The following is a 288,358-nucleotide window of genomic DNA, read 5'->3' as shown; positions in this document are numbered from 1 at the left end:
GAAATGTCCTCTGATCTGGTGAAACAAAAATAGAACTGTTTTGCCATATAATGACCAACGTTATGCATTAGCTTGCAAGCTGAAGAATACCATCCCAACTGTGAAGCATGGGGGTGGCAGCATCATGTTGTGGGGGTGCTGTGCTGCAGGAGGGTCTGGTGCACTTCACAAATAGATGGCATCATGAGGATGGAAAATTATGTTGATATATTGAAGCAACATCTCAAGACATCAGTCAGGAAAAGCTTGGTCACTTGGTTAAAGCTTGGTCGCTAATGGGTCTTCCAAAAGGACAATGATCCCAAGCATACTTCCAAAGTTGTGGCAAAATGTTTGAGGTACAACAAAGTCAAGGTATTGGAGTGGCCATCACGAAGCCCTGACCTCAGTCCCATAGAACATTTGTGGGCAGAACTGAAAAAGTGTGTGTGTGTGCAATGAGGCCTACAAGCTTGACTCAGTTCCACCAGCTCTGCCAGGAGTAATGGGCCAAAATTCACCCAACTTATTGTGGGAGCTTGTGGAAGGCTACCCGAAATGTTTGACCAAAGTTAAACAATTTAAAGGCAATGCTACCAAATACTAATTGAGTGTATGTAAACTTATGACCCACTGGGAATGTGATGAAAGAAATAAAAGCTGAAATAAATAATTATCTTTTCTATTATTCTGACATTTCACATTCTTAAAATAAAGTGGTGATCCTAACTGACCTAAGACGGGGAATGTTTACTCAGATTAAATGTCAGGAATTGTGAAATACTGAGTTTATATGTATTTGGCTAAGGTGTATGTAAACTTCCGACTTCAACTGTATATATGAACAAACACCTTTCTATAATAACCACATCTTACCCAAAGCCCTGAGAGATGGTATTACATTTTCTTTGTTGAACAACATTTAGAACATTTGGTCATCTGTTTAGAGAAAGTGACTACTATCCTTTCAACAACTGGCATTTTAACGTTCGTCTTCCTCCTCTAACGAGGAGGAGTAGGAGAGATTGGACCAATGTGCAGCGTGGTAAGTGTCCATAACGTTAATTTATTTACAAGAACACTAAACTACAAAATAACAACGGAGAATGAACGAAACAAACAAAACAGTCCCATGAGGCACAAACACTAACACGGAAAATAAGCACCCACAACTCAAAAGTGAAACCAGGCTACCTAAGTATGGTTCTCAATCAGGGACAATGATTGACAGCTGCCTCTGATTGAGAACCATACCAGGCCAAACACAGAAATCCCAGATATAGGGTCTACTTTATACCAGAGAGACTGTATAAGATCAATTCTAAATATTCTAAATTTGCCCAAGGTGTAAAACGGGGGTGGGCACACTTATGCATATGTTTTTGTCCTGCCCTGAACTAGGTAATTATTAGAAAGACATTGTTCAGATCTTATCACAGGTCACTAATATGACGGTACCAGTAGATCCTTCCCTTATTCTTCTTGGAGATGGCTCTGTTCTACCAGTTAATATTGGTAGCAAAACCAGATTCATTTAATTGGCAGTCATTACAGCCAATAAATGCACAGCTATTATATGGAAGACTGACACTCTGCCAAGCAAGCAGATGTGGCTAAAATAACTAACTTCCTATATTCCATCTGAAAAGAATAATGTACAATTTATAAACCCTTTGAATTTACTGATGTCTAGGGGGACTTTCAGCAGTTTCTAGAGACGTCACCTTAGCCTCCTAATTATTATTTTCTTCATTAATATATTATTATTATTATTTGTTTTTGCGTTGAATAAATCATTTTCGAGCATTGAATGTGAAGGTGAATCTTTTTCTTTTTTTGATTGTCACCCTGGGGCGGCAGGGTAGCCTAGTGGTTAGAGCGTTGGACTAGTAACCGGAAGGTTGCAAGTTCAAACCTCCTAGCTGACAAGGTACAAATCTGTCATTCTGCCCCTGAACAGGCAGTTAACCCACTGTTTCTAGGCCATCATTGAAAATAAGAATTTGTTCTTAACTGACTTGCCTAGTTAAATAAAGGTCAAATAAAAAATAATTGACGTTAATACCGTGAGGGGTGTTCATGTGCTGGGATGTGCTCCTGTGTTTTGTGTAGGTGGAAGGAATAACCACATTATCTGTGTCATATTTTGCTGATTGTTAAATTGTAAAAAATGCCAATAAATACATTCTAAAAAAAATAATAATAATAACAGTGGAATCTTTCCACTGACATTGTACACATAATATATCATCATATGACCAAATGTTGACAACTGCAGTCTGTTCAAAGAGGGGCATTGGTGGAATGGAATGCCCCCCAGGATAGATCTCTACTGTCTATAGATGGCTGCTCACGTTTTTTGGGGTTAGAGCAGAGCTCAGCTCCAACAACCACAGACGGCTTGTCGTCTGTTTGTCTCTGTCTTTTCTCAATCACCTGGGAAATACCTGTGGTGTAGTCTCATCCAGTTATTGGAGTGTTGAGGATATAGCTCACATCCTAGCAGTGTTATTCCTCTGTCTGTGATACAGTAATTAAATTACTCATGGTAAGTAATAGTGTATTGACACTGTTAATGTATTGACATATTTGACAAACAATAGGTAGAAATGCCAAGTACAGGGTGATGTTATACTTGTCCATAACCCAAGGGGGCGACACTCCCTTTCCATTCTCTCTGCCATATGCAAGCAGCGCCCCCTCTCTCAGCAGAACTCCTTTATTTGAGACTGACTAGTATTTTCATCCATCTTCTTTATCTTTATTTGTATTATACTCTCCTTTTCAGTGCACTTAAAAAAACACATTCAAGGGTGTGGATTAGGCTCCAAGTGGCCAGCCTTTCTCTCTATTCCAAAATAACAACCAGGAGCCCAGATCTCTGAACATGTCTGCATTACCCATCGAATGGGAGGGATTTGTCCTGTGATGACTAGTTACTCATTCAGACTTTTATGAATGAATCCCCTAGGAAAAATGGGCCCTGTCTCCATACAGGCTGATGGAGTGTAACCACTCTAGGCTGTTTATTAATGCCTTTACTTCGGCAGGTCTTTGAAGGGTTGCCCTACAGTACTACCCGGGACAGAGGAGTGGAGAAGTTACCATAGACTTTTGTCATAGCCTTCTGAAACTTGGAGTACAATGCTTATAAATAATGTGACTGAATCTGCCTGCCAGACAAACAACATGTAGAGGCCTTTAGAAATACACTATTGGGTTAGAAACCCATGATGTATATATCATGAGAAAGTTCATGCCCTCAAATGATGATAACAACTCAGATTGTGTTCCTCATACAACAACATTATTTTAACATTTTTAAAGGAAGTATGTATGATCACTGGGGCAAGGCATTTTACATTCATGGTATCTCTATTCTGTGCAGTTTACTATTATGTGTGGCTAAATAAGTAAATGTAATACTTTTTTGAAAGATACTGTTTTTGCGTCCACGACCCATGACCCATATACCATATCAAACATGTAAAGGTTATACTGTAGTTCTCATCTTACCTTCAATTTGATTGAATCACTATGTGTGTATGACTACATTATCTTTGCATGCAGCCTCCCCCATAGACTGTATGTATTACAGTAGGCCTAGCGTTTTCTTGATGTCTAAACTTGTCTCCCTTTCTTGCCTTTTGAAGGCCTTCCACCTGCAGCAAGCTTCCACCTGTTAAAGGCACCAGTAGTGTAGATGTTTCCAGCCTTCACCTGGAAGAACTCTGTGTCATGCTTCATCTCGTAGCGGATTGTAGCTCTCTTGCCAATGCTCATCATCATTTTCAGAAATATCATAATCAAAGCAAGCCAGATATGTGCAAGCTCTCGTAAGGGACTCACATCTATTGAGACATTCTGTGAGAATCTGTCAATTTTTATGAACCAATCATATGAAAATCAGCAACCCCTGGGCCAAATTGTGTATTTTTCCATAGATGGATGATTGAAATACAAAAGAAGCCGCATGCTGCAGTGGATAATCTTGTATCAACCTGCATACTGCTTACTGGGCTATGATGTACTACATTATAGTGGGTAAGGAAGGAAAATAAGTAAAGAAATAGTGGTGCTTATTCAGTCTTAAACAGACACACATTCCAGGGAAGATTTTCAGTCAGGAAATATTGTGTCATCATTAGGTAGGCTTGCTGTGAGAGGAACCGTTAAAGTAGAAAATATATGAATTAGAACAGTGGTTCCCAATTCCAGTCCTCGAGTACCCCCAACCGCACACATTTTTGTTGTAGCCCCACACAAACATACCTGATTCAACTCAGTGAGTTGTCCCTCTAGCACCTGCCATTACCTGTGGTGTTAAACCATCCCGCTCCTCCCATTGAGATGCTACTGTAGCTGGACTACCAGACTACCAGCTGGACTACTCTTCCTGTAATCAGAGATCAGTGCTTTTGAAGAAGTATAATTTATGATGGAAGTGATAGCACTGGTATCTGTGCTGGCTGACAATACTCAACCTCTCTTTTTCGTCTGAAGAAGACAGTGGTGCCAATAATTCACAGTGATAAGAGTATACCTTCCCCCCTGTGGGACGGGCCTTTCAATAGACACATCCTTCCACACCATCTCATTTATTAAGCCTCGCTCTAACCACCCTGACATGTGCCACTAATGTCTTCCTCTCCTCAGTGCATGTCAGAGGGGCTGGTCTCTTGATTGCAGAACAGCCTCCAGTCTTAACACTTCCTGTCAGAAACCCCTCATGGGAGTTTGGAACTGTCTAGCTCTTAATGCAGTGTCACCGTTTACCAGCCTGTGGTTGTCATACTCAAATAATGTATGCCTAAATACCAAGTACTGTAATTATGACTCAACATCTCTTTTTCATGATTGATCATGTCCATCCTAATGATACAGACCCAGCTAGCACATTTGGTTCCTTTGAAGTTGTGGGAACATAAGTTTTTGGTTTCCCATCGGTTCTAGGAGCTAAGCCATATGTTTCCTGACCGATTAAACTAAACATATTTCAAAGATTTTGACTGTTCTGGGAACATTTATTTTTAGGTTGCAGGGAGGTTCTGAGAACATTTTATTCCGGTTCCTTGAAAGTTATCTTTGAAGGTTTTATTAACGCACTGACAACGGAAATTATTTGGAGGTTTTTGAATATAATAACACCTTATTTTGGGTTACTTTTGTAAACTACAACCACAGATAGGACACATGGAAATTAATTTCATAAGGCATTAATCATGCAAACACATTAATTTTATATTGCGACATAGCATCAGTGAGATTCAAACCTATAATCTTCTGTTCCTATCCATTGAATTAGTCCACTGTGCCACCAGGATGGGGCTGGTGTGCTGTGTTTTTTTTACGCATACAAAGCTGTTCATTTTATTCCCTTCAAACAGACCCTATTTCAAAGGAAACAAGCACTCATTAAGGGTTCAGGTGTGGCCCACACACACATGAACACACTTAACAAGACAGAGGACAGAGAGAGTTTTGTTGATGCTGAGAACGGAGTGTTTTTAAATACAATTCTTAGATCGTTCTCTGAACATTACTGAAGTTTTCTTTTGTTTTTTATGGAATGTTTTCTTAATGTTCCCAGAACAATTTGAGAACATGACATTAAATAGAACCTTGAGGAAACCTGTAGGAAACGTTATGCTGAAGTACTGAAATTCTCACAGAAGAAAATTGTTTCTTAACATTCTCTGAACTATTTGAGAAACTTCCCAATGTCAAACCAGTTGGAGAACGTTCCTAGAACATTACCAACATTTTTATTAAATTAATTTTAGGAAGTAATGAAATACCAAGAAAATAATGTTTTCTGGCAAGTTCCTTAAATGTGCTAAGAATGCACCATTCACAGAAAGTTGTGGGAAAGTTGTATGCAAAATAACCATAAGACAACTACGCCTTCACCTAGCTCTAAGAAACATATGGTTCTTAGAATACATCAATGGAATCATTCTGGAGAGACAAACTAACATCTGATTAGTGTCTGGATGATACAATTATCCTCTTCTCCCCCATCTCTCTCTTTACCCTCCATCTTTTGTCCCATTTATTATCTTATTACCATTACTTAGGCTGACCTCAGAGCAGTGCATCCAGCTGTGGTACTCTGCCCCACACAACAACCTTTGGCCTCCATCTGAACTGTAGAACCATCTAGAACTGTCACAAGGGGCCGTTCCCACACTGGACCTTATTCAGTACACTGTTACATGGTGGATACGGATATTTTTTTGAATAGCCTAACAACCAGTCCAGTGTCTCTAGAGAGAATGACCGGAGGTACCACTCATCAGAGCTCTTCTCTACTTTCAGCTGTTTACAGCAAACACTTGCCCGATTATTTACAGGGAGGGAATCGGGAATGTAGAACTACTCTGGAGGGAAGATTCTCCCCTTAACAGATCTACTGTTATGTTTCTACTCTTTTATCATTTGAATTCTAGGGTGATTTTCAATCTCTTTTTAATTGGGCAGAACACATTTTCTCTGCTAACAGATTGTGTTGTTACAGCTAAATAAGGCTTGGCTCTGAAAACACCTACCAAGTTGAAATTCCCCTGTTATTATGCTGTTTGAGGATCCCATGTAGCTCAGTTTGTAGCACATGGTGCTTGCAACTCAAGGGTTGTGGGTTCAATTCCCACAGGTGACTCATATGAAAAGATACGTATTCACTACTGTAAATCACACTAGATAAGAGTGTCTGCTAAAATATGAAGTTGAAACTTGCCTGAAGTGTTCTAGGTTTTCAAGAATTGTTAGCACACATTTGATACCTATGTGAAGGTGTTGTGTATCAAACAAAATACTTTAGAGTATCATTTAGGGTGAATGTGAGGGTGTTATCCATCGCTTGGCACAGGATGAGTAGAGGATCAGAAGATTAATGATATAATAGCTCTGACCACACGGTTTAGTTATTTAAACTGGTAGCATCAGCTCAAATTGTTTCATGGTTCCCTGCAATGATACATTTCGGAGCAAGTCCGGGCAGGTAGCAAGATGCTGGAGGAGAGAATACCTTGCAACTCCCTCTGAACCCCTCAGCCAAGTGACAGGGTTTGGAAGCAATGACACCATCGGTAAAGTACACACAGAATATTTACTTCACAATGACTTATTTGTGCATATTTCCTCGTCATTCCTTAAGCAGGTCATCACCACTTGAATATCAAAGAAACAGGACATTTGATATGTTTATGAATATGTACGTAGTCGTAAGAGTATGAGTCTCTGTAATTAAAACGTGGAGAAGATTTGGCTTAGTCTCAATTTGAAGCTTGATACTGTTCCTTTCTTCTTCCCAGATCACAGGGTTATGTGTTGAACCGGTGAGGTGAACCCTATTTGGAGAGGGCTTTTGTAATCCGTCGGCAACTACTGACGAAAAGTGAGCCTGCGCGACTCTGAGGTTAGTTATGAACCTGTTGCACTGTCAACCAAAGAGGAAAAATCCAACGATAGGAGATTACAGTTTTTATTGTTTTCAGGGCAGCTTGGCTTGCTGGCTGGCTGGCACGTTGCTGGAGGAAGATCAGGGATATTTCCCAAGAGTCTCTGAGTTTAGTGTTTTTGTTCAAAACATCCCGTGTCAGGATGCCCAGGACGTCAGCGGATTACTGTAAGCTTGACTCAGGTGACGTTGTCAGAGAGGGGCAGGCATGAGGGTCCTCCATAACCTACCCTGTTTCAAACCACTCGCAGAGAAAAAAAGGAAAAGTATCATATGGGGCCGCTCTGATCTTTTGAAGATACTGCATTATATTCCACAGCTCATTCACAATCATCAAAGGCAGTCGTTAAACAGTGCACTCAAAGGTCTCATTTCTCAGATGCATTACTGTGTCCTGATTACATATTTCAGGAGCATTCTCAACCACAGGGGCTGTTAGAACGGGCCAGTATTCTCCACTTGAATGTCTCCTTGAAAGTCCCATAGAGAGCTGATACGACCTCTGTCAAGGGCTCTTACTGATTTTGTTAATGCCACTGACAATACCAGGAGGCTATCATGCCAAAAGTGTTTACATCTGAAATCAGATAGAGCATGGGAAGCCAGATAGACCCTGTGAGGGTTGCTTTGAGACAAACAGTGGAGGATCTCTCTTGTTGGGAGTGGATATTGTCGGCTATCTCCCGCTTCGATCGCAGGGCCTCCAACACCACGCACACACTGTTAAGAGACTGCACAATGAGCTATGTGCCCATATCTCAGAGAGATCGCATAAAGAGAGCCTTGTGCTCTGCAATTTACTGCTGCAGAGCTCAGGTGCTTGTGCATGTCCCAACCAGAGGAACAACAAAAGTATGACTGACAGAATCTTGTGTCAGAAGATTTATGGACAAAGTGAGAGAGCGAGAGAGAGAGAGAGAGAGAGAGAGAGAGAGAGAGAGAGAGAGAGAGGAAGCAAATGTTCTATCTCCTCCCCTCTCCCAAATTACTGTCTTTACTGGTGTCCTATGAGTGAAGTGCTTGAAACCAGCTAATTATTGTTCTTACAAAGTCTGGTTTGTTTTGAATTAAGCTTATATCCAATTCCTTTAAACTTTTATGCTGTGAAGTTGTGTCACCTCCCTTTACCATAGATGTATTTTTATACATCAAGTATGCAGTGATAAACCGTACAAGTGACCGTAACAGAAAAAACACATGATTTCACATTACATTTCACATGTGCAATCATTTGAAATGATTGAAATTAGTTCTCTCACGTCACCCCGCTCCTCCGCTCTCTCCACTGGCTTCCAGTTGAAGCTCGCATCCGCTACAAGACCATGGTGCTTGCCTACGGAGCTGTGAGGGGAACGGCACCTCAGTACCTCCAGGCTCTGATCAGGCCCTACACCCAAACAAGGGCACTGCGTTCATCCACCTCTGGCCTGCTCGCCTCCCTACCACTGAGGAAGTACAGTTCCCGCGCAGCCCAGTCAAAACTGTTCGCTGCTCTGGCCCCCCAATGGTGGAACAAACTCCCTCACGACGCCAGGACAGCGGAGTCAATCACCACCTTCCGGAGACACCTGAAACCCCACCTCTTTCAGGAATACCTAGGATAGGATAAAGTAATCCTTCTCACCCCCCTTAAAAGATTTAGATGCACTATTGTAAAGTGGCTGTTCCACTGGATGTCTTAAGGTGAACGCACCAATTTGTAAGTCGCTCTGGATAAGAGCGTCTGCTAAATGACTTAAATGTAAATGTAATTTGAAAACATGTGTTTTTGAAACACTCCACGTGATCACATTACAACATGTGTATTTTCATCAAAAGTGTAACGTGCGCTTTACCACATAACACGGTGCCTGACCAGTACCACTCTCCTTGCCGTGAGCAAGGGGAGTTAGCTACGCCAACCTCCCCGTGTGCCCCGTGTGGGCTTCCCAGTCTTCCTTGCCAGCCTTGACCTCTTGTCTTTTTGTGGTGGGATCTTTTGTAACGTGCATTGTTTGAAGGAGACCAAGGCGCAGCGTAATTTGTGGTCACCATATTTATTAAATGAGAACCAGCAACAAAATAACAAAGTGAAACCAAATGAACGTACCATTCCGTAGGCTACAAGAGCTGTACAAAAACAAGATCCCACAACATAGGTGGGGGAAAAGGCTACCTAAGGATGATTCCCAATCAGAGACAACGATAGACAGCTGCCTCTGATTGGGAACCACACTCGGCCAAACACAAAGAAATACAAAACATAGAATGCCTACCCCACAACACACCCTGACCTGAATAGAGAAATAAAACGGCTCTCTAAGGTCAGGGCGTGACAGTCCCCCCAAAGGTGCGGACTCCCGGCCGCAAACCTGAACCTATAGGGGAGGGTCCGGGTGGGCATCTACCCTTGGCGGCGGCTCTGGTTCGGGACGTAGCCCCCGCTCCACCTCTGACTCCCGCCATTTTGGTGGTGCCTCTGGTGCAGGGACCCTCGTCGCCAACCCCGGACTGGGGGCCCTCTCCGCAGGCACCGGACTGGGGACCCTCTCCGCAGGCCCCGGATTGGGGACACTCGCTGCAGGCCCCGGACTGGGGACCCTCGCTGCAGGCCCCGGATTGGGGACCCTCGCTGGAGGCTCCGGACTGGGGACCGTCGCTGGAGGCTCCGGACTGGAGACCGTCGCTGGAGGCTCCGTGCCATAGATCCTCACTGCAGGCTCCGTGCCATGGATCATCACTGCAGGCTCCGGGCCATGGATCATCACTGGAGGTTCCGTGCCATGGATCATCACTGGAGGCTTCGTGCCATGGATCATCACTGGTGGCTCCGTGCCATGGATCATCACTGGAGGCTTCGTACCATGGATCATCACTGGAGGCTTCGTGCCATGGATCAACACTGGAGGCTTCGTGCCATGGATCATCACTGGAGGCTTCCTACGTAGAGCCGGAACTGTCTCACCAGACTGAGGAGACGTACTGGAAGCCTGGTGCGTGGAGCTGTCACAGGGCTTACCAGGCTGAGGAGACATACTGGAGGCCTGGTACGTGGAATCGGAACAGGTCTCACCGGACTGGGGAGATGCACTGGAAGCCTGGTGCGGAGACACAGTGCGCAGAGCCGGCACAGGATGTCCTGGGCCGAAGAGACGCACTGGAGGCCAGGCGGGCTGAGCCGGCACCATCCATCCTGGCTGGATGCCCACTCTAGCCCGTCCAATGCGGGGATCTGGAATGTAGCGCACCGGGCTGTTTACGCGCATTGGAGACACTGTGCGCTTTACCACATAACACGGTGCCTGACCAGTACCACTCTCCTTGCCGTGAGCAAGGGGAGTTAGCTACGCCAACCTCCCCGTGTGCCCCGTGTGGGCTTCCCGGTCTTCCTTGCCAGCCTTGACCTCTTGTATAGTTGCCGTTCCTCTAATTCCTCGTATCGTCGCCGTTCCGCTCTAGCTGCTTCTATCTCCTCCCTTGGATGGTGATACTCTCCAGCCAATCTCCAGGTAACACAGGTACTACCCCTGGCATAAGTGTGTGTGTGTGTGTGTGTGTGTGTGTGTGTGTGTGTGTGTGTGTGTGTGTGTGTGTGTGTGTGTGTGTGTGTGTCTGTATGCTTGTGTTTGTGTGTTTGTAAACATTCATCAAATGGGTCCAAACCCTCCACTACAGAGTGACATGGATATTACACCTGAATGTTTTGGCAGTGACATATTCGTGTTTATGGAGAAACACAGCTTAGCGTATAATTAGTAATGCTGTGATCTTATAACTTGATGTAGGGTTTCTGGCTTACTGTATGCTGTGATATCAAAGAACATGGTATTTGGGTTGATGAAACGGTGTGTGTGTGTCGGGGGGGGTGACTGTGTCTTCTGTTGTGGTGTAGATCTGACTGGGGTCACGCTGCAGGTGGATCACACATACACACAGACACATACATGTGTAGGGTTTCTTTGGGTCACTGGATCTGACTAGTGGATAGGTGACGATATGACTTTAACAGCACCTCATTTAGTCAGCTCTAACATAAGGACACATCATTCACAGTCTAGCCAAGCCTGAGATTCTCCACAGTCATTTAAAGGTTAGCTGAAGACATGACTAAGTGAGTGTGAATAGGTCTAAATAGATTACCCATATTAGATCCTCAGATATGTAAAGAGAGGGAGGTCTTCAACACAAACCCTGGTTTAACTTTAACCAGAGTGTTTAGGCAGCTGCCTTTCTTATGCGGGACTCTGTTGAAGCATTATTATGAACGCTGGGAGGTTTTCTGTCAATCAAAAAGATGTCACAGTTACTACCCTCCTTCACTCACATGTTCCTCTTCAGGGGTCATCAAAAGCAATATATTCCAGGGTCCTTTTAGTACAGGTACTTTTAGTTAGCCGGACCCTTATATCCTTAGGCCTGTAGTGCTGATCTAGGATCAGGTCCCACTATCAATTCATTATTATCTAAAATACAAAACTGATCCTAAATCAGAAGTCCTACTCTGATATGCTTTACGAATGCGGCCATGATACAGAATATTACATCAGAAGATTTTATTTGGGAGAGAAAGTAGGGCCCTCACCATAGGAATGTAAGTGGTATACTCAACATTGGTGAAATATTGAGCTAGGTGACAAATTCATTGGGACCAACTTTTGCGTTAACACCTTTCTCTCCGTGTTCTAGTTATATATGGGGAGTGGAAGCGGGCGATTGTGGGCTTGAGCATCGTTAACATTTCCTTGACGTGTCGGCCGGCATCTCCTGGAGACTGCCTCACATTTTCTGGGGCGCAGAGGGAGTTGCTGTAGCAACTAGCGGCTTTAAGAGTGAATGAAGCAGATGTGCTAGTCATCTATCAACAGACAGCTCCAACTCCTCCCTGCCCGAGCAAGTCATCACCGCCATGACAGCCAGCCCGACCAGCCTCATCAATTACACCAACACCCTACCATTAGTGCACAAACGCTTTTCTCCTCCGCTACATTCATCCACTTCCTTCCCAGTCTGCAGGGCCAAGATGGGCCCTCAATTAAGCCTGAATAACTTTGCCCCCTATCCAAGAATGTCTTTCTTTCTTTTCCGCTACTTACTTCACGGATTGCAATCATAAAGTGAACCATTTCAGTGATTGATTTAACTCAAGGCATGTAGGCCTACCCATGATCACCATATGAAATCTATGTTCTTTTAACTTCATTGTCTTTAGTAGATAATAGCTTGCCCAATGTGGCGTGTTGTAGCCTAATGGCAGCATTAAACTGTCATACAATACAATCAACTTAAAGTCCAAGTAATAAACCCCATAGTTAATGAATGTGTAGTTAACATGTAATTAATATGTAATAACAGTGTGTTTTAGGGACCGGGCTAGATTCAGGCTGCAAATCAGAACCAATTTCAGCTGCCTGTTTTATCATGCAAGGTAGGGTTGGTAGTGAAATGAAACCCTCAGAGTCATGGTTTGTTAGTCATATCCTGTTCCTGTATTCCAACCATACCAGTCATGAAATGCAGTAAACAGAGCAGTTTGAACACAGCCATATACTCACAGGGATAAACTCAGGGTTCCAATCACATACAGTAGACAACAATGGCAGTGAAGTGACACCAGTGGCGAAAACAAGATCACACATTTTCCCACAAGGATTTTACAGAGGGATAAAGAGGGAAGAGCTTGAAATTGAATTATGCCAGAAGAAATAGTATAAATAAGACATTCATATAAAAATAGGCTTTAACAAAATATACTCTCTTTACCAGTATTTACCAAAAAAGAGTGTCTGTCTGGTTGAATATGTCTTGTTAAATTTAGTCAGCTTGAGGTGAGCATTGTCATTTAACACAGACAGTAGTGTTGATGCCCTTAGACCACAGTGAGTGACTCTCCAGACTAGCAGCAAACAGAAGGAAGACTAAAGCCACATCCGAAATGGCACCATAGTCCCCATATAGTGCACTACTTTTGGTCAGAGACTCTATAAAGGGAATAGGATTTCAGATTAGCCCAAACTCATGAGAAAGTTAATGTCAGTAGTCTATTACCAGCCTAACCTGGAACAATATGAGGGACATAATATTCCACAAGGAATATTCCAGGCTGACTCATTCCAGTGTATGACTGTATGTTCTATGTTTGATTGCAACAAACAAACCAATAACAAACTCTAATTGGGGGAACCACCCATCATCTACACAATTAAGACTTGCTCCATAACGGACAAAATCAGTAGTTTCTTTATAAAATAAATTAATATTATTATTTTGTCTCTAAATACAGTATGTTAAATATTCCAGATGGCTCTTTCATTTAATTTGTGCATAGTGTGTCCTATTGAGCTACAGGTACAGAGAACTACAGTAGTAGCACAGTCCAGCATTATATCCAGCATTGATTCATGGTGAGTGTTGGAGAATCCATTAGCTCTACAGTCAACAGTAAGTAGCTAGTACACATCAATCCAGGTAGGCAGGCAGGTAGGAAGCTCAGTGTCTTATAGTTCATAACCTGAGGCTGTCCCATCCTGGCTTCCAAGACACAGTGTTTCCCTTTATGTTGATGTGTTGCACCATCGCACACAGCTCCTTATGTCACCAGCGAATGCAAGCATCCCAGTACATGTATATTGAGAGGGGAGGAGGAGCGTTGTGTGCAAACAAAATCGCTGTTGTTCCATCTTCTTAGTTCCTCAATGTCTATTTCTGCAAAGACAGCCTCTATCCATTAGTTTAAAAAAATCCACTATGCACAGACACACAAACACACACATCTGACGGTCCAATAAATATTGTCATTTGCAGGTGTACACCTCTGTCCTCTCGCTGCAGGTGTTGCACTTGACGTAGCAGCACCACAAGAACTTGCAGTTGCACTGCCACACGCGGGAGTACTGGTGTGTGTTGTACCCCCGTCCGCAGCACATCAGGTCACAGCCGCTGATCTGCTGCATAACAGTCTTATTACACAGCCGGCCTTGCGTTCCAACACTGCCCGTCATCGGGTCCGCTTCGCAGTAATTAGGGGACTTCTCCATGTACACCAGGTCTGTGTCCATGGGTTTCCGGTAGGAGTAGAGCTTCTTGATCTTGAGGAATTTGGGCCGCTTGTTGCGGCTGGCTTTGACCGGTTCCACGTGCACAGCATGGGCGTACTTCTCTTTGAGAATGTAGCCGAGCTCGCGGAACTTGGGAAGTGTCGTCCAGCAGGTTTTGGTGGTGCAGGAGCCCGAAACACCATGACACTTGCATTCCAAATGCATGTTCTTCTCCAGGATCTAGACACACAAACAACCGAGAGAGAGGTTACCTTTACAGACCTGGCAAACCATCTGCTGAAGGTTATATTACTATACATGAGTAAGTCACTGAAAAAGAAAAGCCTCTGCAAACATACCATACTATTATGTATATAATGAACTTATATGTTTATTGTCATAATAACCTGAAAATGATCCCTCTAAAATCTAAACATTCTGTATGGGCCCAAGGGTCAGTGGAGGTTGAAGTAAATGATAGGCCTACATAATTTGTTTGTTGAAATCCCATTGAAAACAGCAACATAGCACGGTGACACACACTGACACTCAGGTATGTTAAAGTCTAGGAGGTGGGTAACATTGTACGCACAGTGCAGCATTAGATCAGCAACAAGCTACTTGTGAGGTAGAATACAACAGCCCTTTACAAAACAGTAGCTTTGTACAGACTGTACACAGAAGCCATAATGCTGGATCAGGTTACGTCTCCTCGTGTGTAGTCACAACACAACACGGTAAGGTCAGGATTGACTGCACAAGCTGCTGAATGATGTGGATATAACTGTTAAAGCCTGCTCCGATGACTATTACAAGTGTCTCATACCTGAAAAGGCACAGCCAACACTATAGCTACACTACTTGTCCCATTTCCTTGAACTAAAATGTATGAGGAGCTTGTTTGGCATTCTGCTATCTTCATACTAGGATAGATGGAGATTTTGTGAGTTCCCGCAATCAATGAGTGAAAAGTGAAGAAAGAAAAACGAAATAGTGAAATGTCGTATAAGAAAAATATATATGGATTTTCCTTTTCCACAAATGCAATTTGATTCTAGAATCAATAAAACAAATGAATTTTGTACTGAAAATGCATACAAATGCAGTTAGCTTTCTGTGGTATACCAGACAACACTTGGCTTCCCAGCTACTAATCCCTCAGCAGCCCTGTGACCAACACTTGTGACAGGCTTTGTCTGGTCGTATTGGACCTGGGGGCTGTGAACTGCGCTCCTTCTCAGTGTCACTGCGTTGATTAGCATAAATAAAGGGGGGGGTGGACAACTATCAAAACAGAGAGGCCATTTATTACCAAGGATACGGAAAAAAGAAAAAACCCAACTGATAATCGGAATCCACGAGTGTAGCCTGTTTCACTGTGAGAGGCAATTTAGCTGTCTAGATAAGCAGGGCTGAATTCAGGCCCCACACAGAAAGGCAACAGTGAGCTGTTGAGCACAATGTGTGAGTGGAGGCTTTTCAGTCTGTCTGGGTACGTGTTGGTGGTTTGAATCAGGCCTCTGTGGCACAGAGAGAGACGAGAGGGGTAAGGCTTGACTCTGGAGGGAGAGGTGCTTCTTTCCTCTTCACTAACTCCAGTGTACTGCTAAGGAGCCTCGCCCAAGTTGTTTGGCACAATTATTCTGCTCATTCTTTGACCTCCAGACTTGCTGGAGTCTCAGAGCTGATCTAGTATTTGCTGCAGCCATGGATGCACAGGAGCCTTGATCTGAGAATGTGAACATTACCTAGTCCCTGATCCATCTTGGTTGTTTCAAGGGATTTGCCACAATGTGAGTCATTGACAGACTACAAATCCTACAAAACACTAGGTGTATCACACAAGTTAACGTAACATCTCTGTTAGGCGGGTAATGACTTCCAAGAGACATAGTGATACAGTAGATATGATTCAACAATACTAAGTACCACACAGCAACCCATGGCACAAGACTATTACACACGATAAGCGCTTGGCTCTAGGATATCAGACAAACCAAGGAATTTAGGAATTGCGATAAACAGTAACTGTATCCTCTCTCAACAGTGCAGATCATAGGGGAGCAGGCTAATGCCTTTTTGTACAGTGTCAATCTGTTTTCAGCCCAGAGATCTGGGCCGTAATAAAACCCTGCCACTTAAACTGCTCTTCACCTCTAAAAAAGCTTCCCTTTATTTCACTGCCTGTTTAATCTTGGCCCCAATACCCAGATCCTTGGCAAGGTCCAGCCACTCCCAAGCATGGTGGAGACTACTAAATCACAACAACCATGGTTACTGAGGCCTAGCCTATATTCGGTAGGCCGTGTAGTAAACCAACACTTCGGTCTCAGATTTAGATTCGGTCTCTTCTCTGTAAGGCTGGGGTTACACAAAACAACTTTCACACAATTTTAGTTGCAGTTGCAAGTGACATAATCTCAAGCAACTTCGCTGTTACATGAAGCAACTCAAACGCGCTAAAAATTGCATGCAACAGCCAATCAAATTGAAGCTGCTTGTTTGAGAATTCTAATTTCACCCGATGTCATCTGCTGCATTACACCTTGGTTTCACAAATAATTTGTTTATCCAACATTTATTGTAACAGCAAGGACGTAGAAGAAATGCAGCCTGTACAATTTAGCTAACTTTTTAAATTGAACCTTTATTTTACTAGGCAAGTCAGTTAAGAACAAATTCTTATTTACAATGACAGCCTTCCTGGGAACTGCCTTGTTTTTTTTACCTTGTCAGTTCAGGGATTCGATCCAACAACCTTTCAGTTACCTTTCAACCACTAGGCTACCTCCCTCCCACAAACACAGCTAGCTAGCTAGGAACAAGGTAGGGTAGCCTAGTGGTTAGAGCGTTGGACTAGTAACCGGAAGGTTGCAAATTCAAATCCCCGAGCTGACAAGGTACAAATCTGTCGTTCTACCCCTGAACAGGCAGTTAACCCACTGCTCCTAGGCCGTCATTGAAAATAAGAATTTGTTCTTAACTGACTTGCCTGGTAAAATTAAAAAATTAAATAACCAAGCTAGCAACGAACTAAGCTAGCTACAATAGCACAGTTCATGGGGGACAATTTCAGTTGAGAGGTTTGGTTTCACTAAAAGCTCTGATTGCGGATTCTGCTGTGCACCACTGACAGCTATGTTGACATGACAACAGGGTTGTAATTCCCGAACCATCGAATGGATCATGTGACAAAAGTGTTTGTTTTGATTGGCTGTTGCTTGAAACTATTCGCACAAGGTTGAAACGTTTTACCTGGATGCAACCAAGTTGCTTATTAGTTGCAATGGGGTGTTTCATGAAGCAATCAAGAAGCAGCTCAGTTGCAAGTAACTACAATTGCATGCAAGCTGTGTTGTGTAACAGCAGCCTAACCGTTTAAGTAAACTACAGCACATATTCATCTTCAAGGAACTATCTCCCGATTACAGTAAAGACATATAAGAGAATAAAGCAATTCATCCAAAATAATCTATTTTAGTTTTCTTACCACAAAAAAAGTTGTATTTTTGTTGTTGTTGAGTGAACTACCCCCAGATTTAGCTGTATTTAACCTTTTTTTGGAATGGTCCTGCTACTTTCCCACAACCTAATGAAATATTCCGGGATCCAGTTTAGGTTTGCTGGGATTACATTTTTACCATCAAAATGCATGCAGCCTTCCATCTAAAATCCTTCCCTATGGAGAGAGAAAAGGGAAGAGGAGTGGCGTGGTCACGTACCTTGCGTCCCACTTCGTTGTTGTGCAGGTTCATGAGAGACCTGGCATTCTGTTTGACCTCTCTGGCGTCCACGAACACCTTGGAGAAGCCCAGGCCGTAGCTGATGTCTGCTGAACAGCCGCCCCACTTCCAGCCCTGGCCTTTACTGTAGAAACCCTGCTTCTCCGTGTCACAGCTGCAGTCACTCAGGTTCCCCTGAGTACAGGCTGCAGTAATGGCGTGGGCAACGCCGGCCGCTATGATGGCGTAGGTGAACGCAGCCTCTTTACTGCCTAGGAGGGAACACAGTTGGGACTTAGTATTTAGTATGCTTAATCATTTTAATGTGTAAACTGGTGTGATATCTGGGAGATATCAGATGTCTGGGAGAATTCATATTTTTTGTATGGTGCTACAGCTGTTTGTTTCACAGCTTGATAAATGGCACAGGGAAGGGGGGGGGATCTGGATTTCCATGACATACTTCCGTCTATATGGTGTATATCAAATATACTGTATACTGTATGTTAAAAAATAGCAACTTGAGAGCAGTTTAACCATTAAGTGTCAGTGCTCATGTCAACATATTTGTCAAACAAACCACTCAAGGACTACAGTCATCTGAAAACTGACCTTGAAACTGGCCTGCCTTAGAATCAAAATGTCTGTAAACTTCCTAGTCAATAAAGTAGTATGAATGAGATGGCTGTGGAGAAGGATGAGCTATTGATCAGCTTAGAGCTCGGTACGCTCTGTGTATTCTTGCAGGGAGGATCTTGATTCAGAGGTTATCTCTCCCATGTCCACTGAACAAATCATTTACGCACACTGGGATGTTTGAATTATCAGCATATAATTAAAGGTTAACCTGTCATGATTGAAAGAGTGAGCTTCTTGTTAAAAGTTCTTAGTCGTAGCATCTATTTTAAAGTCCAACACGCTATGCAAATACAGAACTGGGAAAATGGCTTAAACCAATACCAATTTTTACTGTACAAGTGCATCCATGTGCCATTTTCCAATATGTTTGTTAAGTTTAATGTTATCTCCTGATGCAAACAAATGGGTTTCAGTTATCAATATTAATCGTATTATTAACCAAATTGTAATTCTGTGTATGCATGCATATGAAGTGAAATACCTGCATCTGCAGTTCGGTATATACAAACAACCAGCTACTGATGGCAATATCCATCATATCTATGTAAACAAACTACTCCACATTTCTTCAAAACAAACATGATACCTTCCTCTGTACTTGCTGGTGAACCCAGATTCACTAGGTGCTGCTGCCCTGTTTTTGATAAACATCTATGATCTGCGCCCTTGCCATTGAAAGAAAACCTCATATTGAAGCATCAATTATGTGGACGTTTTTATAGATTCGATGGGCCCCGAGCCAAAAAAGAAGGTGTGCCGGGCAGTCAGTTCTAACTGCTCCGTTGTTAATTTTTCCCCAGGAGTCCCTGGTGCATTGGTTCAAAACAAAGGATGGCAGGAATTCTTCAGTACTTTGTCATGAGACCTGAGTGGAAAGACCTAAATGCAACGGAAGCAATGCTTTATCCTGTTTTAAGTGAGTAAGTAGTAAGAGCCATATGCAAATTGAATACTCTCATCGCACCAAGTGTAGAATAGTTTATTTTAAATAAGTCACATCAAATGTTATTTTAGTTTTAACTTTACATGTGTGTGTTGGTTGATCTGCAATGCACAAAATACTACTGAAACACTAACAACATTAGATGCACCTTGCACCCCAGCAAACAGAAACCCTATACAGGCTGCCTTTCTTTGGCTGCCACAAGCGAGAGTGTGCAAGCTCCACCCAACTCACGCTAGACATCAACAATGGCATTCATTTCTAACCTCTAATCTGATCAGTGAAACCAATCTATTTTGCATGGTTGTCTATGCCAGACTCTTCAGTGACTTAAAACACTCATTCAAGAAGAAAACATATTGTGAAAGACCACAGCTTTCACTTGAACAGCAGAAAAGGATTATGCCCTTCACACCAACAGCTGTAAAGAGCTTTTCATAGTGCCAACCAGCAATATTATGAATCACCATTGAATGCACTAGTTGTGGATTTATAGTAATACATTGTATGAAGGTCTCTCTAGTCTAGCTGCTTGATGGTTAGAACACGTGTTCTATTACAATGCTACTAGCTATTTGTTGTGTGTGACTCTACTGAACAGCCCAAATCCAGGTTGGGATAGGATACAATCCTAGATTACGTTCTAGTTGCTCTCTGAATATGCAACAATCTGGTGAGTACCACAGAATCTGCACATATTAGCCATCTACTGTTGTGATATTCAGAGTAACTGTAACTGTACAGCCAGTATAGTGATAATATTATGTAATATTATGCACAGGAGAATACCCCAAGAAGTCATTCAGACAACTTCAGGGCATGTGTGATAGGCACAACATGGAAACGTTTTGAAGCAGAAAAAGAAAACTGAACATGTTTCTTTGGAAAGTTCAGCTTCCAGTGGACCAGCCATGAACCTGCACCTACTGTAGGCCATCCCTGTGTCCCCAAAGACATCCAAGACATCCATCAATGCTGTGAAACCTATTGACTAACCAGGTAGCTACAGTACTTCATTTGAACTTTTCCTTTCTTCCATTACTCCCCTTTGTATGTTCAGCTCAGTATTTAAAGCTTTTATTCCTCTGTACTTTCTATCTACTGTAACTTATACCCGTGGTAAGATCGCCGTCTTTACAGTGAGAGCCACAGCACCCAGTGAGAGAGAAGGATAAAGACCAGTGAATATATGCCTCGGGAGACTACGCTGACCTGAAAAGACAGGCTGTCAATGTTCACAAGAGTTTTGTTACAGTGCTGGCTTCTGATACCTTTTGGACTTGTTAAGTTCCCATCCTTTCTCTCGCACTCTGTCTCTATCTTGAAAGACCAGTGTATGACACAGCTTCAATCTGTTCACCAATTATGAGCGTTTAAGTTTTGAGGAAAAGTTCTCTGTCGATACTTCTAGTGTATAGCCTATGGGAAACTGCTCAAATTGAACTATTGTAATTGCCACCACATGTTGTTCTCAAATGACACACAATAACCTTCCTCCAAAGTCTGTCCATGTTGTCAAGGTACACATAATGTGTCATCCGCAAATGACATTCAGAAAAGCTAGGAACTATTTGTGTCAACTCTCATTGGAGCAGATATGCAGGCACTCAAAAAGATACGGGCCATTTGGCTACATGGGCCACAGTGCGCTATTGACGCACAATGAACCTTCAGGCCTATATAAACATGGGGACATTTTCAGTGATGAAATGACATTTCAAAATGTTCTAACCAAACTTGAATTGATTTGCAACATACCCACTTTCAACTCTTTTCCGAAGACCGTCCGTTCTCCAAGCGCAGAGCAGTTCCAGCGCCCATTTTTGAACTGAAACTGACACTCGTTTATCCCCATTTGTGCTCCCTCTCCGATGACGATAATGGCATCCGGGCGACTCTGACAGATTATCCGCTGTCGGGGAGCCAAACCGGGAATCTTGTTACAGATTATACTCGCACCTAGCGCGACCACCGATGAAAAGCCACTGTAAAGGTATAATAGTTAGACATTGAATGACTTTTTAAAAAACCCATATAACAATGGTATATTGTAGTTTAGTGGCTATTTAAAGAGAAATTACTGACTGCCAGATAACCATGATAAATGTAGTATAGGCTTTCAATGTCCTATAGGCTATACAACGGTGTTTATTAAAGCTTTATAACCTACATGTCTATAACGTGAAAAAGGGATTAACATTCATACAATTTAAACGCGCACTTATTGTTTTTCTTGTCTAGAGGAGGTTATAAAAACATATGGGCTGTAGAAATACGAGAGATAAGTGGTGAGAACACGGTTTATCTTAAACTCAATTATTCTGTCTTTGAGTGAAATACAAGTGTGTCACAAAATATGAAGGACACATCTGAAGCCATCTCTAATTTATAAATTAACCCAGAAACCATTTATTTGATGTGTAGCCTATAGATAGGCAAATAATTCAGAATAACCCTTTGTCAGGTGGTTTCTAACTGTAAAAACTCATACTCTATATGCTTTTTAGAACAGATTAATGAAACTCTCAGACATGATGACGGGTCAATGTCAAATAAGCAGTGGACATAGTTTAGTTAGATGAATAATTATAATAATAATTTATATACAGTTTAATTTATAGAAATGTAGGCTATGTCTATTCAAACAAACTTCACACCGAAACTTTCTGTCATAGGCTACTCTTATATTTTCTATTTTTCCTTTTAGGAACACGGGCTACCTAATGAACATGCCAATGACAAACTCACCCGATTTTCAAATAGACAATCCCAAGGCAAAGCAAAACCCGAAAAATCCAGCGTCTAGTTTTTCGACTCATGGTGCTTCCACTCTCAGCTTCATGCAGTGTGTAAAATAAAGCGATGAATATATATTCTCCCGATAGTCACTGTCCAAGTTATCCAAAATTACTTCAAGTCGGTAGAAACGAATATCCCCAACAGATAGGCCAATTATTTTATATACTAGGCTAGTCTTAGCTGTAGGCTAATGATATCCGTAAACTCCCCTACGTGGCCCCTTTACTGTGCCGTTTTATCATTGCGAGGGTGTCACAGGTAAAACGGAGGATGAGCAAGTGCTGTAGTGCGATTATCTCCTTCTCACTATGTTTTTTGCTACCAGCAGGATCTATATAGGCTATCTGGTGTATCTATCTGGGGCGTGTTCAGAGAAGCCATGGCATGGAGCCCTACTCTGGAATCCCGCCTGGGCTGAATCTCTCTACAACTACTCCAGTTGTGTCAATTCACCTGCTCATTAATTGCTCATTAATTAGCGTTCTAATAAAAACAACACAAGCAGTGGATAGTGATGGTTGTCAATATCAAATCAAATCGTATTTGTCACATGCGCCGAATACAACAGACCTTACAGTGAAATGCTTACTTACAAGCCCCTAACCAATAATGCAATTTAAAAAAATATATGAATAAGAATAAGAAATAAAAGAAACACGTAATTAAAGAGCAGCGGTAAAATAACAATAGCGAGCATAAGAGACTGTAGCAGCAGCATTATGTATAGAATAAGTAAAAAAGTTACAAACAACGAAAAAAACGAACGAAAAAACACATTCGGTTAGGAGCACGTGAAACGTAAGCCATCTTTTCCGGCGCCAAAATAAATGTGTGACTATAATAAGAATTAATGACTTTCACTGAAGTCGTATGATTATCATTGAACAATACTTTCAAATATGTAACTACAAAAACCATTTGACATTTTCTGTCTATTTTGTATATGTTTTGTTTCCTTTATATGCCTACTTCAAACATGCATTTTATGGGTTTAAAACGAATCTAGGCCTAGGCAATATATTGTACTCGATGCACGCATGTAACTCGAACTGCCGCGCTAAAACTCAAATTGAATTGCAAGCATCACATTTCATTGCACTCACTTGATAAATTGTTCACATAACCTACTGGGCATTAAACAATGCCAACAAATGGCCACCTTTATATATAGTATGTTGGCACAACATTTCTACACGATTTGCTTAGCTGTGAAAGCTACTTCATCAAGTGTCCAGTGTGTCTCCTCTGCATTACTGCTTCGGAGATGTTTGTACGCTTTATAATAGCGCCATCTGCAGACAAATACGTATTGGTAGTATTGAAAAAATAAAAAGAACGGAAATGAGTTTTGTCCTTTCAGCCTCCCCGTAGCCTATGTAGAAATTGCGGACAAAATATTTTTATTTCGCTGATAGTCTTACCTCACAGCCAGCAATACAGCATAGCTGTAAAACGTCGAAATGGATTATCTTCCTTACCTAACTAATGATTGCCTAATTCACATTTTCTCTTTTTTTAAAGAAGATGACTTAATTCGAGCATCAAGTGTCTGTAAGGTAAGAGAGTCACAAAAACTTGCGGAAGTAGAGGTATAAAATCTTTAAAAAATGTTAAACAGTTCTGAATATATTCTCTATTTTCTGTTATAGTGTTCCACATATTGTTATTTTGTCAAGCGGTTGCTTTACTTTGAAACATCATGTTATTATTAGTTTGCAATATATATGTTGATAGATTTATTTTAATAACTGGACTGGTGTGACAGCCTATATTAACAACCCGATACCTTGTGGCTTTTTATCTAGGAATGGCAAGAAGCAGCAGAAACACCTTGGTTGTGGCGGTGAGTTTGAGGGTTTTACCCACTGATCAGTTTTACTTACCCATGTCAGAATGAATAATATACTGGGTGGGTATGAGGTTGGTTTAGATATGGGTGAGGGCGAGAGTGTGGGTGGGCATTTGCATACTTTATTCACTATACATTTGCATAGATTATTCATCATTGTCTCTTGGCATGTTTTTGACAATGTGGTCAGCTGCATCATATTTGAAGCACAGTGCCTTCGGGAAAGTATTCAAAGTAAAAATACCCCTTTACTTTTTCCACATTTTGTTAGGTTACAGCCTTATTGTAAAATTAATTAAATCGTTTTTTCCCCCCTCAATATAAACACAATATCCCATAATGACAAAGCAAAAACAGGTTATTAGAAATGTTTTCAAATGTTTTTTTATTATTATAACAGGAATATCACATTTACATAAGTGTCTCTCGATTGGGTTCAATTCCAGGCTCTGGCTGTACCACTCAAGGACATTCAGAGATGTGTATCGAAGCCACTCCTGCATTGACTTGGCTGTGTGCTTCAAACAGCTCGTTTTCCTGTTGGAAGGTCCGGAATGCGATGTAACAGGTTTTCAATCAAGGGTCTCTCTGTACTTTTCTCCGTTCATCTGTGCCTCAATCCTGACTAGTCTCCCAGTCCCTGCTGCTAAAAAACATCCACACAGCATGATGCTGTCACCACCATGCTTCACTGTAGGGATGGTGCCAGGTTTCCTCTAGACGTGATGCTTGGCATTCAGGCCAAAAAGTTTAATCTTGGTTTCATCAGACCATAGAATCTTGTTTCTCATGGTCTGAGAGTCTTTAGGTGACTTCTGGCAAACTCCAAGCGTGCTGTCATGTGCCTTTTAGTGAGGAATTGCTTTTGTCTGGCACTCTACCATACAGGCCTGATTGGTGGAGTGCTGCAGAGTTGGTTGTCTTTCTGGAAGGTTCTCCCATCTCCACAGAGGAACTCTAGAGCTCTGTCATATTGACCATCGGGTTCTTGGTCACCTCCCTGACCAAGGCCCTTCTCCCCCAATTGCTCAGTTTGGCCGGGTGGCCAGCTCTAGGAAGAGTTTTGGTGGTTCATAACTTCATCCATTTAAGAATGATGGAGGCCATTGTGTTCTTGGGAACCTTCAATGCTGCAGAAATGTTTTGGTACCCTTCCCAAGATCTGTGCCTCATCACAATCCTATCTCGGAGGTCTACGGACAATTCCTTCGACCTCATGGCTTCGTTCTTGCTCTGAGATGCACTGTTAACTGTGTGACCTTATATAGACAGGTGTATGCCTTTCCAAATCATGTCCAATCAATTGAATTTACCACAGGTTGTAGAAACATCTCAAGGATGATCAATAGAAACAGGATACACCTGAGCTCAATTTCGAGTCTCATAGCTAAGGGTCTGAATACTTAAGTAAATAATGTATTTCAGTTTTTTTTATTATTCTAATACGTTTTTACTTTGTCATTATGGGGTATTGTTAGTAGATTGTAGATTTTATTTGATCCATTTTAGACTAAGGCTGTAACGAAACAAAAAGTCAAGGGCTCTGAATACTTTCCAAAGGCACTGTATATTCTATATAACATGTATATAATAATAATAATAATAATAATAACTGTATATTAATGCCTAGTAATCTATCCTGCAGAGAAATGTGTCTGCAGCGTTGGGGTTTCTGTAACATTGCGGTGCTGGGCTCTGAACATGGGAAGCAGGCTTGGAAGAGCTACTTCCTGCGTCGCTCTCACCTGGAGCTGAAGATGACCAAGGGCAGGTCCGGTGGGGACTACACCTGTAAAAGCTTGAGGGGACACACAGGTGAGCATACAGCCTCTTTCTTTCTTTAGAAAGGATGGAACTGTCTATGGAAACAGTATTTAGATAGCTGTATGGTCTAAAACATCTATATCTTCCAGGCAGGGTGGTTGGGTGTGTGTACCTGTCAGGGAACTCTCCCCAGCTCCCTGACTTCTGGAGCTCCACCCCTACTGTCTGCAGTTCATCCTCAGATGGTACAGTCCGTGCCTGGGATGTCCAGCAGGTGAAAACAATACTACCCTTTTATACTTCTTATGAGGCTTTATTTACCAGGCTTCAGAGCGCTTTACATTGTATGTAGGCTACTCATCCTACCCACCACCAAGGTGTAGCACCCGCACTTCAGTAGCCATATTATATGGTCTACTGGTCTACACAAAGAAGGATTTGCAGTTAGCACTTAGGAAATGGTGTTTCCTTTTCCCCTTTTAACCAGGGGGTACAGCTGTGGTGCAGCCCTGTTCAGAGTCCTCTGACTGGGATGGTAGCTGACGGTGGGCATGGTGGGGTCATCACGTCAGATTCCACAGGGCTGCTCAAAGCCTGGGATGGTCAGAGTGGACAGGAGATGTCCTTCTACTCCTCAGCATCCCCACAGTGCACCTTACTGCCCTACAGTATGGAAGGCAGCTCTTTTCTCTCAGTGAGTACCCAAACAGCCAACCATGTCTGGTTGGTTGCCAGATCAATATCTGACTTATGCATAATACATAAAAAAATGTCCTTTTCACCAGGTGGGGACCAGTCAAGGCTCTGTCCATACTCTGACTAGCCCCTCACTGTCAAAGCTGTCCACTCTGGTGGTGTGTGACACATTCAAAGTAAACCTACTCCTGGCATCGCCAGACAAGAAATGGATCCTAGCTGGAACTACAGAGAATATGGATATGAGTCCAAAGGTAATTGTAACAATTGACATGTTTGTCTATAATAATTATTGTGGATCCCAGAAGTCCTGAAAAGTAGTAATGTTTCATCGTTCAAATGTGTATTGTGTTGTTTGCATGGCAGGTGTTGTCCAGTCAGAGTGTGACGTGTCCTTCTGAGGAGGAGGATCCTCTGTGCCAGTGTCTGCCTGTCTCAGGCTGCAGTGCTGCTGCCTTCCTGCCCTCCCAGCCAGCCAGACTGGCCACGGTCCACTGCAAGGACAACTCACACTCAAACACGCATCACAACAAGGTCCTCTCTGTGTTCGACGTCATCATTAAAAAGACCAGATTCAAGACAGAGATCCAGGGTAAAGTGTCAAGTTGAGACGTTTAATATCTTCATCTATTTAGATTATCATTACCTGTTACGTTAGCAAGCTTGTCCCCATGTGCCATTTTGTCAGTTGTGCTAATTTTTGTGGTTATGCTAGAAATGGAGCTTTGGCCTAACTTTCACAGATGTTCTATTTCAGTTGAGCAGGTGGAGAAATTTGAGTTGGTATTTGAGGGCAGGACTACGGACATCCTTCTGGAAGGCAAGGGAAGCAGCACTCTGGTTGTAGCTGCTCACAGAGAGCTGAAGGTCTACACTGTGAAAGGAGAACTCATCTGTAGCTTCAAGGACCATACTGAACCTATCTGCTCTATTTGTGTGGTATGCTTTTCACTCTTATTGTGCGTATGGACTACTGATAATAGTAATTACGCATTGGAATTTATATATTGGAGTTCAAAGCGCTATACATAGTATGGGGAAAACTGCAGTGTTCTAGATAATATATTCCCATTGATTTCTTTTTTAAATAGTTTGGCTCTGACCTAGCAGAATATCCCTTGGGATATAGACCTTGTGGTAAGAGTGTGTGGGAATTGACGTTTACGGTTATATGGTGCTCGGGGGAAGGCTGTCCATGAAATTTATCCTAAAAGTGAGGCTTTTCTCTCAGGATAGTTTCCGTGTAGTCACTGCTTCTCGGGACCTGTCCTTAAGAGTGCTGACGTGGAAAACTGACAGAGACAAAGGGCTCACACTGGAAAGTCGATACCACTTATTGGGAGGCTCTCACTCCATGTCCAGGTACAGAAAGACATTTCTGTCTGTCAAGGAAACAAATGGTACATTCTGGCTCTGTATTTAAAGTTGGATTGTTATGATGTAGTAATGAACTGATGTACATTTCATGTCTTGTGTTGTCAGAGGGTTCAGTTATGTGGTTTGTGACTACTCAACCATTGTGGCTTCAGTGGAAGCAGTGGATGGGAAGGATGTCCTGAAGGCCTACTCTTTCAACTCCTGAGCAACACTGTCCTCTAGGAGGACTTCGCAGGTACTACAGTAGTTAGCATCAGTCACTAACAATTAATTGTGCATGTTTCTGAGTAGTTTAATCACTGATGTTGTGCCTTGCCTTTACAAACCCTCTGCTTATGGAATATACATTGTAATCAAGAGTTATCGCGGATGTGTTTATATGTTATGCAAAACATGCAAGTAAAGAAGGGGAAAAACATTGCAGTTTGCTGTGCCATGATACTTTATTTTTGTGCAATAACACATTTCTGTACAGGAATGAATGGTTATAATCACTTAGCTGGCTTTATGTGGAGCTTAGGTATTTAAATCCCTGTGTTGGATGTTCAATATAGCCTAAATCTTTAGGGCATATACTGTAACAAATACTGCCCCTTGATCTTCTTATCAAAACCAAACTGACAATTTATTTTTAACTCTCAAATAAACTGCATTTTCTTGGGTCTGCATTTTAACTGTACAATACAGAGGTAAACATTGGAAAGTGATATTTCATATTTCATATACAATACACTTACTTACAATACTTAATGACAAAATATTGTATGTGAAATACTATCCAAACTGCGCAGGAAGGCACAAAATATGTTTGAGTATAGCAAGGGATGGTCTGGAACAGAATACAGAAGGTTTATGGGATCAGTACAGTAGGAATGGGCGCCATATCTGGTACCTCATCCTCCTCTATGGCTATAAACCTCATGTCGTGTAGGACCAGCCTAAGGATCTCTGTCATGTCCGGATACACCGCTGAGCCTTTTCCCATCTGTGGAGAGTCAGAACGGTTGAGATACCCATTGAATATTATTTTTTTTTATAACTGTGCCGCGGTTAAAAAGGAGAACCCTACATCATCTAGTGTTCTACCTTTGTGAAAGCCTTGATGGTGCGCTCCAGGAAAGCAGCCTCCACCTCCTCTGGAATTGTGAGAACATGAGCCATACAGTCCAGAATGCACACTAACATCTCCCTGGGAGCCTGGAGGGGATGTGGTTGAATAGAATACAACTTTAATTGTCCATTGGTTAGAACTCAAATCTGTCTTCTGCCTTTCACAACACCCCCAGATACACACATCCTTGGATGAAGAGCAACTGTGGGCATTAAGTGCCTTGCAGGAGATCGTACATGGGATCAAAGACCAGCACCCTTTTGGCTGCCAGTTCCATTCCCATTTTGTGTTGCCTGGCCCAAGGCTTGTACCAGCAACCTTCCAGCTGCTGGTCGGCCTCTCTAACCTCTAGGCTACTGCCACCCCAAATGAGTTGGTTAACTGAACAGAAGTCGTCAGTAGAAATTAATTTCATACAGTATGGCGCTATTCCAAGTTTTCTGTAGTAAATCTGTCATGTACAGTATGATTGGGTCCAGAGTGAGAAGCCCTGGTGTGGCTCAGTTGGTAGAGCATGGCACTTGCAACGCCAGGGTTGTGGGTTCGATTCCCACGGGGGACCAGTACGAACAAATATGAAAATGTGTGAACTCTACTGTAAGTCACTCTAGATAAGTGTCTGCTAAATGACAAATGTACAGTGCCAGTCAAAGTTTGGACACCCCTACTCATTCTAGGGTTTTTCTTTATTTGTACTACTTTCTACAATGTACTGTATAATAATAGTGAAGACATCAAACTATGAAATAACCCGTATGAAATCATGTAGTAACCAAAAAAGTGTTAAACAAATGAAAATAGTTCATATTTTAGATTCTTCAATGTAGCCTCCCTTTGCCTTGATGACAGCTTTGCACACACTTGGCATTCTCTCAACCAGCTTCATGAGGAATGCTTTTCCAAGAGTCTTGAAGGAGTTCCCACATATGCTGAGCACTTGTTGGCTGCTTTTCCTTCACTCTGCGGTCCAACACTTCCCATACCATCTCAATTGGGTTGAGGTCGGATGACTGTGGAGTCCAGGTCTTCTGATGCAGCACTCCATCACTCTCCTCCTTGGTCAAATAGCCCTTATACAGCCTGGAGGTGTTTTGGGTCATTGTCCTGTTGAAAAACAAATGATTGTCCCACTAAGCGCAAACCAGATGGGATGGCGTATCGCTGCAGAATGCTGTGGTAGCCATGCTTGTTAACTGTGCCTTGAATTCTAAATAAATCATTGACAGTGTCACAGGCAAAGCATCCCCACACTATCACACCTCCTCCTCCATGCTTCAGGGTGGCAACCACACATGTAGAGATCATCCGTTCACCTACTGTGCATCTCACAAAGACACGGCGGTTGGAACCAAAAATCTCAAATTTGGACTCCTCAGAACAAAGGACAGATTCCCACTGGTCAAATGTCCATTGCTCGTGTTTCTTGGCCTAAGCAAGTCTCTTCTTATTATTGGTGTCCTTTAGTAGTGGTTTCTTTGCAGCAATTCGACCATGAAGGCCTGATTCACACAGTCTACTCTGAACAGTTGATGTTGAGATGTATCTGTTACTTGAACTCTGTAGCATTTATTTGGGCTGCAATCTCAGGTGCAGTTAACTCTAATGAACGTATCCTCTGCAGCAAAGATAACTCTGGGTCTTCCTTTCCTGTGGCGGTCCTCATGAGAGCCAGTTTCATCATAGAGCTTGATGGTTTTTGCGACAGCACTTGAAGAAACATTCAAAGTTTTTGAAATGTTCCGTATTGACTTACCTTCATGTCTTAAATTAATGATGGACTGTCATTTCTCTTTCCTTATTTGAGCTGTTCTTGCCATAATATGGACTTGGTCTTTAATCAAATAGGGCTATATTCTGTATACCACTCCTACCTTGTCACAACACAACTGATTGGCATAAATGCATTAGGAAAGAAAGAAATTCCACAAATTAACTTTTAACAAGGCACACATGTTAATTGAAATGCATTCCAGAATTCCAAAAGTGTGCAAAGCTGTCATCAAGGCAAAGGGTGTTTTTTGGAAAAATCTCAAATTTAAAATATATTTAGATTTGTTTAACACATTTTTTTGGTTACTACATGATTCAATATGTATTATTTCATAGTTTTATGTATTTACTATTATTCTACAATGTAGAAAAGATAAATAAAGAAAAACCCTTTAATGAGTATGTGTCCAAACTTTTGACTGGTACTGTAAATGTAATGGCCTACAGTAAGTGCTGCTGACCTGGTCCAGTGGTTTGAAGACAGCCTCTGGGTTTGCAGGGTCACTGTTGTTACGGTCCAGATTCTGTATATCCTTGATGGAGATGACTGGCTCCTTCAGCTGCTCCAGCCAGGTCCACATCAGCCCAGAGAGCACAAACGGGTCCTTCTCCAATGTACACAGCCTCTCCCATGCCCCTCCCATGTTCAACTCTGACTGCAAAAATGCACAGAATACACAATCAGTGTCACTAAAACCCACATCAGGTGTAGAGGAGCTAACAATCTAACGCCACTCCAGTATTAAAAATGGAAAGTTTCCTTTATGTACAAACGGAGTTGTCAGATACTGTTCAGGTAAACAGGATTTGTCAATTGTGCTATGCTACTCTATTACTACCGTCTCACTAGACTATTTCAATATATAATATCGTATGTACAGTATTCCAAAAGGTAGATACAGCATTTTAATAACAATAGTGTAGAACATGAAGTTCGTACCTGCCAGGCTTGTAGTCTCTCCCTGTGCTCCTCCTCTCCATCCTGCTCCAGATCCACAGCCAGGGCCTGGGCCACCAGCAGCCGCCTGGCGTCCTTGGACAACTCTGTCTGGATGGTGATGAAGGGCACCTCTGACTCCTCTATCTGAGACACATCACCATTGTTCGCTAACTTGTCCCTCTGCTCCTCCTTCCACCTAAACAACATGCTGCTATACCCTTTCTTCTCGGGGTTGGACTCGGACTCGCTGCGCTGGCAGGCTTTCTGTGTCTTCTTTAGGAGCGGTGATCCCTCCGCGAGGCTCTTCTGCTCCCAGAGGGATCCATCTTGGGAGCCGTAGGTGGTGGTTATTTGCCTGGGCCCCATGGGGCTGCCTGTGGCCGGGGTCCTAGGCAGGAAGTTCAGGGAGGGAGAACAGGCCACAGACATGTTGCAAGCGGACAGCGAGTTGGAGAAAGGTAGGGTCGGCAGGTTCAGCTCAGAGCCCAGCCTTCGCAGGTCCGACTCGCTGTAGCTCAGGCTCTTGCGGTGGTAGAACAGGGGCGGTTCGTTGGCATGCCGGGGTTTGGTTGGGGGTCCCGGTAAGCGGGGCTGCCCTCCGAGGCCGCCTCCCCCGAAGCTTCCCTTGGTGAATCCAAAGTCGCGATAGCGCTCAAACTCCATCTCCTCCTCGGCTGTCATGTCATGGATGTCCAGCATGTCCTCCTCGATGACCTGCCGGTTCTCAGCGATGTCCAGCAGCAGCTTGCAGATCACCTGGATGATCTTGGGCAGGTGCCTGAGCTCCCGGCGCTCATAGCCATGCAGCATGTGTCCCTGGCGGGTCAGGAACTGGGACAGGGTGATGGGGTTAGTCCTGGGCTCAGCGCAGTGGAAAATACTCCTGACAGGGACCAGGAACTGGGCAAACTCCCGCACGCAATACAGCTGACCTCTGGTCTGGATGGAGTTGGGTCGTTTGGAACGTACAAACACGATGGCCTGGTCAGCGGTCATCCTGGTGGCGAAGACCAGGTAACACGCTAACAACACACCTGATGGAAGACAGTGGCAAAACCATTAGCGAGAGGGTCAGTCATGTGACCACAAAGCATAATCATTTGATTAATAATACAACTTTTTTTGTCCTATACATTACCTGTTCTTCCCAGACCAGCATGACAGTGGACAGCCATCTTCCCCTCCTGCATCGCAAAGGACATGACCTTCACCATGTCCAGGATGGATGCGAGGGAGGCCACCCCATAGTCATTCCAACCAAAGTTGTAGAAATATACTGGAATATAAGGACAGTCATTATTCAACCATTCACACAGTAAATTTGCATTGGCCCCCTTCAGTTTTTCTCATTGTAGAGGAATGGTCATAGACTTACTGTTGTTCTTCATGAAGACCTCAGGTTGGTAGGAGAATCCACTCTCTGATTCCAGTGCATTGGGACCACAGCTGGCATGTTCCCCAGGTCTCTGCAGGTTTATCACTGTCTTCAGGCCACATCTACACACACACACACACACAATTAATAACACATCAATTCATTTATTTGATCTATACTAGGAGCATTGAATTGACTTATGGTGACAGCAAACCCTGAAATAAAATATAGTGTTACCTTTTAAATTGGTCAATAATGTTGTACTTTTCTATTAATACAGTAGATGGTCTGGCCATGGCAAGTAGGTTTTCCGTGACCCTGAAAGGAAAGACATGTTTCTGCATTAAACTTATGGGTATAATCCACTTACATTCAACATACACATTTTTATAGAGCCTTTCTGATTCCTACCAGGAGGAGTAAAGGCCTTTGATGGCTTGCTTGTCCTTGCTCCAGCCGTCAGGGTTCTCATACTTGCAGTTCTGACCTCCACACCCTATGGAGCATTGTGTGGCTCCAGGGATGACGTGACGTATCACCTCCCCCACCAACGTGTACTTCGACTGGGGTGTCCTGACTGGGGGTACGCATGGAGGGTTGGAGGGTTTAAAAGGAGACAGGAGGGGTGTTGTGAAACAATGTCCTCTGTCATTTCAACCAGCTGACCTCAGCAGTTTACATTCAGAATTATATTTTATGTTGCAGTCTGGAAAGAACTGATACTTCAATGGACTACCATACATGTAAGTTTGACTAGTGGAGCCCAATCAATGTAATAAAGCGTACACTAGTGTGTCTTCTTACAGAAACAAACTGTAGTGACAATATCTGTGATTAGCACATTGTAAAGAAGTGGTGTCAAGCTTAACTAAGAGATGTTCCTGATGTAAAGAAGTAGTGTCAAGCTTAACTAAGAGATGTTCCTGATGTAAAGAAGTGGTGTCAAGCTTAACTATGAGATGTTCCTAATGTAAAGAAGTAGTGTCAAGCTTAACTATGAGGTGTTCCCAATATAAAGAAGTAGTGTTAAGTTTAACTGAGCTGTTAAAATTGTAAAGAAGTAGTGTCAAGCTTAACTATGAGGTGTTCCCAATGTAAAGAAGTAGTGTCAAGCTTAACTATGAGGTGTTCCCAATGTAAAGAAGTAGTGTCAAGCTTAACTATGAGGTGTTCAGCAGGGAGTGTGCCATCTACAGCAAGCTAATCTGTCATCTGGCACACACCACCAGGCTTAACAGTATTACAATAAAAATAGCAACGCAACACCCTGTTGAAACTCTCTTCAAATAGATTGATAAATCATATTAGTTAACGGTACTACATGATCCTTTATGTTAGAAATGTGAGTAATGATATAGTATATCAATACCTGACTCCATGAGGGGGTAGGGGACTCCACTGCTTGTCTGAGGGTGGAGTGTTGTATGACTGAATACTCAAGCAGACCTCCACTGCCATGGCAGTGCCTTGGGACACACACTCACGTTAGTCTAAGATAAAACCTCATTTACATTTCATAATAGTGAAATAGTGTGGTAGGTCCTTATATTGATCAGTTTACGAGGCTACATTGTAAAAAACATACTGGAAGCAGTTACCTACCTGTAAGTTACTGTAAAAACAAGTACAGTATGTTACTGTAAATTCCAAAGAAAGCACTTCTTTACAGTAATGTACTGTTAAACCAAGGTTTATTTGAAATTTACGGTAACATACTGTACTTTTTTTTACAGTAATTTACAGATAACTGTCTGCCAGTAACTTACTGTAAAAACATGTCTGTGTGTTTTTACAGTGTACAAACATAATCAGAGAGCAGTGTCAGCTGTCAAAGATGAAAATCCATGATGACCTAGGTGACATCAACCATTAAAATCCATAATGTAATAATCCATTTAGGAATTGGAACACAGCAACCTCCCAATAAGGTATCCTCAGCACGTTTACCTGAAGCAAAAAGATTGTGGAGCTAGTGATCGTCAGCATCTTCAGACATCAACATAAATCTACTCCACTTTCCCAGGTTGGACCACTTGACACAGCAATGTCCTCAAATGCTTTCTTTCTCAGTTTTGGTAGTCCTGCACCACCTTGGGTCTTCAGTTAATTCAGTCCAGATTATCTTTGTAAATTAGGGGTGTGGCAACAACACCATCCACTTCATCCTTTATGTTCACCAGGAACAGGCATTTTGCTTCAGCCATAGGAATACAGTACCCTGGCCTGGCCTCCACTGTGAGGTGTCAGAGAAAGGAGGACCATCAGAGGTGTAGGTTCATCTGTAGCATGGCTCTGAATGGTAACACACCTCATTGGATGCTCCTTCTCACTCCTTATTCATTAGACATGCACTGCACCTAGATCCATTCCTGACTCCTCCCTCCGGATTAACCCACTAATCTCATTGCTGTAGAAGTAGGCTCAAGAGGCAAAGGCCCCCGTGGCCACTTCACCTCACAGTAGAGCAAAAAGTACTGATCATCTCTGACCATCTGTTTGAACTCCCTTCAGTTGATAACCACAATGAGATACTATTTGTTTGAAATTTCATTACTGGCTCCGGATCAATCAGCTAGGGATATCATGTGATCAGAAATCAATACATTCAATTTCACCTCGGTCCAAATGGATAAATTCCCCAAACAATACAAATTATTATTTTATAGGGGCCAGTCATCCCTTTCCCCATTGAGAGGACAAAATCCCTCTCTGCCTTACAGTATCCAGAGGACTGACTACTGCAATGTGTGTTAGATACCAAACATGGGTGCAATAGTGTTATTCTGAGAACTTTGATGTCATCTATATGGATATGTGAGGTTTAATATGCTGTATGTCTGTGGCCATCTGTATTCTGTTCAGAGTAAACCTGTATTGTACTCAGATTTCCCTCTCAGGCCATCACGCTAAGGGTGACCCCCTTCCTAGAGAATGTTAGCTGGTTTGATCTGATTGGCTATCATAGTTGTATTAGTTCTGATTTGGTCTGTGGTTGATCAACAACTGATTTCAAATACAAACAGGTCAAATGGTATAAAAGTACTGATTGACCATTGTTCTGTCTCTTTTTGCTCTTGTCCACTATATGGAAAAGGTTGTAAAATTCTCCCCACTACAATACCAAAATATTAATTGTAATCACATGGAATCATTCAGGGTGCTATGCTGTACTGTATATATATATGTTCAAGTTACAATACATTTGTTTGTTTGTTGATGTGAATAACAACCTAACTGAAGCAGCTATCATTAACTGTGACATCCAGTCTCAGATACTGCAGAGTAGCCTGAATGACATAGGAAGCACTGTCAAGTTAGCTCCTGATTGGATTACCTGAGGTACGTGAAAGCTGATTATGTATACATCCACTAAGAAGGAAAGAGTAAAAGATATGACGCTGATTTATCTTTGGCCACTCTTTAACGACTCCACAATTAATGGTAATTGGGTCTCCTTAATTGGAAGAGAAAGTGTTACCTCAGGTTTCCTTGAGGTCCCTCTGGTAAAGTAGAACCTTCTGGTATGGTAGAACGTGTTGCCAGCAATGGCTTTCACAACAGATGATTCATGAATGTGTGACAGGATCAGGGGGCTCAATTGATGAGAAGGATCTTAGTTAATATCTAAGCTTAGTATTTCAGTCTTGTTGGATCCTCTGGGGACACAATGCACCATTGTGCAGGTCTGTGCCATTACACATCACCTCATTTAAAGTGTGACCAAATACCACTACTGTTCTGCTTAGTTGTACACTCTTTTGTACAGATATCTAATTGTGTAGGAGTCTTACAGTCTTACATAAAGAGGGTGATACATGACCTCTGGGTGAGAGAATGCTGTTGAGAAGATTACCCTGGCCTGATGAGTGAGATCACAGCTGCCCAGGGATAGACACTAACTAAATTAACATCTATAAACAACTTATAGTCCCCACCGCTAGACACTTCATATAGACCTGTTTTGGTAGGTAAACAAAATGGTAATACCAGCTTAGTCACCTCATGGTTAGTGTCCACCCTTAGATGGATGGGGAATCAATCCCCGGTTGAGTCATACCAAAGATGATCAAAATGATGCCCCATTAAGGCCCTGCGACACACTAGCGCCCTGTCCAGGTGGTAAACTTGTACATCAAGCTGCCTAGCGTTACATAAACAGGATCCTTTCCTATGGGCCAGTCTGGCTCAGAGAAGACTACTAAAAGCCATGTTCACATTGGCAGTTTGAAGTGACTCATCCTATTTATTTGTATATCCGATTTGAATCTGTTATTTTTCCTGCAGTCTGAACAGCTAAAAATCACATGGACTCTGATATTTCAAGCCACATTTCAAACCACCTTCGTAGGTGGTTTGAAATCAGATTCCTGGTCATGTGACTTGTCTGAAGGGTCAAATCTGATTTATTTGCCCTCAAGTGGTTTTTAGACTGTTATTTGGTGTATCTTGCTAGCTACACGGTTCACAGTTTTACAATAACATGTGGTAGCTAACTAGCTTGTTATTTGTTTGCAAACAAATGAGTGAATGTGCTAGAAAAGATAAAACAGCTACGTAGCTCACTAGTTGACTGCTGTGGCTAGCCAAACAGGATTTATTTGGACATTTGGATCATCTTATCCTTTAAAAGTGTTCTTACACTATGATTTAGAAAATTCTATGCAACTGGAAAACGTCAGGCATTGTTGTCTCCTTCGCTTGCTACATAACTTCTGAGTGATAGAAAGGATGTGCACCACCACCAATCAGCCTACAACACTGCGCACACACCTGTCGTTACAACTAGCGTAGCCATGTCAGCAAATGACTGCTGTCTGAACACAGAAATATGATTTGGTCACTTGCAACTTGCTGTTTGGACAGTCAGTAGTCCAAAACAGATTTGAAAAACAAAACTGATGAGCATTAAGGCCTGCAGTGTGAACAAGGCTGTACTTACTTAAAACAAAATGGTAGTAGCTCCATTCTACCCTCCGATACCCTAGGAGTGGGGATATTTGCCATAGACAAGGTTTACACTGGTTGCCTGTAGAGGAGAAAATGTTGACCTGATGGCTCCATCACCTGGCTACAAATGGCAGTGATGGGCAAAGATTCCAGCGCGGTATAATATAACGAATCCTCACCTTGGTCATTAAAGCAGCTCAGATTGCAATGTGTTGAATATTTCACCTAATAAAAAGGGAGTGACATCAATGTGTATATTTCAAATCTTTTAATTGTCTTCATCTTATTTCTCTCCAAATTACATAAGGACTTTGTGTTCTAAAAGTGAGCATATACGCATGAATTCAAAGAGTAAGCTAGCAAGTGCACATAAGGGACTGTCCCTTTCACAACCAACAGTACAGTATCAAGTGAAACAGTATCATGATAAAGGAAATAGCATCACAAAATGAGAGAGATCACTAGAGTTGCATATACTAAAGTTTTATTCTACTGTCAGTGCAAGTCTACTTTACGGATGGTGAGAGAACAATTGGGTTAACACAACCAATAAGGATCAACTTAATATTAAGTTTTATATTGAGCTGTTATCTCACTGTGACAAGTAGCACAATATCCCCTTGTGGAGTAAATTAAGTCTAAGTATTGAATTTAATCTTTAAATTATTTGTCTTGACCACAGAAGCACATTATGCCCACTGCCTGAGATCTGCCTGAGCGATACAGAGCAGGCACAGGTTGCCTCTAACTGCTGATATAGGATCAGAATAATATACTTTTTTTCATCTTAATGGTTAAAATGAGGACTGAGGATAAGGTCATCTGATTCTAGATCTGTGGTTTGGGGCAACTTCTACCTCCAACAAGAGATCCACCAGTCTCTTCTGGTTGAGGTAATCAGTGCTGGGGGTGCTGTGTCCTGTCTGTCTGTCCTCGTGTGATATCATCATATAGGCCTCTCTGGTCCCCTCTGTGGCACTCATGCCAGCACATGCTTACTTCTTCTTTTTCTTCTGAGGTCCTTTTAAAGAGAGCGAAAGAGAGTAGTAGTAGTTCATTAACAATTATTCAAAGGTTGGTTTGGAATTCTCAGTGTTAGAGTCTATCCTGCCCATGGTATAGAAAACATACACATGCCCAGTACATTCATAAAAAGTGCCATTGTTTGTCGTTACTTAGCAACGCACTGCTACTACTTTGACAGATTCATCGTCATCTGCCCTCCCATGCAATTCATAAACTTGATCTCCACTGTAAAAAGCAACTAGACATTGTCTCCAACATTTGTAGCATTGTTGCAATATTAAAAGTCGATCTCCATTGTATCCCATAATAAAGGACGAGTCGGGACAAGTCAGACAGGCAGCTTTTCTCAACCAGTCAAAATCATGAATCAGCATGATTTTTTATAGATACAAAGTAATGTCAATCAAAAAACAGGTCAAACAAAACGCAGCTAGTTTGCCCATCTTTACAACTTCAAATCTGATTTGATTTGATCTTTACAACTTCAGCCTAAAGTGATGGTGTTAACTGTGTAGATGGCTAGCTAGCAAGGGGGAAAGACAGAGCAACAATTTTTTTTGTTTGCCATAGCAACCTGCAAAGTTCTGGGTGGTTTTCCTTGACATGTCAGTCAATACGAATAACTAACGACTAGAGAACGCCTAAAATTGCACTTGACAACCAGTGTTAGTGAATGTAGCATCACGTTTAGTTGAAAAATTTATGGTTTGGGAAAGAATATTGCTTTTTAATGCTGGTAACCCATTTTATAAAAGTAATAACACACCCATAACCATGTCTTAACACCAAAGGTAAACTTCTCTGACAAACTGCCAAATCAAATGGCACTCTAGAAGAGAGACACTGCTACTTTAAAATGGTGGGGGCATCTAAACGGTGTGCGGTTATTCCCTGTCATAAAGTATGAGAGCGGTCCCACCTGCAGATCCCGCAGTGCTCCTCCAGATTTTGTGGTTGAGTTTCTCCCCCAGCAGGTAGAGGGGGGCCAGGGTGATGCAAGCCACCCCCAGGAATATAACCAGGCCCACGGGACTCAGGCGCTCCATGATGGGGTAGACCCAGATACCAGCCGCATGGTGCACCCACAGAACCCTATGATGGGGATGGAGGATTGTTCTAGGAAAATTTCTAAATGTTGTCAAAGTATCATAACATTCAGTCAAGGAAAGGAGAGGGGAGGAGTGAGCGAGACAAAGAAGACTTGAAGAAACGGAAAATGTTTAATCAAACCACAACAACTTAACAATATGATTGATTGAATTCTGCTTACCATCCCAGATATACAGCAGAAAAGAAGGCCAGACCTAGGATGCCTCTCATCTTGCTGCCATATCGATGAGGCTGAATATACATCTGCAGCAGAGCCAGGGGCAGGATGATAGTGTGCTGCAAACAGAGGGAAAAGACATGCCAATTGAAGAATGACATAAAACAACCCTATCATCGTAGCCCCATGTGTAACAAATGTGTAGACCATTGCACGTGTTAATGCATTGTGGCCACATAAACAAGGGTATGACATGTTAGTGTTGGGCCAGAACAAAACCAATGCACCTCCTGGAACAGATTGAGAAACAACGAGATAGACTGGAGAAATGGAGAAAGAGGTCCGGCTATTGTGTAATCGTTGTTGTGAAACATCTACAGAGTGTCTGCTAGACTGGTTTACAGCTCGCAACTGGTTAAAACCAGTTCTGACAAAGTATTCTACTGTCAACTTGTAAAACTGGCTAAGTATGTACTGTATAGGTGTAGTGGAGAAAGAGGCCAGAAAGTGTGAGAAGAGTGTCCATTATGCACTGACAGATTACAAATGTAACTAAATTGGGCTCAGTTGGTTAAAATATTGGGAACACCAAATTGCTGTGTGACTGGCTACATAAATTCATTTACAATGCAACCATAATATAATGATCGTAGGAGACAAAGCTATGTGAATCTGAGTATGATCCTATAAAAAAAAATCTCTTCCCTTGAATTTCTAGCAGGAGCAATGTGATACAAAGCCAGGCTGAGCAGCACTGCCAATTGGATGAAGCCCCATCTTTAAATGAATACATTGGGATCACTTTAGTACAAAGTCCAGCACGTGCAAATGATTGTGTGCTTACCAGAGCATGGTTCAGCCAGCTAGGAATAATGTCATCTAGAAACTTAGGATAGACCATCTCTCTGTCATAGTGATATATCGACCAGAAGGACAAGAACACAAACTGGGGAGAACAGAAGAGGAAAGGGGTTATATTTTGTCCAATACAAAGCAAGTTGTCAGTAATAAAGGTAGCTTATGCACGAACAGAACATATAAATACATAACATGTAGAAAAAAGGGGAAAAAAAGGCACTTACTGTCCCAATAGGAAACGCCAAAATAGTGAAAATGGTATCTCTTAATTTCACTAGGAGGAGCGGTACACCACACTTCAAACTTTTGGATGGCAATATCAGGTGGATGATGTCAATCAAAACAACGAGTCCGAAGAATACGGTCTGCAAAACCTGTGGAATAATGATTCAGTGATGGTTAGGCCACTCTGGACACTATGGCTAGCTATACAAATAAAGCAGTGAATTAATCATTGTCTAACATGTCTTGAAGCCACAGGAAGATCAAAAGGGATGTAAATGCAGACGAGGATGTGGAACCGAATTCTAACATACGCTGTCGTTTTTGGCCTACTACTGTACATGTCCCATTCATTCCAATGACATTTCGTTTGCGTCGCCCTCGATGTCAACAACCAAGCACATTTACCAGATTGAGGAAAGTCAGATATTTCCAGCGGCCTCCAAATGTTTTGGCTCCTGGATGTATCTCTGTGCTTTTCAATGAGCAATTCGCCGATAACGTAAAGACATACCATGAAAATATGACTAAATGAATAAGGAGATATGATGCCCATGACATAGTCGTAGCCATTTTGACAGCTCCTGAGTCTCCGTATGGACGCAGTGTGCGCCTACGGACCTAATGTGAATCAATGGCACATCCTAGAGGCCGAGTACAGTACTGCACAATGTTCATGAAACGATTCACAAAACACTCGATATTAAACTGATTACGGCAGAAGGCCGAGTATGTAATTAGCCATGCAAACGCCTTACTCTGCTTATTTTAGTAATCGCAAGGCATACGCCGATTAAAACACCTGGTTTTCTGAGCAATCGTTCTGCTTATTTTAGTAATCGCAAGGCATACGCCGATTAAAACACCTTGTTTTCTGAGCAATCGTTCGATTTATAAGGACTAAAGAGAAGGACGCACTACCCTTCAATGCACATTCCACGCTCCAACCGCTCTTCATACTGGGGAAGCTGTTTCGGGTGCGATGTCAGGTAGCCAACAGGAGATTTCGTTAAAATTGCTAAATTACATTCACATGATTTAAAACCTACAGCAATACGCTTCTGGAAAACATTTTAGCCATTTTTTAAAACGAGTGTTTCAACATAGTTGCATCAGAGCCTTCTGGCTAATATCATAGACTGGATATAACGTTGTTTTACAGGGAAATAGGTCTATGTACTTGTTATGTTAGTTGAAGCTAACAGTATTTTACAAAATTGTTTTCTAAAAGGTTTATATTTGGTTAGGCTATGCTATCTATAGTAGCAAGCTGGGATCTCATTGCTCAAATTGGTCCATTGTTTTGAAAATAGCTAGTTAGCCACGCCCAGCTAACATACGTTACATGACCAAAAGTATGTGGACTCCTGCTCGTCGAATTTCTCATTCCAAAGTCACGGACTTTGCTGCTATAACCAACATTGCTGCGGGGACTTGCTTCAATTCAGCCAGTTAGGCCGGGCACTGATGTTGGGCGATTAGGCTCGGCTCGCAGTTGGCATTCCAATTCATACCAAAGGTGTTCGATAGGGTTGAGGTCAGGACTCTGTACAGGCCAGTAAAGTTCTACACCGATCTCGACAAACCATTTCTGTATGGACCTGGCTTGTACACGTGGACATTGTCATGTTGAAACAGGAGCCACAAAGTTGGAAGCACAGAATCATCTTGAATGTCATTTTATGCTGTAGCATTAAGATTTCCCATCACTGGAACTAAGGGACCTAGCATGAACCATGATAAACAGCCCCAGACCATTATTCCTCCTCCACCTAACTTTACAGTTGGAACTGTGCATTCTGCCAGGTAGCGTTCTCCTGGTATCTGCCAAACCCACATTCATCCGACTGCCAGATGGTGAAGAGTGATTCATCACTCCAGAGAATGAATTCACACTGCTCCAGAATCCAATGGCGGCGATCTAGAGCTTGTGTGCGGCTGCTCGGCCATGGAAACCCATTTCATGAAGCTCCCGACGAACAGTTCTTGTGCTGACATTGCTTCCAGAGGCAGTTTGGAACTTGGTAGTAAGTGTTGCAACCGAGGACAAACCATTTTTTCTCGCTTCAGCACTCGGCAGTCCCGTTATGTGAGCTTGTGTCCTACCACTTCATGGCTAAGCCGTTGTTGATCCTAGACGTTTCCACTTCACAATAACAGCACTTACAGTTGACTAGGGCAGCTCTAGCAGGGCAGACATTTTACAAAATGACTTGTTGGAAAGGTGTCATCCTATGACAGTGCCATGTTGAAAGTCACAGCTCTTCAGTAAGGCCATTCTACTGCCAATGTTTGTCTATGGAAATTGCATGTCTTTGCGCTCAATTTTATACACCTGTCAGCAACAGGTGTGGCTGAAATAGCCAAAACCACTAATTTGAAGGGGTGTCCACATACATACACTATATATATATATATATATATACACACACACAAACGTATCTAATATCTGTTATCCTAAGTAATTTTATTTCTCTGCATCATTCGTCATTGACAGCCTCTACATTTACCTGCTTATTCCCTGGCGTTGTCCATGTCTTTTACAGATGCCCTCCATTTATACATCCATAAACTGATTACATATTGCCCACTTCCTCACCAGACAGTAGCAAAACAAATCATTTCACTCAACTTTTTAAAAAGGGTTGTAGACATTTACAGATCATAGTCTTAGCCCGAAACTAATGACTGTTTCAGCATCTACAAAGTAGCAAATGTTTAAAAAGGCAATGACTTGTGACTGAGTATATATGTAATAACATTCCAAAACAATACATTTATAGACCTGCTAAATTAACTCACATCTAGCATAAAAAAAACTATTAGAAACAAAATTAATTCTGTATTTATTTTAGAAAATGAAGCAAAAATTGGATGACTTGGTGAAGGTGTGGTAGAGAGAAGTGATCTGTTTTCATCTGTGGTGCTCGTTCAACATAGCATTGGAGAGTCCTGTGAACATCAACAGTCATGAACATGTCATTCTGAACATCATCTTCCTAATTGAGAACTTTGACATATTGGCATAACATATGAAATTTGATGTGCAACAGCATCACCTCCATAAAGTCTATCAGTGGAGGCTGCTGAGGGAGGATGGCTCACAGTAATGGATTCAATGGAATGGTATCAACCACATGGAAATCACATTTGATACCATTCCATTGACTCCATTCCAGCCATTATTATGAGCCGTCTTCCCCTCAGCAGCCTCCACTGAAGTCTATATACATGTTTAAAGATTTTCAGTCAAGCATGTTGCTATGATGTGTTGAAGCTGTTGTTGACAAATAGAGGGGATTAGTGAGAGTATGCCTAAAAACACACAGTACACCAGATAAGAAAAGATGACCCTAGCTCCCGGCACAAACTATTGCAGCATAATTACTGGTGACTGAGACAGAGGGGTTGTGAGACACTGGTGCTGTTCAACGGACAGGGCCAACCAGGAAGGAGCTTAGCCAACCACTCTGAGGCACAGTTGCCTTAGATCTTGTATGGATTAAAAAAACATACTATATGGTGCAATAAACATGAGTAAATTAGTTTAGCTGTGGCAGCTAAATGACACAGTCATGACACTGGTGGTAGAGCTGTATGTCCCATCCACCCGCTTCAGGATGTCTTTCTCCCTGTGTTGCTTGACCAGGAGTCCATCAACGGCAGCTCTCATGTGTAAGATCCATCGGTGGTCAGCACAGGGAGAAGCTGTCAGAGACAGAGTTGTGTTTGGCAGATCTGAAAGAGGCACAGTTATTTTAATGAGTTTAGTCCACTTGACAATTCAACAGAATTCAATCTTCATGCGAATTAACTGTATAGCATGAGACAGATAGCAACACAGTGCAATTAGATTAAAAACTATGGAATATAATACAAATCTAGTTCATCCCTGAGCTGACTAGGGGAAAAAATATGATGTGCCCTTTAGCAAGGCCCTTTACTAAATGACTAAAATGTCAATGTAAAACAATAACTAGCTAGCTAGTTGTTATTGTTCTATAGGCTGGTCTGCAGATGCTTGACTACTTGATTATGATGTTGTGGCTGTTTCATTTCATGAACATTAAATTAGAGCAACAACTACCTAGCTTTATCTGATAGACAATTTCAGGATTTTTTTTATTTTACTAGGCAAGTCAGTTAAAAACTCATTCTTATTTACAATGACGGCCAACCCGGACGACGCTGGGCCAATTATGCGCTGCCCTATGGGACCCCGGGGAGGCAGGTAGCCTAGTGGACTAGTAACCGAAAGGTTGCAGGATCGAATCTCCGAGCTGACAAGGTAAACATCTGTCGTTCTTCCCCCGGACAAAGCAGTTAACCCACTCTTCTTAGGCCGTCATTGGAAATAAGGCTTTCTTAACTGACTTGCCTAGTAAAATAAAATCACGGCTGCCCGTGGAATCAAACCAGGGTCTGTAGTGACGCCTTAGCTGCTGCGCTACTCGAGAGCCCAAGAAAAGCAGCTCAATTAGTAAGCCAAAAAATGTCAATCTTCAAATTTGTTTAACATTGAAATCAAGATATAATCCGAGATATTTGACCTTAACTCTAGAAGATTGCTCTCATCTCGTCTGGGCACTGCATCAGCCTCACATCTGGGCATCCACTCTGGTCTAGATTCTACAGGGAGCTAGCCTGTTCTCTTCAAAACATTAAACAAATGTTAGTTACAACCAAATGACAAGTACATAGACATTTTGCTGTTACACAACGTAATTACAACCATAAATTACAGGCTAGCCAGAAGGCTCTAATTCTAGCTAGCTAACCCCAGTCAAGAACCAACAAGGCAGGTTCAGGCACCGTCCAGCACGCATAGCCGCGGGAAGTAGTTTGGGGTGGGGTGCTGCAATTCGATAAAAACATTTTTTTGTGGGGTGCAGTAGGGAAAAAAATGCCTGGTCTAAAGACCTAAAGACATCCGCGACTACAGCACCAGTAAAGGCCCAGTACACTACTTTTGTGAAAGTAGTCTGATAATTATCTGTACAAAAACAGTTAATCTGATAATAGTTGTGGAATATAAAAATAGTTGCTTGATATACACTACCATTCAAAAGTGTAGGGTCACTTAGAAATATCATTGTTTTTGAAAGAAAAGCATATTTTAGAAGGGCAGAACTTTGACAAACTGACTTGTGGAAAGATAACATCATATGACGATGCCACGTTGAAAGTCACAGCTCTTCAGTAAGGCCATTGTTTGTCTATGAAGATTGCATGGCGGTGGGCTTGATTTTATACACCTGTCAGCAATAGGTGTGTATGAAATAGCCGAAACCACTTTCGTATATATACAGTTGAAGTCAGGAGTTTACATACACCTTAGCCAAATAAACTCAGATTCACAATTCCTGACATTTGATCCTAGTAAGAATTCCCTGTCTTAGGTCAGTTAGGATCACCACTTTATTTTAAGAATGTGAAATGTCAGAATAGTAGTAGAGAGAATGATTTATTTCAGCTTTTATTTCTTTCATCACATTCCGAGTAGGTTTGGTAGCATTGCCTTAAAATGGTTTAACTTGGGTCAAACGTTTTGGGTAGCCTTCCACAAGCTTCCCACAATAAGTTGGGTAAATGTTGGCCCATTCCTTCTGACAGAGCTGGTGTAACTGAGTCAGGTCTGTAGGCCTCCTTGCTCGCGCACGCTTTTTCAGATTCTACCCACAAATTTTCTATAGGATTGAGGTCAGGGCTTTGTGACAGTCACTCCGATACCTTGACTTTGTTGTCCTTAAGCCATTTTGCCACAACTTTGAAAGTATGCTTGGGGTCATTGTCCATTTGGAAGACCCATTTGCGACCAAGCTTTAACTTCCTGACTGATGTCTTGAGATGTTGCTTCAATATATCCACATAATTCTACGTCCTCATGATGCCATCTATTTTGTGAAGTGCACCAGTCCCTCCTGCCACAAAGCACCCCCACAACATGATGCTGCCACCCCCATGCTTCACAGTTGGGATGGTGTTCTTCGGTTTGCAAGCCTCCCCCTTTTCCCTCCAAACAATAACGATGGTAATTATATGGCCAAACAGTTCTATTTTTGTTTCATCAAACCAGAGGACATTTCTCCAAAAAGTACGATCTTTGTCCCCATGTGCAGTTGCAAACCGTAGTCTGGCTTTTTTATGGCGGTTTTGGAGCAGTGGCTTCTTCCTTGCTGAGCGGGATTTCAGGTTATTTCGATATAGGACTCGTTTTACTGTGGATATAGATACTTTTGAACATGTTTCCTCCAGCATCTTCACAAGGTCCTTTGCTGTTGTTCTGGGATGGATTTGCACTTTTCGCACCAAAGTACGTTCATCTCTAGGAGACAGAACGCGTCTCCTTCCTGAGCGGTATGACGGCTGTGTGGTCCCATGGTGTTTATACTTGCGTCCTATTGTTTGTACAGATGAACGTGGTACCTCCAGGCATTTGGAAATTGCCCCCAAGGATGAACCAGACTTGTGGAGGTCTAAAAAAAACATCTGAGGTCTTGGCTGATTTCTTGAGATTTTCCCATGATGTCAAGCAACGATGCACTGAGTTTGAAGGTAGGCCTTGAAATACATCCACAGATACACCCCCAATTGACTCAAATGATGTCAATTATCCTATCAGAAGCTTCTAAAGCCGTGACATTTTCTGGAATGTTCGAAGCTGTTTAAAGGCACAGTCAACTTAGTGTATGTAAACTTCTGACCCACTGGAATTGTGATACAGTGAAGTCAAATAATGTCTGTAAACAATTGTTGGAAAAATTACTTGTGTCATGCACACAGTAGATGTCCTAACCGATTTGTTAACAAGACATTTGTGGAGTGGTTGAAAAACAAGTTAATAACTCCAACCTATGTGTATGTAAACTTCCGACTTCAACTGTATGCTAGCACGGCTGAAAAATGTGTACTGATTAAAGAAGCAATAAAACAGGCCTTCTTTAGACTAGTTGAGTATCTGGAGCATCAGCATTTGTGGGTTCGATTACAGGCTCAAAATGGCCAGAAACAAAGAAGTTTCTTCTGAAATTCGTCAGTCTATTCTTTTTTAAATTTTTTAATTCAGGAATGCTTGAACTTTATTGAAATTTAAAGGAATGAAGAGCTGGGATTAGAGGTTAGGGGAGAGGGGAATGTAAGTCAGTCTATTCTTTGTCTGAGAAATGAAGGCTATTCCATGCGAGAAATTGCCAAGAAACTGAAGATCTTGTACAACGCTCTGTACTACTCCCTACAAAGAACAGCGCAAACTGGCCCTAACCAGAATAAAAAGAGGAGTGGGAGGCCCCGGTGCACAACTAAGCAAGAGGACAAGTACATTAGAGTGTCTAGTTTGAGAAACTGACGCCTCACAAGTCCTCAAACTGGCAGCTTCATTAAATAGTACCCGCAAAACACCACCTGTCTCAACATCAACAGTGAAGAGATGGGATGCTGGCCTTCTAGGCAGAGTTGCAAAGAAAAAAAGCAGTGTGTCAATAAGCAGTGCGGCTTGGCTGGTCGTGTTTCAGAGGACACATGGCTCTCGACCTTCGAGTCTGTACCGGAGTTGCAGCGATGGGGCAAGACTGTAACTACCAATTGGATATCGCAAAATTGGGGTAAAAAGTATATATATCAAAAAAGAATAATGAGGCAAAAGTTAAAATGGTGACAGGCCAGTTGTCACTCCTTTGCAGGTCTTTCATGCCTGCTGTACCAGTCTCCTTGCAGGTCTCACAATGGAGCTCTGGCAATGCCAGATTATAACAACCTAAAAGTGAGGAATGGGTCAGTAAAGTTGATTGGTTTAAAATTCAAACATATTGGAATAAGACAAACTAAATAAAGGTATAATGCATCCTTAGTATCCATGGTTACAAGTGCAACAGATCTGCCAGGGCAAACCCCAATTGCTGGTTGTGGACACAGACAATAACGTTGCAGGATCTCTACAGGCAGAAGACATCAGATATCCAAATACAATTAATGACAAATTAATGACAAAGGATATTGTTGAAGGAATTCTAAATTCCTCTGTTTTATTTCCCAATCAAAATGAAACACTCTGTCAATGCATTAAGAGGTTTGTAAAGACCCTTAATTTATAAGAATGGACAGAGCCCCGGTCTTAAAAGTCAGGTAACCGCGTTTAATTCAAGAGAGTACTGCCTTCATACACATTTTACCACAGGTTATAAACTGAAAATGACGTCAGCGTTTTCTAAATGTTCTATCTCTTCTTGACACTGGTAGAGAGGCCCTATAGTTCTCAAGCCTTCCCTCCTCGCCTAAAGCCAAGGTCAGTCAGTGTAGATAAGCATTCTGGAGATAGTCCGTCCCTGCCATCTGGAGATAGTTCATTAATTTGTACCAAGGCATTGTTCTAAACTCCTGACTATATTATATACAATTGGGAATGGGAGCAAGAGAGACAATTCATACATGTACAGTACATAATAGCATTTGGACTAGTCAGTCCTGATTGAAATGTATACATAATTAGTCATCATTGATAAAATTACCCTTAACAATATTCAACTCCAAATGACATTCAACATGGCAAGGAAGGTAAATAGAATTAGTGATCTTTAAAACACTAAAAAGTTACCAAGTTGGTTTGGATCAAATCAAAATCAAATCAAAGCTTAATTGGCACATGCTCCTAATACAACAGGTGTATTAGGAGCATGTGAAATGCTTACAAGTCCTTAACCGGCAATGCAGTTCAGGGCTGCTGTCAATGGCTGATTCCTGCAGTAGGAGGCAGTGGCTGTAGGAAGCCTTTCATCATGGCATCCCGATTGTGGAACACAAAAAGAGAATGCCTGGCTCTGTCAAAATCAGCACCAAAGAAGGGACACGGAAGGCGGTCGCTACAGTGCAAGACAGATGGGTTGGTACCACACTGTTGCCAGTTGTCAATGAGATAAGGTCTCGCCTCCCTCAGCCTTTCTGAAGTCATTTGTTGTCTGCTAGCCCCGTCTGATGAGGCTGTGAGCGATGGTGGCGAGACCTCATCGTGGACATCGGAAGTCTCAAAGAGCTCCTGGAGTAGGGCATCTGTCCAAAAAATAGCCGCAAGATTAAGAAAGCATTTAAAAGTGCCAGATCTAGGTATTATGCACTTGAATAATGACGCAACTAATTAAAAGCAAACACAAAATAAACATCCATCTTTGCATCTACCACACAGCTGCTATTCAAACAAATGAAAGAAAATGTGTTATGCACTACAAATTAAGTCTATTGTAACTACTGTTGGAATCGGCTAAACTTTGAACATTGAGATGTTAAATAAATGATAGAGAAGAAGCCTAGAATAGAAGGGGTGAAAGATACTGGGTTTTAATGTCAGAAGTTCATGGTTCTCTGTAGGAAGACAAATAGCTTTGGAATATGTTGGGTGGAAGGGAGGAGAGCAAAGTGTTGAGATAGGGGAGACAGATGGGTACCTGTGGATTAGGGGAAGGAGGGGTTGAGGTGATGAGGTCAGATCCCCTTAAGGGAATAATCAGGGTTTAGTATCTGGTTACCCTCTTCCCGTAGAGCCATAAGATGTAAGAATTGGAGAGAAGGAGTGTCTTAAGTTGGATGTATATAACTGTGATGGTGAGAAATGTTTGGCTGTCTGAATTACAGCTGTACAGAACCTTCGGGCAGAATTCAACTTGGTTAAAGCTTCTCCAGTGTCCGTGAGTTATTTACTCTGAGAAATAAGAACAAAAAGTGGCATCAGACAACTGTTGATATTGGAGAAACACTAGAAAAAAACATATGAAAGTGCATGGTAGCATTATTACATCCTCAGTCAAAAAAAGAAAGTAGGCCCATATGCACAGTATACAGTATAGGCTATGGACAGCACTGGGAGAAGAGTGACTGGTGATAGTAAATGATCATGAGTTGTTCCAGACTGCTGATGATCTCACAAATCAGTGTGTATGCACACCCTAACCAACTATTATAATCTAAGTTTGTCAAAACAATTTGTAAATATAGTACAATTTATATGGTATACTGAACAAAAATATGAACGCAACATGCAAGAATGTCTAACATTTTACTGAGTTACAGTTCATATGAGAAAAAGCAGTCAATTGAAATAAATTCATTAGGCCCTAATCTATGGATTTCGCATGACTGCAAATGCAGATATGCATGTGTTGGTCACAGATACCTTTAAAAGAGCCTCACAATGGGCCTCATGATCTCGTCACAGTATTTCTGTGCATTAAAATTGCGATCAATAAAATGCAATTATGTTTGTTGTCCGTAGCTTATGCCTACCCTTACCAAAACCCCATAGCCACTATTGGGCACTCTGTTCACAACATTGACATCAGCAAACCGCTCACCCACACGGCACCAAAAATGTTGGCTGAGGATGTGAGGCCGGTTGGACGTACTGCCAAATTCTCTAAAACGACGTTGGAGGTGGCTTATGGTAGAGAAATTAACATTACATTCTCTGGCAACAGCTCTGGTGGGCATTCCTGCAGTTTCTGAAATATTTTATTTCAGCACAAGAAACATGGGACCAACACTTCACATGTTGCGTTTATATTCTTGTTCAGTATACATACCAACTGCCTTGGGAACATTGGTCCACTTGGTGGTATTGCAAGGATCTGTAAATAAAACAAGACAAAAAGTTAGATGTCAGAAAGTAAAAATGTATTTTTTTTACTAGTGTGCATCCAGATTGCATCGTAATTGGCTGAAAGTGAGTCTGTTCAAATGTACTGTACACTTGAGGATCAAAGTACTGCTGGCTCTCATTGTCTCCGTCTAATCAGGAAAATGGGACACCGGGTATGTGGACTGGCCAATTAGTGAGCTTTACATCGAGGCAGATTGAATAGCTGGACTAGGGGTTGTTCCTGGATCGGGCCCATCTCTAAAGCCTTCTTCACACTGCAGAACTTAATGCTCAAATCAGTTTTGTTTTTTAAAGTTACAAGTGACCAAATCAGATTTGTGTGTGCTCAGACACCAGTCATTTGCTGACATTGACTGACATGAAACTAGTTGTCATAGTAACAACGGGTGTGTGTGCAGTGGTGTAGGCTGATTGGTGTTGGAGCTCGTGCTTCCTATCACTCAGAAGTTATGTAGCAAGCGAAGGTGACAACAATGCCTGCCATGGACGATTACCAGTTGCTTTGAATGTTACAAATCATAGTGTAAGAACACTTAAATAAGATGATCCAACTTTCAAAACAAGTCATTTTTGGCTAGCCACAGCAGTCAACTAGCTTAGGGTTTCCCAAACTCTGCCCTGGGGCTCCTCCTGGGTGCACATTGTTTTGCTTGCCCTAGCACTACACAGCTGATTCAAACAACCAACTCATCACCAAGCTTTGAATATTTGATCACCTGTGTAATGTTTGACTGAAATATCACATTAATACACATTGGACATGGCAACATGTATAGAATTGCAAGAAGAAAAAAATGTCCACCAACAAGAGGGGTCTGAACAGTGCTTGTGCCCATAGAAAGAGACGTTGCGCGGGACGTTCCCCAATGCTGGAGGGGGGACCTGAGTGAAAAGGTTAGGGAACACCAGCTCTACAGCAACATGGGGAACATTGTACCTGCTGTTTTGGTGTCTGGCCAGTAGATGGCAGGAGAGGGTTTGGTTTCAGGGTTTCCAGCAACAAGTTGGGTGGGGAGGGATGTCAGGTTTCAGCTCCTTACCCCACATTGATAGCAAACATATGTCTACCGAGTCCAGCTTGTGATGGCTGGGGGATAAGTTGATTAGGCTTGGTTAATGTCCCCCTGAATCTCTGCGACGGAACACTGGCACCTCTCATGTCTAGGACTCCCTCCCTGTTCTCCCTCTATCACCAGCTACCACCTCTAGTACTCTAGCTGGACTTCTGCTCTGTCTGACTGCCCAGGGGCAATGGATTAATAGATAACTTGAGTCACTTTCACTTTCCCCCTTACCCCTCATTGACCCCCCCCTCTCATTTCTCTCTCCGTCTGTCTCTCTACTGATCATACTTGCATAACGTGGTGCAGTGAGGTGTTCGGAGTCACTTTGATACAAGGGGAGATTGCTGTTATTACCAGCTGAGCACATTAAACAACACAATGCTACCAAGGTGCATAAACATGAGAAGAGAAAGTGCTGTATTCTGTTGCAGCAGGAGAAAGAGAGAGAATAGAGAGGGATCAATAAGGGATAAGAGCAGGAGTGAAAGTGACTATGTACAGTTGATATCTATGTAGTTAATATCTTTGTACAGTGTATTACAAATGGATGTATAATGTCTACAAGACAATGGTCAGATATATAGACCGGTTTAATTTACACAAATGCATGTGCTACAATGGTGCACTTAAGCAGTTTACAATAAAGACAACTGAATTGCAGGTTACATAAGAACATGGACATGATTAAAAATAGAAACATCTACCTCATCTAGTGTCCATTTAACAGCGTCACTAAATGGTTTTGAGCTTTTAATGTAGAGAGAGATTAGAATTACTGAAGCCACAGAGTGAAATAATGTTAAAACAAGTCTCATTAAAAAAAAAAAATTGCTAGACCAATAGAACAGTTCAGTTTAAAAACATTCTTGCATGATGGCATCAAAGCCTTAAGTTGATCCCGTTTCCACTTGTGCATTCCACAGTATAAATTCCACATGACTAATTAGCATACTTTAATCGCTGGAAATTTGACAAGACACCAAACTGTCAATACAATGAATAGAGCCAGCATAGACAATACAATGCCACAAAAAGGTGCAAAAATGAAAGAATAAAGTGCTTTGAGGGTGTGAGTAGCCTGGGCACTGGGTACCAGTCTGTCTGTGCTTAACATTCAACCGAGAGAGATGGCGAGATAGAGAGAGATGCTGAGTCCAGTTGGTCGGTGGTTTGGCAATGAATGGAGATCCAATCTTCCTTCTTAATGGACGACTGTCAGAAGTACCTTGTTGTTCATAGTTGTTAAGTGAAGGAGAACGTGAGTGAGTTTACTGATGCTACACAGTATCCAGGGTCATATTTATTAGTGCACACGTTTGTCTGTTTTCTTCTGTTTGGTGTCTAGTGAATTACGACCCGGGTTTATGAAAGAGTCTTGCTGGTCACAGGAGGTCTGTGGTGGTAGGGTGGAGACTCAGGATGGAGCTTCATGTCTATGTTGAGTTGCTATGGAGATACCGTGACAGGATCTGTGTGTGTAAAATGCATTCAAACAAATCATATTGTGATAGATGTTTTAATTTAACCTTTATTTAACTCGGAAAGTCAGTTAAGAACACATTCTTATTTACAATGATGACCTAGGAACTAGGTTACTTGCCTTGTTCCGGTGCAGAACAATAGATTTTTACCTTGTCAGCTCAGGGATTTGATCTAGCAACCTTTTGGTTACTGGCCCACTGCTCTAACCATTAGGTTAGATTGATTAGAGAAAGACAGAGACCGACTTCTATTTCATTCTGGTTTAAACCAATGCAACATAAAATGTACATTTACCAATTTACCTCCTTGGTTGGGGTTTGAGCAGATTATTTGTTGCGATTGCAAATGTAATAAAATGGTGGTACGATAGTCCAGGATTATGAGGAAAAACATTAAGATCCACAACATTTATTCCATGGGACAAAACTAGGTCCAGAGTATGACTGTGGCAGTGAGTAGGTCTGGAGACATGTTGGAAAAAACCCACTGAGTCGATGATGGCTCCGAAAGCCTTTTGGAGTAGGTCTGTGGACTTTCCGATGTGAATATTAAAGTCACCAAAAATAAAAATATTATCTGCTATGACTACAAGGTCCGATAGAAATTCAGGAAACTCAGTGAGGAACGCTGTATATGGCCCTGGAGGCCTGTAAACAGTAGCTATAAAAAGTGATTTGAGAAGGCTGCATAGATTTCATGACTAGAAGCTCAAAAGACAAAAACATAGTTTTTTTTTGTAAATTGAAATTTGCCATCTTAAATGTTGGCAACACCTCTGCCTTTGCGGTATGCGCGGGGGATATGGTCACTAGTGTAACCAGGAGGTGAGGCCTCATTTAACACAGTAAATTCATCTGGCTTAAGCCATGTTTCAGTCAGGCCAATCACATCAAGATTATGATCAGTGATTATTTCATTGACTATAACTGCCTTGGAAGTGAGGGATTAAGTAGCCCTATTTTGAGATGTGAGGTATCACGATCTCTTTCAATAATGACAGGAATGGAGGAGGTCTTTATCCTAGGGGAATGGCACCTCAGTACCTCCAGGCTCTGATCAGGCCCTACACCCAAACAAGGGCACTGCGTTCATCCACCTCTGGCCTGCTCGCCTCCCTACCACTGAGGAAGTACAGTTCCCGCGCAGCCCAGTCAAAACTGTTCGCTGCTCTGGCCCCCCAATGGTGGAACAAACTCCCTCACGACGCCAGGACAGCGGAGTCAATCACCACCTTCCGGAGACACCTGAAACCCCACCTCTTTCAGGAATACCTAGGATAGGATAAAGTAATCCTTCTCACCCCCCCCCCCCCTTAAAAGATTTAGATGCACTATTGTAAAGTGGCTGTTCCACTGGATGTCTTAAGGTGAACGCACCAATTTGTAAGTCGCTCTGGATAAGAGCGTCTGCTAAATGACTTAAATGTAAATGTAGTGAGATTGCTAAGGCGAACACCGCCATGTTTAGTTTTGCCCAACCGAGGTCGAGGCACAGACACGGTCTCAATGGGGATAGCTGAGCTGACTACACTGACTGTGCTAGTGGCAGACTCCACTATGCTGGCAGGCTGGCTAACAGCCTGCTGCCTGGCCTGCACCCTATCTCATTGTGGAGCTAGAAGAGTTAGAGCCCTGTCTATGTTGGTAGATAAAATGAGAGCACCCCTCCAGCTAGGTCACTCCTCAACGGGCCAGGCTTGGTTCTGTTCGTGGGTGAGTCCCAGAAAGAGGGCCAATTATCTACAAATTCTATCTTTTGGGAGGGGCAGAAAACAGTTTTCAACCAGCGAATGAGTTGTGAGACTCTGCTGAAGAGCTCATCACTCCCCCTAACTAGGAGGGGGCCAGAGACAATTACTCGATGCCTACATCTTTCTAGCTGATTTACACACTGAACCTATGTTGCGCTTGGTGAAAAAAGAACACTGTACTAATTTAAGACATTAGGTCTACCTGTTGAAATGTAGCCCCCATCGTTTTCTGTGTATGCTGCATGGTCTGTGCGTTTCTGGAAGCCATTTCCCAAATCCATGCTTCTGCGTCTCGCTCTCCTCTGACTGAATGGGAGCCTCCGAGCCAGACTTCATCATTCTTTCTCCTCTCAAACGCAGAACGAATTACTAGACTAATACATTATCAGTGTCGGAGTATGGCATACAAGGACGGGTTGTAGGTGTGGACACGCTTTTTGAAGAGGAGACAACGAACGTCATCCCAACAGAAGCTCTCCAATTGGAGCTCGGAAATCGCCGACTTCAATGCGTTCAAGATAACTGGGAACTCGAACAAAAACGAGCTCCGACTGGGAAAGTTAGTTTGAACGGTCATCCAAATCCGAATTCCAAGTCAGGAATTCGTGCCTCTTTTTAAAGCTCCGAATTTCCGACCTTATGATCACGGACGATTTGATCTCGTATTTTCCGAGTTCCCAGTTGTCTTGCACGCACCATAAGTAACTAAATGACGCTGCCCCCTAGCTGAAACCATACGAAAAGTAATCAAATCAAATGACATTTTTTCAAATCAAATTGTATTGGTCCATACACATATTTAGCAGATGTTATTACGGCTGTAGCGAAATGCTTGTGTTCCTAGCTCCAGCAGTGCAGTAATACCTAACAATTCACAACAATACACACAGATCTTAAAGTAAAATGATGGAATTAAGAAATATTAGGATGAGCAATGTCAGAGTCTGTGAATGGTCCATTATTTTACTTTTAGATCTGTATATATATATATATATATATATATATATATATATATGATGGGATGTATAGACATTAGTATGTCGATAGAATGTTTAGTATATATGTAGAATACGTAGGATAGAATAGTATACAGTGCAGTCGGAAAGTATTCAGACCCCTTTACTTTCCCCACATTTTGTTATGTTACAGCCTCATTCTGAAATTGATTACATTTCTCTTTTCCCTCTCATCAATCTACACACAATACCCCATAATGACAAAGAAAAACAGGTTTTTTAGACATTTTTGCAAATGTATTTTAAAAAAATAGAAAACTGAAATATGACATTTACATAAGTATTCAGACCCTTTACTCAGTACTTTATTGAAGCACCTTTGGCAGTGATTACAGTCTTGAGACTTCTTGGGTATGACGCTTCAAGCTTGGCATAGCTGTATTTTGGGAGTTCCTCCCATTCTTCTCTGCAGATCCTCTCAAGCTCTGTCAGGTTGGATGGGGAGTGTCGCTGCACAGCTATTTTTTATTTGAGTGTCATTATTTCTATATAGCCTACACCTTCTCGTTCTGAACTTGTGACGTGAGTAGGACGGGTGTAGCTTCTTGACAATGATCAAGAGCAGCTGCTTACTGATTTGACAGATCCAATGCAGTTTACACCTCAGACACGGCCTAAACATCAGCTATGTGAGTGTCGGCTATCGGCGGTAAATGCTTGATCTGATTGAATCTAGGCCTTGCACTCATTCAGTCTGTTTACTTCTATGATTATTGTCATTTAAGAAAATTGTGTTTCTCTCTATTAGATCTGAAACCCCCAGCAGTTCAGCTGCAGTCAAGGTAGTCCTCTGCTGTGGTATTTAATTTACCCGCTGCACCAGTTCCTACTACACCGGCCGTAAAGGGAGAAACTTTTGAGAATTCCCAGATACAGGTAATTCAGAATTACGCGTCATACACTTAGGTTGTAGTCATTAAAACTAGTTTTTCAACCACTCCACAAATGTATTGTTAACAAACTATAGTTTTGGCAAGTCGGTTAGGACATTTACTTTGTGCACGACACAAGTAATTTTTCCAACAATTGTTTACAGACAGATTATTTCATTTATAGGTCACTGTATCACAAATCCAGTGGGTCAGAAGTTTACATACACTAAATTGACTGTGCCTTTAAACAGCTTGGAAAAGTCCAGAAAATTATGTCATGGCTTTAGAAGCTTCTGATAGGCTAGTTGACATTATTTTAGTTAATTGGAGGTGTACCTGTGGATGTATTTCAAGGCTTACCTTCAAACTCAGTGCCTCTTTGCTTGACACCATGGGAAAATAAAAAGAAATCAGCCAAGACCTCAAAAAATACATTGTAGACCTCCACAAGTCTGGATCATCCTTGGGAGCATTTTCCAAACGCCTGAAGGAATCACGTTCATCTGTACAAACAATAGTACGCAAGTATAAACACCATGGGACCACGCAGCCGTCATACCGCTCAGGAAGGAGATGCATTCTGTCTCCAAGAGATGAACGTACTTTGGTGCGAAAAGTGCAAATCAATCCCAGAACAACAGCAAAGGACCTTGTAAAGATGCTGGAGGAAACAGGTACAAAAGTATCTATATTCACAGTAAAACAAGTACTATATTGACAACCTGAAAGGGCGCTCAGCAAGGAAGAAGCCATTGCTGAAAAACCGTCATAAAAAAGCCAGACTACGGTTTGCAACTGCACATAGGGACAAAGATTGTACCCTTTGGAGAAATGTCCTCTGGTCTGATGAAACAAAAATAGAACTGTTTGGCCATAATGACCATCGTTATATTTGGAGGAAAAAGGGGGAGGCTTGCAAGCCGATGAACACCATCCCAACTGTGAAGCATGGGGGTGGCAGCATCATGTTGTGGGGGTGCTGTGCTGCAGGAGGGACTGGTGTACTTAACAAAATAGATGGCATCGTGAAAATTCTGTGGATATATTGAAGCAACATCTCAAGACATCAGTCAGGAAGTTAAAGCTTGGTTGCAAATGGATCTTCCAAATGGACAATGACCCCAGGCATACTTCCAAAGTTGTGGCAAAATGGCTTAAGGACAACAAAGTCAAGCTATTGGAGTGGCCATCACAAAGCCCTGACCTCAATTTGTGGGCAGAACTGAAAAAGTGTGTGTGAGCAAGGAGGCCTACAAACCTGACTCAGTTACACCAGCTCTGTCCGGAGAAATGGGCCAAAATTCACCCAATTTATTGTGGGACGCTTGTGGAAGGCTACCCAAAATGTTTGACCCAAGTTAAACAATTTAAAGGCAATGCTACCAAATACTAATTGAGTGTATGTAAACTTCTGACCCACTGGGAATGTGATGAAAGAAATAAAATCTGAAATAAATCATTCTCTCTACTATTATTCTGACATTTCACATTCTTAAAATGAAGTGGTGATCTTACAGTTTTTCTCAATTGCTAAAACACTAAAACCCATTGGCTGAACAAAGTTCTCAGTTGCCTGGACGCATTTAGCTAATTATGCAGTCTGTTGTCAATACCTTAAACCATTTCACATGGTAAAACACAATTTGCAGATCTCACTTAGACTTTTCAGCAAAACTCTAAACACATTCTCATTCTCAAAACACATTCCGCACTCTAATGCACATGTCATCCATACTGGTAAACACAAGTGGCAACAATCAAATACAAATAGAGAACATATGTCATTGATTGAACACAACCACTCGAAAATGATTTAACCTGTTTCAAATGATGCGACACAACCCATATAAGCCAGTTCAGAGAGCAAACAGGTTGTTGAAGGTGGGAAGGAGAAAGTCTGAGAATGGATACTGTAGAACAGTGCATTGTAGGCTGTATACTGTACAATGGACAAATTGTATGGCCCTGAACATTGTGCTTTCCATTTATTAACAGTGCTGACTGCTCAATAGATTTTGACTGGTTGCAGCAGTCAAACAAAGAACAAGAATTACAGTATCCCAGAGACAAAGGACAAGTTTGTGAGATGCAGGGTACAGTACTGTAAAAATAGGGGTACAAGGAGGAAGAACAAAAAACAAAATTGCAAAGAGCAAAGCAGAGAAATAATTTCTGATCAATTTTGAGCTACTATGATAGAACATGTTTTCGTTCATCAAAAGACAATGACGTAAACATATGAATTTTTTGGGGGGATAAAAAATGTACTTCTCCCTGAGAATTGTATGTTTTGAACAATGTGTTTTCTATTTTTCGGTGTATTGTTTACTGACTGCTTGAGAGTGTATATCATTTTGATCACTTTGTTTATGATTTGAGAGCAGTGTTTGATTTTGAACACAGGTCAAACTGTTTCGAGGCAAATGTTTCATTTTGCAAGAGGAGTCAGAGGTTATGTAAATAGTGCTTGTAGATGAGGTTTTGTATTTAATGTTTTCAGGAAATGGAGCAAGGTTTCAGTTCGAGCCCAGGTTGGGGCGAGGAGAGGGATGGAAGCTATACTGTTACAATGATGCTGTTGACCCGGATCACTGGTTGCTGCGGAAAAGGAGGAGGTCAAAAGGGGGGTGAGTGTGGCCAATGTGAAATGGTAAGCTAGTTAGTGGTGGTGCGCGCTAATAGTGTTTCAGTTGGTGACGTCACTGTTTGAATGTTAAATGATGAGACAGAGGCATTGATGTGAGTAACCAGTCTTGTTCAGTACATCACAATACATCCGGGTATCTCAAGCACACCGGTAAAACACATGAGTTGCAGTAATGAACATTTACCAACAGATGGCATCACTGTGCCATCTTACACCCATAACAGTCACTCGCTCTGAGACCTAGAAGTAGTTGTTCCCCTTGCTCTGCAAGGGCCACGGCTTTTGTGGCGCGATGGGTAACGATGATTCGTGAGTGACCGTGGTTGATGTGTGCAGAGCCCATGTTGGGGCGAGGAGAGGGACGGAAGCTATACTGTTACACATGCCACTACAAAGCCACTACACAACACAACGTAACACTACACCTGGCTATCAGCGAAGCCTTGTCTGGCAGCGAAACAGTTCATTCAGCCTCATTTACTGCCTTTAAAAAAAACATAGCTGATATGGCTGACTTGCTTAAACAAATGTGGTTTCTACTGACAATTTAGATGTACAAACTATGGCATAAAGGAATGATGAGCGGATAAGAGGCAGTCCGTAATTTTGATTAAAACAATGAGCGAGCTAACGTATTCAATATAACTATTTGTTCAGCACTTTTGAAATGTACAGCGACAGAATGCAGAACATAGGCCGTTCTTACAGTATTTTTCCTGTACACCAAGTCAGAACCATAGGATAAATAAAGGGGGCATATAAGCAGACAATGAAAGCTCTTACAATATTTGATGATGACATTTCTCTAAAACAGACTATAGGCTACATGTGGATTTGGATACATAAGGATTTGCCAGTAGATTGTTGACTTGATTCATGATGATGACTGCTTGTTTAACTAGCTAGCTATGATTTTGAAAGCATGATGTTGACATGATCAGCCCAATCAAAGCTACGGTAGATATAAGGTGATTTGACGTAATTTTGTCTGTGGCCAATGACCTTGAGCCTTCTTGGATGGGCACGTCGAATGTAAATCAATAGCTCTCCCTGTAGATTTTTCGGTGATGTAGTATCCCGATGAGTGACAGAACACTGACCCAATCATGGTGCAACTAGAGAACATTACCAACCCTTACTCTCTGTATTTTCAATTGGCTGCTGAAAGCACTGACCTAGGCTAAAACACCTCCATTTTGAATCTGTTCAAGAAAGCAAAAAAGGGACCACGTTTGTATGCGGCTTTATTAACTCAATTGTTTGTTTTTTTACATTGTTTGTAAACTGATATGCGAAACGTATTAATGTCAAATTAATGCCACTGATTTCAGATGACCCCCAATAATTAAAATAGAAAACTATGCACCCCTTTGGTATGTTCTATTGAGAACTGTCTGGTGCTTCTACACTTGCATTGTTTGCAGTTTGGGGTTTTAGGCTGGGTTTCTGTACAGCACTTTGTGACATCGGCTGATGTAAGAAGGGCTTTATAAATACATTTGATCTGGGACTTGTTGTTTCCCTGTTTAGGCCTACTATTCAAATATATTTTACTTCTTAAGTCAAAGACGAAATTAACTGCAATACTCTGTCCTCAAATATGGTCTATTAGCATAACTAGGCCATACAGACCCACACGGGACCCATTGTATAAACAAAAATCATCGTATTAAAACGTGTCCAGTGCAACATGCCTAGCTCTGCCCACTGGGGATGGCTTACGGATGGCTCTTTACAATAAACGCTCATATTGTCATATTCCAACAGCTCAGTTATACCACCACACCGGCAAAAAAAACTATGCATCCAGTAGCTCCTAGCCTCAATAAATGCATGACAATATCAATGACAATAGGCTATTTAGTTCATAACCTATTATCTGCTTTAGCCATTTGATCAAGTTGATCGCTCAGAGTGATGCTCTTGTCAAAAGCCGCTGGAAACACTTTTATTATAGGCTATAGCTATGACTACAGCATCGTGAATCTACAGAAACAACCGACAGATGGCACGAGATGCACAGTGACCAAATATTTTCTAGACCCATTCCTTTGAAAATAAAATGCCGCTTCCGTGTTCCACATGTTTCACCTTAGACTAGCCTGCACACAATGCCTGATGGGATATGAGTGCATTTGCCTGACGTCTATGCACTGGCGTTTGTGGTACTACATTTCCCATCAACCACCATTCTTATATTCTAGTTCTCTCAGCTGAGTGATCTGACAGCGCTAGACAGCTTCTCCCCCCAATCGCTCTGAGCAGCCGGGGAGAGGCGAAGGGCAAAGGAACTGCAGTCATGGAGCAGTTGTAGGGATAACAGACAAGCCTCTCCTGCCGGAAGAAATAAAGACACCACAGCTTCATGACCGAAAACGCAATACCCAAAGTGGCAACGAGAAACGCAAGAGTACCGATCATGCAGTTCAAATACAGAAGAATCTAATAATCTATTCAAACGAAAGGGTTCTCCGCGATCCTTCAAGATTGGACCCGCTTGAAGCCGTCTCATCCCCTCGTCGTTCGTCGTAGGATTAGCTGGCGCATCGGCCAAGGTTGATCCATCACCAACATCCATAGTATGTCCGTGGAGGAGCAGCGCTATTCTGAAACGATGCTCGTGCTGGAGGCCGAACCGGAGTGTCTGCGAGCCGAGATAGAGCGCCTTTCCCGGGAGCTGAGTGAGACCACCCATGAGAAGATCCAGGCGGCGGAGTACGGGCTGGCAGTGCTGGAGGAGAAGCAGCAGCTTAAACATCAGTATGACGACCTGGAGATCGAATACGAGACCGTGCGTCAGGAACTGGACGTGCTCAAAGAGGTATGTTGTAGTCTTTTAACGTGTATTTTCTGTATGAAATTGAAATATACATTTGAACTGCTATAAAATGCCATGCATTTTATATTTGTGTGCGTGTGTAGGGGTGGCGGGGGGGGGGGGGGGGGGTACGTGTAACTTTGCCTTATGTTCTATCAATGATTACCCTCTCAGGGGGGATTTATATTATTGCCATACTGCCCCTTCTAGCTATAGGCTTCGTAATATCTTTCTAAACTGCTGTGGAATTAGCTTTTTCTAATTTAAGATATTGGGGTTAGAGACATGCGTTCTGTTTTTCCATGCCCATACAGTGTTGGTTGTGTATTGTCATTTGTTGTGGGATTTGAAATGTAAACTCCAATATACTGAACAAAAATATAAACGCAACATCTAACAATTTCAAAGATTTTACTGAGTTACAGTTGAAATAAAATCAGTAAATTGAAATAAATGCATTAGGCCCTATTCTATGGATTTCACATGACTGGGAATACAGATTTGCATATGTTGGTCACAGATACCTTACAAAAAAATGTAGGACCGTGGATCAGAAAACCAGTCAGTATCTGGTGTGACCACCATTTGCATCATGCAGCGCGACACATATCCTTTGCATAGAGTTTATCAGACTGTTAATTGTGGCCTGTGGAATGTTGTAATTTTCAGCTTCCAGGAATTACGTACAGATCTTTGCTACATGGAGCTGTGCATTATCATGCTAAAACACAAGGTGATGTCGGTGAATGAATAGCACCACAATGGACCTCAGAATCTCGTCACGCTATCTGTGCGTTCAAATTGCCATCGATAAATTGCAAGTGTGGTCATTGTCCATAGTTTATGCCTGCCCAATACCATAACACCACCGCCACCATGGGGCACTCTGTTGACAACGTTGACATCAGCAAACCCGTCACCCACACGACGCCATACACATGGTCTGTGGTTGAGTGGCAGGTTGGACTTACTGCCAAATTCTCTAAAACAACATTGGAGGTACTTATGGAAGAGAAATTAACATTCAATTATCAGGGAACAGCTCTGGTGGACATTCCTGCAGTCAGCATGCCGATTGCATGCTCCATCAAAACTTGTGTGAAAACTTGTGTGACAAAACTGCACATTTTAGAGTGGGTTTTTATTGTCCTCCACACAAGGTGCACCTGTGTAATGGCCATGCTGTTTAATCAGCTTCTTGATATACCACACCTTTCAGGGGAATGGATTATCTTGGCAAAGAAGAAATGCTGACTAACAGGGCTGTAAACATATTTGTGGACATCATTTGAGAGAAACAAGCTTTTTGTGCACATGAAACATTTCTGGAATCTTTTATTTCAGCTCATGAAACATGGGACCAACACTTTACATGTTGTGTTTATATTTTTATTCAGTGTATATTGCACCGCTGAAATATTATAGGCTTACTTCAATGAGGATGAAGATGAGTTATCTGACTTGCTGAACATTCTATCTTCACTAATGTATCAGAGTAATGGTTATCCACTGCCACCCTGTTTATTCATGTGCAACTGATAAAAAAGTGGACATTCACTCAATTGATTTTGGTTGATATCGTTTAATCCCTCATTTAAACACACATAAGTCCTCTCTAATGCCAATTTTGACAATACAAGCAGTCTCTCAAACCAGAGGACCTTAATTATCTGGTATTTCCAGTCTGGTTTGAAAAAGAGGCGGACATGTGGTTTTTGAATTTTGAAAGTTCCCGCCTGAAAAAGAGGAAGGATGAGTAACCTACTCACAGAGGAAACTAAATGAGTTTTGACCATTCAGGAATGGGAGGAATGTTGACTGTTAGTTAGGGCAGGGAGACAGGATAAAGCACTGGCATGTCTTTCCAAACTGAAAACCCCTTTCTCACTTAAATGTAACACGCCAGTCCTAGTTCTACCTTCCTTTTCCTGGCCGAGGTTTCAGCAGCCTTGTGATTTTGATTAGGAAAGAAGGAGAGTGGGGTAAGAAGTAGGGTACGGAGTCAGAGTGAACTGCTGCAGCTGCTGAACAGCTTATGTGTCCCAGAGCAGTTTGGTAGAAAAGGGGCATGTCCTTTTTTGCACTGAGATTTCTCCCCAGAGATTCACTGCATGGCCTGGATGAGTCACTTCCTGCTATGTGGAACCTATCTCTGAGATGTTACTTCCTTATTGCCTCCCACATGACTAGAACAAACCAATCATCATGGCGCAGTGGGCCGGGTACCCTATGATGACAGCTCCCTTGGGTCTGTAAATATGTGAGTGGAATGAGGCAGAGAGAGAGAGAGGAGGGAGGCAGAGAAAAAGGGAGAGGAACACTTGGCTGAACAGATATAACACAGTCTCTCTCTCTCTCTCTCTCTCTCTCGCTCTCTCTCTGTGGTTAGTGGCTGGGTTTTTAGAGTGCTTTCTCAGCAGCCTCTGCTCTGTGTTCCCATGCTTTCTTTTGGCCACTATCTCAGAATAACATGGAAAACCCCTGAATAGAGGAAACAAACTGACAGAGATAGAGCAAGAATAGGGTAAACTGATTGCTTCAAGAAAATTATAGGTTGTGCTTTTGTTTTTCTTCCACTTTTCGAAGCAGACCATTTTTTTTTTTAAACAGCCTGAATCTTTGCATTTTTGTCTGATTTACCAAGTTGGCGATGACTCGTTGGTTAGTCACGGAAAATTGTGTTTTGAATGAACAAATGTCTAATATCCACCGTTTGTTTGAGCAATTCTGGTTTGATGATCATTAAGACTTGTCCACCAGGAAATCAGTTAATTGTTTGTGGGGTTGCCATTTGTGAGAGTATCGTAGAGATTGAGATTTCCATAGAGTTATACCTGGATCCGTTTGCTGTGTGCCAAGTTGAATTTATATTTTAATTAATTTTTATGACTGCCCTCAATGCATAGCTGCAGGAAGTGTGGCTATGGGTGCTGAGGGTGCTCCAGCACCCCCAGAATTTTCTTCTTCTAAAAATACACCTTATCTCAGTGGATGATATCCACAGAAAATACAATAATACAATACAATAATAACAAAACATTTCTTCATATTTCATTTTATACAGGATGCCTGAATAGAATAATCTGTAATAGAGGAGGGTGAGATGTTCTTCTGCTGAAACACACTGTTAACTCAGATGGCTTATGGTGCAGTGCACTCATGTCATTATAGTACTTCAGTCACAATGGGTTGTCTGAATTCAAATGGCTAATTTCTATTGGCCTGCCACTGTGTGCTGAGTTAATTAAGGGAGCACTATTAGCAGCAACTTTGGCGACTGGTAAGATGGTCTAGCTGACTTATACAAACAGAATGTTGCCTGTCCTTTGTCTCTAGGGGTTGCTAGGACTGTTGGACTACTGTCTAGTCAGGTAAATGTTGGATGACCATTGTCTCTGGAGATGGTTATTACATAGCTGTACCTGGCTACTATTTACAATGGTGAATACCATATTTGGTTATCTTTACTCCTTGGTTGTCCTCTCTGTCCTCTCTGAGGACAACCTGGGAGATTTACACATCACTGTCTCTCCAACACTGGACCCTGTGTTCGTCTCTGCGTGTGCACACAATTCATATTTGTTGTGTGTTAAAAGGACAGATGTTACTCTTTTGTCCCAATCTGGGTGGGTCAGAAAAAGTCAGAAATCAGAAATCATTGTTGGCATTGAGCAAAGTCCAGTTGCCCTTGAAACTGGATTAGGTCTAACCCCGGGGGCAGGGAAGGGCAAACTGCAGAAGAGGACACACACGCACAATAAATTGGAAGAATTCATCTCTGTGATGTTGCCTAGTCTGTTGCCTAGTAACAGCACAGATCTTTGCCTTAATTTGAGAATCCGGCATGCTGCCTTCCCAGCAGGTGTTACGACCAGTGTGACTGTGAGTGTGTGACTGAGGCTGCTGCTCTGCAAATGAAGGCTTTACAGCTACCTGCTGTTGCAGAATGGCACACATACAGACCGTCCATGGATGGAGGCTATTCTATGGATAGATTTGATATGGTATATTCTGAGGATATTTTTTTTGTCTTTCTATATGTCCATCCACTGATTCCTTACATGTTATGTTGTTCCAGATTTTCTAGTAGCCAGTATTCTAGGAATCCTGCCCTGCTACTTACTAGTCACCCTGACATGCTGCTCCCATACTAACATACTGCCCAGGCTTTAGATTCCTACTGTTGGTATATTGTCATTCCTTGGGTCTCTCACCCTCCCCTTACATGTTACTGTAACATAAGGTCACAACCTTTCTCCACCCCCAATCTTACCACACATTTCAGGGGTAGAGGGTGCTTTCTGTTTGTTGACTGTTGCTACCCATTGATAGCCCATTTATAGCCAAAATAGCTGCTACGGCTATCTTGGATTATAGTGTCCATCTGTTGGCCTGTTAGACCTACATCCTGGGTCACTTGGCTCCCGGCTCCTCCGGGGTGTCCTAGGGTGCTTCTCAATAATTTAAGATGGATTCCTCTCCTCGTTTCCTTTTTCTTCCTCTCCTTCGTCTCCAATGATAAGATCCTATCAAAACACAAGGTAAACCTGCTGTCAAAGCATAGGTTTATAAGAGCAGGTTTAGCACAATCCTCCTTAGCCCTATAATGTGATTAGGCTGCTATACTCTCCACCTTATTGATGATACGACTGTGGACTTTAGCCTCTTTACCATTTAGAGTACAACTTCAAATGACAAGTTAATGATATTATACTACACCTTCACCTTACCAGTTGATGATATCACAGGTTTACAGACTCGAGCCCCCACAGCTGTTGTTTATATTCTTAATTTAAACCACTCAGCAAAGACATCATGTGCCACACCTTTCTTTAACTGTTCTTGTGACTCGTGTGAGTCCCCAACCACAGATCCGGGATTAGATGACTTTAACCCCATAGTCTCGTGATGCCATCCTTCCAGGTATCGTTTATCACTGGGCTGGAAATTGTGGTCTCCTCGAAACCTATTTTAACCATAACTATTACAGGGAAATAAAACAGTGGTTAGGGGTAACTTCACTGAGACTGTGGAATATCTGTCTTGTTGTGAATGTTAAGACTGGTGTTACACAACTAGGATGCAATGTTGCATGTGACATCATCTCAAGCAACTGTTGCTGTTACATGTAGCAAATCTAAAGCTCTGGGCCTCTCTCAGGCCTGTGGAACCGATTGTCACGAGGTTGACCCGGGTGGCCATAAAGATGACAGCATTCTAAAATTATTGTGGGAGCAGACAACGGGCCCATAGAACATTCCATAGCCTTCTCTTTCCACATCTTTTTTCTTTGTTTCTCTCCAATCCTGGACCAATGCTGTTAGTCAACACACACACACACTACTGTTGTCATGACAAAGGCCAGTGTTCTCTGAGTTCTTGTGACATTGTGGAGAGTGTCAGAGAACACACTATAGCCATTCAGTCACGCCCCCTCCCTCTCTCCCTCTTTTTCTCTCTCCCTCTCTCTCCAGCAGCTGTGCATCAGGCTGTGGAATTCTCCCTGACAATCGGAGGCTAAAACACAGTTAAGCTCAGAACTGGGCACTGTGCTCGGCTCGCTGGCCTTTGAGTGCCTAAGCCCGATAGGGTTAACAGGTCTTGGGTGTCAAAGATGAAGGGAGCGTTAAACGCTCTCAGAACACAGAGGAATGACTTCAGGAGAGATTGAGAGTGGTCCCATTGTGGCTGTATTTGTAAGGACAGGTCACTTTTGTCCCTTTTTAAATGCCAGATTGCTAAAGCACATATCTATATGTCCTTTAACAAAGATGTTTGGTGTGACTTTAAACCCCTCCACTGTGTTCGTTGTGTCAAACCCCTAGGATTAGGGCTGTTGTGGTGACCGTATTACCGCCACACCGGCAGTCATGAGTCGTGAAGGCAGTCAAATTCCAAGTAACCGCTTAGTCACGGTAATTAGGCTTCTCCAAGCTCTGATGCTGCTGAGTCATTAGTAGACTACCAACTTGCTATCTGCCTGGTACTCAGGACTCTAGTATCCCTCTAATCACTCTGACATCAATGCAAATGTAATCAAAATCTAATCAAACACTTCATGAGTTCCCATGAGCTCATGTTGCACAACATTTCTATAGGCTATGCAATTGCGCAAGAAAACAGAGTGATGGCCTCTATTAAAAAGAGGAGGATCCCATCAGCTTTCTATAGGCTAGGCCTACTATATTTATTTCTCAACTTTCATAATATTAAAAATATATTTAGCACATTGATTATCTTTACAATAGGAGTATAGCCTACCTGGCTGGCATGAAGATGAACCACAGGAAACGCGTCCTCCATTTGCTATTTAAGTGCAGGTAGCCTAGTGGTTTAAGGGTTGGGGCAGTAACCGAAAGGTTGCCAGATTGAATCCCTGAGGTGACAAGTAAAAAATCTGTCATTCTGCCCCTGAACAAGGCAGTTAACCCACTGTTCCTAGGCCGTCATTGTAAAAAAGAATTTGTTCTTAACTGACTTGCCTAGTTAAATAATAGGCTCAGGAAGGAGACACGTTCTGTCTCCTAGAGATCAACATACTTTGGTGAGAAAAGTGCAAATCCATCACAGAACAACAGCAAAGGACCCTATGAAGATGCTGAAGGAAACAGGTTCAAATGTATCTATATCCACAGTAAAAGTCCTATATCGACATAACCTGAAAGGCCGCTCAGCAAGGAAGAAGCCATTGCTCCAAAACGGCCATAAAAAAGTCAGACTACGGTTTGCAACTGCACATGGGGACAAAGATCGTACTTTTTGGAGAACTGTCCTCTGGTCTGATGAAACAAAAATAGAACTGTTTGGCCATAATGACCATCGTTATGTTTGGAGAAAAAAAAGGGGGAGGCTTGCAAGCCGAAGAACATCCCAACCGTGACGCACGGGGGTGGCAGCATCATGTTGTGGGGGTGCTTTGCTGCAGGAGGGACTGGTGCACTTCACAAAATAGATGGCATCATGAGGTAGGAAAATTATGTGGATATATTGAAGCAACATCTCAAGACATCAGTCAGGAAGTTAAAGCTTGGTTGCAAATGGGTCTTCCAAATGGACAATGACCCCAAGCATACTTCCAAAGTTGTGGCAAAATGGCTTAAGGACAATAAAGTCAAGGTATTGGAGTGGCCATCACAAAGCCCTGACCTCAATCCTACAGAAAATTTGTGGGCAGAACTGAAAAAGCGTGTGCGCGTAAAGGAGGCCTAGAAACCTGACTCAGTTACTCCAGCTCTGTTAGGAGGAATGGGCCATAATTCACCCAATTTGTTGTGGGAAGCTTGTGGTAGACTACCCGAAGGGTTTGACCCAAGTTAAACAATTTAAAGGCAATGCTACCAAATACTTATTGGGTGTATGTAAACTTCTGACCCACTGGGAATTTGATGAAAGAAATAAAAGCTGAAAGAAATAATTCTCTCTTCTATTATTCTGACATTTCACATTCTTAAAATAAAGTGGTGCTCCTAACTGACCTAAGACTGTTACTAAGATTTTTACTAGGATTAAATGTCAGGAGTTTAAATGTATTTGGCTAAGGTGTATGTAAACTTCTGACTTCAACTGTATATTTAAAGACAAGATTAAATCAAGAATAGTCTGATGATTTTTTCAAATCATAGTTGCACACCTCATGTAGCCTATCCCATAGGCCTATATGTTGTGATAAGGTTTGTATCACAACGAAAGTGGCCAAATAACTTCTTAAAATGAAGCACATTACTCTGCTTTACAAGGGGTGTAGAGTCTATCTGGGATACATAAGCAGCGTGTGAATTTAAAGTTTGGGGAAGATACTATTCACCATAAGAATGCACCTTTATAATAAAAGCATTACATGCAGTATCGCATTTGCGTTCACTTTTGATAGTATTATTTTCCACTAATGGAACATTTGTACTTATAATCTACTGCCCCGTGCACATTGTAATCAAGTACTTCTCAAATTGTGAATGAGAGACTGACAAAGTGTGTACAGGTCGGCAAAAAGAAAATAACACATCATACAGCCTTACAATGTATTAAAAATCAAAACATATACCGGACGTTTGTAGAACAACTAAAGTTACATAAATAACTATAAATTAAGAATATAGAAGGACCTGTTTCTTTGTTGACACTCAACACAGAATAGCCGCATGTGCACACTCCATCAGAAATCATTTGGCGAAAATATCCTTTCTATTTTATTCAGCTTTGTTCAATTTAATTTTTCATACTAATAAATAATATAAAATAATGCCACGGAATTCTAAGCAAATCCTGTCTTCTAAATGAATTAGTGTACCCAACAGCCAGATCAGGACCTAACATAAGGACAACTCAGAGTATGCTGTTCTGTTCTTCTGAAATAGACTACATTTTCTTCATATCATGTTTCTTTAGACCTGTCTAAAATAAGTAATGGATTTGTTGTGAAGGTGTAGACTATATTACATGGATTTATTAGACTTTTTAAATGTAGATGTTCCAAAGGTCTGCATCAGTGGAAGCCAGCTTGTGTGGAAGCCAGGAGATGCTAAATGTGTTTATGTTAATTACCGGTAAATTTACATTTACATTTAAGTCATTTAGCAGACGCTCTTATCCAGAGCGACTTACAAATTGGTGCGTTCACCTTAAGACATCCAGTGGAACAGCCACTTTACAATAGTGCATCTAAATCTTTTAAGGGGGGTGAGAAGGATTACTTTATCCTATCCTAGGTATTCCTGAAAGAGGTGGGGTTTCAGGTGTCTCCGGAAGGTGGTGATTGACTCCGCTGTCCTGGCGTCGTGAGGGAGTTTGTTCCACCATTGGGGGGCCAGAGCAGCGAACAGTTTTGACTGGGCTGCGCGGGAACTGTACTTCCTCAGTGGTAGGGAGGCGAGCAGGCCAGAGGTGGATGAACGCAGTGCCCTTGTTTGGGTGTAGGGCCTGATCAGAGCCTGGAGGTACTGAGGTGCCGTTCCCCTCACAGCTCCGTAGGCAAGCACCATGGTCTTGTAGCGGATGCGAGCTTCAACTGGAAGCCAGTGGAGAGAGCGGAGGAGCGGGGTGACGTGAGAGAACTTGGGAAGGTTGAACACCAGACGGGCTGCGGCGTTCTGGATGAGTTGTAGGGGTTTAATGGCACAGGCAGGGAGCCCAGCCAACAGCGAGTTGCAGTAATCCAGACGGGAGATGACAAGTGCCTGGATTAGGACCTGCGCTGCTTCCTGTGTGAGGCAGGGTCGTACTCTGCGGATGTTGTAGAGCATGAACCTACAAGAACGGGCCACCGCCTTATTACCGTGAAACCGCCAGTTATTTGCTTGACAATCACAGGCTGACAGAATTCCGTGAACACCACAGCCCTAGCTATTGGATGCCTTTTAAAAATAGGATAACACAGTCCATTGGCTCCCTTGTAAGGGAAGAGATGTCCTAAAGTCATCCTCAGCTTGATTGTTGTAGTCCCACGGTTGGATTGGTCTCTAGTAAGGGGGTGTTTGTCTGGAGTGTTTGCCCCAATATGGAGCTCTGATAGTGGGGTTGGTCAGTGATTGGCAGGTCCTCCCTCCCTGGAGCCACCAGACCATGGTTGATATGGATGCTTCTCTAAACTATGTACTTTGGGATCCCAACACCCCCTCCCCGTATTGTTTTAGAGGGTATTTTAACCGTTCCTTTCATCTCTGGCGGCCCTGTGCCGGACACCCGCTCCGCAATTAAGGGGTAATCTTTTCTAAATGGCACTAAATAAAGTCCCAAATCCCCCCCCCCCTTCTTGGTCTAAGAGGATGAATCCCAGCCGCTGTGCTCAGGGCTTATGGATGTCTGGGAGCAAGGCCAGGGCCTGGCAACGCTCAGCCCAGGGAAAAGAGAGCCTGTCTGGGTGCTGCTGCCCTGCCCTGCCGCTCCCCTGCCCACCCCCGCACTGGTGCTCTACCGGCCCTTGTTCCCTGCTAGCCTACTCCATTGTCTGTATGTCTCCACTGGGTCTGTCCTGCTGCTCTGGTGTCCCATGGAATGGGCCAGCTGGGATAAATACAGACAGACGATGTGTGGGTCCATAAGGCAGTAGAGCAGAAGGCATTGTCTGCAATGTCTCAAAAATACATACACTACATGACAAAAAAGTATGTGGGCTAGAGGTCGACCGATTATGATTTTTCAACGTCGATATCGATACCGATTATTGGAGGACCAAAAAAAAGCCAATACCGATTAATCGGACGATTTTTAAAAATGTATTTGTAATAATAACAATTACAACAATACTGAATGGACACTTATTTTAACTTAATATAATACATTAATAAAAATCACTTTAGCCTCAAATAATTAATGAAACATGTTCAATTTGGTTTAAATAATGCAAAAACAAAGTGTTGGAGAAGTAAAAGTGCAATATGTGCCATGTAAAAAAGATAACGTTTGAGTTCCTTGCTCAGAACATATGAAAGTTGGTGGTTCCTTTTAACATGAGACTTCAATATTCCAAGCTAAGAGGTTTTTAGGTTGTAATTAATATAGTATTTATAGGACTATTTCTCTCTATACCATTTGTATTTCATATACCTTTGACTATTGGATGTTCTTATAGGCACTTTAGTGTTGCCAGTGTAACAGTATAGCTTCCGTCCCTCTCCTCGCCCCTATCTGGGCTCGAACCAGGAACACAACGACAACAGCCACACTTGAAGCAGCGTTACCCATCACTCCACAAAAGCCGCGGCTAACTACTCCAAGTCTCAGAGCAAGTTAGCGAGCACCCCACTAACTAGCTAGCCATTTCACATCGGTTACACCAGCCATTAGGCTGATAGGCTTGAAGTAATAAACAGCACTGTGCTTGTGTAGAGCTGCTGGCAAAACGCACGAAAGTGCTGATTGAATGAATGTTTACGAGCCTGCTGCTGCCTACCATCGCTCAAATCATAGACTTAATTATAACATAACAAACAGAAATACGAGCCTTTGGTCATTAATATGTTCGAATCCGGAAACTATCATTTCGAAAACAAAACGTTTATTATTTCAGTGAAATACCAAAACCGTTCAGGATTTTATCTAATGGGTGGTAACCCTAAGTCTAAATATTCTTGTTACATTGCAGAACCTTCAATGTTATGTCATAATTATGTAAAATTCTTAACTGACTTGCCTAGTTAAATCAAGGTATAAAAAAATAATAATTGGCATAATCGGCGCCCAAAAATACCGATTTCCGATTGTTATGAAAACTTGAAATCGGCCCTAATTAATCGGCCATTCCGATTAATCGGTCAACCTCTAATGTGGACACCTGCTCATCGAACCTCTCATTCCAAAATCATGGGCATTGATATGGAGTTGGCCCCTTTTTGCTACTACAGCCTCCCCTCTTCTGGGAGGGCCTTCCTCTAGATGTTGAAACATTGCTGCGGGGACTTGCTTTCATTCAGCCACAAGAGCATTAGTGAGGTTGGGCACTGATTTTGGGCGATTAGGCCTGGCTCACAGTCGGCGTTCCAATTCATCCCAAAGGTGTCCGATGGGGTTGAGGTCAGAGCTCTGTGCACACCAGTCAAGTTCTTCCACAATGATCTCTATAAATCATTTCTGTATGGACCTCGCTTTGTGCACGGAGGCATTGTAATGCTGAAACATAAAAGGGCCTTCCCCAAACTATGGCATTGAAAAGGACCTTCCCCAAATCATGGCATTGCGCATGGTGATCTTAGGCTTGTGTGCGGCTGCTCCAGACGAACAGTTCTTGTGCTGACGTCGCTTCCAGAGCCATTTTGGAACTCGGTAGTGAGTGTTACATGCTTCAGCACTCAGGGGTCCCATTCTGTGAGCTTGTGTGGCCTAACACTTCGCGGCTGAGCCATTGTTGCTCCTAGACAATTCCACTTCACAATAACAGCACTTACAGTTGACCGGGGCAGCTCTAGCAGGGCAGACATTTGATGAACTGACTTGTTGGAAATGTGGCATCCTATGACGGTGCCACGTTGATAGTCTCTGAGCTCTTCGGTAAGGCCATTCTACTGTTAATGTTTGTCTATGGAGATTGCATGGCTGTGTGCTTGATTTTATACATCTTTCAGCAACGGATGTCGCTGAAATTGCTGAATCCACTAATTTGAAGGGCTGTCCACATACTTTCGTATATATAGTGTACTTCCGGAAGGAGTCCTTCTCTAGGTTTGTGTAACTTGAGTCAGAGGTTCATGTCAAGGGCGGCCCTTGTGAATCTGGTGTAACTACAATCATTTGGACCGAGTGACCATATGGTGGCTTGGATTGTACAAACAAAATGATCCCCATCTCACCCAAATTTGAATATGACCAACTTCTGTTAAAGCTTAATAACTTTAAGGGCTTTTGCTTCTTCCCTCAATGATGGATGAAGTATCAGCAGGCTGTATTCATCACAGATCACGCATGTATTTGGGTGTTTAAGTCTGAGGTACTGTACAGTGAAGGGTTTTGGGTTGTTTGTTGGCTGTATTGAAATGAGCTGCGGGATAGTGAAGCAGTCCATAGGGCCAAGGTGATGTAGGATGGGGGAACAGCTGTGTTTGTTTCCCTTCAGTTATGAGGTTTGGTGTGGGTGGGTCTCTGGTTGGGAGAGGGTTAGACAAGGAAGCTGTTGAACTGTTGAACTGTTGTGACTTTGGGAGACAGCAGGCATGACATCAGCAAGGGCAAAGGTTTTGCATTTCGGGTGCTTGGTATGTCTCTCATAGCTTTCCAGGGTAGCTGTCTGTTCGATAACCTCCCTGGCCTATAGTGCAACACACATGCTGGACCCCATGTGGAGATGGACTGCCCCTTTACCATTGTATGCAGAATGATGTCATTATTGACTGCAATGGGGAGGTTTCTCGCCACGTTCAGATCAGAGATCAAGCGTCTTACCTGTGTCTCGTCACGATCCCTCTCACTGGCCAACTCTCACTGACCAACTCTCACTGACCAACTCTCACTGACCAACTCTCACTGACCCTGCCCTCAGTCCTGTCAGACTTGGTGTCGCAGAATTTTTGTTTCTTTCTTTACTCACTTCAGCCACCGTTTCTAAACATATGCCCTGTTGAGACTGCTACTTCTCTGGATGCCGCCCTAGAGTGGGTTAATTCCCGACCCGCATCTAGCCTCTCTAGTGCAGATTAGAGCGTTGCGCGATATTAGCTGTATTCAGCTTTCGGAGGGCATTAGCCTGAGGATAACAGCAATTTGGAGTTATAAAATAACATTTTATTAGTCACATGCGCTGAATATAACAGGTGTAGACCTTACAGTGAAATGCTTACTTACGAGCCCTTAACCAACAATGCAGTAAAAACAAATATGGATAAGAATAAGAAATAAAAATAACAAGTAATTAAAGAGCAGCAGTAAAATAAAGTGGTGATCCTAACTGACCTAAGACAGGGAATTTTTAGTGGGAGTAAATGTCAGGAATTGTGAAAAAATTAGTTTAAATGTATTTGGCTAAGGTGTATGTAAACTTCCGACTTCAACTGTACATGTAGGTAGAGGTATTAAAGTGACCAAGCAGAGATGATAAGGACAGAGAGTAGCAGCGGTGTAAAAGAGAGGAGGAGGAGGGGGGGGGGGGGGCAATGCAAATAGTCTAGGTAGCCATTTGATTAGGTGTTCAGGAGTCTTATGCCTTGGGGGTAGAAACTGTTTAGAGGCCTCTTGGACCTAGACTTGGCACTCCGGTACCGCTTGCCGTGCGGTTGCAGAGAGAACAGTCTATGACTAGGGTGGCTGGAGTCTTTGACAATTTTTAGAGCCTTCCTCTGACGCCGCCTGGTATAGAGGTCCTGGATGGCAGGAAGCTTGGCTCCAGTGATGTACTGGGCCGCGCACACTACCCTCTGTATGCCTTGCAGTCGGAGGCCGAGCAGTTGCCATACCAGGCAGTGATGCAACCAGCCTGGATGCTCTCGATGGTGCAGCTGTAGAACCTTTTAAGGATCTGAGGACTCATGCCAAATCTTTTCAGTCTTCTGAGGAGGAATAAGTTCTGAGGGGGCGTGCTCGGTCCTCTTTTTCCTGTTGTCCACAATCACCTCCTTTGTCTTGATCACGTTGAGGGAGAGGTTGTTGTCCTAGCACCTCTCGGCCAGGTCTCTGACCTCCTCCCAATAGGCTGTCTCGTCGTTGTCGGTGATCAGGCCAACCACTGTTGTGTCATCGCCTAACTTAATGATGGTGTTAGAGTCGTGCCTGGCCGTACAGTAATGAGTGAACAGGGAGTACAGGACGGGACTGAGCACGCACCCCTGAGGGACCCCTGTGTTGAGGATCAGTGTCGCGGATGTGTTGTTACCTACCCTTACCACCTAGGGGTGGCCCTCAGGAAGTCCAGGATCCAGTTGCAGAGGGAGGTGTTTAGTCCCAGGGTCCTTTGCTTATTGATTAGCTTTGAGGGCACTATGGTGTTGAACGCTGAGCTGTAAACAATGAATAAATAGCGTTCTCACATAGGTGTTCCTTTTGTCCAGGTGGGAAAGGGCACTGTGGAGTGCAATAGAGATTGCATCATCTGTGGATCTGTTGGGGCAGTATGCAAATTGGAGTGGGTTTAGGGTTTCTGGGATAATGGTGTTGATGTGTGCCATGACCAGCCTTTCAAAGCACTTCATGCTATGGGTCGGTAGTCATTTAAGTAGGTTACCTTAGTGTTCTTCAGCACAGGCTGCTTCAAACATGTTAGTATTACAGACTCAGACAGGGAGAGGTTGAAAATGTCAGTGAAGACACTTACCAGTTGGTCAGCGCATGCTTGGAGTACACGTCCTAGTAATCCGTCTGGCCCTGCAACCTGTTTAATGGTCTTACTCACATCGGCTGCGGGGAGCGTGATCACACAGTCCTCCGGAACAGCTGCTGCTCTCATGCATGTTTCAGTGTTATTTGCCTCAAAGCGAGCATAGAAGTAGTATAGCTCGTCTGGTAGGCTCGTGTCACTCAGCCGTGCTTCCCTTTGTAGTCTGTAATGGTTTGCAAGCCCTGCCACGTCCGATGAGCGTCAGAGCTCGATGTAGTACGATTCGATCTTAGTCCTGTATTGATGCTTTGCCTGTTTGATGGTTTGTCGGAGGGCACAGTGGGATTTCTTATAAGCTTCCGGGTTAGAGCCCCACTCCTTGAAAGCGGCAGGTCTAGCCTTTAGCTCAGTGCGGATGTTTGCTGTAATCCATGGCTTCTGGTTTGGGTATGTACGTACGGTCACTGTGGGGACGATGTCATCGATGCACTTATTGATGAAGCCAATGACTGATGTGGTGTACTCCTCAATGCCATCGGAGGAATCCCGGAACATATTCCAGTCTGTGCTAGCAAAACAGTCCTGTAGCTTAGCATCTGCTTCATCTGACCACTTTTTGAATGATCTTCCTACTTTTGTTTTTGCTTGTAAGCAGGAATGAGGAGGATGGAATTATGGTCAGATTTGACAAATGGAGGGCGAGGGAGAGCTTTGTATGAGTCTCTGTGTGTGAAGTAAAGGTGGTCCTGAGTTTTTTTCCCCTCTGGTTGCACATTTAACATGCTGATAGAAATTTGGTAATACGGATTTAAGTTGCTCTGCATTGAAGTCCCCGGCCACTAGGAGCGCTGCCTCTGGGTGAGAGCGTTGTCTTGTTTGCTTATGGCAGAATACAGTTTATTCAATGCTGTCTTACTGCCAGCCAGAGTCTGTGGTGGTATGTAAACAGCTATGAAAAATACAGATGAAAACTCTCTAGGTAGATAGTGTGGTCGACAGCTTATCATGAGATACTCTACCTCAGGCGAGCAATATCTTGAGACTTTCTTAGATATCGTGTACCAGCTGTTATTTACAAAAGTACATAATACATAATAATACATACATACATAAATACATAATACATCCTCACCCACCCGGAGTACCCTTGGGATTCAGGAGGGCACAAATAGCCAAAATGTGTGTGATCTTACTACTATTGGCAATGTGTGTTTGTGTGTGTGGAATAGTGATTACTTGTTTGGACATTAGATTGAGGCAGCTCTGAATTCATTCATCCAGTCACAGTGCATTAAGAGGGGCAGTACGGTGGCCCAGCAGGGTCATTTTTCCACTTCTGTTATTGGAGCACTATAGCCAGATCAGCCTATAAGTAGAGGATGAAGTCATCATCGTTTTACTGAGGTCCTCTGTCACGACTCCAAACAGAAGAGCTCTGGTCTCTATGTATACGGCTGACGTTCTCCTGCCTCATCCACTCATCACCTTCATTAATTCCTCAACACAAATCACCCGATGTTTCTGCGCTAACATTATACGGCTGATTCAAATAATCAAAGTTTGATGGTGAGTTGTTGATTTGAATCAGCTGTTTAGTGCTAGGGCAAAAAGCAAAACGTGCATCCAGGTGGGGACCCCAGAACCGAGCTTGGGGAACCCTGATTTAGTAGACGCTCTTATCCAGAGCGACATACAGTAGCGAGTGCATACATTTTCATACTTTTTCGTACTGGTTCCCCGTCAGAATCGAAACCGGAACTCTGGCGTTGCAAGCACCATGCTCTGCCAACTGAGCCACACAGGACTCCTGGGTCCACACCTTCCCCTCTCCTCCTCCTATCCTCCTCCCTATCCTGTTCATTCTTTATTTCTCTGTCATCACATTCAGTCCGTTTCTCAACTAGCTGATTAGGCTAGACGTTTTGTCTTCACCACAGAATGTATTCTTCAGCACATTTTGTATCCAACTGGTGTTTCTTAATTGGGGAGAAGGGGCTCGTGGTAAAGGCTGGAGGGGAATCAGCGGAATGGTGTCAAATAGATCGAACACAGGGTTTCCTTGTGTTTGATGCCTTTCAATTTGCTCCATTCCAGCCATTATTATGAGCCATCCTCACCTTAACAGCCTCCACTGAGTTAGTCCCATGACTTTCGCTGGTGTTCGGCGAGCCACTGGGTACTTTTAGATTCACTTACCGATACATACGATCTGCAGTATACTAACTCACTGAGAGAAGTGACTCAAGTCACTTGGTTCTGTAGTGATTCTGTTCTCCACCTGGCGAAGACTAAATGCCTATCAGTGCTTAGGCTGGTTATGTGATACTGTTTCTCCAAACGCGTGTGTTATATAAACGTGTGTGTGTGTGTTATATAAACGTGTGTGTGTGCTGTATAAAGGTGTGTGTGTGTGTTATATAAACGTGTGCGTGTGTGTTGTATAAACGTGTGTGTCTTTTCCTGACTCCCGCCTGCATTGTTCCTTTTATTAGAGTGTGTGGATTAATTCTACCATCGGATCCCCCTCAAACTCTGTTTAAGCTCTCTGCCAAGTGCTCCAGGCAACCTGAGATACAGTAGTTTAGTTTACACCCACACACCCTAACCGATACAGGGAAACAGATCGCCTTACACCCTACCACACTCCTACACTCTTGTTGTGAGCAACACTATACCTTCCCTCTCCCCGTTCTGTGATTTTTTTTTTAGGCCTTTAACACATGACTTAGGATCATGTCCCTACTTCAGAGCCAAACAACAAGACATGTTTCTTGCCCCCAGCCCTCCTCAGAAGCTAAGGGCAGAAAGGTAAGGCCATACGGCAAGGGCAGCTCTAGACAAGGGTATTATAGTCATCTCATCCCTGCTTGGCCTCCTCACTCCTAACCAGTGCCATCTTGAATCTGACTCCCAGGCTGCCCCCTTTCCCTCAGCAAGCTCCCTAATGCTCTCCACAGCTCCTTCCCTCTATTGAATTACAGTCCAGCGTTGTATCCTGTTTTCCGCTCACAGCCCCAGCTGGGTATTAATAGGAGGCCGGAAGCAGCTGAAATATGACTCTATGGACCAGACCGGACGTCTTTGAGAGAATAGGAGAGAGGGAGCAGAGGCAAAGAGTTCAATTGAAAGCCAACCACCTTTGTGTTTTCAAGACTGAAGATGGGTGTTTGTGGAAGAAATGTGTTTGTTTCCTCTCAGTGGGGTGTCTCATGTCCTGCCAAAGAAATGGAGGACACCCACCCCTCTGAGCTGACTCTGTGACACTGACTCTGTGACATGGAGAGGTGGACCAGTGTCGTTATAAGCATTCACTAAGCTCTTCTAATCTAACACACATGTACGCACGCTCTAGTGAATACGCGTGAATACGCTACTGACTTGGCTATTACACTTGCGCTCAGTGCTACATTTTCTTAAAACTGCATTGTTGGTTAAGGGCTTGCAAGTAAGCATTTCACTGTAAGGTCTACCTGTTGTATTCGGCGCATGTGACAAATACAATTTGATTTGATTTGAGATGGGATCTGCCTCCCCTCCTGAGCCTCTCCCCTAGAAGAACACCCCCAGGGCGTATTGGGGAAGAATTGGCCTCGAGGGTGTATGAGAGAACCCCTTGGGGTACGGGAGGGGGTAGAGTTACCCTACACAAATTAGCATAATACAGAGCGCAGGAATAAGGATTTTATGGCATAAGTAGACAGATGGTGGATGCCCCCCCACACACACACACACACGAACACACAGGCATGACCAGCCTCATCCCTATCTTCAATCGAGGGTCTCCGACACAGGAAGGTGTCTGACTCGGTGATCTACTCATCCATCCATCTTACACTGCAGTCTGCAGCTGACTATTTGCTCTGCCATGTAGAAGACCTCGGGTGCAGTGGGAGTATAGTGTATCAAGGTAGGTCCAAGGTCTGCCTTCAGGAGCCTTTTGATTGGTTTGTGGGTCTGATGGTACAGCCTAGAGGAAATAGTCAACAGATATTATTGTTCCCTGTAAAAATGTGTTTTGACACCCTCCTCTTCAGCTCTGCTATAATTGTCAGCCGTGTCCACTTGTGATTATCATGAAGTGGCCTTTCCTCTCCACTCCTCTTGTCTATATTAATTTGACCACAGGGGTTGATTTAGAGCCTCTCATTATGAAGTAGCCTAGATTGAATAGGTCCCCTCTCTACTCTGTCTCTAGAGTCCACACCACACTACCACACCCAGTTCTTCCGGGCCACCCTCTCATTCCAGGCTCTAGCCCGGGGCATCTGTTAACATGACCATTATCGTCATGAGAGGTCCCCCACTCCCCGCCACCATCCCTCTCCCCTGCCTCCCCAGGCCCTCAGTGAAAGTAGGCCAGTGGGTCTGGGCCCCTTCTCACTCTCCTTATACCTCCCCCTTTCTCCCACAGTAACCCCTTCTCCATGCCTTGGTGACTCACACACTAGTAGGGTGGGTGTGGGGGAGAGCGGACCCTAGTCAGGGAACCCCAGTGGACCACTGCTATATGGGCTATTGTATTTCAGACATGGATGAGGGGGGAGGCCAGGAGGGATAGAAGGAGGGCGGGGTGGTGGTAAAAAATGGGTGGAGCATTGGGGGGGTAGATAAAGAACAATCACAGCAAGGGACTTGTGGACCGTGGAGGGGGATGGCAGTGGGGTTGGAGGGGGGAAGGATTGTGTGTTTTGGAAATGGAAGGTAGGGGGAGATTGTAATTGGCTGTGTGCCAGTCTCGCAGGGGTCTTTGAGAAATTGGACTAAGAGATGGAGAGAGGGCAGGGCCCGATGCCAGACTTTCCTGTGGGAACGAGCCTGCTATCTTTTAGGTGTGAGGAGAATAGAGGAGAGCAAAACCCTGCTCGGTCCCATCAGTAGCCATCTTAATGAGTTTAGAGAGCCACAACTCAAAGGGGAAGTGCTTAACCATTGCTAGGCTGTGTTATAAGGGATATGTGGCCTGCATTTGCACTGTATTTCTCTCCCAAATATTTCAGTGCATTGTGTATGTTAGAGTTCGAGCATATTAATGGAGGAGGCCTAATGCTAAGATATCGATCGTTTGTCGAAATGTCAATGCAATTCTTGGAAGTGAAGTGTCTGAAAGGCCAAATAGTGTGGTGCATATGGAACCTAGCCATTTGTCATTGTAATGTAGAATGGTTAAATGCATATGACAAGGTCACGTTCAAAGCTTTGAAAAGAATGCTGTCCGTCCGTCCTTTCTTTCTTTCTTTCTTTCTTTCTTTCTTTCTTTCTTTCTTTCTTTCTTTCTTTCTTTCTTGTCAAACTCCCTCACGACGCCAGGACAGCGGAGTCAATCACCACCTTCCGGAGACACCTGAAACCCCACCTCTTTCAGGAATACCTAGGATAGGATAAAGTAATCCTTCTCACCCCCCTCCCCCCCTTGAAAGATTTAGATGCACTATTGTAAAGTGGCTGTTCCACTGGATGTCTTAAGGTGAACGCACCAATTTGTAAGTCGCTCTGGATAAGAGCGTCTGCTAAATGACTTAAATGTAAATGTAAATGTTCCTCCTGACCTGAGACTTAACCCCACTGGGAGAGAGGGCAGTGACACACACACACACACACACAGTGAAAGACAGACACACACACACATGCACAGAGAGAGAGACTGTAATTACAGCTAGTGGGAAAGGAGTCATTATTCTTCATCCGGAGTAGGGGGCTAGCCCAAGAGACTGGGTTAGTTAGGGTGGGTGGGTTAGCAGAGAGGGAATTGGGGTGAGCGGTGGATGGGTGTGGAATGGAGGTTAAAGGCTTTGGGGTGTAAGGGGGTAGAGAGAGGTTAGGAAGGAGTTTGGAATGAGGGATGGACCGGGTGAGTGAATGGAGTCATTTTACGAGGGGGGGAGCCACAGGAAGGAGGCAAATCTGCAATATATCGGTCACAATCACTTCTCCCTCCCTCACCCCCTGATTGATTAGACATGTCTGAGTAGTGATATGAGATTGTGCTGATTTAGGAGAGTGCATTACGGTCTCATATACAATATTCATCTATTGTAAGATAATGACTCTGATTAAATGACAGCTGGTTTTATGAATTGGAATGATATTAAAATGAGTGATATGCTGCTTTCCAAGACTGTGCTAAGTACCAGCTAAACCCCCTTCTCTACAAGCCTGACCGGAACTATGGAAGAGGAAAACAAATTGATTAAGGTCTGGGAGTTACTCCCCCTTCCCTGACCTTGGCTTTGGCAAGGGAATGCAATCACGTTTGTTTGTGTATGTGTGTGTGTGTGACATAAGAAAGAATGAGTCTGAGCGGAAGACTTAATACACAGAGGAGAGTTCATTCACTTCATGGATGTAGAACTGTTAATCATCATGACACTGTGACAGAGACAGTACAGACCAAAACAAACATTTAAAATCCACCAAGGAGAGGTGAGAAGATTTGGTCAGTTTGGTGAGGGGAGTTGGGGAGAAACGGAGTGTAAGGAATCAGAGCACCACATTGGTCTCTCTCCTCTCTCTCTCTCTCTCTCTCTCTCTCTCACTCGGTCTTTCTCTGACGATAGGGCAGCAGTGCTCTGAAACAGCCATCTGTGCCAGAGTGTCCCCTCTGCCAGCCTCCTCTTCCCGCCCCCGGTTCTGTCACAGTAATTGGCATGGTAACCATAACGACGGCTGTTCCCCTCGGGTGTGGATCAACGAAATATGGCACAGACAGACAGACAGACAGACAGACAGACAGACAGACAAATCTCCCTCTGTTGAATAGCGGGGAGCGGTTAGAGCTATGGACGCCCGGCCCGGCACGAGATAAGGCTGTCTCTGCATTGCAAATCACAGAAAGACTAAGTCCTGACTAAGCCGGCGCTGCGCTGAGCGTCTCTGATATGAGTAATTACATCAACGTCAGACACAGTCACTGATAGGGGCACCTGATGTATGGCCCATATTGGACCTTTAGAATCAGTGCTCTTCCCTTTCCCTTTCCTCATGGTCGATAGTAGATTCAGCAGTCAAACAATAGACTGCATAAACAACCTCTAGAGGTCAGCTGCTCTCCTTATTTTCTATAGACTGCTGCTTATAAACATCCTCTATATATACAGATGGTTCTTTACTATTCAACTGGATTAAAACCAGTACTACAAAATACAATGGGGTCCCTCCCTTACTATTCAATAGACTGCATGTAAGGCATTTATTTTTTAATTTAGGGGGTGGATCAGCTTTAATATTGCAGATTGTAGCTTCCATCAGTGTAATTGTCTGCATCATTTCCAATCCTCCATATCTTTTTTTTGTAAATATATACAGTACCAGTGAAAAGTTTGGACACACCTACTCATTCAAGGGTTTTTCTTTATTTTTACTATTTTCTACACTGTAGAATAATAGTGAAGACATCAAAACTATGAAGTAACACATGTAGTGACCAAGTAAAAATATATATACATACATATTTTCCTTTATTATTTTCCACTAACCCTACCACTCCTCCCCTAATTGGAGTAAACTAATGAACAACAACACTTAGGCTTCTACTTCCAGCTTATACATACTATATACATTTAACAGACACAATCTATTTTACAACATTGTTTTTTAGTCCTTCCTCTACCCTCAAACTCTCCCATCTATTTCTGATGTCCATCCAGTTTGATTTCTATTTGCCATATATTTTTTAACTGTGCTGTTTCACAAAAGTTCTGAACCTATGTACATTTTATGGACACAGTATATTTTACATGAGTTATCTTGTTGTTATTAGTCCCACCCGTCAGCTCCATTCAACCCCTCCCATCTATCTCTAAACCCCTCCCATCTATCTCTAAACCCCTCCCATCTATCTCTAAACCCCTCCCATCTATCTCTATTTGCCATACATTTTTCAACTGTGCTGGGATGTTTAACAAAAGTTCTAAACCTTTCTATTATCATAGTTTCTACAGATTGTAAATTAAAGATAAATATTTTTGCTAAAAGTATTAATATGTTATTGATCGATTGACTATGAATTTTCAAATCACCCAGTAGTCCTATTTGCAGAGTTAGCTCCAGGTAAATGTTGCAATTCTTCAGCCATTCCTCGACCTGTGACCAAAAACAAGCTACATGTGAACACTACCAAAATAAATTATCTAATGACTCTGTCTCTTCGCAGCAAAATCTGCAGAGCTGGGAAGGTTGTACCCCCCCATATTTATAACGTTCTGGCGTCATATTGCGTTTCAGCTCATGAACTATGTGCATGGAATCAGTACATCAAAAATCTCTTACCAACTGTTATGCAGTCTATATGGCACAGCTGTCCATTCTTTGGTCCTGGAAACTGGTTTTTTATTTATCACCATTTTCTTTAAACTATTTTGGTCTTTTAATGCAAGGCCGACAGACAAGTTCCTTACTTTTTCTCCCTTCCACTTGCCTCTTCCATTTTCAAATCAAATCAAATTTTTCACATCCACATGGTTAGCAGATGTTAATGTGAGTGTAGCGAAAGGCTTGTGCTTCTAGTTCCGACAGTGCAGTAATATCTAACAAGTAATCTAACAATCGCCAACAACTACCTAATACACAAAAACGTAAAGTGGTGAATGAGAACATGTACATGTAAGTATATGGATGAACGATGGCCGAGCGGCATAGGCAAGGTGCAATAGATGGTGTAAATACAGTATATACATGTGATATGAGTAATGTAAGATATGTAAACGTTATGAATAAAATACAGTATATACATGCGATATGATATGTGAACATTATTAAAGTGGCATTATTTAGAGTTGCATTGTATAAAGTGACGACTTGTCCATTTATTAAAGTGGCCAGTGGTTGGGTCTCAATGTAGGCAGCAGCCTCTCTGAGTTATTGATTGCTGTTTAGCAGTCTGATGGCCTTGATACACCTGTACTGACCTCGCCTTCTGGATGGAAGATGTGTGAACAGGCAGTGGCTTGGGTGGTTGATGTCCTTGATGATCTTTTTGGCCTTCCTGTGACATCGGGTGCTGTAGGTGTCATGGAGGGCAGGTTGTTTTCCACTGGTGATGCGTTGTGCAGACCACACCACCCTCTGGAGAGCCTTGCGATTGAGGGCGGTGCAGTTGCCGTACCAGGTGGTGATAAAGCCCGACAGGATGCTCTCGATTGTGCATCTGTAAAAGTTTGTAAGGGTTTTGGGTGACAAGCCACATTTCTTCAGCCTCCTGAGGTTGAAGAGGCGCTGTTGCTCCTTCTTCACCACACTGTCTGTGTGGGTGGACCATTTCAGTTTGTCTGTGATGTGTATGCCGAGGAACTTTTAATCTGGTTGTAATCTGAATTCATGTGGCATGTAAGGAATTGTTATTTTAACCTGCCCGTTCCATATTTGTCTGTTGAGACTGAGGGAAATAAACTAAGAAAATTGCTCGGAGAAATCCGGTTCTCTCCTTTCAGTTGCGAAACTGCACCCGATCAGAATAACAGCTTTTTTTTGTGGGGAGGAAGAAATAACACAAATATTTTTCTCTCCCTCAGAGTTTTAACCTCCAGTGTTCTTCCTATGTAAATAAACCACTAACTCAGTTCAGATCCAAACCGTTCAGAAAACTACCTTACCTCGTAACCCCACATATTTCTGTTATTTTGTTGTTAAATATGTTAAATGTTAAATATGGAACTTGGTTAATTTAGGGCAAGTGTACATTTCCCTCTGGCCTGGAATCAAAATGGCTATACTACCAACATAAAACATTCCATATCATGTAATAGGCCCTAACTGCTAAAAACCACCCACAGATAACACCTCTTTATATAAAAAAGAGAAAGTGTTTCAGTGCAGAGCTCGGTGGATTAATGCCACATCAAGGGTAGATAATGACTGCTTTTACCCTGTAATAACACAGTACTACTGACACACTGAGCCCCAGACAGATACAGACACAGTCTCTCTCTTTCTGTGTAGTCTAATAACTGTGCAAGGTTTTGGGTCTTCCCACAACAGGTGTTTCAGTAAACTTTCAAATGATACATTCAACATTTCTTCTTGTGTTGGAGATTTGTAAAATAGAATGTGTTCTCAGCCTCCTAACCTGGTAAAATAAGGGTTCAAGATGAAGTTTGCGTGATAGCTAACACAGCTGACGTGATAGCTAACACAGCTGACATGATAGCTAACACAGCTGACGTGATAGCTAACACAGCTACTAGGAGTATATTCAAGGAATAAAAAAGGAAGCCCTATGATTCTCTTCAAACCCATCTGACGATGGCACTAATCAGATTGAAGTGGATAGTCTGATAGCCACAGTAGTCTATTCCCCGTGATGAGAGGAGACATCACAGCACGTTGGTGGCACCTTAATTTGGGAGGACTGGCTCGTGGTAATGGCTGGAGTGGAATCAAATCAAATCAAATTTGATTTGTCACATGTGCTTCGGCAAACTAACAATGCCTTACATGCCACATTAATTCACATTAATCTCTCACTTTTGGTTATTTGAAAATGAAATAATCTCCAAAATATCACTATTTTTATAACAAGTCATAGAAAGTTGGTTGGTTGGTTCTGTTTTTTATGTATTATTTCTTACATTGTTACTCCAGGAAATCTTAAGTCTTATTACATACAGCTGGGAAGAACTATTGGATATAAGAGCAACGTTAACTTACCAACATTACGACCAGGAAAACGACTTTCCCGAAGCGGGTCCTCTGTTCGAACCACCACCCAGGACAATGGATCTAATTCAAGTAGTCGACACAAAACAACAGCTCCGCAGAAGGGGCAGACGAAGCGGCCACCTGGTCAGGCTCCGTAGACGTGCACATTGCCCACCGCTCTCGAGTATACTACTAGCCAATGTCCAGTCTCTTGACAACAAGGTAGACAAAATTCCAGAGAGACATCAGAGATTGTAAAATTCTCTGTTTCACGGAAACATGGCTCTCTCGGGATATGTTGTCGAAATCGGTTCAGCCACCAGGCTTCTCCATGCATCGCACCGACATAGATAAACACCACTCTGGGAAGAGGAAGGGCGGGGGTGTATGCGTGATGATTAACGACTCATGGTGTAATCATCACTGGACTATATGCAAACTGGAAACCATATATCCTGAGGGAGAATTTATTGTAGCTGGGGATTTTAACAAAGCAAATTTGAGAACAAGGCTACCTAAATTCTACAACAGGTACTGGTACAGGTACAACCTTACAGTGAAAGGCTTACTTACAAGTCCTTATTAACCAACAATGCAGTTTTAGGAAAAATACCCCAAAAAATAGAGATAAAAGTAAATAATTAATGAGCAGCAGTAAAATAACAATAGCGAGGCTATATACAGCGGGTACCGGTACAGAGTCAATGTGCGGGGGCACCGGTTAGTCGAGGTAATTGAGGTAATATGTACATGTATGTAGAGTTATTAAAGTGACTATGCATAGATAATAAACAGAGGGTAGCAGCAACAAATAGTCTGGGTAGCCATTTGATTAGATGTTCAGGAGTCTTATGGCTTGGGGGAAGAAGCTGTTTAGAAGCCTCTTGGACTTAGACGCTCCGGTACCGCTTGCCGTGCGGTAGCAGAGAAAACAGTCTATGACTAGGGTGGCTGGAGTCTTTGGCAATTTTTAGGGTCTTCCTCTGACACCACCTGGTATAGAGGTCCTGGATGGCAGGAAGCTTAGCCCCAGTGATGTACTGGGCCGTATGCACTACCCTCTGCCTTGCGGTCGGAGGCCGAGCAGTTGCCATACCAGGCAGTGATGCAACCAGTTAGGATGCTCTCAATAGTGCAGCTGTAGAACCTTTTAAGGATCTGAGGACCCATGCCAAATCTTTCAGTCTCCTGAGGGGGAATAGGTTTTGTCGTGCCCTCTTCACGACTGTCTTGGTATGCTTGGAACATGTTAGTTGGTTGGAGATGTGGACACCAAGGATCTTGAAGCTCTGAACCTGCTCCACTACAGCTCCGATCGCCATTCGGTCCTCCTGTTCCTGTAGTCCACAGTCATCTCCTTTGTCTTGAGAATGTTGAGGGAGAGGTTGTTGTCCTGGCACCCCACGGCCAGGTCTCTGACCTCCTCCCTATAGGCTGTCTCGTCGTTGTCGGTGATCAGGCCTACCACTGTTGTGTCATCGGGCAAACTTAATGATGGTGTTTGAGTGGAATGGTATCAAATACATCCAACACATGGTTTCCTGGTGTTTAATACCATTCCATTCACTCCGTTCCAGCCATTATTATGAGCTGTCCTCCCCTCAGCAGCCTCCTTTGCATCATAGATATACACTGTAGGCTGATGTTTTTCTGTCAGCCGTGTAAAGGGCCTCCTAAGTCGGAATAGCACGGCATTCTAGCTCGGAGACTTTTTAGAGAGGTGTGTGGGTGTGTGTGTGTTAGGGGGTTCTCATTTCTGCAACCTCTCTCTCTGCCTCTGGCATTCTCCATCTAGCATTACCCTCCTGCCCTGGAGCTGTACACTCTCTCGGGCCTAGTAGTTGTTTCTTAGGGGTTGAAGTTTAGATTCAAGCCCTCAAGTCTTTCAAAAGTTTAGTCTCATGCTGAGCAGAGGAAAACACAAAAACACTCTGATCCCCAACCAGAAAAAAAACCTATTCTGCTGAGCTATTTTCCTATTGTGTGCCTGTGAGTTTAATTTTGTGTGTGTTTGCGAGTTGTCTAACCTCTCACACACTGCTCCCTAGGCTCTTTGGTGTTAGTATTCCTTCCCTTCAGTGTGTGTGCTGAACCTCAGCAGCAGTGAGAAGTCTGAACACTATCCTCTCTCTGGAGGCATGGGGTACCAGGTGCTGCAGTACACCTGACTGGAGGGCAAATAGGAGAAAGGAAAATACGCAATAGTGTGTGTGTGTGTGTGTGTGTGTGTGTGTGTGTGTGTGTGTGTGTGTGTGTGTGTGTGTGTGAGAAAAGTCCAGTGGCTCTGTTCTGTGCAGAGAATCAATATGGCTCTCTGCTAGACCAAAGCTACTGTCTTTACCTCCGTTTCCCTAACTTTATTCTTTCCTTCCTCTCTTCCCTCTCGCCCCACCTCTTTCTTTTCTTTAATTTTTTTTATCCCCCTTTGCTTCTCTGTTCCTTCCCCCCCTCTCTCACCCTGTTCCCCTCTTTGCTCTCTGAAATTATGATTCTCATTCTGAAATAGTTCCATGTAGTGAAGGGCCTAGTCGTTAATCAGATCGTCACCTTTTATCTCCTGTTAGATGACTCATGCCTGGATCTGCTGAGGGTTGGAGGGAAAATACAGTATGTTACTTGGGTTCTATCTGATGATTCTGCATGTAGAACAAGACCCATCTCTCACGGTAACATAGCCCAGATCACGTTTTCACGTGTGACATGATGAGAGCCTACTGTAGGTGTTCCGTGATTAGGGAGATGAGGTTTGAACTATAGGGAAAGAAAACTGATGTGAGGAATCCACTTTTCTCTCTCTCTCTCTCTCTCTCTCTCTCTCTCTCTCTCTCTCTCTCTCTCTCTCTCTCTCTCTGTGTGTGTAGAAGAGGTGAAGAGGCTCATTCAGTGAGGGGTGGTAATTAGCTCTCCGTCACTCATTAACACTCTGCCATTGGCTTTGAGATCACTGTGGCACATCAACCGCCAGTGCCACTGTCCTCTAGGTAAATTATTAGCAGAGGCACACAAACACACGTGAAGGGCTTGACATTCCTCACCAAGGCTATGTAGATGTAGATAAGGGAAAGCGCCGGGTCAGCGTTTTTGTTGTTTAGAAATCGAAATGTCCTCAGATGCGGTTAGAGGGAGTAAGTGGATGTGAGAGAGAGCCTCCAGTGCTAGGTCAGTGTGTGTCTGTCCGGCCGTGTCCGTGTGTCCACGTTATGAAGAGCACACTGGGAGATATCCATAATTGTAAGCATTTGATAATGGCCGCTAAATATAGAAACTGCACTGTGAGAGGTAGAGCTCTGTGAGAGGTAGAGAATAAAACTGCACTGTCTGTGCAGTGGCCCGTGAATGAGAGGGGGAGAGAGAGGGAGGGAGAATTGTTCTGTTTACTGCAGGAGGCTCTCTCGCGCCATGTGTGGTGCGATTCAGAAGTCAGGAATAACCGTTGAGTGTTCTTTTATTTTTTGTAACCTCCCCTGCTCGGACGACCTTCAACACTGAACAGTCGTCACTGAGCTGAGGCACTGCAGAGGCATGCAGGGTCAAGGTACTGGTTATCATCAGCTGTGTGACTGCCTGTCTGAGTAACCATTACAGGCCTCTATGATAGTATGACACGACTGCTTCTGCATGCCAGAGCTGGGAGTGTCGTGTGAGTTTGAATGTTTCTGTGTTGGTAACTGTATCATCTACAGAGAGTCTTGTGGTTGAAAGAAAGTGTGTGTATTTAACCTTCAGTTAAATGTTTGACTGTGAGTCAGTGTTTTTGTTTCCATAGTCATTGTAGACCTAGTTGAAGTTCATAGTATGTTTATCTTTAAAACGGTGTGGTGCTGAACCAAAGGTCTCTGCTTTCTCTCTCACGTTTCTGGGCTGTAATGCGGGTGATGGTGGCGCCCTTGTGGGTGTGTTGTGTGCCCTGCCAGTGTGGTATTGCCCAGTGAGCGTGCCCAATCCTGTCCTATCTGAAACAGCCAGGGTGCGTACCATTCTTTTAGCTATCAGAATCTGGCACAGAGATACTATCACATTGAACAGTCTTTGGTTTGTTGTTGAGCTTGTGACGCCCATGCAATGTCTGTGTTATTTCCTGCAGTACTGCAGTGTGTTTGTGTTGTGTGTGCTGACTGGCTACTCTCTATATCTGTATGCTGCTGACATCCATCCCTTCCAATTGAAGATTGCAATGCAGGGTCCAGATAACTCCTCTCTCTGGTCATTAGCTACCTCACTGTGTGTGGTATGACATTACGAAAAGTCTAGCGCTCTACTGTCTGGTTCCAAACAAAGACTTTGGCATTTTCTCTGCCTTTCTCTGTCTTTTTCTTCTCTCTCTCTCTCTCTCCCACTGTTTTTCATCCAGGGCCATTTTGTTTTGTGTTTGTTTGTGATGGTAAATGGGGGGATTGCAGTGTGGGGTTAAAATGGAGTTTAAGGGGTTTATCACAAGATCAAAGGTTGGAGGAAGCGGATCAAAATCCAAATGGGATTGATCATGATAGAATGGGCTTAGAATAGGGTTTGGTCCTGAGGCTATGTATGTTAAAAAAAAACTATCTGGCATCGATTAGTTCACCATAGGCCTTTCTCAGTGGACCGCAGTAGTGTACACACACACACACACACGCACACACACACGCACACACACACGCACACACACACACACACACACACACACACGCACACATACCAAGAAGCAGAGAACGGAGAAGATTGGGCTTATCTTCTGCTCGTTTGATCTTCTGCTTCGGAAGGTCTTGCTAGATCTCTAGAGGATCTCTCCCCTCGTTCACCCACAGGGTTGGCCCTCTAACAAGACGCCTGCTTCTCTCGCATTAAAACATGAGGGGGAAAATAGAATATCTCATGCGGCTGGGGTTTAGCTTGTCATCACAGGCTCAGCTTCTTAAGGTTGAAGATAACAGGTTCGGAGGAATGTGGTGTGTGAGTGTGTGGCTGGATGGGGGATGATGGTTGTTGGAGTAGAAGAACAAGGTTGAACTCTTTGACCTGACCCTCCCTTGTATCTTACTCCAACCTGCTCTCCGAGCTGATGTATAGCTTTAAGCAGGTGGTCTTTGACCAGGAGCTGTCTAGGATCATATAACAGATTTGACTGACACACACGCTAGCTCCTTTTCAGTCTTGATAGGCCTTGTCCTCTAATCAGTGACCTTTGAACCCTAACACTCTGTGCTGTCTGTATTGTCAGATTACAGGGGAATAACTATTATCAGGACACGTTCTTAACACTGACACTGAGGGGTATACACATTCTGGTGTCTTAAGGATCCACCCCTTTTTAAATATTTTCGCCTGAAATTACATACTCAAATTTAACTGCCTGTGGCTCAGGCCCTGAAGCAAGGATATGCATGTTCATTGGACCATTTGAAAGGAAACACTTTCAAGTTCATGGAAATGTGTAAGGAATGTAGGGGAATCTATACCAATAGATCTGGTAAAAGATAATACAAATACAAAAATCAACCGTTCTTTTGTATTTTTTTGTACATTTATTTGAAATGTAAGAGAAAGGCCATTATGTATTATTCTAGCCCAGATGCAATATACATTTGGGCCACTAGGTGGCGGCAGTATATGAGCAACGTTTTTAAACTGATCCAATGAACCATTGCATTTCTGTTCAAAATGTTGTATCAAGACTGCCCAAATATGCCTAATTTGTTCAAAATTGTGCACTCTCCTCAAACAATAGCATGGTATTATTTCACTGTAATAGCTACTGTAAATTGGACAGTGAATTAAGTCCCGTAGTTCTGTTCGTTTTGATTGGTGTGAACACTATCTGCACTTGGAAGCCCACTAAACAATGCACCATGGTTCTCTCAGAAAGAGCGGTCTTGGTCCGGTTCAGTTCGTACCGTGGTGCGGTCCGCTGCAGGTGAGAACGCAGTCCGAACCAAACACAGTCATGCCTTATTATTGGTCGTTTGATGAAATGCATGCAGCATCATAACTTGCGATCTCTGAAAAAAACATTCCGTGGGTAGCAGCAGCATTTATTAGCTCAACCGATGCAGATTATGGGAGACGGAGGCTATTCCGTGGATAGACTATTCACGTCGCAGTTAGAGCAGCTATTGCGCTGCATCCTCCTGCATGTTGTTGGAAGACCAGAGCGAAAGTAATATAAAGTTTGGGACACACAACTGATGCTTCATGTTAATCATACATGGATCTAACGTGAGCATTTTTTGTCCAATAATGACATCATGGGCACATGATTTTGTTAAGGACATTTTGTTTGTTTAGCATTTGGCAACCGGGAAAACTACAGTACCAGTCAAAAGTGTGGACCCACCTACTCATTCAAGGGTTTTTCTTTATTTTTACTATTTTCTACATTGTATAATAATAGTGAAGACATCACAACTATGAAATAACACATATGGAAACATGTAATAACCAAAAAAGTGTTTAACAAATCAAAATCTATTTTCAATTTGATATTCTTCAAAGTAGCCACCCTTTGCCTTGATGACAGCTTTGCAAACTCTTGGCATATGTGGGAACTCCTTCAAGACTTTTGGAAAAGCATTCCGGGAGGTACCTGGTTGAGAGAATGGCAAGAGTGTGCAACGATGTTATAAAATCCATGTACACAAATAACAAGTGTGTAATTAAATTTGGCAAAACACAAAATGAGGTGGAAACTGAACTGCACTTCCAAACCTCCTCCAAAATGTATGACCATATTATGTCATTGTCGTCGTTTTAAATACGAATTTGTTCTTAACTGATAAATAGGTTCGATTTAAAATTACCACAAAAAAATACACAAACCCACAAAGAATTTTGGTAAACTCCCATATCTATTGGGTGAAATACCACAGTGTGCCATCACAGCAGCAAGATTTGTGATCTCTTGCCACAAGAAAAGGGCAACCAGTGAAAAACAAACACCATTGTAAATATAACCTATATTTATGTGTATTTATTTTCCCTTTTGTACTTTAACTATTTGCACATCATTACAACACTGTATAGATACTGTACATAATATGATATTTGAAATATCTTTATTCTTTTGGAATTTTTGGAAGTGTAATGTTTCATATTTTATTGTTTATTTCACTTTTGTTTATTATTTATTTCACTTGCTTTGGCAATATAAACCTACATTTCCCATGCCAATAAAGCCTCTAAATTGAATTGAATTTAAAAATTGAGAGAGCGAGAGAGTGAAGCAGACAGAGAGAGAGAGGAAGATCAGAGATGACACCACATCATCCCCCTCCCCAGAACATCACATGATGATGAAGCTAACTGTGATGATGTGCTTTGCTGTCTGCCTGGGGGGGCCTATAGGGATCAGAACCCAGCAGGAAGTCTGGTTAGATCTATCCCATAATATATGGGCTCATTTGGAATCAGACCTTGTTGGCTTCATAGGGCCAAATCTCCAGTGGGTTCTGTCTTCTCCCATTCCCTTTCAACATGCTAGAGCTTGTAGCTCGTTTCTGCGTTACCACAAATATCCGACTGATTCATTGTCTTAAAGTCAGCTGTCACCTTCCTTACATACATATAGTTGAAGTCCGGAGTTTACATACACCTTAGCCAAATACATTAAACTCAGTTTTTCACAATTCCTGACAGTTAATCCTAGAAAAAATCCTTGTCTTAAACCAGTTAGGATCACCACTTTATTTTAAGAATGTGAAATGTCAGAATAATAGTAGAGAATTATTTATTTCAGCTTTTATTTCTTTCATCACATTCCCAGTGGGTCAGAAGTTTACATACACTCAATTAGTATTTGGTAGCATTGCCTTTAAATTGTTTAACTTGGGTCACATTATTTAAATTGGATGAATTTCGTCCCAAACCTGCTGGTGTAATTGAGTCAGGTTTTACGGCCTCCTTGCTCGCACAGGCTTTTTCAGTTTTGGCCACACATTTTCTATAGAATTGAGGTCAGGGCTTTGTGATGGCCACTCCAATACCTTGACTTTGTTGTCCTTAAGCCATTTTGCCACAACTTTGGAAGTATGCTTGGGGTTATTGTCCATTTGGAAGACCCATTTGTGACCAAGCTTTAACTTCCTGATGTCTTGAGATGTTGTACATAATTTTCCTTTCAGGTTATGTTGATATAGGACTCGTTTTACTGTGGATTTAGATACTTTTGTACCTGTCTCCTTCTGCATCTTCACAAGGTCCTTTGCTGTTGTTCTGCGATTGATTTGCACTTTTCGCACCAACGTACGTTCATCTCTATGAGTCAGAACGCCTCCCCTTCCTGAGCGGTATGATGGCTGCGTGGTCCCATGGTGTTTATACTTGCGTACTATTGTTTGTACAAATGAACGTGGTACCTTCAGGAGTTTGGAAATTGCTCCCAAGGATGAACCAGAGTTGTGGAGGTCTTACAATTATTTTTCTGAGGTCTTCGCTTGTTTCTTTGGATTTTCCCATGATGTCAAGCAAAGAGGCACTGAGTTTGAAGGTAGTCATTGAAATACATCCACAGGTACACCTCCACTTGACTCAAACCATGCCAATAAGCCTATCAGAAGCTTCTAAAGCCATGACATAATTTTCTGGATTTTTCCAAGCTGTTTAAAGGCACAGTCATCTGAGTGTATGTAAACTTCTGATCCACTGGAATTGTGATACAGTGAATTATAAGTGAAATAATCTGTCTGTAAACAATTGTTGGAAAATTGATCTGTGTCATGCACAAAGTAAATTTACCAAAACTATAGTTTGTTAACAAGAAATTTGTGGAGTGGTTGAAAAACGAGTTTTAAGGACTCCAACCTAAGTCTATGTTAACTTCCGACTTCAACTGTATGTATGTTATCATGAATTCCTCTTTTATTAGCCATATCGCAATATGCTAATTCTCACTCACATCCTCTTACAGTTAACATATGGTGCTGCATTGAATTTTTTGGCTGTGTGTCAGGGGTGTCGCATTAAGTTTATGGATTGCTTGCGCTCCCCATCCCCCAAAAGTTACCCCACGCATAGGGGATGAGATTAAGGAGCTTGGGTCAGCGGATTTCGGCTCGGTGCCCCCCATTTGAAGCCTGCCTGCCCGCGCCCCCTAGATTAGATTGATAGGGTCAGAGTCCAACCCCCCTAGAATCCAGATTATAGTGATAGGATTCCCCTACTTTCTGATTGGGTTAATCCCTGCTCTTAATGACGATTTAATCAAAGAGGGGATGCGGTTGTTTTGGTGGGTTGAGCTTTGGTTGGACGGGGGCTCGTTTGAGGCCCATGTGGTGTGTGATAGCACTCAAAGCGGGTGGATACAGTTTGTCAACGTAGTACAGGCTTGGTCATTTGTCACTCGTTATGGTATCCCAAGGCCAATGCTCCACAGTGCTAGCCTGTGTGTAGATTGGTGTTCTCTAGGTGGCCTGAGATCCTTGACTCCTTTTTCCATGCTACAGCCAGAAACCTTTCCACCATTCTAGAGCCATTCCAGTCTTCCAGTGAAAGCCTACTGTTGTTCTCAGCTGGAATGTGTATCTGATCATGTTTATGCTGTCTGCTTTCCTGCAATCTCTATATCTTTCCCCATCACGTGAGATGTCCATCATGCACGAGACATGTCATTTTCATGCCTGGCTGTAACCCACTGAACTAGTTCTGCACAGGATTTTTTATTTTAACTCCGTCTGTAACTAGTTCAGATTCACAAATGTCATTTTAAAGTGCAGATTTCCTTTATTCTCTAAAGCCCTCAAACTCAACTGTTTTTTTTTTCATTATTCCCCTCTAAACAGGGACAGCGGGCTCCAGACCTTGTAGGGTAAGAGTTGAATACCCCTGCTCTAAAGGAAGGAATTACTGGGATTCTGTTGAAATGCAGAAAAATGACTTAATCTGGCCACAGTCACATGCATGTGTACTGTAGAGTGTGTACTGTAGAGTGTGTACTTTATAGTGTGTACTGTAGAGTGTCAGGATCAGAGAGAGAGTGAGAGGAGATAAAAGCAAGGTCAGATGTCTGATAGTCTCAGGTAAATCCAGACGTAGGGATTGTAGTCCAGCTGAGAGACAAAATGAGAAATTAAAATCTCCATCAAATGGATCACTGGGGATTGGAAATGAAATCTGTAATCAGAGGGTGATTATTCTGAGAGAGAGAGAAACCTAGAGTCTCTCTGCGTGACCAGACATTTCTGAACAGGCACTGTGATAGGGCTGCCTCATGGTCCATTAAGAAATTAGGGTCAAAGTCCCGACAGAGGAACAATTAATAGTGAAGTGAAACACGCCATTATTGACTAAGGGCCATTATAGCAGCAAAGAGACAAAAATGGATCAGAGAATTACAAGCCCTCTCTCACTGTCACACTCTTGTGTGTCCCTGGCCTGTGGTAGTAGAGACATCTTCCCTTTCTAAACTGCTGTCAATCTGGGGAATTTGGATGATTTCCTCATTTTATCTGCCTGTACTCATAAATGACCTTAAGAGCATTGGACTATATTCTGTAATCAGAGAGGGACAGTGTTTGTCCAGGAGGTTTCCTATAACCTGTCTTCTGCTTTACTCAGATTGGTTCCTAAGTGTTTGAACTGCCTTCTGCTTGGTCTCTGGTTGAGCATGTGCAGTATGGACTAGCGTCCTATGGGTGGAGAGGGTGTGGGAGAAGAGGGAGTCGGTATGGGCAAGAGAGGGGGATGATGGAGGGAGGAATAGAGGTGTTTAGAGGAGGATGATGGAGGGAGGAATAGAGGTGTTTAGAGGAGGATGATGGAGGGAGGAATAGAGGTGTTTAGAGGAGGATGATGGAGGGAGGAATAGAGGTGTTTAGAGGAGGATGATGGAGGGAGGAATAGAGGTGTTTAGAGGAGGATGATGGAGGGAGGAATAGAGGTGTTTAGAGGGAGGATGATGGAGGGAGGAATAGAGGTGTTTAGAGGAGGATGATGGAGGGAGGAATAGAGGTGTTTAGAGGAGGATGATGGAGGGAGGAATAGAGGTGTTAGAGGAGGATGATGGAGGGAGGAATAGAGGTGTGAGAGGAGGATGATGGAGGGAGGAATAGAGGTGTTAGAGGAGGATGATGGAGGGAGGAATAGAGGTGTGAGAGGAGGATGATGGAGGGAGGAATAGAGGGGTTAGAGGAGGAGGAATAGAGGTGTTTAGAGGAGGATGATGGAGGGAGGAATAGAGGTGTTTAGAGGAGGATGATGGAGGGAGGAATAGAGGTGTTAAGAGGAGGATGATTGAGGGAGGAATAGAGGTGTTAGAGGAGGATGATGGCGTCCAGGTGGAAACTGTTATGACTGAGGGGTTATTGCTCCAGGATATACTATTTTAGGAGGGAGAGCTTTTGGGACAGCACTCTCCTCCTTACATTTACATTTAAGTCATTTAGCAGACGCTCTTATCCAGAGCGACTTACAAATTGGTGCTTTCACCTTATGACATCCAGTGGAACAGCCACTTTACAATAGTGCATCTAGGTCTTTTAAGGGGGTGAGAAGGATTACTTTATCCTATCCTAGGTATTCCTTAAAGAGGTGGGGTTTCAGGTGTCTCCGGAAGGTGGTGTTCTGTTTAATTGGTTCTGTCCCCAGCTGAACCTCCGCTGAACAAGTGGGCTCATTTCAAAATGGATGAAATTCCAAATGGGAAAAGTAGCTCAGGAGATCAGCCGAGTAAATCCTACGTGCTGGAACTCTCTGAAATAGTGTTCACATGCTTGTGCTCTTCTCAAGCCTACAGTAGCCTTTCCACTGCATTTACCAAACCCTAACCTCTCTCCCTTCCTGTCTCGCTCTCTCTCCAGGCGTTTGGACAAGCCTACTCCAACCATAAGAAGGTGGCTGCAGACGGGGAGAGCAGGGAGGAGTCTCTGATCCAGGAGGCGGTGTGTAAGGAGGCCTATTACGAGCAGCGGGTCCTGGAGCTGCAGACGGAGCTCCGCCAGGCCCGTAATGTCCTCACCAACACCCAGTCAGAGAACGAACGCCTGGCCTCCATCGCCCAGGAGATGAGAGAGGTAAGATAGAACAGGTTCAGTTGCCACATCCTACTATAGATGCAAGTTTGCATACAGACTAATACGCCACCTGATATTAAAACATGTAAGATTATATTTTCTGGACAGGTGTAGACTCTATTCACAAAAGACACATCTTGATTTGATCTAGATTCTAGTTGACTACTCATTACTGGATTTGTAGGGCAAGGCGCTTGCATTGCCAGGGTTGTGGGTTCAATTCCCACGGGGGACCAGCATGATGAAAATGTATGCACTCACTACTGTAAATTGCTCTGGATAAGAGCGTCTGCTAAATGATGTAAAATATTTTTGGGATTATTTGTGATTGGATTTGACAATAGGTATAGACTGGCTATATGAGATCAGATCCTATTGTTGAGTATTATATGTGCATGTATGTAAACAAAATTACACTTGCACATGCTCAACTACACAATTGCTGATACACACACACACACCCACACACACACTTTCGACTTCACAGATAGGTATGTACGCACACGTACCTGTACTAGCATTGAAGCTTTCCCAATTATCTATACTTGGCGACACTTGTGCAATGTACACACCCATGCAAATGTGCTATACATTCAGATATTGTTTATTTATACCCTGCCTGTGGCTACTAGACTACAGTTCCAGACTTGCCCGACTCCCGTGCTAGCGGTTGAACTCTGCTTGGCGTGTTCAGGCAGGACTAATCACACCCTCACCCTGATAGTTTCAACCCCTGTGGTGAACTGGCACAGATCAGGCAGATTGAACGAGCTCCATAATGGCTGTCATACTGATGTGGTCCTGTCTCTGCAGCCCTGGGGATCTGGGCGAGGCTAAAATTACAGAAGGAGAGAGCAGGGGGATCTTAACGGCCTGTCTCTGCTGTGGCGTGATGAAGGGAAAGGTTAACAACTGCTTGGTTAAAAAAAATTGTGATAAATAAAAAAAGTTTCATGTAAGGACCAAAGAATTGACAGCTGTGCCATACAAATGGCAAAATAGGTGGGAAGAGATTTTCGTTTTAACGATTCCATGGCACATCGATTCAAAGCGTAGAGTTCTTCTATGTAAATGATTATACAGAATTCTTGCAACCAATTGAATGTTAAAAACAGTTGAAGTCGGAGGTTTACATACACTTAGGTTGGAGTCATTAAAACTCGTGTTGTTGTCCATTAGTTTGCTCCAATTAAGGGAGGGGCGGTAGGGTTAGGGGAAAATAATAAAGGAAAAAATATTTAAAAAATATATGGGGTGTTGGAAATGATGCAGACAATTACATTGATAGAAGCCACAATCTATTTGTAATATTAAAGCTGCCCCCAAAAAAAAGCTTATTGCGAAAGGCAGATCATAGTTGAGTAAAACTTCTACTGTAGGCAAACTAGGCATATCAGGCATTATGCATATATTATGGTTACAGGTTAATTGTTGCATTAGTAATGCATTTATGCTGTGGCACTAGTGCATATTACACAGAGTACAGGCACTAGGTCCTGAGATTATCAGCAGTGCCCATCGGCCAGCCCTGGCGACACTGGCGTGCCTCTCCTCTCCCATCAGATCTGGCATCCTTCCCTGGCTTGAGAGCGCCAGCCGTGCCACCCGCCTGCCCTCTTGTCCGCTATGGGCCAGATAAGAGCCGGTGAGATGCCACACACCACTTGTATCCCCTCACACACTGCCCCACTAACACACATACACCCACATTGTCTCAGAGACATCCCCTCACACACTGCCCCACTAACACACATACACCCACATTGTCTCAGAGACATCCCCTCACACACTGCCCCACTAACACACATACACCCACATTGTCTCAGAGACATCAGGTCATACATCCCCAATCATCATAATAGCATCATGTATCGTCTGTGCTCTCTTTTGTTTTTAAATGTCATTTACATTCAGGCCTCATTAGCAGAGACTGCGTGTATATGTGTGCGTATGTGTGCCTGTGTGTGTGTGTCTGGGCTGAGCCAGCAGTGAAGAGATTGAAATAATGAGAGGGGCCGGCATGTTGAAAGGGGGCCAGGCCCCTCTTGGGGAGGTGGTTAGCTTTGAACTGACAGAAGGAGAGGGAGACAGAAAGAGAGGGAGAGACAGAGACAGAGGGAGAGAGAGAGACAGAAATAGAGAGAGAGAGACAGAAAGAGAGGGAGAGACAAGGAGAGAGGGAGGGAAGAAAGAAATAGGGAGAGACAGAAGGAGAGGGAGAGACAGAAGGAGAGGGAGAGACAGAAAGAGAGGGCGAGACAGAAAGAGAGGGAGGGAAGAAAGAGGGAGAGACAGAAGGAGAGGGAGAGACAGACAGAAGGAGGGAAGAAAGAGAGAGGGAGACAGAAAGAGAGGGAGAGAGAAGGAGAGAGGGAGACAGAAAGAGAGGGAGAGACAGAAGGAGAGAGGGAGGGGAGAAAGGGAGAGACAGAAAGAGAGGGAGAGACAGAAGGAGAGAGGGAGGGAAGAAAGAGAGGGGCTCTCACTTTTAGATCGTTTGATCTGAAGGGCTGTGTTCTCTTAGTAGTAGGTATTAAGGGTGAAATAATGAGGAGGGATTTCTGACACCAGCTGCTGAGCAGGGAGAGGATAAGGTATATACAGTAGATTACAAGAAGGGCAAGACGATATAGCGGTACCTCACCTCCATAAGCCTAAAAACTGTTCCTGTGTCTCATTCTCCTGTCAAATGTATTTAATCAAAACAAATTAATTTCTCAGGGTTTTACTTTGTTAACAGAAAATCACTAAAGCATGCTGTGAGCCGTCTCTCTCTCTCTCCCTCCCTCTGTCTCCCCCTCTTTCTCTCCCAACCTCTCTCCCGCTTACTCTCTCCCTTCCTTGTTTAACCCCTCTCCCCAAATCCCTCCATGTTGGGACTCATCAGATTTAGTTAAGCTCTGCGACAGTGTTTTGCTGCTCAAGTTAGTGATTACTCCGGTTCTGGGAGGGGAGAGGGTCTGAAGGCCTCCTCTAAGGGAGTTTGACACCCCGTCAGTTTGGAAACACGTCTGCGGCAAGGTAATCAAATCCTCACACTTTGCTTTCAGTCTGGTCGTTTCTTATAGATATTAGGGCAAAAAAAATAAAGTACTAACAATTTTCGTCAGGCTCTAGGAAATAGGCCAGTTGCTACTTGGCTCTGGCGACTGAAACAAGTCTTAAGATTGGCTTTATGGAAGCCAGATGTCTTTCTCCAAACATAGCTTATGTTTGACTTAGGCTGTGTCTCGTCTGCAGTAACAGTAGAGTATCAGCCCCCTCTTTATGAACACATGGATCCACTTATTACCTACATACTTGCACTTACAGTTGACGTCGGAAGTTTACATGGACTTAGTTTGGAGTCATTAAAACTCATTTATTTGTCAACCACTCCACAGATTTCTTGTTAACAAACTATAGTTTTGGCAAGTCGGTTAGGACATCTACTTTGTGCATGACACAAGCACTTTTTCCAACAATTGTTTACAGACAGATTATTTCACTTATAATTCACTGCATCACAATTCCCGTGGGTCAGAAGTTTACATACACTAAGTTGACTGTGCCTTTAAACCGCTTGGAAAATTCCCGAAAATGATGTCATGGCTTTAGAAGCTTCTGATAGGCTAATTGACATCATTTGAGTCAATTGGAGGTGTACCTGTGGATGTATTTCAAGGAGGACCTTCAAACTCAGTGCCTCTTTGTTTGACATCATGGGAAAATCAAAAGAAATCAGCCAAGACCTCAGAAAAAAAATTGTAGACGTCCACAAGTCTGGTTCATCCTTGGGAGCAATTTCCAAACTCCTGAAGGTACCACATTCATCTATACAAACAGTAGTACGCAAGTATAAAGACCATCGGACCACGTAGCCGTCATACTGCTCAGGAAGGAGACATGTTCTGTTTCATAGAGATGAACGTACTTTGGTGCGAAAAGTGCAAATCAATCCCAGAACAACAGCAAAGGACCTTGTGAAGATGCTGGAGGAAACAGGTACAAAATATCTATATCCACAGTAAAACGAGTCCTATATCAACATAACCTGAAAGGCCGCTCAGCAAGGCAGAAGCCACTGCTCCAAAACCGCTTTAAAAAAAAAGCCAGACTACAGTTTGCAACTGCACATGGGGACAAAGATTGTACTTTTTTGAGAAATGTCCTCTGGTCTGATGAAACAAAAATATAACTATTTGGCCATAATGACCATCGTTATGTTTGGAGGAAAAAGGGGGAGGCTTGCAAGCCGAAGAACACCATCCCAACCGTGAAGCACGGGTGGTGGCAGCATCATTGTCACGTCCTGACCTTAGTTCCTTTTTTATGTCTCTGTTTTAGTTTGGTCAGGGCGTGAGTTGGGGTGGGCATTCTATGTTTTGTAGTCTAGGTTTTGCATTTCTATGTGTTTGGCCTGGTATGGTTCCCAATCAGAGGCAGCTGGCAATTGTTGTTTCTGATTGAGAACCATACTTAGGCAGCCTGTGTTCCCACTATGATTTGTTGGTAGTTGTTTTCTGTTGTGTGTCTGCACCAGCCAGAACTGTTTTGGTCGTTCTCTTTGTTATTTTTGTTATTGCTGTGTTTATTAAATAAATATGGACACATACCACGCTGCACCTTGGTCCTCTCCTTCCAACAGACGTTACAGAACTACCGAGAAAAACCGGACCAAGCAGCGTGGTAACGAGGAGCAGAGGGTTCTGGACTCCTGGACATGGGAGGAGATTTTGGACGGTAAGGGACCCTAAGCACAGGCTGGGGAATATCGCCGCCCCAAGGCAGAGCTGTAGGCAGCTAAAGCCGAGCGGCGGCGTTATGAGGAGTTAGCACGGCAGCGCAACAGGGACGAGAGGCAGCCCCAAACATTTCTTGGAGTGTGGCTAAGTCAGGTAGGAGACTTGAGCCAACTCCCCGTGCTTACCGTGGCGAGAGGTGGACCGGGCAGGCACTGTGTTATGCCGTGAGGCGCACAATGTCTCCAGTGCGCAGGCATAGCCCGGTGCGCTACATCGCAGCTCCTCGTATCGGGAGGGCTAGAGTGGGCATCGAGCCAGGGGCAATGAAGCCGACTCAGCGCATCTGGTCTCCAGTGCGTCTCCTCGACCCGGGTTATATGGCAGGTTTTGTCTAGGTTTTATATTTCTATGTGTTTGGCCTGGTATGGTTCCCAATCAGAGGCAGCTGGCAATCGTTGTCTCTGATTGAGAACCATACTTAGGCAGCCTGTGTTCCCACTATGATTTGTGGGTAGTTGTTTTCTGTTGTGTGTCTGCACCAGCCAGAACTGTTTTGGTCGTTCTCTTTGTTATTTTTGTTATTGCTATGTTTATTAAATAAATATGGACACATACCACGCTGCACCTTTTCCTCTCCTTGCAACAGCCGTTACAATCATGTTGTGGGGGTGCTTTACCGTAGGAGGGACTGGTGCACTTCACAAAATAGATGGCATCTTGAGGTAGGAAAATTATGTGGATATATTGAAGCAACATCTCAAGACATCAGTCAGGAAGTTAAAGCTTGGTTGCAAATGGGTCTTCCAAATGGACAATGGCCCCAAGCATACTTCCAAAGTTGTGGCAAAATGGCTTAAGGACAACAAAGTAAAGGTATTGGAGTGGCCATCACAACGCCCTGACCTCAATCCTATAGAAAATGTGTGGGTAGAACTGAAAAGGCGTGTGTGAGCAAGGAGGCCTACAAACCTGACCTAGTTACACCAGGTCTGTCAGGAGGAATGGGCCAAAATTCACCCAACTTATTGTGGGAAGCTTGTGGAAGGCTACCTGAAACGTTTGACCCAAGTTAAACAATTTAAAGGCAATGCTACCAAATACTAATTGAGTGTATGTAAACTTCTGACCCACTGGGAATGTGATGAAAGAAATAAAAGCTGAAATAAATCATTCTCTCTACTATTATTCTGACATTTCACATTCTTAAAATAAAGTGGTGATCCTAACTGACCTAAGACAGGGAATTTTTACTGTGATTAAATGTCAGGAATGATGAAAAACTGAGTTTAAATGTAGTTGGCCAAGGTGTATGTAAACTTCCGACGTCAACTGTACATCACTCTTTCTCTGTGAATACGGATTTTAGCACCATATTAATGCTGTGAGCCAGTCTTCAGTTTAGTGCTGTTACCGGCGCTCGACTGGTTCCCTTGTGTGTGGCTCTGTCTGCCTGCAGGTGCCAACCTCATTGTGAATGCAAACACACACACACACACACACACACACACACACACACACACACACACACACACACACACACACACACACACTGGTGCAGTGGCAAGGTTGGCGGCCAGGGCTAATTACCTAGATGGAGGAAGTTGGAGTGTATATCTCACTATGTATAGGAGCTAATGACACCCATCCACTGCCACTTTATGGGCAGAGGTAGCCAGCAGAAGGCGGGCAGCGGGTGGGAGCCTGGGCACTGAGGCTGCCATTGTGATGGGACTGAGGACTCTGAAAGAACCCTTTGTCAGCTGGGTTTCAAATTAGGCAGCTAGGGATGGAGGGAGAGGGTGGAAAGAGGAGAAGAAAATCCGTTAGGAGGAGGGGAAAACAGAGACTCCGAAATGCCTTTTTCTGGCATATGCTTGGCAGCCCTGATTTAGTCAAGGGGATGTTTTTCTCCCAAACCTCTGTCAGTTGGTCTGTCACGTGACTCCATAGACAGAGTTGGGTCACCTTGTGATTGTCGACCTTTTTCCTCTATGAGAGATTTGGAAATATAGGTGAACGATGGGAGCTTTCAGAAATCAATTTATTTCAATCAACTGTATTCCCTATGGGCCAATTATTACATGGGCCAATTATTCATTATTATTATTATTACAAAGTGTCAGTCTCGACAACATAAACAAGTCTTGATACAGTACCCGTCTGCCGTCGGATGCAGAGGGTCTTTTATGTGATAAATAATTGCCAGACAGGTTCATAAGGCGAGCTCGTTTTCATGAGGTAATGACCCCACTACACCTCAATGACCTACCATGCTCAATAACCATCCATCACAGTTAACCTATTGCTAGTAAAAGCCTATACACTACTCAGACCTATAAAGCATCTAAAATGGCAGCTGTCTATGATTGACTGTCTGCGATATCCTATGAATGCATTCTCAATCCTGTAGCCTCCTCCCGCCCCCTCTCTTTCAATTGATCCCGTTTAACATACCACTGGTATACGGCGTTCATACGTCACATAGAAACGTGTCTGCCGTCTATGAGGCCCATAGACACCCAGCCAGTGACTGAGAGCCTTGGGCAGTGATAAGCCACACTTCTATGCCACGGTGCGAGCTACAGTACAGGATTAAAGCCATACAATGGGTGTGGTAATGACCGTGACTCCATTAGACTCAAGCGCTCATGCCACAGACTGAATCTGTGCTGCCTCCCGTGCTCTTTTCAACACTCACAGAATTCCCACAGTGAGCCGCTCAAGAAATGAACTAATTCACTCACAGTCACACAAAGACGGATTCATTATCACTGCACTGTTTAGTGTCTAGTCAGACATGGTAGCAGAAATCCCCTTGCAGATACACAGTAGAGGACAGGGATAGATAGTGTAGTCGTGTAGCCTGCACTGCTCCCATGTCTAGCTGTCTGACCAGTAACATGTAACATTCCATTTTTTCTCCCCCTTACACATTACATTAGTGAGCTCTGGCTTAGCCAATCAGAGTAATGAGCTGGTCATTCAGACATGAAATATGATATTTTTTTCCGCCTCATTTGACACTGTGGGTAGACCTCTCAGACGTTAAGCTGCCCCTTTAAATTCACAAGCTCAATTATAACTCTTGAATTAGCTGGATTAAAGACCAGACGGAACGAGGGAAGGAGAAGAAAAAAAGATCTAGAAAATGCTCAAGGGCAAGAATGGATGTTCTAGAATGTCAGAGGTTGGGTTGTAGGGTTTTTATAATAGAGGAGTAGCTCTTTGAAGGAGATGGTGAATGGTTAGAGAATGGTGATGGGGGCGGCGATTCTTTCTTCTAAATATTAGCTGGCATAAGCCCAATATAATAAAGGTGTATTCTACCTTGAATGATCTCCTCCTGTATTGTGATGGGGAGAGCAGCAGGAGGGAGGGAAGGAGACTAAAAATAGAAGAAAATAGGGGTAGAGTGGGAAGGGATAGAGAATTAGAGCGAGAGAGAGAAGGGGAGATTGAGATTTGAGAGAAGGGGAGAAATGGGGAATGGGAAGGACGGAGGAGGAGAAGGAGAAGGGAGAGAGTTAGAATGAAGGAGGGCTGAGGTAAATGACATGTACAGTTTCTACACTGTACAGCTGTGTGTCTAATCTGATGACATTGACTTTATGGCGTTAGATCCGTTTACGGGGAGCCAACCTACTCCGTCTGCCCAGAGCAGGTGTGAAACCAGGGGCACTAAGCCCTCCAGATGTTCCCTGGGTAATCTTCCCACCCCTCCCCAATGCACCTCGCCCTGCCCCCATCCCCCACCCTTCCCGATTCCGTATGTCTCTCAGATTGATGGCTATTTATAGTCACTAAAGCATGGCTCTCTTAAATACCTTTAAAAGATCTGCCATTGATTCGTAATGATATTTGTCTTTTCGTATCTGTTTTAAAGGACCGGGGGCTTTGAAAGTGTCACACTGGCCCCACGTCCAGTAACACCAAAGTGGTTGTTCATGTCGGATCGATAGGCTGGTAGTCAGTCTGTACAACAGCTGTCAGGCATGCGCCCACGTACCACAGTTCACACTCCAGTGCACACACACAAACACACACTCGCACAGACCCTCCTCCCCTCCCCTCACACACACTCAGACACGCACAGGCAGACAGACAGACAGGCAGGCAGACAGACAGACAGACAGACAGGCAGACAGACAGGCAGACAGACAGGCAGACAGACAGACAGACAGACAGACAGACAGACAGACAGACAGACACAAACTAACTCACACTAATGCACATACTGGACATCACACATTTATGACCCCTGGACACACAGAAACACTCATTCACATTTATGTGCATGTATGCACTATATCACCCCTCTAGATTTACACACAAACACAAACACACACAAAGGGAAGACTAGAGAGCTAAACTTTTAGCATTCTTTTCAAAGCTTTGAACGTGACCTTGAGTGTGTTTGTCCCAGTCACGGTGTCTGGGGTGTTGAATAGAATGAAAATCACTCCCAGCAACAAGCGGGATAAAATAATATCTATTTTTACCCAGATTCTGACAATACAGCAAGATTTCAGACCTACACTATTCCCATAGAATTGTCTCTGTACAGTATGTGTGTGGTGGGGGTTGTGAGATGGTATGTCTGATTCCCTTCGTCCTTGTCTCTCATCCTGGGGGTAGAACAGCTGTACTGGGCTGAATCAGGTCTCAGGGACATTTCAATTTTCCTTATTTTGCTCTGTAGGCTTCTCTACGTTTTCTACGGCTCTGAGCAACACAGTCTCACTAGACAATCTCTGTCTGTAAACGGAGCTGGACAAGGCTGCTCCTGTCCGTGTGATAGATAGATCTAATAGAGTTCATGTTTGACCTGGAAAGAGAACTCAAGGGTGACTGTTTGATATGACACGCAGCCTCTAAAAGGGATACACCGAGAGGAGAGGGGGGATGCAAAATTAAGCCAGGCAGTGCCGTCATATCAGTAATCCCGTCTCGTGCCATCTGGGATCGTCCCTTCTTTTCTTTCCGGGGAAGGGAAATGGGAAAAGGTAAATGTGGTATTTCACAGAAACACACTCCAGATATCCCACAGTATTAAGACCAACCCAGAGTCTAACCACAGTTTCAAAGCCTACCTAATCGACAGCAGTGTTAAGCTCAAACACTTTAGGCGTCAACTTAAAGCTTTGCTGAGCCCTAAGCTGGTTAAGACTCAGTATGCTGTAAAAGGCAGTTTTAGTTGTGAAATTGGAGCTGGAGAAAGTGAAGTGTTGAGTACAGTTCCAGTAGGACTGAATCAGCTCAGAGGAAAGAGCTGACCTCTAGAATCGACTGAGCTAGTGCTTCCATGTCTTTTACAGCGGCACTCACTGCATCCCCTACAGAGAGAGGATTAGACCAGTCAAGGACTTTTCAATAGTACTCAAATGTCCTACACACATACAGTATACTGCACACGAGGCTTAATCTAACACAGAGCTACATGCGCCTACTTACACACACATTAACATTAATGATCTGAAGCATTAGCCAAGCACACACACTCCCTGGTCAGGTGGGTTTGAGTGTTTAGTAAGGCAGCTGGTGTGTCCCTATAGTGGCAGTAGGCAGGGGGTCTTCATAAACCATACATCTGTTCATGCTAATCAGAGACCTCCCCTTGACAGGGTCCTTAAAGGTAGCACGTCAAACATAAATAAAACCAGACCCCCCCATCTCCTACCCCCTGTGCCCCTATCACTAACACCCCCAGGGGAGAGCTCCATCATTCGCCTGACTAAATGTTATTCACGTATTATGCCAGGCATGCATGCACACAGCCACCTTATCCCCCACTGTGCAACTACAGCTCACCTTTTTTGTCAGGCAGTCTCTGAGGACCTCTGTGTGGCCAGTGAGGTCGAGTGGGCTTTTACGGAAAGCAGTGTCAAAGGTCAAAATTCTCGTTTGCATCCTAATGAGTTTGAGGAGCCTCTTAATCAGTTTGTATGTTGGTTGATATTCATTAAAGGAGCAATCAGCAGTTGCTACATAACATGTTTTCTTATAAATTAATGATATATACCCATTGAGTCTTGAGGAATATAATGTATACAGTTTAAGTCGGAGGTTTACATACACTTAGGTTGGAGTCATTAAAACGACTCCACAAATTTACTCCACACTCCAAATTTACTCCACACTCCACAAATGTCTTGTTAACAAACTATAGTTTTGGCAAGTTGGTTAGGACATCTACTCTGTGCATGACACAAGTCATTTTTCCACCAATTGTTTACAGACAGATTATTTCACTTATACTTCACTGTATCACAATTCCAGTGGGTAAGAAGTTTACATACACTAAGTTGACTGTGCCTCTAAACAGCTTGGAAAATTCCAGAAAATGAAGCTTCGTAGAGGCTAATTGACATCATTTGAGTAAAATTAAAATTGGAGGTGTACCTGTGGATGTATTTCATTCCTACCTTCAAACTCAGTGCCTCTTTGCTTGACATCATGGGAGAATCAAAAATAAATCAGTCAAGACCTCAGAAAAAACATTGTAGACCTGGTCTGGTCTGGTTCATCCTTGGGAGCAATTTCCAAATGCCTGAAGGTACCATGTTCATCTGTACAAACAATAGTACGCAAGTATAAACACCATGGGACCACGCAGCCATCATACCGCTCAGGAAGGAGACACATTCTGTCTCCTAGAGATGAATGTACTTTGTTGCGAAAAGTGCAAATCAATCCCAAAACAAGAGTAAAGGAACTTGTGAAGATGCTGGAGGAAACAGGTACAAAAGTATCTATATTCACAGTAAAACGAGTCCTATATCGACATAACCTGAAAGGCCGCTCAGCATGGAAGATGCCACTGCTCCAAAACCACCATAAAAAGGCCAGACTACGTTTTGCATCTGCACATGGGGACAAAGATTGTACTTTTTGGAGAAATGTCCTCTGGTCTGGTGAAACAAAAATATAACTATTTGGCCATAATGACCATCGTTAAGTTTGGAGGAAAAAGGGGGAGGCTTGCAAGCCGAAGAACACCATCCCAACCGTGAAGCACGGGGGTGGCAGCATCATGTTGTGGGCATGCTTTGCTGCAGGAAGGACTGGTGTACTTAACAAAATAGATGGCATCGTGAGGTAGGAAAATTATGTGGATATATTGAAGCAACATCTCAAGACATCAGTCAGGAAGTTAAAGCTTGGTTGCAAATGGGTCTTCCAAATGGACAATAACCCCAAGCATACTTCCAAAGTTGTTGCAAAATTGCTTAAGGACAACAAAGTCAAGGTATTGGAGTGGCCATCACAAAGCCCTGACCTCAACCCCATAGAACATTTGTGGGCAGAACTGAAAAAGCGTGTTTGAGCAAGGAGGCCTACAAACCTGACGAGGTTACACCAGCTCTGTCAGGAGGAATGGGCCAAAATTCACACAATTTATTTTGGGAAGCTTGTGGAAGGCTACCTGAAACGTTTGACCCAAGTTAAACAATTTAAAGGCAATGCTACCAAATACTAATTGAGTGTATGTAAACTTCTGACCCACTGGGAATGTTATGAAAACAATAAAAGCTGAAATAAATCATTCTCTCTACTATTATTCTGACATTTCACATTTTTTAAATAAAGTGGTGATCCTAACTGACCTAAGAATTTTTACTGGGATTAAATGTCAGGAATTGTGTGAAACTGAGTTTACATGTATTTAAATGCCTTGTGAGCTTATTTCAACTGTCGTACATCATTAGAACCCAAAATATAAGATTGTTTTACTCAGATATTTGTAAACAAAGTGAATGTAAACAAACACCATATTGCCTCAAAACATGGTTAAAACTATAATTTTGAGGGGGCCTGGGCCTGAAGAGACCTGGACCACCTGGCTATTTTGTCTATCCTTGACAAATTGAAACAGTCCATGTCTCAATGATGTTAACATAGATGTATCCTACTCCTGGACTCAACTCTTAAAACTCTCTCCATTGAAAGTGCTCTTCAATCCAGAAGTAGGCCATTGCCATTAAAATGGCCTTATTTCAACCCTGTGTGCAGAAAACTGCACTCCTGCGGCTGACCAAATTAGGTTTCTGAGAAACGTGTCACTGGTGTCACTGCTAAATTGGGGGTGTATAGGGGAAGCTGAATTACATTGCTGGATGTTGTTGATGTGGTTCAACTAAATGTCCGAATGTCTTGGATGGGGTTTAAGTCCAGATTTGAGCACAGGGGTCATGTAATTTACATTAACCGATAAGCAGGCGAAAGCCCTTCTACATTTCAACTTTCCTCATTATGGTCATTATATTATAGAGCCTAACCCTTAAGTTACTTAATAGCCTCAAACTGTCTTTATAAGTGTAGCCTACCATCTACAGTAAGTTTGTTAATCAGTAGTGAAAGGAGGATTGAAAACCAGAAAAGCGAAAAACACTCAAGTTTAAGTGCACTGTCCAATAAGTCTAGAGTCTAGGTAATAGTTTAGCTACAGGGATATTTACTGGGATATGTCCCGGATAGCTTTAGGCAACAACATTCATGTATACGATGACTCGGTGAGCGAGTTTATTAGCAAGTGCATCGGTGATGTTGTACCCACGGTGACTATTAAAACCTTCCCTAACCAGAAACCGTGGATTGATGTCAGCATTCGCGCAAAACTTAAAGCGCGAACCACTGCTTTTAATTAAAGCAAGGCGACCGAATATACACAGTGTAGCTATTCCCTCCGCAAGGCAATCAAACAAGCTAAGCGTCAGTATAGATACAAAGTAGAGTCACAATTCAATGGTTAAAACACGAGACGTATGTGGCAGGGTCTACAGTCAATCATGGATTACAAAAAGAAAACCAGCCCCGCCGCAGACACCGACGTCTTGCTCCCAGACAAATGTAACAACTTCTTTGCTCGCTTTGAGGACAATACAGTGCCACTGACACGGCCCTCTACCAAAACCTGTGGGCTCTCCTTCACCGTGGCCAATGTGAGTAAACCCCCCCCCCCAACCACATCAATGGGACAGTAGCAGAGAAGGTGGAAAGTTTTAAGTTTGGACAAACCGAAATGGTCAACACACACAGACAGCGTGGTGAAGAAGGCGCAACAGCTGTAAAGTAGGTCTGATCTTGTATGGTATGCGTTATTCATTAATGCACCATAGTTTTCACACAGGCACTATAGACTACACCCATGCTCATTATACATGCACACGGCCTCATGAATATTCATTAGCCTTCACCCAACCATCAGCATCAATCGGGCGCTGCACTTAGTGATGAATTATTACACAGCGCTAATGAGGAGCATGTTCTTCCTTCACCAGGGAATTTGATTTGCTCTGAATATGTAATGGTATCTGTAACCTAAGCTAATAATGGCATGAAGTCGTATTACATGGGTAAACAGAGAGTAAAAATGTAACATTCGTTGATTGTGTTAAAGTGATGAGTCAAATTACTAAGATGTTTTCGGGATATTTACATTTCCAACTCTTCTCTCACACACACACACACACACACACACACACACACACACACACACACACACACACACACACACACACACACACACACACAGCATCTGTTAGTGAGGAAAATGACCCTCTGATCTGTGACTGGAGTGACGTGTGTGTTGAGGGACTCTCCTTTGTCACCTCATCTCGATCACCTGAAAGGATTTGAGACCATGTGTCACGCTACACACACACACACACACACACACACACACACACAATAACATAACCAAAGAGAGCACACTGCACAGCTGAACTCACACTCATTCTCAAAGTCAATGCATTCATGCACAAAACTGATAACTACAGAGAACAGTTTGCACATGCTCTCTTTCAAAGTCACACACGCATACACTACAGTTTGAAAGTTTGGGGTCACTTAGAAATGTCCTTGTTTTTGAAAGAAAATCACATTTTTTGTCCATTTAAATAACATCAAATTGATCAAAAATATAGTGTAGACATTGTTAATGTTGTAAATGACTATTGTAGCTGGAAACGGCAGATTTTTTAAATGGAATATCTACATAGGTGTACAGAGGCCCATTCATTTTAAAAGGCTAATTGATCATTAGAAAACCCTTTTGCAATTATGCTAGCACAGCTGAAAACTGGAGTTCTGATTAAAGATTAAATAAAACTGGCCTTCTTTCGACGTGTGTGTGTGTGTGTGTGTGTGTGTGTGTGTGTGTGAAAACAAGGACATTTCTAAGTGACCCCAAACTTTTGAACGGTAGTGTACATTCAGAGTAAGCACCACACACCCCTTTGCTGAGTATCTCCTTACTATAAAGCTTTTAAGTAGCCTAACCGTCAGACTCAGGTTTCCTGCATTTGTCAGATAAGGGCTGACTGGCTGGGATGGGTAATGATGGGGGACGGCAGGGGGAGGTTCAGGGGTGGTAGGGGAGTTGATCGAGTCTACCGGAGGGGGGGGGGAGGGGTATGGAGGAGGACAGACAGGGAGACTGAGATGGACGGTGAGGACACAGGCTTGCCGCTCTGCAGGGCTTATCTGATCCTGTTGGCTTTGAGCCTGTCAGTCTGTCACTGCAGGAGGAGGGGGCAGGGAGAGATCTCTGACTCGTTTACTGTGCCTTCCTGTGTCAGAGCTTTTGTCACCATCTGGGAGATAAGTGTGGTGCTCTCGCTGTGGTGCCATCCGAACTGGCAGACAGGCACCCCGTGGCCCGATGCCCATAGAGAAACCTGGCACCTGGATACACACACAACCTGGCACCTGGATAAGTATGGGTGCACATACTTATCCAGGTAGATTGGCTGTTTTAAAACACTCACACAAAAGCCAAAAATGTGGTTCACTGACAATATTTGTTATTTTTTGTCCCTTTCTCTCCATCCCTCTCTCCTCTTCTCCCTCTGTCCCTGTAATTCACTCCTATAGAACAGCCAAGTGGTGGAGCTGCAACGGACCAGTCTGCGTGATGACATCAAGGAGTATAAGTTCCGGGAGGCACGTCTGCTGCAGGACTACACAGAGCTGGAGGAGGAGAACATCTCCCTGCAGAAACAGGTCTCCATGCTCAAACAGACCCAGGTAAGGATTAACACAACCACACTGTGAGAGGGGGGAGGTAGTGGGACTAGGGGTAGAGCATGGCTGGATGGTAGGAGAATAGGAAAGGGAACATATTCCTTCAGAAACAGGTCTCCTTGCTCAAACAGAGGATTAGGGGTGGGGCTAGATGGAATGGGGAATGGGAAGGAAAATGAGAAAAGATCAACCCACCTTTTATATGTACTCCCTCGCTTCTGCAGGCTACTCCTCCACTCACACTTCATAATGAACCCCTCCTCACTACAATTATCTGCATTTAGCTGAATCTGCTCATTAGGCTCAGCTAACCCAATAGCTGCAGGCTCTCTGAACCAAGGCATTGCACTACTGTCTACTACACCTCCCAGTCTATTTGCAACCCCCAGTTTTCCATGCTCACACACCATAAACCTCTACCTGTATTATCCAGTTTCTGCTACCACAGCCCAAACAAGCCCTGGAATACACTGATTTAATTCAGATTAGAGAAACCACACTCAAATGTAATAAAGAGATTAGGCTTTATGTGGCGACCTATTTGCGCCCGGAGAGAGGGGGAGCGTCTGATTGTAACACAGTTTAAAGGGTGTGTTCCTGATAGCTAGCTTTCCCTCTCCGTAGACCACAGAGACACAGAGAGAGAGAGAGAGAGAGAGAGAGAGAGACACGGAGTTGCAAAGCAAATACTCTGATTTTAATTCACACATTAATTGCAAGAGTAAAACCAGCCACGAAATATAAGAGAATCTACAAATAGGGGATTTACTTTTGAAATATATTTTTGTGGGAACTGCTAACACTCTCCATCTGCCCTATATGAAGGGATTTTGTTTGCTAAATTTAGAGGCATGAATTTAAAACAAAGACCTGTAGGCTATAGTTTTAATTGGCCAATTACAGTACCAAATCCTATTTAGATGAAAAGACAATAAAAAAGGCAATTTTGCACTTTTAAAAGCCCTCAATTTATGGTGACAAAATTCGTTGATTAAACCAGTATGGCATCCTATTTGCATTTCTCTCATATAAGCCCCACCCTTCTGCTTTGACACATCCTTGTCTGTCCCGCCCCTAACAGGTGGAGTTTGAGGGTCTGAAGCACGAGATTCGTCGTCTGGAGGAGGATACCCAGTTCTTGAACAGCCAATTGGAGGACGCCATCCGCCTGAAGGAGATTGCAGAGCGACAGCTAGGGGAAGCGCTGGAGACCATCAAGACTGAGCGCGAGCACAAGGCCGCCCTGAGGAAAGAGCTCTCCCACTACATGAGCATAGGAGACTCTATGTACCACAGGTACACACACAATCAAAGTCACACCTCATGCATCCACCAAAGCCTTAGACAATATAATATAATACGAACTGTTATGAGAATAACAGTGAACTTCGTGTTTTTATGTTCTGGTCCTCTCTCTCTCACCAGCCCCCTCAGCATCTCTCTGGATGGACTCAAGTTCAGCGATGACGCTGCCACGGAACCCAACAACGACGAAGCTCTCCATGGTTACGAGAACGGCTTCAGCAAGCTGGCCAACGCCATCGCCGAGGACAACCGTGCGTTTGCGCACAAGAAAGGTGACCTGTTCCGCCCCGTCCCCAGCCTGGTAGACGACCTGCTGAGTGAACTGAACATCTCTGAGATCCAGAAACTCAAACAGCAGCTGCTGCAGGTACGTAACTACACTCTACAAACCGTTAATTCATTGAGTATGATAGGGTAAACAGTGAGGTATAACCAGCTGCTGCAGTGAATCTGTTTACACTGTGTATGATATGAATGACAACAAGGTTTTAATTATACAATACACATTGATACGTTCAAAACAAACGTTTATAGCCACGTGGATCCAGTGGCTCTTTTGGCCAGGCTGCACGCCTCTGAATCCTGTTAGGGGGAGCTAATCCTGTAGGACACACCCCCAGGATGTCACACACACACACACAGACACACAGGCACACACACACACACACACACACACACAGTGTTAGGCCATCTGTCAGAACATCAGAACACCTCAAACCGTCTCCATGGTTAACAGTGTGTGTACTGGTTGGATACCTGTGGGTGAAAAGACTGAAGACTGTAGGACCTGGGTCTTCCTACCCCAAACACGATTATGTTTTAATGTTGTCCCAGGGTTGCCTAGATGTTACCATAGTGTTGCTTTAGTATAAGTACCATGACATTCAACCTGTTCTGGTCCTTTGGTACTGAATATCATGGGCAGCAGCAGGTGTTAGTGTACAGCATTAAGCCAAAATCGTGTCAAGCAGCCCTCTGGGTCTTTTCTCCTCTGGCAGTCCATTCCACAGATTACTGGCGGGAATCGCAGCAGGGAAAGCCAGACCTTTTTACTCAACAATTCAGCTGCTCCAATGCTCTTCTCTCTCTCCTCGTCCTTTCGATCACAGACTGAATAATCGCTCGCAGCAGGTCACCCTACTCCTCGGTTGCAGTAGAATCCATGTCCCCACTGTGCAATCAGATCCAAAATGGCTTGGCATTACCAACAAGTTTGTCAAGGTCATCAACGAGAATTAGGGAGGGGGACAGATCAGGTGGAAAAGGGGGGGTGGGGTATGGCAAGTGGTATTCTTAGTGTCCATATCATCACATAATTATGTTTTTATATACTGTGCTTAAAGATACAGTATGCCGATACCTATCTTGGCTAGTATTCTAAATAGATATTAATTAAACCATTTTCTCTTTTTTAAATCCTGTCATTGAGGCGTATTCATCACAGCTGAATAATAGACTAATTTACATTTACATTTAAGTCATTTAGCAGACGCTCTTATCCAGAGCGACTAATGTAAACAGGAATGTGATACTAATTATTGGCACACACCCAGCCTCTGAAAATAGCTCCGTGCTGCTGAGGCCTGCACTGCTCTGTGTGAGCGCTTACGTGTGTAAGTGGACTGTGGTCCCTCTGCAAACAAAGAATCGAAACCAGTCCAGACTTCTCCAAGGTCACCTAGGCTCTGAATTGGCAGTGCTCTCCTTGCCCTCTGATGCTGTAGTTGGTAACACTGCCTTTGGTAACATACTGCAGCCCCCTCAGTTAGCCCCTAAAACCTCCAGAGATGTTATACTGCAGCCCCCTCAGTTAGCCCCTAAAACCTCCAGAGATGTTATACTGCAGCCCCCTCAGTTAGCCCCTAAAACCTCCAGAGATGTTATACTGCAGCCCCCTCAGTTAGCCCCTAAAACCTCCAGAGATGTTATACTGCAGCCCCCTCAGTTAGCCCCTAAAACCTCTGTTATTTGGAAAAACAACCACCTTTATCATCCTTTAGGACAATCATATGCATTAGGTAGAGAAGAAGAGGGATAGACAAACACAATGAAATGGGAAAATTAAACCTGCATAATTATGCCTAAATGGTCATCAGTCTATAATTTGCCTCAGTCTTTTTTCTGTCCGGACACTTGTAACATAACTTACCAAATGAATACATCTGTCTTATGCTCCGTCTCCCCTTGTCTAGATGGAGCGTGAGAAGGTGTCTCTGATGTCCACGCTGCAGGACTCTCAGAAGCAGCTGGAGCAGGCCCACGGGGCCCTGGAGGAGCACCAGGAGAAGGTCAGCCGCCTCAGCGAGAACCTCAATGCCATCCGGAGGCTCCAGGCCAGCAAGGAGCGCCAGTCAGCCCTGGACAACGAGAAGGAGCGCGACAGCAACGACGACGGAGACTACTACGAGGTGGACATCAACGGACCCGAGATCCTGGAGTGCAAGTACAAGGTAATGAAACATGTATACACATATACACAGATGTTGAAACTACTGTCTTCCTAAAACTCTGGCTATTCCTAACTCTGCCTCTGGTTGTCTCAGGTTGCGGTGTCGGAGGCAGGTGAGCTAAAGGAGGAGCTGAAGACCCTGAAGGCAGAGTACCAGTCCTGTCAGTCACGCCACGAGGAGGAGCGAGGCCGTCTGGAGACTGACGTCACGGCCCTGGGAGAGAAGCTGTCCTCCCTGGAGAAGACCAGCCGCGTGGAGAGAGAGGAGAAGGCCGTCCTGGCGAAGGAGCTCCGCAAGGTGAGAAACACCCTCCACGATACAGTGCCCCTAATATCTTAGGCTAGTTAATGTTTTTTTTTTGTGGTGATGAGTGGTTATCTGTAGTCAATTCTTTTCACTTTTCTCTGTGTAGGAATTGTTTGTACTTTTTCCTCACACTTGCAAACCAGATTTGTCTCTTCAATCAAATTGTATTAATTGACAAAGTTTCTCTCTTTCTATCTGTAAAGGTGAGTGACGTGGCGGGCGAGTCCCAGGGCAGCCTGAACGTGGCACAGGACGAGCTGGTCACCTTCAGCGAGGAGCTGGCCACCCTCTACAACCACGTGTGCATGTGCAACAACGAAACTCCCAACCGCGTCATGCTCGACTTCTACAAGGAGGGCAAGGGCGGGCGCACGAGTCCCGAAGGTCGCGGCCGCCGCTCCCCCATCCTGCTCACCAAGGGCCTGTTCCCCGTCCCCGATGCTGCCGACAGCGCTTTGTCCCCTATCTCCTCTTCCCCCTCGCCCCGGGAGCCAATGAACGTGTACAACCTGGTGGCCATCATCCGGGACCAGATCAAGCACCTGCAGCTGGCGGTGGACCGCACCACAGAGCTGTCCCGTCAGAGGGTGGCGTCTCTGGAGCTTGGCGCCGTGGCTGACAAGGACATGGAAGCCTGCATGGAGGAGATCCTCAAACTCAAGTCCCTGCTCAGCACCAAGAGGGAGCAGATCGCTACACTGAGGACCGTGCTCAAAGCCAACAAGCAGGTCAGATACTGAACCTCCATGCTTGTATTTCCCTCCCCTAAGAATCAGGCAGGGAGGTGGCTGTCTAAAGCCTCTTCAGCTGTCGTAGCAAATGCACTGCAGTCAAGATTCATAACAAAACAACAAGGAGAGACAGCTGGTGGCTGTGAGTGTTTGTGTGTGTCTGTGTGCCTGTGTCTGTCTCTGTGTGTGTCTATGTGATAGAGTTTTTTTTTAAAGATGAAAGCTTACTAAAGCAGACACTCCCTAACAGCCCAGAACCCTAATGTTTGTGTGTCCAGTTGCTGTCAGATCTTTGAAGAGGGTGTGTGTTCCTCAGCTCCTGAATCTGACTCTCAGATAAAAGCTTCTCATAAAGAAACACACCTGTAGTCTTTAAATCCAGCCAGCTCCCCACCGAACTGCTGTGCAAATAAACCTTCAAAGGTCACACACTAAAACAGACTCTAATGACATTAAAGCTGCAGGAAAAAGACTCAAAATGACCCATTTTATTTGGTCTGACCGTTGTTGTGTCCCCCCTACAGACGGCTGAGGTGGCGCTGGCCAACCTGAAGAGTAAGTATGAGAATGAAAAGGCCATGGTGACGGAGACCATGATGAAACTGAGGAACGAGCTGAAGGCCCTGAAGGAGGATGCCGCTACCTTCTCGTCACTCCGAGCGATGTTCGCCACACGGTAAGAGGAGTACATTGTCACGCGCCCCGTTTAAAACATGTTAGGAACTAGTGATGGGAGAAGAAAAAAAACGCGACAGTTACATAGTTATATCAATATTTGACTCCCAAGAATCGATTTGTTTAAAAAAAAAAAAGATTTTAAAAAAGAAGTTGTTTTTGGTACTGTAAGTAGGATAAGCTTGCGCTAGTCAACTGTACCTGCGCCCAAATGCATCCTTCTTCTCCATCTCCTTTTTAAATAGTGAGCCAACATGTTTTTAGAACGTTCATTTCCCTGACTGATCAAAACTCATTTTCTCGTGCTCCCTCTCGTCTCTCTGAAACAGACAGTACAGTGAGCAATATGTTTGGAACACCAAATCGCAACACAATCGCAGTATCGAATCGCAATACATATAGAATCACGAGAATCACAATATATGCCACATCGGCACCTAAGTATCGTATCGTGAGGTCCGCAGCCCTATTAGGAACACACTCCTAGTTTAGAACACACATTTAAACATGTTATCACATACCTTGGCCACACAGTAAGAGAGTAGTCAGTCACCCATGATCCAAGAACACGCCTTGACACGTGCTCTGTCTATATACTATAACAGATTCATCTGGGCATATGAGATTAGGCTCTCTCGTTCCTTTATGCTTGGTTTGCCACACTACAAGACAAGTACTACACCTTCCTAGCTTACCTACAGAAATAAACCCATCATACCAAAAAGGAAAGCACTGCATAAACAAAAGCAATACCATTTACCATATGATGTTTTACATACAGTTATATTGTTTACGTACATACGTATTTAGCCTACTAAAACGCTGTCGCCGTGAGATTTGAATGGAGAGATTTATTGACCAAAACACCTCGACGTCCCAGTGTCCATCTGACCACTTTTGCTGTGTTAACCTAGCGGTAACGCCACCGATACGCCATCCTAAGACCACACTCGCGACAACCACAAGGTAAATCTGTGTTTATAATACCGCGCGGTAAGCCATATTCACCATATGCCAACGACGTGTACATAGCCTGCTTTTAATAACCGACAGGTTTTAATAGGAGTGTTGTTTTTCTTTGTGAATCTGGGCCAGTGGAGGATGGCCATACGACGGACACATATATATAATCTGTAGTAATTACTATGCTGAAGAAGCAGTGTTTTATCACCAGTCACTGCTTATCAGATGGAGGGGCTACGTTAACCCCTCGCTGGCTAAGCCTGCTGATTCCCATAAGAAGCAGGCCAAAGGTTTCCCCTTATAAATCCCTACCTCGACCTGGTCTGGATAACTACCTCAGATACAATGTACTCTCGTTTCACCATAGTCTCACTGTACTGTAGTCTTCCTCCTGAAGGAATGTGTGCGTGGGGGGGGGGACTATGAGTGTGTGTGCAATGTGTGTACGCTGTATACAAGCATGTAGACCACTGCACATTCTTGTGGTACATTGTTTGCTCTGTTTTGATGTGGAGCTCAGTGCGTCCTCCCTTCTCCTGCAAACCCTCCCTGAACCAGATGGCAACTCTGAGGCAGTCTCGCTCTGTCTTTAAGACTCCTCCACTTACAGCAAAGCTCAAATCAAGCTGTGCAGAACGGAGAGGAGAGAAGGGAGGGCTGCTCTATCCATAGAGAGTGTGCACTCGGCACCCCTCATACTTACAGTGGAGTAATGCCACGGTGTATCTGCACTCCCAGTCCATTAGCTGGTCTTATTGAGAAATTCTATATAACTGTAGTAGCTTATTGATTAACATGGCGGAGAAAGCTGTCTTCCTCTGCAAATATGGGTGTGTTTCTGTTGTCATAATGATTTGGTGCAGTGCAGGGCCAGATGGTCTGTTGATGCGGGTGTTAGGCCATCCCTCTGAAGACATGAGAGGAAATCAGCTCTCACTGAGCACCTCAGAGGAAGCCGTTTTGAAAATTACTATCATTCTGCTTAGAATGACTTTCACTGACCAATCAGGGTTTCAAACCAAGTGTTCTTTAAGAGGTACTGGCTATTAGCAGCAGAACGAGGGTGGTAGATATGATGCAGAGGAAAATGGCGGCGCTAGAGAGGCACGCATGTCTTTCCCTTGTCCCTTTTTGCTGTTGTAAGCGACTGAAGATGCTCCTAACACAACATAACAAAACAAAACCTAACTCAACTCTGCTCAGGGGTCCGCAGGAAATCCCTCAGTCTTTACCTTGTATGGTGATTTCTATGTGCCTTAGATATAATTAATGTTCTGTTTTTGCTACCCCCTATATTAAGGTTGTCACGAGACCAGTATCGCGATGCTACGATGGCAAAAAAAGCACAAAGCAGACTCTTTGGTCCTTTAAAAAACCTACTGTATGTAACATTTTGTGCTATAGGAAATTGCCACGATACCGCTGAGTATCGCAATACTGTTATCGTGACAGCCCTACCCTATATACTGCACTATTAGGGAATAGGGATCCATTTTGGACACGGCCTCTGCATGTTCTGGGCTGTGTACATGCCTGGGTATTTGTGGTAGTGTTCATTCAGGTCCTTCTGGAGCCTGTACGTATTGGTATGCTAATTTTGGCCTATAGAATGATGGTGGGGAAGGAGGGGGGAGGCCTCTGAAAGGCTTTAAGAGGCAGAGGGATGTGATTGACCCACGTTTCCCACACTCCCCCTGTTTCTTCCCTCGCTCCCCTCATTTATCCTCACAGCAAAACACAAGGCCCTCTACCCTACAGAGAGAGAGGGAGTCTTTCATTTCAGCTTCTCGACAGGGGCTAATTTGAGAGTCTTTCTCATGGTTATTCCATCTTTGACATACTCTGTCGACTTAAATGTAGATTTGGGGATTCCTGAGATTTTCAGGGGACTGCCTTAGTTTCGAGTGTGTGGCCTCAGAGTGAGAGAGTTAGAGTGAATGGAGTGGGACTGATTGAATGTGCAAATCTCTGTTCGACTCTTTTGTGTAATGCAAGTTCCTAATATGTGTATTCTATGTCAGTTTGTACGTATCCAACCTGTGTATGTGTGTTGTACTCCAGCTGTGGACTGTGTTATCAGTTTACAGTAAGACCCAGTCTCTTACATTCCTAAGAGCAGTGCTTCATTTGAAAATTTTGAGGTGAGCGAGAGAGAGGGGTGGGGGAGTTCTGAGCTGGAGTCCTTAAAATGCTTTCCAGTTTCACTGACTCACCCAATGATCACTCGTCGGTAATGGCCGGGGCAGGAGAATTATCGAAGATGCAACTCATATGAACTTTGATCGCTTTTATTATAGTTTTTACATATAAAAAAGTGAGATGGAAAAAACAATCATGCCGCGAGAGTTACCGGATCCGGCCAAATAGATTCCGGACCAAAACAGTCGATGGAGAGGTGCAGGATCGGACTCCAATGAAGCACTGCCTGGACATGCCTGCTCTTAGCAGGCTGTAGGCACTATACATGCAAAGACTCAGCCAGCCTTCCCCCAGTCAAATCGAACAGGCACACACTCTCATTCTATCTCTTTGTGTTTCTCTGATTCCCATTTTGCTCTTACTTTCATTGTTGGTTATTTTATTCCTTCTTTATCTTCCCTCGCCTCCCTCCGAAATCCTCTCACTCATCCTCCTCCACAATGACCAATGCTGTTCCCACATAGCCAGAGAACAGCTGTGGCGAGTGTGTGTCTGTGTTCACACTCCATGTGACAAACAAATGTGCTGTGGTGCTGTGTTTCTACACTCATCTGTCAGTATATTTAGGGCGTATGTGCCGGTGGAGGCTGCTGAGGGGAGGACGGCTCAAAATAACCTTTCCACTTCCACTCCAGCCATTACCACGTGCCCGTCCTCCCCAATTAAGATGCCACCAACCCCCTGTGGTATGTGCCTGTCAGTGTAGTCCATACCCTTCCCTATGAACGTTTCATGCAGTGCATGTGTTTGGGTGTGGATATGAGTTTATGCTGTGCACGTTATACTCTGAGCGCATGTGTGTGCAGTACGCCTGTGTGTGTCTCGTGACCCCTGGCTACTGTAGATCATCTGAGACATGGAGCCTCTGTTCCACACTACTCTGAATGTGGAGACTGTTCTTCTACAAAGGGCCAGCCGCCACCCAGGGCCATTGTGGCCCTCCAGTCCCTCTCTGCCAAGAAGGGTCCCATTGTATCCCTTCATCCCTAGAATGGAAGCCTGTATTTTTTTCCCGGGAAAACCCACGCCCTCTTACACCCTCCACCCAGCATGGCTGGTCCATCTTAAAGGGCACTGTGACCCTGGGAACCCCCCCGCCCCCCCATTCGCCATCTCACACTGGGTCAAATGAAGCTGCACTGATCCCCTTTGTCTGGGTGTGTCCCCCAGTGGGAGTCCGACTGCACGCCCACGAGGGGGGACTGGGTTTGTGTTTGTGTATGTGGGGGGAGAGGATGTATACATCATGGGGAGTGACCATGTGCAATAACACAACACTTCAACGAGCCAATAGTAAGAGACTGAATAGCAACATTAGGTCCTATGTGACCAATGAGAAGACGCACTGGGCACAGACGTCAGTTCAACATTCGACTTCTTGTAAAGTCCATTCCCTGATGAATTGATGCTGTTCTGAGGGCAAAAGGGGTTGCGACTCAATATTAGGAAGGTGTTCCTAATGTCTTTTCCACTCATTGTAGATTGTAATTGACACTTGGAAGTGTAGAGGAAACATTCCAATCCACCAGATAGAACATGGAGTGTTTTTGTCCCACATTTAGATTCAGAGTAACCTTTAATTCCCCTGATATAGACTGTTCTTGTCCTGCAGGTAGGTCTGAAGGAGTGTTCTGAGATGCCAGGAATTTCATTCCAATGTGGGTTAGGTTGAATGACAGCTGGAAGGGAAGGTGGTGTACTGCACAGATCTCTGCAGAGGTGTGGCTACCATTATCACTGGGGAATGTCATCTCAGATCGCTGTGTTAGCAGGATGGAGACAGGTGGGGGGGTGGAGTGACTGCAGGTACCGAGAGTAGATGAGTTTGAAGAAAGGCTAGAGAAAGGCAGAGGCAGACAGAGAAGAGGACATTAAGAGAGGAGGATGGAGGAAGGATGATGGAGATATAAATGAAAGATGGAGGGAGGATGACAGAGAGATGAAGGAGAGATGTAATATGAGGGTGCAGAGAAAGGAAAGAGGGGTAGAGAAAGTGAAGGGCAGAATGATTAATAATGAAAGAGGAAGGGTGTAGCAGATGAAGGACAGTGATATGAACCCCTGCCTCTACATTCCAGGCAGCATGACCTAGTTTTTTGGACCCGCATGGCCCTAACGAGAGAGAGAGAGAGAGAGAGAGAGAGAGAGAGAGAGAGAGAGAGAGAGAGAGAGAGAGAGAGAGAGAGAGAGAGAGAGAGAGAGAGAGAGAGAGAGAGAGAGAGAGAGAGAGAGAGAGAGAGAGAGAGAGAGAGAGAGAGAGAGAGAGAGAGAGAGAGAGAGAGAGAGAGAGAGAGAGAGAGAGAGAGAGAGAGAGAGAGAGAGAGAGAGAGAGAGAGAGAGAGAGAGAGAGAGAGAGAGAGAGAGAGAGAGAGAGAGAGAGAGAGAGAGAGAGAGAGAGAGAGAGAGAGAGAGAGAGAGAGAGAGAGAGAGAGAGAGAGAGAGAGAGAGAGAGTGCTATTTCACACTGCCGTGGGAGGCAGAATTGATATTTGATGTTATATTACACTGGTGCTAGAGAAAGAGTGGAGAGAGTTGTTTGAGTGATAGCGAGAGGAAGGAACATCTCAGTTTGGTGAGTTTAGAAGTATTTCTTCCATACTTTCCAACACCTCTGTTGTTTTCTCTCTCCCTTAGCCCACTCCTAAAGGGACACAGGGGGGGATCTTGGAGTTGGGTTAAAGCTTTCCTCCTTTGTGTGATCTACGATTAACTTACTCCGTGCTCAGACTCCTCATATTGTCATGCAGACAGACGTCCGGGTAGAGCTGCTTTCAACCTCAGCCCTCAGCCTCGCTGTTCATGAATGTTAATTACACCAACAGGGGTTATAGTGAACATCAACACAGCAACCCCAACCCCGGGATACATTCAAATGGGATGTATGTTCAGACATTAAACTCTTCATATATAATGCATACTGTGTTTGGATATTAGCAGTACAAAGTGAATCATGCGTAGCTGGGCTTTTAGTGAATAGTAAACACATCTCTACATTTTCTACTGGCCCAGTGCAATACAGATGAGGTCTTAAGTGAGTCTTGTGGGGGTGAAATGAGTTCCTATTGTTCTTACTTGAATAGGATGTTTAAAGTCTATAGTGCTGAGCATTAACCAACATTTTAGTTATTTTTTTCAGTTATTTTTCACCTACACCTTTCAATTATTTGGATTTAAAACATATTTCCTGCAATTCTACACATTTTCTTGTAAGGTGCAGAGAAATGTTGCAGTTTTAAAGCAAATGTTCTTGCAATTCAATGCATTTTGCCATGTCTAATGTTTATTCATATTTAAGTGACTCGAACATTACGGCAAAGTCTATGGGCCCCCAAAACATTGCTAAAAAACATTAGCTGACATGGGCTAGTTGATCTGGACATTTCTGACAAGTTATAAATAGCTCTCTAAGGTATGCAATGACTAACATGACTCATGATGAGGAACTGATGATGCACTACCCAATTTAGTAATGTCACCTTGTGCATTCTACTATTACAACAAAGAGTGTGTTTAATGCCGGACTCAGTTCCTTTCCAGTTTGGGAACCACTGGTTTAAGTGATTGATAGTGTTCAGCAGTCATAAAAGTATGCCATATTTTCATTGAAATACTACAAAATAGTGATTTTGTCAGACAGCATAGGAAGCAGCCCTATAGAGATGACTGGAAATAAAATAAAACAAATTTAATATACACAACAGCTGAAATATTTTATTAATGATGGTTAATAATGGGTTAATAATGGGAATTCACAACCATCATGTGACTTGTATTAATTGTTTTATTCTGTGACGTTACAGCATTCAACCCACATAGTGCATTTCATGTTTTAAAAAAAGTATCAAAACCGAAATCGAAAACCATGATTATTTTTTCATAATCGAACCGAAACCGAACTGACCTCAAAAAGCACTTATCGCTCAGCACAAGAAGTTTAGGACAGAGAGGTTTCCAGGGAGAAGAGAGTGGTGCTGGGGGAGATGGAGAGATAGTCTGATGAAATGGTAGACTGCCGGATGGCAAGGCTCTGGTAGACACCTCAAGGGCTTTATCTGGTGGAGGAGACGGGCACTGGGGAAGTAGGTCAAAGGTCAAGACGAATGTAGGTTAAGCTTTCTGTGGGCTTGAAGGTCAGTGAAATCCATCTGAAATAGCCACAGACAATATGAACAGTCAGATTGGAGATCCAGACCATTACCAATGGTAGTGAACCATACAGACCACAGTCACTGTCAGATCACTGTGCCTTTGGCTGTTAACACTGGAGGTTTCTACTGCCACCTATTGGATGGCTAGTGAAAATGCAGTAAATGTTTAAGGACTGAAATCTCACTGACGTTGGCGACAAATGCCTTATTCTAATGTGATCTCTCTCCCTCCATCCCTCTCTCTCTCTCTCTCTCTCCCTCCCTCCCTCCTTCTACTGTAGCTGTGACGAGTATGTGACTCAGCTGGATGAGATGCAGAGACAGCTGTCTGCGGCAGAGGATGAGAAGAAGACCCTGAACTCCCTCCTCCGTATGGCCATCCAGCAGAAGCTAGCCCTGACCCAGCGCTTGGAGGACCTGGAGTTTGACACCGAGCAGACCCGCCGCGGGGGCAAACCTAAAGGCAGGACCACCAACGGCAGAACCACCAACGGCCAGACCAACACCGCCAACAACCCCCACGTAAGTCACGGGCTCACCTGCGCCGGCATCGGTCGCCCCAGTGAGCACAACATCATGCCCAACGGCATCCTGGGAGGGCCAGTGGTCTTCTGCAGCGAGAAGTACAAGATCTACTGCGACTGAAGCGGCTGCATTGTCAGCACGGGACTGCTGTGTACAGAGGGGAGGAGCCCGAGGTCCTCCCCTGACTTAGTGTTAAAGAGCCCTACTATGCTCGCTTAGCTCCCTGCCTGCTCAGCCTGCAGCCTCATAGAGCCTGGTGTGTGTCTAACCTATAGTACATACTTATGCCTATGGCCACGTATGGCCACTCACGCCTGCTAGTGTAAACGCTTAGGGGAATGCAGCTGTGTATGTACTGAACCGTACAGTACAGTGTGCCCTAGAAGTTTGGGATTGTAGTAGACATAATGTATGGCATGTGGATATGGCCTCAACCGGCCGCCGTTGGGCTTCTGTGGATATTATGGGGTGTCACTTCTTTCCGCCGTCATGGTGCTGTACTTATGATGATGTAAAAGGTGGCAGCTTTTGTGCTTAGTGTGTTCTGACCCCCCCTGAGTGTGTTGCCTGGTAACCATAATGCATTTGGGGGGGTGGGGACTTGTGAAGAGGGTGTCACTTTTAGGATCATGTGACAGAAGTTGACGTCCTCTTCTCGTTTTGCTTGCCTGTTGGCGTTGGTGCTCCTTCGATAAAGCCCCCGCTCCTCTTCCCCTCTCTCTCCTGGCCCCCCAGGACTGAGCCAGCCCCAGCAACCCACTGACCAATCAGGTTGCTCATTAATGTTTACATAAACAAATGAAACAAAACAATATGCAAACTCCCCCTGCTGTTGCTAGGGAGCCCAGTGTGATTTGCTGGATTTTCTAACTGAAATTCAAAAATTCTCAAAGCGGGTTGGCTGATAATTAATGATGTCGGAGGTGGGCGGTAAAGGAGCACCTAAGACCACAGGTGTTTCATTTCAAGATCCTTTAAGCTGTACACCAACGCGGTAGAGTCAGGCAGTCCAATCGCATGGCTTTGCAGCTGAAAATGCTACTGAGCTTTATAACAGTTTTTCTCTGTAAACAGGTGTGTCACAGCACATGCAGATGTGCTACAGGGCTCTACATTTGAACCAGAGGAGTTATTTAACATCTGCAGAAATAAACAGAGGGCTTATATTCCATGTGACCCAGTATATGTCATATTGGTGGATTCTCTCAGCCATATCACTTAAGAACGAAAGAAAATGATCAAATAACTGTGAACAGATACAATATAGTTTTGATTGATGGTGATTTTTGTAATAACAGAAAAGATCCTAAAAGAGCACAAAAATCAATGGCACCCAGATCCGGATCGTAATTCTACAAACAAAACCGACCAATATCCCTCGGCAAAGTGCCTGTCGACCCAAACACTTGAAATCAACTACATCTATATATCGATGTAAAGCCCTGTCTGTGTCTGTCAGCCTAATGCTGATCTTTCTTCCTCTCTCTCTCCCTGTCGCTTCTCTCTTTCTCTTTTGGGAGGCCCTTTTGAGCTCTCAAATGAACTATGTGTGGTTATGTGGCTGAAAACCCTGTCCTCCTCACGTCTCAAACGTGTGGTTAGTCGCTTTGTTGTCATGACAACCCCTCTCTTTTTTTTGTCAGCAGCTTGCTCGCTCTACAACACCACTCTCCCTTTAAGTAGAGAGGGGGATTGTGGGGAAAACCCCTGGATATTGTCAGGTAACGTCCTTGCGCACGTGTGTTCTGGAACCCTGCCTGTGTGTGTGTGTGTGTGTGTGTGTGTGTGTCATCTCAGCTCCGACACTGAGGTGAAAGACCCTTGTGTGTATGTCGTTTTCTCCAAATATTGCAAATAGATTCATTTCTGAGATGCTGTGTGGATGTGAGAGGACAACCAATGTACTGTCTTTATTACCCCCCCCCCCAAAAAAAAGCTTTAACCCTTGCAATCTAGTGCCAGGCAGATTAAAAAAACTGATGTGGGGCTTGTGTTAGATAGATCCATGTAATGCATACACGGTATTAGCTTTGTGGCGCTAAAAGCAGGGTTGATGCCAAGAGATTCTTGGAAGATGAATTCAATTATGCTTTTTAAAACTATATATTCTTAATAATACGATCGTAATCAGGTTCTAATCTTCTAGGATACTCCTAGGCCACCTCTCTCGGGTATGGAGAGGGAGAGCTTTGGTTCCTCCGAACGAGGGACGTCCTCAACCCTGCTTGAGTTGAGTATGTGCTGCGCTGCCCTACGAGGCCTTTAGTCACGCCACACAGTATGGAGACGAGGCTATCGTTCACATCAGAGAAGAACCTCCACGGGAGGGGAAATCACTATTCTGTTCTTGTTCCACTTAAGCGACAGTGATAGAATCACACTTTGTTTGTGTCAGTTTGCTCTGGGTGTAGAGAGTGGGAGAGGAGAGAGAAGTAATACTGGTGTTTAAAAGCACCTGCACCCGAAAGACGAGCTCTCTCAGCCGATTCTGAACATGATTTTGATACTGTGTTTGGGGAAATGAGTTCCAGGGTTTTCTGAGGGAGATGCATTTACATGAGGTTTTTGTTTGACTACTTTGTCTCTAAATGTGGTATTTTACCAGTGGACATTGATTCAAATGAGTTGACCCTATATCCCTGTTCCCTTGTGTAGGCACTATAGATTCACTGAATAATCTATATATTTCATAATCCAGGATGTGATTGTGGCTAGAGAGACCCTCCCTAGTTCTCTTGGTTTAGTTTGAAATCAATGTCTGTTTATCTGGTGCCATCAATAGAATGCCACCAGAATAAGCTCCCTCCTACCTCTGCCTTTAGGCTCCGCCCACTTCACCTTTGAGTTCTCTCACACGCTCTTCGTCTGATTCCTGATTGGTTGAACGCCTGCACGCTAAAAAACACACCCGTTCTCATTAACCTGCATGCCAGTAAGGAAAGCCCCTCCTATGACTGACCTGGTTCTGGGGTGTGGATTAAACTCTTGGGGCTCATCATGTGTTTCGGAGGTGTCAAAGGTCATGGTACTTGTGAGGTCATCAGCTTCTTGCACTCACTGGTCTTCCTCGTGCAGTGGTGCTTTTATATCAGCTCCTCTGAAACATATTGACACAATGTTGATATGACAGTCCGCTTCAGCACTACTAACCCAGTTTGCACCAACCGCTAGATAGTAGCCACTGTAACTAACTGGGCCTTCGGTGTACATCTTTTTACTCTTCCTTATTTCATGTTTTTGATTGGAATGGAATCATTTCTGAGGAAGTTAACATCTCTCTAAATGTACCAGTAATGCACATTTGTATGTTTTCTTTGTTTCTCCGTTTTGCAGTCATTTAATTCTGCCCGGAGGAGGATCCTCCAACACAGGATCCTCTCACAATGCCGATGTCACATTCATTGTGCAGAAAACAGATAGCCCTATAGGCCAAGATTATGAAACCCACTTCAAGACTAAAAAGATCAAATGAAATCTCTGATATGAAAATCCAATATCTCTCCAGGTTGCCCTTTAACTCGCAATATAGCACGACCTCTATGTCCTATGCATGGGAATGAACAAGCTATTTCACATTGCCCCTCGCTGCTGCCGATGCTCACAAGTACAGTGAACTCTGCCCTCCTCATGAAATGATGATCAGAGTTTGTCATTGGCGGAGTTATCCCTCCAATGAGAAGCCAGGGGAACCATGGTCTTTTCTCAATGTAAATCAACCAACTGTTTTGTCTGGTTTGATCTTTTTTTGTTTTGGTTTATTTGTTTTCTTTAACCTGTGCACTTTTATTATAGGATTATATAACTTTATATTATTAACCTAGGAAAGGTTTGTAGTGCTATGATTTGTGACTTATTTAGTCAAGTATACACATATATTAATAGGAATATATTTCCTCATGTTTATGGTCTCTTTGTACCATCTACAGAGACCATTTACTCTCCTAAAGTCTCACCGCAAACCAGAGTCCATCTATTGTTATTGTGCTTCTGAGAATTGATCCATCTGAATAACCATCCTTTTATTGTTATGTCTCATCATATTGCTTTATTATGCTGTTTGGTTTTATATGTATGTTCTACTGCCATGTTCTAAACAAAATCCAGGGTGAGCTAATTCTGGGGTTTTCATGTATTTATTATTCCTAGGAATAGTTCAAAGCTAACGCGCAGAAACTTGACGACGCTCTGACTCAAAAAAAATGGTAAGAAGTTCTTGGGGGGAAAAATGGAGTGGCAAAATTATTTTGTTTTTTTCCATCTTCTTACCAGGGGTGTCACACTGATAAGGGATCACTGGCTCACAGAATTCTCTGCAAGTGCAACGATTAAATTCCAAATTGGAATTGTTTAATTCTCTCTTTGTTTATCGTGCCAAATCCTGGTACACCAATTAGGTTTGAAAAGATTCAAGAATCAGAAAGACAAGCCGTACATCAGTGAGAAAGGTGTAGTTTGGGGCTGTGGCTTTCTGCTGAAGCGCTACCCGGGTTTTGCTTTGGGTTTGTTTTGTTCTTCATTCTGACCAGTAGTGCCTTTCATTGTTTCAAGGGAGAATTGTAGACTAGTACTTTGTGTTTTTGTTTTTTAGGGGAGGAGTTTGGGTTGAATGACTTTGTGAGCAGCAATAAATGCAAAGAGGAGTAGCCCTTTTTGCAGGAGTGAGATGATCGTTTTGAAATTAGCTCAATTCAACTGATATTGTATTGAATTCTGCAGGTCAGTGATCCCAACAGCAAATTCAGGGGTATTGAGAAAATGTAGTTTTTTTTTAATCAAACTTTGGGAACCAAAATAAATCCCTTTGGCCTCATTTTGAACAAAATGTTCCATGCACCACTATGTGTTTGGACAGATCAGTGTACTATTGGAAACATTGACATGATCTCTAGCTTTGTATGGTGAAGGTAATGTAATATCTACAGTATTGTTGGCAAATGTGCAGAGAGCGCATTTTCTCTTTGATTTGTTTTTTGTTTTTTTATTGAATATTTTTTTTACATCATATATTAAAGTGTTGTGATTTCAGGAAATAGAAAACAGATTTTGCATCAACAAGCTTGAATAGTGCCATCCTAGCCCATGCTTGTTTGTTGAGGCGTAAAAAGTTATCAATACGGTTGAGAAGCGAAAAATACGGAGAAAATAAAGTGCAATTTAAATGCTGTTTTACAAGGAAAATAAAAGTTTTCTGTTTGCTGGAAGCGATAGCATTGTGATAATACACTAGCCGTGCAAACTTTATATTGTCATATTGTGTTTCAGTATTGATCCATATTGAGTTTGATACCTTTATATGAAATAACGACTTAATCTGTATGTTGGTATTTATTTGGATTGTCATGCAGTACTGTATTCTTATCAATAATGTGCATTATAATTAGTGGCATATTGATTACAACTTTAATGTCATATGCATGTTTTTCAGTCATGGGAACCTTTACACAGAATCGAAAACAAACCTATAACTTTGGAGATGCTGAAAAAATAAAATGATGAAAAAATGAGTTTAGTCTAATGTATTACTGCTGAGCTAATCCTATGAAAGTGTTGTTTTGTTTTCCTATAGAGAGGTGTTATGCTGTGTAAAGGTAGTCATACTGGTTCAAATCAATAAATGTGACTAAAAAGACAAAGTGTCCCGTGTGTATTTTCATCCCAAACTCTCCCACTGTAAGCAAATGAACAGTTAACTTTGGAGCCAGTCTGATGCTGCAGGCTCCCCCTCAGAAGATCCCCAGCTGGGAAACAGAATGAGGGGGGACTTCCCAGCTGTCTGTAAAGACTCCATGACATGATCAAATTTCACACAATGCACAAAACTCTTCCACCCCCACCTTCTGTCTGGCTCCCCCTCTTTTTCCTCTCTCCCTGCCCTCATCCTTTGTCTTCTCTATTTTTCCTGTTATATTCCATTTTTCTTTTTCTGTTCTCCACATCTCACCCCTTTATATCTCTTTAACTCTCTAGATCTTTTTTTTCTCCCATTTACTCTCTTTTTCTGTCCTTTCCCTCTCTTTTATCCATAATTTGCTGCTGTATATTAAAAAAAACTCCCACATACAAACAAAGCGGGTGACTCTTGACCTCTCCACCCCCAGTAACTTCCTGTCCATGCTCCGTTAGGACCAGTTTCCATGAGTCATAAAGACTTGCCCCGTTTGTCTCGTGCAACAGTTTTATACCACGTGGATGGTTTTATATGGCAAGAATATGTAGAGCGCTATTGATTTTCAGAAGAAGAAAAATGGATACAAAATACAGAAACAGATGAACAATACAAGTGATAAAATAATCGGTCCCGTTCAGAAGGTGTCATTCTACAAATATAAGGATTTATTTTATTCTAATGTCCAAAGTTTATAAATCGCATTTTTAGACCACCGTACAATTTTGATTAATAACCATCTTACAGAAGTAGAATGGAAACAAAAGGACCATTCATTGAGTTTTTAAATAATCTATCCCAGCGAGGGATGGTGGGAGAGATGCGAAAGTTCTGCAAGCAGGGCTCTGCTCTAAACGCCTGATTTCCTCCTCTAGTCCTCTCTGTAAAGGGGGGCTGATGAGGATGGCTGGCTTTGTGTCTCTGAAACCCCACAAGTACAGAACAAATTCTGTTCCAAATCTGGTGACATTGAAAAGCAATGTGTGTGTGTATGGCCAACAATGAGTGTGATGTCTGAGTGATGGAAGAAGTGCTCTAATCAAGACAATCAATGGTTTGCATGCAGGGCTGAAACATAAAAACTATAATACACACTATTCAGACACAAAGAATCACATACAACGAGGCTACAGTGTACCATTTACCAACCACACTAAATAACAGAGACTGCCCCAACTGAAAAAGTCCCATTTTGCAGAATCAGGATACTGTATGAAAGAAAGGTGGGAGGTCACTCCATTGGCAGTCTATGACATCACTATCCCCCACAGTGGACGCTTTGTCGTCATGGCATCTCCCCCATTTCCTGTTCATTATGCCATATGGAATATGGGTCAGTGGAATATGATCTATCCCACTGCTCCATTCCAAATTCAGGTGGTATGATTGTACCTGAAGTAGCATGCTGCGTCGTCTCACAGTGGTTGGTGCAGTATCCTCTCTGACCAATTGGGGTCACCATAACACTGACAAATACAGTGGTATCCAGTGTCTGTCTGAATCCAATGAGATTCTTCACTCTTTTTTGAGTGATATGATATAGGTATGTGTTTGTGCACAAGCATGTTTTGTATGTGTGTGTGCGTGTGTGTGTGTGTGGGTGTGTACGCAATGTTGAGTGTGAGTGCGTACGCAATGGTGAGTGTGCTGCTGTCAGTGGAGTGGGGCTACTAAACCGTAACCTAACACAAAGAGCCCTCTCTCTTTCTCAGCCACTCCTGTCATGTGATGAGCTGAACACATGAGGACCCTGAAGGAGCATTGAATGCATCAGGTGGTGCACAGAACACACACACACACAGTTACACCACACGGCCAAACAGACAGCCTCTCCATGTCTGACTCATGTGTCTCTGACTACTGTGTGCACACACACACACACACACACACACACACACACACACACACACACACACACACACACAGCAGGTCTGACGAACTGTGTGACCTCATCCTCATCATATACCAAACATTCCGGCTGGACAGGGATGTGTCTTCTCCTCTATGCTCATGAGAGAAATGGATACTCCAAAAGAGATCTATCTCTCTGTAATCTGTAGGTGTGTGCCTCTACTCTTGTTCTCATTGAAATCATGACAAAACATGTCGTGCAAAATGTTCACTTTATTTTCAGTTCACACTCTTTGATGAGTGAGGTGGTTTGATAACAGCAGAGGAGGTGTGATTTGAAATTGGTGTGAAAGAAGTGGATGGCCTAACTCACACCTTCCCTCCTTTCCCCCACATCTCTCTCATCTCTCTGCCTACCTTTCTTTTTCCTCCAATTCTCTGCGCTTCTCTGACTCCCTCCCCCCATTTTCACTCTGCTTCTTTCTGTCCTCCCATCCTCTCTCCTTTATCCATTTCCCTCCCTCTGACTATCTCTCGCCATCTCTCTCTTCACTCTCAATTTCAATTCAATTTAACGGGCTTTATTGGCATGGGAAACATATGTATACATTGCCAAAGCAAGTGAAATAGATAATAAACAAAAGTGAAATAAACAATACAAAATTAACAGTAAACATTACACTCCCAAAAGTTCCAAAAGAATAGATACATTTCAAATGTCATATTATGTATATATACAGTGTTGTAATGATGTGCAAATAGTTAAAGTACCAAAGAGAAAATAACATAAATATAGGTTCATTTTAAAATGGTGTCTGTTCTTCACTTGTTGCCCTTTTCTTGTGGCAACAGATCACTAATATTGCTGCTGTGATGGCACACTGTGGTATTTCACCCAATAGATATGGGAGTTTATCAAAATTGGATATGTTTTCACATTTTTTGTGAGTCTGTGAAATCTGAAGGAAATATGCGTCTCTAATATGGTCATACATTTGGCAGGAGGTTAGGAAGTGCAGCTCAGTTTCCACCTCATTTTGTTGGCAGTGTGCACATAGCCTGTCTTCTCTTCTCTCTTCGGCAGCCTTTCTCAATAGCAAGGCTATGCTCACTGAGTCTGTACATAGTCAGAGATTTCCTTAATTTTGGGTCAGGCACAGTGGTCAGGTATTCTGCCACTGTGTACGCTCTGTTTAGGGCCAGATAGCATTCTAGTTTGCTCTGTTTTTTTGTAAATTCTTTCCAATGTGTCAAGTAATTATCTTTTTGTTTTCTCATGATTTGGTTGGGTCTAATTGTGTTGCTGTCCTGGGGCTCTGTGGGATCTGTTTGTGTTTGTGAACAGAGCCCCAAGACCAGCGTGCTTAGGGGGCTCTTCTCCGGGTTCATTTCTCTGTAGGTGATGGCTTTGTTATAGAGGGTTTGGGAATCGCTTCCTTTTAGGTGGTTGTATGGGAGTTTATCAAAATTTGATATGTTTTCACATTTTTTGTGAGTCTGTGTAATCTGAGGGAAATATGCCTCTCTAATATGGTTATACATTTGGCAGGAGGTTAGGGCGTCTATTTTCTGGATTTTGATAATTAGTGGGTATCAGCCTAATTCTGCTCTGCATGCATTATTTGGTATTTTATGTTGTACACAGAGGATTTTTTTTGCAGAATTCTGCATGCAGAGTCTCAATTTGGTGTTTGTCCCATTTTGTGAATTCTTGGTTGGTAAGCAGATCCCAGACCTCACAACCATAAAGGGCAATGGGTTCTATATCTGATACAAGTTTTTTTAGCCAGATCCAAATTGGTATATCGCATTTTATGTTCCTTTGATGGCATAGAAGGTCCTTCTTGCCTTGTCTCTCAGATCGTTCACAACTTTGTGGAAGTTACCTGTGGCGCTGATGTTTAAGCCGAGGTATATATCGTTTTTTTGTGTGCTCTAGGGCAACGGTGTCTAGACGGAATTTGTATTCGTGTTCCTGGGAACTGGACCTTTTTTGGAACACCATTGTTTTTGTCTTACTGAGATTTACTGTCAGGGCCCAGGTCTGACAGAATCTGTGCCGAAGATCTAGGTGCCACTGTAGGCCCTCCGTGGTTGGGGACAGAAGCATCAGATCATCAGCAAACAGTAGACATTTGACTTAAGATTCTAATAGGGTGAGGCCGGGTGCTGCAGACTGTTCTAGTGCCTTCGCCAATTCATTGATATATGTTGAAGAGTGTGGGGCTTAAGCTGCATCCCTGTCTCACCCTCCGTCCCCGTGGAAATAAATGTGTGTATCTCTCTCTCTTTCAGTAACTGGTTCTATTTACCACTGATCTGTGGCTTTGACTGTGGGAGCCCCCAGGTGATTAGAGGATGTTGTTATAATTATACATTATACATTATTATTACAACAATAGTCCTCAGACCTCCAAAAGATGTGATTTAGAGAGTGCAAATCTGAAACGTATTTGTTTTGCCATAGAAAATATAGGCTTTTTCACAGTGGGTGCCTTTCCTTTGCTGGGCAAGCCGTTTGGGATTTGTTTAGCAAAATATGAGTATACACACTTCTCCAGGCTCCAGTACACCACTGCATAGTGCCGATGGAAAAACAATACCTGCTGCAGCCGCTGCAAACTAGCCTATAACAAAAAATAGCTAGCTAGACCGTCAGAAAATGAATGCTTGCTATTTCGCAGTGACCTTTTGGCCTTTGAGAAGGCAGAAGCTTCCATACGTTTTTTGTAAAAATGGTCCCAGCTAGTTGATTCCACTGTCACTCCAAAATGTTGCCCTCGTACAGTTGAACAGCAGATAGAACAGCACCTTATATCTAGCTTCTGAGGGCTTAGCCAATGGCTGACTTGGCTAGCTAGATTTATCTCCCCAGATAGCACAAAATAAAAATCCTGATTGGATCTTCTTTCGCTTCAATGTTAACCCTTTCCTTTCCAACAAAACTGAAGCGATTAAATCAGAACATCATTGAAAATAATGATGTAATTATAATTATAATTTTTATTATAATTATTTTATAAATCCTTAGCTCTTCTCTGAAGGGGTAGAAGGCCCTCCTTGTTCCCCACTATGTTGGGGTTAGTAATAATTTGTAGAGTGGCTCTATTTTCCCTCAGCACACATTTTTTCACCATTCTAAATGTCTAAAGAATCCATATGTCCTTCTGAAATATGAACATAGAAATACTGGACATTTTGAACTCTTTATTATGGTGGCGATTTGACAAAATGTTGATCGTGGTCTAGAATTGAACTCGTATTTTTCTGGTCTCGGTTTTGACCCCTCCAGGTCTCACCCCTCCTCTGGTCTTGGTCTTGACTCGATTTGCTCCAGTCTCCCTTTAGATGGTCTCGAACACAATACTGTTAAGTGCCGTACTCGTTTTGTATGACAAGGGCATATAAAACAGACATTTCACCTTGGGTATTTGAACCAGCAAACATTTGTTTACTAACCCAATGCCTTAACCGCTAGGCTACCTGCAGCCTACAATAATGTAGCCTACAACTTTTTTCTGTGCTTGTCCTTAGTGCCTGCTATGGCTAGCTACAGTAGCTGGACACAGACTATCACAGACTGCAGAGTGTCAGTGAATGAACAAGTGAATGGCAGCCAGCCAGCCAGCCAGTGGGCAAGTCACTACAGACTCCAACACTTTGTCTGTGTTGATCAAGGGCAGACGAGGAGCGTGCAACTACAAAACGAGGCACAAAAGGGGTTAATTGCGCATAGCTAAATTGACATGGGTTAACTCAGAGGGAGCGAGAGGGAGGGAGAGAGAGACAGGAGAGAGAAGGACCTACCACAGTCGACCATTACCCACATGATTGGCTCAAAATGGTAACACAGTTAGCCAAACAGTAGGCCTTGATATGTCTATTCAAGTTAGATAGCATTACAACATGCCACAAACATACTTTACAATCATATGGTTATTGATGGCAGAGGGTGGCTACAGACAGTAGCTCTACACAATATCACATGTTCGTTGACATTATAATTTTTTTATATTTAACCTTTATTTAACTTGGCATTAGACATTAAAATGAAATATAACTCAGGGAGTCATACCGTCACCTCAAACTTTGCATTTTTATTCTGAGGGGCGAATTAACAGTTGGTTATGATACAGAAATAGCAAAGTATTTCATATTTAAGCAAGCAATTTGGCTTTCTGCCTCAATCAATTCCTTGTTCCTCTGAAAACTAACTCATAGGGACAGCTGACAAGGTTTATTCAGCGTGCTGGGAATTCAAGATGAATCAACACTGCTCATCTATGGGAGGGAGAGGGCCTGAGCAGAGACATAGAAATGCCAGTTAATATTTCTGTTTTGTAGTCAAAGGACCAAGGAGGAAGCCAAGCCCAATGATATTCATTAATGCAGTGATGGAAGCACCCAGCGACCCTTATACAAATGGTCAAATGGGGCATCGATTTAGGCCTACAGTGGTGCTCATTTCAACATATGTTCTGTTATAATGACCCTGCTAAATGGTCAATAATAAAGGTAAAACAATTTGTGTTTTCCAAGGCCTGATCCTGCCACTTTGTTTGGTAGAAGGATGTGGCTGGGTGGGAACTGACAGTCCATGAGACTGACGTCATAGTTTGTTTAAACATATTTTGAAGCACTGTTTACGGACTCAAATACATAATCATTGGAAATATTTGATTTGGGGTTATAATATGGTAAAAGCCTACGGTAATAGGTTCAGGGTTGGGTAGGTTACTTTATAAATGTAATCACTTACTAATTGTCTGTCCAAAACTGTAATCAGTAAGGTAACTTTTGGATTACCCAACTCATTAACGTTACTTTTGAATTACTTTCCCCTTTAGAGGCATTAGAAGAAGACAAAAGGGATCCATCAACCACATTTGGTGTGTCATCATAGTGTTCTCTGACGTGCTCAGGTGGAAGAGACTTAAACTTGCACCATTTTAAATGCTGAATTTGATGTAATTGAGAAAACATAAACATTTTGTAGGTTATTGTGTAAAATAACTAAGCAAAAGACATGCAATAAACAACAATGTATCCAAACATAATAGTCCCATGGTTTACTTTATTCTACTGTCCTCAATGAATGACCATGGTTGTCGTGACCGCGCATCAGCGTGAACTCGCAACTCCTTTCTCCAGTGGCGGAGTTGAGCGCACTCAACGCATAGAGAAGAATAGTTTTGCTATAAGGAGGACAGAGCCGGGAGGAGTGAATGGATCAGTGCTCCAATGCATCAAACGCACTATTTGGACACCCTCTTATATCCGTGAAAGAAACCCTACATGCCCGTTATGCCCTGCCGCGGAGGCTAGAGATTTTTGCCAAGAGAAGGGAAAACGCAGAGGACTCTGAAGTTGGGACACTCCTTCGTTTGAGTTGACTGTAACGATAGTTCGCCTGTGCACTGTTTCCAATCTCCTGTGAGCCTAGCGTCGGAGAGGGGGGATTCAGCCAAGCAGGACAACAACTGTAGGCAAGATGCAGGGGGTTTCAGCAACAACTGGTAAGCCAACGCTTAGGCTACACATTTTACAGCTCTGAATTGTTCTGTTTCTTGTTTTGGGGGGTTTGTCTTGAAGTATCCATTTCTAGTGGCAGTATCGTGCCACAAAGTTACAACAGGGGAGGCTACATGTAGCAAAAACGATCTCCTTTATGGCTCAAATTTATGGGGCAAACTTGTCCTTTCTATTGTTCCCCGATTCAAGTCTAACGAATGCAGTTTATGCGGGCGAGAAAGACAAATTTCAACAAACGGATTATCATTATTCATAGGCCTACATAACAGGACATTTACCTTTCAATCAAATGTCACACACACACACATCACAAAAAACGTCAAGGTCCTTGGGGAGAAGAGGGAAATTCGGCACCAAACCCCAAGTGGCAGCAGCTCTGACTTCACCATTGCCCCTGTGCCACGCATTATAAGGCATATGCTTCTCTCAGCCTTTCTCTTAGACACACACACACACACACACACACACACGCTCAGCTCTCTAGACACGGGTGGATTGGCCATCTGGCAATTCTGGCAAATGCCAGATGGGCTACACAATTTTCTTGTTTGGTGGGCTGGTCGAAAATCACACACAAAAATATATAAAGGTGACATGGCCATACTAATCTATAATGAGCCTTTGGCTGATCATTGGGCAACAGCTGGCACTTACCAAGATGGGTTTTCTGAGCAGAGGTAACGCAAATACACATTCAAAGTCAAATGCGGTATCAGCAAAGAGACCTCCCCCGACTCGTGATCAGATCGACATCCAAGATTATGGATCGTAAAAAACGGAAAGGGTGCCTGTACATGCAGAAAGAGCACATTCTACATCATCATCTCATTCAAAACGTCCTAAAACCATGGTTTGGTCAAACAGTGAAGTGTATTATCCTCATGATCCCTGTAATAAAAGTGTCTACCCTGCCGCTGTGCCTGTGCCCTAGATAGGGCCTGCTGCTGTGATGGGCAAGCCACTATCATCTCCCCCATGACATTTCAAAATGCAATCGGGGGAAAATGCTTTCGAAGCTTCGTCCCTTGTCGCTGTCGAAGAGAGAAGGGTCTCAGTTTTCTGTAGGTACAGAAAACGTTACATTTTCAGCTCAATAGCAGCTATTTTACAACCAAGATATTTGATATGGGTTTGAGATATGCACACCAGCAAGGGCATAGGCCGATAGATCTCGTGCTTGCAACTGCAAAGTTTGTTAGGACATTACATTTACTATTGGATGAATACATGGCTACTAGCAGTGGGTATTATATTTAGAGTTGGAGATCTAGTTAATTTGTGTTGAGTTTCCACTTCCTCATGTGATGAACCCCAAATGAATTAGCCAACATTAGTTAGTGCACATAACAATGTATGTAATTCATCTCTATGGGGAAAAAAAGGAGATTCTGGAGTGCTATTTTGACTAGGGTGACCAGACATCCGGAGACAGTCACCGATGTCCGGGGACAGTCCCCGATTTTGGTGGCCTGTGCCCGGCTGGAGCTGTCCCCGAAAATGGCCCAGATTAGCCCTCAGAAGAAAAAGCAACTCTGAAGTTAAATTGAGGCCGATATCTCAATAATCAAACGATGTATCCAATGAGATTTGCATATAAAAGTGATGTCTATCCCTGTACCAAACGCTTTTGATACCACAACCTTTTATGAGAACATTTGACCAGTGATACATTGTAACCACCGCATGAGCAACCATGCCCATGTCCAGAAAATGCATACAACAAACAGCATAGGCTACCAAATTTAGGTGATCGTAAAATTACTAGATAGGCGAAGATTCTGTGTTATACAGTGACAGTGCATCTCAGAGCAGAAACTATACTAAAAAGTCCAAGGAACTATCCATAGATCTCTGAGATGTTGTGATGAGGCATATATCTGGGGATAGGTATAAAATCATTTCTAGTGTTGAAAGTTTCCAAGAGCACAGTGGTCTCCATCATTGGGAAATTGAAAAATATATAGAACTACCTAGACTGCCTTGAGCTGGCCATCCAACCAAACTGAGCAACCGGGCGTTGGTCAGGGAGGTGACCAAGAACCCAATGACCAGTCTGACAGAACTACAGAGTTCCTTGGCTGAGAAGAACCTGCCAGAAGGACAATAATCTCTACAGCACTTCACCAATCTGGGCTTTATGGGAGAGTGGCCAGACAGAAGCCAGTCCTGAGAAAAAAAACACATGACAGCACACCTGGAGTTTGCAAAAACGGGACGTGAAAGACTCTGAGATCATACGGCAAAATATGATGTGGTCTGATGAGATAACAATTATATGTCTGGAGAAAATTAAGGCACAGCTCATCTCCCATCTAATACCATCCTTACCGTGAAGCATGGTGGTGGCAGCATTATGCTATTGGGATGCTTTTCAGTGACAGGGACCGGGAGACTGGCAAGGTTAGAGGGAACAATGAATGGAGCTAAATACAGGTACATCCTTGATGAGGACCTGCTTCAGAGTGCAAACGACCTTAGACTGGGCCAAAGAGTTACTTTCCAACAGGTCAATGACCCCAAGCATACAGCCAAAGCAACACTTGAATGGCTTCAGAACAAGAATGTGAAAGTCCTTGAGTTGCCCAGCCAAAGCCCAGACTTGAGTCCCATTGAAAATCTGTGACAAGACTTTAAGATTGCTGTTCACTACCGCTCCCCATCTAACTTAACAGAGCTTGAGAAAATCTGCAAGGAAGAATGGGAGCAAATCCACAAATCCAGATGTGCAAAGCTGATACAGACATACCCAAGACGACTCATAGCTGTAATCGTCGCCAAAGGTGGTTCTACAAAGTATTGACTCAGGGGTGTGAATATTTATGTGAATACATATGTAAACGAGAGAGTTCTGTATTTAATTTTCTATCAATTTGAAAGTTTTCACTTTGCTATAATGGAGTATTTTGTCACGGCACACTCAGTGATGTGGCTGGTGTGGATAAAATGCCAGGGCCGAATTCTTGTCCCAGTCCGCCCCTGCCAAGACATTAATATGTTCTTTGTTGTAAAGTCCCCTCCTCATTTATCCTATGTGTTTTGTCTGATGATGATTATTAGGCTACAGGGAAATAGTTGTATTGAATGGAGGGAGGAGGAGGATGTTTGAGATGAGGATGTTTATATGACATGTAACTGGGGGACAGGATGTTGAGTGGAGTTATAGACTGTGATATGATAAGTGTGATGAAGATGGTGATCATGAGAGGCCAACAACTGATACTTGTAGAGAGGAGTTAGTTTCTGATGTGTTCTGCTGAAGATTATGAAGCCAGTGAACAGGGGTGATAATAATGATCACTATTAATTATAATAATGATGACCATGATCACATTCAATGATATGCAGGCTGCTATCTGGTGTGCAGGATGTAATCAGAGGGGAGTCAGGCTGAGGCTGATACATGGTGTGTGTATAAAGACTAGTGTTCTAATGCTCTTCTCCATGCGAATCCCTCATGGTGAGGAATATGATTAGACTGGAGGAGAGTGTCTGCAGACAGAATCTAGGAGAGAATCGCTTGGCCTCAGGATCGCCTGTCCTCAGGAATGAGATGACTAGATAGGAGAGGGAGGAGAGGGAGGAGAGGGAGGGAGGGAGTGGGAGAGAGAGAGTAAGAGTGAGTATGTAAACTCAGCAAAAAAAGAAATGTCCTCTCACTGTCAACTGCGTTTATTTTCAGCAAACTTAACATGTGTAAATATTTGTATGAACATAACAAGATTCAACAACTGAGACATAAACTGAAGTCCCACAGACATGTGACTAACAGAAATTGAGTAATGTGTCCCTGAAGGGGGGATCAAAATCAAAAGTAACAGTCAGTATCTGGTGTGGCCACCAGCTGCATTAAGTACTGCAGTGCATCTCCTCCTCATGGACTGCACCAGATTTGCCAGTTCTTGCTGTGAGATGTTACCCCACTCTTCCACCAAGGTACCTGCAAGTTCCCAGACATTTCTGGGGGGAATGGCCCTAGCCCTCACCCTCCAATCCAACAGGTCCCAGATGTGCTCAATGGGATTGAGATCCGGGCTCTTCGATGGCCATGGCAGAACACTGACATTCCTGTCTTGCAGGAAATCACGCACAGAACGAGCAGTATGTCTGGTGGCATTGTCATGCTGGAGGGTCATGTCAGGATGAGCCTGCAGGAAGGGTACCACATGAGGGAGGAGGACGTCTTCCCTGTAACGCACAGCGTTGAGATTGCCTGCAATGACAACAAGCTCAGTCTACTGTACTGTGACACACTGCCCCAGACCATAACGGACCCTACTCCGCTCCAGAGTACAGGCCTCGATGTAACGCTCATTCCTTCGACGATAAACGCAAATCCGACCATCACCCCTGGTGAGGCAAAACCGCGACTCGTCATTGAAGATAACTTTTTGCCAGTCCTGTCTGGTCCAGCAACGGTGGGTTTGTGCCCATAGGCAACGTTGTTGCCAGTGATTTCTGGTGAGGACCTGCCTTACAACAGGCCTACTAGCACTCAGTCCAGCCTCTCTCAGCCTATTGCAGACAGTCTATGCACTGATGGAGGGATTGTGCGTTCCTGGTGTAACTCGGGCAGTTGTTGTTGCCATCCTGTACCTGTCCCGCAGGTGTGATGTTCGGATGTACCGATCCTGTGCAGGTATTGTTACACATGGTCTGCCACTGCGAGGGCGATCAGCTGTCCGTCCTGTCTCCCCGTAGCCCTGTCTTAGGCGTCTCACAGTACGGACATTGCAATTTATTGCCCTGGCCACATCTGCAGTCCTCATGCCTCCTTGCAGCATGCCTAAGGTACGTTCACGCAGATGAGCAGGGACCCTAGGCATCTTTCTTTTGGCGTTTTTCAGAGTCAGTAGAAAGGCCTCTTTAGTGTCCTAAGAGTTCATAACTGTGACCTTAATTGCCTACCGTCTATAAGCTGTTAGTGTCTTAACGACCGTTCCACATGTGCATGTTCATTTATTGTTTATGATTCATCAAACAAGCATGGGAAACAGTGTTTAACCCTTTACAATGAAGATCTGTGAAGTTATTTGGATTTTTACGAATTATCTATGAAAAACAGTGTCCTGAAAAAGGGACGTTTCTTTTTTTGCTGAGTTTGTGTGTGTATGCGCATGTCAATGTACGTGTGAGACATTTGTTCTCAGTCTATTAATATAGAGTTGTGTTACTTGTGTAGAGAGTTAACTACAGTGGTGTGATCACACATTTGCCACAGGTACCCAGACAGCCACTGACTTAACAGTTAAATGCAATGCCCTTTACCTATTAAGGTCTTTTGCATTGGTTTATTTTAAAATATCTTGGTCATTTTGTCTTTAAGAGTGTCAATCATTGGGTCAAAGTGCACACTAAACCACAAAGAGTTGGAGAACCATAACATAATATTAGAAAACAAAATCTTAGCATAGTCATAGAGATGAAACGATATACTGTAGGTCTTAGAAAGATATGTACAAAATGGGAGACAGTCAGAGAGAGATGGATGGAGAGAAAGATGGAGAGAGAGTGATGGTGTTGATTGGACAATAACAAAGGTTGTTGGGGTGGTGAACTGTAGAGAGTGTTTCTTGGTGGTCTCTGGGGACGGATCGATTGGCTCTCCTCCCGGCTGCCTTCCGCCAGTCTGTCTTCTTTCTCCTACAGTTCTCTCCCTCCTACATATCTCTCTCTCCCTCTCTCAGACCTCCAGACATTCTCTTTGCCAGACCTCTCTCCCCCAGATCTCCCCCGTTGTATATTTAAGCAGTAAGGCACAAGAGGCAGTCATATGTAAATGGTCTTGTTCAACCCAATGGCGAGCAATAATTAATGACACATTTTCATAAAAAAACTTTCTTTTAATAAGTAAATTCATACAATTTCATAGTCCGGACAGACATCTGGTCGTTAGTTATTTTGGTCATGTTGCTACAGACGTTAATTATTTTTGCAGAGTTGCTATGGAAAAAGACTGGTTATCCGTTCTAACAAAAATGGTTGCTATCAAATCAAATCAAATTTTATGGGTAACATCCACATGGTTAGCAGATGTTAATGCGAGTGTAGCGGAATGCTTGTGCTTCAAGTTCGGACAGTGCAGTAATATCTAACAAGTAATCAAACAAATTCACGACGACTACCTTATACACTCAAATGTAAAGGAATGAATACGAATATGTACATATAAATATATGGATGAGCGATGGCCGTGTGGCATAGGCAAGATGCAGTAGATGATATATAATACAGTATATACATATAAGATTAGTAATGTAGGATATGTAGACATGATTAAAGTGCTGTTATTTAAAGTGACTAGTGATACCTTTATGAAATCAATTTATTAAATGTATTAGAGTGGCCAGAGATTTGAGTCTGTGTGTTGGCAGAAGCCACTCTTTGTTAGTAATGGCTGTTTAACAGTCTGATGGCCTTGAGATAGAAGCTGTTTTTCAGTCTCTCGGTCTCAGCTCTGATGCACCTGTACTGACCTCGCCTTCTGGATGTTAGTGGGGTGAACAGGCAGTGGCTCGGGTGGTTGTTGTCCTTGATGATCTTTTTGGCCTTCCTGTGACATCGGATGCCGTAGGTGTCCTGGGGGGCAGGTAGTCTGCCCCCGGTGATGCGTTGTGCAGACGGCACTACCCTCTGAAAAGCCTTGCGGTTGTGGGCGGAGCAGTTGCTGTACCAGGCGGTGATACAGCCTGACAGGATGCTCTCGGTTGTGCATCTGTAAAAGTTTGTGAGTGTTTTCGGGGACAAGCCACATTTCTTCAGCCTCTTGAGGTTGAAGAGGCGCTGTTGCGCTTTCTTCACCACGCTGTCTTTGTGGGTGGACCCTTTCAGTTGGTCCGTGATGTGTACGCCGAGGAACTTAAAACTTTCCACCTTCTCCACTACTGTCCCGTCGTTGTGGATGGGGGGCTGCTCCCTCTGCTGTTTCCTGAAGTCCACGATCATTTCCTTTGTTTTGTTGACATTGAGCGAGAGGTTATTTTCCTGACACCACACTCCAAGGGTCCTCACCTCCTCTCTGTAGGCCGTCACATCATTGTTGGTAATCAAGCCTACCACTGTATTTGTGTTTGTTTTTATTACCGATCCCCATTACTCTTAAGTCAGTTTATACCATTTTTAAATATTACAATACATTCACAGATTTCACAACACACTGTGTGCACTCAGGCCCCTACTCCACCACTACCACATATCTACAGTACTAAATCCATGTGTATGTATAGTGCGTATGTTATCGTGTGTGTGTGTGTGTATATGCATGTGCCAATGTTTGTGTTGCTTCACAGTCCCCGCTGTTCCATCAGGTGATTTTTATCTGTTTTTTTAAATCTAATTTTACTGCTTGCGTCAGTTACTTGATGTGGAATAGAGTTCCATGTAGTCATGGCTCTATGTAGTACTGTGTTCCACCCATAGTCTGTTCTGGACTTGGGAACTGAAGAGACCTCGTGGCATGTCTTGTGGGGTATGTATGAGTGTCTGAGCTGTGTACCAGTAGTTTAGACGGACAGCTCAGTGCATTCAGCATGTCAATACCTCTCATAAATAAAAGTAGTGATGAAGTCAATCTCTCCTGGCTGAAAGTGGAGGAGAGAATTGACTTCATCACTACTTTTATTAATGAGAGGTATTGACATGCTGAATACACCGAGCTGTCTGACATGCATATTATTAATGATCAACCCTGCCGATGACGCATTGGCATCAATGCTATGGCAATTCAAGATGGCCTACCTATACCTCTAATAAATGTTGTTCAAGATTAAAGTCTTAAAAATAGAGATGTTTCTATGTTAAATGTACATGTTTAGTATTAGTGGATTGAATACACCTCTTTGCTTAGCTTTACTGCCCAAAGTGTTTCCGTTCCCCTTTAACAGTTCCATTTGATGTATCAATGTGCAATTCATAAACTTAATCTCCCCCGGAAAAAAGTGTCTAGACATTATTTCCCCATGCTACTAGGCTAGCATTTGGTTTGCAACAGTTGGGATTTGTCTAAACATTGCTGCCTGCCTCTCTGACCATGTGCAACAGTGTTGCTGTTTTTTTTTTGTTGCAATCTCCACTTTGCCATATTTTTTATTTATTTTACCTTTATTTAACTAGGCAAGTCAGTTAAGAACAAAATCTTATTTTCAGTGACACCAAGGAACAGTGCGCCTTGTTCAGGGGTAGAACAGCAGATTTTTACCTTGTCAGCTCAGGGATTCAATCTTGCAACTCTTACTAGTCCAATGCTCTAACCACTAGGCTAACTGCTACCCCAAACCATAGAGTGAATGAACGTGATGAGACTGACAGCTTCTTTGAGCCAGCCAAATTCATTTATCAGGATCATTACAATGGATATATCCAAAGAAATGGCAATAGAAATAAAGGCAAAACAAATGAAAATGCACATAGTTTGCTGTCATTTCAACTGCTTGATGTGATTGTTAGTTGGCTAGCTAGCAAAGGAGAAGTAGCTAACCTCCAAACCAACATTTTTTGCTTAGAACTTTGGATAGCAACTAGAGATCAACCGATTAATTGGAATGGCCAATTAATTAGGGCTGATTTCAAGTTTTCATAACAATCGGAAATCTGTATTTTTGGACACCGATTTGGCCGATTTAATTATTATTATTTGTTTTACACCTTTATTTAACTAGGCAAGTCAGTTAAGAACACGTTCTTATTTTCAATGACACCTAGGAACAGTGGGTTAACTGCCTTGTTCAGGGGCAGAACGACAGATTTTTACCTTGTCAGCTCGGGGATTCAATCTTGCAACCTTACAGTTAACTAGTCCAATGCTCTAACCACCTGCCTCTCATTGCACTCCACGAGGAGCCTGCCTGTTACGCGAATGCAGTAAGAAACCAAGGTAAGTTGCTAGCTAGCATTAAACTTATCTTATAAAAAACAATCAATCAATCATAATCACTAGTTAACTACACATGGTTGATGATATTACTAGTTTATCTAGCGTGTCCTGCGTTGCATATAATCGACGAGGTGCGCATTTGTGAAAAAGGACTGTCGTTGCTCCAACGTGTACCTAACCATAAACATCAATGCCTTTCTTAAAATCAATACAAGTATATATTTTTAAACCTGCATATTTAGTTAATATTGCCTGCTAACATTAATTTCTTTTAACTCTGTAAATTGTGTCACTTCTCTTGCAACAGAGTCAGGATATATGCAGCAGTTTGGGCCGCCTGGCTCGTTACGAACTGTGTGAAGATTATTTCTTCCTAACAAAAATAGCCAACTTCTCCAAACGGGGGATGATTTAACAAAAGCGCACTTTCGAAAAAAGCACAATCGTTGCACGACTGTACCTAACCATAAACACCAATGCCTTTCTTAATTACATTCAGCACACAGAAGTACATATTTTTAAACCTGCATATTTAGCTGAAAGGAATCCATATTAGCAGGCAATATTAGCCAGGTGAAATTGTGTCACTTCTCTTGCGTTCATTGCACGCAGAGTCAGGGTATATGCAACAGTTTGGGCCGCCTGGCTCATTGCGAACTAATTTGCCAGAATTATACGTAATTATGACATAACATTGAAGGTTGTACAATGTAACAGCAATATTTAGACTTAGGGATGCCACCCGTTAGATAAAATACGGAACGGTTCCTTATTTCACTGAAATAATGAACGTTTTCGACCATATTAATGACCAAATGCTCGTATTTCTGTGTGTTATTATGTTATAACTAAGTTTATGATTTGATATTTGATAGAGCAGTCTGACTGAGCGATGGTAGGCAGCAGCAGGCTCGTAAGCATTCATTCAAACAGCATTTTTGTGCTGTTTATGACTTCAAGCCTATCAACTCCCGAGATTAGTCTGGTGTAACCAATGTTAAATGGCTAGCTAGTTAGCGGGGTGCGCGATAATAGCGTTTCAAACGTCACCCGCTCTGAGACTTGGAGTAGTTGTTCCCCTTGCTCTGCAAGGGCCACAGATTTTGTGGAGTGATGGGTAATGATGCTTCGAGGGTGGCTGTTGCGAATGTGTTCCTGGTTCGAGCCCAGGTAGGGGCGAGGAGAGGGACGGAAGCTATACTGTTACACTGGCAATACTAAAGTGCCTATAAGAACATCCAATAGTCAAAGGTATATGAAATACAAATGGTATAGATAGAAATAGTCCTATAAATACTATAACTGCAACCTAAAACTTCTTACCTTGGAATATTGAAGTCTCATGTTGAAAGGAACCACCAGCTTTCATATGTTCTCATGTTCTGAGCTCATGTTCTGAGCTTTTTTACATGGCACATATTGCACTTTTACTTTCTTCTTTTGCATTATTTAAACCAAATTGATGTTTCATTATTTATTTTAGGCTAAATAGATTTTTATTGATGTATTATTTTAAGTTAAAATAAGTGTTCATTCGGTATTGTTGTAGTTGTCATTATTACAAATAAATAAATAAAAATTGGCCGATTTAATCGGTATCGGGTTTTTTGGTCCTCCAATAATTGGTATCGGTATCGGCGTTGGAAAATCATAATCGGTCGACCTCTATAGCAACCATGCTAAGAGAATGGATGACCAGCTTGTTTCGCTAGAAGCTTCAGAATAGAATATCTAACAACTGGCTTTTGTCTGGAATATATCGTCTGGTAGAAGGATGAAATAAAACCAATTTACTCATTAAAATAAAGTTTTTAATGAAATCACGTCGTTCATATTTTTTTTTAAAATAAAAAAAAAATAAAAAATGTTGGTAAATGTTTTTTAAATGCAATAAGGCCCTCGTACCCAGGAATTATCATGAATAACACCCTTCTTAGGGCTGCTTCCCCAGCCGGCCCTAAGAACAGCCCTCTGTTCGGAAGTTATTCACACGATAATCCCCGGGTTCTCATTCCTTATTGCTTAAGTATTCTAGAGTATACTACAGTTTGCTAAAGAATTCTATAGTATGTAGTACTGTAGTATTATATAGTAAACTTTAGTATTTTTTATTGTGGGAAGTTCCTTCCTCCATTGATGTGTTGATTGCAGCCCCCTACAGGTTTTAGCCTCCTTAAAAGGTTCTACTCCTCAGACAAAAGATAACGGAGTCCTTGTCACATTCCCTCTACTGTACAGATGAATTTGTCCCTGTTTTCTCTTCTTTTCTGCATGACCACACACACTATTCCACTCTCTGTCTCTCTCTCAACTTTCCCTCTCTCTTTCTCAACCAGGGAAGTGGGTAAATGTGAATGTGGGTGCTGTCTCTCTGTCTGTTAGTGGATCAGATCCAGATACAGGACAATGTCCCTGGCACACCAGCCATCCCAGCATGCTTTGCGGCATATTGCAGTTTACGTTATTTATTATTAACAAAAGTGATTGGCTCCGGCTGTGTTTAACCTAGACTCTGTAAACATCGCCCCTATGTGTTAAATAAACACTGAACACGGGAGAAGAGAGGAGGCGGAGGAGGATGGGGAACATTTAGAAATTTCTCCCATCCAACACCCTCTTTTAATCTCACTCCGCAGTCCCCAACTCTCACACACATGCTGTTTCTGTACTGTAGCTCTTTCACACTCAATGTCTCAAACTCTCCCTGCTTCTTTCAGCACTCTGTGTTATAATTCTTTCTACCCCTCCCTCCCTCCCTCCCTCTGAGACAGCATGACTAAGTACTAAAGACCTATAGAAGCCCCAGGTTTCTTCCCTGCATGTGTGTCACATTGATTTCTCTAATTGTGTTCCTGCTTGGGACACACTCACTGTTGGAGGCACGTCACGGAGCCTGCAGAAAGCGAGAGAGAGAGAAAGTGTGATTGTTGTGTGTGCATGTGTGCCTGCGTGCGTGCGTGTCCATCTCTATGTAAGATGAGATCGAGGCCATTTAAAAAAAAAGTTATGTTTTTGCTGGATGTCCGGAAGGAACGGAAGCCCTTGCCTGGACTCGCTGTTTGAATGGACTGTAGGAATGTGTGTGCTTGTATTCGCGTGCCATGCAGTGTGTGACTGTTTCCCTCAGATGATGCTGCTTGACTATTGGTGACATGACATTCATTTGTGACATTCAGAGTAGGGAACATTCACTACAGTCTACTATTCTATTCACATTTTCAGTCCTAAAGCCCATTGTTTGAATCTTGCTCTATCTCCAACTGTTCTGATGATATATGTGTTTATGTTGTGTTAAACATTAGCCATAATGACAGAGAACACAGGGACTGTAAACTGGTGAACAGTGATGATATTATCCTCCCAGAGGTGCAGAGAGGAATGCTGGTGTGGTCTGTTACTGACACCCTAACCTCGTCCCCAGGCTATTGCACACAGCACATATACAGTTGAAGTCTGAAGTTTACATACACTTAGTTTGGAGTCATTAAAACTCATTTTTCAACCACTCCACAAATTTCTTGTTAACACACTATAGTTTTGGCAAGTAAGTTAGGACATCTACTTTGTGCATGACACAAGTCATTTCTACATTGATTGTTTACAGACAGATTGTTTCACATTTCACACACTGTATCACAATTCCAGTGGGTCAGAAGTTGACATACACTAAGTTGACTGTGCCTTTAAATAGCTTGGAAAATTCCAGAAAATGATGTCATGGCTTCTGATAGGCTAATTGACATTATTTGAGTCAATTGGAGGTGTATCTGTGGATGTATTTCAAGGCCTACCTTCAAACGTATTGCCTCTTTGCTTGACATCATTGAAAAATCTAAAGAAATCAGCCAAGACCTCAGAAATGAAATTGCAGACCTCCACAAGTCTGGTTCATCCTTGGAAGCAATTTCCAAACGCCTGAAGGTACCACCTTCATCTGTACAAACAATAGTATGCAAGTATTAACACCATGGGACCACGCAGCCGTCATACCGCTCAGGAAGGAGACGCGTTCTGTCTCCTAGAGATGAACGTACGTTGGTGCAAAAACTGAATATCAATCTCATAACAACAGCAAAGGACCTTGTGAAGATGCTGGAGGAAACAGGTATACAAGTATCTATATCCACAGTAAAACAAGTCCTATATCGCCATAACCTGAAAGGCCGCTCAGCAAGGAATAAGCCACTGCTCCAAAACCGCCATAAAAAAAAGCCAGACTACGGTTTGCAACTGCACATGGGGACAAAGATTGTACTTTTTGGAGAAATGTCCTCTGGTCTGATGAAACAAAAATATAACTGTTTGGCCATAATGACCATCGTTATGTTTGGAGGAAAAAGGGGGAGGCTTGCAAGCCGAAGAACACCATCCCAACCGTGAAGCACGGGAGTGACAGCATCATGTTGTGGGGGTGCATTGATGCAGGATCGACTGGTGCACTTCACAAAATAGATGGCATCATGAGGATGGCTACCTGAAACGTTTGACCCAAGTTAAGTGCTGCTCTCCGGACCTCGTGAAGATTGAATTCAGCCGACAGGGAAGATGAGTTTGGCACCCCTGTTTGTAGCTGAATGCATCTACCGTGTACTACTGGGGTTATGGTTGTTTACACACATTAAGATGAATCTTTCTACTAATTTTCTTGGAGAGAAATGGCTTAACACCAAGTGTAAACTTAATCTTCATCTCAAAGTGGTTATGTGCTTGGCGCCTCCAGCAATGCAGTCTCAGTCTATAATGTTGAAAGACATAGTGGTTCCTGCCCTTTACATTTACATCCAAATGAATGGGATGCTAAGTTAATCAAATCAAATTGTATTTGTCACATGCACCGAAAACAACTAGTGTAGACTGTCATGACGTGGCCCTCTTTGGGTATATTGTGTGCCTTCCCCCTCTCTTCCTCTTACACCCAGGTTCTGTTATCTCAGGTCGTAAATTCCTGAAGGAGACTCTCTCCCTCATGCAGTATAGAGAGAGGGTTCACAGTAGAACAAAGAAACTTCTTCCTCACAGAACTTGAGAACTGAACAATATCCATGTTTGGACAATGTGTAAATGGTCAGTGGAGAATCCAGCTACGACCGGTCCATTTTGTCTAATGTTTGTGACATCATGAGAGACAATACAGCCACATTACCATAACTCTGTTTATACAAGAGTCTCCGTTATGAGATTTGCATCTAATTATTGTATAAAATGAATGAGTAAAGATGAAACTATTTATGAAATTATGTAATGTGATTTTAAACTGTTTAACCTTTCTGGGAAGGGTGTTCCGGAACACCTGGCCTACAGCCAGTGAAATTGCAGGGTACCAAATTCAAACCACAGAAATCTCATAATTAAAATTCCTCAAACATACAAGTATTATACACCATTTTAAAGATAAACGTCTTGTTAATCCAACCACAGTGTCCGATTTAAAAAAAGGCTTTACGGTCGAAAACACACCATGCGATTATGTTAGGACAGCACATAGCCACACAAAAAAATACAGACATTTTCCAGCCAAGGAGAGGTGTCACAAAAGTGACATAGCTTTAACATTAATCACTAACCTTTGATGATCTTCATCTGGTGGCACTCCCAGGACTCCATGTTACACAATAAATGTTTGTTTTGTTCGATAAAGTTAATCTTTATGTCCAAAAACCTCTGTTTAAATTGGCGTGTTATGTTCAATAATGCATTGTCTCAAACAAACATCCAGTGAAATTGTAGAGAGCCAAATCAAATGACAGAAATACTCATCATAAACATTGATGAAAGATACAAGTGTTATACATAGGCTTAATGAAAGATAATCCAATTCCCTTTCAAATTTAACTAAGTCATTGGCCCACCCCATGAGCACAGACATTGATCTGGCGTCATTGGATAGCCCTTTTCTGCTGTTCCGAATATAAACCCCACATGGAGAAGCCCACTTGAGACCATGTGTACCTCGATTACCGAGAGGGCTAAGGTTTGAGTAGAGACCATGCATTCCTCGGTTGTTGAATTCCTAACCAAACCACATGGAGCATTGCCTACACTGGTGGAAATGGTTCATCTCTGAGACTATCGATACCGACAGAATAAGAGCAAATCTTCGATACGAATTACTAGTCTGCCGCTAGAATTTATGTCGACTGAGTGCGAAGACCGACAACCGCCGAAACATCTATACTATAAGAATATTTCTGAATGGGACTCTGAAGTATCCATTCTAACCACAAAAGACTCCGGGGACGCAAAGAGAAATTCAGATGAACTTTCCAACAGAAAGACGGACAATTCTAACAGAGATCATGGCGACACACTGAGCGTAAATATATATATTGATTGCAATTATTCCCGAATGAGTGTGTGTTCATGTGCAAAGGATTAGCATTTAAATTATTATAATTATCAACTGTGTAATGTGTTTTGTCTTTCGCGCCCTGAGTCCCTTTGTCTACCATGCCGCCATATCTGTTTAGCCCACTAGGGCACATCCCCTATCATTTCCTTCTATCCGTATCTACTGTTTGTTTGTTTATGCATTTCTGTGATTATTTAGTTAGTTAGTAAATAAATGATTAAGACAACTGATGTATGGATGATTCAGAGCAAAGACTGGGTTTGTGCAGATAACCAACAACTTTAGACGTTTGGATTGAGACTAGAGTGAAGTAAAGAATGATTCATTAATTAGAAGACTATTAATTAGAAGACTAATTGGTCAGATATTAAAATATCTGAAAAGTTATATTAGGAAAATTATAACTTTAATCTGAAGGTTTTCTTTGGTGCCCCGACTTCCTGGTTAATTACATTTACATGATTAGTTTAATCACGTAATAATAATTACAGAGAATTGATTTGATAAAATAAGTCTTCACTTTAATGATGCCAAAGACACGACAAGACTTTACCTTGAAATGCTTGCTTACTGCCCTTCCCAATGAATCATAAAATAGTAACACAAGGAATCTAGGGTAGATAATAATAGGAGTAAAATAAAGAACAGAGTAGCAGCAGTAAATTCCAAATCAAATCCAATCAAAGTTTATTTGTCACATGCGCCGAGTACAACCTTACAGTGAAATGCTAATATACAGCAGCGAGGCTAAAAAAGTAGCGAGGCTACATACAGACACCAGTTGGTCAAGCTGATTTGAGGTAGTATGTAAATGTAGATATGGTTAAAGTGTCTATGCATATATGATTAACAGAAAGTAGCAGTAGCGTAAAAGGGGGGTTGGCGGGTGGTGGGTGGGACACAATGCAAATAGTCCGGGTAGCCATTTGATTACCTGTTCAGGAGTCTTATGGCTTGGGGGTAAAAACTGTTGAGAAGCCTTTTTGTTCTAGACTTGGCACTCCGGTACCGCTTGCCATGCAGTAGTAGAGAGAACAGTCTAGGACTGGGGTGGCTAGGGTCTTTGACCATTTTTAGGGCCTTCCTCTGAGACCGCCTGGTGTAGAGGTCCTGGATGGCAGGCAGCTTAGCCCCAGTGATGTACTGGGCCGTACGCTCTACCCTTTGTAGGGCCTTGTGGTCAGAGGCCGATCATTTGCCGTACCAGGCAGTGATGCAACTCAGGACCCAGGCCAAGTCTTTTTAGTTTCCTGAGGGGGAATAGGCTTTGTCGTGCCCTCTTCACAACTGGAGAGGGCAGCACCAGTGTTGAGGATCAGCGTGGCAGATCAGCGTAGCAAAAGACACTTACCACATGTCCTGGTAATCCATCTGGCCCCGCAGCCTTGTGAATGTTGACCTGTTTAAAGGTCTTACTCACGTCGGCTACAGAGAGCATGATCACACAGTCGTCCGTAACAGCTGATGCTCTCATGCATGCCTCAGTGTTGCTTGCCTTGAAGCGAGTATAGAAGTGATTTTAGCTCTTCTGGTAGGCTCATGTCACTGGGCAGCTCGCGGCTGTGCTTCCCTTTGTAGTCTGTAATAGTTTGCAAGCCTTGCCACATAAGACAAGCGTCGGAGTTGGTGTAGTATGATTCAATCTTAGCCCTGTATTGACGCTTTGCCTGTTTGATGGTTCGTCGCAGGGCATAGAAGGATTTCTTATAAGCTTCCGGGTTAGAGTCCCGCACCCTGAAAGTAGCAGCTCTACCCTTTAGCTCAGTGCGAATGTTGCCTGTAATCCATGGTTTCTGGTTGGGGTATGTACGTACAATCACTGTGGAGAGAGAGAATTCGAGCATACTTAAATTCACACAGGCCACCGGATAAGACCGGAGAAATACTCCAAATATAACAGACTGACCCTAGCCCCCCAACACATAAACTATTGCAGCATAAATACTGGAGGCTGAGACAGGAGGGGTCGGGAGACACTGTGGCCCCGTCCGGCGATACCCCCGGACAGGGCCAAACAGTAGATAACCCCACCCACTTTGCCAAAGCACAGCCCCCACACCACTAGAGGGATATCTTCAACCACCAATTTACCATCCTGAGACCAAGGCCGAGTATAGACCACAAAGATTTCCCCCCACGACACAAACCCAATGGGAAGCGCCAACCCGGACAGGAAGATCACGTCAGTGACTCAACCCACTCAAGTGACTCAACACTCCTAGGGACGGCATGGAAGAGCACCAGTAAGCCAGTGACTCAGCCCCTGTAATTGGGTTTCTTAGGAGATAATCCCAGTGGAGAGAGGGGAACCGGCCAGGCAGAGACAGCAAGGGTGGTTCGTTGCTCCAGTGCCTTTCCGTTCACCTTCACACTCCTGGGCCAGACTACACACAATCGTAGGACGTACTGAAGAGATGAGTCTTCAATAAATACTTAAAGGTCAAGACCGAGTCTACGTCTCTCACATGGATTGGCAGACCATTCCATAAAAATTGAGCTCTATAGGAGAAAGCCCTACCTCCACCTGTTTGCTTAGAAATTCTAGGGACAGTAAGGAGGCCTGCGTCTTGTTACCGTAGCGTACGTGTAGGTATGTACGGCAGGACCAAAACAGAAGGATAGGTAGGAGCAAGCCCATGAAATGCTTTGTCGGTTAGCAGTAAAACCTTGAAATCAGCCCTTGCCTTAACATAAGCCAGTGTAGAGAGGCTAGCACTGGAGTAATATGATCAAATTGGTTCTAGTCAAGATTCTAGCAGCTGTGTTTAGCACTGACTGAAGTTTATTTAGTGCTTTATCCGGGTAGCCAGAAAGTAGAGTATTGCAGTAGTCTAACCTAGAAGTGACAAAAGCATGGATTCATTTTTCGGCATCATTTTTGGACAGAAAGTTTCAGATTTTTGCAGTGTTACATAGATGGAATAAACTGTCCTTGAAACAGTCTTGATATGTTTGTCAAAAGTGAGATCAGGGTCCAGAGTAACGCTGAGGTCCTTCACAGTTTTATTTGAGACGACTGTACAACCAATAAGATTAATTGTCAGATTCAACCAAAGATCTCTTTGTTTCTTGGGACCTAGAACTAGCATCTCTCTCCAAGTTTAAATGTAGAACATTTGGCGCCATCCACTTCCTTATGTCTGAAACACATTCGGTGCATTCGATTTAAATTGATCATCATTGAGATGTTTCTATAACTTGATTGGAGTCCACCTGTAGTAAATTAAAATGATTGGACATGCTTGGGAAAGGCATACCACTGTCTATATAAGGTCCCACAGTTGACAGTGCATGTCAGAGCAAAAACCAAGCCATGAGGTCAAAGGAATTGTCCCTAGAGCTCTGAGACAGGATTGTGTTGATGCACAGATCTGGGGAAGGTTTCCAAAAAATGTCTGCAGCATTGAAGGTCCCCAAGAACACAGTGGCCTCATCATTCTTAAATGGAAAAAGTTTGGATCAACCAAGACTCTTCCTAGAGCTGGCCACCTGGCCAAGCTGAGAAATCAGGGGAGAAGGGCTTTGGTCAGGGAGGTGACCAAGACCCGATAGTCACTCTGACAGAGCTCCACAGTTCCTCTGTGGAGATGGGAGAACCTTCCAGAAGGATAAACATATCTGCAGCAGTCTACCAAACAGGCCTTTATGGTAGAGTGGTCAGACAGAAGCCACACCTTAGTAAAAGACACATGACAGCTCACTTGGAGTTTGCCAAAAGGCACTTAACCTGTCTGGGAACGAGGGGTTCCGCTAGTTCCGCCAACAGCCACTAAAATTGCAGGGTGCCAAATTCAAACAACAGACATCTCATAAATCAAAATTCTCAAACATACAAGTATTAGGCACCATTTTAAGATACAATTCTCGTTAATCCAGCCACAGTGTCTGATTTCAAAAAGGCTTTACAGTGAATGCTCCACAAACGATTGGTAGGTCACCACCAAATCACAGAAAAACATTTTTCCAGCCAAAGAGAGGAGTCACAAAAAGCAGAAATATAAATACAATTAATCACTAACCTTTGATGATCTTCATCAGATGACACTCATAGGACTTCATGTTACACAATACATGTATGTATCAGTGACTTCCGGCGCCGACAGAGATGGCCGCCTCGCTTCGCGTTCCTAGGAAACTATGCAGTTTTTTGTTTTTTTACATGTTATTTCTTACATTGGTACCCCAGGTCATCTTCGGTTTCATTACATACAGTCGAGAAGAACTACTGAACATAAGAGCAGCGTCAACTCACCATCAGTACGACCAAGAATATGACTTTCGCGAAGCGGATCCTGTGTTCTGCCTTTCACCAAGGACAACGGAATGGATCCCAGCCGGCGACCCCAAAAAAACGACTTCGTAAAAGGGGAAAACGAAGCGGTCTTCTGGTCAGACTCCGGAGACGGGAACATCGTGCACCACTCCCTAGCATTCTCCTCGCCAATGTCCAGTCTCTTGACAACAAGGTTGATGAAATCTGAGCAAGGGTAGCATTCCAGAGGGACATCAGAGACTGTAACGTTCTTTGCTTTGGAATTCTCTTCGATTGTAATCACAGCCGTATATATTCCCCCCCAAGCAGACACATCGATGGCTCTGAACAAACTTTATTTGACTCTTTGCAAACTGGAATCCATATATCCGGAGGCTGCATTCATTGTAGCTGGGGATTTTAACAAGGCTAATCTGAAAACAAGACTCCCTCAATTTTATCAGCATATCGATTGCGCAACCAGGGATGGAAAAACCTTGGATCATTGCTATTCCAACTTCCGCGACGCATATAAGGCCCTGCCCCACTCTCGGAAAAGCTGACCACGACTCCATTTTGTTGATCCCTGCCTACAGACAGAAACTAAAACAAGAAGCTCCCGCGCTGAGGTCTGTTCAACGCTGGTCCGACCAATCTGATTCCACACTCCAAGACTGCTTCCATCACGTGGACTGGGATATGTTCCGTATTGCGTCAGACAACAACATTGACGAATACGCTGATTCGGTGAGCGAGTTCATTAGAACGTGCGTTGAAGATGTTGTTCCCATAGCAACGATTAAAACATTCCCAAACCAGAAACCGTGGATTGATGGCAGCATTCGCGTGAAACTGAAAGCGCGAACCACTGCTTTTAATCAGGGCAAGGTGACTGGAAACATGACCGAATACAAACAGTGTAACTATTCCCTCCGCAAGGCAATCAAACAAGCTAAGCGTCAGTATAGAGACAAAGTAGAATCTCAATTCAACGGCTCAGACACAAGAGGTATGTGGTAGGGTCTACAGTCAATCACGGATTACAAAAAGAAAACCAGCCCCGTCACGGACCAGGATGTCTTGCTCCCAGGCAGACTAAATAACTTTTTTTGCCCGCTTTGAGGACAATACAGTGCCACTGACACGGCCCACAACTAAAACATGCGGACTCTCCTTCACTGCAGCCGACGTGAGGAAAACATTTAAACGTGTCAACCCTCGCAAGGCTGCAGGCCCAGACGGCATCCAAAGCCGCGCCCTCAGAGCATGCGCAGACCAGCTGGCTGGTGTGTTTACGGACATATTCAATCAATCCCTATCCCAGTCTGTTGTTCCCACATGCTTCAAGAGGGCCACCATTGTTCCTGTTCCCAAGAAAGCTAAGGTAACTGAGCTAAACGACTACCGCCCCGTAGCACTCACTTCCGTCATCATGAAGTGCTTTGAGAGACTAGTCAAGGACCATATCACCTCCACCCTACCTGACACCCTAGACCCACTCCAATTTGCTTACCGCCCAAATAGGTCCACAGATGATGCAATCTCAACCACACTGCACACTGCCCTAACCCATCTGGACAAGAGGAATACCTATGTGAGAATGCTGTTCATCGACTACAGCTCGGCATTTAACACCATAGTGCCCTCCAAGCTCGTCATCAAGCTCGAGACCCTGGGTCTTGACCCCGCCCTGTGCAACTGGGTACTGGACTTCCTGACGGGCCGCCCCCAGGTGGTGAGGGTAGGCAACAACATCTCCTCCCCGCTGATCCTCAACACTGGGGCCCCACAAGGGTGCGTTCTGAGCCCTCTCCTGTACTCCCTGTTCACCCATGACTACGTGGCCACGCACGCCTCCAACTCAATCATCAAGTTTGCGGACGACACAACAGTGGTAGGCTTGATTACCAACAACGACGAGACGGCCTACAGGGAGGAGGTGAGGGCCCTCGGAGTGTGGTGTCAGGAAAATAACCTCACACTCAACAAAACTAAGGAGATGATTGTGGACTTCAGGAAACAGCAGAGGGAACACCCCCCTATCCACATCGATGGAACAGTAGTGGAGAGGGTAGTAAGTTTTAAGTTCCTCGGCGTACACATCACAGACAAACTGAATTGGTCCACCCACACAGACAGCATCGTGAAGAAGGCGCAGCAGCGCCTCTTCAACCTCAGGAGGCTGAAGAAATTCGGCTTGTCACCAAAAGCACTCACAAACTTCTACAGATGCGGCAACTGCTGGTACGGCAACTGCTCCGCCCACAACCGTAAGGCTCTCCAGAGGGTAGTGAGGTCTGCACAACGCATCACCGGGGGCAAACTACCTGCCCTCCAGGACACCTACACCACCCGATGTCACAGGAAGGCCATAAAGATCATCAAGGACAACAACCACCCGAGCCACTGACTGTTCACCCCGCTATCATCCAGAAGGCGAGGTCAGTACAGGTTCATCAAAGCTGGGACCGAGAGACTGAAAAACAGCTTCTATCTCAAGGCCATTAGACTGTTAAACAGCCACCACTAACATTGAGTGGCTGCTGCCAACACACTGACTCAACTCCAGCCACTTTAATAATGGGAATTGATGGGAAATGATGTAAAATATATCACTAGCCACTTTAAACAATGCTACCTAATATAATGTTTACATACCCTACATTATTCATCTCATATGTATACGTATATACTGTACTCTATATCATCTACTGCATCCTTATGTAATACATGTATCACTAGCCACTTTAACTATGCCACTTTGTTTACATACTCATCTCATATGTATATACTGCACTCAATACCATCTACTGTATCTTGCCTATGCCGCTCTGTACTATCACTCATTCATATATCTTTATGTACATATTCTTTATCCCCTTACACTTGTGTCTATAAGGTAGTAGTTTTGGAATTGTTAGCTAGATTACTTGTTGGTTATTACTGCATTGTCGGAACTAGAAGCACAAGCATTTCGCTACACTCGCATTAACATCTGCTAACCATGTGTATGTGACAAATACAATTTGATTGGATTTTTATGTTTTATCAAATTAAGTATAGAATCAATCTTTATGATGTTTTGAACATAAATCTTCAATAATGTCCCAACCGGAGAATTCCTTTGTCTGTAGAAAAGCAATGGAACGCGAGCTAACTCTCACATGACCCCGCGTCACGAGCCCGTGGCTCTCTGCCAGACACCTGACCCATTCCTCTCTCATTCAGCCCCCCTTCACAGTTGACTCCTGAACCAACTTTCTAAAGACTGTTGACATCTATTGGAAGCCGTAGGAAGTGCAACATGACCAATATCCCACTGTATCTTCAATAGGGGCTGAGTTGAAAAACTACAAACCTCAGATTTCCCACTTCCTGGTAGGATTTGTTCTCAGGTTTTTGCCTGCCATATGAGTTCTGTTATACTCACAGACATCATTCAAACAGTTTTAGAAACGTCAGAGTGTTCTCTATCCAATACTACTAATAATATGCATATATTAGCATCTGGGACTGAGTAGCAGGCAGTTTACTCTGGGCACGCTTTTCATCCAAACGTGAAAATGCTGCCCCCTATCCCAATGAAGTTAAAGGACTCTCAGACCATGAGAAACAAGATTCTCTCATCTGATGAAACCATGATTGAACTATTTGGCCTGAATGCCAAGCGTCACATCTGGAGGAAACCTGGCACCACCTAACTATTTAACAGTCTTATGGCTTGGGGTAGAAGCTGTCTCGGAGCTTGTTGGTCCGAGAGCCGATACTCCGGTACCGTTTGCTGGACGGTAACAGAGTCTATGGCTTGGGTGGCTGGAATCTTTGACAATATTTTTGGCTTTCCTCTGACACCACCTGATATAGAAGTCTTGGGTGGCAGGGAGCTCGGCCCCAGTGATATACTGGGTTGTCCCTCTGTAGCGCTTTGCGGTCAAGGGCGGTGTATTTGCCATAGCAAGTCAAGATGCTCTCGTTGGTGCAGCTGTATAACTTTTTGAGGATCCAAATCTGTCCAGCTTCCTGAAGAGGCGCTGCCGTGCCCTCTTCACACATGTAGGAATAAGGCTGAGGTTGAAAGAGGGATAGATAGAGAGATAGTGATGGTGAGACAGTTGTGTGATAGAGATAGAAGGATGTTTCTGTCGGGAGTACCATGTGTTTATATTGCAGGTCTCTCAGAGTAGGGTCTGGCTGAGACACACATCCTGCTACACACACGGACACACACAGTTTTACAGAAGGCGGAAGTGACCTAGATTTGCTAAATGGTACCAACTGTTGGAGTCTTCCAGAAATGGACTGAATTGGTTTTTTACTCAGTGTCATCCAATATAGAGCTGATATGCTCAGTGACTTGGAAATAATGTATAGCTTTGACATATTGACTATCACTAGTAGCTTATCTTGGTCTAGATACTAAACACTGATGCAGTAATATTGTATCTGTGAACCAGTATAAAAGCTATGGACATTGTGGAGCCTCCATGCACACTCAAACAACTACTGTATCTGGGCTATAGGTATAGGAGAGTGATAGAGACTCTCCATGCTCCTTCTTTGTCTGTCCTCCCCAGGCTCAGGGCTGTCTGCCTGGGTTGGACCTACACTGATGAGGGGGAATTTACTGGGAAAGTCATATGGAAAGAAAAAAAGTGTAATATTAAATGCACGTGCCATTGGATTTCTCTGTGTTTGTGCGTGCATGCTTGTGTGTATGTGTGTTTTATGAGTTGTGCTCCTTCTAGCACACTGTCGGAATTGTGTTTTTCCCCTCTGATCATCAAAGAAGCCCACTCTCTGGAATGGAAGCTTCCTGCACACGCAGGGGTGAGGCTGAGGGATCCGGAGGGAAGGAGGAAGAAGACAGGACGAGGAGCGTCTGCTAAATGACTTAAATGTAAATGTAAATGAGTAGAGGAGAGAGATGGGAGAGGAGGGAGAGAGATAGAACAAGGGAGGAGAGAAGATGATTGAGGGGAGAGAGGATAGATGTAAATGGAAGAAGAGAGGGAAGGAGGGAGGTAGAGAGACAGGGAGGAGGGGTAGAGGGAGGTGACGAGTGGTCGGTCATGGGTGGAAGAGAGGACGAGGAAGCACCTGTGTTAGTCTGCTGTGGAGCTCAACAACAATGTGTTCTAAATTGGTACTTTGGGCTGGCACAATTACCGTATGACCGTGTAACCATTGGTTATGGATGAAGATTGTCATGAAAATAAAATAACCCTGTGTCAATTTTACACATATTTGAGTTTGAAATCACATCGGAGATTTAAGTATGATTTCCCTATGATGCTCAGAGGGTGAGCAACACTGATCTGAAGTCAATTTGACCTGCAATTTGATCTATAACTCTTAAACAGTGTGCCTTAGAAGCAAGCTGCTTCCTGCACATGAAAGGCGTGACCATGACGATCACATAGATATAAGTATGATTTCCCTATGACGTTCAGAGGGTTTGCGCATCATCTTACACGCATCACACGGTAGGCTAAAAAAAAAGATCAGTTTCGGACTATCAACCCAGAAAAAAAGAGTGTTTGGAAGAGGACATTCTCAGCAACATTTCGATAACTGTACTTACCATATTTTCTGTGTTTACTGTGCTTATTGTACTGTGTCAAATTGACCCGGAACATAACAGTGTATAGCCAAATAGAACACAAGGCAAGGGTTAGAAGAATAGATACAAATAAGGTGCTATCTAGAAGCTTAAAGAATTCTTTGGCTGTCCCCATAGGAGAACCCTTTGAAGAACCCTTTTTGGTTGCAGGTAGAACCGAACCAAAAAGGATTCTCCTATGGGGACAGCCGAAGAAGCCTTTTGGAACCCTTTTTTTAAAGAGTGTAGCCTACCCGACAGTTTTAACACATTACATTCTTGTACATAATGAACTAGGCCAAACCCTCCATGCATCCTGATGGGCTATGCTAAGCTAAGCTAATACCATGTCCTCAGCCCTCAGGTCATATCAGTCAGTTGGAAACCAAACACGTCATCTGTCTTTTCTGTAGCACCTGCCCAAGCCTGTCACCATGTCTCCCCAGACTAAATAGCTTGCCTGTTTGCACACTCTCAAGGCATTATTACAGATTCACTGTGAGGGGAGAGAGAGGGAGTTAATAATGTATTTTTCATTTTTTGTTGAACTTTTAGTTAGTAAGGGGAACCCACCTGAGACCAGGGTCTCATTCACATTTGTGCCCTGAGTACAAACATTCAAAATAAAACAAGAAGAATAACAAAACGACAAGGTACAATTAAAATACTACAATTTCAACAAATAAACCATTACAATAAAAAAAAAGGGGGAGGGGGGGGGCAGGTGAAAGGGATAACAGAAAGAGGGAAAGGAGATATAGGGGTGGGAAGGGTGTGTGCTGGTGTCAGTGGAACTTTGGTTCTTAGCGCCCATGCTGTGTTTGAGAGGAAGGCTTTATGAAGGAAGTGTGTTGTTATCTTAAGACCCTCTAGGCCCCCTGTTGGCTTATCATACAGAATACAGAGAAAGAAGGACCTGGAGACCCCATTTGGAACTACTCAATGCTGTGGAATTGTTAACAGTTCAGTAAATAGTTGTTAACACTAGTTCATTGTTACAGTTGTACTTATGGAAATGCTCGACTGTCTCTTTGTATGGATTTGTGATAATGGCTGAATTTAGTCTGTCTGTTGATCTTTCCTCCCACACATTGTCTCTGGAGTGTTAATGAGCGATCTGAATTTGAGGAGCTCAAGAAATTGTCAAATTCAATCAAATGTATTAATAAAGCCCTTCTTACATCAACTGATGTCAGAAAGTGCTGTACAGAAATCGCAAGCAATGCAGGTGTAGAAGCACGGTGGCTAGGAAAAACTCCCTAGAAAGGCTAGGAAGAAACCTGGAGAGGAACCAGGCTATGAAGGGTCCTCTCATAGCCTAGGTCCTCTCATAGCCTGGTTCCATTTTGAAATTAGAGGTCGGCCGATTAATCGGAATGGCCGATTAATTAGGGCCGATTTCAAGTTTTCATATCAATCGGAAATCGTTATTTTCGGGCGCCGATTTCCTATTATTATTATTTTTTATTTATTTTTTATTTTTTATAACTTTTATTTAACTAGGCAAGTCAGTTAAGAACACATTCTTATTTTCAATGACTGCCTAGGAACTGTGGGTTAACTGCCTTGTTCAGGGGCAGAACGACCGATTTTCACCTTGTCAGCTCAATCTTGCAGCCGCACAGTTAACTAGTCCAACGCATTGCACTCCACGAGTAGCCTGCCTGTTACGCGAATGCAGTAGAAGCCAAGGTAAGTTGCTAGCTAGCATTAAAATGATCTTATAAATAACAATCAATCATAATCACTAGTTATAACTACTGATCCAGTTTAGCAGGCAATATTAACCAGGTGAAATTGTGTCATTTCTCTTGCTTTCATTGCACGCAGAGTCAGGGTATATGCAACAGTTTGGGCAGCCTGGCTCATTGCGAACTAATTTGCCAGAATTTTACGTGATTATGACATACATTGAAGGTTGTGCAATGTAACAAGAATATTTAGACTTAGGGATGCCACCCGTTAGATAAAATACAGAACGGTTCCGTATTTCACTGAAATAATAAACGTTTTGTTTTCAAAATGATAGTTTCCGGATTCGATCATATTAATAACCAAAGGCTCGTATTTCTGTGTGTTATTATGTTATAATTAAGTCTGATTTGATAGAGCAGTCTGACTGAGAAGCAGCAGGCCCGTAATCATTCATTCAAACAGCACTTTCGTGCGTTTTGCCAGCAGCTCTTCGCAAGCACAGCTCTGTTTATGACTTCAAGCATATCAGCCTAATGGCTGGTGTAATCAATGTGAAATGGCTATTTAGTTAGCTGGGTGTGCGCTAATACTGTTTCAAACGTCACTCGCTTTTAGATTTGGAGTAGTTATTCCCCTTGCGCTGCAAAGGGCCGCGGCTTTTGTGGAGCGATGGGTAACGATGCTTCGAGTGTGGCTGTTGTCTATGTGTTCCTGGTTCCAGCCCAGGTAGGGGCAAGGAGGGGGACGGAAGCTATACTGTTACACTGGCAATACTATAGTTCCTATAAGAACATCCAATAGTCAAAGGTATATGAAATACAAATTGTATAGAGAGAAATAGTCATATTAATACTATATTAACTACAACTTAAAACCTCTTACCTTGGAATATTGACGTCTCATGTTAAAAGGAACCACCAACTTTCATATGTTCTCATGTTCTGAGCAAGGAACTTAAATGTTAGCTTTTTTACATGGCACATATTTTACATGGCACACATTTTTACATGGCACATATTACTTTCTTCTCCAACACTTTGTTTTCGGTATCGAAAAATCATAATCGGTCGACCTCTAGGAGAGAGAGAGAGAGAGGACATAAAAAACATCTCCGCTTGTTTTTAATTGTTTTGTAATAATACGAAGGGGAGTCATGCGTTCCTTTTCACATAGGACCTACTGGTACTGTTCTACTGTACTATCTCTGCCTGTACCGTTCCAGTTTGACCACTAGAGGCCTCTGTAACACAGCCTGAATTGTGCCTTTTCTCAGCCGTCGCACACACCCTGCCTTCACAGGAGAGGAACCATCTACAGGCCATGGCCACTCTGAGTCAGTGTTCAGCCAATGATGAATACTCAATGGCATTTCATTACGGGAAGGAATTGGTATCAATTTTACATGAGGTTGCTTGGCATTGCATAACCTTATTGTAGATTCCTATGGTCTCTTTGGCCTGTTTTGTACAAATGCACTCTCGATTCAACAAATCTTGTCTACTACAAGTTTAGCTCTGCCTGCCTCAAACCATCATAAATGAGAACGCTCTAACTCTATATTTCTATATTTGTCATTCATTTGGGTTTGAAGTCTGCAGATTTCAACTGACTCCCCTTGACTTTTAAGATATGAAAAGTTACAACCTGACATGTTACACTGTGATTGCTTAGTGTTCGCTGACTCACTGGTCTTGCCCTATGTTTGGGGCCCTCTGGGGTTTGAGGGCATCCAGATTGAGCTCAGCGGTGCTCGGCTCGTTCTGGCTGTTGTCAAGATGTTTGACTCTGAAGGTCACCGTGACAACGACAGACTGATTCTCCCCATCTCCGCTCTTCCTCTCTTTCTCTGTCCTATTATAGTCAGCACACACTGTGAGCCATATATCATGTCACTCTCTTCTTCTATCCTCCCTCTCTCTGCCTCTCTGGGTTCAGGCAGTAATGATTTTGTAAAACTGGATACTCTCTCTGAATTCAATTCAATTCAAACATTACACTCACAGACATTCCAAAAGAATAAAGACATTTCAAATGTCATATTATGTATATATACAGTGTTGTAACGATGTGCAAATAGTGAAATCTTTCTCTCTCTCTTTGTCTCGCTCTTTCTTCGTTTATACAGTTGAAGTCGGAAGTTTACATACACTTAGGTTGGAGTCATTAAAACTCGTTTTTCAACCACTCCACAAATTTCTTGTTAACAAACTATGGTTTTGGCAAGTAGGTTAGGACATCTACTCTGTGCATGACACAAGTAATATTTCCACCAATTGTTTACAGACAGATTATTTCACTTATACTTCACTGTATCACAATTCCAGTGGGTCAGAAGTTGACATCCACTAAGTTGACTGTGCCTCTAAACAGTTTGGAAAATTCCAGAAAATTAAGCTTCGTAGAGGCTAATTGACATCATTTGAGTCAATTGGAGATGTACCTGTGGATGTATTTCAAGGCCTACCTTCAAACAGTGCCTCTGCTTGACATCATGGGAAAATCAAAATAGATCAGCCAAGACCTCCACCTCCAAAAGGGTAGACCTCCACAAGTCTGGTTCATCCTTGGGAGCAATTTCCAAACGCCTGAAGTTACCACATTCATCTGTACAAACAATAGTACGCAAGTATAAACACCATGGGACCACGCAGCCGTCATATCGCTCAGGAAGGAGACACGTTCTGTCTCCTAGAGATGAACATACTTCGGTGCGTAAAGTGCAAATAAATCCCAGAAAAACAACAAAGGACCTTGTGAAGATGCTGGAGGAAAGTATCTATATCTACTGTAAAACAAGTCCTATATCGACATAACCTGTTAGGCCGCTCAGCAAGGAAGAAGCCAACCGCCATAAAAAAGCCAGACTATGGTTTGCAACTGCACATGGGCACAAAGATCGTACTTTTGGAGAAATGTCCTATGGGCTGATGAAACAAAAATAGAACTGTTTGGCCATAATGATCATCGTTATGTTTGGAGGAAAAAGGGGGAGGCTTGCAAGCCAAAGAACACCATCCCAACCGTGATGATGTTGTGGGGGTGCTTTGTTGCAGGAGGGACTGGTGCACTTCACAAAACAGATGGCATCACGAGGACGGAGAATTATGTGGATATATTGAAGCAACATCTGAAGACATCAGTCAGGAAGTTAAAGCTTGGTCGCAAATGGGTCTTCCAAATGGACAATGACCCCAAGCATACTTCCAAAGTTGTGGCAAAATGGCTTTAAATGCCTTATTTCCGACTTCAACTGTATATATATACACTGCTCAAAAAAATAAAGGGAACACTAAAATAACACATCCTGGATCTGAATGAATGAAATATTCTTATTAAATACTTTTTCCTTTACATAGTTGAATGTGCTGACAACAAAATCACACAAAAATGATCAATGGAAATCCAATTTATCAACCTATGGAGGTCTGGATTTGAAGTCAAAAAAAGACACTCAAAATTAAAGTGGAAAACCACACTATAGGCTGATCCAACTTTGATGTAATGTCCTTAAAACAAGTCAAAATGAGGCTCTGTAGTGTGTGTGGCCTCCACGTGCCTGTATGACCTCCCTACAATGCCTGGGCATGCTCCTGATGAGGTGGCGGATGGTCTCCTGAGGGATCTCCTCCCAGACCTGGACTAAAGCATCTGCCAACTCCTGGACAGTCTGTGGTGCAACGTGGCATTGGTGGATGGAGCGAGACATGATGTCCCAGATGTGCTCAATTGGATTCAAGTCTGGGGAACAGGCGGGCCAGTCCATAGCATCAATTCCTTCCTCTTGCAGGAACTGCTGACACACTCCAGCCACATGAGGTCTAGCATTGTCTTGCATTAGGAGGAACCCAGGGCAGACCGCACCAGCATATGGTCTCACAAGGGGTCTGAGGATCTCATCTCGGTACCTAATGGCAGTCAGGCTACCTCTGGTGAGCACATGGAGGGCTGTGCAGCCCCCCGGAAAAATGCCACCCCACACCATGACTGACCCACCGCCAAACCGGTCATGCTGGAGGATGTTGCAGTCAGCAAAACGTTCTCCACGGCGTCTCCAGACTCTGTCACGTCTGTCACATGTGCTCAGTGTGAACCTGCTTTCATCTGTGAAGAGCACAGGGCGCCAGTGGCGAATTTGCCAATCTTGGTGCTCTCTGGCAAATGCCAAACGTCCTGCACGGTGTTGGGCTGTAAAGCACAAGCCTCACCTGTGGACGTCGGGCCCCCATAACCACCCTCATGGAGTCTGTTTCTGACCGTTTGAGCAGACACATGCACATTTGTGGCCTGCTGGAGGTCATTTTGCAGGGCTCTGGCAGTGCTCCTCCTGCCACTCCTTGCACAAAGGCAGAGGTAGTGGTCCTGCTGCTGGGTTGTTGCCCTCCTACGGCCTCCTCCACGTCTCCTGATGTACTGGCCTGTCTCCTGGTAGCGCCCGCATGCTCTGGACACTACGCTGACAGACACAACAAACCTTCTTTCCACAGCTCGCATTGATGTGCCATCCTGGATGAGCTGCACTACCTGAGCCACTTGTGTGGGTTGTAGACTCCGTCTCATGCTACCACTAGAGTGAAAGCACCACCAGCATTCAAAAGTGACCAAAACATCAGCCAGGAAGCATAGGAACTGAGAAGTGGTCTGTGGTCACCACCTGCAGAACCACTCCTTTATTGGGGGTGTCTTGCTAGTTGCCTATTATTTCCACCATTTGCACAAATGGAATAATGAAATCTATTGTCAATCAGTGTTGCTTCCTAAGTGGACAGTTTGATTTCACAGAAGTGTGATTGACTTGGAGTTACATTGTGTTGTTTAAGTGTTCCCTTTATTGTTTTGAGCAGTGTATTATATAGATATCTCAAATGTGACTTGCACTTTTCCCACAGCACCCCACACCACACATTATCAGAGCTATGATGTGAGATGTTAAAGGCATAGTTCAACCAAATTAAAAAATTGTTTCCTTACGCTGTAAACAGTCTATGGAGAAGGTATGACAGCAATTAATGCTTTGGTTAAGTTTCCCTGGCACTGTTTCACACCTTGACAGCTCTAGCTGTCATCACAGGAGCAATACAACACCCAGGCCTTAATGAGGGGATGAGGGCTACATCCCAAACAGATGGATCCTGTCACTCTGGTCTTTGTCCATCCATTTCCTCCTTCAGTTATTGTAGTTAAGGTTTTATTTTCTCATTGAGGCTCTAATTCACTAACAAGCATTTTATTAGATTAACAACAATCCAGTCACGTCAAAATGCTATAAAAACCAACAACACGCCTCGGGCACACTGGCAGCTGTGTGTGTGTGTGTGTGTGTGTGATAGAGATGCTGAGAGCTTGCAGGGCTTCCTTCCTGTTTCCACTGTTCCAAATGCCTGCAGGTAAATGGATGTAATTAATTACCTCATTGGAATATGTCTGAAATATGAAGCGCATGTACCCTCTTCAGCTGCCATCTATCAATGTGGAGCAAGACACAGCTGAATGATTGGGCTCATTATAGAGAACACTAGGCTTGGGGGATAAACCATTAATAGCATATACCGGGATATAAAAAAAAACTATGGTATGGTTTTCTTTACCGTAAAATAAATAAATAAATATATATATATATATATATGAGAGAGAGTTGAAGTCGGAAGTTTACATACACCTTCGATTGGAGTCATTAAAACTCGTTTTTCAACCTCTCCACACATTTCTTGTTAACAAACTATAGTTTTGGCAAGTCAGTTCGGACATCTACTTTGTGCATGACACAATTAATTTTTCCAACAATTGTTTACAGACAGATTATTTCACTTATGATTCACTGTATCACAATTCCAGTAGGTCAGAAGTTTACATACACTAAGTTGACTGTGCCTTTAAACTGCTTGGAAAATTCCAGAAAATTATGTCATGGCTTTAGAAGCTTCTGATAGGCTATTTGACATCATTTGAGGCCTACCTTCAAACTCAGTGCCTCTGCTTGACATCATGGGAAAATCAAAATAGATCAGCCAAGACCTCAGAAAAAAATGGTAGACCTCCACAAGTCTGGTTCCTCCTTGGGAGCAATTTCCAAACGCCTGAAGGTACCACATTCATCTGTACAAACAATAGTATGCAAGTATAAACACCATGGGACCACGCAGCCGTCATACCACTCAGGAAGGAGACTCATTCGGTCTCCTAGAGATGAACGTGCTTTGGTGCGAAAAGTGCAAATCAATCCCAGAACAACAGAAAATGACCTTGTGGAGATGCTGGGGGAAACGGGTACAAAAGTATCTATATCCACAGTACAACGAGTCCTATATCGCCATAACCTGAAAGGCCGCTCAGCAAGGAAGAAGCCACTGCTCAAAAACTGCTATAAAAAAAGCCAGGTTACTGTTTGCAACAGCACATGGGGACAAAGATCGTACTTTTTGGAGAAATGTCCTCTGTTCTGATGAAACAAAAATATAACAGTTTGGACATAATGATCATCATTATGCTTGGAGGAAAAAGGGGGAGGCTTGCAAGCCGAAGAACACCATCCCAATCGTGAAGCATGGGGGTGGCAGCATCATGTTGTGGGGGTGCTTTTCTGCAGGAGGGACTGGTGCGCTTCACAAATAGATGGCATCATGAGGTAGGAAAATTATGTGGATATATTGAAGCAACATCTCAAGATATCAGTCAGGAAGTTAAGCTTGGTCGCAAATGGGTCTTCCAAATGGACAATGACCCAATCATACTTCCAAAGTTGTGGCAAAATGGCTTAGGGACAACAAAGTCAAGGTATTGGTGTGGCCAACACAAAGCCCTGGCCTCAATCCTATAGAACATTTGTGGGCAGAACTGAAAAAGCGTGTGTGAGCAAGGAGGCCTACAAACCTGACTCAGTTACACCAGCTCTGTCAAGAGAAATGGGCCAAAATTCACCCAACTTATTGTTGTGGAAGGTTACCTGAAATGTTTGACCCACTGGGAATGTGATGAAAGAAATAAAAGCTGAAATAAGTCATTCTCTCTCGTATTATTCTGACATTTCACATTCTTAAAATGGTGAAGTGGTGATCCTAACTGACCTATGACAGATCTTTTTACTAGGATTAAATGTCAGGAATTGTGAAAAACTGAGTTTAAATGAATTTGGCTAGGGTGTATGTAAACTTCCGACTTCAACTGTATCAAATAGGGCTATCTCCTGTATACCACCCCTACTTTGTCACAACACAACTGATTGTCTCAAACGCATTAAGAAGGAAGTAAATTCCACAAATTACCCTAACCCAAACCTGTTAGGGTAACATGGAACACCTGTTAATTGAAATGCATTCCAGGTGACTACCTCATGAAGCTGGTTGAGAGTATGGCAAGAGTGTGCTAAGCTGTCATCAAGGCAGAAGGTGGCTACTTTGGTACTGTTCTTTTTTGGTTACTACATGATTCCATATGTGTTATTTCATAGTTTTGATGTCTTCACTATTATTCTACAATGTAGAAAATAGTAAAAATAAAGAAAAACCCTTGAATGAGTAGCTGTTTCCAAACTTTTGACTGGTACTGTACATATACTTTGCTAATTTTTTTATAGAGTCCCTTTTGGGCAATACCGTATACCCCAGTATGGTACAGAAATGGTATGACAGTATACAAATTTGGATACCGCCCAACTCTAGAGAACACTCACACAATTCAATCTGCCTTCCAGCTAACATGACTCCCCTGCTATAGCATATGTCTGGTCTACGTTGTTACGGTTTCTAGACTGATAATAGTAACAACACAACAGCACGCTACTGTCTTTCAACTATTTTGACAGTCAGGACGTGCCAGCAACACACTCAGAGGTGAACCAGTCACACTGACAACTAATTGGAACCTGTTAGTACTGTCATAACCACAAACAGGATCTCTGCATGGATTGCGTTCTTCAATAACCTTCTCATTGTTAATTTTAGATCCTGGTTTTGTTGAGTTACATGAATAAGTAAACATTAAACATTAACATGGCCCTAATGCCTCCTGTGAATCAATGTTTGTCTGTATATTATGTGGAACATCTCTAGTTACTGTATATACAGTGGGGCAAAAAAGTATTTAGTCTGCCACCAATTGTGCAAGTTCTCCCACTTAAAAAGATGAGAGAGGCCTGTAATTGTCATCATAGGTACACTTCAACTATGACAAAATGAGAGAAAAAAATCCAGAAAATCACATTGTAGGATTTTTAATGAATTTATTTGCAAATTACGGTGGAAAATAAGTATTTGGTCAATAACAAAAGTTTATCTCAATACTTTGTTATATACCCTTTGTTGGTAATGACAGAGGTCAAACGTTTTCTGTAAGTCTTCACAAGGTTTTCACACACTGTTGCTGGTATTTTGGCCCATTCCTCCATGCAGATCTCCTCTAGAGCAGTGATGTTTTGGGGCTGTTGCTGGGCAACACGGACTTTCAACTCCCTCCAAAGATTTTCTATGGAGTTGAGATCTGGAGACTGGCTAGGCCACTCCAGGACCTTGAAATGATTCTTACGAAGCCACTCCTTCGTTGCCCGGGCGGTGTGTTTGGGATCATTGTCATGCTGAAAGACCCAGCCACTTTTCATCTTCAATGCCCTTGCTGATGGAAGGAGGTTTTCACTCAATATCTCACGATACATGGCCCCATTCATTCTTTCCTTTACACAGATCAGTCGTCCTGGTCCCTTTGCAGAAAAACAGCCCTAAAGCATGATGTTTCCACCCCCATGCTTCACAGTAGGTATGGTGTTCTTTGGATGCAACTCAGCATTCTTTGTCCTCCAAACACGAGTTGAGTTTTTACCAAAAAGTTCTATTTTGGTTTCATCTGACCATTTGACATTCTCCCAATCTTCTTCTGGATCATCCAAATGCTCTCTAGCAAACTTCAGAAGGGCCTGGACATGTACTGGCTTAAGCAGGGGGACACGTCTGGCACTGCAGGATTTGAGTCCCTGGCGGCATAGTGTGTTACTGATGGTAGGCTTTGTTACTTTGGTCCCAGCTCTCTGCAGGTCATTCACTAGGTCCCCCCGTGTGGTTCTGGGATTTTTGCTCACCTTTCTTGTGATCATTTTGACCCCACGGGGTGAGATCTTGCGTGGAGCCCCAGATCGAGGGAGATTATCAGTGGTCTTGTATGTCTTCCATTTCCTAATAATTGCTCCCACAGTTGTGGACATGTGTCTTTTATACTGATAACAAGTTCAAACAGGTGCCATTAATACAGGTAACGAGTGGAGGTCAGAGGAGCCTCTTAAAGAATAAGTTACAGGTCTGTGAGAGCCAGAAATCTTGCTTGTTTGTAGGTGACCAAATACTTATTTTCCACCATCATTTGCAAATAAATTCATTAAAAATCCTGCAATGTGATTTTCTGGATTTTTTTTTCTCATTTTGTCTGTCATAGTTGAAGTACCTATGCTGAAAATTACAGGCCTCTCATCTTTTTAAGTGGGAGAACTTGCACAATTGGTGGCTGACTAAATACTTGTTTTGCCCCACTGTACATACAGTACGTATACTGTACATTTATGTTTATAAAATGTGTAAATCTCTACTGTTGTATAAGTCTGTTTTTCTAACCACATCATACATTTAGCTCTATAAACTGAGTCTGCAGATACTTTCACTTGGAATGTCCCTTCATATTTAACATAAACCTTTCAAAGCCTCTCCAGAATCAGCCTCCAGCTTCTAACATAAACTGTATAACTTAAACTTGGTATTTTGGAAAGGTGAGGCGGTACTTATTTTTGTGGGCTATGTCGATGTGCTTCATGAGCAATGGCGTGATCCATCATGTCACCCTGGAGTCTAGTGATGAATGTCCTCATGGGGAACTCTGGGCTGACAGAGTCACACTGGAATAGGCCCCAATCCATCAACTGCTGCTGCCGTGTGCATATCACCTCACAGAATGTAGATAGGAGCTCTATTCAGTTATCATATTGACACCCTCCACATCTGTGTGTCAGAGAAATGTTGAGGTGACATTTTAGTTAGGGAATGTTGGTTGCATGTTGAGGGATGATGATGAGATTTAGGGAGTCTGTATTAGAATCAGGCCCCCTGTGTCCGGTCTAGAGCGTGAAGTCACGAGCCAAAAGTCCTGGTCTGCCCTAGAAAGCCTATATGTAAAGTATGATAGCCAGAACGGCCAAGCAACAAAAATGTTGATGGCCGTTCTGGGCTGTAAAATGAGTTTATAATGAGCTAGTTCGATCCCCACAGTGAATTATTTTGAACTTTGCTTCAAATCGAGATATTTAATTAAATAGTACATTTTTCGTCACACAGGACCACGTACTGACACAAACCAATCACTGGCCAGCAGGCTACGAGGTCGCTCACGCCCTCATGCCATAGACATTAAGGTTGACTCAGGCAGGATGAAAATGACTACATCGACCATGATCCTTTGCTAGTTATGGCCACTTTCACCATGACCCTTAGAATTTTTTTGGTGCCATTCAGCCCCCTTCAGCATTATGGTGATCTTCAAATTCAAATACTTCCAGCTTCATGCTCCATCAGGAGTTTTCCATAGGAATACATGGATGATGTCAGTGCCATCACTATCTACTGGTTTTAATGGCTATGGTTAGAATACGGTTGAGATAGTTAGTTAGTTCGGGGCGGCAGCGTAGCCTAGTGGTTAGAGTGTTGAACTAGTAACCGGAAGGTTGCGAGTTCAAACCCCCGAGCTGACAAGGTACAAATCTGTTGTTCTGCCCCTGAACAGGCAGTTAACCCACTGTTCCCAGGCCGTCATTGAAAATAAGAATGTGTTCTTAACTGACTTGCCTGGTTAAATAAAGGTAAAATAAATAAAATAAAATATGGGAAAGGATGTGGGAATGACGTAGCATTGTCAGTCCTCTGCTCTATGCCAGGTGTCCTACCCTGCAGCATCCTACTGCCACTACCTCTCTCCATCACTCTCTCCCTCCCTCTCGTTTCCTCCAACTCCTGCTCCCTTCCTCCCTCCTCCTCTCTCTCCCTCTCTCTCTGTGTTAATCTCTGCTGAGCTGTGTGTAATAACAGGCCATCTGGGCTTGTTGGGGAGATGAGATGAGCCTGCAGCTTGTCAGATGAACAAACACCACCGAGGACCCTGCTCACTACACACACAATCACACCTTTAACAATAGCACCATACAATGCACAGACACAAAATCACCCCTAAACTTACATCACACAGGAATATACATATTTACACAATAACTTGCATAGATAAATACAATCACACACAGTGTACTGGGTACTAAAAACAGCGGGCAGAAAAAGATTCTAACAAGCTTGGCAATACACAAAATATCACACCTTTACTAGAAGCAGAAAATGAACAGTATGCACAGAAGCACCTTTTCTAATGGACCAGGATAAAGCCATGGGCTCTCAAACACAGAACACCACACAGTTTATCACACATGCTCTGGCACAAAGGGATAGCAACAAAAGAGCGGGATATCACACCTTAATTACTCTCTGTCAAACCCCACTGAAAAGAGCATGTGATATGCCAATATTAATGATATCGGTCATTTAAAAAAAAAGAGTTTTATTTCACCTTTTGGTTAACCAGGTAAGCCAGTCAAGAACAAGTTCTCATTTACAACTGTGACCTGGCCAAGATTAAGCAAAGCAGTGCGACAAAAACAACAACAGAGTTACACATAAACAATTACACAAATAAAATACAAATTTAAAAATCTATGTACAGTGTGTGCAAATGTAGAGAGGTAGGCAATAAATAGGCCATAGAGGTGAAAATAATTACAATTTAGCATTAATACTGGAGTGATAGATGTGCAGATGATGATGTGCAAATAGAGGTACTGGGGTGCAAAAGAGCAAGAGGGTAAGTAATATATGGGGATGAGGTAGTCGGGTGTGCTATATACAGATTGGCTGTGTACAGGTACAGTGAGCTGCTCAGACAGCTGATGGTTAAAGTTAGAGAGGGAGATATAAGACTCCAGTTTCAGAGATTTTTGCAATTCGTTCCAGTCATTGACAGCAGAGAACTGGGAGGAAAGGTGGCCAAATGAAGTGTTGACTTTGGGGATGACCAGTGCAATATACCTGCTGGAGCGCGTGCTACGGGTGGGCGTTGCTATGGTGACCAGTGACCTGAGATAAGGCGGGGCTTTACCTAGCAAAGACTTATAGATGACCTGAACCATCCAGAGTAGTTATGCTAGTTGGGCGGGAGGGTGCTGGCAGCAATCGGTTGAAGAGCATGCACTTAGTTTTACTAGCATTTAAAAGCAGTTGGAGGCCACGGAAGGAGTGTTGTATGGCGTTGAAGCTCGTTTGGAGGTTTGTTAGCACAGTGTCCAGAGAAGGGCAAGATGTATACAAATAATCACCAGCAGCAAGAGCGACATCATTGATATATACAGAGAAAAGAGTCAGCCCGAGAATTGAACCCTGTGGGATCCCCATAGAGAATTTCAGGCCCTCTGATTTGACACACTGAACTCTATCTGAGAAGTAGTTGGTGAACCAGGCGAGGCAGTCATTTGAGAAGCCAAGGCTATTGAGCCTGCAGTAAGAATGCTGTGATTGACACAGTCGAAAGCCTTGGCCAGACTCGAAGAAGACGGCTGCACAGTACTGTCTTTTATCGATGACGGTTATGATATCGTTTAGGACCTTGAGCGTGGCTGAGGTGCACTCATGACCAGCTCGGAAACCAGATTGCATAGTGGAGAAGGTACGGTGGGATTCGAAATGGTCGGTGAGCTGGCTTTCAAAGATTTTAGAAAGGCAAGGCAGGATGGATATAGGTCTATAACAGTTTTGGTCTAGAGTGTCTCCCCCTTTGAAGTGGCGGATGACCACTGCAGCTTTCCAATCTTTGGGGATCTCAGACGATACGAAAGAGAGGTTTAACAGGCTAGTAGTAGGGGTTGCAACAATTTCGGCAGATCATTTTAGAAAGAGAGGGTCCAGATTGTCTAGCCCAGCTGATATGTAGGGATCCAGACTTTGCAGTTCTTCCAGAACATCAGCTGTCTGGTTTTGGGTGAAGGTGAAGCGAGGGGGTGGGGTTGGGCAAGTTGCTGCTGGGGGTGCTGAAATGTTAGCCAGGGTAGGGGTAGCCAGGTGGAAAGTGTGGCCAGCCATGGAAAATGCTTCTTATCGATTATTGTAGATTTATCGGTGGTGACAGTGTTACCTCTCCTCAGTGCAGTGGGCAGCTGGGAGGAGTTGCTCTTATTCTCCATGGACTTTACAGTGTCCCAAAACTTTTTGGAATTAGTGCTACAGGAAGCACATTTCTGTTTGAAAAAGCTAGCCTTAGCTTTCCTAACTGACTGAGTATATTGGTTCCTGACTTCCCTGAAAAGTTGCATATTTGTGGTTCTGCTCTCTTCAGTTCTGCTCTCTGCACCCTAATGTAAAAACGGCAGAGCTCTGAAATTCGAGCTGTGCATTATTTGATTTGGTGTATACAGTCTCCTCACTGCACAGATGACACATATCTGACCTCCCCAGCCTTTTCCAATCCCAATCAAATCAAAATCAAATTTATTCATATAGCCCTTTGTACATCAGCTGATATCTCAAAGTGCTGTACAGAAACCCAGCCTAAAACCCCAAACAGCAAGCAATGCAGGTGTAGAAGCACGGTGGCTAAGAAAAACTCCCTAGAAAGGCCAAAACCTAGGAAGAAACCTAGAGAGGAACCAGGCTATGTGGGGTGGCCAGTCCTCTTCTGGCTGTGCCGGGTGGAGATTATAACAGAACATGGCCAAGATGTTCAAATGTTCATAAATGACCAGCATGATCAAAAATAATAATCACAGGAAGAACAGTTGAATCTGGAGCAGCAGCACGGCCAGGTGGACTGGGGACAGCAAGGAGTCATCATGCCAGGTAGTCCTGAGGCATGGTCCTAGGGCTCAGGTCCTCTGAGAGAGAAAGAAAGAGAGCAAGAGATAATTAGAGAGAGCATACTTAAATTCACACAGGACACCGGATAGGACAGGAGAAGTACTCCAGATATAACAAACTGACCCTAGCCCCCCGACACATAAACTACTGCAGCATAAATACTGGAGGCTGAGACAGGATGGGTTAGGAGACACTGTGGCTCCATCCGATGATACCCCCGGACAGGGCCAAACAGGAAGGATATAACCCCACCCACTTTGCCAATGCACAGCCCCCACACCACGAGATGGATATATTCAACCACCAATTTACCATCCTGAGACAAGGCTGAGTATAGCCCACAAAGATCTCCGCCACGGCACAACCCAAGGGGGGGCGCCAATCCAGACAGGAAGATCACATCAGTGACTCAACCCACTCAAGTGACGCACCCCTCCTAGGGATGGCATGAAAGCGCACCAGTAAGCCAGTGACTCAGCCCCTGTAATAGGGTTAGAGCTAGAGAAACCCAGTGGAGAGAGGGGAACCGGCCAGGCAGAGACAGCAAGGGCGGTTCGTTGCTCCAGAGCCTTTCCGTTCACCTTCACACTCCTGGGCCAGAATACACTCAATCATTTGACCCACTGTAGAGTTGAGTCTTCAGTAAAGACTTAAAGGTTGAGACCGAGTTTGCGTCTCTCACATGGGTAGGCAGACCATTCCATAAGAATGGAGGTCTATAGGAGAAAGCCCTGCCTCCACCTGTTTGCTTAGAAATTCTAGGGACAATTAGGAGGCCTGCGACTTGTGACCGTAGCGTACGTGTAGGTATGTACGGCACGACCAAATCAGAAAGATAGGTAGGAGCAAGCCCATGTAATGCTTTGTAGGTTAGCAGTAAAACTTTGAAATCAGCCCTTGCCTTGATAGGAAGCCAGTGTAGGGAGGCTAGCACTGGAGTAATATGATCCATTTTTGGGGGTTCTAGTCAGGATTCTAGCAGCCGTATTTAGCACTAACTGAAGTTTATTTAGTGCTTTATCCGGGTAGCCGGAAAGGAGAACATTGCAGTAGTCTAACCTAGAAGTAACAAAAGCATGGCTGAATTTTTCTGCATAATTTTTGGACAGAAAGTTTCTGATTTTTGCAATGTTACGTAGATGGAAAAGAAGTCCTTGAAACACTCTTGATATGTTCGTCAAAAGAGGGGTCAGGGTCCAGAGTAACGCCGAGGTCCTTCACAGTTTTATTTGAGACGACTGTACAACCATTAAGATTAATTGTCAGATTCAACAGAAGATCTCTTTGTTTCTTGGGACCTAGAACAAGCATCTCTGTTTTTTTTGCAGCCATCCACTTCCTTATGTCTGAAACACAGGCTTCTAGCAAGGGCAATTTTTGGGCTTCACCATGTTTCATTGAAATGTACAGCTGTGTGTCATCCGCATAGCAGTGGAAGTTAACATTATGTTTTTGAATGACATCCCCCAAGAGGTAAAATATATAGTGAAAACAATAGTGGTCCTAAAACGGAACCTTGAGGAACACCGAAATTTACTGTTGATTTGTCAGAGGACAAATCATTCACAGAGACAAACTGATATCTTTCCGACAGATAAGATCTAAACCAGGCCAGAACTTGTCCGTGTAGACCAATTTGCGTTTCCAATCTCTCCAAAATAATGTGGTGATCGATGGTATCAAAAGCAGTACTAAGGTTTAGGAGCACAAGGACAGATGCAGAGCCTCGGTCTGATGCCATTGAAATGTAATTTACCACCTTCAAAAGTGCAGTCTCAGTGCTATGATGGGGTCTAAAACCAGACTGAAGATTTCGTATACATTTTTTGTCTTCAGGAAGGCAGTGAGTTGCTGTGCAACAGCCTTTTCTAAAGATTTTGAGGGGAATGGAAGATTAGATATAGGCCGATAGTTTTTTATATTTTCTGGGTCAAGGTTTGACTTTTTCAAGAGAGCTTTATTACTGACACTTTTAGAGAGTTTGGTACACATCTGGTGGATAGAGAGCCGTTTATTATGTTCAACATAGGAGGGCCAAGCACAGGAAGCAGCTCTTTCAGTAGTTGGAATAGGGTCCAGTAAGCAGCTTGAAGGTTTAGAGGCCATGATTATTTTCATCATTGTGTCAAGAGATATAGTACTAAAACACTTGAGTGCCTCTCTTGATCCTACGTCCTGAGTTGTGCAGACTCAGGACAACTGAGCTTTGAAGGAAAATGCACATTTAAAGAGGAGTCCATAATTTGCTTTCTAATAATCATGATCTTTTCCTCAAAGACGTTCAAGAATGTATTACTGCTGAAGTGAAAGCCATCCTCTCTTGGGGAATGCTGCTTTTTAGTTAGCTTTGCGACAGTATCAAAAAGGAATTTCGGATTGTTCTTATTTTCCTCAATTAAGTTGGAAAAATAGGATGATCGAGCAGCAGTAAGGGCTCTTCAATACTGCACGGTACTGTCTTTCCAAGCTAGTCGGAAGACTTCCAGTTTGGTGTGGCGCCATTTCCGTTCCAATTTTCTGGAAGCTTGCTTCAGAGCTCGGGTATTTTCTGTATACCAGGGAGCTAGTGTCTTATGAGAAATGTTTTTAGTTTTTAGGGGTGCAGCTGCGTCTAGGGTATTGCGCAAGGTTAAATTGAGTTCCTCAATTAGGTGGTTAACTGATTTTGTCCTCTGACGTCCTTGGGTAGACAGAGGGAGTCTGGAAGGACACCAAGGAATCTTTGTGTTGTCTGTGAATTTATAGCACGACTTTTGATGTTCCTTGGCTGGGGTCTGAGCAGATTATTTGTTGCAATTGCAAACGTAATAAAATGGTGGTCCGATAGTCCAGGATTATGAGGAAAAACATTAAGATCCACAACATTTATTCCATGGGACAAAACTAGCTCCAGAGTATGACTGTGACAGTGAGTAGGTACAGAGACATGTTGGACAAAACCCACTGAGTCGATGATGGCTCCGAAAGCCTTTTGGAGTGGGTCTGTGGACTTTTCCATGTGAATATTAAAGTCACCAAAGATTAGATTATTATCTGCTATGACTACAAGGTCCGATAGGAATTCAGGGAACTCAATGAGGAACGCTGTATATGGCCCAGGAGGCCTGTAAAACAGTAGCTATAAAAAGTGATTGATAAGGCTGTATAGATTTCATGACTAGAAGCTCAAAAGACCAAAATGTCATTTTTTTTGTTGTAAATTTAAATTTGCTATCGTAAATGTTAGCAACACCTCCGCCTTTGCAGGATGCACGGGGGATATGGTCACTAGTGTAGCCAGGAGGTGAGGCCTCGTGTTTCAGTCAGGCCAATCACATCAAGATTATGATCAGTTCATTGACTATAATTGCCTTTGAAGTAAGGGATCTAACATTAAGTAGCCCTATTTTGAGATGTGAGGTATCATGATCTCTTTCAATAATGACAGGAATGGAGGTCTTTATCCTAGTGAGATTGCTAAGGCGAACACCGCCATGTTTAGTTTTGCCCAACCTAGGTCGAGGCACAGACACGGTCTCAATGGGGATAGCTGAGCTGACTACACTGACTGTGCTAGTGGCAGACTCCACTATGCTTGCAGGCTGGCTAACAGCCTGCTGCCTGGCCTGCACCCTATTTCATTGTGGAGCTAGAGGAGTTAGAGCCCTGTCTATGTTGTTAGATAAGAGGAGAGCACAAATTCAGCTAGGATGGAGTCCGTCACTCCTCAGTAGGTCAGGCTTGGTCCTGTTTGTGGGTGAGTCCCAGAAAGAGCGCCAATTATCTACAAATTCTATCTTTTGGGAGGGGCAGAAAACAGTTTTCAACCAGCGATTGAGTTGTGAGACTCTGCTGTAGAGCTCATCACTCCCCTAACTGGGAGGGGGCCAGAGACAATTACTCGATGCCGACACATCTTTCTAGCTGATTTACACGCTGAACTATGTTGCGCTTGGTAATCTCTGACTGTTTCATCCTAACATCGTTGGTGCCGACGTGGATAACAATATCTCTATACTCTCTACACTCGCCAGTTTTATCTTTAGCCAGCACCATCTTCAGATTAGCCTTAACGTCAGTAGCCCTGCCCCCTGGTAAACAGTGTATGATCACTGGATGATTCGTTTTAAGTCTAATACTGCGGGTAATGGAGTCGCCAATGACTAGAGTTTTCAATTTGTCAGAGCTAATAGTGGGAAGCTTCGGCGTCTCAGACCCCGTAACGGGAGGAGTAGAGACAAGAGAAGGCTCGGCCTCTGACTCCGACTCGTTGCTTAATGGGGAAAACCGGTTGAAAGTTTCTGTCGGCTGAATGAGCGACACTGGTTGAGCATTCCTACAGCATTTCCCTCCAGAAACCATGAGAAAGTTGTCCGGTTGCAGGGACCGTGCGAGGGGATTTATACTAACGTTACTATCTGTACTTACTGGTGGCACCGACGCTGTTTCATCCTTTCCTACACTGAAATTACCCTTGCCTAACGATTGCGTCTGAAGCTGGGCTTGTAGCACAGCTATCCTCGCCGTAAGGCGATCGTTCTCCTGTATATTATGAGTACGGCGACTGCAATTAGAAGGCATCATGTTAATGTTACTACTTAGCTTCGGCTGTTGGAGGTTCTGACGAACCATGTCCAGATAAAGCGTCGGGAGTGAAAAAGTTGAATGGAAAAAAAACAAAATATAAACGGTCATTAAAAAGTAAAAACCGTAAAGTTGTCAGGTAGCAAAGTAAGGTTGGCATCAAAACGCACAGCAACACGTAAACAAGTCTACAGCCAGTGTGTCTGCCCAATAACAATTGTGTACAGTGTACTGTATATTACCTGGTATTTCTCAGTATATTACTGTAGGATGATTAAGTAAAGTTCCTGATGAAGCTGATATAAATGTAGTTAGTAATATTCTAGCTCCCTTGTCGTATCTCTGTCCATCCTGGCCTGGGGCCTGTTTGGGGTTGTAATCCCACAGTGTTGTAGTCCCACTCTGCTTCCTGTCATTATGCAGTCACACTGATTGAACGCAACACTATGAGCTTAATGATGTATCATTATTTCACTTCTGGTTCGGAGTCATATTGCAGCTACTGCTACTATAGTATTACACCTCACTAAACTACACCATTTCAATATTCTAAAGCACAGTCAGAGTTCCCGCCACCACCATTACAACAAAATAAACTACAACACTTATAATGTCTCTGCTCTCTGAAGTTCAAGTTAATCGATACCCACATAGAAGTTGAGTCAATACAAACTGCACTCTTTTGCAACTATCGACTTGTAGTAGTCTTATTCACACAACAATGTTGTTCAGGCCACAGTGGATTCCATGCCCCAGGGAAAGGGGGTCACGAGACGGGCTCGGCGGGTGTTGAGGGGTACTCTGGGGGGGCAGTGCCTCATTACTGGGTCTCCATGGTCCAGCACCTCTAACTGTCAACCCCTGGGGCAGTGTCATCTGTTACACACGCTAACAGATCATGTGACTCCTCTATCTCTCTCTCAGCCCCAGGGCCAGTCAACCTCAAACAGCGTGACAAGCATAGATATGCAGTCGCCAGATCATTCCACTCTAGTCCACTGACATGCCTGACCTCTGCTCTCATTGGGAGAGCAGGTCTAGTAACTCTATCTAGAGGGCACTACAGGGATTATACAGTGGTTTGCCCACTTTGTTATTCTGTTTCTTCTTCACTCCACCAGATCTGTTTTAATTGTAATAATAAATTAAAGGCTCCTCTAGCTGGGTGAAATATTAATGGCTTTGCTCCTTTAAAGATACACTGTGGTTGATGATAATGGGTGAAAGAGATGAGCAGATCAGAGGGTTTTAAACCCCATTGTGATTTGGGCTACTGAATATTTGAGGAGCTAAGTAAAGCCTTCCGCATGCTTTGGTTCAGGTGGCGCCTTAGGTGAACTGAACGAGTATGCTCGTATACTCCCTTAAAAGACCTTTGCTTGAAAAACAAGAAAAAGCGGCATTAGTACTGTTTTTCCATCTTGAGATGCCGTAGCCAGTATACGCTTCCTCAAAATAGGCAGATTTTATCTTGGGATAACTCAAGAAATCTGTAATTAATTTTGACATTTTGGCCGACGAAATCTTAGTCGCACAATTGTACATCTAACTAAAGATGTTTGGTGCAGTATTTCTCGTGAAAAAAAATGACATGAAAACGAGTCATCTCATTGAATGACATCAAACGCTTTATTGAAGAATCCCTACTGTTGATCAATCACCGATGAAGGGCTGTAGACTTCGGCTACCAAACTTTGGCTTGCCTCGAATTTGTTTTGTGTACATGAAGAGCCCCAAAAAAACCTTGACGAAGATCAAATTGAATAAAAACATAATATACTGTAAGCAGAAACTTGTCTGAACTGTTTTGGACGGGATTGTCAGTGTCAACATTAGAACACTCAGTGTATTTGATCGTCTGGAGACGGATCTGAGTAGGTATACACACTTGGGCAAAGCCTACAATGTTCCATCCATTTTTTTCCTATTTGTTATTCCCAAACTCTCATTCAATTACATTATTTTAGTAGCTTAGCAATAGAATTAGACCAGAATCTCTTTGATGGTTGTGTATAAAGAGTGTGTCTTAGTAGCTGTAGAGGGCCCTTATGTTGCGATGCCAGTGTCCTTTCGCGACCTCTTCCCCCTACAGAATAGAAGCCAGGCAGCATGTTGTGTCTCTGACATTGGCGATATTCACACACACAGGCCTTCAGAGATAAGCCTGAGATCACTGAAGCGCGGTCTGTCCTCACAGGATAGGGTATGGGGCATGCTTGCACGTGCATGTGTGTCCTGCATTCACGTTATGTATTTGTAGTTGTGAGTGAACTGTGCACGTGGTCTCCATGACAACAGCCCAGTGTCCTCCTTCCGGCTCACACCCGTAGGGTGCACTGAGCCTCACCATGGCGACATTTCATCGATTTTATATTAACTATTTAAAAATCATTTTAGTTGAAGTATCTGTAGAATTCAGTATCAGGTCCCCTGATCTGGAAGCAGGTAATGTCCTCGGGAGGGGGTTTGTGAGGCAAATGCAGACATAGTCTTTGAAGGCTTTGGCAAGACTATGGGAGGCTTTCGTAAGAAATGTTGTTTAAATGTTTTTGTCTGCATGTGAGTGGGTGAGGGGGTAGTGTGTGTGAGAGTGTGTGTGTGTGTGTGGGTAGGGGGTAGTTAGTCAGGTTGTAATGGGGGATGGTTTGCTGCAGGACTTCATGTGCCTTGTTCTCTGCGAGAGCACACACACAGACACACATAAAAAAACACACACACACACACACCCACACAGACACACACGCACAGGCAGTCAAGTTGGCCGACCTTGACTTTTTCACAGTGTCAGACCTTGCCAAAGGAATATAATCTTCCCTCAAATTAGAAAACATCTCCAAATAGTGTCTTCCATCTGTCTCTGTGTGTCTGTCTGTGTATGCAAGTGTGTGTTCTAGTGTTATTTGAGCACTGTTGGTCAAAACGAGTGCTATTCCATGCATATGTGTGTTGACCCCCTCAGGCAGCTGTGAGACAGATGCTGTGCTCAGGTCAGTGGAGCATATGCATGAAGAACAGGAGATTTAGACTGGTGTTCTTCGCAGTGTGTATATGTGCATGTGTGTGTGCATCCGTCAGTGTGTGCGTTTGCATCTCGGTGACTTGATCAGAATAAACCCCTACACTGTACTGTGAAGATATAATGAATCTGACTAAAGTCGTAGATGAGAGTAGAGTACAAGCAGTTTAGATGGTGAGAATGACCTGGTTGTAGGACATAAGGAAAGAGGGCACACGTATAGGCCAGGGAGAGTTGACCAACTTAACTCAGCCCTACTTTCCCAAGACACACACACACCGTCCCTGTTCTCCAGTGTTGCATAAGCCAAAGGGATGTAAGCAGGAAGGATGATGGGGAAGTTTTTGAATTCCTTTCTGTTTCACAGTGTCCCAAATTCCTCTCGTCCGTGTGAAGAGTAGAAGTGTCTCTTCATCAATCCTTTCCATATCGCTCCCCTGCTATCTACTCCTAAGTAGAAGATTAGGTCTGCTGCCCTCCTTGTGTTTTTCCTCAGATCGATTTTACCTGAGCAGTTGTGTTCAGTTCAGCCCCCTGCTTTAGTACAATGGAGAGGAGCAGCGGATCGACAGCAGAGAATATCAACTACCGTGCATGCTTCAGACAGCAACAGTGCAGTAAATGCTGAGGCATGTGAATTAATACAGGTTACCTCCCTATGCCACAGTACATTTACAGCCTAGTAAGGCAAAGGCAGGATCAACACAAAATCAACAAGCTTTTTGACTCTCTTTCATAAATTTGCACGTGCGTCTCTTGACAAAATGTCACCCATCCCCCACTCTTCCTCTTCTCTAATTCAACGTCATGATTTAGGGAACAGTGATTACTTCGACGCCGTTTCCATGGAAATCACAACTATTCGTGGTGGGTTCCGTGCGGGCGTCAGGCGATGTCACCTGCTTCTTTCAAACAAGTCCCTCACCCGTTACCCTGACAGATACTTGGCCCATTGAGGGGAGGAGGGGAAAGGGAGAGAAAAAAAGAGGTATAATAGTCTGTGCATATGAAGAAGGCTTGGGCGCGTCTGGTTGAAGAAGGCTTTCTCCATCTGGTTGAAGTCACTTGGGGTATGCTGCACCCTAGACTCTAGTGATCCGCTGTGGAGTAACTAGCTCTCTGGAGGTATGGAATTTATGTTCTATTTTAGGATTGCCCCTTGAACAATAAAATATGTACTGTATATCATCACCGCCTGAAACTAGAATTCTCAAACCTTCCCCCTATCGCTCATTCAATCACACACTTCCCCATCTTTCATACAACCACTCCTCTCCATTCTCTATCGCTCCTCCTCATTCTCTCTCTTGCTTGCCCTCCCTCTCCCCCATCCGGCTGGGCCTTCATTAGTTTCCATAGTGACGGTGGAAAGGCATTATTGCCAGCTGAGAACGGCTTTGAGAATTGCGGCGGTTGGGGCATTGTTCACCAGCGCTCTGCTGAATGGGAGAGAGGGATCAGGACAGGGAGGGCGAGGAGGAGGACAGGAGCACACTTTTGGGGCTCTACAAACACTGGGTGTGTTTGTAGAGTGGGAGAAGGAGGAGAAGGAGGAGGGAAGAGAGAGAGAGAGAGAGAGCCTGGAGTAGGAGAGTCATGCTGCCTGACTGACTGACTGAAGATCCACATTACTACTGTAATAAACCCTTCCAGGTTTCTCTCACAACAACCCTGTGGCTGTAACGACATGCTGCTGGACTAAACTGGACCCTTGTGATTGGTGTTAGTGTGTGTGTGATGTGTGTCGGACTGGAGAAGAGTGACCCTACAGAGATTTCAGGGAGAGAGAGAGAACAGGAAAAACATATAGTGCAGATGGCAGCCTATGCTTAGCTGGTGAGTTCCAGTGTGTGTGTGCATGTGCGTGTCTGTGTGTGTGTGTGTGTGTGTGTGTGTGTCTGTTTTTGCAAAAGTAGAAATGTTTTAACACTCTCATTTATGATAAATATGTGTATGTGGTTATATCATTGACTTGTGTTTTCATATTCTCTGTTTATGTACATTGCTCATCTGTGCAGCCGTAGCCAGTTGTAGTAATGTCTATAACGTTCGTCTTAGACCGTCTAAGTATGTGTGTGTATATGAGTTTTCTCTGAACCTCTGTCTGGGTCAGGGGGGTGTGCAGGGATGTATGGGGTAGAGGCTGTCTGCTGAATGTGGGCTAATTCTTTTAGCCTGTTGAAATATTCATGTTAGCCTGCATGTTTTATTGAGAGACTAACATTGGGGACAATTTATGCTGCCTTCAGTCTCCCCGCTGGTGTTATTTCAGTGAATACTACAGTGCTGGGTGTATTTTTACTCCTTGAAAGAGTGATGTTAGCCGAGCAGTGTGGGAATGAGTGTGTGAACTACGTTAACTGCTTTACATTCCTGCTCAGTTTGTCTATATTACTGGGTGTTTGACTGATGAGGTGAGTAAGAGTTGCCCCTTCCTCCTGCAATTTAGATCATTTATGGGGGTTTTCAAATGTCCTTCTGATGATTTGACAACGCCCGGTCCCATCAGCAGGAGGAACAGGTCATGTTGAAACAAGGTGACACACCAGTGACCTCATTCGGCTGTCCAATATCATCTAGGGCATGACCACATCCCACACTATCCCCAAAGATTACTCAGCTATAACAGCAAGCTAATTGAACCACTATTATTACTATTTTGGAGGTATTTTACTATCATGTGTCTATTCACTCTCTGTATTTCGCCACACCATCCTTCAGCTGACAAAGGGGGTTATCTTGAGTCGTTTGTTTCCATGACGACCGGCGCCAGCTGTGCGAGGCAGGGGACTGTTGTGTTCGTGTACTCACCGACCTTGTGACCGGGGATCAATCCAGGAGTAAAGCTCTCAAGGATTAAATATCTACAGCCTTCAAAATCTACAACCTTCACTATCTACAGCCTTCACTATCTATACCCTTCAATATCTATACCCTTCAATATCTATACCCTTCAATATCTACAACCTTCAATAGCTACAACCTTCAATAGCTACAACCTTCAATAGCTACAACCTTCAATAGCCACAGCCTTCACTATCCACAGCCTTCACTATCTACAGCCTTCACTATCTACAGCCTTCAATATCTATACCCTTCAATATCTACAACCTTCAATATCTACAACTTTCAATAGCTACAACCTTCAATAGTTACAACCTTCAATATCCACAGCCTTCACTATCTACAGCCTTCAATATCCACAGCCTTCAATATCCACAGCTTCCACTATCTACAGCCTTCACTATCTACAGCCTTCACTATCTACAGCCTTCACTATCTACACCCTTCAATATCTACAACCTTCACTATCTACAGCCTTCACTATCTACACCCTTCAATATCTACAACCTTCACTATCTACAGCCTTCGATATCTACAATCTTCAATATCTACAATCTTCAATATCTACAGCCTTCACTATCTACTGCCTTCAATATCTACAACTTTCAATATTTACATCCTTTAATATCTACAACATTCACTATCTACAGCCTTCACTATCAACAGCCTTCAATATCTACATCTTTCACTATCTACAATCTTCACTATCTACAACTTTTAATATTTACATCCTTTAATATCTACAACATTCAATACCTACAGCCTTCAATATCTACAGCGTTAAATATCGACAGCCTTCAATATCTACAGCCTTCACTATCTACAGCCTTCACTATCTACAGCCTTCACTATCTACAGCCTTCGCTATCTACAGTTTTCACTATCTACAACCTTCACTATCTACAGCCTTCACTATCTACAGCCTTCACTATCTACAGCCTTCAATATCTACAACTTTCAATATTTTCATCCTTTGATATCTGTAACATTCAATATCTACAGCCTTCAATATCTACATCGTTCAATATCTACGGCGTTCAATATCTACAACCTTCAATATCTACAACCTTCAATATCTACAGCCTTCAATATCTACATCGTTCAATATCTACGGCGTTCAATATCTACAACCTTCAATATCTACAACCTTCACTATCTACAGCCTTCACTATCTACAGCCTTCAATATCTACAACTTTCAATATTTTCATCCTTTGATATCTGTAACATTCAATATCTACAGCCTTCAATATCTACATCGTTCAATATCTACGGCGTTCAATATCTACAACCTTCAATATCTACAACCTTCAATATCTACAGCCTTCAATATGTACAGTGTTCAATATCTACAGCCTTCAATATCTACATCGTTCAATATCTACGGCGTTCAATATCTACAACCTTCAATATCTACAACCTTCAATATCTACAACGTTCAATATCTACAGCCTTTAATGTCTACAGCCTTCAATATCTACAACCTTCAATATCTACAGCCTTCAATATCTACAGCGTTCAATATCTACAGCGTTCAATATCTACAGCCTTCAATATCTACAGCCTTCAATATCTACAGCCTTCAATATCTACAACCTTCAATATCTACAGCCTTCAATATCTACAGCGTTCAATATCTACAGCGTTCAATATCTACAACCTTCAATATTTACATCCTTTAATATCTACACAACATCAGTTTTTATCTGGACAGCTGCTGCAAAGATTAAACCAACTATTAAGTCAGATTTTTTAATATATATTATATGTTATCGTTACATTTTGGGCTATTAAGCATAACTATGACTAAAGATTCTAACCATGATGAATATGAAGATTGATTGAACCTCTCCTTGAGTGTCAGATGGTGGTTGTCTGATCTCCTGTCCTTGGTAAATCTGGAGGGACAGGAGGAGTAGATCTAATTGGCTGGCTACACCACACCACACACCCAAATACCAGGTTGAACAGTCAGCATGATCAGGCTGCTGTATCACAGCTGTAATTATCCTGTGCTAGTTGATACAGGGCACCTGGGGTCCTTCACTGGAGAACTTCCATTACCTCCCTGCCTGCAGTGTGTCATTTTAGGATTTGGCTGAGGGTTTAAATATTGTTGGATGTCGAAAGAGGTGATTTAGCGGACCTACCCCTAACCCATACTCTTACCATAACCTTAACCCTAAACCTAACCCTAGCTCCTTACCCTAACTGTAAAACTAACCCTAACTCCTAACCTTAACCCTAAACCTGATTCTAACACTAATTCTAACCTTAACCCTAAACCCCCTAGAAATAGCATTTGACCTTGTGGGGACTAACAAAATGTCCCCAGTTGGTGAAATGTTTGTTTGCTTTTAAACATGTCCAGACACACACACACGCACACGCACACGGGGTTTGAGAGTCAAGTCTCTGTAGTGCTAGCAGCCAGGATGATATTTAACATCTCTTGGAGGGGAGGCCATTTGCGTCTCCTGTTTTAAAGCGCTTCATTTACTTCAAAAGGAAGCAGGAGCCGTGAGGTATCAGTGATGCTGGAGCTGTGCCTTTGTAGTGCCCTCCTCTAGTCTCTTACCAGTCTGGGGAAGAAGAGGGATGAGTTGCAGGATATTTAACAAACCCAAAGAGCCCCTCTCTCCGCCGTAGGCCACGTTGTGTGTATGTGTGTGAGGATGTAAGACCCTGGAGTCAAGGCCCTCTAGACTAACATCAGGAGGCAATTTTAAAGGCTGCTTTAAAAGCTGGAAACTCCGTGCTTATACTCACCAATGGGCATGTGACAGGAATACCTTCAGCTGTCATATGCTGTTTTATAGATACTCATAAATGCATCACAAAGAAATCTCATTTCATTTCTCTCATTAATGAACTGTAGTTGGTGCATATGATGCTGCTGTGCTCGGTTACTAGTTAGGCTTGTGGGTACTACTGTTGCAGGAATAGAAATGGGGAAACAGTATTTTTGTTCTGTTTTTCCACCAGGGTTACCGCAGTATATGATTGTTAAATGCTTTTATGGGTACCACATTTGTTTTGTGATGCAATTTCCTGAAGAACACTGCATTTTTTACTTACCTTTTATGAATTTACCTTCAGGAATTCTCTCCACCCAGACTAAAGCTCCACAAATGTACATCCTCCTCATATCATTGGCCTGGCTTTGGCTAATATGGTAATTTATCTTAGCAGGTTTTTTTTATCCAAAGTCAAGACATTGAAGGTTGTGCAATGTAACAGCAATATTTAGACTTATGGATGCCACCTGTTCGATAAAATACGTTACAGTTCCGTATTTCCCTGAAAGAATAAACTTTTTGTTTTGAAATTATAGTTTCCGGATTTGACCATATTAATGACCTAAGGCTCGTGTTCTGTGTGTTTATTATAATTAAGTCTATGATTTAATATTTGATAGACCAGTCTGACTGAGCGGTGTTAGGCAGCAGAAGGCTATTAAGCATTCATTCAAACATTTCCTGCGTTTAACAGCAGCTCTTCGCAATGCTTGAAGCACAGCGCAGTTTATGACTTCAAGCCTATCAACTCCTGAGATTAGGCTGGCAATACTATAGTGCCTATAAGAACATCCAATAGTCAAAGGTATATGAAATACAAACGGTATAGAGAGAAATAGCCATATAATTCCTATAATAACTACAACCTAAAACTTCTTAAGTGGGAATATTGAAGACTCAAGTTAAAAGGAACCACCAGCTTTCATATGTAATCATGTTCTGAGCAAGGAACTTAAACATTAGCTTTTTTACATGGCACATATTACACTTTTACTTTCTTCTCCAACACTGTGTTTTTGCATTATTTTAACCAAATTGAACATGTTTCATTATTTATTTGAGACTATATTGATTTTTATTTATGCATTATATTAAGTTAAAATAAAAGTGTTCATTCGGTATTGTTGTAATTGTCTTTATTAAAAATATATAAATACATCGGCTGATGAATCTGTATCAGTTGTTTTTTTTTGGTCCTCCAATAATCGGTATCGGCATTGAAAAATCATAATCGGTCGACCTCTAGTACAGACAGTAACAGAGTCACTGCTCAACCAATCCGGAGTACCTGATGATTAGGTGCAGGCCTTTCTACTTGCCTCTGGAGCTTAAATCCATTGTTGTTACTGCAGCCTATATACTGTACCTCCGGATGCTAATGCTAAACTAGCAATGAAAGAACTGCAGGTTGCTATTAGCAAACAGCAAACTGCACATCCTGATCATGCTTTTATTGTTGCAGGGGATTTTAATCACTCAAATCTGAAAAGTGTTGTTCCTAAATTCCACGAAATTGTCACCTGCCCCACTAGAGGAGACAATACACTAGACCACGTGTATACAAACAGGCTTGCAAAGCCGTTCCCCTCCCCCACCTTGGACAGTCTGATCACGTTTCACTGTTCCTGCTCACCATCTATTTACCCCTCGTTAAAGGCGTGAAACCATCCGTGAGGACAATCAAAGTGTGGCCAGAGGGGTCAGACTCATTGCTACAGCACCAGTTTCAACAAACAGACTGGAGATTGGTTGCCACTCAGGCCACCCTTGACTCCCATACGGACATTGAAACATATGCTTCTTCCATTCTGGATTACATCAACATCTGCATAAACAATGTCATCACCCATAAACTAATAAAGACCTTCCCCAACCAGAAGCCACTGGATCCCCACCAGTTTGCATACCGACCAAACAGGTCTACAGAGGATGCCATCTCCACAGCTTTACACTCTGCACTGACACACCTGGACAAAACCAACACCTATGTGAGAATGCTGTTCATAGACTTTAGCTCAGCATTCAATACGATCATTCCCTCAAGGCTGATCACCAAACTCCATGACCTAGGGATCAGTCCCTCTCTCTGTAACTGGACTTTGAACTTCCTGTCTGTCAGGGTAGACAACTTCACTTCCTCAACCCTGAACCTGAACACCGGTGTGCCACAGGGCTGCGTGCTGAGTCCCCTCCTGCACTCCCTCTTCACCTATGACTGCGTTCCTGTACACGGTTCCAACACCATCATCAAGTTCGCAGACGACACCACAGTGGTAGGCCTGATCAGTGACAATGACGAGTCAGCCTACAGGGAGGAGGTCAAGCACCTGGTTGCATGGTGAGCTGACAACAACCTGGCCCTCAATGCAAAGAAAACCAAGGAGCTCATTGTGGATTACAGGAAGTCTAAAAGCTGCAGCCACGCCCCAGTTCTCATTGATGGCACTGAGTTGGAGCATGTGCCCAGCTTCAAATTCCTGGGTGTCTACATCTCTGATGACCTCTCCTGGACCATCAACACCTCAACCCTGGTCAAAAAGGTGCAGCAGCACCTGTACTTTTTGAGGAGGCTGAAGAAGGCCCGCCTGTCTCCCAAGAATCCTGGTGAACTTTTACCGCTGCACGGTTGAGAGCATTCTGACTAACTGTGCCACAGTGTGGTTTGGTGGATACTCCGTGGCCGACCGGAAGGCCCTGCAACGGGTGGTGAAAACAGCACATCACTGGTGCTCAGCTTCCTGCCATCATAGACCTCAAACACAAGCGGTGTCTGCGTAGGGTGCGCGGTATCATCAGGGACCCTTCACGTCCATGCCACAAACTGTTTGCCCTCCTACCATCAGGCAGGCAGTACAGGTCTCTACATTCCCACACTAGCAGCCTCAAGAACAGTTTCTTTCCAGCTACTGTAACCCCGCTGAATCTGTGACACGGCACTAGCCATCTCCACCCGCTCACATCCTAGTACTGCCTCTCAGGGACCTTGTTGCACTACTCTCTTTGCACTCTTCATGGTACTACTGGACTCTGACATTGCTTTGCAAAGTCTGATTAAGGACAATATTCAGTTGTACATGTCTACCTCGGTAACCTCATTGCTGCTATCCCTGCATTTCAGTTGCATGCCTCCTTGCACAATTCAATTTGCCTTCCTTGCACATTTAGACTTGCCATTTGTACTTGCACTGCTCCAGATTCCAATGGCGGCGAGCTTTACACCACTCCAGCCAAAGCTTGGCATTGTGCATGGTGATCTTCGGCTTATGTGCGACTGCTCGGCCATGGAGACCCATTTGCTGAAGCTTCCGACAAACAGTGCTGACGTTTCTTCCAGAGGCAGTTTGGAACTCAGTCGTGAGTGTTGCAATTGAGGACAGGCAATTTTTAATGCGCTTCTGCACTTAGCGGTCCCATTCTGTGAGCTTGTGTGGCCTACCACTTTGCGACTGAGCCGTTGTTGCTCCTAGACCTTTCCATTTCACAATAACAGCACTTACAGTTGATCGGGGCAGCTCTAGCAGGTCAAACATTTCACAAACTGTCTTGATGGAAAGGTGGCATCCTATGACGGTGCCACGTTGAACGTCACTGAGCTCTACAGTAAGGCCATTCTACTGCCAACGTTTGTCTATGGAGATTGCATGGCGGTGTGCTTGAATTTTATACACCTGATGCCGCCCTGTGATAAGCAGTGCCCACTTTGTCAAAGGCAAAATATTTTGCTTGTCCATTCCCAGCGCACCTTTCCAGGATGCTGTTGGAGAGATGCATCGCTGTGGTGCTCCACCAACGTTCCGTAAACAAAAAAAAATCTAACATAAATCGTGTAGATGATACAGGATATGGTACAAAATAGTATGTGGCTTAGAGGCTGGAGATAAAATGTATGACAATTTATTTAGATCGCCACTTTCTACATCATCCATGCAGGTTTTTCCGCTCTAATAGGCTAAGCTAAATCGCGCCCAATCAACAAAATTAACATGCGGAGTCAATTACAACTGTTTTCGTGATTCAGTGATTTTTGACAAGCTGATCATAGCGAAAAATAAAATACTCCTGCATTTCCTGCTGTGTAAACACATTGTAAATAGGCTCACGATATCTCCCCCAATAATTGTGTAGCTGATATTCAGAGTTTAAATAGCCAAATTGAATTGGTCACAGGAATCAGGACTAATAAAGTCAGTTCAATAGCCTGTTTTACAAATGGTGGGCCTACCACATGGATGGGCATTCATAACATTCCATTGCTGGCTGACATAGAAGGCTACACTTCAGTAAGCAGGAGCCAACGTCCCTGGGACGTCTTTTTTTGGTGTTTTACAAACAGTAGGCTTATCACGTAGATGGGAGTTCATAAAACTCTATTTCAGGCTACACCTCAGTAAGCACGGACAGATGCTGATGCCTTTTGGACATCTTTTTTTGGTGTAGCCCATACCTGCCTTGATTTCCATATCCACATTTTTGTCACGGTCCGAACCAAATCTGAAATTATCATAGATGTCTATGTTTGGTTCAGATTTGGTCCGGTCTGGACCAGTCCAACATAGACGTCTATAAATGACGTATTTTCAACTTTCGTTCAGAACAAAAAATAAACCTAATTTCAACGTCCAGAAAAAAACATATTTTCAACCTCTGGAAAAAAATAAGTATTTTCAACTTTAATTCAGAACCAAAAATGAACCTGATTTAAAATACATATTTTTCAACATCTTTGGTGCCTTTTCAACATCCTGGAGGATGTGTATTTTATACGTTCAGAAAATACGTCCTTTCACCTTTCATCCCGAACCGAAATTTAACCTAACTTCAAAGTCTGGAAAACGTATCTTTTAGATGTTTTTTCAAAGTCATTTTGCTTACTGGGACTATTTTAGTTTTGCGGTGGCAGCATTTTTTGGTCTTGCCTTGGGCGCCAGAGAGGCAAGAACAGGCCCTGGTGACAGCCCTCTCATTAAGAGCCCACTGGCCTGGCCAGTTTACATGATTTAACTGAGTGAACAGGAAAGTGGCATGTCTCCTGTGGGCTTGCTAACATGCCTCAGGTGTAGAGTAGACAGGGTAATAAAGGACCTTATTTCCTCTCTAATGGCTCCAGAGTTTCCCCCTATAGCAGAGCAACACTCTGTGCTCTATAACCAAGGCCACGTTTTCCCACTCTCCACTGTGTTTGTGTGTGTGTTTGCTAGCTATCACGATGAACTGAGGGATTTTTAAAAATTGATGTTGTTTTTATTTAACCTTTGTTTAAGTAGGCAAGTCAGTTAAGAACTAATTCTGATTTATAATGATGGCCTTACCAAAAGGCTTTCTGCGGGGACAGGAGCTGGGATTAAAAATACAAAATAAAATGAAAATATAGGACTAAATCACATCACGACAAGCGAGACACCACAACACTACATAAAGAGAGACCTATAAGACAACAACATAGCATGGCAGCAACACATGACAACACAGCATGGTAGCAACACAACATTACTCTTTTTTGATGGGAGGCTCTGCTGAAGACTGTAGACTACGGTTTGAGGTGTTTTGAGAGAAGGTCAGCAGTTGTTGTCTTTTCCAGGGATATCACATGACCATGTCCCGTTTTGTTATTGTTTCAAGTACAAGAGTCACATGAAATGTTAAACCTTTCTCTCCGAGTCCTGAGTCTCACATATTATTCCCCACATAGTTTTGAAAACAGGAGCATGATTGGCGAGAGCTCTTCAAAGTTTGGAACGTTCCCATGCTGACGCTGCCATTTTGAGGCCCAAAACACTGAGTGACTTTATAAAACAGGTACTGACGTCAAATTAAGATACTAAAGCCCAGTTAATGTGCAGTGACCTTTGTCTGTTTGTTGGGTAGAGTCTGTGTATCAGCACAGGAGATCAGTGGGGGGGTGTCACCCCCTGTCATGCCCTCAGCACACCCACCCTCACCCCTTCCATCTCCTCTTCTCTCACCTCCACTTCTCTTTTCTCCACCTATCCCACCTCTAGCACACATCCTCTCCCTGGTCTCTTCTGTTCTGTCCTCACCCCTTTCACCTCTCTCTACTCCATCTCCACTCCTCTCATCCCCTTCCATCAGTGTACTGGTGTGGTCTGGACACGGCTTGTCCTGTCCTGGGCGATACCCCAATCCCAACCCCAGACCCAGGCAGTACTGTATCTATCTTCCCCCACAGGACCACTCTGACTGTCAACAAACAGGGTGACACTCCCCTCTACAGGCACACACCCGTCCGGTCCTAAGGAGGACCCCACCACACGTGTGAAGGAAAAGAGAGGGAGGAGGGGTATGAAGCCAGGCTGGAGAGAGGTTAGGGGTGAGGATGAGGGGGAAGCTGGTCTCATCCCTCCCTGTCAGTGATAGCAAACCACACTAAATAAACACACACACACACTGCCTCTTTAAATGCCACTTCCTGCTGCTGGTCTCTTGATAAACTGTCTCCAAGTGATACTGCAGGCTGTACTACACACACACAAGCACACAGGGTGTTTCTCTCTCCCTACTGTCTGTACTGTTACATAGCCAGTAAATTACAGTGTGGGAGAGAATTTAGGGTTTTAGTGAAATGTTATTTTGCGGCAGTGAGAGGTGTCTAGGTTGAAGTGTGGAGTGTGTGTTTTTTTGGGGCGGTGTTTGAAATGTTTGCTTTTGTAGGGCTATGTTTTTGGTCTCGGTAGAATGTTATTGTGTGGTAGCGGTGGGAAATGTTTGCTTTTGTAGGGCTATGTTTTTGGTCTCGGTAGAATGTTATTTTGTGGTAGCGGTGGGACTGTTAGTAAGAGATGTAAAATGTTTCCGTGGGAATGTAATGAGTTACAGGAATGTTGTGGTTTCTCTCAGTTTAGTGCTTGACATCTTAGAGGATGTGGCTTACCTGCAGAAGCAATGAGTAGTAGTGGACCTACACTGAGCTGAGAGTGTGTGTGTTCAGTGTGTTTGTGCTGGCATTTGTACGTGTGTAACCAGTAGCATTGGGTGCGGGAATATGGGGGTGGACTTTAATACATAATAATTAACATTCAAAATCACATTTAAAATCATCAATTAATCAATCATGCTGTCACCTGCTGGTCATTCAGTAAGCCGGTACTGTCCTTCATAGTGATTGGTGAAATCAGAACAGTCAATATTAATTAAGATAATCACTACTTTCACACATCAGAAGCCTTTAGTCAGTAGAAGATAGCAGACAGAGTATTGACCTGCAATCTAGATGGAATCAAGTCTCAGAATCTACATAATCAAGGAATACCAAGTTCAATCTCTTTATAGTAGGCTAGTTGTTGGCAGGGCCATGACTCATGTTTACTGTAGTGCAACCAACACCCCCTAGTGACAGTGGTCAGGGTGGGACTGTCGTTTTCAACCAGCTACTGTATGTGTGTGGTCTCTTTTCCGATGAGAGGATGTGTGTGTCTGTCTGAGTAGCTGTAGATCAGTGATGGGCAGCTTTGATGGGGGTGAGGGCCACAAAAAAATCTGAACGCATCATGAGGGGCCACAGTGGTTTGCGGGTCTGCATACCCCACATCCTACCCACACATGTAGTCAACTGATTTGTGCAATCAATCCATTTAACTTAACTCCCTGTCTAAATGCATTATACCAGACGCCAGGTCCGGCCGTTGAATTCGTCATCTTTCTTCTCGAATCCGGAGCACAAAACGATATGGAGGTAAGATAGATATCGATTTTGAGACATGACATTTTGGTATGCGAAGTTCCTGTTCTTATTTTGAAGGTTTATCACAACAAGCGTTTTTTTGCGAAATGACACAGAGCACTGAGCTCATTTTATTCCGTTCGTCTTCAGGTTGGTTTAACTTTATTGCGACCCACGTGTCAACAACTTTTCAGATAACCACCAACAACGTGTAAAACCCTCGAAAGTCGCTTCGAGAAAGCACACCGCTCTGTAGACAAAGCTTGGCGCTTATTATGGGATGTACTAGGTTACGAAATCGGACTTTTTGGATGTCACGTTGATGATGCGTTCGAGAAAGAACCCCGCTGAACGATTCAGAGCATGAGCGATCCTATTTGTCTTGGTAACATGTATTTTAGAACATAAGAAAGTGATCCGGCCGAAGATAAAGGGCTTGTTTTCCAGTCCCAGTAATATCCATCCGCCATAGTTGGTGAGCAGCATGCATGATGATTCAGCTCTGTGTTCAACCACGCACTCTTTTTCTCTTAACATCCTCAGTTAGTGGAAGCAACAGTGGACTCACCGTAACCTTCTAAGTGCTCTGATATTACATCACGTATGGTACAAGTGTGTTTGGTGAGTATGTTCTGCTGCTGTGATGCACTTTAGCCAGTGTTGACGAGGATCAGCTCACCACAGTGGATCTGTATCCTCCCATACATCTGACCTCTCCTGTACACCACACGACATGAACAGTACGCTGACTCCGGGCTTTATGTTTACACTTTCTCCCCCTGAGACGTTTCTCCCCCTTGCGGTTTGCCTATGTGCATGTGTGTGCATGCGTGTGAGGCTGTGTGTTACTGGTTTGACAAAGTGCTTTGTCGTAGTACCTGGTGTCTGCACGCCACACTGCTCTCCTGTAGAGGTGTGAAGGAGAAGAGGACTGGACTGCTCATTAAAGGGCAAACAGATCAACTTGATTTCTACACACCTTTGGGTAGAAGTGTTGGCTTCCGGTCAGCTCAGATGGTTTAGGCATGGTTTTCAGAGTGTGTAGTCCTTTTGAAAAAGTGCCTGCTGAAAATGAACAGTGTATATATAGGCTAAGTGTGAAACTGGGCAGCTGTGGTAGTAGTCCCAGTCTCCCTGACCCACCTGCTATCTTACCAATATGGATCAACTGGCCTGTTGCCATGACAATGCCCTGTTCCACTGGTTTCCCCTGCTCCAGAGCATATTCACTCTGGCATTGCTTCATTTAGCCTCCGACTCCACAGGCAGGATGTCTCTCTGGCATTAACTCATCAGGCCTTGTTGGTGCTAGCTTTTTGTCTGCCTGCACCCTACATACTGCTTAGTGTGTGTGTGTGTGTGTGTGTGTGTGTGTGTGTGTGTGCGCGTGTCAGCACTCTCTTTGCTTATTATTGTCCACATGTCATTTAGACCTCTCTAATAACTACAGCTTGGCTCCCTTGAATGTTCTCCTCTATCACTTCCCTTGTTCTCCCTTCTAAACATACTCTCTATTTCTTTCTCTCCCCCCTTCCTTCTGTCTCATCCTCTATCCTCTTTCTCATCCCCCCCAAAATCCTACCGTCTTAATCTGTGGGAGCTGGTGAAATACTCCTACTTAGTGTGTGAGCTGGGTTGATTCACTCTACTGCTGTGCCCACTGACCTGATTTAGGACTGACAGGGGCAGGAGCAGGATGACTTATCCCTGATCCCTCTCTTACCCCGTTCCCTTTCCGTCTGTAGCGTAGCTTGTGGAGCCATGATACCATGGAGGCTTTGAGGCATGGCTCTTTCCTAGGAGAAACGCTGCCTGGTTTTAGGTCTAAATGTCTGAGAGAGGCGCTGTCTGATGTTGTCTGGTTAAATCAAACAGATAGGAGGAGATAAATGAATGGATGTGCAGTAGTAGAGTAGTAATCTGAATGAGGGAGGCCAGCTGTTACTGTACTTTTGCCTGTGTGATTGGATGAGATCCTTATCCCTCTGTATGTGTATGGATTATCCACAGATTGAACCAGGCACGCTGCAGTATCACTCTAATGTACTGTAGCCTACTGTACCTGACTGAGAAATCTGCTGAGTTGCCATCGATTGGGAAGAGCTCTAACCTCTATTCTATATACCTTGTGTCCCTAGAACAGCTGTTGTACTGCATTTCCACTGTTGAGCTTTTCCCCTGTGTAGAAAATAGGGATCCCTTTTTTTTGAGCTGTTAGAGCTGTAGAGATCTGCTCTAGTTAGCAAATATGAATCCTGGCCTTTAGTTCTAAGCAGTACAGCTCTGGTTCTAGGTAGACGTCAGTCCAACAGCAAACCATGCCGGACCTTACCCTGTAGATCTAGGCTAGTCTGACTTGTACAGTACAGGTGCCAGGCTGTGTTTATCGATCTCTGTGTTTTCAAACTGTACTGAACAAAAACATAGACGCAACATGTAAGGTGTCGGTCCCATGTTTCATGAGCTGAAATAAAAGATCCCAGAAATGTTCCATACTCACAAAAAAGCTTATTTCTCAAAAATGTGTGCACAAATGTGTTTGCATCCCTGTTGGTGAGCATTTCTCCTTTGCCAAGATAATCCATCTCCCTGACAGGTGTGGAATATCAAGAAGCTGATTAAACAGCATAATAATTACACAGGTGCACCTTGTGCTGTGGACAATAAAAGGCCACTGAAATTTGCAGTTTTGTCACACAACACAATGTAACAGATGTCCCAAGTTTTGATGGAGCGTGTAATTGGCATGCTGACTGCAGGACTGTACACCAGAGCTGTTGCCAGAGATGTTCATTTCTCTACCATAAGCCACCTCCAACGTCGTTTTAGAGAATTTGGCAGTAGGTCGAACCGGCCTCACAACCACAGACCACGTGTAACCATGCACATATACACTCTGATCCTGAGGCCCATTGTTGTGCCATTATTGCTCCACCATCACCTTGTGTTTCAGCATGATAATACAAGGCCGCATGTAGCAAGGATCTTTACACAATTCTTGAGAATGTCCCAGTTATTCCATGGCCTGCATGCTCACCAGTCATGTCACCTATTGAGCATGTTTGGCATGCTCTGTATTGACGTGTACGACAGCGTGTTCCAGATCCCTACAATGTCCAGCAACTTCGGACAGCCATTGAAGAGGGTTGGGACACGCCTGATCAACTCTATGCAAAGGAGATGTGTCGCACTGCACAAGGCAAATGTTGGTCATACCAGATACTGACTGGTTTTATGATCCACGCCCCTACTTTTCTTTTAAGGTATATGTGACCAACAGATGCATATCTGTATTCCCAGTCATGTGAAATCAATACATTATGGCCTAATTAATTCATTACAATTGACTTATTTCCTAATATGAACTTTAACGCTTTTAAATTGTTACATGTTGCATTTATATGTTTGATTTGTGTATTTACAGTATTTCAATCAATGTGTTTTCCATTGTCTATTATGTGTATCTCTGTGTTGTCTCTGTGGGCCTTTGTATATGTCTCTGTGTGTGTATTTCCATGTGTTTTCCAGTCTGTCTCTCGCTCTCTCTGTGTACATGTCTCCTGTGGAGCTCCTTTATGGAGCTCTGTGTGTAATTACGGGGGTTTGACCGTCAGGGGATAAATATCAGAAACACTTCAAGGCCAGAGCACTCGTTACTGTCTCAGAGTTGCAGAAAGGAAAGAGAGATGGATTGAGAGAGATGTATGGAGAGAGAGAGAAACCCATTGGATGCCTCTGTCAGCGTAGTGTGGCAGTATGGAGAAGTAGATTGGATGCAATCCACTGTGTGTATGTGTGTCTCTGTGTGTCTGTGTTAGTCTGCGTGTGTAACACTGCTCTGATCATTGACCATTATAAATCAAGTGCCATTAGATGAGAGTCTGTTCCAGTCTGTCTCGATATGTCAGGACAACAGACAGCGAAGGCCACGGTCAGAGAGAAAGGGAGGTAGGGATGAGTTGTAGAGAAAGAGAAGTTGGGGGAAAGGTGGACAGAGAGAGGGAAAGACGGATAGAAGGACTGTCTAATAGAGAAGAAGAGGTAGATAAGAGAGCATAAGAGGGAGATTGTGAGAAAGAGAGAGAGAGAGACGCACAGAGAATGGCATACTGACTTACTGAGTGAAGGGGAGAGAGAGAGTGCTGGTAGGTGTGTGGGTAGCTGTGTGATTGGGAGATGGGGCTTGGGGGGGGATCAGGGGAGTGGTGACTGACGGACGAGACGCTCCCACGTCGGGAGTGATCCATCTCCCAGACAGCACTGGGGCAGGAAGACTTTACTCTAGGGATGGTGGGTAATAAACAACTCCAACAGGGTCGCCTCAGGCCTGGCAGTGATTGGCAGCAGTGTGTGTGTGTGTGTGTGTGTGTGTGTGTGTGTGTGTGTGTGGTGTATGTACTTCTCAGTGCATGTGAATGCCTGTGTGTACATGTGCATGCAGGAGATGGGTAAGGATTGTCATTAGAGGTCAAGTCTGAATGGCCAAGGATATATATATATATATTTTATTTATTTAAATGCCGCCCTCTCCACTCTCGCTACTCTCTGCAGTAGTATAAATTACCATACCTTTATTTCAGACTGAGACCAAGGTCTCACACACACACACACACACACACACAATACACACACGATGCCTTTATGCTTCCATATCCGCAGTCCAAATGACTTTAGAGTATCAGAATAACTCAGTGTATCCGAACACACACTACCTTTCCACTGTCTTAGCGCTAGCAGTACTGCTGTCTTTCCGTTTTACTGCTCTCTCTAGTGTTGTTCTGTTCTCTCTGAGTCCGTCTCACTCTCTCCTGTTCTCTTCTGACTAGAGTGTGTGGCGATGACATCACCATCTCCACTCTCAAGGAACAGGCAACAGCTTGCCTAAGAGACGCAGTCCTTTGCCTGTCCATAATGATGGTGTATGGTCATTGATGAGTTGGCCTTCGAAGTCAGGTCGTCCTGGCAACCCGCTGCTCCCCAGAGCACCGTGGCGATGGTTGTCCTTGGAAGCAAATTGTTGTATTTCTCTTGTTCCTCATCATGATTGGAGCTTAGAAGAGGAAATTCACTTCTCTATTCTCTCGTGTGTGTTTATTAAATTGCGGTTAAATGGATTCTCATGATTACAGAATGTTAATCTCATCTCTCCCTCTGTGAGCAAATGTATTATTTTACTCGGTTTGTGTCAAACATTGTTTAGTGCCTGTTTGTCCTGTAGTTGTTTGCTATGTTCTGACCAAGGTTATTATAGTTTTGTGTTTTTATATTTGTTTTTATATTTGATTAGAAATTCTGTTTAGTTTCAGTTAGCTTTCAGACCTGATTTGGATTGCCCATTGAAACCCCCATTACATTTTTGCCCAAAGTTTAGAAGAACAAAACACTGAAACTGAACATAATTCATGATGGTTTTGTTAATTATTTTATTTCAGTTTACTAAATAGTTTTTTCATGATTAGTTTTAGTTTACTATACTAACCTTGGTCCTGATGAGTTATTTCCCTCTTTTTAATCACGTGCGTGTGCACATAACTATACCACTCTGACATTCTGAGCAGGACCTGGCGGAGTGTGTAAAGTACCAGACACAGAGGTTCATATCGTTCCCATAACCTTAGTGTTCATGCAGTGTGTGGACCATCGTTGTGGTCATGTTTGATCTAGGCTCCTGTACTGTTGCATAGACAGGGGTAATCAGGAAATCTGTTTACCTCCTGTTGCCATAACTGTCAATCTGCATGTGTGTGGTTACTATTCAAATGTGTCTGTTTCTGTGAAGTGCAGACACACACACACACACACACACACACACGACAGCTGGGCACGGGGACAGGTGTGTATAAGGCAGGTTTGGCAGGTGCAGTTAGGTGTGCTTTAGTCTAACTACAGATGTGTGTTATACAGGACTGAGTTTTAGTTTTTGCTCCAGGGTGTGTGTGTGCAGGGAGCTGGCACAGAGAGCTTTCCGGTCTTATACACACACACACACACACACTGGGAGAATGTGAGTTACCTTGTTGGCCAAGGAAGGTGTGTTGGATTTTCCTATTGAAATGGTTCACTGGATTCTTGGTATCTAAGGAAAGGCAGGATATTCAACGAGACGGTAGCTTTTTCTTTCTTGTTCTTGTCTTTTCTTGTCTTTAACACTCCTAAAATAAGCACAGTCTGGCTATCAGATTTAGGTCGTTGTTCAATTGAACAACCTTTAGTCTTTAAGACCTTTGGAAACGTTTGAGTTTTCAGTATCGTACAGAGGCGTAGTATAATTGTGAGTGTTGTGTAGAGTTATGAGTGTTGTGTAGAGTTGTATAGTTGTGTAGAGTTGTATACAGTGGTATGAAGTTGGATAGAGTTGTATAAAGGTGAATTGAGTGTTATGTAGAGTTGAGTTAAGTAGATGTAGTTCCTCTCTCGGTGCTGTGTCCTCAAGTTCCAGTTTACTGTTAGGGTGTTTGATCTGCGGGCCAGATTTCACTGTCTTAGGTAACCATGACTATGGAATGTTTCCATATGCCAGACCCCTATGGCACCATCGGTCTCATTAGTGTCTGTCTGCTATAGACTGTTTGTTTTTCCCAAGACCTGACCTGTGTCTAGAGTCAAAGACTTTCTCAGTGGTTTAGCTGGACATCGTCAGAGTAGATAGATGTTGCCCCTAACCATTTGCTCTAATTTTATCCCCCTAATGGTTAAGGTTAGGATCGAGTGTCGAAAAGCTGATCCCAGAGTCTGTTTTACGATGTTCAAGACACCAATTATTTTTGATGAATGGCGGAAATCAGCTTTCCTCTATCGGAGACTGTAGAATGCTTTTTCCTCACCACTGTAACAGAAAACTGGCATTTATAGGTCATTTTTGGTCATTTTAGGTATTATCAACAGTTAAAAGAACTGAAATGTTTTACTGCAGCATACTGTAAATTACTGTGCATTGTGGGAAAAGTGCTGAATTTCAAATGGTACTGTAATTCTACCCCACAGAATATAGTAACGTATCCTTGGAGAGTGAAAAATCCTTTTGACCAATAGTGGGTTCATAGTATTGTTGTTTCTGGCTCATCAACATAGTTTCAGCCATGCCTTGTACGAGGCTATATTTGTTGCGCCCGTGAGTGAGAATTCTGTACCTATTTAACTTCTATGTGGTTTAAGTGCCCCATCAATTTAAAATGTAGAGGGGACAGATTGGAATGGGCAACTACATTTTGCCATGCCGTTTTTGTATTTTTTAACCCTTAAGTCAATGCCAGTTTGGAAGCCTTTGATACGGCCTCTAGAAATGCAAGTAATATAAAACACCATACATGAATTCATATCCCGTAGTGTGTTAACACTTTACCTAGCAGCCACCCTGCTTGCACCGTCCCTTGTAAAATACTGTGAAATACACACCCCTCCCCTCAATGAATTTCATTCATCCATTCATGAATTCAGATTACGGTAGAATTTGCTTTTTTTACATGATATAATACAGTATTTTACTGTGCGTCATTACACAGTACTTGCTTTGGTACCGTATGTATATTACAGTAGATGTACAGCTGCCTGTAAATTACTGTCAAATTCACGGTAACCCCTTTACAGTGTATAGTCCATTTCTGTTGCAACAGTGGTAAGGTGAGAGCTGGAACTGGGCTATATATTTTACGATTTGCTACTGTACATCTATTGACCCAGCAGCTGCACACATTATTGGCTGTGTAATACAGATACTGTTTATGTCTGAAGTGAAAATATGTGTCTTTCACAGATGCATGTAAAGTCTCTCTCTCCGTCTCCCTCTGTGGTTTGGTAAAATGGTATAACAGGGTGGGAAAGGCAGCCTTTCAAGCAGGGTGTCATGGGGGCAGACAGCGTAGCAGGACTTATTGCAGACTCACAGAGCTCTGCCTCCAGTGCCTGAAGCTGCAGGCTGGAGCTGGGCTGGAAAACAGCAAATTACACATGGAAGCGCTCCTCAGGGGTCTCACAACCATCTCCGGACTAATCCTTTTGGAGATGCGTGTGGCGTGAATAGATACTGCCCCTAAGCCTGCATGAGATAGAGCAGTGTGGATGTTAGTTTACATAGCGATTATCATGATGTACTGCGGGGGTTATCGTTGACGTCTAATGGACAACCACATCCGATAACACACAGCCAGTCTAAACAAAGGCTGTGATAAGGGCCCTTGGAACAAAGACATAGCAGCACTGAGACACACACACAGGCGCACACACATAGACACACATACAGTACACAGGAACACACATAGGCACAGTAATACATAAGTACACACACACACACACACACACACAGGCGTACACACAAACGCACAATTTTTCGTCCTGAAAAATTGCTGGTTCGAATCCCAGAGCCAACTAGGTGAAAAATCTGCCGATGAGTCCTTAACCCTAATTTCTCCTGTAAAGTCGCTTTGGATAAGAGTGTCTGCTAAACTGTAAACTCGTATACTGTGTATATACTGTAAACACACACTTCCCCCTCTTTCAATGCAAACACAAACCATACATTATGTGACCATACCAACATATTGCACAAGTCCACACTTCAATTCACTTGACTGGATTTCACAGAGCCCCTATAGGCATCACATGATTGGACTCACTGACATACAATTCCCTGATGTAACTAGCTAGCTGCTAAAGGTCTCATTGTCCCAGTGTTTGTAGTTCTGTTGAGTGGGTTGTGATGCGCTTTTACAGGGACACACACACACACACTTTCTCAAAAAGCCTGATATCACAGACATACAGAGAGAAAGTAAGACACACACATACACAGGCCAGTAATCACTCCCAGACAGTCTGAATGGATGGAGGATCAGGATATAGAGATGTATTAAATATAGGCAGGCCTATCAAAGAGCTCTCTGAAGACGCATTGAGGCAGAAGCCTCACCTCTCTCTCCCCTGGCCTGGTGTCAGGATTGATGCAGGGGCTGTCTGCTCCCTCTCTGGTTCATCTCTGCTCCCTCTCTGGTTCCTCTCTGTTCCCTCTCTGGTTCCTCTCTGGTTCCTCTCTGCTCCCTCTCTGCTCCCTCTATGGTTCCTCTCTGCTCCCTCTCTGGTTCCTCTCTGGTTCATCTCTGGTCCTCTCTGCTCCATCTCTGGTTCCTCTCTGGTTCCATATCTGGTTCCTCTCTGGTTCATCTCTGCTCCCTCTCTGGTTCCTCTCTGGTTGATCTCTGGTTCCTCTTTGCTCCATCTCTGGTTCCTCTCGGCTCCATCTCTGGTTCCTCTCTGGTTCCTCTCTGCTCCCTCTCTGGTTCCTCTCTGCTCCCTTTCTGGTTCCTCTCTGCTCCATCTCTGGTTCATCTCTGCTCCCTCTCTGGTTCCTCTCTGGTTCCTCTCTGCTCCATCTCTGGTTCCTCTTGGCTCCATCTCTGGTTCCTCTCTGGTTCCTCTCTGCTCCCTCTCTGGTTCCTCTCTGCTCCCTTTCTGGTTCCTCTCTGCTCCATCTCTGGTTCCTCTCTGGTTCCTCTCTGGTCCATCTCTGGTTCCTCTCTGCTCCCTCTCTGGTTCCTCTCGGCTCCCTCTCTGCTCCCTCTCTGCTCCCTCTCTGCTCCCTCTCTGGTTCCTCTCTGCTCCCTCTCTGCTCCCTCTCTGGTTCCTCTCTGCTCCATCTCTGGTTCCTCTCTGCTCCATCTCTGGTTCCTCTCTGCTCCATCTCTGGTTCCTCTCTGCTCCATCTCTGGTTCCTCTCTGCTCCATCTCTGGTTCCTCTCTGCTCCATCTCTGGTTCCTCTCTGGTTCCTCTCTGGTTCCTCTCTGGTTCCTCTCTGGTTCCTCTCTGCTCCATCTCTGGTTCCTCTCTGGTTCATCTCTGGTTCCTCTCTGCTCCATCTCTGGTTCATCTCTGGTTCATCTCTGGTTCCTCTCTGCTCCATCTCTGCTCCCTCTCTGGTTCATCTCTGCTCCATCTCTGGTTCCTCTCTGCTCCATCTCTGGTTCCTCTCTGGTTCATCTTTGCTTCCACTCTGCTCCATCTCTGGTTCCTCTCTGGTTCATCTTTGCTTCCACTCTGCTCCATCTCTGGTTCATCTCTGGTTCCACTCTGCTCCATCTCTGGTTCCTCTCTGGTTCCTTCTGCTCACTGCAGCATGACAAAGGCATTGGGGTGAAGGTTGTTTGTTCCCCTCTTACTGTTACAGTAACACACTGCACTGGACCACTCAGGGGGACTGGGGCTGGGACTGTATAGAACTGCATCAGTCAGGTCTGTTTGGACTGGGGCTGAAGCTGTTGGGTATTTGGTCTCAGCCATGACTCTTTCGTGCTGTCTCTTTATAGGCAAATTAATACTACACTCTTAGAAAAAAACGATGCTATCTAGAACCAAAAAGGGTTATTTGGGTGTCCCAACAGGAGAACCCTTTGAAGAACCCCTTTTGGTTCCAGGTAGAACCCTTTACACAAAGAGTTCTTCCTGGAACCAAAAGGGTTCTCCTTTTTGAAATCTAACGCAACCTTCCAAACAGGTTTCGTTCCTGCATGTTGTGTGAATGGAAGTAATCCACTCAGTCAATCTAATATATTCTCTCTCTCTCTCTCTCTCTCTCAGACCTCCCTCCCTCTTCTCTACAGTGCCAGTGTGGATCGGTGGACTTCCTGTGTTCCCCGCGGCTGGCAAAGAAAGCCCTGCCCCCTCCCAGACAATGTCACGTCCGGCCTGCAGTCAAGCCCCGCCCCCAGCCCACAGCCACACCCACCTCTCAGAAACCTCAAGGTAAACTGTTGGTTTATCACTAATTTAAGCACTACTACTTGTTGTTTATAATATCAATAATGTCATTATCATTGACTAAGAGTGTTGGTTACAATATGAAACCTTGTGTTTATCAGCCTAACCCCAGAGTTTTACCTGCGTACAGTATTTATCCCACAAACACATCAGTCAGATAGACACATGGATGGCTCTAAAAAAAACTCCTTGTTAATCCTACTATAGACTCATGCTATCTGCCTGTTGATGCATGAGTTTAATTTCCATACAATACACCCTGCCATTCTCTGCTGTGCTGTAGCTGCACACACACAATCAGAGAGGAAGGAAGCAGAGGCACCTCACATAGAGAGAGCTGAGGCAGAGATACCTGCTTCCTCATTCAGCCCTAATGCAATACCAAGAACACAGCAAAGACTGGCCCACATAAAATATATGGAGAAAGCCTACTGTCCTCTAAATGCATTCTGCAGTAACCATGTTTTAAGAACATGTCGGTAGCCAAACAGTAGTATTTTAGCTTCTGATAGCGTAGGCGGCCATTTGTGCAGTCGGTTTCTGACCACTCTCGGCCTGTAATTTGTGCGACTGCGTGTGCATGTTTTTTTTCTTTCTCTGTCTGTGAAACCACAGTGACTTAGACACACTCATCTCCACATCCTGTTCTGAAATCAGGAAGCTGTCTTAGCTCTGTGAAGCACGATCAGAACAGTCTCCTGCGCTGCGTTCGAGAACCTACTCTCAGAGTTTAGCGATTATATGTTGTGTTTTGTGGTGGTATTTGGACTGTGGTTTTGTCATTTGTAGTAGGTAGCAGCAGCAGCCATCTGGGATACAGTAATGGAGGCTTTCTCCCTCGGAACTCCACGGGGCACTTGAAACAGGACTCTTTCCGTGGTTACGCCAGTGACCTGACTTCGTGTCTCTCTTTTTCTCTCTTTCCTTCTTCCTCCCTCCATCACCCCTCTTCCTGAACCTGGACCTGCAGTGCCCCCTAAACCCCCCTTCCTGCTGGTCCTCGGACAGGACAAGAAGCCCAAGAGGATTCCCCCAGCTCCCTCCAGGCCTCTGCCTGCCCCTCCACCTCCACCCAAACCGCGGCCCAGTCAGACACCACCTGGCCTGGCCACACAGCCTCAGAGAGGCCCAGAGGCCCAGAGCGTGGGGCTGCTCATCGAAAGGTTTGAGAACTCCAGGTACTGTACTGTCCTGCAGGGGGTAGGGTATTCCACAAGGTGCTCTTGCCCTGTTGACGCATCAGATGAGTGTTTTGTGCATGTGTTTGTGTGTAAAAAAAACTGGAGGGATGACACATATATTTCGTTTGATGATTTATGATGTGGGTATTGTTATACACTATGAGTAGGACTTTGAATGTTTTGCACGGAATACACACTCTCTTACCCTCTGTCTCGTAATACGCACTCTGTTTTTCTGATGTTACCCAACCTGTGTTTCACACTTCTGTCTGTGGGAATGTTAGGCTCTGGTGGTGTGTTGTGGTTTCAGCCCAATCAAGGCTGAAACTGAGAAAGGTTTAATTTCACAAGTGTTTATTTTTTATATCCCAGGGTTCCAATTCTTGGTGTCCCTCCAAGGAATCAGCTCCACTTGTGCCTGAGTATGGACGCGACATCCGAAACCACAGCTCGTTCTGCCCCTGACCCCATAGCACACGCCCCTTCAGGGTCAGCAGGAGCAAAGGACTCTGGGGAACCCTCCCCCGCCGACAAACTTGCTCTTCTCGTCTCGGAGCAGACTGATGAGGTCACCGAGCTGACGGAGCTTTCGTGCCTGGCCTCACTCCGCATTGACGGCCCCGGCGGCATTCCTTTGGACTCTACAGAGGACGACCTCAACATCGTCCACGGCGATCGAGTTGGTTGCCTTGACAACACGGAGAGGGAGGAGAGAGACTCTTCCCATGAGCTCCAGGACAATCCGGACTCACAGTCCTTGGAGCAGAACGGAAACGTGAAGATTCCCAACCGGGACAGCGGGATCGACAGCCCATCGTGCGCAGCAGAGGGCGAGGTATTCCCCAACGAAGACGCCATCGACGAGGAGGAGCGCTACGACAGCGTCACGGAGACAGAGACTAGCGTGTCCTGCTGCGTAACACTGGGCAACAAGCGTGACTCCACGCAGGACGAGGACAGTGACCTGGATGAGGTCAGCAGTGGCGAGACAGAGGGAGGGGAGAAGGCGGACACACACACAGAGGTACACAGGGTGAGTCACACACACACACATTCTTATCAATCTCCTTCAGTTCAGCAGCTGTAACTTGTCTTTCTATTCTTATCTGTGTCAGTTTCAGGCTGTCTAGACTCAGGTGTTTTTTTATGGGTATTTGGGCCTAAACACACAAGCGTCTTTGCTGTATCTAAAAATGGATGTGCTGTGGGGTGTGGAGGAAAGAGTACCTGCCCAGGGCTGTAACAGGAGCTTGTGACTGCCACTGCTAGAGGACAGACAGAAACAAAAGAGCTCTCAGCTCAGCTACTGTTTCCACCATTGATCTGTGTGTGAGTGATACTTTGCATCATACCGGTATTCATGAATCCCCTGACAGAAAAATACTGTCTATTTATTGAAATAAAAGGATGGCGGGAAGGTCAAGAAACATCAGACAAAAATAGGGAGAGGGAGAAAAGGAGGTAGAGAAAAAATAGAGAGGCAGAAAAGTGAGAGCGTGTAATGAAAATTAGTCTGTGAAAGAGAAAGAGACAAGGAGGGGTGTGTGAGTGGGAGCTGGAACTCTGGTTAGAGTTGTTGTGTGTTGGCACAGTACAGTCAGTTTTTATCACCTCAGCATTGTTATAATGGGGCAAAGCCCGACACACCCTGTACCTAGGCACCACACCAAACACACATGAGCACACACAGACACACACACGCCCTGTATTGGCAGCCAACACCCTTTGCCTCATGTGGAAGGGATCTCTGGTATCCTGTGTTTCCTGATATCAGCATTACTGCCCAGAGGAAAGGTGTGTGAGGATGGGTGTGAGGGAACAGTGCCACTTCTCTCTGACACTAATAGCTGACAAGTTGATAGCTTTTTAATGACACTGCTGTCGCAGAGGATGTGGGTTTTGGGGATGCACATTGAAACAGGAAAAGAAAGAAATGTATTTCTCTTCTTTCAGTGTTTAGCATCGTCTGCTACAGAAATAGATTAGACATGTTGTTTGTGTTTGTATGTGTATGTGAGTGTGTTCAAGTGTGTGTGTCATGCTTAAAGGATGTGAGTGTGTGTTTGTTTGTGGACATATCTCTACTGTACATTCCAAAAGGGTTATTCAGCTGTCCCCATAGGAGAACCCCTTTTGGTTCCAGGTAGAACCCTTTTTGGTTCCAGGTAGAACCCTCTGTGGAAAGGGTTCTACATGGAACCCAAAAGGGTTGGACCTGGAACCAAAAGGACCCAAACTTTTTCACTTGTAATTGCTTTCGTTTTTTCTGTCAATTGTTTGTCAGAGTTGTTTTTTTTATTGTATGAATTTGTTGTTTACTAATGTTGTGAGGCTTTTCTGCCACCAGGTGACATACTTGAAATACTTGAAAGAGAAAAGGGTTCTTTAAATGGTCCCTCTATGGGGACAGGTGAAGAACCCTTTTAGGTTCTACATAGCACCTTTTTTTCTAAGAGTGTATGTTTCACAATGTCCACCAATTTTGATTGTGTACCGGACAGCTGTTGCAAAACACAATGTCACAATGTCGCACACCCTCCCTTTCTGAGGACGGGTCTCAGTCACATGTCACAGGACTGTCATTTCATCCATTAAGTTAATTCCTGTTCCTGAAGTAGTCAAACTGAATGCACATCCGCAGCACCTTTACATATCATCTCAGCTCCGGTAGTAAACACAGTTTTGGTCACGAACTCAGCTCTCAGTGAAGCAGCACTGACTGCCGATTGTTACAACATGCACAACAACCGAGATGAAAAGAGCACCTGCGGACATCCCCATTTCAGACCACTTTTATCTTATATGTAATCACTGGTTAGAGTTTGCTTGCTTTCACCTAATAGGTTTTGTGTTAATGTTGCTGATTTTCTCTCTCAAAGGTCATAGGCCCAGAGGCATATGTTTAATGTATGATACAGGTCTAATGTAGGTTTGTGTAGGGAGTGGTATTCTATATGGTATGCTATGGCTCTGACTGTTTGTGTCCACTTCTCTCCCTCAGTACTCAGAGACACAGAGGTTACTGAACATTGCCAGAGAGCTCCTTCACACTGAGGAGGCCTACGTCAAAAGACTCAACCTCCTAGACCAGGTATGCACACACTCACACTCAGTGGGTTGTGTACTCTGAAAAACACAACCGCATGCAAAGGACGTCAGACTGCTTGCTTAGAGAGTACCACTTCTTCCCGATTCGGCACATACTTGGCTTGAACCTGGGGCCTCAGCTTCATGAACACACGTTACCGTTCTCCCTCAAATGCCTCTACCTGTCGCTAGTGCAAATGTGGACCCTTAAGGCTGAGGAGTAAGTTTCACACATCTCCATGTGCTACACATACACACCAAGTCATGGTAAAACACATACAGTATTCAGACCCCTTCCCTTTCTCCACATTTTGTTACGTTACAGCCTTGTTCTAAAATTGATTCAATATTTTTTTCCCTCATCAATCAACACACAATGCCCCATAAAGACAAAGTGAAAACAGGTTTTTGGACATTTTTGGAATTATAACATAAAACATATATAACATTTCTGCAACATTGACGGTCCACAAGAACACAATAGTCTTCATCATTCTTAAATGGAAGAAGTTTGGAACCACCAACTCTACCTAGAGCTGGCCGCCCGACCAAACTGAGTAATCGTGGGAGAAGGTTGACCAAGAACCCGATGGCCACTCTGACAGAGCTCCAGAGTTCCTCTGTGGAGATGGGAGAACCTTCCAGAAGGACAACCATCGCTGCAGCACTCCACCAATCAGGCCTTTATAGTAGACGGAAGATACTCCTCAGTAAAAGGCACATGACAGCCCGCTAGGAGTTTGCCCGAAAGGCACCTAAAGGACTCTCAAAAAGTTCAATGTTCGTTTCATCAGAGCAGAGAATCTTGCTTCTCAGGTCTGATGAAACGAACATTGAACTTTTTGGCCTGAATGCCAAGTGTCACGTCTGGAGGAAACCTGGCTCCATCCCTACAGTGAAGCCTAGTGGTGGCAGCATTCTGTGGGGGTTTTCAGCTGTAGGGACTGGGTGACTAGTCAGGATCAAGGGAAAGATGAACGGAGCAAAGTACAGAGAGATTCTTGATGATGAAAACCTGTTCTAGAGCACTGAGGACCTCAGACTGGGGTGAAGGTTCACCTTCCAACAGAAGAAGAAGTCTCTGAATGTCCTTGAGTGGCCCAGCCAGAGCCCGGACTTGAACCCGATCGGACATCTCTGGAAATAGTTGGGCAGCTACGCTCCCAATCCAACCTGACAAGAGCTTGAGAGGATCTGCAGGGAAGAATGGGAGAAACTCCCCAAATACAGGTGTATCAAGCTTGAAGCGTCATACCCAAGACGACTCCATGGCTGTAATCGCTGCCAAAGGTGCTTCAACAAAGTTCTGAGTAAATGGTCTGAATGCTTATGTAAATGTGATATTTCAGTTTTGTATTTTTTATACATTTGCAAACATTTATAAAATATCTTGTTTTTCTTTGTCATTATTGGGTGTGTAGATTTATGAGGGGAAAACACTATTTAATCCATTTTAGAATAAGGCTGTAACGTAAAAAAAAATAGTGAAAAAGTCAAGGGGTCTGAATACTTTCCGAATTCACTGTCCTTAATGAAGGCCTACTCCTCCCATATTAGGCCATATTCATATTGTTTTATATCTGGTGTGAGATATCCATATTTGTTGTTGAAGTTGACCGTCAATTACATGACTACAGACAAAAGGATATGTGCTGGCACAGACAGTAGGCTAATCTCAGAGCTGCTTCCTGTTTTTGTCAGAGCCCATCGTTTGTTATAGCATTTATAGTAATGTAGTTAGTAATGTTACTGTGTGTTTGATATCATTTCTATCATTGTTCTCCTGTTGTTTGTAGGTATTTTGCACTAAGCTGACTGAAGCTGGAATCCCTCAGGACGTGATAACGGGGATCTTCTCCAACATCTCCTCCATCTACTGCTTTCACCACAAGTTCCTGCTCCCTGAGCTCAAGACACGCATCACTGGAGAATGGTGAGGAGACCAGGGACAATGTTGTAATAGTGTTTCCTTAACATTATTTGGTTCTATTAGCAAATCAAATGTTATTTATCACATGGACGGTAGACCTTACCTTGAAATGCTTACTTTACAAGCCCTTCACCAACAATGCAGATGAAAGAAAAGAAGAGTTAAGGAAATATTTACTCAATAAACTAAAGTAAAAAATGTTTTATATATATATACAGTTGAAGTCGGAAGTTTACATACACTTGAGTTGGAGTCATTAAAACTTGTTTTTCAACCACTCCACAAATTTCTTGTTAACAAACTATAGTTTTGGCAAGTCGGTTAGGGCATCTACTTTGTGCATGACACAAGTCATTTTTCCAACAATTGTTTACAGACAGATTATTTCACTTAGAATTCAGTGTATAACAATTGCAGTGGGTCAGAAGTGTACATACACTAAGTTGACTGTGCCTTTAAACAGCTGGGAAAATTCCCAAAAATGTTGTCATGGCTTTAGAAGCTTCTGATAGCCTCATTGACATCATTTGAGTCAATTGGAGGTGTACCTGTGGATGTATTTCAAGCCCAACCTTCACACTCAGTGCCTCTTTGCTTGACATCAAGGGAAAATCAAAAGAAATCAGCCAAGACCTCAGGAAAAAAAATGGTAGACCTCCAAAAGACTGGTTCATCCTTGGGAGCAATTTCCAAACGCCTGAAGGTACCACGTTCATCTGTACAAACAATAGTACGCAAGTATGAACACCATGGGACCACGCAGCCGTCATACCGCTCAGGAAGGAGACACGTTCTGTCTCCTAGAGATGAATGTACTGTGGTGCGAATAGTGCAAATCAATCCCATAAGAACAGCAAAGGACCATGTGAAGATACTGGAGGAAACAGGTACAAAAGTATCTATATCCACAGTAAAACAAGTCCTATATCAACATAACCTGAAAGGCCGCTCAGCAGTGCCAGGCTGGTAGAATGGGGGCATTCATCTGCTGGGAGTAAATTTACCAAAAGTGTGTGTGCCAATGCTAGTCTCTCTGTCTAGAGATTATTGTTTCATAGAAATGATGTAGAGGGATTCCACCTGTCCCCTGCGCACAGTAAATGTACTGTAGGTTACTCTTTCTATGAATTCCATATTGTAATTTTGCATTGAATGGAATGTGTACTGCAAGTATACTCTATGTTCAGAGTACAGTACAAAAATACACATGGAAATCGACCATGTGTTTAAAAACATTTTTTTTTTGTTGAGAGTATTAAGCCCTATGGGTGGGTGTGTGTTCTGTGTGTTAGGGACTCAAACCCACGTATTGGAGACATCCTCCAGAAGCTGGCTCCATTTATGAAGATGTACGGAGAGTACGTGAAGAACTTTGACCGTGCTATGGACCTGGTCAACACCTGGAGCCAGCGGTCATCACAGTTCAAGAGTGTGGTCCAGAACATACAAGTAGGTGGCATCTCCCACAGAATCAATGTGTATATATGGTAATGTATGCTGTTGTTATCTGTGAATTGAAGTGTGGTGTACCTACAGTATGTTTACAGTAGTGTATGCGTAACTCTGTTGCTGTGTGTTCTATCCCTACAGAAGCAGGATGTGTGTGGGAACCTGACTCTCCAGCACCACATGTTGGAGCCTGTGCAGAGGATTCCACGCTACGAACTCCTGCTCAAGGACTATCTAAAGAAACTGCCTGATGATGCACTGGACAGGAAGGACACGGAGAGTATGTCTGTCTGCCCGTCCGTCTGTCTGTTTCTGTACCTACACACTGCTCACCCACTCATTACCTGTCTGTCTGTCCCTCACTACCCTTCCTAAACTAGGACCCATACTAGCCACTCTACAAGCTTGTATGGTCATTTACAGTTGGCCCACAGTCTGATGATGCACAGGCTGGCTGCAGTGAAAGGTTGGACACTGACCCATTTGTCACAGTATTCAATTCAATTCAATTACTAAGAGTCGTATATACAATGAGGATACAAAACATTAGGAACACCTGCTCTTTCCATGACATAGACTGACCAGGTGAATCCAGGTGAAAGCTATGATCCCTTAATGATGTTGTTATTCAGAGGGTGGATGGGCAAGACAAAATATTTAAGTGCCTTTGAACGGGGTATGGTAGTAGGTGCCAGGGGCACCGGTTTGAGCGGCTCAAGAACTGCAACGCTGCTGGGTTTTTCACGCTCAGCAGTTTCCCGCATGAATCAAGAATGGTCAACCACCAAAAGTACATCCAGCCAACTTGACACAAATGTGGGACGCTTTGGAGTCGACATGGGCCAAGCTTTGGAGTCAACAATCCTTGTGGAACGCTTTCAACGCCTTGTAAGAGTCCGCGCCCCAATGAATTGAGGCTGTTCTGAGGGCAAAAGGGGGGGTGCAACTCCTAATGTTTTATGCACTTAGTGTATGAACAGTGAGTGTTTCAAGTGTGTAGGGCTGATGCATGGTTATGTAGAGTTGCTGCAGACCGGTGTAACAATGTCTGTGTGTGTGTTTTATAGAAGCACTGGAGCTCATATCCACAGCAGCCAACCACTCCAATGCTGCCATCAGGAAAATGGTAAGATTGTGTTTTTTTCCTGCTTGGAGCCCTCCCTCCCCTCTCAGTTCCCTCCATCTGTGAATCTCTCTGACATACTTCTCCTACTTTTCATGGTTTTCATGATGGTGGTGTTGTAGTTCACAACAGTGTGGGGAGGAGGGAGAGAGTTTTGATTGATTTTTTTATTTGACAATTTAAAAACACAATACAAGCACAAACGTAGATACAATGCACTTAAAACATGTGTTGATGATAAAAAAAAGAAAAAGAAAAGTGCAATAAACATCACATGGCCTGAATAATGAAACGACTGTGCAAAGACCCAAACACAACACATTTTGAATAGTTCCCCAGATGACAGTGGTTACTCTCCTTGGGAATAGCTCGCAGAACTAGCCAGCCAGCTGTCCAAACTGCGTTGGATGCGACGACTTGCGGGGAGGGAGGGTGCTTCAGTGCAGACAGGAAGCTGCCGTTTCCTGCCACTAGTTTCACAGCCTGCAGAAGAGTGAATTTTGTCTCTGACACACACACACACACACAGTCACACTTCTGCCCTCTGGTGTGACTTATCGTGTCTTATTCTGTCTCAACAGTTTTAGTTCCCCTGACTTAAATGAATGTATAATTTTGCTCTGTATGTGTGTGTTTCACATTGTTCCATATCCTTGGTGTTCCTCAGGAGAAGATGAACAAACTCCTGCAGGTCTATGAGAGACTGGGTGGAGAGGAGGACATTGTGAACCCAGCCAACGAGCTCATCAAAGAAGGACACATCAAGAAGATGTCTGCCAAGAATGGGACGGCCCAGGACCGATACCTCTACCTGGTGAGTGGCAGAAGGAGTTGGAATGAAGAGAATGTGTAGGAATGGGACTACATCAAAGTGTGTGTGTGTGTGTATTCATGTGTCTATTTACTGTGTATTCTCATCCGTTGTCCCTTCTCTCTGTCTGTCCGTGCTGCAGTTCAACAACATGGTGCTGTACTGCGTTCCCAAGCTGAGGCTGATGGGGCAGAAGTTCAGTGTGAGAGAGAGGATCGACATCGCTGGGATGGAGGTCAGGAAAGAGGTAACGGAAGCCACTCATATTCTCTTCTCTTGCTCCTAATTTCCTTCCATTCTGAATGGGTGATGCGTAGAAGGGCCATTGCTCTTGAGTATCTCACAGGTAAAGTGGCACTGTTCTCCTCTGCGGCTTCAGGTGCAAGAGAACGTGAAGCAGAACCTCCCTCACACGTTCGCCATCATCGGCAAGCAGCGCTCACTAGAGCTACAGGCCAGGTAAGAACTATGGAGCAATTACATCGGAGAACTGTAGAACTGTGCCTTTTTGTTTGTAACAGAAACACAACATCGCAGGCACAGCGGGAACTCATAGAAGTATTAATAGCTAGAGGGCTGTTGTTGAAACATTCCCTCTGTTTTTCAGGACGGCTGAGGAAAAGGAAGACTGGATACAGGTCAGGAATACCAGACCAACACTAACTTGGAATGTTTTTTTAATAAGGGATTTGTGTATTAGGAACAGTATTCGTGTTACTGCATCTTTCCTCCACACTGCAATACTGAGTTGGGAAATTGTTTCCTCTCGTTAAGCTGCTCATTAAAGCTCATTTAGCCCATTACAGCTAACTAAAGCTGGTTAAAAGGGCTCGTAGGCTGGAGGGGAGGAGTGTGTGCCAGGCAGGGGGTCTGGGAGTGTGTGGAAAGGAGTGGAAGGGCCCTTCGGCATTCTGAAGGACACAGAGGAACGTGTGGTGTCTCGAGACTTTGGAGAGGGCTGCACAAAGATTGTGCATACACAGTCTATTATTCACACATGAATACAGTGCTCACTACACACACAGACATACACACACCCACACACACACACTCTCTGTTAGTGCAATAGAGAGGCCAGTCTCTGACACAGACCACTAGGCTGGATCAGAGGTCCCTGATACATTTGTCCCTCTGATGTCATGGCTGATGTCATCTCTGTATAACAGGGTCAGTCCAGACGACAACAATGTCGCTCTCTCTCTGTTCTCCTCTCTTTGTATTTGTATTTATTATGGATCCTCATTAGCTGCTGCCAAAGTAGCAGCTACTCTTCCTGGGGTCCAGCAAATTAAGGCAGTTTATACAATTTTTAAACATTAGAATACATTCACAGATTTCCCAACACACTGTGTGACCTCAGGCCCCTACTCCACCACATATCTGTGTGTGTGTGTGTGTGTGTGTGTGTGTGTGCCAATGTTTGTGCTGCTTCACAGTCCCCACTGTTCCATAAGGTGTTTTTTAAGTCAAATGTTACTGCTTGCGTCAGTTGCTTGATATGGAATAGAGTTCCATGTAGTCATGGCTCTATGTAGTACTGTGTGCCTCCCATAGTCTGTTCTGTGTGCCAGTAGTTTAGACAGGCGGCTCGGTACATTCAACATGTCAATACCTCATCAATAAAAGTAGTGATGAAGTCAATCTCTTTCAGCCAGGAGAGACTGACATGCATATTATTAATATTAGCTCTCTTTAACTCAGACAGGCAGAGGCCCTCTCTCTCCCTGTCTCTCTCCTAAGGGGCTGTAGATTGTTGTAGAATTTCTTCCATTGTAAAATCTGTGACTTCACTGCCTCTTCACTTTTACGGTAAACCAGTGAAGAATATTTTAACGTACTGAAACTGTTAACGGCTTATCTCCTTCTCTCCCCTCCACCTTTTCCTGTTTCCCTCTCCCCCATCCCTTCCACTTCCAGGTGATCCTGGCCACCATAGAGAAGCACAAGCAGAACAGTGAGACCTTTAACAAAGCCTTCAATAGCTCCTTCTCCAGGGACGAAGACCACCTGCCAGACTCACCGGTCAGTCAGTCTGTCTGTGTTTCTTTTCTCTCTGTCAAGCCATGCGTTAACCATCTCTATGCACGTATATATCAATAAGAAAGCACTATGGCTTTGTCAGAAAGTGTCACCGTCAGGTCTTTGTCTGACAAAGCACCTATCCTCACACAACACAACACAACACACACACACACACACACACAGCCGTGTGTGTCACGTGTCCCTCACTGCAGACACTGATAGACACACAAAGAAGCTCTTACTTAACTCACACATACACACACAAACACACAACCATGTATACTTATGAAGGAGCTCTTTATTCCGTTGCACACCCACACAAACGAACACACACACTGTCAGGGTCTGTCTTTAGTTCGCCGGCACTCTCTCATGACCTAATAGGGGAAGCCCTCATGCACACTGTACAAAAATCTCTTCTGAATCTCCACTGACCCACTTTGAGCTGGCTGGACCTGGACACAGGCCAAAGTAGGAACACATGCCAGGCCTATTGTCTGTCTCTGAGGCATGGCTGCCATCTAGTGGGGACAAACACACACAGCAGCTTTAAGTAATATTCAGGTTGATGGTCCCATTCTCTGGCAATGTGTGAGAGCTTTGTTGACACCTGAAATGAAGTGCTAGCCATGTAATAACACTGGATGTACTTTCAATGTAACTCATACATCTCTCCCAGGGTTAAATATGTCATTCTGATCAGGTATTCATGTTCTTCTCTTCTCAGGGTCCCTGGAGCAGCACATCCGTAGACTCAGACAGTGAAAGACTGCAAGAAAGGGTAGGTGTCAAACGTCCTAACACAATACATTTCCTCAGGCTCTATTGCCTGATGCTGTTGTGTTACTGACTCTGCTTTCGATTTGAAGAGCATGTATCTTTCTTTGCTACAGCATGAATGGCATCGCCCCCACATAGTAATATAAACCATACAATGGGCAATATAATGTGAATACATTGTACCACGAATGACTGAGTTCATAACAAGAAGTACATTGATCTCTCCTATTCTAAAGCCTGGATGTCTGTCTGTGTTTGAGGTAGCAAGACAATGGTAGTGTTACAATGGTAGTGGATCTATAATCCACACAGTAGGCTGCAGAGAGGTATAAATAGCAAGTTGTCTTCTCTTTGGGGATAGCATCACTAGCTCACTCTCTAGTAGCGGTGGGGGGTGGCTGTGGAGAGATGAGACACGATCAGGGGGTGAATTTCACACTCCCTACCACAATGCAAATGTGCTAAACGGCTGGTGGGTCTATCTATGCCCCAGGCTGAGAGAGCAGAGGGAGGGGCTTCTATTTTCACTTTCTGTTTATAGAGGAAGATGTTGTGAGTGGGAGAGAAAGAATAGGGTAGATAACAGAGAGAGTGGGGAAATGGCAAGATGGAGAGAGAAAGGGCCCTCATAGTCCCCTTCATCCAACTATTTCAGAGCAGGGTTACTTAGGTAACACCAAGATGTATTGAGACAAGATGACCTTGTAATGGGACAGATCTTGATACATTGTTTGTATGTGTTTCTCTGTTTTCCAGAAAAGTTCCAAGAAGAAGGAAAAGGAGACATGTAAAGGCTGCAACGAGAGCTTCAACTTTACCAAGCGCAAGCACCACTGCAAAGCCTGTGGAGCGGTGAGCACAGAGAGGGAGCGGAGGTTGGGGCCTGGAACAGTTAGTGCCAGGATGCTGCATTTTCATCAGTTGATGTCCTGTATAATTGATTTTCAGTTGTCTAAATATATATTTTTCTCTCTCCATTCCTCTCTCTTCCTCTTTCACTCTTCCCCTCCCTCTGCAGGCCATCTGTGGTAAATGCTCTAAGATGTTGGAGAATAAGACGTGTCGTGTGTGTCCCGAGTGCTTTGAGACTAGCCAGGGCCCTGTGGGGCCTGCAGGGGCCCCAGTAGAGCTGAAGAGGAAAGCTACAGCCGAGGTGAGGACCGACTCTCAGCTTATACTATAGAAAAGAGTAGAATATAACTTAATTTAGAAAAAAAATCCATCCAGAGACTTCCTTTTGGCTTCCCCTCACAAACAACATAAGACAATCAAACATCATACTTATTGTATAATGCACAGTGTTGTTGAGATGCTAGCATGGACAGGCTGCACAGAGTGGACTCCCAGCAGAGCAGGTCTGAGGAAGGGAGTTGGAGTATGGAGGTTAGCAGCGGGCACACCATCTCAGTTGCAGCCTCTGGAGAGAGCGGCATAAGCACGTTAGTTGCACCAGCATGACAGAGAAGACAGAGCCCAGCCCAGACAGGCCCACAGAGCATCATGCACCTCTATCAATCAAACACACATATTCTTATCTGTGTCAGTTTCAGGCTGTCTAGACTCAGGTGTTTTTTTTATGGGTATTTGGGCCTAAACACACACACACACACTAGAGAAATAGAACAGTCTATAGTCTGCACGGCTCAATAAGATCCATCTCTGTGTGTGTACCAGGAGTCAAGGTGAACTAGTGTTCAATAGACTGCTTGTGTAGAGCACAGCGTTTAACAGAAACTGGATGAAGCAGATCGTTGTGTCTTAAAGCCTGTAAGCAATCCTGAACAATATCTCTATAATATACTGTAATATCTTTGTTTTATTGCAGTATCATTATCCATGTCTATCAAGCCCACAGTGCTGCTGTAAAATAAATTAAGAAACTCACTCACTCACTCACTCACACACACACAGCAATATTAAGTAACCTCTATTTGAGAACAAGTACCATGACTAGTTAAGGGGCTTAGTGGAAAGCAGCAGACCCTGCTGAGTAAGTAGTCTCTACACTTCATGCCTATGATGCAGCAACTGAGCAGTCTAATCTGTCTGTCTTGGGGATATACTGTCTCACACGCACAAACTAGATCTTTCACAGTAGCAGTGCCATAATGACAGTGATCTGCAGTGGTATTATTTCCCATCAAGGGGGGGCTACAGCACCACATCAGTAACAGTGGGGCAGCAGCATGAACACCTGTCCATGTCCAAATCTCCCAATAAATGTTTCCTATATGCTGGACACCAGGTTTGTTATGTAAGCGAATGTCCCAGACCTTTATCCTCGAGTGCCCCTTTAACGTCCAGGCTGATTATCACTTTGAATTAAAAGTAGAATTGACTGTGAAGGTGAATTCCAAATCCCAACGTTGGTTTGTGCATGGGGAAAGAGCTACTGTAATTGTGTTGAACTATAGAATATTATTTGAGTATTGGCACCCACTGCAGTAGATCAACTTTGGGACAGGGCCTTTAACTCTGCCTCCTGTGTGTGTCTCTGTCTCTCCAGAAGCAGGTGTCTCTGTCGGGGGACAACTGTCTGCTGTGTGCCCAGCTGCAGGTGCAGGAGAAGGGCAAGAGCTGGACCAAGACCTGGGTGGCCATCACCAAGACTGAACCACTGGTGCTCTACCTGCAGACCAGCGGACAGGTAAGGGTTAAACTCACACACACATGTCTGTCTTTATCTGTGTCTGTGTTCCTGTCTGTCTGTCTGTTTGTTAGTGTCTTTGTATCGCTGTCTTGTCTACATCCTGTCTCCATGCCCAGGTCACCTGTATATGTAGGTAGAGGTTTCCCCTAACAACTGACACAGGGTCAGTTATTTTTCATCCCATCAATGATATTTTGTGTGTCAATGTGCTTTACACCTCCTGTACTGTAAAGTCTGTGTCCTTGTCATGTGTTCCCACTGTCTGTACTCAGTAGATTTGGGTCAGGGGGATTTGTCTGTCCTCAATCTGACATCAGATGGAGCTTCTGCTGCTCAGCTGGCTGACTGTCACACTGTTAATACCATGGTGTTATTACTCTATTATTACACTGTTATTACCATGTCATTATTACTCTATTACTACACTGTAATTACCATGACGATATTACTCATTCTACGCTATAATTACAATAGTGATATTACTCTTATTACACTAATTACAATGGCGTGTTTACTCTAATAAACGAATTACCATGGTGGTATTACTCTATTACAATGTAATTACCATGGTGTCATTACTCTAATAAACAAATTACCATGTTGTTATTACTCTATTACGCTGTAATTACCATGGTGTTATTACTCTAATAAACTGTAATTACCATGGTGTTATTACTCTGTTACATTGTAATTACCATGGTCTTATTACTCTAATAAACACATTTCCATGGTGGTATTACTCTATTATTATACTGTAATTACCATGGTGTTATTACTCTAGTAAAATGTAATTACCATGGTGTTTTTAACCCTAATAAACTGTAATGACCATGGTGTTATTCTTTTATTACACTGTAATTACCATGGTATTATTACTCTAATAAACAAATTACCATGGTGTTATTATTCTAATAAGCTGTAATTACCATAGCTTTATTCATCTGTTACATTGTAATTACCATGGTGTTATTACTCTTATAAACTGCAATTACCATGGTGTTATTATTCTAATAAGCTGTAATTACCATAGCTTTATTCATCTGTTACATTGTAATTACCATGGTGTTATTACTCTAATAAACTGTAATTACCATGGTGTTATTACTCTATTATTAAACTAATTGCCATGGTGTTATTACTCTAATAAACCAGTTAACATGGTGGTATTAATCTAAAACTGTAATTACCATGGTGTTATTACACTGTAATTACCATGGTGTTATTAGTCTAATAAACTAATTACCATGGTGTTATTACTCAAATTAACTAATTACCATGATGTTATTACTCTGTTAATACACTGTAATTACCATGGTGTTTTTACTCTAAACCAGTTACCATGGTGTTATTACTCTATTATTAACTAGTTGTCATGGTGTTATTACTCTAATAAACTGTAATTACCATGGTGTTATTACTCTAATAAACCAGTTACCATGGTGTTATTACTTTAATAAACCAATTAACATGGTGGTATTACTTTAATAAACTGTAATTTCCATGGTGTTATGACTCTGTTATTACACTGTAATTACCATGGTGTTATCACTCTAATAAACTGTAATTGGTGTTATTACTCTAAACTATTTACCATTGTGTTATTACTCTATTACACTAATTACATGGCGGTATTACTTTGTTACACTGTAATTACCATGGCGTCATTACTGTAATAAACAGTAATTACCATTGTGTTATTACTCTAATAAACTGTATTTACCATGGTGTTATTACTCTATTATTACACTGTAATTAATGTGTTATTACTCTAAGCTGTAATTACCATGGTGTTATTACTCTATTATTACACTGTAATTACCATGGCGGTATTACTCCGTTATTAGACTGTAATTTTCATGGTGTTATTACTCTATTACATTCTAATTACCATGGTGTTATTACTCTAATAAACTAATTGTCATGGTGTTATTACTCTATTATTACGCTGTAATTACCATGGCGGTATAACTGTTATTACACTGTAATTCCCATAGTGTTATTACTCTATTACACTGTAAATATCATGGTGTTACTCTACAATAATTACCATGGTGCTATTACTCTGTTATTACCATTGTGTTATTACTCTATTATTACGCTGTAATTACCATGGCGTTATTACTGTTATTACACTAATTCCCATAGTGTCATTACTCTATTACACTGTAAATATCATGGTGTTACTCTATTACAATAATTACCATGGTGCTATTACTCTGTTATTTACTCTATTAGTTCACTGTAATTACCATGGCGTTATTACTTTATTATTATACAGTAATTACCATGGCGGCATTACTCTATTATTTCACTGTAATTACCATGGCGGCATTACTCTATTATTTCACTGTAATTACCATGGCGTTATTACTTTATTATTATACAGTAATTACCATGGCGGCATTACTCTATTATTTCACTGTAATTACCAGGCGGCATTACTCTATTATTTCACTGTAATTACCATGGCGTTATTACTTTATTATTATACAGTAATTACCATGGCGGCATTACTCTATTATTTCACTGTGTGACCAGTGGTGGCACTCTGGGGCCTCTTCTTAAAGGTGGTGGGGACTTGCTAGGTGGAATTTTAACCATTAATGGAATGAAAAATAACTGTTAGGGGAAACCTTCTTCCCTCTCCTCAGGGTGCTTCACCACTGTCCACCACTGTATAGTATAGGTACAGTATGCAGACCGGGGCTGAAAACTACATTTACATTTAAGTCATTTAGCAGACGCTCTTATCCAGAGCGACTTACAAATTGGTGCGTTCACCTTAAGACATCCAGTGGAACAGCCACTTTACAATAGTGCATCTAAATCTTTTAAGGGGGGTGAGAAGGATTACTTTATCCTATCCTAGGTATTCCTGAAAGAGGTGGGGTTTCAGGTGTCTCCGGAAGGTAGCGATAATAAAACTAAAACTAAAACTAGCGATGAGACGATTTGATACCGGAGCTCCAATGCAGTTTTCAAAGCACTACTGATCCGAAACAATGTACCGATGCTCGTTTCAAAGTAACATTACTTTGACATCAATGACGTACGAAGCTTTGTTTGATCACGTGGTTTTTCAAACTGTGTGTTGCCAAATGCGAGACCCCAATGATTTCGCTGTGGTTCCGGTGCTTTCTTCGATTCCAAGCTGCTTTCAAACACCGACCTCTACTTGACACCCTACTTACAATTTTAGTTAGGATATTTTTTCATGGAACATGTAGCTGAAAGGTAGCTCAGCAGATAGAGAACACTCAGACGACAGGGAATGGGGTCGAATACCGGCAAAGTCATATTATTTAGAAAATTGTTTTATGTGAAACCATACTTTCTGCACATTGTTGTGCAAACAATTAGTTTTATTTAGTGAAGTGTAAGCTTCTGTCTTAGGCATCCTAAATAATGCCATAGATTTACAGTTTTTGACAGCAAAAAATGGAAGCGTGATGGAAGGTTGCGAACCTGTATGGTAACTGATAGTACTACTAGACCTGCAACTAACCGCCACGCCACAGAGATTTGCTGAATATTGTAGAAAAAAACGTCTATTTGAACATAAAACAATGTTTTTGCCGACCAGTAGATGTCATTAATGTGCATTGTGTTAAAAGCTCAGCGTAGTGAACCATTTTCCGGAACAATTTGGTAAAAGCCCCAACAGCTACTGAAAACCAGTCACTGTAGCCTCTGCCCATTCCGTTTTACAGACCAAAATCCCAACAAAATCCTTTCTCTGCGACAATCCCAGGCAGGCAGAAAGCTGACATCCCCTGGCAAAAGATTAAGATTAATGTTTGTTAGATGAGCATTTTTGTATGATTCGATAGAAACTGTGGAAAGAGGAGGGGGAGGGAGGAAGCTTACAGTGCATTCGGAAAGTACTGTATTCAGACACCTTGACTTTTTCCACATTTTGTTACGTTACAGCCTTATTCTAAAATTAATTTAACTGTTTTTTTTTTATCATCAATCTACACACAATTCCCCATAATGACAAAGCAAAAACAGGTTTTTAGAAATGTTTAGAAATGTATAAAAAAATCTATGAAATATTCAGACCCTTTACTCAGTACTTTGTTGAAGCACCTTTGGCAGCGATTACAGCCTCAAGTCTTCTTAGGTATGACATTAAAAGATTGGCAAACCTATATTCAGTGGTGGCAAAAGTACCCAATTGTCATACTGGAGTAAAAGTAAAGATACCTTAATAGAAAATGACTCAAGTAAAAGTGAAAGTCACCCAGTAAAGTACTACTTGAGTAGAAATCTAAAAGTATTATTGTTTTAAATATACTTATGTATCAAAGTAAATGTAATTACTGAAACATACTGAAAGTATCAAAAGTGAAAATATAAATATTTTAAAATTCCTTATATTAAGCAAACCAGACAGACAGCACCATTTTCTTTCATTTTTAAATTGATCGATATCCAGGGTCATGCTCCAACAATCAGAGATAATTTACAAACAAAGCATGTGTTTGGTGAGTCCGCCAGATCAGTGACAGTAGGGATGACCAGTGATGTTATCTTGTGTGAATTAGACAATTTTTCTGTCCTGCTAACCAAAGAAAATGTAACAGTACTTTTGAGTGTCAGGGAAAATGTATGGAGTAAAAAGTACATTATTTTCTTTAGGAATGTAGTGAAGTAAAAGTTGTAAAAAATATAAATAGTAAAGTAAAGTGCAGATACCCCAAAAAACGACTTAAAAGTAGTACTTAAAGTAGTTCTTACACCACTGCCTATATTTGGGGAATTTCTCCTATTCTGCTCTGCAGATCCTCTCAAGTTCTGTCATGTTGGATGGGGAGCGTCTCTGCACAGCTATTGATGGGGAGCGTCTCTGCACAGCTATTTTCAGGTCTCAGAGATGTTCGATACGGTTCAAGTCCGGGCTCTGGCTGGGCCACTCAAGGACATTCAGAGACTTGTCCCGAAGCCAGTCCTGCGTTGTCTTGGCTGTGTGCTTAGGGTCATTGTCCAGTTGGAAGGTGAAACTTCGCCCCAGTCTGAGGTCCTGCCTGAGCGCTCTGGAACAGGTTTTCATCAAGGATCTCATTGCTCCGTTCATCTTCCCCTCGATCCTGACTAGTTTCCCTGTCCCTGCTGCTGAAAAACATCCCCACAGCATGATGCTGCCACTACCATGCTTCACCGTAGGGATGGTGCTAGGTTTCCTCCAGACGAGACTCTTGGCATTCAGGCCAAAGAGTTCAATCTTGGTTTCATCAGACCAGAGAATCTTGCTTCTCATGGTTTGAGAGTCCTTTAGGTGCCTTTTGGCAAACACCAAGCGGGCTGTCATGTGCCTTTTTACTGAGATGTGGCTTCCGTCTGGCGATCATAAAGACCTGATTGATGGGGTGCTGCAGAGATGGTTGTCCTTCTGGAAGGTTCTTCCAACTCCACAGAGGAACTCTGGAGCTCCGTTAGAGTGACCATTGAGTTGTAGGTCACTTCCCTGACCAAGGCCCAGCTCTAGGAAGTCTTGGTGGTTATAAACTTCTTCCATTTAAGAATGATGGAGGCCACTGTGTTCTTGGGGACCTTCTCTGCTGCAGAATTTTTTTTGGTACCCTTCCCCAGATCTGTGCCTCAACACAATCCTATCTGGGAGCTCTACTGACAGTTCCTTTGACATCAAGGCTTGGTTTTTGCTCTGACATGCACTGTCAACTGTGGGACCTTATATAGACGGGTGTGTGCCTTTCCAAATCATGTCCAATCAATTGAATTTATCACAGGTGGACTCCAATCAAGCTGTAGAAGTGAAACAGCATGCACCTGAGCTCAATTTTGAGTCTCATAGCAGGGTGTGAATACTTATATAAATAATGTATTTCAGTTTTTTATTTTTAATAAATTTGCAAAAATGTCATTTTTTGCTTTGTCATTATGGGGTATTGTGTGTAGATTGATGAGGAAAATATTTAATTTAATACATTTTAGAAAAAGGCTGTAACGTAATAAAATGTGGGTCTGAATACTTTCCGAATGCACTGTATGCATGTGCCTTATGAAATACAATCTATCCCCCTGCATTAAAGGAGGGGAAAACTACACTGTTATGCTTCCTTTTGACTCTGATTGGCATGTTTGTTGTGTCTCTTCAGGACTCTCGCGGGGCACGGGCCATACCCCTTCCGGGGTTTGAGGTGAGCGTGGCAGCGCCATCGGCAACAGAGAAGTCTGAGCTTAAGCACGCGTTCCAGCTGAGTCACTCCCAGCAGGCTTTGCTGTTCAGCGCCCAGGATACAGAAGTCCAGGCCAAGTGGGTGGAGCTTCTCTCTAGAGCCGCCCGCGGGGAAACGCCCACAGACACGCCCTTCAGCCTGACGGAGCACAGGGAAAGTCAATAGGGCGCCTCCGCTGAAACCACAGGACCCCCCCATCCCACCTTTCACCCCTCTCCTGTGGACAGAGCACAAGTTACTTGAATTCACTTTTCCTTTGCACTTTTTATTTTCTTTGAAGGGAGGGAAGATTCCCCCCCCCCTCTGCTGCCACTTCACCCTTTCCTCCACCAGACACACTTTCATTTACACACAGACTTGCTCTCTCTTTCATTCGCACACTATCTTTCTCTCTCTCTCTCTCTCTCTCTCTCTCTCTCTCTCTCTCTCTCTCTCTCTCACACACATTACACATAAACACCTGTTTCACCAACTCCGCCACCATTGTATGCGTGGTTATGTTATATTTCTCTCGGTGTTCTCTGCAGTTCAAGAAGAACAGAACTCTTTGATTTAATGTTTAGAATTATAGCCGAAGGCATTTATTAAATGGATCCTGTATGATTTTGTAAAAAGGTGAAGTTCCTTGTACATTGTGTGACTGTGAACCATTAACCCCTGTCGGTCTGTCTGTATGTGTGTGTGTGTTGCCCCTGTGTTTTATTTTAGTATTCAATGTTAGCGTATTGAACCCCACATGCAGATACCCCCTCTCCCCACCACTGTGGACCCAGTGGCAGCTCAGTTGTGATTGTACAGTGTGTATACTATCGTGTGTCATTAACTAAAATAACTCAATTTTAACTTAAGAGATGTGAAGGAACGCTTGTGGCTGGCCACCTGAAGCTCCCACAATCAGCCTCCCAAACTCCTCACACCCCAAACACACCCTACTCCCTTGCTGTGTCCCGTTCTTTTAAAAATGATGTTCTTTCTTTGCTCTCCTTTGTAAGCCACTTAATCTGACTTGGAGTTCCTGCCAATGTTGTTTTGACCTGTCCAGTAACTGAAGAGGGGAAGCCACTGTAAAGGATTAGGACATTACTTACCACAGATCTAAGATCAGCTTCCCCTCCCCAAATCACCATGTTGGGAAACAACGCACAACTGGCCTTAAATCAGTTTCTACAGACAATGAAGCTAGTCCCTGGCTCCTGTATGGTCTTGCTCCCTCCCTCCCCTCTCTATCAACTCTGCCCTCAGCGGCCAGGAATATACTCCCACTTCCTGTTTCTACTGCTCACCTGCTCTGCCCCTTCTGGTCACGTGATAGAAACCATTTCCACAATACAAGTACTGGCTAAGCTTGATCCAAAAACGTGGTCGGAGGCTTCGTATGGAGGGTGTGATGCAATTGCGGAGCCTTCAGAGGCATGTAGAGGCCAAATCAATCTTCCTACCACATCGCCATGCGCCTCTCAAATGTTGTAACAATGCGGAGGGCTCCGTATAGCTCCACATTGACATGATTAGTTGATGCTAGGTGGGGGCGGTACATCCTGTATAAATACAAACTCACTTTCTTGACAACTTCCTTCACAATAGCTCTGCCCTGCTCCGCTAAACGCAAGACGTATGAAAGCCCTGATGTTCTGCGGAGGCTGCATCGCAGAGGCAGTCACTTTAGATCTCGGATTGACCATGCAAAGCCTTTAAGACAGTGTTTTTTGCCTTGTCCCCCTCTACCCCCCAATCCCCCTGGCACCAGCTTGTAAATAACCAGAGGACTGTTCAGTGGCTCTCTATGTGCATGTATAAACTCACTCATATTTATGTACCGTACTCTGAAAACCCCAGTGCCCCTCTTTCCTCTTTGTCGTACTGTAAAGTGAGCAGACTCTGTATTGCGTGTTTTAACCCTGGCTTGTGCACTGTGGGCAAGCAGTCAAGCATACCATCAATAAAGAGACGAATGGCTCACTCAGTGTCATACTGTCCAACATGATCCCTCTAGTGTCCTGTCGGTTTGTGTTCTCTCTCTCTCTCTCTCTCTCTCTCTCTCTCTCTCTCTCTCTCTCTCTCTCGTTGTCTCCTTCCTCCTATCTCTCTGTAAATGGGTCTCTTTCTTATGTCATTTCCATTCCCCAAGTTGAGGCAATGTTTGATCAAGTATGAATATTGGATCTCATACTATGTTTGTCAAGTAACCCTACACTACACTAATAGATGGAGAGAGGTACTGAATGCTTACTTGCAAACTATGCAAACCTGATGTGTAAGTGACTTCTTGAACTTGTCTTTTCTTAATAGCGACGAATTTGCTGATAGCTACTTTATTGAGGAAAACATTTACTTATTGTGAGCATAATATGTGGTTGTCTAACCTAGCTATCTTAAGATGAATGTACCAACTTTAAGTCACTCTGGATAAAATGTAAATGCAACGTCTATGGATTTAGGATTTAGTTTATCATCAATGTAAAGTGATGGACCAATCGTCTTGGAATGTTACCATGTAACTGAAATTAGATCCTCCATTGACTGGGTTGACAGTCTCTCCTAACAGTGGTATCATACATCAAACATCCATCAGATATAAAATGCCAGCAGATATTTGACCTTATCTTTGGATAGGGTGCAGATGGTTAGGGGGTGTGTGTGTGTGTGTGTGTGTGTGCGCGTGCGTGAGAGAGAGATAGATAGACAGGATGAATAACTGGCCTTGATGAAGATAGGAAACCTATCTGAATTAACTGAAGGCCTATAGTGCTGTGGGACAATTTTATACCGTCATTCCCCAGTCGCATCTCTCCATGAGAACAGAACAATACGTATCTACTTTACATTATGAAAACAAAAGCCTCTCAGGTTGGTAAGCCAGAACATTTTGTAATACAACACAAGTAGTCATAAAGCCTTTGAGCTTATCTAAGCCACAGTGTGAGTGTGTCCCTGAGAATGGTTATGTGTACTAGAGAGTAGAACGTTACAAATGACATCACTGATAATTATGAATTTTTGTCTGTGCTTTTTACATGTCCTTTGGTCATTGTATTACAGTACTGTATGTGATGGTCAGTGATTCTATAATGTCTTTGACTGTCTCGCTGGGTGTCTCCAGGACGTACTGTATGTGCTTCTGCCTTCGTACCAGAGGACAAGTGTCTGTGTCTGAAACTACACAGACTGATTCATTATTTTTTTATTTCACCTTATTTCAACCAGGTAGGCTAGTTGAGAACAAGTTCTCATTTGCAACTGCAACCTGGCCAAGATAAAGCATAGCAGTGTGAACAGACAACACAGAGTTACACATGGAGTAAACAATTAACAAGTCAATAACACAGTAGAAAAAAAAAAGGGAGTCTATATACATTGTGTGCAAAAGGCATGAGGTAGGCGAATAATTACAATTTTGCAGATTAACACTGGAGTGATAAATGATCAGATGGTCATGTACAGGTAGAGATATTGGTGTGCAAAAGATCAGAAAAGTAAATAAATAAATAAAAACAGTATGGGGATGAGGTAGGTAAAAATGGGTGGGCTATTTACCGATAGACCATGTACAGCTGCAGCGATCGGTTAGCTGCTCAGATAGCAGATGTTTGAAGTTGGTGAGGGAGATAAAAGTCTCCAACTTCAGCGATTTTTGCAATTCGTTCCAATCACAGGCAGCAGAGAACTAGAACGAAAGGCGGCCAAATGAGGTGTTGGCTTTAGGGATGATCAATGAGATACACCTGCTGGAGCGAGTGCTACGGATGGGTGTTGCCATTGTGACCAGTGAACTGAGATAAGGCGGAGCTTTACCTAGCATGGACTTGTATGTAGCGAGGGCCAGCCGACTAGAGCATACAAGTCGCAGTGGTGGGTGGTATAAGGTGCTTTAGTGACAAAACGGATGGCACTGTGATAAACTGCATCCAGTTTGCTGAGTAGAGTGTTGGAAGCAATTTTGTAGATGACATCGCCGAAGTCGAGGATCGGTAGGATAGTCAGTTTTACTAGGGTAAGCTTGGCGGCGTGAGTGAAGGAGGCTTTGTTGCGGAATAGAAAGCCGACTCTTGATTTGATTTTCTATTGGAGATGTTTGATATGAGTCTGGAAGGAGAGTTTACAGTCTAGCCAGACACCTAGGTACTTATAGATGTCCACATATTCAAGGTCGGAACCATCCAGGTTGGTGATGCTGGTCAGGCCTGCGGGTGCAGGCAGCGAACGGTTGAAAAGCATGCATTTGGTTTTACTAGCGTTTAAGAGCAGTTGGAGGCCACGGAAGGAGTGTTGTATGGCATTGAAGCTCGTTTGGAGGTTAGATAGCACAGTGTCCAAGGACGAGCCGGAAGTATATAGAATGGTGTCGTCTGCATAGAGGTGGATCAGGGAATCGCCCGCAGCAAGAGCAACATCATTGATATATACAGAAAAAAGAGTCGGCCCGAGGATTGAACCCTGTGGCAGCCCCATAGAGACTGCCAGAGGACCGGACAGCATGTCCTCCGATTTGACACACTGAACTCTGTCTGCAAAGTAATTGGTGAACCAGGCAAGGCAGTCACCCGAAAAACCGAGGCTACTGAGTCTGCCGATAAGAATATGGTGATTGACCGAGTCGAAAGCCTTGGCAAGGTCGATGAAGACGGCTGCACAGTACTGTCTTTTATCGATGGTGGTTATGATATCATTTAGTACCTTGAGCGTGGCTGAGGTGCACCCGTGACCGGCTCGGAAACCAGATTGCACAGCGGAGAAGGTACGGTGGGATTCGAGATGGTCAGTGACCTGTTTGTTGACTTGGCTTTCGAAGACCTTAGATAGGCAGGGCAGGATGGATATAGGTCTGTAACAGTTTGGGTCCAGGGTGTCTCCCCCTTTGAAGAGGGGGATGACTGTGGCAGCTTTCCAATCCTTGGGGATCTCAGACGATATGAAAGAGAGGTTGAACAGGCTGGTAATAGGAGTTGCGACAATGGCGGCGGATAGTTTCAGAAATAGAGGGTCCAGATTGTCAAGCCCAGCTGATTTGTACGGGTCCAGGTTTTGCAGCTCTTTCAGAACATCTGCTATCTGGATTTGGGTAAAGGAGAACCTGGAGAGGCTTGGGCCAGTAGCTGTGGGGAGGGGAGCTGTTGGCCGAGGTTGGAGTAGCCAGGCGGAAGGCATGGCCAGCCGTTGAGAAATGCTTGTTGAAGTTTTCGATAATCATGGATTTATCGGTGGTGACCGTATTACCTAGCCTCAGTGCAGTGGGCAGCTGGGAGGAGGTGCTCTTGTTCTCCATGGACTTCACACTGTCCCAGAACTTTTTGGAGTTGGAGCTACAGGATGCAAACTTCTGCCTGAAGAAGCTGGCCTTAGCTTTCCTGACTGACTGCGTGTATTGGTTCCTCACTTCCCTGAACAGTTGCATATCGCGGGGACTGTTCGATGCTATTGCAGTCCGCCACAGGATGTTTTTGTGCTGGTAGAGGGCAGTCAGGTCTGGAGTGAACCAAGGGCTATATCTGTTCTTAGTTCTGCATTTTCTGAACGGAGCATGCTTATCTAAAATGGTGAGGAAGTTACTTTTAAAGAATGACCAGGCATCCTCAACTGACGGGATGAGGTCAATGTCCTTCCAGGATACCCGGGCCAGGTCGATTAGAAAGGCCTGCTCACAGAAGTGTTTTAGGGAGCGTTTGACAGTGATGAGGGGTGGTCGTTTGACTGCGGCTCCGTAGCGGATACAGGCAATGAGGCAGTGATCGCTGAGATCCTGGTTGAAGACAGCGGAGGTGTATTTGGAGGGCCAGTTGGTCAGGATGACGTCTACGAGGGTGCCCTATTTTACAGATTTAGGGTTGTACCTGGTGGGTTCCTTGATGATTTGTGTGAGATTGAGGGCATCTAGCTTAGATTGTAGGACTGCCGGGGTGTTAAGCATATCCCAGTTTAGGTCACCTAACAGAACAAACTCTGAAGCTAGATGGGGGGCGATCAATTCACAAATGGTGTCCAGGGCACAGCTGGGTGCTGAGGGGGGTCGGTAGCAGGCGGCAACAGTGAGAGACTTATTTCTGGAGAGAGTAATTTTCAAAATTAGTAGTTCGAACTGTTTGGGTATGGACCTGAAAAGTATGACATTACTTTGCAGGCTATCTCTGCAGTAGACTGCAACTCCTCCCCCTTTGGCAGTTCTATCTTGACGGAAGATGTTATAGTTGGGTATGGAAATCTCAGAATTTTTGGTGGCCTTCCTGAGCCAGGATTCAGACACGGCAAGGACATCAGGGTTAGCAGAATGTGCTAAAGCAGTGAGTAAAACAAACTTAGGGAGGAGGCTTCTGATGTTGACATGCATGAAACCAAGGCTTTTTCGATCACAGAAGTCAACAAATGAGGGTGCCTGGGGACATGCAGGGCCTGGGTTTACCTCCACATCACCCGCGGAACAGAGGAGGAGTAGTATGAGGGTGCGGCTAAAGGCTATCAAAACTGGTCGCCTAGAGCGTTGGGGACAGAGAATAAAAGGAGCAGATTTCTGGGCATGGTAGAATATATTCAGGGCATAATGCGCAGACAGGGGTATGGTGGGGTGCGGGTACAGCGGAGGTAATCCCAGGCACTGGGTGATGATGAGAGAGGTTGTATCTCTGGACATGCTGGTTGTAATGGGTGAGGTCACCGCATGTGTGGGAGGTGGGACAAAGGAGGTATCAGGGGTATGAAGAGTGGAACTAGGGGCTCCATTGTAAACTAAAACAATGATAACTAACCTGAACAACAGTATACAAGGCATATTGACATTTGAGAGAGACATACAGCGAGGCATACAGTAATCACAGGTGTTGAATTGGGAGAGCTAGCTAAAACAGTAGCTAAAACAGTAGGTGAGACAACAACAGCTAATCAGCTAGCACAACAACAGCAGGTAAAATGGCGTTGACTAGGCAGGGAGGGTCGGATTAACTACACACAGAGCCTGAGTGCGGCTGGGGCCGACAGATAAAACATAAACAAGCAGAATGGAGTACCGTGATTAAATGGACAGTCCAGCATGCATCAGCTATGTAGCCAAGTGATCAGTGTCCAGGGGGGCAGCGGTGGATGGGGCAGGGAAGCTGGACTGGCGAGTGTTATCCAGGTTTTTAAAAAACTGTCTCGCTGTGCAAAAGGTAAAAGCCGCTAGCAGTGGCTAACAATGACTAAATAGCTTGTAGCTAGTTAGCTGGTTAGCTTCTGGAGGTTCTTGAGTGTGTTCTAAAAATTTAAAATAATAGTGATTCCGTATCACATTGGGTGAGGCAGGTTACCGGAAGGTATAAACAAATTAAAAATCGAAAAGAGATAGAAAGTAAATATGGGTCCAGTGAGTGTTTGGGACGCGGCGATTCAGATGGTTAGCAGGCCTGTGCTAACAAGCTAACAGTTAGTAGGCCAGGGCTAAACAAGGTAGCAGTTAGCGGACCGGGGCTAAACAAGCTAGCAGTTAGCAGGCCGAATTAGCAAGCAAGGAGATAGCAAGGGCTAAAAAGTTAGCCTTTGGGGGACGTCGCGATGGGGCGAGTCTGTTTATTCCTCTTCATGCGGTGACATCGATAGACCGGTCGTGGGTCCGGATATTGTAGCCCAGGAGTATGCTTCGGTGTTAGCACAGGAGCTCTGGCCGGGATAGCTTCAAGCTAAGTGGGTGGAAACGCTAGCCAGGAGTAATCATCCGGGGTTGCGGTTAGCTAGATAGCTAGTTGTGAAGAATCCAGCTGAAAATGTTCCGTTTGCGGTGGAAATCCAGGGATAAAAAATAATAGGTCCGTTATGCTCTGGTTAGAGTCGCGTTGTTCGAACTGGCGAGAGCTTTCCGAGCTAAAGGTTAGCTGATGACCGGTAAGCTGAAGACCGCTAGCAATGGTTTGCTGACTGATAACTGGTAGCTAGCTGGCTAGCTTCTGTTGAGGGGTTCCGGATCCAAAGTAGATATAAATACTTTAGAAAAAAATAGCTACATTGGGTGAGGCGGGTTGCAGGAGAGTATTTAGAAGTTGAGGTTTAGCAAAATATTTTAAAAGATATGCGAAGAAAAATGTTTTTTAAAAAAATAAATTAAAACGATATATACAAGGGACACGACACGACAAGACGTCCGACTGCTACGCCATCTTGGATTTTTTTTTTTATCTGATCTGGTTTGGTCAGAAAGGAGGGGAATGGCGAAACCCAGGTATAGTAGGAGGGTTAAACCACAGCAAGAGAGCAGTGGGGAATAACAGGGCTGCCCTAACACACATTCCACAAACTCTTATACCTTTTCTCAGCTCTTTGTTTTCCAGCCATGCAATGACCTTCTGTCATACAACATTTAGGTTTGTGTGTGTTAACACCTGCATATTTGTGTGTGGGTCTGTGCATGTGTGTGTGATGGGTGTGTGTGTGTGTGTGTGCTGTGTGTGATAAAGAAGGACAGTTATAGATAGTGTGAACCCCATCTTTTTAAAGCAATTTGAGCTGCCAAAGTGATGTATTAAAAATGTGCCCCTCTCCCAAGCTGAGAGCTGTGGTGCAGAGAGATAGTCCCTAAAATGCTGACGGTTACTTCCTGTCATAGTTTACATGCAGTTAGAACTGAGTGCTGGGTGCATTGTGTCGCTGCTAGACAGAGACCATGCTGAGAAACTCTTCACGTTTTTCCTTTCAAAAGAAAACTACATTTCTATGGGATTTTTTTCCCAACTTTTTGGTTGGTAGCAAAGCCAGATTTCGAGCAGCATATCTCCCCAGGCAGCAGAGGCAGTTTCAAGTATCTGGAGGCTGGGGCTTTTGAAGTAGAGCAGCAAAACTGTTTTGTCTTTCCCTAATTGTTCATAATGCCATATTTTGTTTTTGTGTATTGGGGATGCTACTCTGTTTCATACGGATCCTTTCTCTCCTGCTCCTCTCTGTAGGCACCAGCTGACTGGCTAATAAAATGTGTATGTGCGCATGTGTTTGTGTGTGTGTGCATTAGAAAATAGCACAGAAAGAAAAAGACAGAGTACCCAACCCAGTTCTTCTGTGTACAGTCAGATCCACCAAGGTAGCGTAGGGTGTGTTACTTTGGCCTCTACCAGGAGCCTCAAGGCTCGTCCGAATGACTTCATTCATCAAGGCCACAAACCTGCTTTCATCAACACAACAGACATGTTAGGTCCAACATGGCTGCTATATCATTGCCAGCAACTCAATAGGGAACCGCTTTAAGTCAGGTCAAAGAACACACATTTCCATACAGCCTTAGTTCTGCTGTGAGATATCTTACCACCCCGTACCAAGCAATATTTTTACACACTGATCAGGGTAGCCTGGGTACCAGGCTGCAGGGTGGGATTGGATGTCTAATATTCCCCAAACACAGCTGATTAGAATTTATTTAATGTAGATGTGGATGCTTTTTAAGGCCATTGGAATGTAAAGGCTCTTACCAGTGACTGTTTGTGAGTGGGTTCACACACAAAGCTAGCGTTTCCAGTGACTGTTTGTGAGTGGGTTCACACACAAAGCTAGCGTTTCCAGTGACTGTTTGTGAGTGGGTTCACACACAAAGCTAGCGTTTCCAGTGACTGTTTGTGAGTGGGTACACACACAAAGCGTTTCCAGTGACTGTTTGTGAGTGGGTTCACACACAAAGCGTTTCCAGTGACTGTTTGTGAGTGGGTTCACACACAAAGCTAGCGTTTCCAGTGACTGTTTGTGAGTGGGTTCACACACAAAGCTAGCGTTTCCAGTGACTGTTTGTGAGTGGGTTCACACACAAAGCTAGCGTTTCCAGTGACTGTTTGTGAGTGGGTTCACACACAAAGCTAGCGTTTCCAGTGACTGTTTGTGAGTGGGTTCACACACAAAGCTAGCGTTTCCAGTGACTGTTTGTGAGTGGGTACACACACAAAGCTAGCGTTTCCAGTGACTGTTTGTGAGTGGGTTCACACACAAAGCTAGCGTTTCCAGTGACTGTTTGTGAGTGGGTTCACACACAAAGCTAGCGTTTCCAGTGACTGTTTGTGAGTGGGTTCACACACAAAGCTAGCGTTTCCAGTGACTATTTGTCACACAGACAGAAACACCCACAGCAAAGCTTTTGTTGCGCTGCTTGGCAAGACTATGTCGACATTTCTTCATTTGTGTCGGGGAAGTCGGTTGCATCTGTCATTTGGTTTCCTGGCATTTCCGTGGTACAGTATGTTGAGATGTAAATGTCCTCAGAAGTTGGTTTTCTCAGAGGTTGTGTTTCAGAAGCCATAGGTTCCTGTCATATCTGTCCTGTGTGGTAAAGGAACAAACTTTATCCGGTTTTGTATTGTGTCACAAGTCAATCTCAAAAGAGGACAAAGCTTCACAGGTGATTTGCCTTGACAATTTTAATCTAAACAGTCCTTCAACAGCTACAGTCTTACTCACAGCTTTCAAAATCTAGGAATCACAAGCTGTAACCTCAAGCCCTGAAAGGTGGTCCTGTGTTTGAATATACTGTATAAAGACATTTACTAGATGGTAACATAATGACACAATACAATACTATCCCACATCTTAAAAAGCATGCATTCCCATTCACAGACTCACAGCCAGAAGCAGGAGGCTTAACATTGCATCATTACTCGCTAATTAAAGCTGTTAAAGTTGAACTGACAACGTTTTAGGAACATGAACTCTTATTAAAATATTTTCATATACACCGCCAAGAAGAATATGACACATTTTGTACATTTTCATACATTCATAGGAATGTTCTGGAATGACGTAGAGTAAGGCATTTGTGAAAATTCTATAGCAATATAATGTGGGAAAGCTGTGCGTTTGGGTAATTAATAGACACTGCAGTAAATAAAACCTATTAAAAACATCTGTCTTGTCCAGGACTGAACTCTACACAGACCCGTGCGCCATGTTTATTTGTATATATAAATAGTCTGTGAGACCAGTCTGAGCAAAGTTATTCACATTTCTTGCCGGCTAACCAAATGACACCTGCATCTCGAGCTGTAGCCACAGAAAAAGTTGACCACTCATCTACTAACACAACATCCTCCCAGCAGATAGCTAGCGAGCTAACGTTAGGCTCTGTGTTTTTAGCTTGGTTAAGGAATAGCTACATTAATAGATAAGATAGCCTATTAGCTATGATATGACTGACTTGTGATTATTTCTAGTTTCATTGTATTGACATTCCCAGCCTTATTTACATTCTTCTGTTTTGTCCAAAATATTGAGTAATTGAAACTGAAACGGATGGCTGGAGGAATCAAACCATGTACCAGGCCAGCTGTGGTTTAAAACCTGAAAACAGTATTTGTTGGAATACCAAGACATTTATTGGAGAATTATACCTTACTCAATGTCATGGAACTCTGAGTCGAGTATAACCTATTTTTAAAGCCTCTTATAAAGTGTTTTTTGTAACATAAACTGGGAATTTTACATTTTCACTGATATTATATGATTGTCTGTTTGTTTCATATCTGCATAGTTAAAACGCTGTTAGTTCTACTTTAAGCTGAATGTAATGTTGATGAGTGCAAGGTTCATTTAACTGTGGGAGTGTGTTTCAGAGAGTGACCAGTGTTTTCCCTTGGCGGGGAACTAGAACAACTGCGATTTTTCCAACTAAAGAAAGATAAATCGACTAAGTGTGTCCTTCTCCACCCTTAAAAACCTATCCCTGTAGAGGAGACATTTATCAGGACAGAACCAGAGTAATTTCATGGGACATTAACACATCTCACAACAGATATCAGCTTCCCCCTTGAGAGTGTTCAACCTGAAAACAACCTGTGAAAAACTGAGTTTAAATGTATTTGGCTAAGGTGTATGTAAACTTCTGACACAACTGTATATGTGTGTATGTGTGCATGCATGCGCATGTGCAGACAATCATAATATCTAACTGCATGTAAACTATGACAGGAAATAACCGTCAGCATTTTAGGGACACACACACATGCACATGTGCATGTATGCACACATACACACATATACAGTTGTGTCAGAAGTTTACATACACCTTAGCCAAATACATTTAAACTCAGTTTTTCACAATTCCTGACATTTAATCCAAGTAAATATTCCCTGTTTTAGGTCAGTTAGGATCACCACTTTATTTTAAGAATGTGAAATGTCAGAATAATAGTAGAGAGTGATTTATTTCAGCTTTTATTTCTTTCATCACATTCCCAGTGGGTCAGAAGTTTACATACACTCAATTAGTATTTGGTAGCATTGCCTTGAAATTGTTTAACTTGGGTCAAACGTTTCAGGTAGTCTACCACAAGCTTCCCATAATAAATTGTGTGAATTTTGGTCCATTCCTCCTGACAGAGCTGGTGTAACTGAGTCAGGTTTGTAAGGCCTCCTTACTCGCACACACTTTTTCAGTTCTGCCGACAAACTTTCTATAGAATTAACTTCTTATGACTGGGGGGCAGTATTGAGTAGCTTGGATGAATAAGGTGCCCAGAGTAAAATGCCTGCTACTCATGTCCAGAAGCTAGGATATGCATATTATTAGTAGATTGGGATAGAAAACACTCTGAAGTTTCTGTGTGAATGATGCCTGTGAGTATAACAGAACTCAAATGGCAAAGAACAACCTGAGAAAAAAATCCAACCAGGAAGTGGGAAATCTGAGGTTGTAGGTTTTCAAGTCTTTGCCTATCCAAGATACAGTGTAAATTTGGTCCGATTGCACTTCCTAAGGCTTCCACTAGATGTCAACAGTCTTTAGAACCTTGTTTCAGGCTTCTACTGTGAGGGCGAGCGAATAAGAGCTGTTTGGAAGAGCTGTTTGACTAATGGGTCTGGCAGAATGCCATGAGCTAAGTAATGCGCGTGGCTGTGAGAGCGAGCTGCGTTCCCTTTCATTTCTAAAGACAAAGCAATTATCCGGTTGGAACATTATTGAAGATTTATGATAAAAACATCCTAAAGATTGATTCTATACATCGTATATGTTTCTACGAACTGTAATGGAACTGTTTTTACTTTCCGTCTGGACCTAGTTCTCGCGCCTTGTGAATTTGGATTTGTGAACTAAATGCGCGAACAAAAAGGAGGTATTTGGACATAAATTATGGACTTTATCGAACAAAACAAACATTTATTGTGGAACTGGGATTCCTGGGAGTGCATTCCGATGAAGATCATCAAAGGTAAGGGAATATTTATAATGCTATTTCTGACTTCTGTTGACTCCACAACATGGCGGGTATCTGTATGGCTTGTTTTGGTCTCTGAGCGCTGTACTCAGATTATTCCATGGTGTGCTTACGCTGTAAAGCTTTTTTGAAATCTGACACAGCAGTTGCATTAAGGAGAAGTATATCTTTAATTCCATGCACAACAGTTCTATTTTCATCAACATTTATGATGAGTATTTCTGTAAATTGATGTGGCTCTCTGCAAAATCAGAATGTTTTGGAAGCAAAACATAACTCGCCAATGTAAACTGAGATTTTTGGATATAGATATGAACTTTATCGAACAAAACATACCTATATTGTGTAACATGAAGGCCTATGAGTGCCATCTGATGAAGATCATCAAAGGTTCGGGATAAATTTTATCTCTATTTATGCTTTTTGTGACTGTCACGAATCCCGCCGAAGATGGTTCCTCTTCCTGTTCGGGCGGCGCTCGGCGGTCGGAGCCCTTGTTTTTCTGTTCATGTGTGTGGATTATTGTGGGTTCCTTTTTCCGGACCGTTTCGTCCTGTTTGTTTGGACTTGGTATTTTATGTGCCCTTGTGTTTGGCGTGACCGTTACTCTGTTCCTGGAATAAAGACCCACGTTATTACTAACCCTGCTCTCTGTGCATGACTCCTCCACCCACTACTCCTAGAAGCCGTGACAGTGACTCCTCTCTATGGCTGGAAAAATGGCTGTGTTTTTATGTGACTAGGCACTGACCTAACGTAATCGCATGGTATGCTTTCGTCGCTAAGCCTTTTTGAAATCAGACACTGTGGTGGGATTAACAACAAGTTCATCTTTAAAATGGTGTAAAATACTTGTATGTTTGAGGAATTTTAATTATGAGATTTCTGTTGTTTGAATTTGGCGTCCTGCACTTTCACTGGCTGTTGTCAAATCGATTTCAGCCCTAAGAAGTTATTAAGGTCCGTGCTTTGTGATAGCCACTCCAATACCTTGACTTTGTTGTCCTTAACCGAGCCATCCCGGATCCGGGATCGTGAATACAGCCTCAAGCTCATTACCATAACGCAACGTTAACTATTCATAAAAATCGCAAATTAAATGAAATCAATATGCTAGCTCTCAAGCTTAGATTTTTGTTAACAACACTGTCATCTCAGATTTTCAAAATATGCTTCTCAACCATTGCAAAACAAGCATTTGTGTAACACTATTGATAGCTAGCGTAGCATTTAGCGTAGCATTTAGCATTAGCATTCAGCAGGCAACATTTTCACAAAAACCAGAAAAACATTCAAATAAAATCATTTACCTTTGAAAAACAGATGTTTTCAATGAGGAGACTCTCAGTTAGATAGCAAATGTTCAGTTTTTACAAAAATATTATTTGTTTAGGACAAATCGCTCCGTTTTCTGCGTCACGTTTAGCTACGAAAGAAACCTGTATCCAGGATTGTGTAAATCTATCCGCAAGCTCATTAGCATAACGCAACGTTAACATTCTTAACCATTGTTTTGTTAACCTGTTGCTTCTACTCGGGACGCTTGCGTCCCAACTAGAGCTCTGGAAATGCAAATGCGCTACGCTAAATGCTAATAGTATTAGTTAAAACTCAAAAGTTCATTAAAATACACATGCAGGGTATCGAATTAAAGCTACACTCGTTGTGAATCCAGGCAACAAGTCAGATTTTTAAAATGCTTTTCGGCGAAAGCATGAGAAGCTATTATCTGATAGCATGCAACACCCCAAAAGACCCACAGGGGCCGTAAACAAAATAATTAGCATTTCGGCGTTACACAAACCGCACAATAAAATAGAAAACATTCATTACCTTTCACCATCTTCTTTGTTGGCACTCCTAGATGTCCCATAAACACTATTTGGGTCTTTATTTCGATTAAATCGGTCCATATAAAGCCTAGATATCGTTATATGTAGACTGTGTGATAAACGAAAAAAACATCGTTTCAAAACGTAACGTCATTTTTAAAAATTCAAAAAGTCGACGATAAACTTTCACAAAACACTTTGAAATACGTTTGTAATGCAACTTTAGGTATTAGTAAACGTTGATAAGCGATAAAATTCATCAGGAGGCGATGTAAAGATCATTAGCTGTCCGTCTGGAAAAATGTCCGGCTAGAAACTCAACGAAAATATCCGGTCCTAGACCGGAGGAGATACGGTGTCCTGCATGTGTTTGACCAAGAAAAAACTCGAAGGGAAATGACAAGACTCTAGACACCGTGTGGAAGCTGTAGGTACTGCAATTTCAGTCAATTAATTGTCGTTCACCTTTATCAATGGGTTCAAGTGGCGCATGGATATATTTTCCCATTTTCAGTGATCAGTTTTTCCTGTGCTTTTCGATGTAAATGCCGTTCTGGTAAAGCCACAGCAGTGATTTAACCAGTTTTTTAAACGATGATAAATCCTTCGTGGCAGGTGACTTTCTCTTCTGAAGAAATGGAACGCACATGGACCTAGAGATTACTCAATAATTTTGACACAGGACACCGGGCGGACACCTGGCAAATGTAGTCTCTTATGGCCAATCTTCCAATGATATGCCTACAAATACGTCACAATGCTGCAGACATCTTGGACGAACGGCAGAGAGCATAAGCTCGTTCACGGCACATTCACAGCCATATAAGGAGACGATAGTAAAACAGAGCTTCAAAAATTCAGCTCATTTCCTGTTTGATGTTTCATCTTGGTTTCGCCTGTAGCATCAGTTCTGGGGCACTCACAGATAACATCTTTGCAGTTTTGAAAACGTCAGAGTGTTTTCTTTCCAAAGCTGCCAATTATATGCATAGTCGAGCATCTTTTCGTGACAAAATATTGCGCTTAAAACGGGCACGTTTTTTTATCCAATAATGACATAGCGCCCCCATAGGTTGAAGAGGTTAAGCCATTTTGCCACAACTTTGGAAGTATGCTTGATGCCATTGTTCATTTGGAAGACCCATTTGCGACCAAGCTTTAACTTTCTGACTGATGTCTTGAGATGTTGCTATGTCGATATAGGACTAGTTTTACTGTGGATATAGATCATGTTGTACCTGTTTCCTCCAGCATCTTCACATGGTCCTTTGCTGTTGTTATGGGATTGATTTTCACTTTGTGCACAACACTGTACATTCATCTCTAGGAGACAGAATGCGTCTCCTTCCTGAGCGGTATGACAGCTGCGTGGTCCCATGGTGTTTATACTTGCGTACTATTGTTTGTACAGATGAATGTGGTACCTTCAGGCGTTTGGAAATCCCTCCCAAGGATGAACCACACTTGTGGAGGTCTACAAAAAATGTTTTCTGAGGTCTTAGCTGATTTCAGCTGCGTAATCTGACCAGTTTTTTATTGACCGAGTCTTTGGTGCTTCCTGCTTTCGTTTTTGCTTGTAAGCAGGAATCAGGAGGATAGATTATGGTCAGATTTGCCAAATGGAGGGCAAGGGAGAGCTTTGTACGTGTCTCTGTGTGTGGGTTAAAGATGGTCTAGAGTTTTTTTGCTTCTGGTTGCACATTTAACATACTGGTAGAAATGAGTTAAACCGGATTTAAGTTTCCATGCATTAAAGTTCTCGGCCACTAGGAGCGCCACCTCTGGATAAGCGTTTTCCTATTTGCTTATGGCCGTATACAGCTCATTGTGTGCGGTGTTAGTGCCAGCATCGGTTTGTGGTTGTAAATAGACAACTACAAAGATTATAGATGAAAACTCTCTTGGTCAATAGCGTGGTCTACAGCTTATCATGAGATACTCTACATCAGGCGAGCAAAACCTTCAGACTTCCTTAGATATTGTGCACCAGCTGTTGTTTACAAATATACATAGACCAGCACCCCTTGTCTTACCAGAGGCTGCTGTTCTATCCTGCCGATTCAGTGTTTAACTCGCCAGTTGTATGTTATTCATGTCGTCATTCAGCCACAACTCGGTGAAACATAAGATATTACAGTTTTTAAGGTCCCGTTGGTGCTTGTAGTTTGTCCAGTTTATTATCCAGCTATTGTACGTTTGCCAATAGTACAGATTGCAAAGGCAGATTAACCACTCGCCGCCAGGCACCCCGATCTCCTTCCGCGATATCTCCATCTCTTTCTCCTGCGAATGATGGGGACGAGGGCCTTGTCGGATTTCTGGAGTTAATCCCTCTCATCCGACTCATTAAAGAAAAATTATTTGTCCAGTTCAAGGTGAGGAATCGCTGTTCTGATGTCCAGAAGCTCTTTTCGGTCATAAGAGAGGGTATCAGCAACATTAACTAACAAAATAGCACGGTTGGTTAAGAGCCCATAAAATGGCAACCATGCCCTCCGGCGCCATCTATGTACGTTATTGAAGTGTGATACTTAAAAAATATCTCTCTTTGCATCAGGTAACAAAAAGTTGTCAGTGTTGTGTATTCCATGGATGAGGAGTATTTGAGATAAACAGTTTACTGATGTATAGAAAACAGAGCCATGCTTGACAGAATTCATCCACAGTGGGAAATACTGTATATATCCAGACGACTCACACTAAATTAATACGCTGCTCTGCCGTTCGCTACATAGTTTAGTCTGAGTGCATCATTGAAGTCGTTTCTGGTGCCGGGGAGCATGAGGGGCTTTGTACCAAACAAAGTAATAAGCGATTGGATCGTCTCTAACTAATCAGAGTATCAAAGCCAATAAAGAATTTTCGGACCGCCGCTTTACCCACGTGTGTTCTGGCTCTGGCCCAACCCATCGTTGAAGGGTCGGGGAGGTACTCAGATCCAGACTCATTGCGGCGAAGAAACTAATGTCCGTGGGTATGGCATAGTGTTTGGCCGGAGCAAGGAGTCTGGGAAGCAATGCATGAAGATACTGTATTTTGACTCAATCAGATCAATATTGCATACAGATACAAATTATTCCCAAAGAAGGGTTGGTGTATTGTGTGTGTGTTAGAATCTTTTCCCAGTTTTTTTCCCACGCAAACACCTGACAGCCATACAAGTCTTTCGATAGTTTCGTTTCTGGTAAGATGGAGAAAAAATTGATCAAAGTTGCAGGAGGGAAGGTGGATAAAAGAAGTAACAATTAGTTATTGAACCGTCCCACTCACTCAAATAACCGTTATTATGTCTCACCCTCAGTCTCAGAGCTACTCAACAGAAGCAGTCATATCACCATGGCAACCCGAGACACTGGTCAGGGAGTTCTTCGTAGACACAGCAGTTGGCAATCTGCCATAGAAGAAGAGTGAGAAGACAGGAAACATTTCCATGCAGAAGTATCAACTATTGTTCCCCAAAACAATCACAGCGCAGATACAAATGCTCTCTCTCTCTCTCTCTCTCTCTCTCTCTCTACATCCATCTTTATCACTTTATTCACTTACATAATGCCTCTAAAGTAAATGTAGCTGTGATACTGCAATCACTGTAGTTCAGCTTAGTAACAGATCCACTGTTTGTCCTCCCACAATCCATCTCTATCATGAGACTAACAAACCTTCAAATTGGTTATTCGGGAAACTGGGTCCCTGCTAGGATTTCTGTCTTTTGGCCTCAAATATCTTCATTCCAGACCCTCAATACCCGCCTGGACCTCCTTTTTTGCCTCCCCCTCTCCCTTCCTTTCCTCCACTCTCCCCTTCTTACATCCCTGTTTCCCCTCCTGTCCTCCCACTCTCCTCTCCCCTCCTGTCCTCCCACTCCCCCCTCCACAACTCTTTCCTCTCCACTCCTGTCCTCCCACTCTCCCCTGCTGATCTCTTTCCTCTCCCCTCCTGTCCTCCCACTCTCCCCTGCTGATCTCTTTCCTCTCCCCTCCTGTCCTCCCACTCTCCCCTGCTGACCTCTTTCCTCTCCCCTCCTGTCCTCCAGAGCACTCCCAGCCCACCACAGAGAGCTCTGTGTCAATAGCTCAGTGGGGATTATTCTCTGCAGCAGCATGGTTATCAGCTAACAGAGCTATCACTACTTTCTCAGATCCATGCCTCTCAGGACAGACATGGAGGAGGATCACTGAGGCCAGGCAGGTCACACACGGAAACATTGATCTAGGCCACAGCATTACTGTTTATTTGTTCATTTGTCTCACTGAGGGACATATAATCCAAGACAGCATCTATTGCAATGTGATTGTTTTAAATGTAGGTTCTGTCTGTGCCATTGGCCTGTACTGTATCGTACGACCCTAGTCGCCAGTAACCTCATGTTAAATTGTTAGATGTTCTCACAACAGTCCTGCTGAGACAAGACCAGGGCCAACACACAGTAGGCTCTACCTGAAAAACAGTAGGATATATCAGTAACATATATCAGGTTGATTAATGATTGTGTGTGTGTGTGTGTGTGTGTGTGTGTGTGTGTGTGTGTGTGTGTGTGTCAGTGTTGTGTTCTAGACCACCTAAAGCGAGACCGATTCAAGTCCAAGACTAGAGAAAATCGAGTCCGAGTCAAGACCGGAGGGGGTTTTCTGATTTAATTCTCTTCCGTTTTTGTTAGAAAGGAAAGGGTTAACACAACAGAAAAAAATCTCTAATCTGGATTTTCATTGCTGGTCTCTGTGAAGATAAATCTAGCTAGCTAAATCAACCATTGGCCTGGCATTTAGAAGCTAGATAAAGGCATATGCCATTCAACTGTATTAGGGCAACATTTTGGAGAGACAGTGGAATAAACCAATCACATTTTTACTTAATGAGTGGGACCGTTTTTACCAAAATGTATGGAAACTTGTGCCTTCTTGAAGGTCAACAGGTCACTGCGCAATAATGAGCAGGATTTTTCACATGGTCTAGCTAGCTAGCTTTAGCTGTTGGCTAGTTTGCAGGGGCTGCAGCAGGTGTTACCAAAGAGGATGTTGTTGCTAACGTTTCAAGTGATTCTCATTTGGTGAGTGGAACAGTCTTTTTTATTGCACTGCAGTACAACACACAGTTCCACTCACCAGATGATGATCATTTGAAACGTAGCTTCTTGTTTAAAGTTATTCTTGAAAAGGGAGAAGCTAACAAATTATTAACAACATCCTCTTTGATAACACCTGCTACAGCGCATGCTGTTGTTAGCCATCCCAGTGAAGGAAATGCACTTTGTGTGAAAAATCCAGTTTTCCTATAGATTTTTCACATCTTCACTCTCAAAATCATTATTTTTGTAATAGAAAAAGACTCAAATGTGATGGTTTAAGTCCACAACGATGCATAAACCACATCAATCTGATTGTGTGGGCCTGTCAGGGTCTCGCTCCCCAACACTTCGGACTAAACTTTTTCAATACCTGGTTTGCATATTTATTGTTGCCTATGTTAGCATTTACTGGTAGATATCATACATTTAAACGTCTTTCCTACCCTGGCAGCTACCGATGTATTCTTCTGTGAGATGCTCCATGCCAAAACCAGTTGAGAGCTGCACATTCTTGCTGCCCTGCAGATTATATTACGCTGAAGCTCGGCTATGTGTTTCACGTGCTTTGCGATTGTGTAGGCTACTTTTTGCATGATTTCTCTATTGTAACACATCGTTGATAAATCGTATACCTCCACTACACTACTTTGATACACATCCGTAGGAATTAAGAAGTGAGTATAAGCAATGCCCACTAACAAAAAAAAGTGTGTATATGGTTTATACCTGCGTGTACCCTCCACTACACCACTGGCCCTTCATGTTTTAAAAAGTGCACTCTCCTACATGAGTGATCCTTTTAGAATCACGAACCTGTCACACACTGAAGGCCTATAAATGCGCCACTGCGCAAACATGTCTATAATAGATTCTGAAGGCTGTTAAGATATTAATGTTTCAAGAAAGGAGTGTATATATTTGTGGCGAAGCGGTTATATGCGCTGACTGAATGGAAGCTGATAATTATGACTTTTTTTCTCTGCTGGTCTCGGGAAGAAATGATGAGTTCTCACTGTCTGAGATCCAGTACACATGTACCAATATCTGGTCTCGAGTACGACAGCACTGGTGCGCGCGTGAGTGTGACTGTGTGCGCATATTTGTGTATATGCACGCGTGCATGTATGCATGTGTTTGTGTGTGTGTGCTCTCCTCCCATGCATGTGTGTGTGCAGGCTGAAGGTTTCCCTCATAGTGATTTAGATGTTCCTTGCAGACATCTAGCACATTAATCATCTCCAGTACTCCTGTGTTCATCAGCTCAGTGGTTACTACCATATCCTTATGGATGTTGAGCTAATCTACAGCCACTGTTCTCCGTACCTTTTCATTTACAACTCTAGAAATTCCTATTTCTTCAGCCCCAGAAATGCTTAATAGATAGTTTTTCCCTTTTTGCCTGCCTCTGTGTATCCATCATCTCAATGGTATTAAACGAGATCCTCTTGCATGCTGCACTGACACTATTCCTGCCACCCTGGACTGTACATTAGATTGAGGGGAGATTCGTTGCACAAAAATGCTTGATGGACTCAATTTCCTTTTAAAGCCTTATATTTCTATCTCTACCCCACCTCACACCTCCTCCCTCTCTCTCTCTCTTTTTATCCCTCTATATTTAGTTTGATTTTTCCTCTTCCTATCTCTCTCTTTCTCCATTTCCTAACCCGAATAAGGGACAGTACTGATATGTCTGTAATATGATGGTGTAGTACTGTAGATTATTGATGTAGTAGTAGAAACGCCGGTGGGCAGGATCCAGTCTGGAGTGATGACATTTGCTCCCAAAATCAGAGACACAGATCGAGGATCACAGCATTAATGATGATGCATTAGGACCACCAGGGAGGAGGGGTGGATCTGTCATTTGTGTGGAGCACAGAAAGGCTATGGAATAAGCAGTTTCACTCTCAAATGGCTATGGTGGGTTTTCAAATATGGGCCTTCATCAAGTCCCAGATTTTCATTTGTCATTGGTAGCTGATTGAGTTATATTGAATCACAGTCCCTGAGCGAGGAGGAGAGGACTGATGAAAACCAGCAGTGCTGCGGACCTTGACACTCCTGCCGTGGTATATTTTAATCTCTTATGAAACAGAAAAAACGTCTTTAACACGGGTAGAAATGTACAGAAGTACCTTGACACCCCCTCCACTCTCCACCCTCCACTCCTCCCTCCACCAAGACCCCTCCTACTCGCCGTGTGTGGCCTAGTTGTGTGGGTGTTGATGGGGGTGTTGGCAGCATCCGTGGAGCCCCTTCTGTTGTGGTTAATTACCTGTGTGATGAGTGGGTCTCTCCAGCATTGTCACTGTGTCAGAGCGGACACATCAAGGTGACCCCCTTCCCTCGTTCATTCATTCTTTCCTTCATTTGACCTCGCTCTGTTTGCCCTCTCTCCTTCCCTCTCAGTCTCTCTCTCCTTTGCTCTCACTGTCTCTCTCCTTTGCTCTCTCTCTCTCTCCCTCTCTCTCTCTCTCGCACTCTCTCTCGCACTCTCTCTCTCTCTCACACACACTCTTCCTGGAGGACAGGAGACTTTGGGGATCTGAGGACAAGTCTGGCAGACAGATTACGTTAATAAAATAATCTCAGCAGCCTGAATCTCTCACCCTTGAGCTGAATGAGTCTTTCACTCTTTCTCTCACTCACTCTCTATCTCTCTCTGACTCTTTCTTCCTCGCTCTGACTCTCTCTGACCCACTCTCTGTCTTTTATTTCTCCTCCTCTTTCTCTTCCACATTCCTTTCTCTCCCACATTCATTTCTCTCTCACATTCCCATTCCTCAATTCTCTCTTTCTCCCAATCCACCTATTTTCATTTTTGTATTCATTTTTGCACGTTTTTAGACATAGAACTAACATATTGATACGACAGAACTAACTGTATTGATCCTATTGGAATTCATAGGTTCCTCCTCTGCTGCTCGATGCCCCTGCTGTGTTGTATTGAGCCCTTGTGGTTCAGAACAGGATAGGGATGGATAGATCAGAGGAGGATATGGATAGATATGTATAGATGATGCTGGGAGCCCAAACTGTGAGGGGAGAAACCATGCCAGAACAAATTCACTGTTGCTGGGCAACCTTCTCCAACACCGGAGAGGATAACTCCAGAGCTGTACCAAACTCAACGAGCGTCACCAGTGTGTGTGTGATTGTGTATGCCCGTGTGTGTGCGTGCATGTGTGTGTGCATTTGTGGTCCATCATGTTCTGCGCACTAACACTAAGCACACACACACGTGATACTTTGCTTGCTGGATAGTGAAAAGGAAACCAACCTGAAGGACTTCAATTATTGTGGACAAATACTGGAAACAGCAGGTGTGTTGATTCACGGTTTTTGTATCGTTAATGCTTTTTGAGTGATTCACTGTGAGCGTCAACACAGTATAATGTCCAACTCCCATTATCCTTTTCGATCCCGTTTCAACTCACCTCTGGTAAATATCCCACTACATTTTACCAGCAGCATATAGGCCAGGTGTGTCTTGTCTACACTTTCTCTTTGACTGTCTATGTTTATAAATTAGGAAGTTAGATTGAGATCTGCCTTCAAAAGTGGGGCGTCTTTTCAAGTAGTGATCTACAGGCTTGGGGTCAATTCCATTTCAATATTCAATAAAAAATTTTTTTTTTTAGTATTTTATCCGAAGCTCTTATAAATTGTTTTGCTAAGGGGAATAAGACAGATCTTATTTAAGATACTCTTTGAAAATGTAGGGTTTCAGACATTTTAGAAGGACTCTGCTGTCCTAGCATCAGGGGGAGGTTGGTTTCACCATTGGAGTGAGCTTTGACTGGGCTGAGCGGGAGGGGTGGGATGGCCAAGAGACCAGAGGTGGCAGAACGGAGAGCTCATGATGGGATGTAGGGTTTATAGCCTGAAGGTAGGGAGGGGCAGTTCCTCTTGCTGCTCCATATGCAAGCGCCATGGTCTTGTAGTAGATGTGATTTTATGACTGGAAGCCAGTGGAGTGTATGGAGGAGCGGGGAATTTTGAAGGTTGAACACCAGACAAGCTGCGGCGTTCTGAATGTTTCAGTGGTTTGATGGCACAAGCGGGGAGCCCAACAAACATAGAGTTGCAGCAGTCCAGACGGGATATGACGAATGTCTGGATTAGGACCTGCGCCACTTCCTGTTTGAGGAAAAGTTGTACTCTACGCATGTTGTAGAGCATGAACGCGAGTCAACACTGGTTGATGCTTATTTATAAAACTCTCTTAGGCCTCACTCCTGGATTCCTCACTATACTACTCCCTTGGATTCCCCTCCGGACCTGCTTTCCTTGTCTCAACCTCTCTCGCTCCAGCCTCCGCACCTGGTTCCCACCCGAGCTTCCCTTGACCTGCACTCCAGTTCCCCCCTGTGTGTCAATAAGTTACTTCATCCTAGTCTCCTCATCTGAGTCTGCTCTTGGGTTCCCCTGTTCCACTCCGCATAACAGTACAATCTGGCCCAAAGATATGAACCCAGCAGACTCTGCTACTCTCCACCAAACCTTTGTCGGCCAATGCACCCTGCTCGAGCAACATGAACAAGCCCTGAAGACCCTTCTGGAACACATCAAGGAGTTTTCAGAGCCTGTCTGACCTACAGGGCCGACCCTTCGCCCAAAGCTCACAACCAGTCCCAAATCATTCTCCTCTGCTCCGGGAGCTGTTTGTTCCGACTCCCGAGAGTTTCGATGGCAACCTCGGAGCTTGCACAGCCTTTTTGGTACAACGTTCACTAGTATTTGAGCAACAGCCCTACTCTTATGCTAGTGAATGAGCCAGGATTTCCTTTCTGATTGGCTGCCTCTGTGGAGCAGCACTTTCCTGGGCCACGGCGGAGTGGGATAGACAGTCCCTCATCTGCTTCTCCTACTCCAGATTCACGGAGGAGATGAAGAAAGTCTTCGACCACCCGGTCTGCGGTAAGGATGCCGTTAAATGACTCCTGTCCCTCCGTCAAGGCCCCCATAGTGTTGCTGAGATGGCATGTGAGTTTCGCACCCTCAGCGCTGAGAGCGGCTGGAATGAGGAGGCCCTTCAGAGAGCATTCCGGGAACGCGCTCACTGAGACCCTCAAGGATGAGATGCTGTTCAGGGATGAGCCTGATGGACTTGATGAACTCATCTCTCTCGCTATCCGCATCGACAACCGTGAGCGTCGGAGAGAGAGGGTATGCAAGGTTGCATGTCCCATAACATCTGCTTCAGTGCCTTGTCCTCCTTCTCAGACTGCATCCCATCCCCAGGCTCGTCCAGATCCTGAACCCATGCAGCTCGGCCAGGCCGTCTCTCTCCAGAGGAGAGGCAACGATGAATCGGCGCTAGGAGCTGCCTATACTGTGGCCTGGTTGGTCACTTTGTCTCCACTTGTTCCCTGCGTCCAGCAAAAGAGGGGGCTCGGCAGTAATGGGGGATATACTGTTGAACCTTGTGTGGTAGAGCCAGGCTTTTCCTCTGTTTGCTCTCATTGATTCAGGCGCCGACAAGAGCTTCCTGGACCGAGGTGTCGTTACCCAGTTGGGCCTGTACACTGTCCCACTCGATTCACCCCTCGATGCCAACGCTCTCAATGGACAGCTCCTCGCCGGTGTCTGTGAGAGAACCGTCCCTGTCATCCTGCGTCTCTCTGGAAATCACCAGGAAAAGATCAGTTTCCACATAATCAACTGTCCTTACTCTCCCCTGGTTCTTGGCCATCCTTGGATTGTCAGGACCCGGTTACGAACCCGGGTCTCCGGAGTGAGAAACAGTCACTTAACCAACTGAGCCACGAATAGTTGGCAGAACCCAGAAGATGAGGCAGACACAGCAGTACTTGAGACGATGTATTTAATGAAGTAAAAAATGAAGTTCTTCAGGAAAACATGTAACTCCACAACCTCAAAAGGAATTCCACAAGAACAAAGGTAATCCTCCAAGACAAAAAGGTAAATCCACAAGGTGGAAGGAATAGCACAAAAAGCCTAAAAAAATACTCAAGAACAAACAAACAAGAACAAAAAACAGAATTCCACAAGAGAGTCCACCGGGATCAACAAGAGTTCACAGAGTACTAGGGCTGGGTGCTAACATACAAACACAGAGCAAAGGACTGAGGAAAACAAAGGGTTTAAATACAATCAGGGGAAACGAGGCACAGGTGCAAATAATAATGGGGATCAAGGGAAAACAAAAGGTCAAAAGGCACAATGGGGGCATCTAGTGACCAAAAACCGGAACAACCCTGGCCAAATCCTGACAGAATCCCCCCCCCCTAGGAACGGCTCCTGACGTTCCTACCAGCTCTCTCAGAGTGGAGAGCCCTGAACTGACGAATGAGGTCAGGGTCCAGTATGTCTTTGGCAGGAACCCAGGAGCGCTCCTCGGGACCGTAGCCTTCCCAGTCCACCAGATACTGCCAGGACCGCTGCACCCGGCGGGAATCCAGTATCCGATGGACGGTATAAGCCGGCTGGCCTCCAATGACACGAGGCGGAGGGGGAGGTCTGTCTGCCGGGACAAGGGGAGAAAAAAAAACAGGTTTTAATAAGGAAATGTGAAATGTGGGATTAATCTTAAGGGATCTGGGTAAGTGTAGGCGATAAGAAACTGGGTTAACTCTCCTGGCAACCTTAAAGGGACCGATGTATTTTTGGGACAGCTTGCGAGACTCCACCCGTAGTGGTAAGTCTCTTGTGGAGAGCCAGACTCTCTGGCCGGGGCGCAGGGTAGGCCCGGGATGGCGACGTCTGTTGGCTTGTTGTTGGTACCTCTGTGAGGAACGCATAAGATTAAGACGGGTCTTCCTCCACATAAGCCGACAGCGTCTGACGAACTTCAAGGCTGAAGGCACTCTGACTTCTGCCTCCTGGTCCGGGAACAATGGAGGGGCATAGCCAAACTGACACGTGCGGGGACATACCAGTGGAGGAGGAGCGCAAGGTGTTGTGCGCGTATTCGGCCCAAACAATGAAGGACGACCATGTGGACGGGTTGTTACGAGTCATACATCGGAGGGTGGCTTCCAGCTCTTGATTCATCCTCTCTGTTTGGCCGTTGGACTCGGATGGTACCCTGAAGATAGACTGGCAGAAGCACCCATGAGTTGGCAGAAGGCCTTCCAAAACCTTGAGGCGAACTGGGGACCTCTGTCAGAAACCATATCTTGAGGAATGCCGAAGACTCGGAACACATGATTAATTACCAACTCAGCCGTCTCCTTGGCAGAAGGTAACTTAGTCAGAGGGACGAACCTGGCCGCCTTTGAAAACCTGTCGATTATGACTAGGATAGTAGTATTGCCATGGGATGGAGGAAGGCCAGTAATAAAGTCCAACGAGATATGGGACCAGGGTCTGTGGGGAATAGGTAAAGGGTGAAGGAGTCCTTGAGGGCGGAGGTGAGAAGATTTGCCCTGGCAGCACACGGGGCAGGCATTGACGAAAGAGGCAACGTCTTCTCTTATGGTAGGCCACCAGAACTTACGCTGGATGAACTCCAAGGTGCGACCTACGCCCGGGTGACAGGTGAGGCGAGAGGAGTGCCCCCACAGAAGGACCTGAGTCCTCACTGCCTTGGGGACAAACAACCGATTGGCAGGACCCCCTTTCGGGTCCGGTTCGATAGCTTGAGCTCGTCTCACGGTATCCTCAACTTGCCACGAAATCGGAGCCACGATCTTAGCAGCAGGAAGGACAGGCATGTCCGTGTCATCTCGAATGGCAGGAGAGTAGACTCGGGACAGGGCATCCGGTTTGAGATTCTTCGACCCGGGCCGATAGGTGAGGATAAACTGGAATCGATTGAAGAAAAGAGACCATCTAGCTTGTCTAGAGTTCAACCGCTTCGCCTGCTGGATATAATCCAGATTTTTGTGGTCCGTAAGCACTTGAAACGGGTGAGAAGCCCCCTCGAGCCAGTGTCTCCATTCCTTCAATGCCATCTTAACCGCTAGGAGTTCACGATCCCCCACATCGTAGTTCCTCTCAGCCGGGGTAAGCCGGTGTGAGAAGAAAGCGCACGGATGAAGCTTCTTGTCTTCACCCCTCTGAGACAGGACAGCTCCAACACCAACCTCTGAGGCGTCTACCTCCACCACAAACGGTTCATCCGTAGTCGGTAGTATCAGGATGGGAGCAGAGAGGACGCGCTGCTTGAGTCCTTGGAAGGCCGTCTCAGCTTCTCTTCCCCACAAAAACCTTGCATTGCCACCCTTGGTTAAAGCTGAGAGAGGGGCTGCCACCAAGCTGAAGTTCTTGATGAACTTGCGGTAAAAGTTTGTGAAGCCCAGGAAACGCTGAACTTCCTTAACGGATTTGGGGGTGGGCCAATCCGCTACCGCCCCTACCTTCCTGGGGTCCATTTGGACTCGACCGGGTTCCACTACAAATCCCAGGAATTGTACTCGGGATGAATGGAATTCACATTTTTCCGGCTTAACGTACAGATGGCTGTCTAGGAGGCGTTTGAGTACTTGTCTGACATGCTTTGTGTGTTCTTGAAGAGAGCTCGAAAAGATGAGGATGTCATCCAAGTAAACAAACACAAATATGTTAAGCATATCCCTAAGCACATCGTTTATGAGCGCTTGGAACACCGCTGGGGCGTTGGTCAGGCCGAAGGGCATCACCAAGTATTCATAGTGACCAGTAGGCGTGTTGAACGCGGTCTTCCACTCGTCACCAGGTCTGATCCGCACAAGATGGTATGCGTTCCGCAGGTCAAGCTTAGTGAAAACAACTGCTTCCTGGAGCAGCTCGAAGGCTGTGGCCATAAGGGGTAGCGGGTAACGGTTACGGACGGTTATGGCATTGAGTCCCGGTAGTCGATGCAAGGACGTAATCCACCGTCTTTCTTGGCCACAAAGAAAAACCCTGCTCCCGCCGGGAGGTGGATGGACGCATGAGGCCTGCTTCCAGAGCGTCCTTGATGTAGGTATCCATAGCAGCTCGTTCGGGTGGAGATAGGGAAAAGATCCGACCCCTGGGGGCAAGTGCCCGGAAACAGTTCGATGGGGCAATCATAAGGTCTATGGGGTGGTAGCATGGTGGCCCTCTGTTTGCTAAATACCAGTTTGAGGTCATGGTAACACTCGGGAACTCGGGTCAGGTCGATGGATTCTAAAGACTCGGGAGTAGAACTCGGGAATTCGGGAAAATACATGTAGCTTGGCACGTAGGACCCCACTGCTTGATAGTGCCCACAGACCAGTCGATGTGAGGGTTATGGCTGTGAAGCCAGGGGTATCCAAGGACGAGAGGGAACTCGGAACAGGAGATCAAATGAAAGTTCATCAATTCCTTGTGTTGTGAAACTGAAAGTCGCAAGGAGGTAGTGACATGAGTGACAAGACCAGATCCCAAAGGGCTTCCATCCAATGTAGTAACCCTCATGGGGTCACTTAGAGGTTCAGAGGGAACGCCATTCTCCTTCGCCCAGACACCATCCCTGAAGTTACCTGCGGCTCCAGAGTCTACCAAGGCTTGAAGGTGAAGCTTGTGGTTGTCCCAGGAAAGGGTGACTGGAATGAGCAGACGGGAGTTGGACGGATGGGAGGAGGTTATGTTTCCCGTTACAGTTCCCCCCGGTCTGTACGGGACAGAGCGTTTCCCTGGAGCCCGGGACACGTGGAACGGAAATGGCCCGGTTTGCCGCAATATAGACAGCGTCGCTCCCTCATCCGGCGGTCTCTCTCAGCCTGGGAGATGCGTCCAATCTGCATGGGTTCCGGTGGAGCCAGCGAGGATAAAGGTGGGGACTCGGAGCTGGGACTGATAGGGGCTAGAGGTCTACGGTTGAGTTCTCTCTCTCTCAGACGCTGGTCAATGCGTGAGGCCAACTTGATCAGGGACTCGAGATTTTCCGGTGGTTCCCGAGTGGCCAGTTCATCTTGGATAGTGTCGGAAAGGCCTTTCAGAAAGCACACAGTGAGCGCCTCGTTGTTCCAGCCACTCGCTGCTGCCACCGTGCGGAACTGGCATAGTTCCGTCACGCTGCGCCGACCTTGGTGGAGAGTCAGGAGCTGTTTGGCTGAGTCAGGACCACTGCTTGGGCCTTGAAACACTCGTTTGAATTCCTCAGCAAAGGCAGAGTAGCTGGCACAGCAGGAACTATGGGCATCCCACACAGCAGTAGCCCAGGCCAGGGCTTTTTCCGACAGCAGGGTGATGATATATGCGATCTTAGACCGGTCGGTGGGGAACGACGAGGGTTGCAGCTCGAAGGAGAGAACATTGGGTGAGAAACCCTTTACAAGCACTTAGATCACCTGAGAACCGTTGGGGAGGTGGAAGACGAGGTTCAGCCAGAGGGTTAACTGCCATGGGTACGTGAATCTGAGGTACTGGGACGGGAACTGTTGCCGAGGTAAGTCGATCAGATATCTGCTTTATGGAAGTCAGCATCTCCGACAGAAGATGAGAATGTCTAGCCATTAAGGCCTCTTGCTGAACCAGGGCAGCTTCGTGGCGTTGGACAGTCTCCTGGTGGTGGAACAGCCTGGCAACAAGGTCCTGGGAACTGGCTGCCTCTGGGTTCATTTTTTGGCTCTGTGTTTCTGTCAGGACCCGGTTACGAACCCGGGTCTCCGGAGTGAGAAACAGTCACTTAACCAACTGAGCCACGAATAGTTGGCAGAACCCAGAAGATGAGGCAGACACAGCAGTACTTGAGACGATGTATTTAATGAAGTAAAAAATGAAGTTCTTCAGGAAAACATGTAACTCCACAACCTCAAAAGGAATTCCACAAGAACAAAGGTAATCCTCCAAGACAAAAAGGTAAATCCACAAGGTGGAAGGAATAGCACAAAAAGCCTCAAGAAATACTCAAGAACAAACAAACAAGAACAAAAAACAGAATTCCACAAGAGAGTCCACCGGGATCAACAAGAGTTCACAGAGTACTAGGGCTGGGTGCTAACATACAAACACAGAGCAAAGGACTGAGGAAAACAAAGGGTTTAAATACAATCAGGGGAAACGAGGCACAGGTGCAAATAATAATGGGGATCAAGGGAAAACAAAAGGTCAAAAGGCACAATGGGGGCATCTAGTGACCAAAAACCGGAACAACCCTGGCCAAATCCTGACATGGATAAAGCTACACAACCCACAGATTGACTGGACCACTGGAAAGGTAACCAACCACTTGGAGTTAATTTTGTCACTCTAATGGTTTACATTCTGCTCTTTCCCCTGCCTTGTCTGTGCCCCAGTTCATTCCAGAACCTCCGGACCTGTCATCAGTTCCTCCCGAGTATCACAATCTAGCTCCTGTGTTCAGCAAACACCACGCCCTGTCGCTGCCGCCTCATCGGCCATACGATGCACCATTGACCTCCAGCCTGGAGCTCCTCTCCCCAGTAGCCGGTTGTTTACAATTGTAACTGCTCTCATCCCGAGCAAGAAGCTATGGAGAGGCACATCCAGGATTCTCTGGCTGCAGGACTTATCAAGCCATCTTCCTCCCCGGTGGGTGCTGGGTATTTCTTTGTGAAGAAGAAGGATTGGTCACTGAGGCCGTGCATAGACTTCCGTGGGCTGAATAATTTCACTATTAAGAACAAGTACCCCTTGCCACTCATCAGCTCTGCTTTTTCCCCCCTCTATGGTGCCACAATATTTACCAAACTCGACCTCCGGAATGTCTACCACCTTGTCCACATAACAAAGGGGGACGAGTGGATGACTGCATTCAACACACCACTTAGCCGCTTTGTATTTGGTCATGCCTTTTGTTCTTACTAACACCCCTGCTGTTTCCCAGAATCTAGTCAATGACATGCTGAGATATGTGATTGGACGCTTTGTTTTTGTCTATGACATCCTGATTTTTTTCCAAGGACCTTGAGGCTCACCAGCAACAAGTTCTTCAACGGCTGTTGGATAATTTGCTTTTTGTTAAAGCTGAAAAATGTGAGTTCCATGCTGTCAGTGTCTTTCCTGCGTTATATTATTACCCAGGGACAGTTACGTATGGACTCCGCCAAGGTCATGGCAGTCAGAGTGGCCTGCGCCCTCCAAACTGTAGCAGCTACAGCGTTTTTCGTGGGTTTTCAATTTTATTGACGTTTCATCCGCAACTACAGCTGTCTGGCTGCACCTCTCACCTCCACCTCCACTCCGTTCCACTGGACTCCTGAGGCAGAGGCAGCATTCATGGAACTCAAGCGTCGCTTCCTTACTCAGCCCAACCCAGAACTCCAGTTCATCATGGAGGTGGACGCCTCTGACACCGGGTAGGTGCTGTTCTGACTCAGCGTTCCCCCTCTGATCAGAAAGTCCACCCATGTGCATTCTTTTCCCGTAAGCTCTCATCTGCAGAGGAATTTTGACACCAGAATCCGGGAACTCCTGGCAGTTAAGCTGGCTGTGGCGGAATTGCGTCACTGGTGGAGGGCTCTATAACCTCCTTCATAATGTGGACTGACCATAAAAACCTGTCCTACATCCAGACCTCCAAACATCTGAACTCCCGGCAAGCCAGGTGGGACTTGTTCTTTGGTAGATTTCAATTTCACTCACTTATCGTCCCGGTTCGAAGAATACCAAGCCTGATGCCCTCTCTCGCCAGTTGACCACTGACAACACGGGTACCGAGCCAGAAGCCATTGTGCATCCACCAGCATCGTTTCCGCTGTCACCTGAGAGATTGAGACCCGTATCTGCCAGGGTCAGCAGAACCAGCCTGACCCGAGTAACGGTCCTAGTAATGCTCTGTTTGTTCCAGATTGTGTTTGTGCTGATGTTCTTCAGTGGGGCCATTCTACCTGCCTCACCTGTCACCCTGGTATGAACCGGACCCTCGCTTTCCTGCATCAGCACTTTTGGTGGCCCACCATGGAGAGATGTCCGGGAGTTTGTCTGAGCCTGTCCGGTTTGTGCCCGGAACAAAACCTCCACTAAACCCACGTCCGGTCTGCTCCGCCCTCTTCCCATACCCAGACGCCCTTGGTCACACATAGTCTTGGACTTCGTCACTGGCCTTCCCCCATCTAATGGTAACTCCGTAATCCTCACCATTATTGACAGGTTTTCCAAAATGGCTCACTTAATTCCTTTCTCCAAGCTCCTCCAGGGAGACTGCGGACCTGTTAGTATCCCATGTGTTTCGTCTGCATGGCATTCCCACTGACATCATTTCTGACAGAGGACCTCAGTTTACCTCCCAGGTATGGAGATCCCTCTGTTCAGCTCTTGGTATCAATGTCAGTCTTTCTTCTGGATATCACACCCACACCAACTGCCAGACTGAACGGGCCAACCAAGAGATGCAGACTGCCCTACGCTGCGTGACATCTGCTAACCCTTCCACCTGGAGCACTCAGCTACCCAGAGTTGAATATGCCCACAACACCCTCACCAATGCCTCGTCAGGTACAGTTGAAGTCGGAAGTTTACATATACCTTAGCCAAATACATTTAAACTCAGTTTTTCACAATTCCTGACATTTAATCCAAGTAAAAATTTGCTGTTTTAGGTCAGTTAGGATCACCACTTTATTTTAAGAATGTGAAATGTCAGAATAATAGTAGAGAGAATGATTTATTTCAGAATTTATTTATTTCATCACATTCCCAGTAGGTCAGAAGGTGACATACACTCAATTAGTATTTGGTAGCATTGCCTTTAAATTGTTTAAATTGGGTCAAGCGTTCCGGGTAGCATTCCACAAGCTTCCCACAACAAGTTGAGTGATTTTTGGTCTATTTCTGCTGACAGAGCTGGTGTGCCTGAGTCAGGTTTGTAGGCATCCTTGCTCGCACACGCTTTTTCAGTTCTGCCCACAAATTGTCTATGGGATTGAGGTCAGAGCTTTGTGATGGCCACTCCAATGCCTGGGGTCATTGTCCATTTGGAAGACCCATTTGCGACCAAGCTTTAACTTCCTGACTGATGTCTTGAGATGTTGCTTCAATATATTCACAGAAATTCCTTCCTCATGAAGCCATATTTTTTGTGAAGTGCACCAGCCGCTCCTGCAGAAAAGCACCTCCAAAACATGATGCTGCTACTCCTGTGCTTCACCGTTGGGAGGGTGTTCTTCGGATTGCAAGCCTCCCCCTTTTCCTCCAAACATAACGATGGTCGTTATGGCCAAACAGTTATATTTTTGTTTCATCAGACCAGAGGACATTTCTCCAAAAAGTACAATCTTTGTCCCCATGTGCAGTTGCAAACCGTAGTCTGGCTTTTTTATGGCAGTTTTGGAGCAGTGGCTTCTTCCTTGCTGAGCGGCCTTTTGGGTTATGTCAACATAGGACTCGTTTTACTATGGATATAGATACTTTTGTACCTGTTTCCGCCTGCATCTTCACAAGGTCCTTTGCTGTTGTTCTGGGATTGATTTGCACTTTTTGCACCAGAGTACTTTCATCTCTAGGAGACAGAATACGTGAGCGGTATGACGGCTGCGTGGTCCCATGGTATTTATACTTGCGTACTATTGTTTGTACAGATGAACGTGGTACCTTCAGGCGTTTCGAAATTGCCCCCAAGGATGAACCACACTTATGGAGGTCTACAAATGTTTTTTTTTCTGAGGTCTTGGTTGATTTATTTAGATTTTCCCATGATATCAAGCAAAGAGGCACTGAGTTTGAAGGTAGGCCTTGAAATACATCCACAGGTACACCTCCAATTGACTCAAATGATGTCAATTAGCCTATCAGAAGCTTCTGAAGCCATAACATAATTTTCTGGAACTTTCCAAGCTGTTTAAATTCACAGTCAACTGGAATTGTGATAGAGTGAATTATAAGTGAATTAATCTGTCTGTAAAGAATTGTTGGAAAAATGACTTGTGTCATGCACAAAGTAGATGTCCTAGCCGACTTGCCAAAACTATAGTTTGTCAACAAGAAATTGGTGGAGTGGTTGAAAAACAAGTTTTAATCATGCCAACCTAAGTGTATGTAAACTTCCGACTTCAACTGTATGTCACCCTTCGAGTGTGCTCTGGGTTACCAATACCCCCTCCCTTCTTTGAACCTCCGACAGGACCCAGTCCCAAGCCAACCGTCGCCGGGCCTCAGCTCCAGTCTACACCCCGCGTCAAAAGGTATGGCTCTCATTGAAGGACCTGCCATTGAAGGTGGTATCGAAGAAACTTTCCCCTGATTCATTGGTCCCTTTGAAATTGACCGTGTCATTAACCCCTCTGCGGTGTGCATGAAACTCCCAGCCTTTCTCAGGATCAATCCCATCTTCCATGTATCCCTGACTAAACCTGCCTGCTCCAGTCCCCTGTCTCCTCCTGCAGCAGCTCCTCCACCCCCTCGGCTCATCGACGTCCATCCTGCCTATACTGTCCGGCGGCTTCTGGACGTGCACCGTCGTGGCTGGCAGTATCTGGTGGACTGGGAGGGATACGGGCCTGAGGAGCACAGCTTGGTGCCCCTCCATCACATTCTGGACCCCTCCCTCTTTCAGGATTTCTATACCTCACACCCAGATAAGCCTAAGTTCCTGAAACGCCCTCTACTGCTTGTTCCTGAAACGCCCTCTACTGCTCATTCTGTGTCTCCTTGACCTACCGCCACTCCCACAGTACTCTCTCAATGCCTAGGTTTACCTCCACTGTACGCGCACCCTACCGCACCCTTGTCTGTACACTATGCCCTGAATCTAGCACTGTTCCCAAAGCACTAGACGACCAGTTCTCATAGCCTTTAGCTGTACCATCATCCTACTCCTCCTCTGTTCCTCTGGTGATGTAGAGGTTAACCCAGGCCCTGTTTGTCCCCAGGGGCTCTCATTTGTTGACTTCTGCAACCGTAAAAGCCTTGGGTTCATGCATGTTAACATCAGAAGCCTCCTCCCTAAGTTTGTTTTATTCACCGCTTTAGCACACTCCGCCAACCCTGATTTCCTAGCTGTGTCTGAATTGGTTCACTCCAGACTTGACTGCCCTGGACCAGCACAAAAACACGCTGTAGGGTACTGCACTAGCATCGAATAGTCCCCGCGATATGCAACTGTTCAGGGAAGTCAGGAACCAATACACAGTCAGTTAGGAAAGCAAAGGTTAGCTTTTCAAGCAGAAATTTGCATCCTGTAGCACTAATTCCAAAAAGTTTTGGGACACTGTAAAGTCCATGGAGAATAAGAGCACATCCTCTCAGCTGCCCACTGCCCTGAGACTAGGAAACACTGTCACCACTGATAAATCCACGATAATTGAGAATTTCAATAAGCATTTCTCTACGGCTGGCCATGCTTCCACCTGGCTACCCCGTACCCGGCCAACAGCTCTGCACCCCCCGCAGCAACTGGCCTATGCCCCCCCCCTCTTCTCCATCACCCAAATCCAGACAGCTGATGTTCTGAAAGAGCTGCAAAACCTGGACCCCTACAAATCAGCCGGGCTAGACAATCTGGACCCTTTCTTTCTAAAATTATCTGCCGAAATTGTTGCAACCCCTATTACTAGCCGTTCAACCTCTCTTTCGTGTCGTCTGAGATTCCCAAAGATTGGAAAGCGTCTGCGGTCATCCCCCTCTTCAAAGGGGGGGACACTCTTGACCCAAACTGCTACAGACCTATATCTATCCTACCCTGCCTTTCTAAGGTCTTCGAAAGCCAAGTCAACAAACAGTTTACCGACCATTTTGAATCCCACCTTCTCCGCTATGCAATCTGGTTTCAGAGCTGTTCATGGGTGCATCTCAGCCACGCTCAAGGTCCTAAATTACATCTTAAACGCCATAAATAAGAAACAATACTGTGCAGCCGTATTCATTGACCTGGCCAAGGCTTTCGACTCTGTCAATCACCACATCCCCATCGGCAGACTCGATAGCCTTGGTTTCTCAAATGATTGCCTTGCCTGGTTCACCAACTACTTCTCTGATAGAGTTCAGTGTGTCAAATCGGAGGGCCTGTTGTCCAGGCCTCTGGCAGTCTCTATGGGGGTGCCACAGGGTTCAATTCTTGGGCCGACTCTCTTCTCTGTATACAACAGTGATGTCGCTCTTGCTGCTGGTGAGTCTCTGATCCACCTCTACGCAGATGACACCACTCTGTATACTTCTGGCCCGAAACTGTGTTAACAACCCTCCAGACGAGCTTCAATGTCATACAACTCTCCTTCCATGGCCTCCAACTGCTCTTAAATACAAGTAAAACTAAATGAATGCTCTTCAACCGATCGCTGCCTGCACCTGCCCGCCCGTCCAGCATCACTACTCTGGACGGTTCTGACTTAGAATATGTGGACAACTACAAATACCTAGGTGTCTGGTTAGACTGTAAACTCTCCTTCCAGACTCACATCAAACATCTCCAATCCAAAGTTAAATCTAGAATTGGCTTCCTGTTTCGCAACAAAGCATCCTTCACTCATGCTGCCAAACATACCCTCGTAAAACTGACCATCCTACCGATCCTCGACTTCTGCGATATTATTTACAAAATAGCCTCCAATACCCTACTCAATAAATTGTATGCAGTCTATCACAGTGCCATCCGTTTTGTCACCAAAGCCCCATATACTACCCACCACTGCGACCTGTACGCTCTCGTTGGCTGGCCCTCACTTTATACTCGTCGCCAAACCCACTGGCTCCAGGTCATCTACAAGACCCTGCTAGATAAAGTCCCCCCTTATCTCAGCTCGCTGGTCACCATAGCAGCACCCACCTGTAGCACGCTTTCCAGCAGGTTTATCTCTCTGGTCACCCCCAAAACTAATTCTTCCTTTGGCCGCCTCTCCTTCCAGTTCTCTGCTGCCAATGACTGGAACGAACTACAAAAATCTCTGAAACACTTATCTCCCTCACTAGCTTTAAGCACCAGCTGTCAGAGCAGCTCACAGATTACTGCACCTGTACATAGCCCATCTATAATTTAGCCCAAGCAACTACCCCTTCCCCTACTGTATTTATTTATTTATTTTGCTCCTTTGCACCCCATTATATCTATTTCTACTTTGCACATTCTTCCACTGCAAATCTACCATTCCAGTGTTTTACTTGATTTAATTTGCCACCATGGCCTTTTTTTTGCCTTTACCTCCCTAATCTCACCTCATTTGCTCACATCAAAAATAGACTTATTTTTCTGTTTTGTTTAACTTTTTAAAATAATTTTTCACCCCTTTTCTCCCCAATTTCGTGGTATCCAATTGTTTATTAGCTACTATCTTGTCTCATCGCTACAACACCCGTACGGGCTCGGGAGAGCCCTGGCAACCTTGGTTAGCGCGCACTGCGACCTAGGCCAATTGTGTGTAGCCACGCGGACCTCCCGGTCGCGCCCGGTTGCGATAGAGCCTGGGCGCGAACCGAGAGTCTATGTTGGCACAGCTGGCGCTGCAGTACAGCGCCCAACCACTCCGGCACCGGAAGGCCCATAGACTTATTTTCCTACTGTATTATTTACAGTGTGTTTGTTTTACTCCATGTGTTACTCTGTGTTGTTGTATGTGTCGAACTGCTTTGCTTTATCTTGGCCAGGTCGCAATTGTAAATGAGAACTTGTTTTCAACTTGCTTACCTAAAGGTTAAATAAAAAATATAAAAAAATCTGCAAGTGTGACCTGTCATATTCAATGAAACTCCCATGTTCCATGGCTGAATTGCATTAAACTTTCTGTCTCTCAAACTCACTTCTACATCCTGTGGGGTGTGGCCAATTCAATTTGAATTTCAACTCATGAGTTAAATAGGAGTCAATTCCAAAATTCTGAATTGAGCCCAATCCTGGTATGTTTGTGTATGAATACTTTATTTGTCCATCTGATAGGACCATTTAGAGTTTGAATTTGTCTTTTTGACCTAGTATAACTTTGTTATTTTTCAGAATTAATGAGCATTAATTAACATGGTTACTTTGCCTCCGTTGGTGACCCTGGCATCTAATTTGTACTGAAGTCCATTTTGTTTTGTGTGGAGAGAGCAGAGTAGAGTAGGTCTCTACGCTACGAGCAGTGTATCGCTCTTGGCTGGCATAAAGGCTATTCCATTAATAAGGCTATCTGATGAGCAGTATAATAGAGCTAAATGATTCATACCAGCCCAGAACCAATTGGATGGTTTACCATTAAGCTAATTGAACTATGCCACATCAAAACGATCTGCCAGGGCACAAAAGGAGGAGCAGGAAAAACACACTATAGGGCCTTCAATCTCAACTCTGGACTTCAAAACCAGTTCCACTGCATTTATTTATTTATTTATTTATTTATTTATTGTTGCCCTCTAATCAGGGACTGATTTAGACCTGTGGCACCAGGTGGGTGTAATTAATTATCAGGTAGAACAGAAAACCAGCACTCTTTGGACCTTGTAGGGTAAGAGTTGAGTACCCCTGCTATAGGGAATAAGATGGATCCCTTGGACGGTGACGTGGTTTACTCTTTCTTCTGGAGAAAAGACTGATTATGTTAACTGGTTGGTAGAGGACTGCTCTATAGACACAGGATGTGAAGATAGTGATTGAAAACAACTCCCACGTCATGTATTCAAATGCACCCCTGCACAGTACGCATCAATAAGGACATGATTTCCTGTTTGGCTGATTGTTCTTGTTCTTGGACAGCTGGTAGTGAAGTGTATTATGGGTAAACAAACAATATTTGTTCTGCTGACAGATTTCACTTGCATTGATTATAGGCTCTGACTAGTCTGATTCTGAACCCCCTCTCTCTATCTCCTTTGCTTTCTCACCACCCCCCCTATATCTCTGGCCTTGTCCGAGTATTAACATTAACAGCCATGCATATGAATGACCAATGTTTATAAAGATAAAAAATGATTCCTGTTCTGGCACAGAGAACAGAGTGGCGAGCCTCATGTAAATCATATTACATTTTGTATTCTATAAATCAGAAGGGCAACCTCCAGGCCGTAATACTTTCAGAATCTACCCAGGAATCTACCCATCTACCCAGGTGATGACCAAAGGTTACAGGTTCAAATCCCCGCCGTACAGCTATCATGCTCTAGACCGAGTCATGCAATCGGAGTCCCCTCACTAAATGTCCCGCCCGACAACGTATTATCTGTGCAAATTGATTAGGAAAGGATTTGGTACAAATATATGTAGCCTACAACTGTACAGTGGATTCATGTGAGTAGAGGATGTAAGCCAGCCAGACCCTGTCATGTGATGTCAGATTGAAGTGTGCAGTGGTGGACACTATCAGTCTCCATGATATCCTTTGATGCATTACATCATTCAACAATAAGCACATTCTGGATATCTGAGGCTTACAAATAGCATTTTATAAGAAATATAAAATGTGACTACTTCCAAATAGCTTATAGTATATCAAAAGACTGGTTATATATGCTTAGTGCTATGAATGACAGCATATAGTACCATTATCATAAAGTATAAAACAAACAGATCATCAAAGGCGGGGCAATGTGACAGAATCACCTCTAGCCCACAAACACACAGATTACTACTGTATTGTGAACTGAAAGAAGGAACTCGCTGCCAACCATAGCGATCATATTACATTACTTAATGTAGGCCTATTTTAATTCCTAATTCTATTCTGCCAGCCTTCGGAGCGCCCTGACAACACGCCTATTACCGTGACATCAAGTGAACCAAGTGATATTCTGACAGTCTACACACCGATTAGTTTAGCAGAATCTCGCAGACAAAGAAGGACGGATTTTGCTCGGGACAGTCAGTGCGTTCCAAGAGCGCAGCGCGACATGCCGAGCCGATACACCAACACACCTACACACACACTGATGGTTTGCTGTTGGGTCCGTGTGCTCGGGAGTAAGAGACAGAAAAAAAGCAAACGCGTGAGCACGCACAGCCACTGAGACAGCTGCGAACACAATCCAGCACAGTGACCGTAATTATCCAGCTGTAGGCTACCGTAGCATACTCTTGTGGGTCTCCTTGTCGTTTTGTTTACGCGCGTCCTGGAGGGGTTCTCGACCGTTGGGTAGATTACGTCCGACATGTCAACGGTTACAGCTTCGGTCGTTGATGTTTCCAGAACTATTTATTCAACCAAAAACGGCAACCGTGGCCGTAATTATACCGGTAAGCGAGCTTCAGGATGTATCCAATGTGGTGATAAATGTCACGTCATTAGTACAGTGCCTGCTTTATTGGATGCATTATGGTGTTGTTTAATGGATTTGTTAAATATAGCTGTAAACTGTGTGAGTATACCATCACAGAGTAGGCCTACCAACATGTAGCCTAATTTTGGGGAGAAAATGCATTCCATGACACACAAATAGCTCTTCATTTATATGATGTATCTGTACTCAATGAATTACATTGCAGGAAAACAACATTAGGCCTACTTTCTGCAAGCTACGCATAATATGTTTGCAAACTATCACACGACAACAAAACATGCATGGAATAAAAGGTCTTAACGTTTTATAAGCTATGGCTGTAATGGAATAATAGAGTAGCCAGCCTATGTCTATTCTGAGCCTGCACTGTAAATAAGGACAAAATAATGGAAAGGGTGAAGAGAGAGTGTGTTCCTATAGATCACATGGTCTGAGAAGCTGCAGGTGGCTTTCAGAATGCACTGTTTCTTAGTTTCACACCAACTAACACTGTGGTTGTACTGAGCTAGGAAGTACAGCTACACTTTTAAACACACACACACACACACACACACACACACACACACACACACACACGCACACTCTCTCTCTCTCTCTCTCTCTCTCTCTCTCTCTCTCTCTCACACACACTCACAAGTTACATAAAATTGTCCTTGTGTACTAAAAAAATGTTGCATAAATATGGTGTTTTCTGTGTGGTTCTGTTCTGGCTGGTGAGGTTTCATCATGGCCCTGAAAGGCCTACTCAGCAATTTAACTCACCCTCCCAGCCCAACTGACAGAGGAAACTGATATCTTTGATAAGAAATCTATGAGTCACAGACTGCTGGAGAGCCCTGTCTGCCTGCCCTGCAGAAATGATGGTTTATGAATTAGCCTACCACCCAATAGTCATTCAGCAACATAACTCTCTTGCTTGCTGACTCTCTCTGTCTCTATTTCTCACTCTTTCTCTCTCTCTCATTCTCTCTCGCTATAATTCAAAGGAATACTCTCATGAGTCTCAGAAGTCTTGGAATTTACTAACACTATTTCAAACCTGATCTGAATTAAAACAACTTGGTTTCTCTTTCAGATAAGTTGAGTTCAGGAAGTAATTTCTTGAACATGTAGGACCTCTTGTGGTGGCAAGAAAACACTGCAACAATTCCCAAACAATCGTAATAGGCCTAGGCTACATGATTTCACAGACAATGTCATTTGAAAATAGTGTTTGTAAATTCCAAAACTTCTGAGACTCGTGAGAGTATTCCTTTGAATTATAGTGAGAGAGAATGAGAGATTAATTACATTTTAATTTAATTACATTTCCCAGTGTTCCCAGTGAATGTGTTATTTGTTATATTAACCAATTACAGTAGCACAGCCAGTGTAGAAACAATTGACTGAACACGCTTCACAGGATGTGACAGAGCTGTTTTGTTTATCCACAAGCTGTGGCTTACTTTGATTCCTTCCGAAATACACTCCTGTATATTTGCATTAGAGCAGTGTCATTCTGTTAAGGGTCATAGTTCAGTATGAAAACCGGAGCTCACAGCGGGAGTCCATTTTCCTGCCGCACCGTGCTGAGTCTGAAAACCAGCTGTTTAACATGGCCACAAATGGGACCTGAGTTTCTGCCAAGCTAGCAGGCCATTTATTTAATGATTTATCATGTTTCCTGCTTTGATACCATCAGCATTAGATGCAGCAAAGCGTACGGCTGCAGATGTGGTGTGTGTTTTTCTCACGCAATACTGAGCAGCCCCCAACGGGCTTCGATGCAGAGTGTTCTGTAATGTAGTGTTCTGTGCTGAAAGGACGCAGCAGCATTCCATTGTGAGGGTTCCATGTGGTGCTCTCTCCTCTGAAAGTTCTGTTCTAGTTTGAGTTATCTGTTATGCTCACATATGGCTGTATATACCATAGTTACCGTCTCCCATCACCCCCTCCAGGCCAGTGCACGCCCATGCCCCAGCCCGCCCTGGGCACCCAGAAGATCATTCAGGGGAATGGCACCAATGTGGGCACGGTGATCACCCTGCAGTGCCCATCCAGACACCATCTGGTGGGGGGCAATGAGGTATCCTGTGTTTGGGGCAGCAACAGTACCCAGTGGTCAGGAGGCTCTCCATGGTGTAAACGTATGTATCTGTTTCGTTCCACGAAAAGAGTGCCTTTTGCAACCCTTTGATATTTTATGTGGAAATTGTGGACAAATATAGAATTTTTAAAAGCCTGTTATATTAAATGAAGTGTAATTTAATATGAATGAAGGTTTGCTAAAGTGAAGTTCCAAAATTCAGATTTTTGACATGTCCCTCCTTCACACCTGTGTCACTTCTAGATATGTTTTATCCCACTTAATCCCCAAATTAATCTAAACAAACAATGAACATTTAATAGTCAAATCATAGAGTAAAAGCAAGTGAGCTGGTTCTACTCTTTTTGGCCTTTTTCTGGTGTTTTGTGATAGAAAACTGAGTGGGTTGAGCGTAACACGTCAACCCCGTTCCCCATAGATAGACAGGGTAGGAATATTTTAACAAATGTATTTTTGGTGTGAATCTTGCATTCAATTGCCACTTCCTGTTGCACAGAACAAGCTTTCATTCCTCCTGTCACAAGGGGACTAATGGCTGATTTAAGAAGAAATTGTCAACCCTGTTACAGTCAACTCTGTTACTATGTTTGGTACTTAATAGGCACTTACTATATTATATATATTTTTTATTTAAACTCTTGAGATGGGAAACCATGTTTTTTATTAAGTTGAACATCTGCGCTTTGAAAAACATTTTAAAAAGTTACACTTCTCAAAAGGCACCGAATTAGTCGAATGACTCATCTAATGCTGAGAGGATACTCACACACCTATGTACCACTGGCCTTTACTTGTAGGTGTTATAGTTACAGTTACAGTATGTTAGTATATGGCAGAGTTATGGCAGAGTTGGTCTGAGGACACCAGTCTACTCCTTTAGGACATGTTGTCATAGAAAATGACATACCAGCCAGCAATTAAAGCACTCCACATTAGTACATTGCCAGTTATGTTTGTTCTTGAAATATTCATAGACGTCCTTTTCATATTTATAAGCCACTTATGTAAAGCATATTTGTATTCAATGAGGAACCGAAGTCCAAATGAGAGACTGTTAGGTTTGTCACTCTTTCACCCTTCTCCGTCTGACTCTAGGGAGTCAGCTCATCTGGCCAATCAATGGCCGAGAGCATGTGAAGACAGCTGTCACTTCAGTCATACACTATGGATGAGTCAGACTCTGCTTTATTGTGAAAATGAAAGTTGTCCTCTTAAGAAAGTGTGTGTGTGTGTGTGTGTGCGTGCGTGCGTGCATGCATGTGTAGGAGTATATTAAAGCTTCAGAATGCATTGAGTGAAAAAATGCATGGATTGCAAACTCCCTGCCTGTCAGCCTCTTAATTATTCTGAAATAGAGGAATATAGAGGAATATATTGGAGATAGTTTTATGTGCTCTCTGACCATGGGCAGTGTTATGTAGATGTCAATGTCATACTTTAGGTAACATGGTACCAAGGTACTTAATGATGTCTGTTATAAATGGATGCAATACACTTAAAAAGGCATTCAAATATATTATATTTCCATCACTTTCTGGAGTGATTTGTTTTTATATATCTGGTTTGTTATCTGTAGACAGATCTCATAAATTAATTGATAGATGTTTTATCTTTTCTTCCAGCGGTGTCCCCGTCGGAAGACTTTGGGTTCCGTGTGGCAGTGGTGGCATCCATCATCAGCTGTGCCATCATCCTCCTCATGTCCATTGCCTTCATCACCTGCTGTCTGCTCGACTGTGTCACGGAGGAGGAGAAGAAGAAGGAGGAGAGGTGAGCGGAGAGATGGAGGGAGGAGAGGAGGTTAGGAGAGAAGAGCAGAGGAGGAGAGGAAGAAGGGTGAGAGGAGTGATGGAGGGAAAATGGGAGGAGAGGTGAGAGGAGTGAGGGAGGAGACCGGAGAGGCCGGAGGGAGAGATGGAAGTAGGATGGAAGGAGAGGTGACAAGGAGAGACAGACTGGATAGGTGAGAGTAGATAGTAGATGAGGACAGAGGTAGGAGAGGAGCCATGACTAGTGGAAGGGGAGAAGGAGGAGAGGAGACCAAAAGATGAGTCAGGACACATGAGAAGGAGAGTTGAACGGAAGAAAGGAAAAGAGAAGACAGGAAGAGGTGAGAAACAAGTGAAAGAGCTGTAATTTATACAATGTGGTAAAGGGGATTGATAACAATATTGAGACATACAGTAGCTATTGACAGTACAACATTTAGATTTTAGCAGATGCCTTTATCCAGAGCAACTTAGTGAGTGTATACATTTACAGGTTTACAGTAATGACTACATACATTTTCATACTAGTCTCCCATGGGAATCAAACACACAACCCTGGTGTTACAAGCATCATCCTCTTACCAAGTAAGCTACATGGGACTATACAGATGTAGGATCTTAATTTAAGCCAGTTTGCTATAGCAGGAAAATAATCTTGCGGCAACAGGAAATGTGAATTATTTTGTGAATTATCATTAATGACCATTTTTGTGTGGGTTGATACATTTTTCTTTAGGGCAAATCAAGTCTGAAATTTCAAAGTCGAAATTATTAACTTTAGAAGCCTTTTTAAACCTCAAATAGACTACAAGTTTGGATTTCCCACTGTTCAGGAAAATTCTCAGCAACAAAAGAGTGAACAAATTAAAACTTTTTTTTGCGTTGCCAGGGAGACGCGTCTGTGGCACCAGCTAGAGCAAGTGGAACTGGAAGAGAACAGGGCCTCTCGCTATGGCCACAATGGCAGGAACAACAATAACAACACCCAGGAGAAGGCACTTCCACCATGGGTCAACCATGACCCTTCAATGTGTGACAATAAGAGACCCAGCTGGTGAGGACTGTGTGTGCGTGTGTGTGTGTGTGCCTGCGTGCATGCATGCGTGAGTGAGTGAGTGAGTGAGTGAGTGAGTGAGTGCATGCTTGTCTGCCTTGCAAAGCTCATTGTCTCTGTGTCTGTCCTCTCTACAGGTATCATCAGTACCCCTATGCTCTGACTGGTCCAGTCCAGGCCTCCCCCACTGGCCCAGCCCTCAACTCAGCTCCTCTTCCCTGCAGAGGCTACAACCAGCCCATCCTCCCACACATCTCAGGCCTCTACCACAACCCAGGTCTGCCACACAATCCAGGCCTACTTCAAAACCCTATCCCAACCCAGTATCCAGGTCCACCTCGGACCACGGGCCAGGTTCAGAACCAAGTGGTACCCCCAGGCTCAGGCCTGGTCAGGCAGTATGGAGAACAGGAGGGCAGTGTATCTCCACTTCTGGGGAAGCCCTACAGGATGTGTCGACACCCCCTCTATGTCAAGGAGCGCCCCGTACGGGTCATATCCGTGTGAGGTCACAACCAGGAAGTGACTGAACATAGACCTCAGGGTCATGGATAAACTGAACATCAACCAGCTGGAAACTATATCCAAAAGGAAAGAGAACCACCTGAATTGTTACCAAGCCTATTAAGCAGGCACCAATGAATATCGCCAGACTCAATGACCACATGGCCATTTATTAGTCATTTGACATTGACCTGCAGTAGACCATTCAGTGACAAGGCAGCATTTCTAGGGTGCATCAGACATGTGCCTTAAACGCAGACCCTATCCCTCTGGACACTGCCCTAAGCGTAAAGTTGCGCTTACAGGGGAGAACTGTCTTTCTTCCATAGGAATCACTTATTATGTTGCTGCCTGATTTCACAGTGTTCCTCCTGGAAATGTACAATAGTAATAAACATGTGCACAGTAAATATTTCAGTTCTGAAATGGAATGTCCTGTATCTCTGAGCCATGAACTCTAGTAATTATGATTCTGGAAAGAATCATGTTGTACAGTATTCAGCATTTTTTAAATGTTTGATGCTTCTGCTTTGATGGATCAAGGGTTAGCATGTGTAGGCCTACATTTCCCAATCCTGTTGTGTACAATATGGGATGGTACTTCATGGTATAAATAACTCTAACATGTTATTCTGTACTATTGGAATGTGAAGGGAATTTTATGATACTTTTTTAATTTTCCTATAGCCTACTGACAATGATGGTACGTTGTGCAAGTTGATTAGTCCCACTGCAGATGGATTGACAATTAATCATGTAATAAATGATATGTCCTTAAACTTTTCCAATCAATGAACAAAGATGTGGCAGAACCTTGCATGATCATCAGTTAGGAATACGATTGTAAAGGAGTTTTTACCAAAATAATCGAATCGAACCAAAATAGTCAGTCACCAAGTTAGGATGAGAGGTTTGCCGTCAATAAAACAACCAATCAATGAACAGACTATTTTTGAGTGATCCAAGAGACTCAATATTACACTTGTGTGGGTGCCATATAAAACATATATAAGTTACATAGGTAGGTAGGCTACAGTGTAATTACAGTGTAGGTACACATTCTTGCATAGTTTAGACCTCAGTTAGTGACGTATTAATAGTCATTAGTGCACCACTACAGTGGGGCCGGGGTGTTCGGCCGGGTGTGCTGTCATCACGGGAAGAGCGTCAAATTAGGGAGAGGAGGAAGTTAGCGAAGAGGCAGTCATTGGCGGCGAAGAGGCATCCGTTTTCTTCCATGGCAGGTTATTGAATTTGAATATAGCTTTTGCGGCTTTTGATTTATGGGTGAATCATGAGCTGCAGAGTACAATCTGTCACAACTGTCCACAATGTCTTCTCACCACCCGGAACCTGTTGCATGCTGACCTTCTCAATCTACAACAACTCAAACGAAAGTATTGGTTGTATTTAACTTCATTATTTTACCAACATGAAAGTAGATCCAAAATAATCGCAAGTACTGTAAATGAGATTGACATTTTAGTAGGCCTATATAGGCTAAACATTAATCAAATCAGGACCCTGCCTTTCAAAGATAATTAGTAAAAATCCAAATAACTTCACAGATCTTCATTGTAAAAGGTTTAAACACTGTTTCCCATGCTTGTTCAATGAACCATAAACAATCAATGTGCATGCATCTGTGGAACGGTCATTAAGACACTAACAGCTTACAGAAGGTAGGCAATTAAGGTCACAGTTATGAAAACGTAGGACACTAAAGAGGCCTTTCTACTTATTCTGAAAAACACCAAAAGAAAGATGCCCAGTGTCCCAGCTCATCTGTGTGAACGTGCCGTCAGCATGCTGCAAGGAGACATGAGGACTACAGATGTGGCCAGGGCAGTAAATTGCAATGTCCATACTGTGAGACGCCTAAGAAAGTGTTACAGGACGGACAGCTGATCGTCCTCGCAGTGGCTGACCACGTGTAACAACACCTTCACAGGATCAGTACATCCGAACATTACACCTGCATGACAGGTACAGGATGGCAACATCAACTGCCCGAGTTACACCAGGAACGCACAATTCCTCCATCAGTGCTCAGACTGTCCGCAATAGGCTGAGAGAGGCTGAACTGAGGACTTCACCAGACATCACCGGAAACAATGTCGCCTATGGGCACAAACCCACCATCGCTGGACTGGCAAAAAATGCTCTTCACTTCACTCAATCCCATTGAGCACGTCTGGGACCTATTGGATCGGAGGGTGAGGGCTAGGGCCATTCCCCCCAGAAATGTCCGGGGACTTGCAAGTGTCTTGGTGGAAGAGTGGGGTAACATCTCACAGCAAGAACTGGCAAATCGGGTGCAGTCCATGAGGAGGAGATGCACTGCAGTACTTAATGCAGCTGGTGACCACACCAGATACTGACTCTTACTTTTGTGTCCCTTTGTTCAGGGGCACGTTATTCCATTTCTGTTAGTCACATGTCTGTGTAACCTGTTCAGTTTATGTCTCAGTTGTTGAATCTTGTTATGTTCTTACAAATATGTACACGTTAAGTTTGCTGAAAATAAACGCAGTTGACAGTGAGAGGACGTATTTCTTTGGCAGAGTTTATATATCTTCTAATTAAGATGCTGCCCAAATGTGTGTTCTTTGTACCTTTTTTCCTGTATTCCCCAGCTCCCTGGTCAGGCTCAGACAGCTACCATGAGCAGCTAAAAAGGAACTCCAAGTTCCTGTGTTTAGACCAGAGGATGCACACTGAGCTGGTGGGCAGGCTGGTGCTGCAGCTCAACAGGACCAACCCTCAAATACTTACTGACAAGGAGGCCCAGAGGGTAAGTAGCCTAGTGAGTATGCTAACTCTCTGAAGGGATTTAGGTTCACTACAGGGTGCACACAGCTTTACATCACTTTCGCCAGACCACCCTTACCCTCTAGGCCTTTACATATCTAGCTCTACATGGTCATGCAATTTACAATATTTCAGTCTTTGCAATTTGTTGTGTTGTATTTTGTGATTCTAGGGAATACTGGGCAATAATAAGTCAGGATGAAGGCCTTATTACAGATCCATCAATGCATTATGGTTAATTGGACAGTTGACTGGACACTTGTGATTGGATGCTTGTCTAATTCTACAGTTGAGGAACCTGAGCGTGCCTACTGCAGTGCGATTGGCTGAGCTGCTGGTGTACTTACAGGGGAAGGGCGAGGAGGGGTTTCATGAGTTCTACAGGGGGCTTCTACAAGAGGTACTGCAAGGAGAGGCAATGTGTGTGTGTGTGTGTCATTCTCTCTCTCTCTCTCTTTCTCTCTCTCTCTCTCTCTCTCTCTCTCTGTCTGTCTGTCTCTGAGTATGTTTCTCTCTCTGTCTTTCTCTATCTGTCTGTCTTCCTCATTCTGTCTGTTTCCTGCAGTTGTATGCCTACTGTTTCTTTGTGATGCTGTGGAGAACGTGTTCCGTGTGTCTCTGTTCTAGAGCCTGCAGACCCAAAGGAGACTAACTGTGGGCAGCTGCATGGAGAGATATGTACTTAATACCAGGGGTAAATATAATACCACATTACAGGGATAATGATAACTAACAACTTCAGATTAAGCCAAAGAAAACGTTGTGATACATTTAATAAACACAGAATACCAGCAAAATAGATAAAACGGTGTAGCAGTAGCAGGGGCGGCAGGGTAGCCTAGTGGTTAGAGCGTTGGACCAGTAACCGGAAGGTTGGAAGTTCAAACCCCTGAGCTGACAAGGTATACATCTGTTGGTCTGCCCCTGAACAGACAGTTGTTCCTAGGCCTCTCTGCTCTGATTATGCTTTATTTAAAGAGCAAACCAAAGCTTGTAAATATCCAGCGTTTGTGTGGATATACAAACAAATTAGTGGATTCTGTGATTTCAGCCACACCTGTTGCTGACAGGCATATAAAATTGAGGACACAGCCATGCAATCTCCATAGACATTGGCAGTAGAATGACCTTACTGAAGAGCTCTGTGACTTTCAACTTACTGGTTAGAAAGGATGCCACCTTTCTAACAAGTCAGTTTGTAAAAAATTTTGCCCTGCTACAGCTGCATAAAATCACCATGCGCAATGCCAAGAGTCAGCTGGAGTGGTGTAAAGCTTGCCGCCATTGGACTTTGGAGCAGTGAAAATGCATTCTCTGGAGTGATGAAACACGCTTCACCATCTGGCAGTCCGACGGACGAATCTGGGTTTGGCGGAAGCCAGGAGAACACTAACTGCCCGAATGCGTAGTGCCAACTGTAAAATTTGGTGGAGGAGGAATAATGGTCTGGGGCTGTTTCTCATGATTTGGTCTAGGCCCTGTAGTTCCAGTGAAGGAAAATCTTAACACTACATTCTAGACGATTCTGTGCTTCCAACTTTGTGGCAATGCCCTGTGCATAAAGCAAGGTCCATACAGAAATGGTTTGTAAAGATCGGTGTGGAATAACTTGACTGACCTGCACAGAGCCCTGACCTCAACCCTATTGAACACCTTTGGTATGAATTGGAACTGCAACTGCAAGCCAGCCCTAATCGCCCAACATTAGTGCCCGACTTCACTAATGCTCTTGTGGCTGAATGGAAGCAAGTCCCCGCAGCAATGTCCAACATCTAGTGGGAAGCCTTCCCAGAAGAGTGGAGGCTGTTATAGCAGCAAAGGGGGGACCAACTCCATAATAATGCCCATGATTTCACAAGCATGTATCTACATACTGTTGGTCATATACAGGGCATTCGGAAACTATTCAGACCCTGTGACTTTTTCCACATTATGTTACTTTACAGCCTGGCAACTCAACCGTAAAGGCCTGATTGGTGGAGTGCTGCACAGAAGGTTGTCCTTCTTGAATTTTATCCCA

General features: G+C 43.7%; 8 protein-coding genes across 17 annotated transcripts; 4 read left to right on the top strand and 4 right to left on the bottom strand.

Moving 5' to 3' along the window:
* Nucleotides 1–9,795: 9,795 nt before the first annotated feature.
* On the bottom strand, nucleotides 9,796–10,683 carry LOC135572648 (uncharacterized). The gene is made up of 2 exons (XM_065021074.1): nucleotides 10,491–10,683; nucleotides 9,796–10,184 (listed from the first exon to the last, which is right to left on the bottom strand). Exons 1-2 carry the CDS (start codon nucleotides 10,681–10,683, stop codon nucleotides 9,796–9,798), a joined length of 582 nt encoding a protein of 193 aa, XP_064877146.1.
* Nucleotides 10,684–12,886: 2,203 nt separating this feature from the next.
* LOC115131872 (protein Wnt-7a-like) lies at nucleotides 12,887–22,887 on the bottom strand. The gene is made up of 4 exons (XM_029663932.2): nucleotides 22,504–22,887; nucleotides 21,514–21,740; nucleotides 18,174–18,445; nucleotides 12,887–14,691 (listed from the first exon to the last, which is right to left on the bottom strand). Exons 1-4 carry the CDS (start codon nucleotides 22,572–22,574, stop codon nucleotides 14,209–14,211), a joined length of 1,053 nt encoding a protein of 350 aa, XP_029519792.1. The 5' UTR covers nucleotides 22,575–22,887; the 3' UTR covers nucleotides 12,887–14,208.
* A 1,026-nt stretch (nucleotides 22,888–23,913) lies between these two features.
* Nucleotides 23,914–28,901, top strand: fbxw12 (F-box and WD repeat domain containing 12). Of its 3 annotated transcripts, none has more exons than XM_029663930.1 (10): nucleotides 23,914–24,110; nucleotides 24,360–24,397; nucleotides 26,049–26,218; nucleotides 26,317–26,441; nucleotides 26,655–26,861; nucleotides 26,953–27,117; nucleotides 27,230–27,455; nucleotides 27,621–27,802; nucleotides 28,095–28,225; nucleotides 28,346–28,901. In XM_029663930.1, exons 1-10 carry the CDS (start codon nucleotides 24,015–24,017, stop codon nucleotides 28,443–28,445), a joined length of 1,440 nt encoding a protein of 479 aa, XP_029519790.1. In that variant the 5' UTR covers nucleotides 23,914–24,014; the 3' UTR covers nucleotides 28,446–28,901. The 3 variants fall into 3 exon arrangements, with proteins under 3 accessions (XP_029519790.1, XP_064876657.1, XP_029519791.1); XM_065020585.1 differs by lacking the exon at nucleotides 23,914–24,110 and adding an exon at nucleotides 24,850–24,950; XM_029663931.2 differs by lacking the exon at nucleotides 23,914–24,110 and adding an exon at nucleotides 24,850–24,971.
* Nucleotides 28,902–28,974: 73 nt separating this feature from the next.
* On the bottom strand, nucleotides 28,975–35,775 carry LOC115131869 (protein tyrosine phosphatase domain-containing protein 1-like). 2 transcript variants are annotated; one of them, XM_029663928.2, is made up of 10 exons: nucleotides 35,384–35,775; nucleotides 34,806–34,902; nucleotides 33,848–34,013; nucleotides 33,674–33,754; nucleotides 33,437–33,558; nucleotides 33,200–33,337; nucleotides 32,062–33,095; nucleotides 31,583–31,777; nucleotides 29,327–29,437; nucleotides 28,975–29,225 (listed from the first exon to the last, which is right to left on the bottom strand). In XM_029663928.2, the coding sequence occupies exons 2-10, from the start codon at nucleotides 34,813–34,815 to the stop codon at nucleotides 29,091–29,093; spliced, it is 1,992 nt and encodes a 663-aa protein (XP_029519788.1). In that variant the 5' UTR covers nucleotides 34,816–34,902; nucleotides 35,384–35,775; the 3' UTR covers nucleotides 28,975–29,090. The 2 variants fall into 2 exon arrangements, with proteins under 2 accessions (XP_029519788.1, XP_029519789.1); XM_029663929.2 differs by having other exon boundaries at nucleotides 34,806–35,775.
* A 2,861-nt stretch (nucleotides 35,776–38,636) lies between these two features.
* Nucleotides 38,637–42,635, bottom strand: adtrp1 (androgen dependent TFPI regulating protein 1). Its single transcript, XM_029663933.2, has 6 exons — nucleotides 42,165–42,635; nucleotides 41,759–41,908; nucleotides 41,521–41,622; nucleotides 40,680–40,795; nucleotides 40,329–40,501; nucleotides 38,637–39,404 (listed from the first exon to the last, which is right to left on the bottom strand). Exons 1-6 carry the CDS (start codon nucleotides 42,327–42,329, stop codon nucleotides 39,379–39,381), a joined length of 732 nt encoding a protein of 243 aa, XP_029519793.1. The 5' UTR covers nucleotides 42,330–42,635; the 3' UTR covers nucleotides 38,637–39,378.
* A 20,817-nt stretch (nucleotides 42,636–63,452) lies between these two features.
* On the top strand, nucleotides 63,453–136,075 carry LOC115131868 (protein bicaudal D homolog 2-like). Of its 4 annotated transcripts, XM_065020584.1 has the most exons (12): nucleotides 63,453–64,050; nucleotides 101,182–101,394; nucleotides 116,991–117,143; nucleotides 118,222–118,436; nucleotides 118,566–118,812; nucleotides 120,638–120,895; nucleotides 120,989–121,192; nucleotides 121,405–121,929; nucleotides 122,457–122,608; nucleotides 130,199–130,439; nucleotides 132,089–132,163; nucleotides 132,589–133,868. In XM_065020584.1, exons 1-11 carry the CDS (start codon nucleotides 63,811–63,813, stop codon nucleotides 132,119–132,121), a joined length of 2,481 nt encoding a protein of 826 aa, XP_064876656.1. In that variant the 5' UTR covers nucleotides 63,453–63,810; the 3' UTR covers nucleotides 132,122–132,163; nucleotides 132,589–133,868. The 4 variants fall into 4 exon arrangements, with proteins under 4 accessions (XP_064876656.1, XP_064876655.1, XP_029519787.1 ...); XM_065020583.1 differs by having other exon boundaries at nucleotides 132,089–133,868; XM_029663927.2 differs by lacking the exon at nucleotides 132,089–132,163 and having other exon boundaries at nucleotides 63,454–64,050; nucleotides 133,776–136,075.
* Nucleotides 136,076–143,145: 7,070 nt separating this feature from the next.
* On the top strand, nucleotides 143,146–239,026 carry LOC115131867 (FYVE, RhoGEF and PH domain-containing protein 3-like). 3 transcript variants are annotated; one of them, XM_029663924.2, is made up of 19 exons: nucleotides 143,146–143,474; nucleotides 215,630–215,794; nucleotides 216,780–216,987; nucleotides 217,363–218,014; nucleotides 219,992–220,081; nucleotides 221,874–222,010; nucleotides 223,300–223,456; nucleotides 223,598–223,736; nucleotides 224,524–224,582; nucleotides 225,247–225,393; nucleotides 225,533–225,637; nucleotides 225,770–225,849; nucleotides 225,998–226,028; nucleotides 227,308–227,412; nucleotides 228,140–228,193; nucleotides 228,949–229,044; nucleotides 229,211–229,345; nucleotides 230,699–230,839; nucleotides 236,962–239,026. In XM_029663924.2, the coding sequence occupies exons 1-19, from the start codon at nucleotides 143,450–143,452 to the stop codon at nucleotides 237,205–237,207; spliced, it is 2,772 nt and encodes a 923-aa protein (XP_029519784.2). In that variant the 5' UTR covers nucleotides 143,146–143,449; the 3' UTR covers nucleotides 237,208–239,026. The 3 variants fall into 3 exon arrangements, with proteins under 3 accessions (XP_029519784.2, XP_029519783.2, XP_029519786.2); XM_029663923.2 differs by having other exon boundaries at nucleotides 217,363–218,023; XM_029663926.2 differs by lacking the exons at nucleotides 143,146–143,474; nucleotides 215,630–215,794 and having other exon boundaries at nucleotides 216,707–216,987; nucleotides 217,363–218,023.
* A 38,441-nt stretch (nucleotides 239,027–277,467) lies between these two features.
* On the top strand, nucleotides 277,468–284,469 carry LOC115131866 (uncharacterized). 2 transcript variants are annotated; one of them, XM_029663920.2, is made up of 5 exons: nucleotides 277,468–278,070; nucleotides 280,052–280,240; nucleotides 281,823–281,970; nucleotides 282,859–283,023; nucleotides 283,161–284,469. In XM_029663920.2, the coding sequence occupies exons 1-5, from the start codon at nucleotides 277,986–277,988 to the stop codon at nucleotides 283,528–283,530; spliced, it is 957 nt and encodes a 318-aa protein (XP_029519780.1). In that variant the 5' UTR covers nucleotides 277,468–277,985; the 3' UTR covers nucleotides 283,531–284,469. The 2 variants fall into 2 exon arrangements, with proteins under 2 accessions (XP_029519780.1, XP_029519782.1); XM_029663922.2 differs by lacking the exon at nucleotides 280,052–280,240.
* The last annotated feature ends 3,889 nt before the right edge of the window (nucleotides 284,470–288,358 follow it).

The sequence above is a fragment of the Oncorhynchus nerka genome, linkage group LG7, assembly GCF_034236695.1.
Source record: "Oncorhynchus nerka isolate Pitt River linkage group LG7, Oner_Uvic_2.0, whole genome shotgun sequence".
In the NCBI taxonomy this organism is placed as follows: domain Eukaryota; kingdom Metazoa; phylum Chordata; class Actinopteri; order Salmoniformes; family Salmonidae; genus Oncorhynchus; species Oncorhynchus nerka.
This window is presented reverse-complemented; position numbering and strand designations above follow the sequence as displayed.

Bases quoted from the DNA above. Each gene is read 5' to 3' on its own strand.
- LOC115131866 (XM_029663920.2), top strand. From the start codon at position 277,986: ATGTCAACGGTTACAGCTTCGGTCGTTGATGTTTCCAGAACTATTTAT. The intron at 281,971-282,858 runs GTGAGCGGAGAG...TTGCGTTGCCAG, and splicing joins GAGAAGAAGAAGGAGGAGAG to GGAGACGCGTCTGTGGCACC. The intron at 283,024-283,160 runs GTGAGGACTGTG...TCCTCTCTACAG, and splicing joins GACAATAAGAGACCCAGCTG to GTATCATCAGTACCCCTATG.
- LOC115131868 (XM_065020582.1), top strand. From the start codon at position 63,811: ATGTCCGTGGAGGAGCAGCGCTATTCTGAAACGATGCTCGTGCTGGAG. The intron at 118,437-118,565 runs GTACACACACAA...CTCTCTCACCAG, and splicing joins GGAGACTCTATGTACCACAG to CCCCCTCAGCATCTCTCTGG. The intron at 118,813-120,637 runs GTACGTAACTAC...CCCCTTGTCTAG, and splicing joins TCAAACAGCAGCTGCTGCAG to ATGGAGCGTGAGAAGGTGTC.
- LOC115131867 (XM_029663923.2), top strand. From the start codon at position 143,450: ATGCAGGGGGTTTCAGCAACAACTG. The intron at 224,583-225,246 runs GTAAGATTGTGT...GGTGTTCCTCAG, and splicing joins ATGCTGCCATCAGGAAAATG to GAGAAGATGAACAAACTCCT. The intron at 225,638-225,769 runs GTAACGGAAGCC...CTGCGGCTTCAG, and splicing joins GGATGGAGGTCAGGAAAGAG to GTGCAAGAGAACGTGAAGCA.
- adtrp1 (XM_029663933.2), bottom strand. From the start codon at position 42,329: ATGGCTACGACTATGTCATGGGCATCATATCTCCTTATTCATTTAGTC. The intron at 41,623-41,758 runs GTAAGTGCCTTT...TGTTCTCCCCAG, and splicing joins TGGCGTTTCCTATTGGGACA to TTTGTGTTCTTGTCCTTCTG. The intron at 39,405-40,328 runs GTGGGACCGCTC...TCTCTTTAAAAG, and splicing joins GAGCACTGCGGGATCTGCAG to GACCTCAGAAGAAAAAGAAG.
- LOC135572648 (XM_065021074.1), bottom strand. From the start codon at position 10,683: ATGCGCGTAAACAGCCCGGTGCGCTACATTCCAGATCCCCGCATTGGA. The intron at 10,185-10,490 runs GTGAGACCTGTT...CGGAACCTCCAG, and splicing joins CAGTGCATCTCCCCAGTCCG to TGATGATCCATGGCCCGGAG.
- fbxw12 (XM_029663930.1), top strand. From the start codon at position 24,015: ATGGATTATCTTCCTTACCTAACTAATGATTGCCTAATTCACATTTTC. The intron at 24,398-26,048 runs GTGAGTTTGAGG...TCTATCCTGCAG, and splicing joins GAAACACCTTGGTTGTGGCG to AGAAATGTGTCTGCAGCGTT. The intron at 27,456-27,620 runs GTAAAGTGTCAA...GTTCTATTTCAG, and splicing joins ATTCAAGACAGAGATCCAGG to TTGAGCAGGTGGAGAAATTT.
- LOC115131869 (XM_029663929.2), bottom strand. The intron at 31,778-32,061 runs GTACGAACTTCA...GCATTTTTGCAG, and splicing joins AGAGACTACAAGCCTGGCAG to TCAGAGTTGAACATGGGAGG. The intron at 29,438-31,582 runs GTCAGCAGCACT...CATCCCCTCCAG, and splicing joins TCTTCAAACCACTGGACCAG to GCTCCCAGGGAGATGTTAGT.
- LOC115131872 (XM_029663932.2), bottom strand. From the start codon at position 22,574: ATGAGTCGAAAAACTAGACGCTGGATTTTTCGGGTTTTGCTTTGCCTT. The intron at 21,741-22,503 runs GTGAGTTTGTCA...ATACCTTTACAG, and splicing joins ATTGTCTATTTGAAAATCGG to TGGCTTTTCATCGGTGGTCG. The intron at 18,446-21,513 runs GTATGTTGCAAA...GTTCCCTCCTAG, and splicing joins CGGAAAAGAGTTGAAAGTGG to GCAGTAAAGAGGCTGCGTTC.